At 41.5% G+C, this 284,557-nt stretch overlaps 19 protein-coding genes and 1 long non-coding RNA gene across 30 annotated transcripts in view; 10 read left to right on the forward strand and 10 right to left on the reverse strand.

Annotated features, from left to right (window-relative positions):
• Window positions 1-26,389: 26,389 nt before the first annotated feature.
• On the reverse strand, window positions 26,390-46,280 carry fam20b (FAM20B, glycosaminoglycan xylosylkinase). 3 transcript variants are annotated; one of them, XM_022759397.1, is made up of 8 exons: window positions 46,130-46,280; window positions 45,671-45,918; window positions 45,492-45,578; window positions 45,271-45,380; window positions 40,427-40,598; window positions 36,853-37,044; window positions 31,137-31,189; window positions 26,390-26,432 (listed from the first exon to the last, which is right to left on the reverse strand). In XM_022759397.1, exons 1-8 carry the CDS (start codon window positions 46,256-46,258, stop codon window positions 26,419-26,421), a joined length of 1,005 nt encoding a protein of 334 aa, XP_022615118.1. In that variant the 5' UTR covers window positions 46,259-46,280; the 3' UTR covers window positions 26,390-26,418. The 3 variants fall into 3 exon arrangements, with proteins under 3 accessions (XP_022615118.1, XP_022615117.1, XP_022615116.1); XM_022759395.1 differs by lacking the exons at window positions 26,390-26,432; window positions 31,137-31,189 and adding exons at window positions 32,555-33,555; window positions 33,641-33,700; XM_022759396.1 differs by lacking the exon at window positions 26,390-26,432 and having other exon boundaries at window positions 30,802-31,189.
• Window positions 46,281-52,147: 5,867 nt separating this feature from the next.
• ralgps2 (Ral GEF with PH domain and SH3 binding motif 2) lies at window positions 52,148-117,971 on the reverse strand. Of its 3 annotated transcripts, XM_022759218.1 has the most exons (21): window positions 117,869-117,971; window positions 99,460-99,568; window positions 97,016-97,146; window positions 96,535-96,642; window positions 95,728-95,778; window positions 87,050-87,133; window positions 83,631-83,720; window positions 83,438-83,530; window positions 81,965-82,091; window positions 59,421-59,558; window positions 58,411-58,501; window positions 58,166-58,233; window positions 57,873-58,011; window positions 57,561-57,712; window positions 57,416-57,470; window positions 56,751-56,828; window positions 55,734-55,839; window positions 54,843-54,935; window positions 53,712-53,817; window positions 53,122-53,213; window positions 52,148-53,038 (listed from the first exon to the last, which is right to left on the reverse strand). In XM_022759218.1, the coding sequence occupies exons 3-21, from the start codon at window positions 97,073-97,075 to the stop codon at window positions 53,009-53,011; spliced, it is 1,761 nt and encodes a 586-aa protein (XP_022614939.1). In that variant the 5' UTR covers window positions 97,076-97,146; window positions 99,460-99,568; window positions 117,869-117,971; the 3' UTR covers window positions 52,148-53,008. The 3 variants fall into 3 exon arrangements, with proteins under 3 accessions (XP_022614939.1, XP_022614940.1, XP_022614941.1); XM_022759219.1 differs by lacking the exon at window positions 56,751-56,828; XM_022759220.1 differs by lacking the exons at window positions 83,438-83,530; window positions 83,631-83,720.
• Window positions 61,648-78,593, forward strand: LOC111231936 (angiopoietin-related protein 1-like). 2 transcript variants are annotated; one of them, XM_022759221.1, is made up of 6 exons: window positions 61,648-61,918; window positions 71,680-71,937; window positions 72,097-72,714; window positions 75,705-75,898; window positions 76,884-77,154; window positions 77,298-78,593. In XM_022759221.1, the coding sequence occupies exons 2-6, from the start codon at window positions 71,748-71,750 to the stop codon at window positions 77,483-77,485; spliced, it is 1,461 nt and encodes a 486-aa protein (XP_022614942.1). In that variant the 5' UTR covers window positions 61,648-61,918; window positions 71,680-71,747; the 3' UTR covers window positions 77,486-78,593. The 2 variants fall into 2 exon arrangements, with proteins under 2 accessions (XP_022614942.1, XP_022614943.1); XM_022759222.1 differs by having other exon boundaries at window positions 61,648-61,868.
• Window positions 117,972-118,896: 925 nt separating the features above from the next.
• On the reverse strand, window positions 118,897-120,731 carry LOC111231927 (cytochrome c oxidase assembly factor 7). Its single transcript, XM_022759205.1, has 3 exons — window positions 120,363-120,731; window positions 120,100-120,240; window positions 118,897-119,633 (listed from the first exon to the last, which is right to left on the reverse strand). The coding sequence occupies exons 1-3, from the start codon at window positions 120,466-120,468 to the stop codon at window positions 119,188-119,190; spliced, it is 693 nt and encodes a 230-aa protein (XP_022614926.1). The 5' UTR covers window positions 120,469-120,731; the 3' UTR covers window positions 118,897-119,187.
• A 37-nt stretch (window positions 120,732-120,768) lies between these two features.
• zyg11b (zyg-11 family member B, cell cycle regulator) lies at window positions 120,769-128,334 on the forward strand. The gene is made up of 18 exons (XM_022759203.1): window positions 120,769-121,249; window positions 121,376-121,541; window positions 121,903-122,114; window positions 122,220-122,537; window positions 122,663-122,776; window positions 122,915-123,031; window positions 123,109-123,249; window positions 123,569-123,745; window positions 123,933-123,997; window positions 124,241-124,340; window positions 124,442-124,492; window positions 124,588-124,749; window positions 124,946-124,993; window positions 125,095-125,292; window positions 125,391-125,443; window positions 125,718-125,815; window positions 125,939-126,157; window positions 126,245-128,334. Exons 1-17 carry the CDS (start codon window positions 121,220-121,222, stop codon window positions 126,145-126,147), a joined length of 2,259 nt encoding a protein of 752 aa, XP_022614924.1. The 5' UTR covers window positions 120,769-121,219; the 3' UTR covers window positions 126,148-126,157; window positions 126,245-128,334.
• A 10-nt stretch (window positions 128,335-128,344) lies between these two features.
• Window positions 128,345-134,284, reverse strand: echdc2 (enoyl-CoA hydratase domain containing 2). Its single transcript, XM_022759204.1, has 11 exons — window positions 133,943-134,284; window positions 133,355-133,422; window positions 133,140-133,227; window positions 132,955-133,041; window positions 132,764-132,856; window positions 131,263-131,319; window positions 131,094-131,156; window positions 130,867-130,991; window positions 129,080-129,130; window positions 128,946-128,993; window positions 128,345-128,726 (listed from the first exon to the last, which is right to left on the reverse strand). Exons 1-11 carry the CDS (start codon window positions 134,181-134,183, stop codon window positions 128,649-128,651), a joined length of 999 nt encoding a protein of 332 aa, XP_022614925.1. The 5' UTR covers window positions 134,184-134,284; the 3' UTR covers window positions 128,345-128,648.
• Window positions 134,285-140,410: 6,126 nt separating this feature from the next.
• Window positions 140,411-153,363, forward strand: LOC111231914 (leucine-rich repeat-containing protein 52-like). Its single transcript, XM_022759187.1, has 2 exons — window positions 140,411-141,059; window positions 153,026-153,363. The coding sequence occupies exons 1-2, from the start codon at window positions 140,411-140,413 to the stop codon at window positions 153,361-153,363; spliced, it is 987 nt and encodes a 328-aa protein (XP_022614908.1).
• A 19,359-nt stretch (window positions 153,364-172,722) lies between these two features.
• On the reverse strand, window positions 172,723-176,247 carry mmachc (methylmalonic aciduria (cobalamin deficiency) cblC type, with homocystinuria). The gene is made up of 5 exons (XM_022759317.1): window positions 176,138-176,247; window positions 175,821-176,018; window positions 175,264-175,416; window positions 174,964-175,140; window positions 172,723-174,363 (listed from the first exon to the last, which is right to left on the reverse strand). The coding sequence occupies exons 1-5, from the start codon at window positions 176,225-176,227 to the stop codon at window positions 174,181-174,183; spliced, it is 801 nt and encodes a 266-aa protein (XP_022615038.1). The 5' UTR covers window positions 176,228-176,247; the 3' UTR covers window positions 172,723-174,180.
• A 259-nt stretch (window positions 176,248-176,506) lies between these two features.
• Window positions 176,507-182,919, forward strand: LOC111232010 (general vesicular transport factor p115-like). Its single transcript, XM_022759340.1, has 12 exons — window positions 176,507-176,547; window positions 177,264-177,341; window positions 177,647-177,689; window positions 177,883-178,043; window positions 178,197-178,278; window positions 179,389-179,572; window positions 179,784-179,857; window positions 180,004-180,080; window positions 180,181-180,281; window positions 180,376-180,464; window positions 180,547-180,693; window positions 181,996-182,919. The coding sequence occupies exons 2-12, from the start codon at window positions 177,276-177,278 to the stop codon at window positions 182,181-182,183; spliced, it is 1,212 nt and encodes a 403-aa protein (XP_022615061.1). The 5' UTR covers window positions 176,507-176,547; window positions 177,264-177,275; the 3' UTR covers window positions 182,184-182,919.
• Window positions 182,920-185,583: 2,664 nt separating this feature from the next.
• LOC111231891 (mucin-13-like) lies at window positions 185,584-195,258 on the reverse strand. Its single transcript, XM_022759159.1, has 5 exons — window positions 194,986-195,258; window positions 191,150-191,347; window positions 188,690-189,229; window positions 187,296-187,453; window positions 185,584-186,400 (listed from the first exon to the last, which is right to left on the reverse strand). Exons 1-5 carry the CDS (start codon window positions 195,056-195,058, stop codon window positions 186,356-186,358), a joined length of 1,014 nt encoding a protein of 337 aa, XP_022614880.1. The 5' UTR covers window positions 195,059-195,258; the 3' UTR covers window positions 185,584-186,355.
• Window positions 195,046-197,289, forward strand: LOC111231892. The gene is made up of 3 exons (XR_002665522.1): window positions 195,046-195,072; window positions 196,871-197,011; window positions 197,098-197,289. It is a non-coding gene; the product is annotated as an uncharacterized LOC111231892 (long non-coding RNA).
• Window positions 197,290-199,136: 1,847 nt separating this feature from the next.
• LOC111231950 (importin-13-like) lies at window positions 199,137-223,958 on the forward strand. Of its 2 annotated transcripts, XM_022759247.1 has the most exons (23): window positions 199,137-199,217; window positions 199,658-199,744; window positions 205,363-205,488; window positions 205,590-205,946; window positions 206,911-207,164; window positions 210,415-210,555; window positions 210,849-210,990; window positions 211,621-211,787; window positions 212,080-212,200; window positions 212,632-212,779; window positions 212,899-213,080; window positions 213,287-213,313; window positions 213,534-213,668; window positions 215,118-215,270; window positions 215,724-215,804; window positions 215,925-216,062; window positions 217,164-217,260; window positions 219,245-219,297; window positions 220,825-220,891; window positions 221,030-221,088; window positions 221,203-221,292; window positions 221,451-221,632; window positions 221,777-223,958. In XM_022759247.1, exons 2-23 carry the CDS (start codon window positions 199,676-199,678, stop codon window positions 221,871-221,873), a joined length of 2,886 nt encoding a protein of 961 aa, XP_022614968.1. In that variant the 5' UTR covers window positions 199,137-199,217; window positions 199,658-199,675; the 3' UTR covers window positions 221,874-223,958. The 2 variants fall into 2 exon arrangements, with proteins under 2 accessions (XP_022614968.1, XP_022614969.1); XM_022759248.1 differs by lacking the exons at window positions 219,245-219,297; window positions 221,203-221,292; window positions 221,451-221,632; window positions 221,777-223,958.
• An 888-nt stretch (window positions 223,959-224,846) lies between these two features.
• On the forward strand, window positions 224,847-236,851 carry pfas (phosphoribosylformylglycinamidine synthase). Of its 4 annotated transcripts, none has more exons than XM_022759277.1 (28): window positions 224,847-225,007; window positions 226,180-226,302; window positions 226,453-226,588; window positions 227,276-227,381; window positions 227,473-227,671; window positions 228,892-228,997; window positions 229,130-229,270; window positions 229,454-229,578; window positions 229,693-229,821; window positions 230,575-230,712; window positions 231,039-231,167; window positions 231,275-231,348; window positions 231,429-231,585; window positions 231,675-231,736; window positions 231,849-232,010; window positions 232,189-232,425; window positions 232,529-232,759; window positions 232,942-233,122; window positions 233,214-233,297; window positions 233,583-233,738; window positions 234,025-234,144; window positions 234,261-234,406; window positions 234,495-234,696; window positions 234,986-235,077; window positions 235,174-235,288; window positions 235,369-235,518; window positions 235,708-235,848; window positions 236,163-236,851. In XM_022759277.1, exons 2-28 carry the CDS (start codon window positions 226,182-226,184, stop codon window positions 236,471-236,473), a joined length of 3,951 nt encoding a protein of 1,316 aa, XP_022614998.1. In that variant the 5' UTR covers window positions 224,847-225,007; window positions 226,180-226,181; the 3' UTR covers window positions 236,474-236,851. The 4 variants fall into 4 exon arrangements, with proteins under 4 accessions (XP_022614998.1, XP_022615000.1, XP_022615001.1 ...); XM_022759279.1 differs by having other exon boundaries at window positions 224,847-224,948; XM_022759280.1 differs by lacking the exons at window positions 226,180-226,302; window positions 226,453-226,588.
• A 15-nt stretch (window positions 236,852-236,866) lies between these two features.
• On the reverse strand, window positions 236,867-241,380 carry LOC111231973 (E3 ubiquitin-protein ligase RNF170-like). Its single transcript, XM_022759283.1, has 6 exons — window positions 241,293-241,380; window positions 240,445-240,556; window positions 239,693-239,801; window positions 238,594-238,667; window positions 238,398-238,508; window positions 236,867-237,725 (listed from the first exon to the last, which is right to left on the reverse strand). The coding sequence occupies exons 1-6, from the start codon at window positions 241,319-241,321 to the stop codon at window positions 237,378-237,380; spliced, it is 783 nt and encodes a 260-aa protein (XP_022615004.1). The 5' UTR covers window positions 241,322-241,380; the 3' UTR covers window positions 236,867-237,377.
• A 2,564-nt stretch (window positions 241,381-243,944) lies between these two features.
• hook1 (hook microtubule tethering protein 1) lies at window positions 243,945-255,943 on the forward strand. Of its 2 annotated transcripts, XR_002665526.1 has the most exons (23): window positions 243,945-244,047; window positions 245,237-245,322; window positions 245,966-246,038; window positions 246,912-246,962; window positions 247,354-247,486; window positions 247,802-247,869; window positions 248,083-248,145; window positions 249,093-249,176; window positions 250,647-250,810; window positions 250,897-251,037; window positions 251,675-251,876; window positions 251,993-252,103; window positions 252,204-252,291; window positions 252,376-252,442; window positions 252,560-252,700; window positions 252,847-252,934; window positions 253,246-253,277; window positions 253,384-253,466; window positions 253,610-253,710; window positions 253,812-253,913; window positions 254,040-254,108; window positions 254,228-254,454; window positions 255,123-255,943. XR_002665526.1 is itself a non-coding variant. In XM_022759282.1 (22 exons), the coding sequence occupies exons 1-22, from the start codon at window positions 244,003-244,005 to the stop codon at window positions 254,384-254,386; spliced, it is 2,151 nt and encodes a 716-aa protein (XP_022615003.1). In that variant the 5' UTR covers window positions 243,945-244,002; the 3' UTR covers window positions 254,387-254,831. The 2 variants fall into 2 exon arrangements, 1 of the variants encoding a protein (XP_022615003.1); XM_022759282.1 differs by lacking the exon at window positions 255,123-255,943 and having other exon boundaries at window positions 254,228-254,831.
• Window positions 255,944-256,238: 295 nt separating this feature from the next.
• LOC111231974 (cytochrome P450 2J2-like) lies at window positions 256,239-259,532 on the reverse strand. The gene is made up of 9 exons (XM_022759284.1): window positions 259,325-259,532; window positions 258,820-258,985; window positions 258,571-258,723; window positions 258,337-258,497; window positions 257,982-258,149; window positions 257,745-257,886; window positions 257,477-257,664; window positions 256,899-257,040; window positions 256,239-256,791 (listed from the first exon to the last, which is right to left on the reverse strand). Exons 1-9 carry the CDS (start codon window positions 259,511-259,513, stop codon window positions 256,616-256,618), a joined length of 1,485 nt encoding a protein of 494 aa, XP_022615005.1. The 5' UTR covers window positions 259,514-259,532; the 3' UTR covers window positions 256,239-256,615.
• Window positions 259,533-260,649: 1,117 nt separating this feature from the next.
• Window positions 260,650-265,017, reverse strand: LOC111231918 (cytochrome P450 2J6-like). Its single transcript, XM_022759191.1, has 9 exons — window positions 264,722-265,017; window positions 263,347-263,512; window positions 263,104-263,256; window positions 262,838-262,998; window positions 262,546-262,722; window positions 262,309-262,447; window positions 261,464-261,651; window positions 261,205-261,346; window positions 260,650-261,102 (listed from the first exon to the last, which is right to left on the reverse strand). The coding sequence occupies exons 1-9, from the start codon at window positions 264,911-264,913 to the stop codon at window positions 260,927-260,929; spliced, it is 1,494 nt and encodes a 497-aa protein (XP_022614912.1). The 5' UTR covers window positions 264,914-265,017; the 3' UTR covers window positions 260,650-260,926.
• A 1,532-nt stretch (window positions 265,018-266,549) lies between these two features.
• On the reverse strand, window positions 266,550-270,400 carry LOC111231934 (cytochrome P450 2J2-like). The gene is made up of 9 exons (XM_022759217.1): window positions 270,095-270,400; window positions 269,261-269,423; window positions 268,834-268,983; window positions 268,584-268,744; window positions 268,317-268,493; window positions 267,593-267,734; window positions 267,293-267,480; window positions 267,053-267,194; window positions 266,550-266,916 (listed from the first exon to the last, which is right to left on the reverse strand). The coding sequence occupies exons 1-9, from the start codon at window positions 270,275-270,277 to the stop codon at window positions 266,741-266,743; spliced, it is 1,482 nt and encodes a 493-aa protein (XP_022614938.1). The 5' UTR covers window positions 270,278-270,400; the 3' UTR covers window positions 266,550-266,740.
• Window positions 270,401-271,175: 775 nt separating this feature from the next.
• On the forward strand, window positions 271,176-276,519 carry LOC111232055 (cytochrome P450 2J6-like). Its single transcript, XM_022759405.1, has 9 exons — window positions 271,176-271,478; window positions 272,778-272,940; window positions 273,103-273,252; window positions 273,365-273,525; window positions 274,387-274,563; window positions 274,658-274,796; window positions 275,029-275,216; window positions 275,407-275,548; window positions 275,842-276,519. The coding sequence occupies exons 1-9, from the start codon at window positions 271,278-271,280 to the stop codon at window positions 276,015-276,017; spliced, it is 1,497 nt and encodes a 498-aa protein (XP_022615126.1). The 5' UTR covers window positions 271,176-271,277; the 3' UTR covers window positions 276,018-276,519.
• A 972-nt stretch (window positions 276,520-277,491) lies between these two features.
• The window catches only part of LOC111231915 (interleukin-23 receptor-like), an 11,177-nt gene continuing 4,111 nt past the window's right edge, over window positions 277,492-284,557 (forward strand). Inside the window, exons 1-13 of the mRNA XM_022759188.1 lie at window positions 277,492-277,732; window positions 277,818-277,932; window positions 278,359-278,488; window positions 278,676-278,851; window positions 280,525-280,645; window positions 280,752-280,918; window positions 281,347-281,483; window positions 281,568-281,781; window positions 281,908-281,990; window positions 282,613-282,814; window positions 282,898-283,101; window positions 283,424-283,522; window positions 283,724-283,879. Coding sequence (XP_022614909.1) covers window positions 277,869-277,932; window positions 278,359-278,488; window positions 278,676-278,851; window positions 280,525-280,645; window positions 280,752-280,918; window positions 281,347-281,483; window positions 281,568-281,781; window positions 281,908-281,990; window positions 282,613-282,814; window positions 282,898-283,101; window positions 283,424-283,522; window positions 283,724-283,879 — 1,753 coding nt within the window. The 5' untranslated portion in view covers window positions 277,492-277,732; window positions 277,818-277,868. The remainder of the gene's footprint in view (window positions 277,733-277,817; window positions 277,933-278,358; window positions 278,489-278,675; window positions 278,852-280,524; window positions 280,646-280,751; window positions 280,919-281,346; window positions 281,484-281,567; window positions 281,782-281,907; window positions 281,991-282,612; window positions 282,815-282,897; window positions 283,102-283,423; window positions 283,523-283,723; window positions 283,880-284,557) is intronic.

Here is a 284,557-nt window from a genome sequence, read left to right on the forward strand (position 1 = left end):
TTTATGTATTTGGTGTGTGTGAGATGTTATAGTATTTTTTTTTTATTGATTGTTCAGTTAATTGTCATTTTTTTCTCATATCCCTTTGTGTGCAGTTACCAGTATTCTACGCAGGGGTCACTGAACCTCCATTGCTTAATCTAATGTTCGAAGTGAACGGGACAGCATGTGAGATGATTCCTTCAACTTCAACTCTGCTTTATTTATTATCAAGATAACACTCTTCGGCTGAGCTGAAGCGCTTATCTGAAACTGAGACCAACATTCTCCCAAAGAAAAGGCACATAGCGGCATCCAATTGTTGTAGGGACTGTACCTTTTTTCTGACAGTGTACCAATAGCAACACGAAGGGGGTCCACCAGTATTTATTATTTTAGTCAGCAGAAGGGTTCCTGGAATTGTACAGTATATATTAACCCTCTATAAATTGCTCACAAATGCCTATAACATGTCTATGAAGCCTAATGTAGCTGGAGAAGTTAACAGATACTGGCAGAGAGCTGCAGTGGGGATTCCCCATGCCATATTGAAGCTCTGTAAGTCAGTTTAGGGAAGGCAACACTAAACACAGCAAGATGCAGACAAACAGCTTTGAGAGAAGCCCACTCATGATGCGAGATAAAGCCTGTCGCCCAGTGTGGAGGTGGGACGAATAAGACCCGCAGTAGCTGAGCCTGGGGGACTCCCCTGTCCATATATTGGGAAATCTATCTCTCTCTCTTTGTCTCTGATTTTCTCTCTCTGTCTGTACTTCTTCCTCCCTTCTCCCTTTCTTTCTCTCTCAATTTCGATCCTATATGTGCCTTTATGGTTGCATCCTCTCGCGGTTGCATCTTGCCCTTGCAACATGCATTAGATTTTCCATAGAAAGGTGTGATATGTTTATCTAGGTCTCTCTCTCTTGCTCTCTCTCTCTCTCCCTCTGTCAGTGTCCCTCCAACACTGTCCTCTCTGATGCATACATGGGTTCATAATGACTCAGCCAGCAGTAGAAACCTGTTCCACACTGCTCTCCACTCCCCACAGCCATCACACTTGCTGTTTTGGGAGCACAGTACCAAAAAGTGTAGGCGTGTTGTCCAAGAAATGTGCCCATCTCCTCCCTGTGTGAATGAAATGGAAAGTATGACTTTACCAGAAATGTAGGTTGCAGATCATTAGATTATATAAACAATCTTTTTCTGCAAATAACTAAGCAGTTTTTTCTTTCTGGTCAAGTTCATTGCAAATCAATGAAGCAAGATAACTGTAAAATTCCAGTGTGATATCAAAGCAACATAGTGAGATTAAGTTTTTTTGTTTGTTTTTTGAGTTTGCTGGTTTGCACACACAGCATTTCAACATCAAAAGACCAGATGACACAATGCTGAGATCAAGGTATAATTTAATTGCTCTTCAAGTGCAGATGGAAGAAATCTTCAGGAAGTTTTGAAACCTCTTTTGGGAAGCTGAAACTAGTTGTGAACATAACATTGACATGTCCTTACGATTTGGCAAAATTGTTAGCAAACAGTTGCCTATTTATATATGGACTAGTGTATGAGGCCACCTGGAAAATAAGTCTAATATTCAGTCAGTTTTAGCTCTGTTTTTGGTCTGTACCAACTCCTGTGGGAGATGTCTGGCTGTTTAGCTGCCAAATGTTCACCAGCTAACTCTGTCTGTCTGTTCTTTGGTGCAGAGCAGGTAGTAGTTTTTAGATCTCTTTTGCTGAAAAGACACCTGTGGCCAAAATGAGATGCGTGAGTGAACTGGTGACAATTCTCTGCAGGTTTATCACTGCAGACAATGCCTTTAACATTGTCACATTGTTTTCACATTTTCATATGATGTATTGTTATCATAAAAATATTGACTATAGCCACTTTAAAGCAAGACTATGTAACTTTTACTGAGCAGCAGCAACAGCGGCCTTTGCAGCCACAAATGGTAATTAAAATCGTCATCATCAGCACAAACCAGCAATCACGCTGTCCACTCATGTCAAGTCAGCATTCAACTCATCTCACGGGCTTTTCACAAAATACATTTTGACAGCTAACAGTAAGGAAAAGCACAGGTGTAATTGATAGAATGAATGATAGTTGAAATACATTTGGTGTCAACTATTTCAGCATTAGTAGGAGCATTTCCTACTATAACAAGCCAAGTCCAGTGTGCTGTGAAATAGGCCTATTAGCCTAAAGATATGATCAACAATCAAGGAAAGGATCCAGTGAGGCCCCTTAATATGGAGTTTGACAGCAACCTGCTGTTTCTCAAGTCACAACCCTCAGCAACATTGTGCACTTTTCACTCTTTGCTTTGGTTAAGCTAAAAGCTAACTAAAAGCTTAGTTTAACATGCATTTGATAGGAGGCAAGAAAGTAGTGGCATGTTCATGTTTAACTGTGCTGAATGTCTAAGTGATACTAGGTAACATTTGTTTATATGTTATATGTCCCCTGAGTTAAAGTTAGAACAATTTCTTGTTCACACAGTCCTTATCAAACAAAGTAGCTCATGTTTTTGTTTTTTTTACTTTGATTATTTTTATTTAGTCTTGAATAATATTAGAGAAAAATTCTTAGGATTTAAAACCAAGCCTTCAGGGACATTAAGCATTAAACCTGATATGTAAGTGTTGTGTAAAGAGGCTCATGGCTCTGGAGTTATTCTGATCCTTAGCTATTCAAATTTACTTAAAGCTGCAATATAATTCTGCATGTTTCAGTTCGGTGTGATGGAAAATGTCAGTAGCTGCGTGCACAGTACATACTTTTTTTTCTTTCTTTTTACTTTTGCTCCATCTACTTCAAATGTTCCTATATGTCTGTTACCTGCATCAGCGATGCCAGACAGTTTCTCTGGCCAATACTTGACAAACAAAGCACATGTGTTGACTGAACCAAACTAAGGCACCTTTTTGAGCGTTGGCATCAAAAAACCTTTTGTCGACTGAAATTTCCAGATTTTCATGAAACTGAACTATAACTTTTAACAGACAGAGGTGGGAGGTGCTATGAAGAAGCCCCTGCACAATGCCACCGCGGGACTCCCCCTGTCCATTTTTTAACACAATGTCTTTTCTATGAAACGAGTCATTAAGCAGTAAATGTTCCACTTTGCCAACTGCATGTATACATACAGTGTGTGTACTGCAGTACGTCATAATACTATGCATTAATAAGTATGAACATGTAAGCGAGGAAAGGTTTAATACTGTGACGGCCCCTCTGGCTCTGCTATGGCCTCTAGTTTAATCAAGCCCAACTATATAGTAAAGTAATATTATTTGTTAAATTAGTGCTTGTTTCGTGGGTTACCCTTGAAGTAGAATTTCCTCTTATTTTTCTCTTAAGTATGGTCCAAACCGCTCATTTGGCCTGGAATCATAGTGCCTTAATATAAAGGCCCAATATTGTAGAAAGTTAAATCCCATGTCTTTTTTATTATAAAGCAGGTCTAAGTGCTATAGAAATACTGTGAATATACAAAATCCACAAAGAAATGCACTCAGCCCATATTAAGAAAATGTGCTGAAAACAAAACATCAAGACTTCCACAATTTCACAGTGTCACAACTATTCACACAACTAACGTTTTACAGCAACAACACTGCAGCGGCCATTCTGTTACTGCCCTAGCAAGCTGCAAAACAGAAAAATGTTGAGGAAATGCTGCACAATCTCTTAATTATATACAAACATAACTATATTATTCAATTATATTATAATGTACAAAGGGGAGCAGGTAGCTTTCCAAAGTGATTTTAGAGGCATTGATTATGCTAATGATGAAATTTCCTCATGAAGGGAAGGCATCACATTGAACTGAATTTATGGAAAGTATGTGTAGTTTAAGGACAAGAATACAAACATATTCTTACATGAGGCCCAGTGACTCATTTTTAGAGGGGCACTGCTGCTGGACTTGTCACAAGATGCTAAATGGAAAGCTTTTGTAGGAAGTGTGGCTGATCTTCTGGCTCAGGAGAAAAAGAAAAAATGCTGTTGTTCAGCTGTCTCTGGCTGTTTTAGGGGTTTCAGTAGGCCTTGACTGATGGGAGAGCTCCTGCACAGATTTTACTGCCCCATGCTGTGTATCTGTGCTTTCTCCAGTGACACTCTGAATCTGTGAGGCATATACTTAAAGTGACTCATACAATTACAAGTATTTGTTTTGAGTAGTTTGCTGAGTATGGAAAGAGGCCAACAGGCAACCCTTTATGTTTCTTGGATTTTTCTTTTACCATTGGTGTAGTTGTTGAAGGTGTAGTGAGGTATTCACATGGATATCATTCGTGGATTCCTGCAAACAAAGAGTGGATGAGGGGAGGGGCATGAATGTCAGGCGGGGCAATTGTTCAGTAAATTGTGAATGAGATTTACCATAACCAACTTGTGTCACTGAATCATCCCCCTTCCCAGTCATTTGACAGTTAGCATGAATGGTTTGCAGATTGTCTCATTATTGTGAAGCAATGTAGATGTCATTATCTGTTCAGTCGTCTGTGATCTGACACTGAGCAGTGTCTATGTAGGTGAACTAACAGTGTATGAATGGGCAATTTGTTTACCTGCCCTTCACACCATGCACTTACACAGGAAGTCAGCTGGCCCGTGTGGTATGAGATCTGCAGTCACGAAGGGGATGTTTGTGTGTCACAGCGGAAAGACAGACCAGTGATATTGGTAGACATGTTCTGTTCCAACTTTACCTCCCCCAGTAGATCAAAAAGAGAGGAAATGGATAATGGCAGAGAGACTGTAGGCGAGATCTACATAGTACAACACACAAACACGAGGGGGGGGGGGGCGGGGGGGGCTGATCAGATGGCGACCTGATGGACTGTGGTATAAATGGAAAGATAAATGGTTTTGTGACGTAAGGCAGCAAACCACAGACTTTCCCAAACTCACAAGAAGGTAGAGAATCAAGTCCTTACTCCTACCTCTTTATATATTCTTGTTTTGGATTGTGCCTTGATTGAACCACTTCTCAAGACGTGGTTGTTAATGTGTGCACACAGCAAAACCCAAATGTCACCTGAGGTATAACCTAAATTGCTGAACATCTTTTCACTCTGGTTTTATTAGGTAGTAAATTATAATCTTAATCACACATTAAAACCATGAAAGCAGTCAAGAGTCCTGATATTTGTGGTTTCTGTCACAGCACATTTTTCTAAGTTTTGATTCTCTGGAAAAGAAAGTTTAGACATTTTTTAGACTTAACATCCTCCTACCTTAACAGCAAAACAAATGATCCGTCCATGCCCAGATAACCATATTACCAATTTCATATCTGCCACCCCCATAACAAAAATATGGCAAAGTTCAGCAAAAGACCTCTGTGTTGAGGAAAGGTTGCTTTTATGCTCATAAGAGATGAATTACTTTTTCCAGAGTCAAATGTACATGCTTTACATAACCATCCAGCTCAGCCTCCTCCTCAAGGCATCTGTGTTGGTAAAACACGTCATGTTCTCAATCATTAAGAGATGAAAAATGCAAAGCAATGTCTCTTTTTAGAAATCCTACTTTCTGTGTCCCTTTTAGTATGAATTGACTTGGGGATCTGTTTCTGTCACAAAGTTCAGCCAAAATTAAAACATGTTAAACTCTATTACTGTTTTTGCTTCTGCTGCGTTATAATTTTTCCCACAGGTAATTTTATTTTGGAAACTTTTATATCAAAGTGTTTCCTGTAAGGCTGCAAACACACCCACATTCACTCTGCATGAAAAAAAATCTCATTCATTTGAATGGGGTAAGTCTGTTGATGCAGTTTAGGGGCATTGAGGGGGGTGTTATCCAAAACAACGTTGCACTGTGCAACAAAAAAGTTGAATGTGGTTTACCTTTTGCTGCATAGTAATGTCATTCAGCAAAGCACTGTGATAGCCAATCACATACAGATGGGGGGCATAAGGGAAGTGTGTAAGTAATGTGATGTTCCACCACAAGGCCAGACAACGTTTTCAATTCTCCTTTGATGTACCGATGTAGTGAATGAAATGAAAGTAAAAGCCAACATAAATTGTTTTAGTAAGCCTCAAGGGTTTTCCTTTAATTTGTCTGTTTTTCTCTATTACTATACACAAAAAATACTAAAACTTAAATAAAACTTACAGAAACGGCTTCACAGTTTTGTACACTGTGGACAAAACGGAAATGCTCATAACACTTATCAGTTTGATGGATCATTTGATTCAAGCAGCCATAGACCTTAACCAGTACATTACCAAAAACCTGAGTATATGAGTTGAGACTCATAACCAAATTAATTTCTTCAACTGTAGATCTTATCTCCTGTCCTGCAAGACATTCCTCTTTCTTGTCATCTCTGCGGAAGGGGCTTTTCAGCTTCTGCGTCACTAACATTTTTTATTTTGATCTATCGGTCAATAGTGTGGGCTTTTTTTCCAGCACCAGGACCTTGTTTTAATCAGAGGTGTGAGACAATAATCATGTGGAATATCAAACAGCCTTACCACATCACCCCCGACACACACACACACACACACACATAAACACACACACACACCACCCCCACCTATGTTGATATTGCTGACATTTATGCTAAAAGGTAAAAATGTGGTTTTGTTTAGTAGTTTAGTAGGTGAAGTAATGACATCAGACTCTGACTTCCAATCTAATCAGATGGTACAATAAAAAAAAAAACTCAAACCAGGAAAAAAGAATATAGAAGATCATTCAGACTTTCCATAAGATGATTTTCGGAATTTGCTTGTGTTTTGTCTATTTGCATGTGTTTTCTTAAGATGCAGTGCATTGAGCTGTCAGGGCCACCGTAGTTTTCTTTCTCTTGCATGAGAGATGTTGCAGTCTAGATTTTTTTTTTCTTTAGCCGTTTTTGCCTTTGTTTGACAGTCAGCAGTAGAGAGGCACACAGGAATCATGGGGGACAGAGAAGTCCTATGACTTGCAACAAATATCCCAACCCCTGAACAAACAACTACACACATGTATCTATAGTGGATTTGGAAAAAAATCTGTAATGAACTGTTTATACCACATTTGATGAAAAGAAATCTGTGATGCTGTTTGTGCTTTAGTCTAGAAAAGCTGAAAAATGTTCATATTAACAAAGGATCAAATGACTTAAGGTGTGTTCGGACAGAAAGCAAAGTGAATGTTCACCTTGCATGGTTTGCACAAGTTTGGCTACTGAACAATTTGTGTTTATTGGCCCCCAAAAGCTCCTGTACTAAATATCCAGCTGTAAGCTAGCTAGCAAGTGAGACACTGACCATGTCTGTAGGACTTTGACTGTCTGCCAGTCCAGCCTCTGACTGAAATAAGAGCTCTCCTGAAACTGCAGTTCTTTCTGTTATTTCCCTCCAGTCCCTCCCCCGTTTCATCTTATCTCTCTAGATTTATGAGGTAGATTCATAAAACCACAGTGAACATGCAAAGCTATTGCTCAAGTTGAAACATTTGACAAATTTGCAACTCATCACATCTTTCCCCTGACTTTGTGTGCAATCAGGGTTTGAATTACAGGGTTTGGATCACAAGGGGGACTGACCCCCTGATTAAGACTTGGAGCCCACACAAAAGAGGGGGGTTGAAACATTTATATGCCTGGGAGAATCTTTTAATGTGATTTCAAACACACACACAAAGTGGACCAAACCATTTCTTAATCTTGATGTTAGCTGAACGTCTTGCCTTCCTGCCTCATCCCCATCAGCGGCTGGCATGCATTGAGCATGGGGATATCTGAGACACTGTGTGTAAATGTAAGAAGCTACCTGTCTAGCTTGGTTAGATTGTTTAGATTGTTTCAAGTATCTACAGATGAACAATAATGTGACTCAAATTAATGGCGACATTTTGCCACATTTAACTTCAAATAATGTTTTTTAAAAAAAAAAATGGTGTGAACTCTTAAAGTCACCAGATTTACAGCAATATTTGTGAACTTTGTTATATCAAGAATAAAAAATGTGTGTAATATTGATATGGTGGCCCGGAGAGCTCATCGCACTGCAGCTTAAGAAAACACATGCAAATACACAAACACGCTGCAAATTCAGGAAACATCATCATCAATTTGACAACACATGCGCTGCAAATTCCACAATGCAACGGAAGTGTTTCTAGGGGACACCAAAGGACTGAATTTGCATGTGTTGTGATTTTTAGTCTGGTCAGAGAATCAGGATTTTAGCAGTAAAGGGCAGTAGCTTGGCTTGTAAGATAATATGTACTAACACAGACAGTAAGAGATAAGCAGACAGATAAAGAACGGAAACCAGCTGACACTACAGAATGCAAATATGACAATTTTGCACATTGACTATATGTGTATATTAGCTATTGACCTGGTCTTGTTTTGTTTTTTTTGGACACGAGAGTGAATGTAAACCTGCACTGCAGCAAATGTTTACTGTATTTCTTTTTATATATGCTGTCTGATACTTCCTTATCTGTATCTGTTATCTCTCTTTAGTTTAACTTCTCATGGAAGATCAGTACTAGTCTGGTCACTGCTGGGTTTCCTGCTATTTGCTGACCTCATTACCTGCTCACCCAGCCTCTTCCTATTACTCATTAGCCTCATTAGTCTCAGTATAAATTATGACAAGACCAAATGTAAAGCTTTTTGCCATTGAAACTTCACTAAATGCTACACACAGTGAAAACATTCATTGGTACATCTAAGATATAGAAAATAATATGTGAAAAGTGAGAGTAAGGCAAACCTTTTATTGCAGGACAAGCTGCATTTCTGATTCTCGTAACAAATAAAACAAAGATCAATGTACGTCAGTAAATCATGAGACAGATCCTGCCAGCTTATTGTTCTTTTTTTCTCTGTGCAGCCTGAGCAGTATCATCTGTTTGAGTATTTAAACAACCACAATGTGTGTGGGTGGCTAGTGCAGGTCATCCATCACTTATCATTTACCGTAACATTAAATCAATGAGGTAATGCCGTCAACTGTTAATGTAAGATTGAATATTCATTAAAAACATCTGGAAACACATTTGTTTTACATTTAATTGCACCACACACCGCACTGAATCAGCAGATTTCATCAGATTTCAAAGCCTCTGGGCCATTTCTATTTCTAGTGTTTCAGTGTGGATAGAAAAATATATCACTCATCACATTGCCAATTCAAAATCCCTTTCATGGTAAAATACATTGTAATTTGTATTTGGTTTTGGCTGGATGAAGCAATGCCACTGTTGGGGTGACCTCAGATGTTGCATCATGAGGATGACACACGGCCTCTCAGCTCTTACTTAATGACTGCATGTAAACTTTCACTTCCTCTATGAACAAGATTCAAGCCGCACAAAAGCTGTCTGGAGGACTTTTGCCAAGTATGTGGGTGTTAAAAAACATTGTCATGCTGAAACAGGTAGCTGCTTGGTGCCTAAGAGCAGTGTGCTTTTTCAACTGAATTATTTACAATTTCCAAACTTGTACATTTGACCTACATTATTAAAAATACTATAAGTGTAACAAAACTTGCTTTCTGGCTTTCTTAATAGATATTCTAACATCTTAATATATAGGGTTAAAATTGTATCACTGTTCTAAATATCATTACATAAGGAAATTAAGCGGAAATATTAAAAACAACACATATTCGCTGTATATAACCATACAGCATTTACAACTTAAATGGCTGTAAACATTGCTTTGCCATTCCACTGTGATTGGGTGGACATGGGCTTCTGACTGACTTGATAATAATCAAACAACTGTATTTCAGTACCTAAACTCAATAATGGATCAATTCAATCAATAAAAACAGAATCTCCAAGAAACCATGAAAGGGGTTTAAACTCATTAAGGGTAAAAGGGGTATTGAAGTTACCAGGTGTTGACATATGCAGTGAACAATCTTTGGTGCACATTGATATGCAAATAAAAAAGCTATAGAGAAAATCTATCCATGGATATTCACAATTTCAGATTTTTATTTTGACGTGTTACAGTGGAATTTTTAATATAGCTCAGTTTAATCAACCAACTACTCTGTGTGACTTTACATTTGTTTTTTAAATGCCACTTAAGTGCCCCATTCGGTCTGAATGGCATGAAATATGGTACAGTATGTAAACCTGCAGGCCAAATACCTTCCTGGACAATGCAATGTCACTACACATTAACACCACTCCAGTCAGGAACAAAATGAGCACAATACATGTTAAAAAAAACATGGTCCTAGACTAAAGCATGCGTCCCAAATTTGTGGTGACCGCACATTGTTGTAAAATACCACTGCAGGCTCACGTAGTTGTCTATTTATTTCGTGTCACACATAGCAAACATAGCAAAATGTCTGCTGATGGCAGACAAATTGTTACTAAGTGTACCTGAGCTTCCTTTGACCACATATTTAAATTGTGTGGTCCAGTTGTTACTCATGTCTCATGTGGCAGGGACCTAAATCTGTTTACTCAGTCACATTATGGGGAATTAGCTCCGTTTTGGGGACAAAAAGCTAGTTCCCATAATGTAAATCATTACATTTTAAGGTGAATACATGTTTTAAAGTTAGGATACAGTTAAATTCGGCTTAAGGCTATGATAAGGGTTGAGGGTTAGACAAATAGTCGTATTTAAGATTAGAGTAAGTCTCCAGGAAATGAATGTAAGTCAATGTAATGTCCTTTTTTTCCTTTTTACTGTGTGTGTGTGTGTGTGTGTGTGTGTGCTTATGTACCTATCCAGCAGTGGACTTGTGAACCAACAGGCCAATCTGGAGGTCCACTGTTGGTCATACCTTAAATCATTCTACAATTATGTCTAATGAAGTTATTTTAGTCAAGAGGGGACCTGCCAGTGTCAAGGATTGAGAATTTTAATGACTCATTCACACATGCTTTTTTTCCACTCTCCTCCATAGTGTGAGTGGATGGCAGGCTCAGACAGGCTTTTAGAAAAGCTTTAGTCTCAAAGTTGAATTGTTGGATACCAACAACAATTGTGGCGTGATGAAGGTTTTTAAAGATATTGGTAGTGTAAGGTTGTATTTGTTTTGAAGTTGGCAACTTTGGTTTTAGGATGTCAAGAATGTGAACCTCAGGTAAGCTGCTGACCTTTTGGGGAAGCAGGATATCAAGGAGTCTGTCACACATCTAAGTTTTATGGTTATACCGGTGTTTAGGAGTTTATCTACATCCTTGCAAAGATTTAGTGATGCATTCAATTCCAGGAGGATATAAGCAATAAAAGTGAAACATTAAGGGAAAGGTCTTAAGGTTAACAGATGATAGTTACCATGCCCAGGTCACTTTAGGATATAAGCAGCTCAAGTTCTGTCATTCAGTGAGAGACTTGGTGTACCCAGCACCAGATCTGTCCTTCGTGCACGAATAAACCAGCCAAATTGAAGTGTTAACTTGTTGGTCTGATTTGTACACTTTTCCATCTCTCGGTCACAAGAAAACATCTTTTCAGGTAGATTTTTGCAACTATAATAAAACATTAGTAAATAGCCATTTCTACATTGGCCTACTACATTAAGAGGCACTAGTATACACTGCATTCACGATATAGTTATCAGTTACATACTTCAATGGTTTTCTAGATAGTCATGCCCTTTGCCCACGCTAGCGCTAATATAGTACACTACACTACATTAGCAATATTAGTCTTATACATATATGTTACATTTAAATCGACTAATTTGGCAGATGTTTCAGCTTCAGTTCAGTAGGAGACCTTGAAGTAAGTGCTACATCTTCTCAATAAGCGCAAGGAGATTAGGTAAAGAAGACCACCGAAACAGCATAGTAAGTACTAGTTAGGCATGTTAGGGTGTTAGAGGTATTAGGAGATAAGATTCTTGAAGATAGAGAGGGACACTCCTGCTCTGATGAATTTCCGTAGCTTGTTCCACCATCGGAGAACCACAGATGAACAGTCTGGACTGCGATTGCCTTGTGTGCAAAGATGGCAATGCCAGACAACATTCCTTGGAGGAGTGCATTGGTCGAGAAGGAGTATAAGCCTGTATGATTGAGTTCAAGTAGATCGGTGCAGACCTAGAAGACACTCTGGAGGCAAGCATTAGTGACTTGAATTTGATTTTGTTGGCCGTGGGTAGTCAGTGTAGGTTGACAAGTAGTGGAGTGCTCTTTGGGGCTGGTTGAAGACCAAATGGGATGCCACATTCTCAACCATCTGCAAGGCTTTCACTGTGTGTGAAGGGAGCCCTGCCAAAGAGCATTGCAGTAGTCAAGCAAGAGATAACCATGACCTGTTCCAAGAACTGGGTCAGAGTCAGGTAAGGCCTGATTGGCCGGGATGACTGAGAACTCAGTCTTAGAGAGGTTTAGTTGAAGGTGGCGTTCCTTCATCCATGCAGATATCTCAGAGAGGCAAGCTAAGAACCACGTAGAGACCGTGGGGTTGTCTGGCGGGACCGGCAGGTATAGTTGTGTGTCATCTGCATAGCAGTGACAAGAGAAGCCATGTGAGCGGATAATTGGACCCAAGGAGGTGGTGTATATTGCAAAAAGAAGGGGTCCCAGTCCAGTACTGATCCTTTCAGCACTCCTTTTGGGAGGCGATGGGATAAGTGCGTTTGTCCTCGCCATGACACATTGAAAGTGAGATTGGATTCAAACCAGGAAAGCCCTTTGCCCAAGATGCCCAAGTCGGAGAGTATGGACAGCAGTATCAAACTGTATCAAATGCTGATTCAGCAAGATAAGAACCGAGGACTGAGCTACAGCTCTTTTGCATTTATATTATGGAATAAAACCTTCAATTTTAAACAATATATTTCTTTTGGGGGTTTTTTCTCATTGTTGTCCAAACTTTTTTGCAGTAGTCGGAGATTCCACTGTTGGTAAGGTAGGAATGTGTGTGTGTGTGTGTGTGTGTGTGTCTGTGTGTGTCTGTCTGTCTGTGTGTGTGTGTGTGTGTGTGTCTGTCTGTGTGTGTGTGTGTCTGTGTGTGTGTGTGTGTGTGTGTGTGTGTGTGCGTGTGTGTGTGTGTGTGTGTGTGTGTGTGAAATTTAGAATTTCACAAAAACTTGCCCAATTGCCAGTAAAATGTACAAAATTTCAGCCCTCTTGGAATAAGGAAAAGTATATTTTCATTTCTAACTTAAAACAATGGTCACACGGCCAAAGTGTTTTGTTTCACACTGACCACAAAGAAACTTCCCCCTTAAAGTGATTTCAGTTTTAGAGAGCAGGACCAAAATCCACAGGTTTCATTTTATGTAAGTATTATTGTAATTATTTAATTATTTAATTATACAGTACTTTTTAAAACACTGTTACAAAGCATTTCACATAGTGGATAAAATACACACATTCCAATTACAATATACGTACAGAATTACATATATAGTGTACACAGTGTAAATACATAGGGCGGCATGGTGGTGCGGTGGTTAGCGCTGTCGCCTCACAGCAAGAATGTTCCGGATCGAGTCCCGGCTCGGACGCGGGGTCTTTCTGTGTGGAGTTTGCATGTTCTCCCCGTGCTTGTGTGGGTTCCTCCGGGTACTCCGGCTTCCTCCCACAGTCCAAAGACATGCAAATGGGGACAAGGCTAATTGGTTACTCCAAATTGACCATAGGTATGAATGTGAGAGTGAATGGTTGTTTGTCTCTGTGTGCCCTGCGATGGACTGGCGACCTGTCCAGGGTGTACACCGCCTCTCGCCCGAAAGGATGCTGGGATAGGCTCCAGCCCCCCCGCGACCCTACTAGAGGATAAGGATGGAAGTGTAAATACATACATAAAGACATACGTACATACATACACATATACATTAGTATTTATAAAAAATTACACAGAGTACACAGAGTATTTATAAAAACGCTAATGTATAAAAAATGTGTTTTTATCAGATCTGATGGAAAGGGGAAGAATGTTCCAAGTTTTATAGTTTTTTACAACCTTTAAAGCATGATCAGATCTGGATTTAACATAGGAACAGGGGAACAGATAAGAGGCCATGATTAGATGATCAGAGGTAGAAGAGCTCTTGAAGGGCTCAGTATCTCTGCTATACAAGCAGTGAAGGGAGGCAAGAATTGGGCTGATGTGGGACCAAGTACTACGAGACACAAGAGCATTTTGGACCAACTGAAGAGGGGGCAGAGAGGACAGAGAGGTGGTCTTGATATTGTTGGCAAGGGGGCCACTATAGAGACTGATATCTGTGAAAGACCTCTAAAGACATTGTAAAACTGCAGCTGAAGCTAATATGAACTTCAGCTGACTGAGTTTCACGAGTAAACTGTTTGTTTGTTTTTTTTATGTATGTGCGGATGTCAGATATACAATCACAATCTTGACAAACTTTATAGTCAAGTTCATTTATTTACAGTGTATGGCAAAAAAAACAAACAAAAAAGAAAAATCCCAAATCCCAAATCCCAAATAACACCCTCTATTTTTAGAGTAAGACGGATATTGTATCCCACTGCTGGAGTGAGAATCACAGCAGGTTTCCATGCATGTGCCAGTGAACTCACATACAACAAAAATAGATACAAAGAATTTCACAATTCAATGCGTTATTGTGGCGGACAAAGGTCTTCAGGAACATTCATTTGACTTCCACAGGATTTCTACAGCATTAAACCCTAGTGCTTTAATATTATAGTAACTAGGTAAGATGGGTGGGTCGTGAAAATGCACATGAAACATGCAGTTCCTGCCTGGTTGGTCAGCCTCACAGGTAAAAGTAGTCAATCAGAGAAATGAAAATGACTAATTACTCCAGAAATTTTTTCTTATGAAAGTGAGATTGTGTGATATGTGCTCTTACAGAATGATGAATGACAAGAATGTAAAGCACATTATGAGTTAACATTAAAGTCATGAGACACATTTAGGTTTGCAGCAATTTCTTGTCACCAAAGTTTTTACAATTCTCTGGCAATCCTAAGGTTTATGTGGTTGTCAAGACATTTCACTCTGAACCAAAAATGATGCTAGAAGAAACGTCAAGGTATCTTGTCAAATACTTGCTGAAATATTTCAATCAGGACCAAAGCAGTGGACAAAGCAACTGAAAAAATACCAGATTGTGTAGTCAGGCCTCCTCCTGTCAGACTCCCTCTTGTGTAAATAACATAAAGTAAGAGTAGAACCAACCCATTAATCCTATTCTCCAACCCCTTCTAGTCACCATATATATATATATATATATATATATGTATATTAAGAAAGCTGATTACTATAAAAGCAAAGCACACATGAATTAATTTAGTTAATTCCATTTACTCTTTTTGCAAGAATGACGTTACATGAAGCTCACTTTGATTTTCTCCTTTGTTTAGATCACACCTGACCCGAAAAGGCCAGCAGCAAATATGAAATTAGTGAAGCATGTAAATCGTTTTTACTGAGCCTATCAGACGTGTTAAGTCTAGCTTCTAGTTTGGAGTGTTGAGCATATATTGTGTTTTTCTCTGTTACTGATATTTTTCCTGTTTAGGCTCAGGATCAGGATTTTTTACTTTTCCCATGTTAGATTATGTTATGTTATTGCATCATTTCATATACTCTATACATGTCGCATAAAATCTATTTCTCAGATTATTTTTTCGCTGCTTGATCCAGATGTTTTAAGCAACCGGGAGCTAAATAAAATGAATAAAGTCTTTTGCCAGTGCTTTTCTGTTTATTGTGGGTTTTTACTATGCCACAGTTAAGTAAACATTTGGGCTTGTATCAATTTCTTGTCAAATTATATAATTCATCTTAAATTAGCAGCTCCACCTTATGGGGCTTTCTACTTTAATGTTGCTGAGTCATACCAAATAAGGGTATTTCTACTACAACTGAGTAGTTTCCCTGTCAGCACTCCTGCAACCACAATTTTGGTTTGTTGCTCACATCCGGAGGAAAATCACATCCTTCCATGTGAGCCTTCAGAGGGAACACACCCACTCTCTCCTGAGCAAATGCATAACACAGCCAAGAAACCATTTTATTATTCATTAAACTATCTGATACGTGAACACATGTATCCAGACAAATTGCATAACATCCAGAGCAACAGGTTTTCACAGTTCAATACAGTTGTGTGCCACAGATGAACATGAGGCCCAGAAAAGTTTTTGATGTTTACATATAACCAGTCTCATTTCAGCCTGGTCAGAGTTCATAGAGATGGAACAAGCTGTCTGTGTAGTTAGACGTGAAGTGAATGCTTATCCTAATGTCTTTCACCAGTAAGGCCTTAGTGAAAAAGAAGATCTCTGTCTCGTTTGCCCTCTTTTTTTGGAGAGTTCTTTTATCTTCATTCTGCATTTGCATGCGAATCTCCTCACCGGTGGTACTTTGGAGTTTCACCCATCCATAGATTAGGTAGCGTGCATCTTTACCCACAGTGAGGATGTCATATTTCCCCTGTTCATCACTCTCTACAGAGGAAATGACATTTTTTCCATCAGCACACTGAGACATTAACATCTGAATACAAATGCTGGAAACAATTAAAACAGAAGTGATGCTTACTTTTTAGTTTACAGGTTATGTAGACTTTTGCTGTGTCAGTCAGTCGTGAAGCGTCCTATAGAAAGACAGACTGATTATGAGCAGACATTTATGGATACACAGAGAAGAGCAATTTCTGATCATATTAGCTAAGAAGACTTTCTATCAATGCTACCATGAGTTACTCACCTTGTTGCATGATGGCGTGAACATGGAATAATGCAGGATAAGGGACACCACCAGACCGACAATGACCAATCCCATCACTGTGGCCACAGCAACCATACACCTGAAGCATCCATGGCGGTCCCGAGGTGAGTCTTTGGACAGATTAAGAACTTTCAAATTATCCATCTCCATCCTGACCTTCACCAGTTTCTCCTCTTGTCCTGCTTGCTGTCTCTCCATCTTGCAGACACTGATACTTGCAGTGGAAACTGACTCTTAATATAGCCTGTCTTCCCACACAAGAACAGAGAAAGTGGGTATCCCAGTTAGCTCCCGCCCCTTGTGATAAAATTGAAAACAGAAAGACGTGAGGGAATCCCTCTGCACTCACAGTAAAACTGGTTGTAATGATTAACAGAGGAAAAACAATACACCGACCAGCCAGAATAAGACTAGTAGCCTAACTGGTTTTAGTGTTGTGGCTGATTGGTTGTTTATTGGCATGAGAGTTTCAAAAACAATGTTGTCTAAGTGTCAACATATAATTTAGCTGGGTGAATGAAAATAATGGAAAAAAGACAAATAATTCAACAACACCAAGATTGATATACAAATATTATACCTATATTAATCACCTATAATAATTAAGGCTATATATTTACAGTATATATACATATATATGTGTGTGTCTTGGCCATTCACTCTCCCTCAGTTTGTGACATCTTGACATACACACATATGTCCTATCTCCTTTATTTTGCTCATTGAATTTGGACTTACAGACCTGAATTGGTTAAAGTAAATGTTCCTTATTTCACTGACTGATTAGGAAGTGCATGTCGGTCACAGCCTCGAACAGTGACCACGTTTTGTGTTCTTTTAGTTGCCATGATTACACACATACACACACACACACACACACACACTGTATTTCACTAAATAAACTCAATAATGGATCATTTTAATCAATAAAAACTGAACCAATAATATATCTGCAAGAAGCCACAAAGGGGGTCAGAACTCATTAAGGCTAAAAGGGTCAGTGAAATGACCAGGTGTGGAGACTTATGCAGTGAATAAACTTGGGTCACAAACTTGCAGACTGATCAACAACAAATTAAAAAGCTATAGAAAGAAACCATTCAGTAAAATTCACAATATAAGAGTTTCATTTTGATGTGTTCCAGTGGAATTTCTAATCTAGCACAGTTTAATCACCCAACTGCTTTGCAGGTTTATAGCTGAGACTGGTGTATATCTCTACCTCAGGGACCTGGAATAAAAAAATATATGTAGAAAGACGTGAAGTCGTCGTGCCAATAGGTATTGTGTAATAACTGTAACCTTCCTTCTGAATCTGAGCCACTGACATTGCTGAGTGGTTTTAAAGTTGTAAATCTACAATGAGATGTCTGTGTAGATATAGTTATTAAATGCTTTCTGACTGTTGCTAGACAAGGATTGCATCAGATCTCTTCCCACTCTACTCCTCACTCATCCACACTTCAGGACAGGATCGTGGGCACCAGATCTATGATTAATCACTCATTACTAAACCTGGCATGGCAACACTCCCTGCCACACACATCTGAAATGTGACTCTGCAATGACCTCCCAAGTGTTCATGCACAGACCAGCACGGTATGGCAGTAGACCTATTTTTCTTTCATAGAATATTTTTACTATTAAATCCGCGCAATTGTCACTATTGAATGAACACCTGAAGCCACTGCATTGTTATCTCTGGTGTGTGTTATGATTTGCAGTTTTTCATTCCACTCGTAGAGATTGTATATAAAGCCCATCATATACAGCAGTGTTAACTAACATTGTAGCATTGGAGCATAAGGGAGGCTGCGTAATATGATAAGATTTGGCCAGGACATGAAACACATGCTGCTTTCACATGTCCAAGGGCGTTTCAAAACACTGAAAGCTTGGCTGAAACACAAATATAAAATGAAATAACTGAATAACTTCTCTCACGCTCTCTCCCTCATTCTCTGTGTTTCAGTCTCGCCACTTTCCTTGACCCATTTAGCAGGAAATTCCTCCACATGAGAAACTGTGTGCGGTTGCATCACTGTTATTGTCCCGCCCTCATTTACAGAGCCGAAGAGCAGCCGTTGCATCACCGTCGTTGTTCTATATCCGTCTTGGCTTCGGCCCTATGCCTGCTGGTAACTTTGTTGACACGTTTCAAACTCGAGTGAGCAACACACACACACATACACACACACACACACACACACACACACACACACACACACACACACACACACATACACACACACACACACACACACACACACACATACGAAAACTACTTATCATTCTTGCTGTTTACACACTGCATTCTTATGAATTTCTTATCTTGTTTGTGTGTCTGCTTCTTCAGTTTCATTGTCTTCGGAGGGTGAGATCTTGTTTCTAGTTTCACACAGTCTAATTGTATAATTCCATGGAAATGGTAGATGTACAGAAATTGCGACTGTAGATTCATGTCATGACACACATTTTACTTGGACATTAAATAAAATAAATAAAACCTAAAACTAGTAATGTCAAGTCACCTTCTCACCATTAATTAACATTCTGTTTGGCCATGGAAACCAGGCAGGGTTTGGCATGCACGTGACTACCATTACAATGGCATCTGAGAAAACTTGCTGCAGGTGGCAAACTGTGACTTGATGGGTAGAGACCAATTAGAAAACAAAGTAGACACTTACAGGTTTTATTTGTGCCTACTATCTATGAAGTCACACAGGTGTGGCATTATGCAGAATTTTAATCACAAAACAGAGTAAGACTTGCATCTGCTGCATGAGGTGTGGACACTTAAAACAAAAGTCTAACTATTTAATCAGACGGACATGCTGGATTTCTGTTCACATGTACCTTAATATTGAGGGAAGGATATTTTCAATTTGGAACAATGTGTAAATGTGCGGTATTTCCAAGAAAACACGATATGTAAAGTACTTTATATGTCCATTCATGGTAAATTAAATTGCAGCTTCTTGAATATTTCTTGGGCCTGACTTTCTTTGGAACCAATGTAACTATTTCAATCAAAAGACAGCCATGATTTTACATGTTGTGCATGATCATAGCTTATCTGCTGGAAACTGCACAGGGATTTCAATCAGGTAGATGCCATCATGATTCGTAAGCCATTTGTTATATGGAAGAAGTTACAAAGAAATTGCAGCACTTCCGCCCATTCATTTTCAAATTTCACAAAGAATTTCAATACGTTACTGAGTCATGACTCACACCTACTGAAACCAGCCGGCTATCAAGAATCCTAAGGATGTAGAGCAAGCATGTTTAAGCAGTCTTAAACAAAAGGCTGGTAATTTATGGATGCTCTAAGTTAATGCTTATGTCTACTTCTGGATGATCTTCCAGCCCGCCATTTAGAGACTGGACTCTATACTGTGAGACGTCAAACAATTAATTTTAAATAAAAGTAAGATTAGTAGTTTCCACTACTAAAAGTCCACAGCCAACCACAATCAACAGCAAGCATCCATGATTCAGATATCAAATCCAATGTGAAGTCCCACCCATGGTCACTGTGCACTTTTAGCTAATGGATACAATTAGAGAACATAATCATCTATTGTTTTGCAAGCTATCTGTAGGGAAACCTGTTATAGTTGAAAGTTTTGTTAACCTGAAACCAACAAGGAGTTATTAGTCAACCCTACAGGGATTTACCCTGAGCCCTCACCAAAGGTCCCATTTCAACTACACAGTCAACAGGTTTCATTATCCTCATAACATAATCTGCCAGGAGCCTTCATATAAAGTTTTAAAAGAAATGGTATCACTGCACAGTTCTCCTCATTTAAATGGTTCCACCCACAAGGTTTTAAAGCAGTTCCAACCCAATAATGTGTCTTGGTCCACTTCCATGTGCTTCTGGCTGTGAAAAAATTCTTTGACAATCTTACGGCGAATATATCCGTACCAAAAATGTATGTTGTTTATGTGGTCGTCGTAGACATTTCAACCTATTGGTGATGTAAGATAATCAATCAAAATCTTTTTCTATTGCTTTTCTGTTCATTGTTGGTTTAAATTTGCAAAGGTTAAGTTATCAAAATTTGCACGACAGTTGACATATTATACCAGTCTGATGCATTGAGGGGAGAAATATGCCAAACAAAACAAACTACAAGTACTCAGACAGGCTGTTATTTTGGACAACACACTGTGTCTGGGAACTTGGTCTTTCTGTAACAACTCTATCCCTCCATTATCCATGCCACGTCACAGGGGGACTGGAGCTAATCCCATCTGACATTTAGGGGAGGGCTGGGTACTCCCTGGACAAGTCGTCACTCTATCACAGGGCTAACATACAGACACAACCATTAACACTCACATCCACACCTACGGGCAATTTAGTGTGACCAATTAACCTAACCTGAATGTCTTTGGATAGTGGGAGGAAGCCGGAGTAGTCGGCGAGAACCCACAAAGACACAGGGAGATCATGCAAACTCCACACAGAAACTGTGCAGTGCTAACCACTGCACCACCATGCCGCCTGTGTTATTAGTCACAACTTTAAATTTTACGCAAGCAATACAGTATTGCTCAGTAAGCACCATTGAGCACCATTTAACTTTAACTTTCACTGTATGTTGTCCTTTGCACTTCCTGCAGTTAGAAACTGTCTGCAAGCATATTGGGGTATAGGTCATGCAAGCAGAGCAGTATCACTGGAAAGGTTCAGGGTTCAATAACTGCAAGGATATCTGATTATAAATCAAGTCTCATAAAAGTGGCCTCTGATGCAAAGTCATAGGGTGAGGTAGAGCATATTATCCATGTATGATTCCACAAAATATAAACACTGTCAAATATAATAATTTGTTAGTGGTTGAAGCTCATTCTCTGATTTAAAACACATCAGAGGGACAAAAGCACAACTGTAATTAGTTGTAATCAGGAGTGTAACTAGAAATAATAGTCACTATATGGCAGTGGCGTGCAGTAACTTTTACAGATAGGCAAGCAGACTTAAACAGACCTTTTTATAACAGTAGCAGTAGCAAGTCTCTCCTCAACTCAGGGCTGCCTGTCTTTGCTGTGCTGAAAGTCTCCCTGCTGCATCTTGCTGTCCTTTGCCTCGACATCCTCACCTTTTACTTTCCTGGCTGAACAAGTATTAGGGTTATTCTTATGAACCAACACTAAACATATCAAATGTGCAGTATAGAGGGAAAATATCTAAAAATCACTTCTATGAAAAACATTTACCATTAACTGACAATGACACACTCCAGTGACAATTCGGAATCCTGCATTTTCCAGCCTCAGTGTAACCTTTAACCATTACCATTTCCCATACACAAGTCACAGAAGGTAGATTTGCAGAAACTGAAGGAAACAGTGGTCACACAAACATTTATCCTCATCATAAAATAGGGTTACGTTTTCCATACTTGTAACACACTCCCTAGCTCTACACCACAGTACAAGAACAATGCTGTGTCTTCATTTCCATGTCTTTTACATGGATGGTAACCTGGAGAGGATGCTGGCTTTATCCTGTAGACATGTAGATTTACCCTCAGTTGTTTAGCCCAATATCATGTGTGTATTTGTATATTTAAGACCCTTTACACAGGGTTAGCAAGTCTTTTCAACCAACTCCTGGAGCTAACGTTAGCTTAAGTAAGTGGTTTTTCATTTGTAATGTTAGTTAGTTAATGTTACAGCAGACAAATTCTGCCAGCAGCACTTGCCTCTGCCATGTTTTGCATTTTTATTGGTTTTTCCATTTGTTGCTTTTTGTGAAGCACAATGAAACTTGATGTTGCAAACAAATAAAGATACTATAATTATTGTGTATTGTAATTTTTAGGATGCACAAGACTTAGTTTACTGTGTTTATGTATGTCATGCACAATGTCACATTCATATGTAATGCATGCATGTTCCCTCGTATCTCACAGGCTACACATTTTGAGTTCTGTGCTTTGTCAAGAATATTAGTAGAAGAAGGAGCTATGTGACCTTGAGAATATCAGGTATGTTTCTTTTCTTCAGCTGAGTGGTTTATTTTGAAAATTATATATGTAACATGTATAATATATATGTATATGTATGTATGTATAATATATATATTACACACACAAACACATACTATATAATCAAGGTTAAGCAAACACATCACGGGTGAGATTTAGTCGCATGTAATCATTAAAGATTTGATTTTATGACCCAGCCTGCTGATTTTTTTTTAAGCATTTTATTTGTGAGTCCTGATTATATTTAATGATAACGGAATAGGGTGTGGCTGCTTTTACTTGAAACCAAAACCCACAACTATGTTTTCTCTGCAGTTATGGGGAAAAAAAAAGTATGCGGCGCACAATGTAATCCTTTACAAATACCAAGTCCTCGCAAATACCTGTCTGATTTTAGTTCTTATTGACTGAATAATTTTGAGAGCGTATTAATAATATTTACAATATTTATTGTTTTTATTCCAACAATGTTATAATGAACAATGAGAAAATGTCTGTGAGCCCCTACGTGGGTGTCAAAAGAAGGTGTCATAGATTACTATTCACATGCTATGGCCAAAAATAAATCTGTAGATGTAGGCAAGTTTTACTGTTCAAGTTTAATCTTGCACCGGGTGATCAACCCTTGTTCCTGATACTGAAATAGCAGACAAACTGCCTGAGGAATTTTTAACGTCTTGGAAAGCCCGCGTAGGCACAGCGGGCTTTATTTCAGCAGGAAATAGTGGGTTAACAACCTGTTGTTCTAGTTTTAGAAATGACAAAACTCACAGACACAAAGACAGAATACATTTTTCCCATTAATTGGGCTTGTAAGCTTTCCGAGTGTGGTAGTATACAGACCGATCCTTCAGTACAGCAGTGCCATGTCAGGTATATGTGTGACGTGCCTTTCCTCAGGTCACTTTCACTTTTGGTTAAACTACGCCTACCATGTCAGGTAAAGATGATGAAACTGCTGACTCTTACAGCAACCAGAGAGTGAGAGAGAGCGAGGGAGAGAGAGAGGGAGAGAGTGCAACAGAACTGTGAAAACAAAGAAGAGACTTGTTGCAAAATGGAAACAGTTTTTATTAAAGTTTCATCCCAACAGGTGATAAGTGCCAAAGTTTACAGGAGGTAGCCACATTGTACATTTCCTGGACTAATTATACATTGTCATATCAGCTTGTTTTTTTTTCACATATACAGTACTACAGTAGCTCTTTTGTCAGAAAGTTTCAGTCCATTTTGCACCCATTTAAACCATCACTGATGTTTATTGATCCATTATTTGAGTAATTAAAAAACTCAAATGCTAAGTTCCTCCTTTTAAAAACATGATTTCTGTGTAAATTATTTATAAAATATTTTTATTTATGATATAGTAGAAATCAAAACCCCAAAACCAACCAGTTCAATCACTAACAACACTGAATATGACATTGCTTGTAGTTCAATACAAAACAATACAATGTGCCTCACAGCATACTTCCAAAGTATTATTCCATCATTATTGCAACATGGCTTTTCAATGAATCAGTGTATCATAGCTTAACTGATGTATGAAGTATGAAGTATGTACAAAGAACCTCAGCTTCAGATCAGCACTTGGTTTTTATAGCTATAGCCATACTTACACACACACACAAACATGTGACATATTAAAACATTACAAAGTGATGTGAGCAGTGTGTGCGCAGATACAATCAAAAGAGTTAAAATTTCCACTTCATCCGTCTCCTCTCTGGTCTTCACAATGAGCTGTCTGTGTGTCTGTGTGGCTGCAGCATCAAATTTGTCTGCCATGTGTTTAACTCTCTAGAAACACCAGTTCAAGAAACAGGAGATAATGTCCAGTGGCATGTTAGTCATAGAAAAAAAAAGCTATTGTCACCGTCATTGCTGTGGTAAACGGCAATAGTCTGGTAATCCATGTGAGTTAAACACAGTTTGAGCTGTTTGGTAGCCACGCAGCACAGAGGAAGTTTATGAGACTCAGATTGGAGCTTCACAGGAGGATAACTGCACCAAAAACAAATACATTCATTTGGTACTACACAGCTTGGCACTGTTAAAGTGAAATAAATAACTGAAGATTATAGTATATTATCTATCTACACAGGTGACAAATTAAATGAAAAAACAGAAAATGCACCCATCCAAAGTGCATGAGGGGTCACTGAATGGTTTGATGAGTATGAAAATTATTCAAATCATAAGCTATGACCTTCACAGTCACCACAACCCTACCTAGTTGAACACCTATGGAAGAAACTTTATGGTGTTTTTCCTTCAATTTGTCACCTGGCTGTAGCTTTATATTATAATTTAGAAGGCACCTGAGGCTTTAACACCCCTTCACAAGGGTGTAGGTACATTAGTTGGGATAGCATCCACTTCAGTCCTCACTCAACTTTGACAAACTATACATTTTGCGAATGCATAAAACTTCACGATTTAAAACACTTTTAGATCCCAATATCACTGCAATAACAGTTGGTCATTATGTAGCAGGAGTGCACACATAACAGAAAAGATTGATAAAGGAAAAGAAAAAGTACCTTTCTAAATGTGGTTCAGAACCGCTCAGACTAATTTTAATTTAAACTTTAAAAAAGCTCCCCTGTAAAAGGTCAAGTACAATAAGTGTAATCAAAAGTAGAGCTGAAATGATCAGCCCATTAATCTATTAGGTGATCATCAGAAAATGAAAAAGCCATTTCTCAAGAAAAAACACAACTTCTCAGTATTTTCTGATGATTTATGAACCCAACGCTTAAATGGTAATCAAGAAAATAATCGGCTGATTATTCAAATAATATTCAGTTGCAGCCTAAATCAAAAATTTAAAAGAGTAACCAATGTCTTGTGCACAAAAATGGGGGAGGGTGTCTTGTTAAAGACATCTACAAAATGAGATTGTCAATCACCAACACCAAAATCAATCAAATCATTTTCTTTCACCCAAGAACATGTGCAGGCTGTTGCTCACAGTCAAACTAGCAGAGGCACAGCTCCCTTGGTCAAGGTAATAAACAAAATAAAAAAAGAGTCTGTCAACACAAGTCATGTCATTGGTGTGAGTTCTGCTTAGTGTATTTGTTCTCACAATGGTGCATGAACACAAGTGCTGAGGTCCCTTCCTCATCCCAGTCAGGTTTGTCTTTTTCTTCAGGGCACGTTTATTGGCCCTCATCAAAAATCACACTGCCTCCCCAGCAGATATGTCAGGCCCACAGATACCTCCAGAATCTTGAACTCGTCTTTGGCATACAAGTGCAGACTTGCCTGGTCCTTTGCCCTGAGGTAGGCTATGCTGTTGAGCCCCTCGCAGACCTTTTCTGAAGCTTGCAGGGTGAAGGAGCTGACAGGGGTTTTATCCGTCACCACCTGCAGCTGCAGCATCCCAGTGGTCTTCTCTCCGCCAAGGCTTGTGTAACACAGGTCTATATATAAAACATAGGGTCCAGTGCAGTTGACATAGATCTTGTCCTTCTTCTCGCCAGCCACACTCATCATATTCATGCTTTTAGTGTGCTTAAACTGCAGCGTTGCATTGCCTGAGATGGCTGGAAGGTGAAAGGAGGAATGTGAGACAGAAAGAGTGAAGTGATAGAAAGTGAGAAAAACACTTGTTTAACTTGTTGTGAAACTTTTTTCAATATGAGTGTTTGACAAAGAGATAAAGATCAAGTCAGGAAGTAATTTTTTTTTTTTTTTTTTGGGGGGGGGGGGGGTTACTCACTTGCAATGGCACCAAATTGTATGTGTACATTATCCCCAGATGCCTGTTCAGAGAAAAACACAAACATTAGAGAACTGGTAGCATTCATCTTTCCTGGTTTTAGTCGGTCTTCACTGTCATTATGACTCTGACATTATGAATGCTGGTGTCTTTTGAAAGGTCACACAGCTCTGCTATGTGATCCCTTCATGTTCAACTCTGGGAAGCACAAAGCTTGTTTATTTGATATGGTGGTTAAGTAACAAGGTGTGAAAATAGTCAGGCTGATAGAAACTAGGGAAAGTCTCAGTGGGTGATTAATAACTGTAGTGAGAGTAGCACTGCAGCAATAAACGACACAGCTTAAATGTAGAACAAATGTTAGTCACTAAAATAAAGACTATACAGTAACTGTGCACATAGGTCTATGTAGATTATCAGTCATTCAGGTCATAGGATATTTGGAGAACCTCTGCACACCCAATCCTGCTGCCCCTGACTTATGATTACTGTCATTTCACTGAAAACCACAAGTAAAAGTAGCTTATATGAGGACAGTCAGTTACTTTGATATGATCACAGTGAAAGGACCAATGTGGCATCTTGTCAGTATCTGTTTGAATATGAACCTACTGTACTGCAACAATTATCCTGCAGTGATGCTCTCCAAAGAAAGGACAGTCTTTTCTGTATCAGAAAGCTTTCTCACAGGGGAAAGACGTTCATGCTTAAAATTTTGTATCTACATGATTGTATCACAACGGCACAACTGAGTTTTACTAAGTAATCTTTTTGATGACTAAATTACCTATCTCAGTGAAAGTAGAATAAAAAAAATAGCATAAATTAATAAAAAATCAAAATATAGGACAAGAAAGACAATTTTTAGTACAAAAAACAACAGCCCTCATAACTTTCTAGCATTGTTATCAACTGGTAATTGAGGATTTTAACAAAGTCAAGTGGTGTTCCAATTTCAAAATGCAGGGTGTTCTTTGCTTCTGTAGTCTCATTTTAAAATGATGTCGATCATACAGTCTGCAGCCTTCTGTCTATGACCCAGACATTTCCTCAGACAGTATGAATGAAAAAAACACAGCTGCATTGAGGGGGAAGTTTCCATACTATGTATTAAAAAGGAGGGGGGATCAGGTCTTCTAAAGTTCATCTGAGGAAACTCATTGTAATGGCAAGTTTTAATTAAATAAAATGAATAAAAAAAATTTAATTGAGATATACTTGTTCAGATTTTGTGTACATTCAATAAATATACCCTGATCCAACAGCAGTGATGTATTTGAGTGTATTTGGTCAACTTTATCAACATTACATAGACCTTTTAAAATCCCCACTTCACTTGATGGCAAGTTGTATCAAACGAATGTAAGAAATAATACTTGTTTTTCTTAAACCATTCAAACTATACTGTATGTTCATAATAATGAACAGTCTGCATTACTGCCAGTCACTTCTTTCTTGATAGTACATTTACACTCAAATTCCAGATTACTCACCCGCTCCTGATCCTGAACGCCCCAGTAAACGTAAAGAGTGATGAACAGGCAAGCGGCCACCAGCACGTTTTGCACGGCAACGACTACCGCGAGCTTCCTCGCGCGCCACTCCCGGTGGACCACGCGACCTCCCTCAGCATCCATCCTCCTGCGGTCCATCAGTGCTCTGAACGCCCTGCAGGAGCTCAGCGAGGCTTTTAACGCGAGTGGGCAAGATGAAAGGAGGGGAGTGACTGGAAAGACGGCGCTCATGATCTACACTTTATTTTGTTTGTGCCTTTGTGTGGGTGGGGGGTGGGGTGGGGGGTGGGGGGTGCTACACACACATAGGTTGCATGCGCGCACACGCGCGCGCGCACACACATACACACAAACCGTGAGACAGAAACAGGAGTGAAACCAGCGCACCGGGACCTGATTGGCTGACTGTTACACTCTCTGTGCTGCTGGTACACAAGCCGAGCAGTGAAACCTTCCCACATCACAATGTACGCTGCAATCACTGTCATGTTCCCATAATATTTATCAGGGGGTGTAGGGAGATATTTGAACCACAGCTTATTTCAAGGAAACCAACGACAAACTGCTCATGTGACCATACATATTTGTTTTGTTTTGTTTTGTTTTTATATTGCTTCGCTGCATTCTGAGACAGGCGAAGCCCAAATAATGAATGGAAGTCTTTTCAGCAGCCAACTGTTGAGCAGGAAACATGTTGGCTACTTTAACCTCTTAATTGTAACAATACCGATGTTCCCCATAATGCTTAAAGCCCTGACGCTTCACAGACTTAAATGGCATCCCCTCCTAAGTGAGGCCGGTGATATGGTGTAAAGAGGAATGCCATAGCCGCAGGCTTTTGTGATATATGACGTTACGTTCAGAGGACGCCAAAACGTGGCATGGGTTTGGGACTTTTGCTTTTACATTTTTTTGTATTGCCTCATTTCATTCCTTAGCCTATTAAAAATAAATACTAATATCGGATAAGATCTGATGAAAGCATATTTGGAATTCATCCTCATACAATGACAGGACAAAAACCTACGCAGTTGTGCCTATGATTTACCAGTCAGCTGTGTTTACACTCAGCCGAACTGTGGGTAATTCCCTATAGAAATGCGGACTTCACGGAACGTGTTTATAAAGGGCCCAAAAATGCTTACCAGAGAGCCCTCATGGCCTTGGTGTATTTACAGTGGGACCGCCCTAAGCCCTCGTGGACTTAACCGGAACACGCCCAAACTGAATAGTAATAATAGACATATTGGCCAACACGCTTTTTCAGTTTCATGCCAAGAGCTGAATAAGGTCAATACTAATAAAGTCCAAAGAGTTGAAGGGAAACAGTTAGCCTGTGTTTGACCGAGGATAGCAACACGACAACAATCAAATTATGATATTTTAACCTGAGAGCTTTAGATATGTGATTTTAGACCAAGCCAGGCTATTTCCTGACCCAGTTTCCAGTATTTATGCTAAGCTAAGAGAGCTATCAATCTTCTCATTGACAAGCAAGCAAATAAGTGTATCTTTGAAAAGGTCAAACTATTAATTTGGACAACATGTAAGCGTGCTATCAACTGACATATTCAAGGTATTAAAACAATACCCCATTTCAGTTTATATTTATCACCCATATTACTATAAGCTAATCGCCCTACAGCAAACTGTGGCCTCTGGTGGCCCCTGAGGGTCTGGAGCAGTTGTTTGGTTGGTAATCCTTTCTTGCATCAGTTGCTGACCTTTTATCTGTGTTTTTCTCCACAATACCATGCATTTTGTTTGATTTTGTCCATAAGAAGGTTACTCAAGCGAGTCACATGGGTGACTATTTAAAGGAAAAACTAGAAAAATGTGCAGGGAAGTAGGATGACAATGCCCCCACCCAAAAGGGCATGGGGGGTGGGGTGGGGGGGGGTGTCACTGAATGGTTTAATGAATATGAAAATAATGTGAATCATATGCTATGACTTTCACAGTCTCAACCCAATTGAACACCAATGGAAGATTTTGGACTAACTTGTTAGACAGCGTGCTCCATCACCATCATCTAAATATCTTTTGGAAGATGTGTTCAGGTGTTCATCTCTCCAATGGAGTTCAGAGACTTGTAGAATCAATGCCAAGGAGCATTGAAACTGTTCTGGCAGCATGTGTTGACCGAACACATTAGACACTTCAGTCTGTGCAACACATACACACACGTGTATATATATATATATATATATGTACATATACATATATATGTGTCTGTGTGTATGTGTATATTTAGAGAGAGAGAAAGAAAATGAGAGAGAGAGAGAGAGAGAGAGAGAGAGAGAGACAGAGTTTGTAGACATTAGTGTCATTGCCTCACTTTGAGAAGTGTGTGTGTGATGTACAGTGTGTTTTCGGTAGTGACTCAACACTCACCGTGTCATACTTTACAACTTTGCCTTCATCTTTATCTTCCTACACAGTTTTTGATATTCCTGTAATAGGTGATGGGACTTCTGCAATGCTTGTCACATTCACTGGTGGGTTTGCAATGGGCTTTATCATGCTTGTTGCTACACTGCCCATCCCAATAATGATCTATAATGATCTATAACCTACATAAATTATCCTAGAGGGACATCTAGTGTCTACAATAATGGGTTAATAGTACTATTGTGGTATTTTTGGTGTACTTTTTTCCATTTTGTTCACTGCTTCCCAGAGGGGAAACAGAAGTAGAAAAAAAAATCCTACTAAAGAGATTTAAGAGAGGAGAAGAAGTTACTGACAGTAATAAAAGCTGTATGAGTGTTGTATGGCATGATGGCAACTACAGAGACACACATCACAATAATTAATTCTGCGCTATTTCCAAAACACAATAGAAAACATCAGAAAAGCAAATTCATTAATTAATTGATTTGTCCTGACATGCCCCAACATGACAAAAGCAGTGTTTTTTTCTCAAAGTTTCAATGTTTTGCTACACGTCCCAACAAAAACACCTGCTTAGCTTAAACGAAACAGCTGTCCTATATCATCTGAGGTGTTGCACACATAAACACAGGGGAGGCTGGATGTGACAGCAAGACAAGCAGGCAGCTGAGAGTGAACATCTGCATGTGGGAAAGGGGGGGGGGACCAGCCACATGGTTTCACAATTACATTTCTCCTCTGTGGGTGTAGCAAACACAACACAACACAACTCACTCAAACCAGAGAATAAGAGTGTACACTTTATAACCGTGATACCACTACTACCAGTGTTAACAAACCTGATGAAGGAAATGTCAAGTGATAAGGACAAACTCCTGTGGTGACAGATGATCTGTAACAGAAGCACATGGTAAAATGGGGAATCCCATCACCAGAAGTACTGTAACAACACTTAGATCTATTCACAGGTCAAAATTATTGATTCAAGGAATACGGAGTTATCAGATTTAGAGGGCCATTGTTTTTTTTTTTGTTTGTTTTTTTGGACAAGCTGGGTATTTCAGTTTAAGCAAACATTAACATAAAGAACCGAGCAGCAGAAGAGTGAGGAAAGTTTTAGTTTGTGGAAGGAAAGTCTTATTGGGTTAATCATCAGCAGCCCACACACATCCTTTTACAAACCATTTGCAACCTGATTATGCGAACATGATGTGAAAGAAGTGGCAAAAGCAAAACCGAGGTTAAACGTTTGTTCACATTGAACATAAGGATCAGACATGTTGTGTCTGTTTGCAGTTCAGTTCAGTCTGCTTACAGCCAGCTGCTCTTAAAGTCTCTACCACACTGGAGGATCAGACCTCAGCTGGATGTTTCAACAGGTGTGCAAACCACAACTGAAAACACCTCCTGAAAGCACCTTAATAATCATAGTCTGTGTCAAAAGAAAAGTGATTATTTTTGTTTCGATGTGCAAACTGTACTGGTCCTGGCTCCACGTCACTGATATCTGCTTAAATATCGAAATAACCAAAATGCCTCCGACCTCTTATCAAAGTTGCGGCCAAGTATCACACAGTGAGACTGACCCTGGAATGCAGCTTTTTGAGACAATCTCATGTAATGGCAACAAGTGTAATCCCACTGGCACGGACTCAGTTGTTTGCAATCACACCTTTTACTAATATGTGACTGAAAAGAGCTACTGTTGTCTTGAATATGAATGGAATTTAGGCATTGAAAAGTGATTCAAATTTGGAAAAAAGAAAAAAAACATTACAGAAAATGAGACGAGGAAAGAGGAAAACTAAAACTAGTTATCATAAACTACAACCAGTGTTTCCCAGATATGACCTGTAATGCTTCTCAGATCAAATCTGAAAAAGATAAAAATATCTGAGCAACTAAAAGTAAGAATAAAGTGAAAGTCCCTTCCAACATGAAGATAGTAGCACTAACAACAGCAATACCCATCTTAAAACAGCTGCTGAGCTTTTAAGTGGTGAATACATAGAAGAAAAGAAGGCAGAGTGAGAACCACAATGAAATAGATCATAGTTTAATGCTGAAGATGAACCCACACACCTGACCTCTTTGTCCCCCCACTTCAAGTCTGTCATGTCAGTAGCCTTCTAATTTCCGGCACAATATGGAACGCACACACGCACTCTCACACACGCACTCTCACACACACGCACTCTCACACACACACACACGCACACACACACACACACACACACACACACACACACACACACACACACACACACACACACAAGCTTATTTAATATTATTATCCAGAAATTTATATTCTTTTTTCTCATAATTCTATGTCACTACTTAGTTAAATATGTACACACTGATGGGGTAGGGCTGAGTTGATTTTCTTCTTTTTCCAGTCAAAGTTAAATTTCAGTTCAAGGAGGAAAAAAAAAAGGCATTTTCAGTTCTATAACGTATTTTCAGTTTCTTGGACTGTAAGCTCCAAACAGCCTGAAACAGCTGTACAGTGTCTTCCATACAGATGTTGGCGGCTCATTTTTTTATCTTCCCTCCTGCTCTTTTGAGTGTCTGCATCTCTCCAGGCTCCATCTCTTCCTCTTAGCTGAATTCTAAGAAAAAACTGGACCGGGAGGGAGGATCTGGCACATGGCAGGAGTGTCGTCACAACCAGTAGCAGTAGACGAGGGGGGTTCTTACAGCAGATACTGTTCTCTAGTGCACAACAGTCCTGAGAGTATGTTTTTATAGCTGAAAAGTGACACAGTTCCAACACTTTGAATTCATTGATTCTTTTTTGAGAACCAGTCTTGTCAGAGTGACAAACAAGGAAGGAACAAGGGCAGAAGAAATGCACTTGTCTTTGTTCCACCCTGCTGATCCATTTACTCACTGCAGCTCTTTTTCTTTAACACCAGGGCTGATCCATTTGGTCAGTCACCTTCCATGTCCCTCTCCTCTTCTCCAGGCTCAGGAAGTGAAGTCCTGGTTGTTCCTGTTTTTTTGCCGTTTTCTCCTCTCCCTTATTTCTAGGGATGCGGCAGGTTCATTCGGTCCTCTATTAGAGTGTTGTCCGGGCCCTGCGCTTCCATGCACTGCTTAACAGTCGCTATGACTCCGGACAGACGCCTGTCCAGGGCTGCAAGGTGCGGGTCAGCCAGGACCGGGTGGATAGGGTCGAATGCCAGAGCTTGCCGCATTGCTGAACTCAGAGCTCCACTTCTCAGCAGGTTTAACCTGTTCCATGTGGACACACGAACCCTGACAGATGAAACATGCGACATATTATAGTTAAAAAATGATCAAAATTAGAAGAAAATTAAGATTTGACAGTTTGAGTACTCACATGCAGCACTGGTAGAGTGGTGCGAGGATGCTTCGTTCATCCAGAGCTGCATTCCCACAGCTACACGATAAAAAAAAAAAAAAAAAAAACACACACACACACACACACACACACACACACAAATTACAACTAAAAACTGAAGTAAGGAAACTGGAGCTGGAGGCCTGTCTGCGCTGTGGTTAAGAGAAGCCATCAACATGCATTAGCCACACTTTGCTGGCCATGGCATTGCAGAAATCAACTGAAGCAGAAGAGGGTTTTTCTTTCAGCTGTCCACAACCGAGCGTGGATAGCGTGTTTGTTATAACAGCAATTTCCCTGCTACCTGATCTACTCTCCTGAGGAGTCAACAAACTTTCAAACTGCTTCTGGGACAAACTGAAAAAGTAGTACATTTTTATTGCAATTAACTGTTGCACTGAGCTTGGTAAGAGTGAATGAAACAGTATCTTTTTACATACAGTATATTGTCAATGCAGCAGACCTCTAGTTTATGTTTTGTGGTAACCGATTAACTCAAGATGGAAAATGAAATGGATTGAGGTCAATTACTCACAACTTCCTCAATTATCACTGATCAAAATATTGCTCACCCTTTTGCAATTCATCGTGGGAACCATCAAGGTTGCCCCCCCCGTTTCTGTTTGCAGTTATCTGTGAACCATTGGCTGCAAGACAGACAGAACCATCCAATATGTTCCACTGACATGTATAGATATAAAGGTCTCCTTGTGTTATAGGCTGATGACATACTTTGATACATCTCCATCCCACAACTATGCTGGTCTCTCAGGATTTTCTCTCAACTGGGAATGGATCAATGCCAGTTTCTGCAGGGGTTAATATGACTTCTTTACAGTCCATTACTTAAAAAAGAAAAAAAAGCTGAATAACTTAAACATATCTTGGTTTGAGTGTGACAAGAAATCCAGATGACCTCCTTCGATTGAATTGGCAAGACAAAATTGAACTACTTAAATGTAATATTGACTTTTGGAAGACTCCTCTAATCTCTTAGGTCTGGAAGATTAATGTAATCAAGATGATTGTACTGTCGTGCTTTCATGTTTTATTGCTTGATTTTACTTTAAGCAACTGGATTAATTTCTTATACCTTTTGTCTGGAAGTAATACAACCCTTAGAATTACTAAAAATACTAAAAACCACAGGATGCAGATGGTTTTAACTTACCAAACAACAAAATGCAGTATTCCTCATATATCCATCCTTACATGGTGGCGGATGATTACTCATTCACCACTTGCTTTGTAAGAAAGCTTCCTTGCCTACTCTCCTCAACAGCCCAACTGCAGTTCTAAAGACATATTTTAGTAACGGCTTTGTATTTTGCATTATGCTTAAAAATCTGGAAAAAAATTATAATACAGTATATTAAAGCAAATCATTCCTGGCCTGAATGATAACACCTGGAAACAGAGGTATCTGTAATGTAGGTGACCTATACATTAATGGGAACAGTTACAGGCTGCTTACAATATCCCTGCATCAAGTTTATCCAGATATTTAGAAATTTGAGACTATGTCAGGAAGCATGTGCCTAATTTTGAAATCTTGGACAAACATTAGCCTCTGGAGGGATTATATGCATTTGATTTCATTACCTGCAGGGCAGTCACCTCTTTTGTTGTTCTTTATTGGATCCTACATTACAGAACTTTAATGAACACAGCAGGACTTTAGCAGGCATGGGTTGACTAACTGAACGTAGAATTAAATGACGAGGGATGAGATGAATGTTTAAAGAGTATACACAACTGTTCGGCCCATGTCAGACATAATCTTATACACTTCAAAGCGTTACAAGTAAAACGAGTCTGTGTCTTAACATACTGTGTCACAGTGTGCGCAGTATGTTGGTTTGTCAGCAGCAGACAAAACATCTCTACAGAGGGTTATTAACACAGCACAGAAAATCATCTGCTGCTCTCTTCTTTCAATCCAAGACATGTCCTGTCCAGAGCCAAAAACATTGTCAAAGACTGTTCTCACCCTGGCCACCACCTGTTTGACCTTCAGTCGTCAGGTAGACGCAACAGGTCATTAAAAACTCGAACCACCAGACTCCTAAACAGCTTCTATTCCCAAAGGCCATTCACTACTATTTATTATTAATTATTTAAAAATAATTGTTTGTCTATACTTGTGATTTAGATGAAGATCAGATCATTTCTTATGACCAATTTATGCAGAAAACCAGGTCATTCCCATTTAATAGACATTTCCAGCCACATTAAAGCAGGAGACAACAGTTTGTCTAAAGGAATGAATTTCCTGAACACCAAGAAATGACTTCAATTAAGTCAATGAAAAACTGATGATGTCAGTTTTGGTTTGTTTTCAGTTGATTGTCCCGACCTAATTGTAGTATGAAATGACACTGACTGGAAGGAAACAACTAAACTGTTGGAAGCAGTGAGCAAGAATCTTGAAACCCAATCTCAACCTGAAAAACTTAACGAAATTGAGCTGCTCAGATGACTGTAATACCTCTGTTTTTGTTATAAAATATATTCAAAATGAAAATGATATAAGTTCAGTAGTTCAGTTGGAAAAACAGCCATCAAGCAGACAGAAAAGTTTCCACTGACTTCCACTGATCATTGAAAACAGAATAAGTTCAAAGACGGCATTAACGGCTCAGTGTCCTCACTTCATGGAAGTGGCTGCTCCCATGACTCAGCTTAGTAAGTAGTTTCAATGGCAATAAGTGAGTTCTTGAAAATGATGATCATGCCAGAAAATGTCAACATAAACTGTAATTGAAAATGAAAATGAAAATTAGACTTCAAATATGAGATGAAAACTGAACTTATTAAAAATTATCAGAATGTTGTGCTGATGAGACAAAACATGTTGTCTGAATAAAGTGCAGAGGTTTCCACTAAATTCCCCCTCCTGCACCAGAGTGGTTTAATGAGTCCAATTTTAAAGGGGACTCCCAATGAATCAAAGTCAATTTAAACAGTGACGAATTTTCCAATTTCAGGAAAAAAACCTCAGAGGGTGTTTTTTATTCATCTTTATGTTATAGATCATTTATTATTGTAACTGTGTTTATGAAATCTGCTGGATATAAACAACTAAATGTGATTCATGTCTTGTTTTTTAAAAAAGAATAATAATAGTAATACTACTACTAAAGGACAGAAAAAGGATTTTGATAGTTAAAATCCTTCAGTTTATTGCTCACCTCTTTGCATTGTCGAGTAGGATGAGCATGCTGGCACCGCCGTCATCCTGGAAACTCTCATAGTGATGTCGATCAGCATTTCCAATGAGATAATCAAATATGGCCGTATCTATGACGTCTAGCAGCCTTGGCCCTGCATCATATGGAGGCATTTTCTTCACTGCCTCGCAGTAACTCTCATCATACTCCCACCTGGATGTTTAAAACACATGCAAATCCATTACAATCCGGTCAAAATCTACCATGTAGGTGGTGTTTGTTCCAGTGTCTGTTGAGAAAGTAGAAATGTAGCCAAAATTATGGCTACATTTGGCTGCCAAAATTATTAAAAGTGTTGATGCTGATAAAACATGACGGAAAACCTATGAGCTGGCATTTATGTATATGTATGTCTGCATGTTTTCTGGTGCGTTTGTGTCTGTGTGAGAGAAAGTTTAATTCCTTGATTACAGGTTTACTCTGTTACTTCTGTGCCTTTATTGTTATCTTCGTTCTACAACTTGGACGTCCTCCCTGCAGTCAGCAGTGGCTACTGAGTCCTACTTGTCAGTTTTAACACCACAATATTTATAACAACATCAATCTTAGTCAACAATCTGGTCTCACAAATAGGGGGCACAAATAAACACGTACTTGGCCTGATCTCAAAAGTGAGAGCGACAATTCCAGGATCCTACCTTGCGTAATTGGATAATCTTACATAATATTTCATTTCTGGACTTAAAGATGAAACTGAACTTCTGCAATTTAAATCTGACACTGTCCAGATGTGAGGGGTCATCACTGCTGAGCTAAGCAGGTTTCCCGTTAAACATCTAGTGTGTGCACAAATTCAGCTTCTCGCCATTGAGAAGTTGAAATAGATTTTTTTTTTTTTTTTTAAGTGAAAACCTGTCAAAATTCACTCTTAAATTATTTTGCATAGTCAGCTTTTGCTTAATATTTAACGACAACTGAGTGAGTGTGAAATGTCATGATCAAGGCAAATTCTCTGTGATGAACGTGAACGTTTTATGAACCTCCGCTCATGTTTTACAACAGTTTTACGGCACGCCGCATGACGTCTCCATAGACACAGCCGAGCTTGGCTCATGCTTGCGGTTCAGACGGCAGAGACGGTACAGACGCATCTACTACTGCTGAAGCCAGTTCGTTTGAGCAGTTGAAGCAGGTTGAAGTGAAGACTCAGACGAATTATATTTATATACAGATTTTAAATGTACCTCATTTCTGTGATTCTTCGGTGGTATACAATAATTAATTTAGTTTGGGAGTGGCAATGATTTGGGGCTGGTGATGGATGGGTAGAAGGAGGTTCTATTGAAAAAGAATATCTGCCTTTATTTTTTAAAAAACGGAACAAATGAACGTGAACTAGTTCATTTTACTCTGTATGAACTGAGCTTTGAACTAGTTCTTTTTAAGTGTGAACTGGCGCAACACTGGTATGGGCTATGTCTGCCTCATAGTTCTTTCCATATTGGAGGGTGGATACTGACGGGCTGGACTATATGTTGTGGTCACACAGCACTGTCTGGGATACTTGATTGGGGATTTTTTTTTGTTAGCTCTCAACAGTAGTTCTGCAATCAGCGATTTCTGCATGGCTCTCAACAATGTGTGAGAGCGACAATTCCAGGATCCTATCTTGCATATTTTGATAATATTACATAATTTTACATGTCTGCACTTGCAATGCAACTGAACTTCTGCAATTGAAGCCTGATGATGTTCATATCGCCCATTGTGAAGCATCATCACTGCCGAGCTAAGCAGGTTTCCCGTTAAACATCTGACATCATCAGATGTGACAAAAAGCTGAGTTTGGTTTTTTTTGGGGCAATTTCTGCCTCACAGTTCTTTTCTATAGTCATGTAAGCCTACTCAAATTAAATCTGAGACCTTGCACTTTAATGTGGTATCTATCATTTTATTTCAAAGTGAATGTGCTCAAAGTGAAAATAAATAAGTGTGTATGTGTGAAACCGCACCCTGTACTCCTCCTCAAATGACATTGCAACCTTAAAATATGCCAGCAATTCAAAATGAATCAAAACACTGATTGCTTTTTCTTCAAGAAAAAAGTCCTGCATGAAAAATCCTACTTAAATAAAAGTGCATTAGTATTAGCAGTAAAATGTAGTGTAAATATAAAAGTAAAAGTACTAGTCTGGTCCCTTTGAATGATACATTATTATAATCGTCCAAAATATATGGCTCCCACAAAAAATTACTTGTCCAGTTTATGAGGCTCAGTTATGATTAAACAGACAACAAAGGTAACACTTAAAATGTATTATTGCTGTTCCAAAGGGCACGGTGAAAAGTACATAATTTAGGCGAACCTAAATTATGTGCTGGTGTACCTAAATTAAAATGTTAGGTTAGGTTAGGTTAGGCTTAACCATCACGTTTTCACATACTGGAGCGCTACTTCCTAAGTAAGGTCCTAAAACCTGCTCTGCTAGGTCAGTGGACCTCTTTCATGATGCTCAGGAATAAAAAGTAATTGATAACATTTTATCTTATCTAATTTCCACATAATTTCAATTAAGTTTCCTGGAAAGAACAATGCAATTTGATACTTCTTATGGGGAAAAAAGGAATGTCCTTGAAAGAAAAGCTCAATTTAAACTCAAGGAAATGCTATTAGTTTATTATTGGAAACTTGCTTCTTCATTTATTGAATTGCATGCTTGTCTGTAGACAAAATTGCAGTGCATTTTTAAAATGCAAAAAAAAAAAGGTATATAGCTTCAGCTTTAACATATGAAATGGTCAAACTGATGCATTTTGTCGAACTTTGAGCCCTGATGAAGACCTGTAAAAGATCAAAACAGGAAGTATTTTTCATTATAATCAACTAATAAATTGTTTTATTAAAAAAAAGAAACTACTGAAATGAATTACTGGAATTTGCATTGAAATTATGTATTAATAAACTCAAAGTTACAGACCAAGGATTAGTAAAGGAGCCCAAATAGAAATGATCCTTGGTATCCCAATTGTCCAAATTAGTTTTTTGTTTTTTTTTTATATTTCTGAGTGATTATTGTAAATGTACTGAATATTACATGTAAATAATTAATGCTTTGTTTGTGATGACAAGTTTGCTTAGTTTCAACACAGCCATAAATTGTCTTTGTCATCTTACTGTCATCACTCAGGATATCCAAGATCTGAGTGGTGAGGAAACTCAAGTCTCTCACTCGCTCTGGTTGCTTTCTCTCTAGGTCATAGGGTAAATGTTCTTCAAAAGTATAAGTATATTTCAGCGCTTAATTGACACTCACCTCCCCCTGCTATGTTCACCCTCCCACCCCAGGAAGCTTTTCTCAGAATAAACATGTAAGAGTAGGTGGGGCGTCATTGCACTTTAACAGCAGGAAACAACAAATCAGACTTTCTGCACCCCCTGACAATAAAATACCTCCATGATGGAAAAACTATTTATGTTCAGCATTTGCACAACATTTCCATTTCCTTCTGTTATTTATCAAACACAATAATTTTTTGACTTTGAAAACTAATTAAACAACTGTAAAGATCATTTCTGGACTCACGCGACACCCACCTGGCCAGTTTCCCCTCTCTGTACGTGCGTCCCCAGGGATGTCTGTGTTTCTGCAATGGCCAGACGTCTGGCAGCCAAAGGGTTAATGATCCCTCCATTATCTCTCCCTCCGCACATGCTGGCTCGCTCTCCCGACAGTAATAACACTTCCCATAGAAACATGTATTATTACCTGGAGAGAAAGTAAAAAATGGTACCCATGAAAATAAATCTAAATGACTATGACGTCTTATCAGTAATGATGAGATATGACAGGGATTCGAACATACCTCTGTAAGGAGGTACAGTATGAAGTCATCTGCCACATTCTCTCAGAGAAAAGACTCAAGGAACGTGAAATGAAAGAGCGCGTCCCCATTCCCAATCACACACACTCAAAACGCCCCATCAGAAGATAATGACTCAGAAACAGAATACACACTGACTGTTTTCATCAATACATCTGCCTCACGTGAACACCCAGATGTAGTCCTTACACAGACGACACACACACACACACGCACGCACGCACGCACGCACACACACACACACAGTTCAAAAGCAGATGATCATCCTCTGAGGGTCAAAGATATCACTGGCCACCTGTGCTTTCTGTTCTCATGACATTTCACATTTTCACATTTTCAGATCATGTAATGTAGACCATAATCATGTTTTATTCCAAACACATCAACAATTCATTAACAAACCTTTTATTTGATAAAACAATAACAAAAAAAGCCCATTAACAGTCTTGATTGTCCTAAGAGATGTTTGTATATGGCTTATTATACCTTATTTTTGGTCACATTGATGCATTCATTTTTACATTTGAGAGGTTAAAAACAGCAAATGTTTTGATTGCTGAAATAATAAATAAATTATGAAAACAGCCACTGATTAATTTCTGTTCAATGACTAATTGGCTCATCAAAAAACACAGCACACAGGGCAGATTCTTAGGATCTGTTTCATAGACAGACTTAAATTACTGCTGCATGGCTGGAAAATCATTTCAACAGCACAACATAAAACTTTTGCACTGCACCACAGAGAAATGTGTGAATACAGGTAGAGAGGAGAAGAGTGCTCATTTAAACTGTGTGAACACAAATGAGCTAGTCATGAGAAAAGAGCTGGAAACAAAGTTTTCTATTACATGACCTCAAACTCTTTAACTCTGGAAAATCTAAGGTTTCTTCAATAAATCATGGACTTATTGTGACCTTAAATGCACAGTATCAAATACAGTCAACATACCCACAAATTGTTGTCACTTTAAATGTCACTTAAACAGAAATAAAGATATAGATATTATAGAGAGATCTTCCAACAAAAATGGCAAGAGGGACAGTCAGTCATACTGAAAGTATTTAAACTGAACTTTAACCATGTTGAGGCTTTTACTTGAGCAAACTAAGTAACAAAATCCAACTTACTTTAATAAGGAGAAAAAACAAATTACTTTATTTTCTTGCTATGAAATAAATAACCTAACCAGGGTCCCTCTTATTGTATAATGTTATGTCATGCTGCAACTAATACGGTTTTATCCAAAAATCTGAGACACTTTTTGGACCCACTGTTTATCTCATACATTAGTTTTCATCATCTGTGAGGCAAAGAAAGTTCACATTACTCACACTGGATTTGAACCCACATATACACGATTACACTGGAGAGCTAACAAAGGTTATCATGTAAGCGTCTGTGTTTCACTGCTGCTCCACAACATGCTGCCAAAAGATCTACTTTGCTTTATCTATTGCACTGATATATAGTATACATATAGTATACATGTACATGTATGTATATGTATATATGTATGTGTATATGTGACCTCTGGTCCTGTTTACTTGTATAGCTTTAAAAGTTTTTGGTTCACCCACATTACAGAAATCCTCATCGTCAATCATTAGAATAGTCTGTTTTCAGGGGGACTACTTTCTTAGTAGAAAGTGCTTTCATTGAATGCAGAGGACACTTTTCTGGAGAATATGTTTCTGTTGCAGTTAGCGTTATCCACCTCCGCTGTGGTTTCATTGTGGTGATGACAGAAATTTCAGTCATATATTTCCAAACCAAAGCTTTATGTATAACTAAATTGAATCTAGTGGTAAATCTTTGTATTTGGATCCTTTGCAAGCAGCACTTTTGACTCATTCCTCATTTAACATCTCTGTTGAAAACTAATGATACATTTGTGTAGCTGCTTATGCTACTGTGGTAGTGGGAAGTATTCTGTCCACTGCCTGTAAACCACAATGGCAAAGGCCGTTAGTGAGATGACTCAAACACTGATTGGCAGTAAGTGACAGACAACACAAGGCAACTTACAGAATATACATTGTATGTGTGAATGCAAACAGCAAGAGAATCAGCAAAGAAAAAAAAAAAAAACTGACACACATTTATAACAACATGGGCCAACAGCATAAAAAATGCAGCAGCAAAGACGAGCAGTGGTCACGCTGACTTTAACCCTTAATAGTGACTAAAAGACACCGTAACAGCGGCATAATGTAATGTTTATTCATTACTACTCTGTACCATCACAACATTAATCTCTGTAAGATTGTGCTCCCCACACTCATCTACTGAATACATAGAGATTTAGTTTTTTCAGGTCAGACCTGGTCCAACTGATGAAGACAAGCCCTCAACATCCATTTATATCAGTAAAATATTGCAGCAAGCAGCAATTTGCTGGTTCACACCTTTTTGCGCTCAACAGAAAGAAGCCGCTCAATCGCGCAAAATTAAGGCTGCAAGCAGCAAAAAAAGCGAGTTTCAGGCTTCACAAAGTCACCTCAGCTACTTTAATTCTGTTTAAAAAAAGAGAGAGTGAGGCCAATCACACACTTTCATCATCATCATTTAAACACCATCATCATAATGCAGGGCTGAACGATATGCAAAAAAAAAAAAAAAAAAATCATATTGTAAATATTTCGACAGATGTTGCAATTGCGATATGAGTCACAATTTCAGATGGAATGGAAATTTCTTTTTGGAAAATCATTTCCTTTTCACTGAGAAAAAATATATATGCTATATGCTATTAAAGTGATAAATTTCTGCGGCAGACCACCAATCAAATGTGTTGCCATTTGAGACAAAATGTGACTCCAAGGAGCAAATTCAGCTAACAGTAACTGTACAGTTTTTATCACTCACATGTATGGTGACCTTATGGGATAGTGTAACATGCATTTCATTACCTGCCACCATTTGTAAGCTCATTCTCATGTATAGCATCTCTATAGTGCTTTTCAAGTTGTTATTATTTTATTTGCGCAACCAATAAACAATATGCTAACGGTTTGTTTTTTGTAAAAGCAGTCTAAAATGCTCGTGTTGGTGAATTTACACTCAGATGTGCGCAGTATTTCCCTTACATGTATTCTGAAAACGTGTTGCAATTACTTTTCAGCATTCCACAATTCATTTGTCAAATCTTAATTTAATTTGAAGATATTTTAGAGAACAGTAATTGGGTATTTTTTAAAACACTCAAAATATGTTCACCATGTTCCATCCAAAAAATGGTATCACTAAAATAAAGCCATAGTTTGTTTTATAAATAGTAGTAATAGCATTAAACGTTCTGAAGAATCAAGTCAGAACCTATTTATGTGTATATTAAATACTAATACCTGACAAATGAAGGACGGTTATTGAATTGATAAAAGTAAATAAATAAATAAATGTAAAAATCTAAAATGTGAAAAATGAAGTCCTGCTTCTATTGATATGCAACATTTCCCATTATAGCCATATACACCCAGAGATATTTAAGGGAGAGCTACCATGACATAAACAGTATAGAAAAATTTCAGATGGTAGACATATTCATACTGTCATATTGTCTACCCTTATGAGAGCTTGACAACTCAAAAATGATGACAGAATTGAATCAACACCTCTCTAACACAGTCCTACAGGAAAACTACAGCGATTAAATATTACACAGCCATAAAGTTACTGGAAATCGAAAGAGACAGATAAAAAGAGAAGAATGGTCAGAATCAGAGAAGGTCAGGATACAAGTAACAAAGGACTGAATTTCAGTCCCTGGGAAACTCTTAAGAAATCTGAATCCTACATTTCCCAAAATGCAACCAATAACATCTTTGCATTAAAACCTCTATACTTAGTAAATCCCCTTGTTTTTCCCCATGCCTACAGCTTCTAGCACACCCAACAGATTTCTATAATTAATCTATAGGTTCTAGACCAAAGTTTATGACATCAACTGAGGTTGTTTTCTCACACTATAGACAGCTCATCCAGAATGCATTACATAACTGTTTTTCACATGTTTAGTGGTAGAGTCCCGATGACTGACAACCTGACCTTTAAGTGTAAAAATTGCTGGACTTTCCCTTTAACAAATGTAGTGCTTATTGCAGGGATAATGCATTCAGTTGATCATTCAGTTCCTGAGTTGCACTTTTCCTGAGTTCAGGATGCTTAGCTTCTCTGTCTTTGATAGAAAACAAACAAGAATCTATTGTATGCATTATTTTCTATTTCTATCTACTCTGACAAATGTGTCTGTGAGAAGCATAACCTTGACCTGATGTGAAGATACTGTGTTACTGTATAGTTCCACACCCTAACCAAACAAGACTCGGCAGGGTGTATCCTGGTCTAATGTGCTGACTGATAAAGCCAGAAAGAAAAACACCAGAAAGATGAGTGAGACAGGAATTGAGAATATAACTGACAAGTGAAAACTGAGATAAGAGAGAGATAGAAAGTGGACAAACAGGTCAAAAGAAACGGAAATAATCCAGAAAATAACACCATTGGAGGAACGAGAGAGAGTAAGAGAGAGGAAGAAAGAGTAGACCGATACTCACCCTGCATGAGGAAGGTGCTCAGCAGCTGGTCTGTGGCAACAGGTTTAATCTCTGTTCGCAGGTTGACGTATCGCCCCACCACAAGAGGCGCTCTCCTGAAACCCAGTATCCTGCAGAGTGGACAGGAGATGATACCAGACAATTATTACAGTTCTGCTCCATTGACAGATCAGAGTCTGTAAGAATAAACTTCAGACACTAAAATAGCAATCCCTACACACCTATCCAAGTGAAAAGCCGCCACCTCCGCGTTGTGTCTGTCATAGCCAGCGTATGGCTCGCCTTCAACAACATAGTCTCTGTTATATCTGAGGAAAGGTGGAAAGAACAAAACTAAGAAAGCTGAACCACTCTTAAGCACAAAATACATGTGTGCAATCTGATTTTTAACACTGCTGACCTTTTGGGTTTGAACACCACTTTCTGTCCCCCATCCAGCACCAAAAGGGCTTTGAGCTGAGTGCCCTTATAACCCACATCTGCCCGTTCTATCCTGGAAGTGCTGAGGGCAGTGAGCACAGCAGCCAGCTCTGGGGTCTCCTCAGGGTACACCTCTCTCGGGCCCACCCACTGGCTTGCAATCTCCCATGGAGACTGGAGGGTGTGGGTGAGGCGAGCTCCGCGGGACAGAGAAAGGCCAGCTTCCATCTGTTAGGGTTGAGTGATAATTACAGTGTGTAATGATAAGCACGTCTGCAAATGCTCTCAAGCAGACTGTAACTTTATACCAGTTGCAACTGGAGTATTACATATTATTATTAGATATAACTACTTAATTAGTTGTCCCAATCAGAGAGTGATTTTTTTTTTTTATATACACATTTTGAAACAAAACTCAACATAGAAAATGCACCCTGACCTTACGGAACGCTCTGAGGTCCCGTCGGCTGGCGGCAGATCCTTCACCTCCATCCAAAAGGAAGATTTTGGCCAGGCCCAGCAGGAGGAGCACGGCACACAGCACCACCATGCGCTGTTTGAGCTTCATCTCCACACCGACCGGCCCTGAACCCCTCCTCACACGACGCTGTTTGTTTCCCCCGCTACGAATCCCCCTCACCCCTGATGCATGGCCCCTGTAACTGCCCGTCACCCACCCACCTGCTTGGCCTCGACAGACTGTGGTGATGGAGCTACTATCTGAGCAAACAGGCACCAGTCACCTGGAGAGAGAGTGGGGAACATAAATAACAGAAGGTTGGGTGGGAAGGGGAGAATGAAGAGAACAAGGAGAGGGAAGAGAAAGAGAGCAAGATAAAAAGTGTACTGTCAATAATATGTGGAGAGGACACTGATTGATTTGCTGTCCCTCTTGCTTGTTTCCCCTCAGGGTAAATGGTGACCCAGTACTGCAGCAAAGCTGAAGCCTGTCCAGCATTTGTAACTACATCAGGATGTCACAATCTGCCCTGTGTACATGTGTGTGTGTGTGTACATCCAAAAGTACGCCGCACCACAAAACATGTACTGTGCAAAATGGGGAGCGAAGCCTTGGCTGTCACCACAGTTTAAACAGCCCTTAACTGTATGTGCAGCAAGAGTATAGGCTGGGCTGTGTTAAAGCGGAGGGGCCACATTTACAGCATGCAAACTTCTGTTTCACTTAATAACACCTCTTCTTCTCCAACACTGGATTTGGGTAAAGGAGAAACTTTGTCTTTTTATTGACCCTGGCAGTTCCCAGTGAGGGGGCGATGAACATGTAGTCCTGCTGTGGTGGTGGTGCGTGGTGTGGTGGTGGTGGTGGGGGTGGGGGGGGGGTCAGGTGAGGGGGTGGCCCTAACACAACCCTCTGCCTTCACGGTCCAACCTTGCTATAGAGAGAAATGGCCTCAGCCTGTGTGATGTTCATATAATTACGACACCTCATGATGAATTAATCCGCCTGTTAAAGGCGGGCTGAAACATGGGGCGCTTGTGAACACATCACGGCAGTAAAATTAACACACTGCCACGTTTGACTGACGGTAAACGGACTCTGCCCTGGTGAACGTGCGTTAGCGGTATTATTGTCAAAGCCGTGATAACTAACCATCAGCGACCTGAAACGTTACACACAAAGGTTCATCTAGTGTTGATACAGCTCAGCCTTCACAGGTTTGGCCACGCAGGCAGTCACTTCTTCTACACAATCGGTCTTTCATGATGTTGCTGCCTTTTTTCCCCCTAACACTAGTGAGAAAACAGTCAGATCTGACCGCAGTAAAACCAGCTAAAAGCTCTGGATGACAGCTCCGTTTAGATACCTCCTACAATGATTATGCTGGGGTTATTCAGGTCACCATATCTGCAACGATGTGGTCACATCCATCTCGACAGGGCTAGCTGCTTAGCAAACCACTGTACACCTTGCTCTGTAGGTTAGCTAAAGCAGCCAGCTAGCTTCATACAGTACGTCGTCTGTTGTGTTTACTGGCTGCCGACCGAGCTGACTTACCTTGTGACCATATGCCTTTCACCGGAGACAAAGTAGCTTCAAGTGTCTGTAAAGTCCTGCGAAATGAAAATTAAATATAATAATTTATCCCCCTGCTAAAAGTCACGGTGGTTTGTCATTTTCTCAATCCCCTCGGTAGCTCCCTTTCCTCCGCCCTTTTCCTTCGATTCCCTCTCTGGCCTGCCGTGTCCACTTCCTCCCCCTGTAGGTGCTCCACGTCGCCACCAGGTGACAGTGTTACACAACGTCCCACACTGAAACTGTACTGATGAGTTAAGAGATAAAGGCCTCCTACTTTGCGTTTATTAGCAGTATATTAACATTTAGTTGTAAGCAGATATGACATTTTTAGGAACTTCTCCTATGAAGACGTAGTTTATATTACTATAGTTGTGTTTTTCTATATTGTCATCCATTAGCTGTTTACGGAGGAGTTATAGTTGTAGACAAATACATTAATAAACACTTATATCAACGTACAGCTACAGCTAAATTACGGGTTATCTAAAAAAGTATGTCATTGCAATGGTCTAACATAGTAATTCCCAACCTTTTTTTTTTTTCTGACAACCCCTTAAACCAAAGGCCTGCTCACTTGGCACCCTCCTCATAGTTTGGTCAACAGGTATTAACATATAAACATGCTTAAAAAATAAAATTTGTGTAACAGAAATGTTTTTTTTTCCTTCTACACAACCCCTCAGAAACATCACTAGCCCCCCCCCCCTTTTTTTACCCCCAAGAAAGGACACTGTTGGTTTTTATATTTACAACCCAGTGTTGAACCCTGTTGTAGGTGGCAAACATTTGAAATTACATAAGAAATGTTTTCCTGTACTGACCCATCACTGCAAATTAACCCACAGCTGTTCATTTCATTAGCAATAAAAAGCCGACATCTGCACTGTGATGGATGTGATTGTAACTGTAGCCTGGTGAAGTAATGTTTCGTTAAGACAAATTTTCTGACTAAACAAAATGAGCCAACACATTTACAATGAATGTAAGCTGTTCCTTGATATTTTGATGGCTGATTTTGGTTAATATTTTGGGAATTGTCACAAAGATGGCCATGAAATCAACCTGGAGAGACACTCACACGTTGACTCTGAAGGAGAGATTCATTCAGTGCTCTCTTATCACTTCTTGTCTGCAACGATTCACATAGCAGCCTGAACAAGCTGCAACTGATTATCAAATAGTATTGAGTCATGTTGTACAATCATGATTCAATACAGTCACTAGCAAACAGCCAAGCGCTCATTTCAAGCCCCCTACCCCCAGAGCCCAGATAAACAGTCACACAATCCTCACCAGAACAATGAGCATGAAACTGATGTGTGGAGTAAAAAAGGGCAGAGTGTTTATTGGTTCTCAGTCTTCACACCAGGCAGCACATCACTCAGCAGTGAGGTCACAGCGCTTGCCACAGTCACATCATGGGCAGACAGACAAGCACAGAGGCAGGTGAAGGGTGACGGTCAAAGATCACTTATACATCACCCTCGTCACCCTTGCTGGGTTGAACGAAGGTTGTCGTTGATGTCCTTGGTAAACAGAGAATGAAGCCTGGCCTGTATGCAGGAGGCACAGATTCACATTGGTCTCATTTCTCCACCAAAGAATAAACACATCATATACTCACACTCAAACACCTCCCTCTGGTTGAACCCTTCATCTCAACTTTTGAAACATTTTTCATGACTGTTAAAAGAATGAATTCTGACAGCAGATTCAATCAAAACAGTTAATACAGGGCAAATTGTGCATTTGTAGAAAGTATGGTCAACTTAAAGGAAACAACATGAACTCTGAACCACAGCAAAGAGAATTTTCAAGCTTGGCATCATGTTTCTTCATAATAACCAAAAATTATCTTGAATGAGTGGCTGACATTTGAATTTTCCACTCATCCCAAAATAGATGATCGTGGGATCTTTGTGTTTTGCAGTGATTGGCCTTGAAATCCAGGAAATGAGTCAACTAAAACCAAAATGAAACACGTTTCCATTACTCTGACCATACACTCTACAGAAATGATTATAAAAAGGTAATTCATGTAAACTCAGGTTACAGTAAGGAAAACCTCACAAAAAGCGCTTGACATGATCTGAGAATTTCTTGAGGGAAAATGTTCAACCCAAATTATTTCAAATAAACCCCCCCCCCCCAACCAAACGAATTCGAATTCCCCTTTCTGGTCTTTTAAAGTATAAAACTTTTAACTCAGGAATCCACATCGTTTACATCTCGTCATTTCTTTTTTCTTTCGTTGTTCTCAATCAACATAAGATGAAGCAAACAGAAAGAAAGTAAATATGACGGGGTTGTTGTCCGTCTACTTTGGGTTTGTTTACATCTCAGCCACTCTTGGCCCACAGTCTGTTTTTTCAGAGTTTCTGAGAAAGCATAAATTCCTGCTTGGCTGTACCAATTCATCAACATTTTGCAAATGCCCCCCGGTGAAGCTTGTCTGAATGTGTCAATCAGTCGGAAAGATCAACAGCATCTAAACACAGTCTCTCAACCCTAAAACTCTGTCTCACCCATTTCACCTATTTCATTCACAGCCCTCTTGTTCCCGGCCCACCGGTGGTATTAAATCAACAGTAACGATCAGCCTCCATAGTGCTTCAGCTCTGGGATTTTGTCACTTCAAACCCTCTCTGCTCCCCTCTACAGCGCCAGCCTCAGCAGACACAGATGAGTACAGTTTCCACTTCCTCTCTGCTCCTTTCTTCACACTTCCTGTATGACACAAGTTGGAGCGGAGTTCTAGCATGAGCTGGCAGAGTCAGTCACACAGATGATTAGATAGCTGCTTACCCCCACTGCTCAGCAGTGACGACAGCCCAAAGGGATTTGCCTATCTGGCTTCAATTATGTTTTTAAAAAAATAGAGTAGTATGCACAGGCACACAAATGCACACACGTACTTAGAGTAACTTGCCACATTACATATGTAAGCCTGTCTTTGGCTTCCTCATTCATTCTTCCACAGGTTCGTCTACTACCATCTCTTTTAGTTAATATACAAAGGGCTGAACATCTTCTGATGGGGACTAAAAAGACATTGTCTCTCATTGTCTCTTTGTAATGTTTGTCTGACCTTAAAAGTTGAACTGATGACTTATATATTGTGTTCAGGACAGTTTTAACACATCCGATTAGACACATTAAAGGGGATCCAGCGCTGAGGGTACAGATATGTTCAGCCCGAAACTCTGAGCTTAATATACCTCACTGATACGAGGACCGTTGTTTCTACGCAATATTTTTTCCTAAAGTAGATACTGTACATATGGAGCAGTGAGGAGATTGTGATGTTGGGCAAAAGATTGTGTAAACATACAATGTAAACAGCTGCTTTAAAAATGATTTAGAATTTGTTGAGTATTTTTGGGGCAAAAAGCACCTCATCATTGTCATCCTAATCATGTTCGATCAGTTATAATTGGTTTGTGGCACTGTCAAACATCTGTGATGCATAGTGGAAACTGTAAACCCCAAGTTTTCCTCACAGCCAGTACCTACACCTAATTCCACTGCAACTCTGCCCTTCTTATCATTTCATCAAACTGAAGAAAACAGTGACAATAACATTACTTGGCACTAATTATAACCAAGATGCTTATGCTATTTCTGAATCAGACGCAACATGGTTGGGGCCTAAAGGTGAGCTGGGTTCTGGTTAATAGAATAAAGGGGGAAAAAAAAAAAAAAAAGAAAGAAAAAGGAAAAAAATAGAAAGAAAAAAATTAAAATTCACATGTACATAAAATATTCAAAATAACTGCTCCAAAAAGGGCAAAAACCACAAAAACAAAAATGTAACATTCATATGTAACAGACAAAAAAGCCTACACTGACGTGCAATCATCTACTACATGGTAATACTGTGAACTGCACCATCCCTCCCAAAAAAATGAAAAGAAACTAACAACACGAAACAATATCAACAAACAAGACTTAAAATAGACTCTGTATGGCTCCAGGTAGCTTTGAATGTCTGCTCCAGACCAGAGGATCTAACTATGTTAAGCAACAAGAAGAAGAGGAGATAAAATCATGTATTTTTAGTTCTTGCTGCTCTCTCTTGGACTCTTTCACAGTTTCAAGTCTGTAGTGTTTAGTGTGTATAAGTCTGGTGAACCAAGCGTCACCTCTCTGAGCTGACGGCGGTGATGACAGAGAGCAGACAACACTGGAGAACAAAGAAAAGCAGGCTTGTAAAAGGAGTTGTCTACCCAACTGTGAACATGTCTTAGCTTAGATTCTGGGATTATTGTACTTATGTGGAACACAGACAAGATTCTTGTAATTTGAGCAAACATTGTCCCTCCCGTCCCCTCCCCCTCCTCACCCAATGCAGTTATACAGACACACACACATACAGAACACTTAGCGAGTATATGACAAAAAAAGGGGTGGGGGGTGGGGGGGCTAAGCTCTGTAATAAAAATTAGAACCATTCAGGAAGTGTGGGAATTGTTTCTGCTGGAATCGATTGCGAATCAGAGCCCTTAGGTTTACAACGATGCAATCAAATAGGCCTGTGTGTGTGTGTGTGGGTGAGAGTGAGAGAGAGAGAGAGAGAGAGAGAGAGAGAGAGAGAGAGTGAGTACGTGGTTTATGTAAATAATCCTGTGACTCCATGACAACTCAAGTGAATGAAAAGAGTAACAATTGAAAGTGTGAACCGAATAAGTAAAAAAAGTGTTTTTCCAAACCCTCCAAAGTCCAACGGGTTAGTCCAATGTGAGTGTGAGTGTGTTGTGACTTTGTGTCCAGCCGAATAAAAGGTGAGAATCTTGCATTCGAGCATAGTGGGGACACGGCTAAAAATACCTAAACCCCCTTAAGAAAACCAAAGGGGAGGATTATTTCTGTCCATCCGAGGACAGTCTGTTTGTGAGAGAGGAGAGGAGAAGTCGAATGGCTCCACTGAAGTGCTGAACACTTGCAGTAAAAACAAAAGACACTGAGAGCAAATGGGAGACAAGAGCAGTGGTCCAGGTCCTTGTTCAGTAGTAAATACATCCAAAACAGTCACTTCCATCCACACCCACACACTCACATTCGCTCACACATATACAAGCACACGCACACGCACACAGGGTACTCTGGTTAAGGCAGTGGTGGCAGGTGAGGCTGCAGTGAGGCCGGGGCTAGAATCGGAGAATTGGCGGGCAGGGCTCATGGCAGTGAAAGCTCCCACTACTGAGTCAATACTCCTCCTCATCCTCCTCGTCTGTTTCCTCATCCCTCTCTCCTTTGCTCATTCGCACTCCCCGTCATCGGTCACTCAAACGACATCAGATTGGCTGGCACCTGGGAAAAGAGTGAGATTTGTAAAACAGCAAATATTCAGCAGTGTGTGTGTGTGTGAGTGTATGTGTGTATGTGCTTCATACCTGTTGCCTATTGCTCTGACAGGCAGCACTCAGGTGTTTGAACCAGAGCAATGCGTTCATTCTGTTCCCTGCTTGGTACTTGTAGGTGTTACCTAGGCAACAGAGACAAACAGCGTGAGTTGCCAAGTCTCTCGTTTCCACCTGCTTTCTCAACACTGGAAAGATGGCTAAAGCCTCACTTGACTTTGGCCCGCCCAGTAAAATAAAAACAAAGTTGCAGTGGAAAAGTTCAGGATAAAGTCAGTTGGACTGTGTGTGTGTGTGTGTGTGTGTGTGTGTGTGTGTGTGTGTGTGTGTGTGTGTGTGTGTGTGTATAAACGGATATGAACATGCCAGATGCCAAATGTGACTAACACGCAATGGCATACTTAAATCGAGAGTAAGACTTGCTGTGGGTGAGGTGGATACAATCTAAATGTGTGTGTATGTGTGTGTGGATGATGTCACCACTCAAACCAAACTCCACTGACCTATTTCACCTTTTTACTGCATCCGTTTTCAGAGGCATGATTTCTTGCTCTTATTAGTCATTTCTAATGTTTTGTCCTTTTGTGTGTGTGTGTGTGTGTGTGTGTGTGTGTCATTCTCACCATGCTCTGAGTCAGTCAGCAAGAAGACATCAGGATGCTCTGGATCGTCAGCCATCATGGCCATTAGACCCACCACACACACAGTCTTACTGGACGTTGACTTGAACTGAACAGAGGGCAAGTGGAAACAGAATTTTTTTATTTCTCATGACAACTCTGTTGTGTCTAAATATTAACACAGGCCTTGTGTGTTTGTATATGTGTGTGTGTTTGGATATTGCCTGTGAGCCTGCATGTGTACTCCACAAGGTTCTCATTAGTCTATGAGTGACACGCAGGACTGCAGTGATGTCATTGGTCTCATTACTCAATGAGTGCTACCATCTGTCTATCCCCTGCTGCACTGGATTCAGTCGAGTCCCCAACACACCCACACGCACGCGCGCACATACTTGTCTTACGTTAGTTGTGAGGACACTCACTGACATAATGCATTCTCTAGGCCCTCACCCTAACCTTAACAATCAAACAAATTAAACCCTAACCCTAGCCACAAATCCAAGTCCTAACCCTCAAACGGCCCTGTAAAGTTGTGACTGGCCAAAATGTCCTCATAACGATGGATTCAAACCATAATTTGTCCACACAACAATAGACAGACGTGCACACACACACATGTTCTCCACTGAGCTCCTGTACAGTTTCAGTTCCTGTAAAACTGACACAGTCCAAATACATACACACAAACACACGTCCAGTCTGATGCAGTGAACACTTGTTTTTGAATTTATAATCACCTAAAACTTTCCTCACCTGCATTTTTGCTGTTATTGTCTTTTTTTCCAGTGCACATCAAGCACAAACACATAACGAATCATTACATGTTTTCCCCTGAATTCGTTCTATAATTAAAGTTTTTAAGAATGACTAAGTAATGGCTATCATGTGTTGTGTCCTTATAAAACTGAGTGTGTTTCAGGGTAATTTGGTACATTTATTCACTTCGATCAACAACTGCAGTTCACATGGGAGAGGTGTAAGACTTTAAGATGCCTCAGTGCTGTTCTGTGCTATCTGCCCTCACCTACCGGAATAAAGTAATCTATGTATCTGCTGCAAACATGCAAGGTGTGAATGCATCCTCACATTCTTAAAACAGAGGATGATGACGGAGTAGTGTGTGTGACTCACATGTTTTCTCTCAGTGGCCTTCAGGGACTTGGCAGGGTAGTAGTAGAGCTGGGTTCCACAAAGAGCGACCCAGTATTTGGTCCAAGATGCCACCTGGAGGCACAAAGGTGAAATCATATCCACTTGAGCCTGAGTGAGTCAATGAAGAACTACAGAATGGGACTCAAAAAAAAAGTAAAATGTTTTTGTGACTAGAGACAAGTTTAGAGAGGCAGTTGAAGTGAGGTGAATGACAGGAGGAAGACTGTGGCTTCAGGGACTGAAAGTCTTTTTTAGTCTATGCTTGGTTGAGTGACTGGGGAATAAGTGTGCAAAGTTAGCTGTTTCATAAACACTGGAAGCTTTTAAGACTAATACAAGCAAAATAAAGAGAGTTACAAGATGGAGGAAAAGACTGGAGGAAAAAGGCATTTAAGTTGACCTCCTGGTGTGGAGGGATTTCGCCTGACTGCTGGGCCACATTGGGAAAAACTTTTATATCTTGTTATATCATCAAAGATGCTCGTAAATCATCCACACTACCTATGACAGATTTAAGTTATTTTAGCTGCATAAAGGGTTCCAGATTTGTTTCCAGCCAAAACAGAATAGGATAATCTCAGCGCAAATATAAAAATGGCTTATGCGGGACAAGGAAAACAAAAGCAGTGGAAAGAAATGCAAGCACAGTCAGAGAGGCAGAGAATGACAACGAGTAAAAGGAACAGACAGAAACAGAGATGTTCTGCAGGTTAAGCAGTCTCTGTGGTCCTATCTGTGCTCTGCAGACAGCATTTATGGCCCATCTGCTCCTGTATGGTACATGCACGTATAGGTGTATGAACAGCATATGGACACATGCACATGTACTGCTGTGTATGTATATGTGTGAGTGTGTGTGTGGGTTCTCACAGTTGGTTTCTTGCCTTCCTTGAGCACAGTCTTTCGTCTCAGCACCCCCTGCACTGTGACTGCTCCGGGATACAAGTGGACTGCAAGCTCCTCCGACTCCACAGAGCTACAACAGGACAAAGACAAACATTACAAGCTATATACACAAACATACGCACGAGAAAACATGCATGCTTTCATGCATGCGCACATACCAAATGAAATCAGAGATAAACTAGTAGTAAAGGAAGATACAATCTGCAAAGCTACCTTAACCTCTGCTTCATGAATAAGAAACTTTTTTATAACTACATCTATTTCTGTCTTGTTTTGCCAGAGTTGAATTTCACAGATATAAATCTTAACACTGCTATCTGCAGAAAGCAGAGCAGAGACGGGCAAGGTGGTGTGCAGATTGTGTCTGTCTGGAGGATCAGAGCAGGAAGCCCAGTGCAGGAGCTTAGTGAAGCCCGGTGGAAAGGGAGAGAATAGAGACCATCCCTAACCGCAAGCGACGCCTAATATGCAACGTCCATGAGAATTGGCTCTAATAAGCCTGAAGAGTCTGTTCCTCTCTACTTTAGGAATGAGGATGCAACAGTTTGTTTCCAGTAACACATGGAGCTCAGTGTGACTGTGGAAACTTGTTTTTAGCTCCAAACTGTGAAATATCTTGGAGAGTCATCACAAGAAGAAGTCTTGACTTAGAGCTCTACGTGTGTGAGTGTGTGATTATGTGTGTGAGGCAGACATGCAAGAAATTCAAGACAGCAAAAGGTAGATTGGAGACTGATGATACACAGCAGAAGATGAAGAATCACAAACCCAAACAGATCCTTTGCCCTTCCTCTGATTTGTGATACACTCACTCACACACACACACAGTCACACATTTATTTCCCACCAGAAGATAAACCCAGCGCTACACACACGCTAAGCACCAGCACACAGCGGCCCCTTGCAGGGACTGAGGGGCGTGAAGTGAGGATAAGAGAGGGTTTGATTCAGGTCAGTTGGTTCCGGTCGGGATGTGTGTACCTGCTGGGCCTCAGGACTCCTCTGTAGGGGATGCGGGCCACTCGGGTCACTGGGCCCAAAGAGTGATAGAACCGAGTCCTGTTCAGAATAGGATAAGATAGGATAGGATAGGATAGGGGCACGGGACACTGTTAAGGCTGTGCGGGTGTTTTTTGTGTTGTGACTTTTTTTCCCTTTCAAACTGCATGGGGTTAGGGCTGGATGAGGAGCGGTCATTCGGTTAGAAGAGTTATTGATGGATGTGCTACTCAATTAAAAGACTGGTGTTTTGGAAAAGAAGATTAAGTTGATGTTCAGGCCAGTAGATTCTTGAACTGACACTTTTTACTTGAGAACTAGTGAGTGTGGCTCCAGACACTTGTTGGCACAGCGGGACTGCTGGTTAAGGGAATTAATGTTAAGTACTTAATACATTTCAGGCTGATGGAGAGGCAGAAGCATCTGAGAGCAGCGGTGGAGGGATGATGCATGACAGCCGAGGCTAAAAGCAAGGCTGTTCAGGGCGCATGTGTATGAGATTGGATGGCACATCATTTTGCATAGCTGTATCTTGAAGCCAGAGCTTTGGGAATTTGACAATCACATCAGGGGTGGGGGTATTTTATGATTTTGCATGAAGTGGATGTGATGAAAGAACATCAGTGACAAAGACACATTACCCATACCTCTCAAAAGCTGGCCAAGACACCTCTTCACTGAGCTCTGAGCCCTCACTGCTCCCTGTACACAGATAAAAATCAGCACAAAAAACGTCTCAGTGAAAAAACAAATTGTGCATCACGTTACTAAGTGTAAATGCTTAAGTCTTACCGAGTGAAATGCCGCTGGACAAAGTGGAGCTCTCTGCTTGTCCCCTGGTGGGACTGTGGCTCTCCATCACACTGTCGTCCAACAGATGGCGAGAACCGGCATTGGGGAACGTAGCACTTTTAAACTCTACCGTATTCATCTTGTGGATAAAACTGTGGAGACACAGAGCACAGCAGGCAGCAGGGACAGAGAGACAATAAGAGAGGTGTCAGTATTCAGTTTTGGACATTCGGTGTGTAAATTCTGTGCATCTTGTAGTATATCATCTTCATCATCTTCATCATCATCATCTATCAAAGAACTGATGCTGACTTGTAGCCCAGGCTGTGGCACTTCCTGTGTCCGTAGGGCAGCAGGTTTCTAGGGGAGGGCGGTGTGGCCGGGACTTTTGGTCCTTCATTTGCTACCGCACATTTACGGCCACAAAGAGGAGATGCTGACGCTTCCTGGCCTGCAGGTAAAAGTGGGGGGGTTATTTATATACAGTTATTCATGTACATTATATTTACAGTCCATGACGATCACAAGAGATACAAGAGGTAAAGAGATGATACACGAGTTTATTCTACATCTCACACCCACTAGAGATCTGCACAGAAACTCACCGACAAGGTCTTCTTTGGAGGCGTTTGCTCGTGGTGTGCTGGTGCCTGGCTCAATCTTCTGTGACAACCTAAATAAACAATATTGATGAATCCATCAGCTTGAATTCAACAGCGATGAGGCAGCAAGCAATAACATTAGAAACAGCATAGAAACCTTATTTTGATCTTCCTGGCAGGTTGCCCCTGTGACCAAATCAGGAACTATGAAGCAAAACTGAGTAAGTTTTATTTGTTTTCATTCTTACTTGTAATTGTCATCCTCCACAAACTTCTGCAGCTCCTCGATATACCTGACTGAGTTGAGATACTTCTGTACATGAGGCAACACTGGTATATCTGAAAGAGGGAAGGCAATGACCCACACATTAGAATGAATACTGACATATGTGTGCACACGATGCTGTGATCATGCATCATGATTACTAAAACCACAGACATATCTAGGCTATAAAGTGCATCTGGACTGAGGATGAAAAATGACTAATAGCGTGAACCCTTATTAATCATTACAGAAACTTTACTCAAGTGCAGGTCAGCTACAGAGCAGCAGCCTGAGTGTTGCTAGGTAATAGCTGCATCACATTTGCTTTATGTCAATATATGTCATTTATTTATGTTTCACAGTCTGTTCCAGTGTGCTGTAGCATTTTCAAACCAGGGACGCATGGTTTCTACTGCAGGTAAAAACTACTTCAGCGTCTACTATCCACATGATGGAGGGTCCTTAAGCTTTAGCTCTCTGAATAAGAAAGAACAACAAGACAATTGAAACCAAACAAAAACATGAAAGATAATGGCATGTGAAGGAATGGTGATGAAGAATTTGTGTATTTTTTTACAAATTAAAAACATATAAAATGTCAAAAAAAAAATGATTTTCAATCATGCTGGAAATAGATGGGAGGTAAAACTGCCTGGTCAAATCTGAGTATATTTAATTTTTTTCCAATTTGTTCAGTTGTCATAAAAACATACTGCTGTATTAATAAATAGCACAGATTCTTTCATAGCGTCTCCATGGCAACAGAAAATGAAGTATCAAGGCTACAATGCTTTTTCCGCAGCCTTTATACAGATTCACAAAGACTCCTGTTTGTTAACTTTTTTCTTTCACATGATGGACATAATCAGATCTCAGAGTAGAGTAGGAACTCTAGTCTTCTTTAGTCTTTCCATCAATGTGTGTCTGTGTGTGTGTGTGTGTGTGTGTGTGTGTGTGTGTGTGTGTGTGTGTGTGAGAGGATCTAATCTGTACCGTAAGTACAGGATCTCTGCAGGTCCGATATGATTCTGAGAATGTTGTTCATCAGGTTTGATCTCTGTTCGTTCTCCAGTATGCTGCCTGTGGAGGGGTAGGCTGAGTCTATGTAGGTCAGGTCAGACAGGTACATCCCTGAAATAAAGAAGCAGATGGAAAAAGATGCAACATGTTACGTGAAACCAGGAGATATACACAATCTTCTTCCCTCGACTGCCAAATGAGGACAGCGTCCATCTATCACATATCACACACCGGTGGGAAACATTAGGATTTTCCAGCCCGAACACAGAGCGCTCAGCTCATTAGAAAGCAAACATGTAGACGCAAACAAGGCTGGACATCGTAATAGGGCCAGATTTCCTTGGATGCATGATGCAAGTGCCCTGGAGCTGTGGATTTCTTGGTGTGAAGACCAGCTGGTAACTGCAGACGGTTTGTTTGATATTACACGGGCCAAAACATACAGGAATAAAAACCTTGCACAAACCCTCCTATTTGCATATACATTGCTCAAATTTCTAACTGACTTTTTTTTTTTTTGCCCTGATCTGCTCCCAACAGATCTAAATGAGCGCCCTGAGTGGACGACTGATCTTCTCTTCAGCCTTCAGCCTTTCGAATTCAAGGCCATCGCCAACTCTCCCCCTCATTCCCTCTCTCATTACCTCTTTTTGGCAGAGTTGGAGCAGAGCTGAGATTCTTAGTCTCTCATTACATAAATATTAACACTGAGAGACAAACCCAGGAGCAGCTTCCCAGCATTCTGAAAAGAGAGATTAACAAGCTTCAGAAGTGAACTGATGGTGCGCCTTCCTTTCCATTGCTCTCTTTCCTCCTCTTCTCTCTTGCTCAATGTATCTTTCACACGCCAGCGGTGAAATTGAGTGCAGATGTAAGAAAAGTCATCACACAGTAGACTTATGTCACCCACACCTTCGCTTTCTTGGGAAACGGTGTTGTACACTGTGCATGCAGAGTGTAAGCGCAGATGTACAAATAAGTAACGACAACAGGACTGCAAGACCAAGTCCAATAAATAGAAGGGCCAGACCTCATCTTCAGGATACCATAGACACACACACAAACACAACACCATCTGATTAGAATCAGAGAGGGACGAAGGGAGGGAGGGAGGGAGGGAGGGAGGGTGGGAGCGAGAGAGAGAGGCAGTCTAAAAGCGTTTGAAGACTCAGCTGTGAGGGGGGAAGTGAAAGATGGGGAGAAGAGGAGGAAGAGAGGGATCCTGAAGGCTTAACCGCTATAGCTGCTCCTCTGAGAGCATGTCAGGGATAACAGCAGTTAGTCATGCACAAATCCATACTGCCAGGAACACCCACAGACAGATGCGTGCTCAGAGAACCTGTGGTTAGGGTAAACAGACACTTCGTGTTTACATGTGGCAAAACTTGTATGACAAGGATCAAGTTAGAAACCTAAGGATGGTCACAATGCAGGGAGGGGAAACATCTCCTCCGTCTGCTCCTCTTAGCCAGTCACCAAAAAGAGGTGTGTCAAATATTTCAGCTCAAAAAATGTTTTGTCCATGTCTGACTATTCTAGAGACATTAAAGTAAATGACTGTGGTGATAAGGTGCAAGTAAAGACCAGACAAGCTCAGACTACACCTGGAGCCAGGATCTCTGCTGCAATAACAGCACTAATCAGCTTTATCTACCTGCCTCTGTCTCCTGCTCTCACATACCCAGCTGAAACTCAATAGGAAGCTGTTCAGAAACCTTAGCAGCATTTGAATCTGTTCTTCCCACAGCTAGAGGAAAAAGCAAAAAAAAAAAAAAAGCAAAAAAAGAGAAGGGAATCGGGGGTTTGTAATTGAGGAAGAAGGGGTCAAAGCAGTTCGAGCCTGTGCTCCAAACTCAGCAAAACCACTTCTGAATTCAAACACATTTTTTTTTTCCTTCCACTCAATCTACTTCTCCTGCCTAAGAATCACGAAGGCCATTGTCCAGGATGGGAAACTTAATGAGCTCTGTTATTCTCTTTTTCTCTCTTTTTTTTTTCCATCAGAGTGACATCAGAGGTAGGCTGGGCCACTCCAAAAAAATAGAAGAAAAAAAAAAAGGCAATCTCCAACTCCCACACCCTCATCCCCCTTCTCCTCCCCTCTCTTCCTCCTTCCCCTCCCCTCCTCTAGTCTCCCCCATCCTTTGTGAAAAACTCAAAAGCATCAGTCGCCAGAGCTCAGTCTGTTGAAGTGGCCGGCTTTTGAACCATGCCCAAGCTTGAGCCCCGGGACAGCTGAGTCCACAGAGAGGAGGACATCTTTGGGAAGTAGGGCCTTGACAAAAGGCTGTATACTGTCATTTTCAGCTACAGGACAGAAGGAGTGAGTGGAGGGCAGCACCTCTGAAGACTGGGACAAAGAGAGACAGAGAGATGATTCCTGAGCACTGCAGCTCGGTGAAGACACAATACAATACACAGGTGAAACTATAACTGCAGGAAACACACCCCTCCCTACTGGTAACAAAAAGGTAAATGTTGTCTGAGTTCATTCTGTTTCCGAGTTTGATTCTTGAGTGTGTCAGTGTATGTGTTAGGTGTATGTATGAGTAAATATGTCTGGGCAGCTGTGAGAGCTCTGGCTGAGAGGTTGGAGAGGTTAGGACGTTTCGTGACTGGAGGCTCCAGCTGCAGACAGAAACATTTAGCAACGCTTCTTTGGCTTTCCTCTGGAGTCTGAGGACTGGGACATACTGAGAGCTGTATTATGTATATACATTTAACACATGTGACGGTATGTGAGACCAAGAGAGGGGTGCAAAGCGTATGCTGGATGACATTTGTGGGAGAGTTAATTTATAAAGTATGGTATTTGGTGGTTTTTGCCTTTCCAGGGTGATGCAGGTTATGCAATAAGACATTTTTAGGAGAACAATATTTAAAGAAAAAAAAAAAACTCAAATAAGGAAAAATTTTTTAGTCATCGTTGTCTCAGTGTGTTCTTCCCAACTGCAAAACTTTATCTATAATTTACACTCCGCTTGAACTTGAAGAGAAACAGAAAACTAAAGAAGGAAAAAAAAGTGAACAGAAAGAAAAGTAGAGCATTCCAGTTAAACACTTGAGGGAGACTGATGTGATCAGATGGAGAGATTTCAGCTCTGGAGCCTGGCTTGTTTATTTTTTCTTGGCTTTTGGTTTCCTAATACAGCACCATCTGAGCCTAGCTGCTAACAGGGGTGCACGGATGGAGTCGAGTTAACCTGCCTGAATCAGGGTTAGATCAATAATACTATACACATTATAAAGCCGTGACGAAAAAAAAAATACATTGTAGTTTGTGGACCATCTGTGATGATACAAGTCTCCTTCACAGGGTCGGATTTAAAAGAAAAGAGATGATACTATATAACACAATCCTAACCACATCCTCTATTAAATACACCCCACGGACATAAAACACTTTCGTCGAAACCTTGCCATGATGACAAAAGCTTTGAACATTAAATAGCATCAGTCCGATGCGCTTCCATATCAACAACTCACAATTATCTTCAAATGTTTTCACTTAGGTCCAGGTCTGTTGGTGGGATCTGCAGAAAATGGTCTGTTCACTACAAAGCCACATCTGTGGATGTTGTAAACGACCATGAGACACACTCACACACACACACACACACACACACACACACACACACACACACACACACACACACACACACACACACACACACACACACACACACACACACACACACACACACACACACACACACCTTCAAAGAGCCTGAGCTTCAAGTCGAAAGCAAAATGAGGTTATGTCAAATGGCTCAGAAAACATTTCGTGAGTTTGCTCGTTTTCCCGTCAGAGTAATAAATCTAAATATCAATACCTCCAATAACTCAGGCTGGAAAAGAAGAGAGACAGTTAAAAAGATAAAGAGGAGGCAGGCGCAGCTGTCCAAGAAATATCCAGAACATTCTGTGCTGAGCCGCAATGCTTGGCCCTCAGGTTCACCTGAAACTTGGGAGCATGGGGAGCAGGCATGGGAAAAAGCTTTAAATGGGTCATTACTACCAGTCCACACATAAACTAACCATTCGCTTAACCCTCATCCCGGACTGTAAATCACAACAGAAAATCTGTTTGATGTCTTTGCTATTTAGTGTTTTTAAAACTTCCTGGACAAGCCAATAAATAGCGTTCAGGTAGTGCATGGTTGGGCTGTCAGGGGTGGTTAACCGCTGCCCTTTCCCTGCCGTCCTGTCACAGACTATGTTGTAACCCAGCAGGAGACTGATAGCTCACTCAGCCAACATCAGCCAACTGGGTTTTTTTGGGGCGATGGGCATGCATCCAATCGTATCTTACTGTTTAACCTGGGGCTGTGTGTGGACCCTTCACAGACACAGATGTGTAACCGACGGCTCGACTGATCTTATCAGTGAAACAGAGCCACATATAGAAGTAGATGCAAGATAACACACACACACACACACACGCACACGCACACACGCAGGATACAGACATGGGCTTGTCCAAAAACACTGCCCATGCACTGTGCTGACCACATGTGGTTACATCTAACACAGCAGAACAAGATGGACACATTTTATCACTTAAAACTCAACCCTACATTATGAGTCACAGAGTTAGCTGCAGCGTTTTTGGATAGAGAAAAGAGCAACAAATTATTAACTATGGGGGGAAAAAAAAGAGCCAAGTGAAGTAAAATGTGAAAGAAAAGCCTCTAGCTGCACCGTGAAGCTCATTTAGAATCCCCCTAATGAGAGCTTGGACACAGCTGAATGGACAGGTCACCATAGGGAGGAAGAGGTCAGCCAGGAGGTCGGGATAAACAGACAAGAGAAGTAGAGGCATGTAACTAAGCAGAGCCAGTGGGCAATGGGTGTGTAATGCTGTGTGTGTGCGTGTGTGTGTGCGTGTGCGTGTGTTGATTCAACTAATAGAAAGCATGTGCAGTTAGTGGTATGAGCTTAAGGTGAGGTGTGACCCAGAGGAGAAATAAAATCCAAGAATGACTATGTGTGAGCAGTTACGAGGAATCTCCTAAGTATGAAAATTTACACTGTCCAGCCAAACAAACACTTATATAAATGCTGTAACTTTTTAATACTATCCCCTCCTGGCTCTCCTCTCTCCCCTGACCCTCCTCCAGCTCTTTTCTAATGCTTGAAACCTCATGTGTTCATTCAAAGCCAAGTGCCACTTTATTGGTTTATTATAATCAGAGAGAAAAGCCACCTGAACAGGCGAGGAAACTGCTGATCTGTCAGCCTGGGTAATAAATTACTGGGGTAGACATGAGTTTAAGACGGCTGTGTTTGTGTTCTGTGCTGGGGGAGGTAAGGGGATGAGTCATGGAGTGATGGAGGAGGCTGTTGGGAGAGTTGAGAGTCCTTATCTTTACCGTGTGTGACAGCTAGAGATCGACGGCCTTATATGAACTTTGCCCCTTCCCCCGATACCCCGAGCATAAGAACATAAGAGTGTTTGTGCTCCTGTGTGTTTGTGTGTATGTGTTGTGCCAAAAGAGGAAGAGGGGTGAACCCACTTTCCACAAAGACCGATTGATTGCAGGGGTTGTGGAGCGGACTGGTGGGGGTGGGGGGTGGGAAGAGTAGAGGAAGGGTGGGGCTGCACCCTAATCCCCACATATAGACCTCTGACCCCTACATCAGCCCACATGTTTAGAGTTTCACTACAGTAGAAGGAAACCAGATGGGGGCCCACAGTGCCTTAGGGGGTTCTTCCTCAGTAATGTAGCATCATGAATGTGGACAACTCAGTAGCTAGAAAGCAGGAGGTGGGAATCACTTCTGTAGTTATTATTGGGTTGTATTCTAACCACAGGATAATGTCTTCTTAAATTGAACCACTTAATCTAACATAACGTCCTAATTTTTCCACCTCATCCTTCATTTTTACATTCTAGTGAGGGGGGGCTCCAGTCTCAATCACTGGCTCCTGTTATAAATGCAGAGAAAATCCTATTCCAACTCTTTGTACCTCACTTGATTTCCTTTTAATAATTTCAACATGCACAGTTTAATTAGGGGATATAAAAAAAAGCACCATTAATACTGTAGCGCAAGGTGTTTGCTATTCCACTGTGGTAGCAATTTAGTATGATTTCTTCAGTTACATTGATGAAGCTTTTATGAGTTTTTTCCTTGCGGATGGTAGTGATCTTCTCAGTGTGCATGCTGTTGTTTTTGTTATCATTAATTGTTTCATAATGTCAGCTCTTTTACGACTTCCTCACTCATGCTGCGTTCTCCTCTACAGCCCCCGTTCTCCATAACATCACATCTTAGCTATTTCTTCACTGATTTTCATTCTGTTCTTTATTCCGCGCCGTTAGATGGTTTCTCAGCTTTCAGTTCCCTTCATTTTCCTGCTTGTGGCTCTGTAACCAATTGTTTTAGTGAGCATGCAATGAGTCAATTTGTGTGTTTGAGGGTCAGGGTATACGAGTGGTCATGTAACTCAGCTCTGTTGACAAAAACGGTGGCTGATGACATCATGTATGGATGAAACGCCGGGAGGAATTCAGTCTCTGACTGTGTACTAACAGTAGAGCTGGCTGTGCCGTTTTCAGAGATGTTTTGATGTAAAGCAGAGCCGCTGTTTATTATTGCTCCTCTCCTTGACTCATCCCGTTTTGTTTATACTTTTTTCTCTCTCTTCTGAGCAGAGAAGGTGTGTTGTGTGTTTCAGGGCATTTTGGACTTGTTGTGGGAAAGTCTGAGGACCAGATGGGCGAGTGGAAGTGGGGGATTTTGAGGCTGGGAAATACACTGGCTATGAAAATATAAATAGATTTTGTTCAAGTCTTCCCCCCCACTTGTTGAACTGTTATCCATCAGGCTACACACTGACACATCAGAACTGGTAAATCACTGCAGAAGACACGCTACCCATGAGATCTGAAACAAACACAATCAAATGAAACTTCTGGCAGTGACACATCAATCTAAGTTTTATATTTCTAGTTCATACTCCTGCATTCAAAAGTCCAGTGCAGATCTGAATCACAACAGACTCTCCACAACACAACACACAAACTATCAAGTTTGCAGTCAAACTTTCTGAGAACTTCAGTTATACTGAAATTCATAATGTGAACATAATGTAGTTATTACTAAATGCTGACACACTAAACACATCTGTTACTCATCTTTGCTCCATATTATTAAACCTAATTTGTTAAAGATGAATAAGAGATGCAACAACCAATAACTTGCCTTAAACTACACAGTATGACGTAGACAGATTGCTCACATGCATATTTGTACGACTCTCAAGAAACCATACACACACACACACACAGTATAAATATGATAAATACTGTAAGATAGTGACTTTAAAGGGCCCATGATAAAGAGCACACTTGGCGTCCCCTTCATTTCTAACCACCTGCAGCAAGCCAAATTTCCATGGAAGCACTTTAAACCACTTGTTTATTAATCAGTTTATCAAACAGTTGATTGCCTTGGCTCAGATCACGAGACACTTTGTGCCAATACATACAGTGTAACTTCAAGGTACAAGTGTGACATATGGCTGTCTTTCTGAGGTAACTACCAACATTCATTATGTTGTTTAACCAGCGAGGCAAAACAAATGTTTCCTGTCTCGGAGTTAAGTAAGCAGCGTTGCCGTCTTGCTTAATGGGTTCTCTGGTCATTTCCTCTTTTACAACATACAGAAAATAATTAATTCTGCCTCCAACTCAGGCACAAAGCTAAGCAGCATTCATGTACAACATCAGCCCCTACACAGAAAACCAAGGTAGACGAAAGGCAGTGTCCTCCTCGCTATATATATATACAGTATATATATATATATATATATATATATACGCATATCTAGAGTGAGTTGTGAGAACTAACAAGTGAGACGCACACAATCTGAAATAGTTATTCAGCTCTCGGCTTTATCAAAGGGGCATAGTTGGCATCATTTTGCACGTTGTGTGTGTCTGTGTGTGGGAATTGTGTGCAAATATGGCAGTGTGGAGAAAAATAACTGTGTGCATTTGTGTGTGCGTGAGGCAGTCCAGAGATCTGTCAGCATGGCACTAAACTCTTTAATTATTATAACATCTGAGGCCAGACCTCAGAAAATCACCTCTGCTGTCCAAGGCCGAGAGCTGTGTTCAATAAGAACCAGCAGAACTCTTAATCTTGTATAATGACACAAGAGAAGGAATAAAAAAAACAAACAAAACACAAAGCCATGCCACATATGGCAGATTTGAAAGTTTGTGTTTAGAAGATAACCAAGTTACTTTAATGACCTTGTCCTGTTCAAATGAAAATTCTTCCCATTTGGACGAGAAAGAGTGTGTGGTGGAAAGAAAAGGAAATAGGCTATACATAAATATTGTCTGTGCTTAGACTGTTCCAATAACAGCCATGAAAGTAAATTAAACCATAGCTCAGACACAGTGAGACAGACAGGGGGGGAGTGAGGACAATTAAAAAGCCACTGTCATGTGTCTCCTGACTATTAATAACTATTAGTGGGGTGACAACCCAGCAGTGCAATTAGGAAGACTGATGAAGCTCGTACTGTTGCCAAAATACGAAGAAGACAGAATGAGAGGCCCGCTTCAAATCCTTTATCCACACAGAGTTTCACTGCTTTCACATGGATGTTGAGAAATACAAGATCAAGATTATTTGCTGAATGGCTTACAATCCATGACTTTCACATGTCTCTGACAAAGTTATATAGCTGTAGCTGAAGAGTGGAAGGAACACCAAACACAGAATGCAAAGAGGAAGGAGAGTGTTCAAAAAAGGAAGACACGGAAAGTGAGGAGACAGTTTACAGAGAGGAAATTAATTAAATGGAAAGAAACAGGCTGATAAAAGAGTGCAAATCTGTCAAGAATAAAAAAGTTTAAAAAAAAAAAGGAATGGGAGTATGTTATCTATCAGACGCTCTGCCTCAAATTATGTTCAGGATGCCTGGCCAGGAAGGAAAAAAGGCCCTGACCCACTTTCTACCTCTGTTAGTGTCGTCTTTAATCCTCTACTATCTATGATATCTCTTTAAATCTTTGTGCTTTGTTTCAGCCTTACAGCCTGTCGCTCCTCTTCGCTTTCCCTTGTTCTGTCTCTGCTGTATTTGTCGACACAAGTCAGTGCTCCTCTACGTTCTGGTTGTATCTAACATTTCTCTGAAGCACCTCTCAATGTATTTCCAGCTAAGTATTGCTCAGTTAGAAGCATGTGAAGGAACATTGCCCATTCATGCCAAGGCACAATACCCCAGACATGCAGCCAAAAGCAAACATTTGTTTTTGTCAAGTGTGGAAATAAAACAATGCATGCAACTTTATTTGCTTTTGTGCACTGAAAACTGCCCACATACATACAGTCCAGAGTTAGACAGTGCTTTCATTATAAACTAAAACCATATTCAGTAAACAGACTTTAAGTGCAGCCTGTTGAGAAACATCCAAGTCTGTCTACTCTGTCATGCATGGAGTTTTATTTGTTGCTTCTTTTGTTGTTGAATCTGAAAAGCGCCAGATGTGACCTATTAATGGAGATGATGAACCAATATAGCTTGTCGAGTAGGGCCTCTGCACTGATCAATACGAACGCTCTGTAATCTAGATGATATAGCTCTTAGCTTGCAAAAAGAAATCCAAATTTCAAATCTACAGAATACAAACATCAGCATGCTGACTGCAACCGTAGTATGTGAAGGTACATTCACATGCATGACGTTTTTACTCCCACAGGGGAGCACTTTATCTTTTCCGCTCAATAGCCCTCCAAGTCTCTAAGCCCTTCAGCAGTGTTTGGTTTTGGTTTGTTGGGATCGAAAGAAGGAGCCGCTCCACTTGTTCTGAGGAAACACTGTAAACCTTGTACCTTCACAACACACTGGTGACCTCTTCACGTTCGCTGGAATGTCTTTGATATGTTGTGGTTCCATGAAAGAGACTAGGCCCCTCGTACTCAGAACCACCACCCAGGAGGAAATCAGGCTCAACAAGACAGGAAAGAGAAGGAAAGAAGGAAAACTAAAGGATGACAAGAAAGAGATGGAAAATAAAGGAGGTGATAGCTGATTGATGAGCTGTTGCCTGGCCTGGTCATACCCCCTAGACTGTAGACGATGCTGAGTATGGACACTTGTGTGAAGCTCACAGCAATAGTAGAAAACCAGTCATAGTTTGGAAGAGAAGACACACTTGAGAACTGATACCGCTGATGCTGCTGTTAAAGTCATTAGCAGCTCTCACTGAGGTCAGCAAGGATACAGTACCTGGTTACGCTGTCAGACACAACGGCTGCTGGAAAAACACACAACCATGAAAATGAATAACGTCCCTAGATAGTCATGCGCACACAGTATTCAATCATACAGATGGACACACAAGCGTATGCATACCAGCAAGAGTGCACATACACAATACAGATCTGCAGTGTTAGCTGTAATCCTGTCCCTTCTTCACATTGTTCCAAGTGACAGAATTTCTAGAATTCCTGAAGAACCACAATGGCGTCATATGGGAGACACACAGCGCCTGAGTTTCAGGGTGGAGGTAGGACTTAATGATGTGGCACTGAGTAAAGACTGACTGTGAAGAGTGATGGAGTGGATTAGGAGGACTAGACAGTCCTGGCCTTGCGCAGGCCCAGGCCAGGGTGTCAAATGGAGTAGTGTGTACATCTGTGTATGAGGCTTTTGTGCTTGTGCACTGATGAGAAACAGAACTAAAATGACCGGGGATAAGAAAGAGGTGAGTGCCAAGAGTCTTCCCTCAAATTAGACAAGGCTGAAGACAACTGTGCACACACTGTTTTCTTGACTTTGTCTCACACCCCTGTAGTGACTATCTGTGTGCCTGTGTGCCTGTGTGTGTGTGTATATGTGTAAACTCTTTCAAGTGAAACACAAATTTTACTTCCTAAGCTTTCCTGCTTTCCTGTTGGATGTGTGGAGCCATGTGGAGCAGTGAGCGCACAGGAATGAGCATTTTCAACCTGTCTCACAGGAAGCTGCATTGGAATTAGGGGTCAATGTGTTTTACTGGGGGGGGGGGGGGGGGCACTGTGCAAATATGTATATAAGTAACACTATTGTATGAGACAATAAGGTCAGATTTCTGAGCAGTAAGAGAGATCGTGAACCCTCTTCTCGGCCACTTTGATCAAATACTTAGAACTAAGGAGCCTAAAAGACTAAAAGTTAATTAAGCCATTTCAGTTTGCATTGTCACTGCATCCAAACAAATGTGAATATTAGGGGAATCACAAAGTCAAAAGTGTTGATGGTTTATTATGTAATTTTGCATGCTGATAGAATCATTGCTGGAAAAAAGATGACGAAGTAGAAAGGGAGACTAAAAACGATGGTTATACACACTGTAATTGCACTGAAACTGAGTGATAAAGTGTCTCCCTTTTAAGGACAATCATTTTAGATTGGTCTGGAAGTAGGCTACATAACAGTTCATTAAAAGTTAACATTACAAGAATATTCCCATCCTTCTCCTAATATTGATACGAATGAAAATGTCTGATCAATCAGCCATGTAGCACTGCACATCACTTACTGGGCCATTAGAAAGGCTCAACTCAGGAGCAGTGACTGTTGAGGGGACAGGAACTATACTATGACCTAGAAACCAATACTAGACATAGGTTCCTGTGGTCAACATTCAAATAAGTTCCTAGATTCCTAAAAAGAGTTTCTGGAAGATTTCCTCAAGAAAGACCATTAAGGAGTATACTATACAAGACGAGAGGAAAGGAGTTTGCTAAAGAAAGAAAAATCTCATTCTAAGACTAAAGAAGATAAATTAAGTGCAGGGGCAGGTACCAAAGATAAAGCACAGCCAGCCGCCACGTATCAGGGAAAACCAACACGGCCTCAGAAAAAAGGGTTGTCAGTCAGCAGGGGAACTAACTGAGATGGAAAGCAGACCTCTTGCTTCTGGCTGGTCAGAAGTTGTGTTCTCTCTTTCAGAATTTCCACACAAACAAAATTAAGTGAAACAAAGACCTGACATCTCTGCTACTTCACACTGAGAGGACACTTTTCTATACAATTACTGATTGTCTGTGGATATTTGCAGAAGTGTGAAACACCTTTTCATTAAAATCGTATGGCAGTAATTTCCTCTGCTCTTGAAAAGTATCCAATCAACACCTCTGTAGTTGACATTCCCTTTGTTAACCTCTGTAGACAAAGAAGTGGCTGTTTCCAGCTCTTAACTCCTAAGGACTTGTATTCTTGCAGGAAGGCCTGGAGGGACTTAGAGGGAGCACCAGTACCTGTCCATCTATTCATCTAACCAGCCAGCAGCAATGCAGGGGCTGATGTGGAGCCTGTGCGCCGTGCTCTGTCTCTCCCAATGGGAGGAAAGTTACTGCAGGAGTTCCAGGGAAGCCCGGAGGACCAAAGAGCCCTCTCTCCACAGGAGTAAAAGAGCTCCCCAGGATCCTGATGCCAAAAAGTGTTCCTACACCTTCCTCGTACCAGAGCAGAGAATCACAGGTTCATATGTTACCTTATTTTAGCAATAAACCTTCAGTTATTCACCATACAGCTGTATTCATTTATCAAGGATATATAACTAGTCTTTATTATCTCTTTTCACCTTTTTCCCCTAATACATTCTTGGTACTCCACTAAATAAGTCATATCTGTCAACAGGTCCAATCTGTGCCAGCACCACAGGCCCCGAACCAGACAAGGACAGAGTGACCCGTATGGACATTGCAGATGTGCGGGAGGTGCTCAACAAACAGCGACGTGAGATTGAGACGCTGCAGCTGGTGGTGGATGTGGATGGTAACTTGGTGAATGAGATGAAGCTGCTGCGGAAAGAGAGCAGGAACATGAACTCCAGGGTGACCCAGCTCTATATGCAGCTGCTGCATGAGATCATCAGGAAAAGAGATAACTCTCTTGAGCTGGCCCAGCTGGAGAACCGTGTCCTCAACGTGACCTCTGAGATGATGCGACTGGCTTCAAGGTACAAGGAGCTGGAGGCCCGGTTTGCCACTATGGCCGGGGTGGTCAACAACCAGTCCATTCTCATCTCTGCACTGGAGGACCAGTGTCTGAGGATGGGACGCAGTGAGCTGCCCGCGGTTCCTCCGCTGGTACAGGTGGTACCACAGAATATACCAGTTAATAATCGTTTTACTAATGAGATACAGAGGGACAATAACAATCGTGCCTTTCCCAGAGGATCACGCATGGACTCCCCAACTGCAAACCCCTTTGGGATCAACCCTCCACCACCACAGGGAACACTTACCTCAGATGGTATGTACCAATTTTCAAGTAGCAGGGGATGATGGAGGAATAAGTGAATGAACACTGTAAAATAATCAGGGATTTAATTGTTTTTTAGGAAAAGGAAGCTGAGCAAAAACAAAAGGCCTTTAAAGTAATTGTCAATTACAACAGTAATTGTCGTAATTAATTGTACACACAACTACTAAAACATAATTACCTACACAATGCAATTCAAAACATAATTTCTAACAACAGTAGGTATTGCTGAGGCACAGTTGGCTCATGCTTGGCATGCTACAGAAGCAATGAAATCATAAATTCCTTTGATTCCTACTTGGCTGCCTCTATTGGCTGCATTGCACTGAGCATATGCACTAAATTAGTGGAATGAAGGTAAGGCTTCTTTGAACAGCATTAAAAACACTTCAGTTAAATGGGAAAATATGTATCTACTGCAAGGCTGAAGTCAGTCCTATATGTGTTCTATTGTATTCAAGAAATAAAAGGGTGAGGTATACGGAAACAAAGCACACATGGAATGGACTAATCCATGAAGTCTCAGACCCCTAAACAAAACCATCATATCAGATAAAAATCTCAGATAGATAAGAATCCTCTTTTATTTTCATGACACACACTGACTAATTCTAACATCTGACAGATATCATCTCCAATATGAAACCAATTTGCAAGGTTACAACTTTACTTGGAAATGACTCCGTAAAATTGGTCAGGGCTGCTGTATTTTGACTGGCGATTAGACTACGGTGGGTAATGTTGATGGGGTTATACAACCAGATGGTTAAATGGATGAAATCATGCATAACATCCCTCAGACAAAAAAGGGGAATAAAAGGTGGTCGGCTTGAATACTGGCAGGGGAATCACATGGTGACATAATATGATTCCCACAGGAATGTTGAGGCAACAAATATTTTCTCTGGTATCTGATTAAATCAGAAACTGCCATTTTACTGTAATGAGAAGTGCAAATTCAATCCAAGGTGTTTGATAAGTCTGTGCTTGATCCTCCAGAAACCAGTCTCAGTAGAACACTGAACACCTCCAGCCTGCTTACAGCACTAATAATGACAGGCCTATTTCAAGTCCAGTAAGCAGAGAAGCAAGGGAGCCATATTAAAAAAGCCTCCAAAAACCTTTGGAAAAAGGGAAGAAAGAAAGAAAGAAAGAAAGAAAGAAAGAAAGAAAGAAAGAAAGAAAGAAAGAAAGAAAGAAAGAAAGAAAGAAAGAAAGAAAGAAAGAAAGAAAGAAAGAAAGAAAGAAAGAAAGAAAGAAAGAAAGAAAGAAGAGGTGTGGGAGGGACTCCATTTCTAGATTACAAAAAAAAACTGAAAGTTCTTATGGCTATTTCTGGTTGTGCATAACAATTCTCCACCTACTTCACTGAGGTCTTGCTGAACTGTTATTTCAGTGTGGTATTAGTTAATCATAGCTCATTACAACTGAGAGCTGCAATTCAATAATCATCCAATTCCACAGGCCTTGTCCATACTATAGATGAAAAGGTCAGTGTTAAAATTCTGCTTTCACAAACTGCCAAAATCTATTTTTCTTCAATGACCGAAACAAAGTTCTCCATCTGGACATTCCCAGTTTATTTTCAACCAAGAAAAACAACAGAAAGCCAGGGATGTATCATTTTTTTTCTGGGGTGGCCGACACATCATCCTTCGCCATTTAATTTTCAGGCCATATTTTTAACTTTTCCATAAAACCTACTAAAGCCTTTCTTGTAATATGGATAGGCACTCTACTTCAATAATTTCCTTTCATTTTCTATTTGACTGCCATTGTTAAGTATCCATGGATGAATGTACCCTTTTCAACATATAGTGTGTATCTAAATCAGAAAGGAAAATGGGTAAAACTTCAAACCCAAAGCCAAGTCACCAAAGAGCACTAATGGGTTCTTTTCCATGTAGGTTCACTACTACTGTAAATAGACATTGACCGACCACAGTTTGGTCTAGTTCAGCCCTTTTAAAACACTATGGCTTGATGACTGGATTTATATTTAACCTCAATCTCTTAAAGCACAGTTCAGAGAAACTGACAAGAAAGTGACAGAAAAGGAAAGAAAGAAGGGGGAATATGTTAGAGAACCCCTGACAGTTCTGATGGAGACATATCATTACTAGTAAAATATACGCTTGTGCTGGGGAGTTTTAGGTATCTGTACCAGGCCATTACACTGGTTCCCTATGTGCTCCTATACTCAGTTGAGAAAACCATCTTCCATAGGCATTTAGGCCCTGGAGGCCCTCACACAATGCCTGTGTTCATTCTGGTTTAACACATATTCACACAGGGGAAAACAGAGGAAATGTGCTGGGTTTAGGTTCAGCTGCTTCAGCTTTGGGTGCAGTGCTACCACATGGCGTCAATTGAAGGCAAACTCCTTCATTTGAAGACAAACTCTAGGTGAATATTCACGTAACAATCTAAGTGAGCATATGCATGTTTGTGTAATTTCAGACTGCAGGATGTTTGGAGCTAAAGGAGATATTTTCCAAAGAATCTGGCCACAACAATATATCCCCTCAAACTTATCAAGCGATCCTTCTCAACTTTGTCTCCCCTTTTTCTCTCGTCTACTGTACTATAGCGCCCAGAGTGATGATGATGACTTTTGCATATGCAATGAAAAAAGAAGACATCTTGTTCACTTCAAGGCACTCAGTATGGTGCATTTTCTCAGGAGGCTTAAACTGTCTGTGATTTGGGCAGAGGGTGATTTTAGTAGGAATCAAGAGTCAGTAAGAAAAGATTAAGATATAGAAACTATAATTCCTTTACATTATATAGCAATTTGTGGATTTATGGCTTTTTTATCTTTTGTTTTAACTAATTTCAACATTTTATTGGGCTAATGTAGGAGCTTTTGTTTTGGTCAGATGAAGTGAAATGAAGTGATAAGCATACATTTTAAAGCAGAGCCACAAGCACAATCCACATCTCTCTCTTTGTCTTCCGCTTTTTCTTATTTCTGACCCCAGGTCCCTTCAGGGACTGTTACCAGGTGCGAAAGGCGGGCCACACCACCAGTGGGATGTACCTGCTTAAGACAGATGGCAGCGACCGCCTGATCCAAGCCTGGTGTGAACATGGCCTTGACAATGGAGGATGGACCGTGTTGCAAAGGAGGAGAGATGGCTCTGTTAACTTCTTTCGGAATTGGGAGAACTACAAGGTAAGTTTATTGAAAAAGGAACAGTAGGTTTAAGAGGTTTAAAAGATAAGGTTTATAAGACCTTTAATAAAACTTTACCTAAAAATTTAAATCTGATTCTTGAGGGAGACCTGTATTCACAGCTTTTCCTCTCCCCTCTCGTAAGCGGCCCAGTCTCAGGAGTTCATTTTGGGGCCACTAAGCAAGCACTTGCTTCAATGTAAACAGCTTAGCAATAGATTTCCTTTCAGCGAAATCTCAGCCAGGGACCTACACACAAATATACACAATAAGAGAGCCCCGGTGGGCTGAGAAGGAAATGCAGCTTTGCTCTCAACCCCACTGAAAATGATCCTTTCATCTTTTTCTTCCCATCTGTCAGCCTTTGCAATTGAGATGTGATCCAGGATCTAACAGATAAAGTAGGGGAGACAGACAAAGGACCAGTTTTTATAACACCCAGAGCAAAAACAAAAAAGAGAAAAAAACAAAAAAAACAAAACAAAATGAGTGGTCTCTCCATTTTCTCTGTTTCCCCATCATTTATAAAATTAGATTTAAGAATCAATACTTGCATGTTGTTTGGATCAGTGACAGGCATTTGCTGTATTCAACCGCAGCCAATTCACCACTACCGCTGCAATTCTCATAATTGATCTCAAGTGAGAAAACACAGATCACAACCTTAGCACATTATTGTCTCAACAGGAAGCAGATCTGATTTCATTTTACATGACTGCAGAGGCAAGACTTCTTTTAAACTCAGCACACAGCAAAGAAATCTTATTAACCTCACTCTGCTTTACTGTCGTGTTTTTTGGACGTGATTTCACTAACCAGACAATAAAAAGAGATGTATTGTTTCAACGGGTAGCAGGTTAGTGTCGACTAACTTAAATTAATACTGCACTTTCTTGGTCTGCACTACATGGCAATGGGATTTTAACACAGACCACAACTGAAAATGGGTAACACAGAGCATGCTGCGGTGCTTGTCCCCCTACAGAGAGGCTTTGGTAACATAGACGGTGAACACTGGCTTGGACTGGACAATATCTACAACCTGGGGAAACAAGGCGACTACAAGATGATGATAGAGTTGGAGGACTGGACAGGGAAGAAGGTGTACGCCGAGTACAGCAGCTTCCACCTGGAGCCAGAGAGCGAGGGTTACAGGCTGAGGCTTGGCACCTACCAGGGAAACGCTGGGGACTCCTTCAGCAGTCACAACGGCAAACAGTTCACCACACTCGATCGTGACAAGGATGCATTTTCTGGTAGGGTGGAAGCTAGATGAGCTCCAAATGCATTTGGATTTCTTATATTAGTTGCACTGTACTGACACAACAGAGGGTAAGCTCCCACTTTGTCTGTCCATCACAGTCATCTTGTCTTCTGATCTTATGTCCCTCTCCACTAGGCAACTGCGCCCACTTCCATAAGGGTGGCTGGTGGTACAATGCCTGTGGCCAGACCAACCTGAATGGCGTATGGTACAGCGGGGGAGTTTACCGCAGCAAATTTCAGGATGGAATCTTCTGGGCAGACTATGGAGGAGGTTTTTACTCCCTTAAGTCAGTGCGCCTCATGATCCGACCGATCGATTGAGATCTTGAACTTTGGTACCCTTCAAATGCACCTCAGTCTCTTTTCTTATCTTTGTCTACCCATAAACAAATACTGTAAAAGCAGGACCAGGAATCCCTGCCGTAGTTCAACTGTGCCCCGTCAAAGACAGTGGAGGAAGGGACAGTGGCGCGTGTTCATAACCAGACAATAATCACTCCAACAGTCTGTGCAGGGGCTAGCTCCAAGGTTGACTCAAACATGGAAATGAAGACTGATGCCATTGCCCTCTATAAATAACTGCTCTTCTCCATGTTTCAGTCTGGACAGTAATGGTCCATCCACCTCCCTGGAACCTTTCAGTATTACTCACAAGTGTCCTATTTTACTCACTCTTGTTGAAACTCAGTATGTAATAAAGGGAAATGTTAATTTACTACAGACATGACATTTCTTCCGAGCAGCTAATGGTGCCTTTTTGAAGGTAGTGTTGCCCATGCCAGGGGCTACTGGATGTACTGGGATGTTTAAACCCTAGTAGCATGAAAAATAATGCAATTCAAAATTGTGTTACCAGTTACAATACCTGACAAACAAATACTTAGAGGACAGGCCTTGATGAACCTACTGTGTACTTGTTTCTGGGATTTGTCTGGACTTGTGGGGTTTCCTTTCACCCCTAACAAAAATGAACTCATGTGACAATGTGCTTGTTCAATGTGCTTATGGCTGAGCTGGCTTTGGTATGTAAATATCTTTGGCTTTATTTGTGAAAGTTAATTTAAGAGGTGTGATTCTACTCAGGCCAAATGTTCACAATGTTGTCACTCTGCCAGTCTTTGTTATTTATCAGTGTATTTATAGTAAGTATAGCCATGGCCATTTTATATCTAGCGCTGTAACAATACAATTCTAAATATTTTTTGTATCCCATGTAGAAATACATTAATAACAGTTGAACAGACGCTCATGCACACACACCACACACATGCACACCACACACACAAACACACACCACACACACACACACACACAGATAGCAGACACAACAAATCCAAAGTGGATGTCTAGCTGATTTGAGGATTGAGAGTATGTGACATGCAGTGTCAGTTTTCATCCAAGTCAAATTAAATTCTTTTTGTAAACATTGCACTGTCCTTCAGTCTTCACTCAGATTCATCTTAATGAATAACAAAAACGAATAAAAGTGTGACCCTTTCCTTTACAAAAAATTAATCTCACTATGAATGTGAAACTTTAAATATTATAGTATGAAAAATATCAGCTAAGCCTCTATCCGTATAAAGGATGATACAATCATCTGAAACAAACCACTTCAAATTTCTTTGATCTGATTTCAGTGCATTCCAAGCCATTAGGGCACTGAAGAAGGTCAAGGGGATTTGATAATTAAAGAACATGGGGAGAATAAAAATGAAGTGTGACCACAGTGCGAGACTGTTTTTAAAATCCCATTATTCTTGTTCTGAAAGGAAGAGCGCTAAAGCAAAGGAAATATGTGAGCGGAAAAAGCCAGATTGCGGAGAACAGATTGGACTATGTCAAGGTACGGACAGAAATAGATAACAGGGAGGATATTAAATGACGCTGCTATAGAAGAATTTAGATTAAAATGAAAGAAGCGGAGTGAAAGTAAGACTGATAAAAAGACAGACAGATAGCTAGGGAAGAGAAGGAGCATGTGTTTGTCTGATGCAAACACATGCACAAAGGAGAAGCTAATGGACACACACAGTCAACGCATCATAGCTGATATACTCACACACTCAGTGAGCCAACAAAAGCGTCAGAAATATGAAATACTATATATTCATGCAGTCCAAGAGCCCCGGCCAGACCAGGTCTTGCCTGGCTGTACGAGCTCCTGACACACAGGACTATTTACTATCATAGGAGAGAAAAAAAAAGTCAGTCGGTTGGTTGGCTTTTCTGATCTCTTTTCTGACATCTTACCGCTGGTGCTTTCCATTGGTTAGTCAACACTGTTTTGCTTGCAGCCCACAGCTATCCCAACAACTAAAGCACCAGGACGCTAGACGAGAAGAAAGTCAAGGTCCTGCGTGCCTGTATCTGACCCTTCCTCCACTGACAGAGAACAAATAACACTTCACTAGCACAGGATCACATTCATAACTATGATAAAATGAAACTGGTACCGTCATAAATATTAAAAATTCCTTACTCAATAACACACTAATCATAAAAGTGTAATGGTAAATCCCCTGTCTAGACTGGACATGTTTCAGTTGTGTTTTCTCTCATCTAGCACACATGTTCTAATGTGGACAACTGAGTGCAACACTACAAAAATCTTCCAGGCGAAACTGTCTGAGAATGTGCACTAAACCCCCTTTTCCCCTGTCCAAGTATCAGCTATGCAACAGCTTCTATATCATACCAACAATTGTGACCAACATCACCTTTTAGGGTTCAAATCCATGTTTTCTCCACTTACACTTGTCTGTGAACAGTATCAAACACTTGAATGCACAGTAGTGCATGACTGAGCCAACTCAGTGTACACAGATGGGGGACAGCAGCTACTGCTGTTATTCTGCTTATGCTACGTGGCTGGCGTAGACAAGGTGAATGGATAACGAGTTGGGGAAACTTTTTTAAAGTGTGTGCGTTTTGTCACAGCGGAGCCATATATTTCTGTGGGCTCTTTGTTCTTGCGTGATTGGCTAGAGAACAGGAACAAGTTCATCTGAACATTTAACAGACTGGCCCTGTGGCGAGTACAGACAGGAGGGATCTGTCTCTGCCGAGCCAAATAGCAGGTCAGAGTTCACTCAATTGCGCGCGCGTGCGCGCACACACACACACACACGCACACACACACACACACACACGCACACACACGCACACACAGATCTTAGCACAAATGTATCACTGTGCAAAAAACAAGACTTAGTGACTACACAGCAGACACAGGGTACTTTCTTTAGCCTTGTTAACACCAGAGATAAGCATCACACCTACAAAGATGCAAATTAGGCAAAGACAGAAACATGATAGAAAAACGTAGTGGCACATATACACCAACACACATTGTAGAAGTTAACCCGCCTGTGGTGTATTTAGCAAGTAGAAAAACACACATGGTAATTTTAGCCCTCTGCTGTGGGTTGGGAATCAACAGGTACTTTGTTTAGTGACCAGAGGTAAATCCAAGCTTGAACGCATCAGAAGAAACCCCATTACACACACGCACGCACGCACGCACGCACGCCACTCATGTTGGAGGAGATGTTCTGGAACCAGCACTGTGGCTTTCAGCCTCTCACTCATTCATTCCTACTTTCTCTCAGAGGGATCTGGTGGATTTATGATAGAGGGGAATGTCTGAGAACAAGAGAGTGGCGATTTCCTTCCTGTGTGCCAACTTGGCTCCGTCCAGCTCTGACGACAGCCAGCTGGTCTCACATCACACATCCACAGTCATCATTGACAAGCTCAGACTGTAAGGAAACACCATCCCACTCACACATACTCATACAAAGACTTCGAATACAAAGACTCCACCCTAGGAACGACCAACTCGTCACACATCATCACTGAAATGCTTACCAAATGGAAAGTCTTTCCCTCTTATCCACATACACACACAATGAGGACATACAGTTTAGCTGGCAAATGTGTGCCGTTTCACGACATTAGCTTCGCATTGGTTTCATGATCTGTCATTAATTCTAGACTTCCATGACGGAGGATGCTGGGGAAAATGGGTGGTTAAAAGTTTCTTTAACGACAAACAGACTCTCCAGCTCTCTGTGTTTGTGCTCGTGTCTGTGTTTGTTTGTACATACTTGAGCGTGTAAGTTCGAAATCGCACAGCAGTAGCTATGATATGAGCCTGATGGTTGGAGAAAAAACATTGTGGCAGTAAAGAAGTTCAAAGTCATCCAGTCATCATCAAGTCAAAACAAGAACAAACAGTACAGCAATAAAACCACACACATGGGCATGAGCACTTTCCTTGCACAACTCATAAGGGATTCCTGTGTGATGTCATACTGTAGAGTCAGAGAAAGAATATAAAAAAAAAAAGTATAAAACTGAGGGAAAGGAAAAAGACATTAATATTATTTTTTCCTCATTGATTCATGTGTTTGTTCCAGCTGAGAGGAACTTTGAGATGTTTCACAACAGAGCAGTAAAAATATGTTCAACAAAAAGAGCAGAATGAAAACAGAAGGGGAACTACAGACAATAAACATGACTGACTGATGACTTTGGCACTGAATAATACATGAGATAATAAGATGAGATAAGGAAAAATAAAACACTTCTCATTTCCTGTTTTATACCAAACACATGCCCAGAGGCAGTTTGGTTCTTAAACCCAGACATTTGTCCTCAGATCAACCTTTATCCCGTGAGCAGCCCACAAAGATAAGAAGCTGACAGTAAGGAACATCAGTGCATCCTTCAAAGACCAAAGATCATGTGGTGGTCTGCGAGTGTGTGTGTGTGTGCATGTCTGTTTGTGTTTGTTACCTAGGTATGGTATACAAGAGACCATGCTCTGGCTGCTTATGTAGTCTCTCAGACGTTTATAGTTGTCTTCTTTGGACATCAGGTAGTCGAGTCGATCAAACGTTGCCTTGTCCTTCCGACTCAGTAACTGTGCGGTAAAGAACAGAACAGAAGAAGGGAGCGAAGAGGAAGAGACCATGAAATCTAAATAGACTATAACATGTTAGCAACAGGAAAAATACAATTGAGAATAAGTTTTCCAATAAAAATGACTTCACTGAAGTTGCATTTGCTGTTTAAGTCATCGGAGTGAGTGAAATGTGAAATACAACATAAGTATCTGTATAAACACATAAGAAAATGCAGAGAATCAGAAATGGAGAGAAATGCTCCACGACAGACAGAATCGGCTTACACAGTTTTCTTTTTGAACACTGGCTGCTGGTTAATTGGATGTGACAAACTATCAGCAGGCTGTAAGTTCACAACTTGTTCTGAATCTTTAGTCACCCTTTGACAAGAGTAGACAAAACACCAATTTCAAAATGGCAAGTGGATATAGTCAATCCTTAACCGTTAACATTTTTTATTTGTGGCTTGTTTGATAAAGAAGTCAAATACCTGGTAGTATTCTGCACTCATTTACAGTCGTCAGTGTCAGAGTAAAGTGCAGTTATGTTGTAGTATTCTCTACAACCGTTGCAAATGTGTTAGAAAGAAACTGGAAGCCCGTGCCAAAACATTTTCTCAGAGGGAAGAAGCTTCTGAAATTCCTCTCACAGGTAATTTGTCTTAATACACTGACTACCCTAAAACTCACACTTCAATGAACACCAGGCCAGTGACAGAGAAAAGAAGTGTGCGGCTTTCCATGCTTGCATATGTCAGCTTGTGACAGCTACAGATGCTAAACTGCAGAGTAGTTAACTTACAGACCATGGCAGCGGTAGCGAAGCCTCAGACCACAGTCCAGCTGATCTGCTGACATAACTTAAAGGCTTGTAACAATGAGAACGTACTAATGATGGCTGCAGAGATCAAGTGTGTGGTCCATTACATCAGAGCCTCATTATGTCATTATGGAAGATCATCTTCAGCAAGAACACTGGCACAGGCTTGCTGCCCCTCACACATTCATAAACTGGACACTGATACAAAATTTCCTGTATAAAAAGGTCTACAGCGCCGACCACGCCAAGATCTGATCCAATCTGCACAAAGGCGCCAGGTATTTCTCTCAGGAACAAATGTGCAGCACTAAACTCACTGCCATCTCTTAAACTCATCTACTCTCCGTTTATCTAATGAAGGTGAGTAAATTTAAATTCTAAATGTCCTAAATTCTCCTTTTCATCTCGTCATGACATTGATGTTTTTATTAGCCTCTGTTTATGTGTCCAGTGTTTTGGCACTGATCCGTGTGACATCCCTGTTTACTGACGGTACTGTACTAACAAACCAAACTTGCTTTCACAGTAAGGTAAACATACTCACCGCCCATGTTTTAGTAAGCCTGAAGATGGGAGCACTTTGCAACCCTGACACGACAGCCATGACCGCATGGAGGTTGTTCATGTCACACAGTTTCTGAAAAGTTAAGAGTACATCGAGCGTACAAATTGAGTTTAAACTGCAAACATTCATTAGGATAGAACAACAGTGTCATGTTGTGCGTAAACGTGTGTACCTTGGCAGTGCGAATGTAAAGACTCAGCACCTCCGCTCTGATCTTCAACGTCTGCGCATGGAGGATCTCTCTCACCACCCAAAAACTCGTCTAGATGAAAACACACACAAAGAGATTACAGCACAGAGCGACACAAACTCGCCAAAAACAGACGCAGGATACAGCAAAACTGAGGAAAACTTCATCTCTCATATGTTACTTTTTTTTTCTTTTTCTTTTTTTTTACAGAACAATGAGTATTTCAGGTTTGTAGAAAGAAAGACAGGGAGTTCTGCCTTGTTAAATCTCTAGACTTTGAGACCAGAGCCAAGGCCTGCAGACATCCATGACAACTCTGGACTAAAATCAGTATAAAGCGGAGCAGGAGAGCACTGGACAGACTGCTAATGGGAATGCTCCATTACAGTCGATTAGAAATTAGTTCTTGAGAAAAAAACAAGAGCTTCACAGGAGAATCCAATTGATTCCAACTGATTACACAACAGATACACACCATAACTCCTGGTATGTCAACTGAAAAAGGAGCAGGACTGTGTGTATGTGTGTGTTCAGAGTACTTGGCCAGATCGAGAGTAATGTCGGAAATCTGTCTCTAGGGAGAATGCTGGTAAGCCAAAGTTCTGATTACACGTACACACACGGACAAGTCAGTGAATCAATCAGTGTTTAACCACTGGGGACAGAGGGAATGGAAAGAGGAAAAGGGAGAACAGCGAGGGAAAAGAGGAGGTAATGGGAGGGGAAGTTAGCGTCAACGCCACAGGGCTCTGAGGGCTTTCAAAGCCCACAGCTGTCTGCACATTGTGTTCTGATAAGACAGGCAGACTGACCATCTCTGCTTTTTACTCTAACACAGACATACTTTCACCTCATTCAGTTTCTGAACTAGTCTCTACTTTGCTCCTCGCCCATTCTTCTCTGCTGTTCGCGCTTGATTAATTGACTTTGTCTGTGTGGTCAACATTCCTCCATTAAAGCCACAGACCACTAGATGTGCTTCATGTGCGTCTATAAATTAGGTGTGTGTGTGCTTCTCCATCTACATTCTGGATGTGCACTAATTCTAACCTACAGTTAACTTTCCTTCTTTTTCCTGGAAACAGCCTCGCAACTTGTTTTTGTTTCAGGGAAGAGCCGAGGAGTGAGGAGATAAATTCATCCAGCCACTCGCTCGCTCGCTCACTCACCCCCCCCCCCTTCTCTTTTAACCATATGATACACTCATCAAACCAGTCAATCAATCAACCTATGCAGGTGGTGTATCTCCAGAGTCATATGTGTTTAATTTTTACTATTTCACATGGAGAGAAGATGAGGGAGTGTAAGAAAATGGATAGAAGATACATGGATGGTAAACTCTTCCATTTTAATATACACTTTTTTTTCTTCCAGACAGCAATATAAAGATTAAAAAAAACATTTACATATACCTTCACCCTCCAGTGTACAGTAGACTGAAGTTTCCACTGACTGTAAAATGTGATTCCAATCTGGGAGCAAAAACATGCTGCAGCTTCACTTTTAGTTTCCTCAATGTTTTAACTTGATATCTGAGGTCAATCTGGACAAAGCATGTCTCTGAAATTCACTATGCCGTGGGGGTTCATCACAGAGCATGTGTCCTCATATGCCTTGGCCTTCAAAACTGCACAACGATGAGATCAGTCATGACGACAGTGCTCCACATAGGTGCAAACACGAATGTGTTTGTGTGACTGAGGGAGGATGTGGGGATACAGGGGCTGCAAAGACAGGGTCCTGTGTTTATGGATGTCATATCATGTCCTGAAGCAAAGATCATGTCTTGGGGGCTGTGTTTATGAGCGTATCAAGGCCGCCAGAACAGAGCTGCGAGTCTCCAGCACTTCAATAATCATAAATAAGCGGAAGCAGATAGATCCAGCCAAAAGCTGTGGATCAACCCATTTAATGGCCTGAGGGGAGGAAGGGATGGGATGGAGTTGAAGATCTGGACAAAAACGGGGACAACAGCTGGTCGACAGGCCTGAGGTGATGGTGGGACTGAGCCCTGATTTACCAACAGCTGTTCAGTGGTAGAAAGTGAATTTATATACTTAATAGTAGCGCTGGAATAAGTTGATGATGCTGCTTTTATTTGCATTTATAATTGCACTGTAGAAATCAAGCTGATGCTCATTTGAGCAGTAGATATGTCATTTTCTGTTATCTGGTTGCATAATTGACTGTAGCTGTATGTTTGTAACCTGTTTGTAGTATGTCTAGAATGTGACTAATAAAGAAACATAAATATAATATGAAGATATTTTTTATGTTGAAAGTTTGACAGCATCAAACATTTTTCTGCTTTAAATTTTTTTTTACTTCTTTTCTGGTGAGAATACAGTCTATTCTCATTTGGCTACTACCATTGCATGAAATTGTTTATTATTCATCTTACAATTTCTGGATATAGACAATTGTTTTTTTACTACTATACAAGCTGCTGGTGTGTCACTGCAGAAAACACAAGAAGAGATTACTGTGCATTGATCATATGTATTATATGATCAATGTACAGTATTATTCTGAATTATTCTCTCCTTGCTGCCTGCTCAACGGACTAGCCACTTTTCTTTTGCTCTACTGGCTCCCAAAATGAAGTGCCAGCAAAACAGCGACTGAAGGAAGGAATATGGCTACAGCTCATGCTAAGGAGCTTTTTGGGACTCTCTGCTCTCCCAATCCAAGTCCTATTATCCAAAAAGCTCATTTTCCTTGGCTCCCAGCAACTGAAATGTGTGCAGCTAACATCTTGAATCACCGTTTGGGATCTGCTATACATGAAGAAGTTTCCACAGCAACACATTCTTGTTAGATCATCTCATATTTATACTGGAGGGCAGTAAAGTGGGTCTTAAAGGAGCCTGGCAAAAACAATGGAAGGTGATTCAAGGGCATGGCTGCCCCTTACATCATTACCCACAACTTCCTGTTGATGATTTCACAGGGCACTGAGGGAGCATGCCATGCACACTCCTGCATACATTTGGAAATGTGCACCAACCTGCACATTAATAACTTCATGAAGTCCAAAAGCAAAGAACCAGCTAAAGACTAAATATCCTACCTTTCTTCTGACTTGACTTGGCTTGACTTGACTTGGGGACTAGTTATGATGTATACGACTAGCAGGGAGGAGATGTGGCGGTTATTAGCAACTGCCATGACAAGCAGGGCTTTAAAAACAACCACCTCTGGGAGAGCTAGGGTGATGATTTGGCACTTGGAGGATAAAAGAAGGGGACACGATGGAAAGAGGAGATGTAATATCTCCCTTCCTTGATGGCCAAGGCTCATAAATCTTTAACACTGCAAGAGGAATGGTTTTCTCTCTCTTGACTCTCCTTTCGGTTGAGACTTGAGGTAGTACTGAAGTACAGACTGTTTATGTGTCTCACCTGGTTGAACCTGCGAGTGAAGGCCACGACATTTGGAGCAGAGCTGTGTTTCTCCTTCTTGTTCCAGCCACAGCTTGAAAGCTCCTGAAAACATACAAACAATCAGGGAAATTAATATTATGCACAGATCTTCAGAACCTTTTTGTTTACGTCAGCATTTTACTGAATGTGCTCAACAGTCTAGTCAGAGGTCACTCAGTGGTAAGTGAAGAGGAGGCAGAGATCAGGATATAGGAGAGAAACACTATGAAGAGAAGAAAGAGAGGGAGAAGACAGGATCCAGTCTAAGGCTCAGAAGGATTCATACATGACTGTAAACACAAGCAAGTGATAAAGGAACAAGTTCTGTCTCAGTATGAAGCTCGGTGCTCATTCAGATTCCCACAGCAGCTTTTATGCAACCAAAATAAAGATTTCTAAAAAATGTTCATGAATCATAATAAAAGCAATTTGAAACTCAATTCTAAATCTGACAGTTTATCTTTAAACAAAATTATAACATTGATTCATTCATTCATTTATTGAGGAATAGATTAATCTGAATGCAATTCAGAGAAGTCAAGCTCTACTGTGTATGAGGAAACGTATGAATCCCATGAGCACAGAGGTGATATAATAGAGCTGCACAGGGCGGCGGTAATGGCAGTGGCAGTAACATGTAAAAGCAACGCCGGATTAAAACAAGAAAAGACACAAACCACAAATGAATGTAAACAATGCCTATTTCAAAACATTTTTAAACAAATGTTTTATGATGCAAGAGTCACTCATGTATGTTTGTTAGAACTTATGGGTAAAATTACAGACACACACAATGTACTTTGCTGAGAAACACATTTCAGTTCAAATGTAAACGATAAAACTCCTCAGTAATCCACAGTGAAGTACTTTCAATCCACAAAATGTCAAATTATAAAAAATGTTCTTCACATCAAGTTACCAGAGACCAATAAATATAAACAAATATTTTATTTCTGCCAACTGTCAAAAAGATGAAGTTATTCAATTTACATTGACAAAAAACAGAGAGAAGCAGCAAATCTTCATATTTGACAAACCCGCAATGTAATTAGTAATTGTTTGATTTATTTTATTTCATTAATAACTTTAAAATAATGATCAAGTTGCTGAAGTTGTAATTTGCTGATTACCTGTCAATAAGCTGATAAATGTCTCATGTCTGCACTTCTCCTGATGCTATTCTTACAAAGTAGCAGCAGCTGTGGAAGCAGCGGTTCTGAGAGTGAATTCAGTTCACGTTATTAAAGGAAGGGCAGCGATTTTGGAACTTGATCACAGAAAATTCCAACAACACACAAATACAAATAGGCAGTCAGTACCAGGCTCAACTCAGTTTGGCCTCAGCCACTGTCCTCAGTGATGAGGTAAAGATAGGAGACCACACAGACACCACAAGGGAAACCCAGACCCTCCTTTGGCCCCCACAGGCTTTCCAGAGGCCAGGGACACTGACGTAACAGTAGGAAAAATGTTGTGCAAGTTCTCCTCCTAATCCCTGCCAGCCCAGCCGACTTGGGCTACAATATGAACAACTGAATCAAGCTGCAGCTCCCCCACACAATACCCCCAGTGAGACAGTCTGACCGTCTGGAAGCAACAACCTGTACCGAACTGCTCACAACTCCCTGACCTGGGTCGCATCAGGACGTCTTCTTGCAAAAAGAAGTCACGCTCATTCAAGGGTGAGTCTCTGAGTCGTTAGAGGCAGCCAGCGGGGGTAAAGAGGCAAAATATCAAATACAGATGTTAAAAGAAGACCTTCGTGCGTGGGCGAGGTGATGCCTCGGGACCTATATTGCCTGAGTCAGAATGAGGATACAAGGATAGGAAAAAGGGGGACAGTGGAGGAAGATGAAGAGATAGTATCAAGACATAAAAAAAAACACTGTAGAAGACCCAACAGCATCTTCCCACAAGGTTTACAAGCCTGTGTCGAGCCTCCTCAGAATTTGAGCATGTTGTCCATGTCGCAGGATGTAGCTAAACCAGCGTGTAGGAGACGCGAGCCTGTCTCACCAAGGAGAAGTCATCGTTTATTTAAAATCTGTCCTTTTTAAATAAGCGCTTTCCTCCTTCCTGCCATCATGTCAATCATTCTTTTCTCCAACTTCCACACAACTTTGGTGATGATTCTTAAACACAGACGTTCCATAGTTACTGGGAGGTAGAGGTGTTTGTGTGTCTCACAGCTCAGACCACCACCTGACCACCCAGGTAGGTGATACACCCAAGAGGAGACACGCAGACACTCCTACACCTCTCTCGCTCAACAAGACCACAACATTTCAACAACTGTCACTGATCCTTCAACACTGGACCACCTAGGCCTGTCCTCTAATCTAACTATCCACCCCTCTGTCCATCTCGCTCAGCCTGAAGCTGAAGTCATTTAATCTCTATTGTTCTGAAGTTATGTAATAACCAATTGCCTCATGTGTATTGAAGCAGCAGGGAACCGATCCACAGCCTCTCCAGAAACTATTGGAATTTTATTTCCATTTTTATTTTATTCATTTCATTTATTTACTTAATTTTTCTTGTGCCTTTGTAGTCTAATTTTACACTGAAGCCTCACAAACAACAGGCAACATTAAAAAAAAAAAAAAAAAAAAAAAAAAAAAAACACTGAAAACGGTTGATTCTTTGGAGACAGGCTTTGACGAGGGAGATTTGGTAAGGAGAGGGTTTTAAATGCTGCAGTAAAAGAGTGCAGTTAAAAAAAATGAAGCCTGCTCTGCCAAACCACAGACAGCCTGTCATTTCCACATGCTGGTCTGGCTGAGCAGCTTTTTCATTAAAGCACAGTCCTATGGGGCTGCTAGAGGCTGGCTGTATCTACACTGTCGGGTATGTATGGTTAACATGAGGGCTGTCAGGGAAAGCTGACATCACCTCCAGTTACAAGATGCAATTGGGGCTGTCGCAATGTCAGTTTTTCACTACACGATTATTGTTGCTGAAGAATTCACAATAACAATATTATCACAATATCTGTAGAAAGTTTTGGAAGGGGGGTGGGGGGGTGGGGGGCAATGCTACCAGTCATTCATCTTTGGGAAATGAATTGGACTCATGCAAGTGTTGGGAGGTGGAGAGAGTCTATAACTATAACTGTACAAAAATAAACACTATAACAATTAATGGATTGTGAAAAAAACAACCAGTTGAACTGATAAACAAAAGATCCACAAGACCATTATCACATGTGAATTATTAGCACAATATGAATATTTCATTTTCTACGTATCACTGTTATCGCCAATACTGGTATACTGCAACATTCCTAGTTGCAGTCGTCAATGAATAAGTGATGGGGTAAAGAGATTTCTTCTGGATCCAACCAAAGATGTCAACAGAGATCAGATTCTCTGTCCAACATGAACCACAGCAAAACTTTACACACACCAAAACATCTCTAAACCTAAACTTTAAATGACCTTTCCAATATCTCGTTATCTCTTCAATTAAAGTGTAGACTGCACTCTGCGTTACAAACACATTTCAAGATTATGATATAAACAGAATTACAGGCTGAATATGACAACAAGCTGCAGCTAAGCCACAAATTGCGATGACCTCATGTGAGATACCACAGCAATTGCTTTTTTTTTTTTGTGTATACTGTAAATGGAAATCTCAAGTGTTGGGGTCCCAGAGAATATTAAAGAGAGGCCACGGGCCAAGACAGGAAGGGCTGATAAAAGGTAAGGAACAGGATGGAAAAAGAACAAAGATGAGGAGGGGAGGAGGAAGTGAGACTGAGAAAGAAGGTTTGCCGCAAGAAGAGAGGAGATTGTGAAGATAGATTTGCTGAGAATGACAGGAAAGAGTGCAATGGAAAATCTCTTGCTGTTCTGTACTTCAGCTCGTAGCGAGACAGAGGAACCCTAATCCAAGAGCCAAGTTATGCCACTGGTCTACAGATAGACCTATTCCCTCCTGTTCTGGTTAAAAAAAAAAAAAAAAAAACAGAACACAAGAGAAACAGAAAAGAAAACAAAATACATGAAAAGGAAAAATGACAGTGCATTGTTGTTTCAGTCAGACATCCATAAACTATAAACCTGGCAGAGACCTACAAGCAGCCAGCAGCAGCCTCCATTACCTTGCTGTGCACACCATGGAAAGAATTACTTTCCCAGGAGCTCTTTTAGTACATGTACTGTGTGTGATTCTTCTGGTAGTAAAGGCCATCTGTCATGGTAAGTGAAATCAGACTAGGCATGTTTCTATATGAAACTTTCATAGCGCATTTGCTAAACATGATATCATCATAATAATAACTGTTATACACTGAAAGAGATATTAAACATAATAATTTGGTTCGATGTAGTCTTCCACTACACCTTACAGTATTCCATTGGCACCCTTTTTTGAAACCGAATCTCAAACTTTGGACGAAATCCTCTTTAACGAGGGAAAACTTGTCAGTGTGGTTTTTCTGTCTCCACTGCCAAAACATTATTTTCCCTCACCTCTCACCATGATTAATGTGTACTGACCGTCATGTTGACAGGCTGTAGTCTAGGTGCGATTCCCTCCTGTGTTTGTTGTGTGTGCAGACTACAAATCCCTACAGAGAGCTGCATGCAATGTCAGGTACAGTTGTGACGGAAAGCACAAGATTTAAATAAATGTTTCTGTATCTCACAATCATTGCTGTAACACGTTAAGCCTGCGGGCGAGACGGGCCTGACAATGTGAAACGGTACCTGCCTCCCACTACAAGTCACTGTCTCCTCCATGACTCACATGATACTTTCAGTCTGTACAGAGGACTTCTGCGCTGGGTGCTTAGACGCGAGGAGCTGACATACTTCTCAGCGGTATGTAAAATGCAATCTGATAGCTACTCCCTGAGAGCTGAAGTAAAACTTGCCAGCCAAAGCAACTAAATTACTTACTTGGCTGTTGTCATGGCTGTGTGTTAAAAACAAAGGCAACCCTCCCCCCTTTCAAGTCCCTTTACATCACTCAGTCTCTCTTTTCCTCTCAGCTTCTATTTCATAAACATCCAATTGTAGATTGTCAGCCGCATGTCTGATTACAAAATTAGAAATGGTCCACTGGGACTGGAAAAAACAGATGAAGAGGGAATAAGTCCAATGTCTTTCATTTCATCACAATTCTTCCAAACTTAACCTATTTTCACTTACACATCAATTTCCTCATCAGCTGATCGTCTGTTCTATAGTGAGCTATCCTATCCAGGTCCCTCTTGATAAACAGAACCGATCAATGCTACAAACCATTAGGAATGAGTGCATCGTAAATTTAGATGAGAGAAAAAGATTTAGCTACAAGTCCCTTGCATCCTTTTCCCTCCTTTCTCTGATCCATCTTGTCATTTTAATGGCATTTCACTCTGCAAACCAACAGCCAAGAAACACATCAGCGATTCAGCTGAGGGCTGTAGATTAAACATCGGTCTGCTCTGCACTATAGATTATTTTACCATCAAAAAAAAAAAAACTTCTGCTGTTCCCATCAATTGTACCTGCACATCACACAAAACAACACCAGACGCTGACCATGCTTTGTCAAGTTCTTCACCATCTTTCTATACTCTGCTCACAGCCAAGAATTATGACTATTGTGCTGACGAGGGTCCATCACATGAAGGAAGCTCATTACAACAATCCACATGCATGGCAGCATCTTATGAGCTGTCACTTACGTACCATTAAAAGCAGATGTGTTTAGACTCTGTGTTTGTCTCTGGAGTTTACTGTGTCAGAGTGGCAAGCGTTCTGATCTGTTAAACCAAACTCTCTTGAGGCCTTTCCAATATTAAAGAGTTATTTAGAAATACTGGCCTCTCCTGTTATTATTCATGACTTTTTTAACTTATATATATATATATATATATCTCCACAGCTTGGAAGACAAGAGGATAGTGAGAATAGTCCATGCCTCTTGCACAGAGGATTTGGCCAGACGCAACCCCATCTCTTCACACTGTTTCTGGTGTCTCCATCCACAGTTCTCATGTTATCTTTTATTGCTATTGTGACAGACAGTTATCTTTTCTTCCTCATCCAGAGGGTTTGTCTTGATCTTTCCGGCTCCCCTCCATACATCTGCTCCATGTCAGCGCTGGAAAACTTGAGTTAATGAGTTCCTCTGTTCTACTGAAATATTGTCTGCGGCAATATTTTCGTCTCTTGCCAGAGTGTCTGTTTATGTGTTATATACACATGTAAAATGTTGTAAACACGAGCATGCATAATAGTGTCTGGACTCTCAGTCTCAGAGTATCATAGTGTCTGCAGTCTCAGTGCAGAAACTACGGTAGTGTCTTTCTCACAGACTCACTTACACTCACATTCATATTATATTAAGACAGTTATGATGTGTTTATGGAGAGAGGAAAAATAAAATCTTAAACATAGACACCAACAGGCCAAGTCATAGCTGGTTTATGGTCATTTCCAACCATTTCAAGTAGTCAGTACAGTTATTATGGAAATTACCGCAGCCTTGAAAGACCAGAAAAAAACTGTAACATCAAAACAGAATATTTAAGTCATTTGGAGGACAACATTTGCACCAAGTAGTCAGTCATAAGTCTAAAGGGAAAGTTTAGTTTACCTGCAGTAACTAGGCTGTAAGCGTGCAGTGAAGACATTTTTGATCAGTATGACCACAGACCAGAAACACTTGGAAGCTATCTGGTGGAAAATGTGATTCGTCTCTTGTTTGTTATTATGCAAAAAATCAAAATATGTCAACTTGAAACCCTCTGAAGAACATCTGGACATGTCAGTTTAAAGCAAGAGACTCCACTGGAGAGATCATATCCAATCAAAGGTCAACTCCCTCACAGTTATTTTAACAAATGAGAATTACAACACATCACGTCATGGAAACTAACACACTCTCTGCCTTCTTTCCACTCTCTCCATCTTGGGAAAGTGATATGGCAAAAATGAAAATATTTTTAACTCTAATTATGTCCATAACTGTTCCCCATTTATCAGTAAGCCCTAATTTAGTGTGTAGATTTTAGTGTTTCACAGCATTTAAAGGGTGCTTAAAGGGCAAGAATGGGCTGTATGTCAGTAAAAACACTATTGCACAACTCAAAGTTTGAACCAAGTTATTCAATATTTTCCTATTCAGGCAGTGAACAGATTGAAACAGCAGGCATGCACCAACACACACACACACACACACACACACACACACACACACACACACACACACACACACACACACACACACACACCTGCTCTTCCCATCATGTGTCTGTGAGACTGACAGCAGTGGAAACTCTAGTTGAGTTTAGTTCAGTCATAGCGGTGTTTTTTTTTTTGTTTTTTTTTTTCAGCCAGTGTTGTGAGACAAAAGCACAGTGAGACCAGGAAAAGCCTTGCTAGGGCACCCTGTCCCTGCCAGGATGCTGCTGGGTCCCTCTGCATACTGTACAATCTGCTCCTTCTCTCCCTCCAGACTGCAGCCTTCATCTTCTCATCAGCCCAGTATGAGCACAACAGTCCTTCCAAAATGAGCCCTTTTGCTCACTCTCAACTGCATCATTCTTCGTTCCCACTTGTAGTCCCTCCAACACAGGACTCTGCAACAAGTGAAACCATATCCCTGCCCATCTGATCCTTCAATCCTCACCCTTTCACCCCAACCTCTCAATTCTCCACCCATTATTTTCCAAATTGCTGCAATAGACTGAAATACAGGGACACATTTTCATTAGTCTTCTAAATCCCACCCAGCCGGTCAGTCAGTCAAACCAGACTGAACATGGGAGCATGTTTGCATTCATGAAAACCTTCAGTAGCCAGTAGAGTTAAGACGATAGGGCTGGAGTCCAGATGATATCAATGACTTCCCTCTGGGTGAAGAAACAGCAATACTCCAAAGACAACCCCTGATGGAAGCTACTTAGGGACGTTATTCTTAAGTTTTTTCCATTACTCAGGCACAACAAACAATTTACGGGACTCAATAAGGTCAAGCTGCACTATAACATTGTTCTTTAAATTAAATCAAACCATGTGTCAGGGAGTGATATTATGCCAAAGGAGTGAGTTTGGTGTTAGCTGAGATGAGACAAGTGTTGCACATGTGCAATAGCAGGCTCTACCACACCACGCTGGGCTGTGGTCTGTATCCTGCTTTTATAAGGCCACAGTGGCCAACCTTAAACACAGGTTATCCACGCCTGCTGTCAGGAAGGGCCTCAAAATCCAGACGAGAAAAAGCATCAGATTGCACTGGCTCTCACTGAGGCGACAGATAAGGTGCGCAAGACTGGGTGAGGTACAGATACGCTTTTTTTCTGCATAACTGTGATATGCGTCTCTGCGTGGGAGGTCTGATCACAGCTGCTGCTGAGATAATAACTGCATGGTTACCGTGCAGCATAGAAATAGAGTAGATAGAGGGACAGAGAGACTAAGGCAGCAGATGGATAGAGTCAAATCGTATAAATGCATTGATACAAATGTAGAAATTTTCCTTTTGATTTATTTTGCATATTGATTCATGGGTTTTTTTTTTATTTTAGACATGTCACTATCCAGCCTAAAAAATAAAAACATGCCAAGTGCCACTTGATTTCTCACACTAGATGTCATAAATGACAGCCAAATAAAGCTGTCAACCGCTCTCTTCTCTCTACAGATTTGATAGCTGCTCACCTCTGGCTGGATGGCTTTGAACACAGGAGCGTCCATGAGCGTAATCTGGCCCTGGAAGAGGTGAAACACAACAGTTGTTAGTCTTAGGCCACAATGACAGACAAAGTTTGCATTTTGCCCAAATCACACACAGCCATTTAAGACCTATGTCACTGTGTACTGAAGGAATCATACATTGTCAAATCTAAGGTCAATAGATAACAGTTCAACAATTAAAATATTGCTTTTGCAAGAGAGGCTTTGTCATTGCAAGCAAGTGGGTGTGACAGCACACAACTCATTATTCCAAGGATGCTGGCTTTGACAAACAACACCCTTAAACAATTTTTTGTTACACCAGGGTAGATGTGACATGAAGATAGAACAGAGAAGATAAAGAGTGCCCTCTTGTGGTTGAACAGGGTAGAACAAGACACAAAAAAGCATTAAAATCATTTTACTGGCGAAGGAAACTCTTTATTTCAGTTGTTATGGGAAAACTTCAGCAAGATTATTCCTCACAACAAGGTAAGCCTCATTCAGCAGCAATGTGATTGCTGTTTGTTCACAGTTGCCATGGAACATTGGCGCAGAGGCAGTCAGGGGAAATCTATCAGTGTCTGCTTGGCACTGCTAAACAACATCAATTATTACTGATCCAAACTCTGACCCCATTTCCTCCTCTTTCATCCCATCTCCTCCTGTCTCAAGTCAGCACATTACATTTGTGCAAACTGAACATTTCATTAAACACTCAACATGCAGCATAACCAGACAAGGGCAGATACGCTCTAAAATACACAAAGAAAACACATAAACTTCACTCACTGCATATTCTTCAGGAGTGACCTTAAGCACATCAAACACGACAGCATCAAAACTCTTCTTCAGCTCTGAAGAACCCTTATCACTGAGAGATTCTGAGCTGCTGCTCTTCTGGAAAAGGAGACAAACAAACAAACAAACACACTCACAGTTACATCATAAGATAACATTTGAGAAAAGGTATCAGGGGAAAAAAGAGTGATGGATGCACTGTTAAGAACCATGTTATGATGTGAAGAGGAGAGGTTAGGTATGAAAGGTCTGAGAATGTTAAGGAACTCAGACTAATGTGGTGTCGTAGAGAATCACTGAAAAATTTGATGACTTAATGGTTCAGGCAGGATGAACACTTAACAACATCCTGTCACCTAGTAATCATACACTAAAGCTTTTTTGTGTTGAAAGATGTTAGAAGATACTTGTGCATTCATCTAGCATCTTACAACACACTGGGTGGAGGTCTAGCGAGTGGGCGTGGCCTCACCTCAGAGACTGTTGCAGCAGTGGTGGTGATGCTTAATTGGCCATTAGGGAGGTCCATCATTCCCACACCCACTAGCTCTAGCGCAGGAGATCATTCATCATCCTCAGTTGCAGCAAAGTCCACCCGGCCGTCTAGACAGACACACACACAAAATATGGACAGTGGGTAAGTTTTGCACCACATGTTGATCATAATTACCTGCATACATAAGCAGACTTATCACTCAGCTTGTAGCAACAGCACCACCTACTGGGTGAATTAAGTTGATTTAAGTATTAACTCTATCATGATAGGCTCCTGACCTGACTACAAAGCTAAATTCACCCCAAGAAAATTAGTTATGGTTGAACTTGAAATGGTGGTGAAAGTAATGACAGGTTCAGCTATTGTCCCAGCAGGCCTGTGCATGCCATATGGACACACACTTTCACAGTCTGTCATTTACTACACACGAGAGAGGACAGGACAGAAGGAGCTTAGGCTGAGCATTAAGAAGAGCTCTTCTGTGAAAGGGGTTTGGAGAAGCCAGCTGTCTGTTAGAGCCACAACACTAAACAGCTTACACCCAATACTAGAGTATGACCTACCGCTACTCAATGACTGTCCAGACCGGACTAAACTACTAAACACAGGAAGGAATCTTTTAGATTTTTCTTTTAGCTAGCAGAGAATAATATGTACATCCTGAAACTTTGCAGACACTCTCACTGGATTTCAACAGCTTACAGACATTTTCTAAACACACAAAACAGCTGAGTACTAAGTGTTTCATTGAGTGGATTTGTTAATGCTGAGTATCTGAGAACTAATATACTATTATTGATTGACACCATATTTCTATAGTGATATGTGATATGGCATCAATCAATAGTAGTATATTACTATATTCATAGTATATCCATTAATAATAGTATATTCTCAGCAGCATGGCTATTGAGAGTACCATATAAATCTATAAAGGTGAATGACAAATACTAATAGAACATAAGTTACCAGAGCCCAAAGTGCAATCTGAAAACTCTCTCTTACTAAATGTCAAAACACAAAAAGGTATTCAAAGCTGTATCTATAAAATGTGTTTGTTTTCTTGATAAATGATCTAAATGATTAAATCAATCCTCAACATTGTCACTATCTTTATGGTGAAGCAAATAATCAATAAATAGTTTCAGCATGAGCATCAGTTACTGAAAGTTGCACAAGCTGCATTTTTATTGTCTTCTTTAAGTGACTGTAAACAGTCGTAGCACCTTTGCTCATGAGACACTATTCATTTCATTCAGTATCGCTGATACTACTCACAAAGTGTCACTCATGGTATCTGGAAAAACACAAACTGAATATCCACATATCTATTTTAATATCCCAGTCTGAGCCTACACATGACTATACAGACAGAAACACAAGAAAAGATTATTGTCAGTGCTTAATAATTTTATGTATCATGAATGTTAAATTAGTGTCTAGTTCTTGTACAGACAGACTGAAATCTCAACTGTGAATGATTTCTTATTAGGGTGATATTTTAATATTCCACATATTCTCCTCTGCCCAGAGCTGAGACACCCCAGAGACTATTCTTTGCCAAAAGCATACTGAGACACAGTAATGAAAAATAAGGAGTCGCTTAGAATACTGAAGGCCAGCAAAGGGATCCCTTGTGTACTTGACAATGCAGGCCTGTGTGTGTGTGTGTGTGTGTGTGTGTGTGTGTGTGTGTGTGTGTGTGTGTGTGTGTGTGTGTGTGTGTGTGTGTCTTTTTGTACTTTAAGAACCATTAGCTGCCTTCTACGGTTCCATTCTGCTCAGCCAAGAACAAACAGCACTACATCATGTCAACTTCCCTCACATTGTTTGACAGCAGTGTATAATTGCACTGGAAGCAACAGCCAGTCTGTGTTTACAAGTCTAAGTCTGTCTGTTGTTTATAAAGTCATACATCTGTAATTACCTTACTTCCCAGCCTAATACCTACTGTGTACATGTCTTGTCCTTTAGTCTGAAGTTGCAATTATGTAAAAATATCAATTGGAAGTCTTGCTTATATTTACCACGCTAACACACAACCCAGGGTCTTTAAAAGACACACATGCAAGTGTCCCAATAATCAGTTATTATCTCTTCGTTCAAAAATACACTCTCTAAATACATCTGCAACTCCACACATCATCTACAACTAAACTTTACAAACAAAGTCACCAAGGTTGTCGAGTCTGAAACACTTTCCTTTATATCATTTGCTGGACTCTACCTACACTCCTTTGTGTCTAACACAATAAGCAATGTACAGTCATGTCTGCTCCTAAAACTGTGATGCATTGAACTCTAATCATATGCTAATGTGATTAAAAATCAGTTAGCCTACAACCCCGCAGGCACAGATACAATGCTGTCATCACATCTTGAAAAACAAGTTGTCCTCACAAAGATGAGGCCATACTTACCAGCTGTATGTCAGATGGGCATAGTGCTAGAAGTGAGGCTGAACTGTTGTTCTGTATTGCTGTCTTTGTCTATCGAGTCCTGTCTTTCTGTGAGGCTGGTTCCTGTTGTCTGCGTGAAAGTGAAAAGAACAAAAGGGAGAGACAGAGAGGAAGGCAGCATGATTCTTCTGAACACGAACAGAACCCACGCAGCCGCCAGTAACAAACAGCCAAAAAATCCAGTAGCTCATCTGATATGTGTAGGTACTTATCAAAACACCAGCCATTGCAACGGATGCTAATGAACACTTCTGCATTCTCTGAACCATCAGGTATTAGTTACCATTAGCTTAGAAAAGTACAGGGGAGGAAGTTTGACAGATCATAAACATCAAATAAATTTTCACTAAAACTTCCTTCTCAGGAAGTTGCTACATTATATCAGTGACATTAATTTTTATTTTATTGCAACCCATACATCAATTAAATATTATTAAAAAAAAATCACAATATAATTCTATTTTGTGTGCGGATGTACTGTCAGTATCGGTCTGATACTGACCTTGTTAAGTAGATCAGGTATCAGCCATGACCAAGACACAGTTTCTCTATCGTTGTCAATACAAATTTCAAATCTTTCCTCTATCATTTACATTTATTCATTCACAGCGTCCGACTCAGTTTAAAGCTCCACAACATTTCTTGGTCATACTACCTTATATAAATGTTATTCCACAGAATTCCAAGCAGTAAGGGAAACAGAGAGCAGTGACAGGGGATGTGTACTCAGTATTATCAGATATCCCTAGTTGATATATCTGAATTGGTGTCTGGAAAAGAAAAAGATGGATCGGTACATCCCTAATTTACTGTCTGTATTACACATGAACTAAATCTGAAACCTGCACCTGCACACTACTGTCTCAGTTTTGAACAAATTTGACTTGCGTTGTCTGCCAGAAATGGTGCAACAGGAAACAGTGTGCCGTTTTTGTGTTTCACAGTAATGTACCACACATTTATTCATTCGTAGGAAGCAGTGAGTCACTCGAGATTTGACAGTACGTGATTCCAATGTGCTCCAGAGTCTTTGCACCAACCTCATGCGTCAAACCTAAATCTTATCTTGCTCAGTGCCTCCACACTTCAAATATGACTAACATTAGCCAGTAGGTGTCTCACTACTCTAGGAGATTAGGCCTGTGTGTTGGACTGTATGGCACTCAAATAGGCTGTGGACAAATGTTGCATGCTGGCAGACAGTAGTTGGCCTTTAGCCAGTAGGTAAGGGCTAAGATCTTCTCATCCCCTCCAAGTTGTTATCACACTGGATAGGGGTACAAAGCTCACCAGCAGAACAAACAACAGATTAAGATGTCCACTAACCAAAGTTAACTTTAAACCTTTGCTCACACATTTGACCAGAAAACTCTGTCCCAGAGGTTCCGTTCAGTGTCTCAACAGGCCTGACGCGCACAACACTTTTGTCCTCAGAAAATAGAAATAACATCTCTTTGTACTCAAACTTGACAGAGACTTTGCTAACATCTATAGTCCATGTGTCACTCTCATGTCATGTAGCAGGGTATTGAGCTGCCTATACGCTTAGCAGAGTAAACTCTCCCTGGCAACAGCTTGACTGCTGTCAGTCAGTTTGCTCTGTCTGAGCTTCCTTGTTGGTCATGATTCCAACCATCCCTGACCAGTTCACATCCAACTTTACAGCTCCTTACGACGCCCACACATCCAGCTATGCTACTTTAAAAACATCCTCCCTATCCAATCCTAACGAATCAGAGCAACCATTCTCTGCTCTAGGCCACAACCACGCACCTCTGACAGTGAGCTGAGTGGAAATGTGTTGTGTCTGGTGACATTATTCCACGTGGTGGACTCATCATGCTCTGCTTCCTGAGGTTCAAGTCAGGGGAATATCATGCCAACAGTGATAAGGTATAGGTGTATTTTTGGGAATGCTGGGAATGTTAGTGTGGGCTTACAATGTTTTGACTTCAGCAGGATAATACTTCATGATGACATGACAGGGATTAGAGGAGGAAGCAGAGAATAACAGTGGAGGAGTGACAGAAAGTGGAAAGAGTCATGTTGGAGCTTGTAGCAGAGGATGTGTCGTTAAGCTAAATGCGACTCATTACACAACGTAGCAGGTGCTGTTGAATTAGGCCTCTCTCAATCGGCTGCCTCTCCCTCCTTCTAGCCGCGTTTCCTGCTTTTTGACATTCACATGCTGCAGTTCAAACACAAAGGCGCTGGCAGCCTAGCAGGCTTCGTTACTGAAGGGCACAATGCGTACAAGCAAGTGCTTCTGTGTGTCGTCATGCACATGCCGGCATATTTGTGCATGTGACAACACATTCCACATCCTGCACTGACCCTTTACATTCCTGTCTCCAGTGGCCCTGAAAACAGGTCTGCACCACCTCCATTTGGCATGTCCTCCTCTGTCCTGCTTGCGCTGCTCATCTCCTGCCCGTTCCCTCCTCACCTCAACCTCATTTTACCTCATATCTAAGCATACACACTGCATATATGAATATATGAGAGAGAGCAATAATACTTAGAGCAGCAAAAAATTTGTCAATAAATCAATTGGTCAACCGGCAGAAAATTAAACAGCAACTATTTTGATTATCAATTAATTGTTGAAGTGAATTTTCAAGCAAAAATACCAAACATCGTCTTATTCCACTTTCTCATTTGTAAAGATTTTATGCTGTTGTTTCTCATGTGTGAAGTGGTTTAAGTCATTTTCTAAGCAAAACTGCCAAACATTTGACAGCACCAGCTTCCTAAGTGAATATTTGCTGTTTTTCATGTACATGTTTACTCACTGCTCCATGTCTGTCCCAACATGAGGCGAAAGCTACCATAGGCACACACAAACATAAAGGATTAGTGTGTTGAGTATGTGTGTATATGATGGAGGGACCAGGTTTGTGTGTCCCTTTACAGAACTGTACCTCAAGTGTGATCAGGGAAACGTCACACGCTGTGAGACTGTGAATAAAGGATCAGACGTGCGATTTCTGTAGCATTCAGCAGTAATAGAGCCTTGTGTGACTTCAACAGCTTTGACAAACATACCAGTCGCTGCCTGCAGCTCTGCAGGCCTGTCTTTGACACCTAGCAGCCCCGTGTGCCTTGCTTCTCAATCTGTTTTTTAAAGTTTGTGTGAAAGCACCACAAATGTTCCTCACATGCTAATAGCAAGACTCATAGAACTTATAAATATCAACAGAGAGCTGGCCTTTTCACAGCACAATCTTTTACAGCAGTAACATCAGTAGGAAAAAAATCCATTTCTTCTTTTCCTCCATTGTGCTCTAAAATGATAAAACTTACAGTACCTCCTCTTTCTCATTGTCTGTATAATGCTTGCACTGTACTGACACATGCTCTGTGTTTTTGCCCAGCAGCAGCGTGGCTTGATGCATTTGAAAAGCATGCCGCAGATGCACCAAAGTCAGGGAGCCAAAGTGGGTCAGTGTGTTGAGCTGAGCAGTGAGGGATGTGACAGCCCATTAAGCTGTGCCCTCTTCTTCTTCCCTTTGGTGCATGTACACACACACACACACACACACACACACACATACACGCACGCACGCACACACACACGCGCACACACTTGACTTTGTAGGCTACAGCTCTGAACAGTGTGAATGCTCTTAGTGTGTGTGTGTGTGTGTGTGTGTGTGTGTGTGTGTTATCTTTTGGGCAAATTATCTTTCCACGACAAAAGTACTGTAGTACTAGGTGAAACCTCCTGAAGAAGAGTCTTACTTCTAACTTTGGTTATATCTTTAGTGAAGCCTGTTCATCACCCGAGAGCTAGTCAGAGGTGCTTCAGTAATGCTATGCCAGCACAGGCTAGAATTAGGTTCTCACTTATCCTGGGCTCTAGTCAAGAGAACACTATTGATCTGGAGATGAGAGTGGACGGGCTGATCACACACCCTCTCTAATAACCTGCACATACACACAGTAACACAGCATGTGGCTGCATGTCACAGCAGTTCGATATTCACCGCTTTCACCCAGCAGGTTGGCTGTTCAAGCAGAGATTGGTGTCACTGCCTGCAGAGGGACAATGGTATGTGTATCTGTGTGTTGTTGTTGAGGGAACATGACTAACAGCCCCTTCACACCATCACTTAACATGCCGCTGATGTTCAGATCCTTCAGAAGGTCAATAAGTGGAGAGAGGCAGCTCCATGACAGTGTGGACCAGCAGGTGTGGGAAAGAGAGAACACCTAGTGTCACTGCAGGAAGAGCTGAGGAAAACCAAAGAAACTGCCACAACTCTACATGCACAAACACTTAACTCTGTACAGAAATGCCATGTGCTCCTTTAGCTGAAATTTTATTAACCAGTGTTTACCCATGTCTGTCCAACTGTCCTTCCTAGAACAAGGTGTCTTAGTTTTAATTCTCTCACATAGAGCAGGTTCATAATATTGAGGAATCCCATTTTTCGCCAACATAGCTTACACCACATGTTGGTGTCCCTGTTGCTTAGTGAATGAGGCCTCTATACCTCTATGTCCCCAGTACAGTCATCTTTCCCGACAAGAGGCCTGCGTATATCCGATTTATCACACACACAACCTGATGCAAAACGAGAAGAAAATAGTTTATCGGTGCCATATCATTTCACAGTAAAAGCAAAATCAATAGGTAATGAACCCAGTGACACACACTACACAAGACTTTCTCCAGCCTGCCACTGAACCAACTGTGTCCTACCTTCTAACACACTGAGCCATCAGTTCATGAATATTTAGGCCTGTCTGTTGCTGGAAGTAAGCATGATCTAGTGTGCAAACAGAGCGTCCAAGGGCAGAGTACGCCTTAAAAAGCAAGAGATGAAGCACAAAAAGTGTTCAGCTAAATATCTGTACAATGTCTGAGAATGTGATAAAATCAAATGTAATGTCTTTATCAAAGATGCCTTTACTTCTACAACCATGTCGGTTTTCTATGTAGGTGACATGACTTTCTCAGTAGTGAAAACAGTTATATTATATTTATGTGTATATCATATATAGTCAAAGCTTTATTCTCCACTTTCACAGCAAACAATTCAAATTTAAACAGACAATAAAAAACAGTCTCGAGATCTGTCAGCTGAATGAACATTGTGATTAAGTGCAGGTCAGCTGATTCTTATTCTGCTCAGATGATAACAATATCCAAAAGATGATGATGCATGTTAAGTAGACACGTTATTAAAGCACACTCACACCACTGAACCTAGTTTAGTCGATCTATCTACCCTGTTTGTGAAATTCCACTAGTTCTAAATCAGTGTTGTAGCAGCAGCTTGCACCGTGGGGTGTGATTATGCTTTTTTTAGATACACTTGCCTCTCTCTCTCTCTTTCTCTTCTTCTCCCTCGATCCCCACAGCTCTCTGGGTTGATAATTAGAGCTCAGGCTTTACAGACAGGCTGTTCAGGCCTGTCCCTGCTTCTGTCTTTTCTCCTGGCACATCCCCCAGTGACACAGACACACTTTGAATGTACTACTCTCACAGACCTAACCGTAGACCTACAGTCAACACTAGCCCAGCCCGAGCCTACAGCTTGAAGCAGCCTTTAAAATTAATAAATATTAAAAAAAAAAATTAATAATAATTAAGACACAGGCCCAAGTAGTCTTGATAACAGTATCTGGTTATCCAGAGGCTACAGTGCCAAGCTTGTGAGTAGTGGCATGTGGCAGGGCCCCAGGGCAGCAGGCTGTCACGTGTGGGCAGAGCACTGGCCTACAGTTTGTGTGTAGGTCTATATCTGTGTGCATGCCAGCTTCAGCCTGATTTGTGGTCCAAATGGGAGCAGGCAGGCAGCCCAGCCCAAGTTCAACTCTGCTGCTGAAGCCCGAGTGATTTGAGCATGGTGACAGATGACTGGGAGGAAAAAAAGGGGAAGGAAGGGGGGAGGAAGTGGAGGAAGTGTAGAGCTGGCAGCAGCGCTGATGTCTGTAGTCATTCCCTGCATGGACTATTAACAAGGAAAGGGCCGGCTAACAATACAGTGCAACAGAGCAGTAAGTCAGAGCACTACTGTTTAGAGGAAACTGATATGATCTCTATGTCTTCCTCTATGAGTCTCTGAGGATTGGCACAAGTCAAAACCACAGCAGGAAAACCTCCTTATGGAGGCTGGGCAAACACCCATTCAGGCTGAAAGTGACACTGCATGCCAGACCTATGGGGAAAACCATCATGATGTTACAGATAAGACAACATATTCTGAGTGTGTGAATGTGTGTGTGCAGATATGTAAGCTCCCAACTTGATGTTACGGATAAGACAACATATTCTGAGTGCATGAATGTGTGTGTGCGGATATGTAAGCACTCAACTTGAAAGCATCAAAATGAAATCAAGTGATTATTTTGTGAAATGGGTCGCTCATAGTGCTAAACCCACTGAGAAAAAAACAAACATGTAGCACTACGCAGCTTTTTCCGCTTAATCACAATTTTTATTTCAATGACCTAATGTCAATTCTTATTTCTTAAATTTCCAAGATCACGCATTTTCACAGTAAACATGTACATCTGTAGGGATAGATATCGTTCAAAGATTTTTTGATATATCTGTACCGACCTTGACTTTGATTATGACTCTTGACAATACAGTCCAAATTTTCTTTTTACTTTAGTTTTATTTTTAACACACTCAAACGTGTTATTGTAATCACCAGTATCCTTAGATGCTGGCCCAAGCATGCTGCATGCTTATTGGCCGACTGATGCGGATGATGTGATTTACTCATTTACTACGAAATTTGGTATCGAATGACATTTTTTGATCCTTGATAGCATCAAACCAATTAATGTACAGAAGTTCAATACCCAGCCCTATACATCATGTCTTGGTAACTTCAGTTAGGGCTGCATGACATGTAAAATGTCTAGTTTGTGGGAATTAAGTTATTATAAACTACATATACATATAGTGTAGACGACTGGTGGCTATACGAGCTGCTTTCTGTGACTGTGCTCAAAGTGATCACTGCTGATTGATTCACTAAGAACCGTATGTCCACTGACAGGACAAATACTGTAAAAGCTTGCTGAACTTTAAGGTTGAAATGCATACTCCACATGCAAGTTTGTTTTGACCTGAAAGTTGAGATTTTCAAAAGATTAGAGTGATTAAGAATGTGTCCCTTAATGCATAGAAGTCATTTCAGTAAATGGTAGTAAATATGATGCATACTATAGAAAAAAACAATTTTCTATTTTTTGTCTCAACCTCAAATGAAACACAGTATTTTTGAATTACAAGGACAATAAACATTTGTATATTAAGCTATAGGCCTTCACGACCAAGAAAGAAAGAACAGATTGTAGCACACAGTAGATTATCAAAATGGTGAAACACATTCAAAATCTAGACCCCCAAAATCTGTGAAATGTCAGGTGTGGTTAGTTCGTGGTGATGGTTGGTTAGCAATAAGTTTTAGTATCAAATTGATACATACTGTAACTGCTGATGCTCAGTCATTTGAGTGTCTTGTCCTCCACTATATTTTCAATAAACACAGGTCATCTAAATTACTACAAAGTGACAAGAGTAGAGGGAGTGGTGAATGTGTCAGAATAGTGGTTACACAAGTATTGGTAACATAATAACGCAGTAGCCTAAATGAATGGACAACTTGTAGCACTTGACACGCTTGGCACGTAACATCTTGACTACCTCCAGCTAGCATTCTTTAACTAAAGTCATTACACAAAATGTTTGAGGGAAGTCCAACACTGACTGTTAATTGTGGCCATTAAAGTTAGAATATACATGAATGCCAATACAGGATTAACTGAGTCAACTCTTGTATGTCGCAAAGTCTGTTTTCTGTCCACACTGCTTTGAGTCAGCACTGTTAATACATTATCTCAAATTTTGGTCACAGCAGATTAGTACTGGGTTTTTCCTGACTTTTCTCAAAGGACACATGCTCTAAGGCAGCACATTTTTAGCACCCTAGAAAGTTTAGTGGAACAATAAAAACACAAAACTGAAGAAGCGTCACTGATGTGTTGAAACCACAGAAAATAAGTGACGCTACCATGTTGCTAATGCAAGGGCAACACTTCCTGTAGTTGCTTATAGTTGGTAGACAAACTTACCTTGGACATTTTGTCAATTTTTCTGTTAGTGAATTCATTTTATACACTGAACTGTTAGTGAAGAGCTGCAGCCACTTAGAATGGTTTAGATAAACATTAAACTTCCCACACGGCTGCTGTTGCTTGTGCTGCTGCTGCTAGGTTTGTAAGAATTTAAATGGGACTCAGTTCTGAATCAAATGGTGACCCTAAAATTGAAATCTAATCAAATCATACATTTCCTGAGATTCCCACCTACTATTTGTCCTCCAGGTCTACAAATCATATTTTTCATTCAACAACTGACACCCAATATTGCATTTTTAAAGATTTTTTTTACTAATTTCCATCCAGTTTTGGAGGTTTGAGAGTCACACTATAAAAAAGGTCAACCTTATAGTAATTTCTTTTGCATATCAGCTGTAGTTTATATGTGCAAGCCAAATGTGTATGTGTGTGTCCTTTGTCTGCATTAGAGCATCATCATGAACACATCTTCACTCTTTCTGAGTTAAAGCCACTGCATATCAATAGGACTTTTCCAAACAGAGGGTGTGTGACCAAAACATTCTTATCTCCATCTCTGTCTGCTGCTCAAAATATGATTCTTTCACCTTCACATTGATAGTACCACAAACAAAGACAGACACACAGCATTTCCTGGATTCGGTTTGGCCTCGAGGCTTTTGAGTGAGCCAGACTTACAAAAGACGGCATGCTGCAACCTGACAAACTGTACCATTATTTGACAGCGAAAAAACACACACACACACACACACACACACACACACACGCACGCACGCACGCACGCACGCACACAGTCCTTGTACAAAAATACCTTCTTTCTAGAAGTGACAAACTCTGTATATTCAGGTACAGGAAACTGGCTCAAGTCAAAACTAATCAACAAACCCTTGACTGTAAACAAACCCTATTTTTTTGACCCCAGCCATCTAGCTGGAGGCTTGTTTGCTTGTAGGCCTTCCCAAATGAAACCCCAAAGGGTTCAATGTTAAATAAATTTTAAAAATGTGTGTATTTATTTCATAGGGGCATTTTATATCATGTCATGCTTTATTTAATGATGTCTCTTTTCATTACAATTTCAAAATAACTTAAATCATTTCACAAAACCATTGATTCATTTATATATTTTACATAATTTATTTGATTATTCATTCTATAATTATTTGTTGATTTACTATTGAACTCTGGGGCTGCATAAAATGTTAATCTTGTAGTCAAGCTTGGACTGAAATACAACATTTTAAGAGGTACTTAGTAAGTAGTAGTAGAAGTAGGAGATTAGAGACATTTGAGGACTGGCTTTGTATTGTAACTCCATCTTTCTTTTTCTTAAAAGTACAACCTCTCAAATCATACTTCTCCCACATACACCACTAAAATCTACAGGGCATCTCCTATCTTTGTAACAATGAGCTCATCCTCCTCCAACAAGTTTTTCTGTCCTCTTTTAGGTTGACCTACTCTGCTCAGATATTTGACCCAAAAGAGCAAAGCACCAGCCAATACTGAAACACACACTCTGTAGTGTCTTCAAAAGGTAACCATGCTGTAGGCTAGCTATTGTTAGTCTTATATCCTGTGTGAATATGTGGTGAATATAACTGTGTGTTCCTGTGCCGAGTATTTAGTTGTAAGATTAGTTTTGATCCAAAATCCTAGTCACTTTGAACTTGCTTAACTAGGCAAGACTGAGGTAACAGGCCTCCCATACAGCTTAACATATGCTCACACACACACACACACACACTCACACATCCATACCGACACCCACACAGAGCTGCACGCATGACTTCCCCTAACATGGCATTGCCCTGTCTTCAGGGCCTGATTAAACTGCCAATTACAAGGTAAAACACAAAGGGAGTGCTACTGAGAAGAAAAAGCAGAGTTAGAATTGACTGGGAAAGGAACAAGAGAAAGAACAAGTGTGTGATCAAAGTGTGTCCAACACTTGTGTTCAGCACAAGAGCAAGAATGAGAGCCAAAGCTACATGGACACCAAAACCTGGACAAAGAGGTACATGAACTACACACACCCAAACACACAGTTGTTTGCTCTGAGAGCTCACTAGGTCAGAGGTCACATGGACATGGCACCCGCACATTCAGAGGTCAAGGGAAAAACAAGAGCGATACAGGGGGAGAATAAGCATAAGAAGTAGGCAGAGAAAGAAACAACCAGGCAGAAGAGGCAACAAGAGAGGAAAAGATGAAAAAGGGCACAGGAGAAACAACAACAAAAAGTGATGAAAACAGGCAGACATGTTTCACCCAATTTGGCCATGGCTGCTTCTCTTACTAATATGGCGAGTACTTACTATTCCCATCTGATAGCAGCTATGAAAGATTGATTCTTTCATCTTTCTCTCACAAGGCAGAACAATGTTACACTGTGTGCTTCTTCCAGCTAGTGTGTGCGTGCGTTTGAGAGAGAGGGAGGGAAACTGAGCCTGCATCAAATGGAAGAGGAGCAACAGCTGAGACTGGAGAAACAGCTGTATCTCTTCAACGCCTGCACTGCTCCCCTCCCCCTCATCCCCTCTCTCCCTGAATGAGCCCCTCACACCCCTTTTCTGATCCTCCTCTCCCACAGAGCAGCGTGGCCAGAGGCTACACTGTCTGTGCGCGCACACACACACACGCGCACACACACACACACACACACACACACACACACACACACACACACACACACACACACACACACACACACAAATTACAAAACGTACCGAGTTACACAGACACTACTGGTTCGATCCTCAGTTCTCCTCTCAGAGGACAAGTACAGACAGGATGCATGTGCTACTAAACATTCATCTATTGACTAAAAATAGGAAAGACATTGTTTCCAGCGGCAATATCGCCCTCCCTCTTCTCTTCCCAAATCCTTCCAACCCTCCCAGTTTTATCAGATTCTGACTATAAGACAAAAGGAAGCCAGATAAACATTCAGATTATCCATTCACACACAAAGCAGAATCCAACATAGGCTTGTCCATCAAGTCTTTCTATGTACTTGTCATTAAGTAAGTTGCTGGTCTTTTACATGCACTGAGCTTGTTTGATACAGTAATAACAGTCACATGATCTCTGAGGGAGTTTCTTGCCACTTATTTTCACAGAACGAACATGTTCAAATTGCCCATACAAGATCTAAACAGAAATTCAGAATATTCATGAATACTGTAAATATTTGCTTTAGCAGGAAGCCTTTAAAACTCCAACTATTAATGTGTGGTGGGAGGAAATAAATTAATTTATTAAAGTTGCATGCAGTTGAATGCTATATTATGAAGGACGGTGTAACAAAGTACCATAAAGTTAAAAGGTACTCAATTACACTTTCTTCAAACAGTGATGATTCAAAAGGAAATACACACTCACATTTACATTGAAAAATGGTGCAGATGAAATGAATACAACGCTTGACAGTTGTAATGTAAAATGTGAAACTGCAGGCATGTGAGTGCAAGTCTCTGTCTACATGTCAAGACTCGACCTGTGGGAGACCTGACAAAAGGCGACAGGAAACAGGTTGTCTCAGTCACACACAGGTCTAAATGGAGTCCTTAAGATGACACAGAGAATACATCTGCTTAAGAAATGAATCATCACCTTTCATTCATCATAGAGGCGCTGGACAGTAAAAAGGAAGGCAAAGAGCAGAACAGGTGGTGAGGATAAAGCCTTATATTCATAGTGTTCTTAAGGCAAAAAGCCCACTGCATACTGTGTGCCTGACACTGACGTCTGATGTGGAGGAAAGAGTACAAAAGAAAATGTTGGGAGAAGAAGAAACAAAAGGAAGATGAAACAAAAGGAGGAGAGAGGTGTAATCATTTTTGTCTGTATCTGATCTATTGTCTTTGGCAGGGTTCAAGACCAAGTTCACAAGTTTCCATGACATAACCAAGGCTCAGCTCTCAGTTTAGTTCCCAAGCCAAAACACAGAGGTTTCGACAGATCGATGAGGCTGTGTTGAGACCACAGAGACTGATACAGACTGGTGGATCAGGACAATATGCAAGGGAAGTGGAAGGGTGCGGCATCTGTATGTTTACATTCAGCTGGGCCAGTGGGGGGGGATTATGACCTGGTCCTCATTCTGTATCTGCTGAACAACAATGGCAAAATAGTCCCAACACCCATTTCACTCAAAACACCTGAGCGCACGCGCACACACAGACACACACACACACACACACACACACACACACAATGGTCCAGTGTAGTAAGAGCAGCAATCATGCAACTTATTGTTCAGGCACATTTTAAATGCTGTTGAATCTGACTGTCCAAACCAGAGAATAAAGTTTACGATTGGAAACACACACACTTTGTAGTTACTTATTTGGTTACACTCAGTTAAAAACCAATTCAGTCTAATAGAAAACCCCTGCATAAAACTTAATATTTTGACCACCATGTTTTTAAATCAGTGAGGGAAAACCAGGGCTTTCATTCCTTATCTAGCCCAGCTAAGCATTTTGTCAACAATCACATCCAGATTAATGATTCTAATATTCATGTTTTTGTTACTAAGATATAGCCTAAGTTGTACAGCTGCACAATTAATCAAGGTATGACTGAAATCACAATATGGCCGAGTGCAATATACAAATTGCAGAATCTGCAAAGAAAATCGGAGGATAGTGGTAAAGTGTGTCACAACATTGTTGTGCATTGTTAGCACCATAAGCATTGTGGTGCTACAGAGATGCCCCGGCCTACAACTCATATTCTCCAGACGCAAAGGAACATGTTTGTTTGGTAATTATCATTTCTATATTTTTTCAATGAAAATGAAATGCAGAAATAACCATTCCAACAGAAATTGCATATCAGCATATAAGCATATCTGCCAAAATAATCGCAATATGATTTTTTTTTTTTCATATCGTGCAGCCCTACTAAGTTGCAAATCATAAAATCTCAAGGCAGTTGCCATTCTTGCCATAAAAGCAAACCATTGTTGGCTTGTTTTGCACTCTGCATTTGGTCCTCTAATGAAACTTCCGCTAGTGAGAATATTCAGTATATGCAGGGAAAATGTCACATGACACAGAAGTCAAAGAACCAGCCTGAAAGTGTCAGGTGGAGCAAGACCCTCGTAGCTGGCATTCTGCATGCCTTAAAGGCGTGGCCCTTGTCCCTGAACTCACCTTTGACCCCTGACCTCATGAACCCAAACGCCTACAACCTGACACACCAACCTTGGCTAACATTAGTTGAGTGAGCTGAGCGGATGTTGACTTTAAAATACATAGATTTAAAAAAAAAAAAAAAAAAGATACACACATGCATAGACATGGATGCAAATGCACACAGATGAAAAGACATGCAAGATAACCATCCAGGAGGTGGACAAGCAGGAATTAGAGTAAAGCCAGTTCGCTGAGACATTCCCATTTTGTCTTGAGCCAGCATAACAAATAGCCAGACTACAACCTGCTCGGTACACAGCCATGTTTCCACTTTGATAGGATCTGTTTAGAGTCAGAGGGAGCGAATGGTGGACTTCAGGGACAAAGCTTTAGGAGAAGAAGATCTAATTTTGCATATATCTGAAGTATTGAAAGCCTCTCTCAAATAGTAGAGGCAAACAGGCACTCTACATTTGTAATCCCTGTTATTTTCATCTGGTCCCACCTGATAAGATTCCAACTGATGAAGGATAACTGCAATTTAAAAAGGCAATATTTTGCAGATGAAGAAGGCCACATCAGCAAAAACTAGATGGACATTTAAACACAACTTCATAACACACACACTCACAGCTGCATTATAAGATAACATTTTTGCAAGTCAACCTAATGCTGAATTCAGTAGAGTAAAAAGAGCAGCCAAACTCAAAAGCATGTTAGGAAAGAGCTAAAAGTATCATAATTACATCAAATTCAATATTTTTATGTCAATGCTCTGGTTAGACTTCTACTGCCTATCTCCAGAAATGCATTTATAATAAATAATATCAAATCCTGTCTCCAGCTGCATGTTCAAGACAGTAAGGACCAACAGCAGCTAAAGTTATTCGGCAGAGTGGATGGCAGTGAGAGAGCAATTATAACTGATAAGGTCAGAGGAGATCTGCCGCTTGAGATCCGTTATGGCTCAGCACGGCTCCGTACAACCATGACCTGTTTACAAGAAGGGCTTGATATCACTCTTAAATACTATTTGAGTAACCAATCTGTGTCGCGCACACCAAGTATTAAACACTGTCATATACCAAAGGGTGGCACAAAATTGAGGGTTGGTTAAGGTAATATACTATATCAACACATTGGTAGGGATACTGCCCAATAGACAATAATTAGACAGAATGAAACTTAGGCAGCCATAACAGGACAAAAATAGCATCAGTCCCGCTCACAACAAGAAAGCAAAGTGAAAAAGAAAGTGAGAGCAAAGAAACACAAAGAAGAAGCAAGGAACTAGAGAGGGGAGAGGGACAAGGGAGACAAAGTTGTGCAGCAGTCCCCTCGTTGTGTAGCCCTTCATGTGTGAGTCAGTCTCTTTAGTGGTTAAATTCAGGCTAAAATGTCCTCAAAACTCCAGGCCTCCTGCCACTGCTCAGCCTACTGCGGCATGTGTTTAACAGGGTTTGTGTCTCTTTGTGAGAGAGATTCAGGCATCAGTCACGAGTGACCCTCTATGTACAGTCTCCATATCAACACTGTTTGTGTTTGACTGCTCTTGGTGGTGGCTACTTCCCCTACACAAGAGCTGTGATTACAACACAGCAGGAACCACATGGCAAATACACTCATAACAATAAGAAGAGGCACTTTTGCACTACTTCCTCTAATGGTGTTCTGTGTACAACAAAAAAGGCACGTTGCTCAATCTACACGGTGAAGTAGTGCCTGCCACTGAGATTTGAGTTTAACACTGTCACAAATTATCCTTGTCTTTTATCTCCTTCTCACACAGTCATGGACACAGTCAGCTAGTCAGGTGCTAGCCAAGCTCACATCTACAACACCCACTTCAACCAACTGCCAGCAAGATTAGAAACACCTAATATATAAAAAGTCTTTATCAAGCACACATTATATGCAACATTATTATCAGTGTTTCAACACAACTTGTCAAGCTCAGGGACGTTTTATATTACTCCAAGTAGTATTAGAGAAAGCTTTATGGAGTCGATACAGATTACTAACTTTGAATTTCTTCTTGTAGTGACAGAGCCAAGGCTGGGAAGGCATCAGAGGAAGAATGTGACGACATGTGACTTCGCAGTTCCATCTGTGCTTTATGGATGTGCCAGACGCACGCATAAAGTTACCCTGGCAACTGAGCAACAGCACTGTTTGGAGGTCACAGAGAAAAAGCTTGATGCAGACTAAAACGCTTCTAGAATATGTACAGGACCCAGAGGGAGGCTACAAGATAACTGCTTCTAGGAACATTTTGCATAAACTGTGCAGTGAACATGATGTATTGGAGAGCAGACAAACATAACCTGAGAAACACCAGGGGCTGAACCTGACGACGCAAAAGCCCTATAGTGTTTTATCCCTTTCTCTTATAAACACACAGCTCCGATTCTGAGAGGGGAGTTTCATTTCACACACACAGATGTAATCTCTAACTAATCACATTTGCAGGCCTTGGACAGAGCAGCTACACCACAGTACTGAACAGATGGGCTCACGTACACAAGGCATCTCTGGGATTAGCCTGGCCCGGAAGGTGGAGGTGGTATGTACAGTTACCGAGGGACATTCTCTGAAAAGTTGCTGGTGCTCAAATGCCTTTGAGATGAGTCTTATCCAAGTAGGTGTAATCATTCAGAGACAGAAAAACTGGAATTGCATCTATGAACATAAATCATCTGAATGATTTTTCTCCCTCTAAATACAACATGACCACATGTTTTGATTAAGAACTTTTGGCTTACACACTTGAAAAGACAAAGAATTTAGCAGTAGATGATTATGTGTTATACGCAAAGTATTGTAATTGAGAATAAAAACAGTGCTCTAACTGAGTGAGCTTCAGCAAAACCTCCAGGTGCTCACACTGTTTCTGTTGGCAAGCAACAGTTACTCAACATGACGTTTTTGTTTAGAGTCAGGAAGAGAAACTAAGAACAGGATAAACCCAAAAATACACAATTATAATTCAATGCAGCATTTGTAAATAGGCATACAGATGGGGCTTGTGTTGCTTAAGACGCACAGTGCAAATGTGCATTATGGATATAATACTGAATCAACCATATTTTATTGGATTAAAACCTAAGCCCTAGTACTAAGACTACTTGGGTAAACATTTCAGATGTACCCTTTACACCTACTGACCAATGTCCTGCAGACTAAACTTTCTCTGATAATTTATAACAACTAGAAGTATTCTCCTTTGGTTCAGCCTGAATCAGATGAAGTAAAAACCAAAAGGAATTCCAAACAGATTCTTTCTCTGACATGTGGAGGACTGAAGACCTCCGACATTTGGAAAGAATTAGGTTTCATCTCCTATTTTGGGATAAACTTTAACTGTAGTATTATCTGACCACTCAATCAAACAATGCTTTCAGAACTGGTATGACTGCAATTGTGAAGACTATCTAATGAATAAATACGTTCTGCATCTATTTAACTAATCAAAGAAGACTGCTGAAGCCAAATGAGATTGTTTGTGCCTTTCCTGCAAAACACTACACCGCAGCACTGTAAAAGCACGCAAGTCATGAGTCTGAACCAGTGACCTCTGGGTCATATGTTAAGTGTTGAGAACAGCAGCTCCACACAGCCATACTAAATATCGATATGGAACATTCCTTAGACCCCTTTAAAATGGGGTGAGAGGGGCGTGCAACAGCAACGTCACACAGGACATTGACAATGAATGTGTTAGATGGGAGGTTTGAGCAGAGGGAGGCTTTGTTTAAGAAAAAAGGCGGACTAATAATGAAGGGCGTGAATTCAGCCTTAAATTAATTCTGCTTGACAGCGGATAGAACTGCCGTACTCACTCATGTGTGAGTGGGTTAGTTCTATTATCTACAGATAACCTACCAGGGCATGTTTGCAGATATTCCTGGGTTCACAAATTAACATGCAACTGTGACCACAGTTACAGGACCATTCACAGATCCATTTGTCAGGAAATGGTCAACATAGCTTCATCTCAGCTGTGATAGAACAACTAAGATACCTCCTAAAGTTTGAAAAATGTTAGGTCTGTATATTAATTCTGAACCATATTCTGGCGTGTATGGTTTAGAATTACAGGAAATTGAAGGCTATCACTTATTTAAAGTGATATTAATGATCGACAAATTAGATTACATTAATGCAGGTAGAGAGTTATGTAGAATAGACTGTTGACTGCTGTTAGTGAAATGTGAAAGGCTTATTTAAGAAACTGAACTTGGGAGGATACTCTCTTTTTCATGCTCTGAAAGTTCCCCTCATTTAAATATTTTTAGGGAGAAAACTGATGGTCACCAGACCCAAAACATAACCTCATGACTCGTCTGTTGTAGCTTTTCTGCAACCAAGACGTGCTACGGCTGAGACAAGATAGACTATGACTGTATACTGTATTGTTCGTGGGTGAACCCACGCCACACCCAAAGCACTCCCCGGAGGTTAACTGTGCAGGGGGTTCACCGCCAATGAGCTATCCTGAGCAGAGCGCCTGCAGTAGGTATGGTTGCTAAATGAGCTCTGCTGGGCTAACAGCAAAAATTGGTCGACACAAAGTCCCCCGTCTCCCTAAACAGAAGCAAACTGTGTAGCGACTATAGTAAACAAAGTAAGACTGCACAGGAGAAATCACAAAACGCTAACTCACTGACTAACCTCACTCTTTTCTTAACGGTTTCCATATTAGCATGTCTTAACTCACGCTAGCTTGAAACGTTAGCTTGGTAAGGGAGCGCATGATTTATTACTAGCATTATATCAAACTCCTCGGTGCTGCTTCTTGGTGTGTGGTGGGGCGACTGTGTCTTCACGTGGGTGGAGGAGGAAAATAAAATAATGGCTACAATAAACTACTGCACCCAGCTACAGATAGTCTGCATTGCAAGAACCGGACCAGTCCCGGTGTTTGCACGCCTCCGTGTCCCCTCCTCTTGATGGATGCCGATTTACTCTGATAAGGGAGCATCCTGCCCATAAAAACAAACACACCCAAACCGTTCGTGGGGCTTAATGTTACGTTAGCTAACTATATCGACGACTGGGGAGGGATTTTCTAAATGATGTCGCAAACGATAACAAACTTTGCCTTATATTGTCCAGTAACTCACCGAAGTGCGCGGTATTCTTCTTTCTTCTCCTGATATTCCAGTGGGTACATCAGAATACAGCAGACAGCTAACAGTTTTTAGGCTAACGCTCAGGACACGACGATGCGCTTAGCAACAGCTGTCCTCTGTTTTGAATGAGGGCTGAGGAGACGCACGGCTAACGGGCGGAGCTTCCAGCGAGCGAGCGGACCAGCTTGCCCATCATCTACAGCAGCCCGGCTTAGTTCAGTTCTTTATAAATAGACACATTTTGTCTCTGTCAACAGTATTTTCAATTTCTTAATACAGTGTCGATTCAAATCTGGATAAATAGGACTCGCAGACCCCCGGTCTTGTGTAGAGGGAAAAAGCGCCCTGAGATTTGAAACGGGCGCAAAGTTCATGTCTTCGATTCTGACTCCCTCTTGTGGTCCAACCATCGTCTTATCCACACAAGCTCTCGTGATTGCGAAAGTGTCCAGTATTATGTACAAGTGTTTTCTAGGCAAAATCCCACCTAATAATGTCAAAATGATGTTCGCCTGTTATAATCACATTTTGCTCATCACTGATATAGTCGACTTCTCCAGAGCTTCACATTTTAAGGCAGCAGTGCAATTTTCCACTAGTTTGTCAATTACTATGAAGTTTTGTTGAAAGAAAATAATATCACATATTGTGTTCTAATAGCAGCATACTCCATACTAACTAGAAGGACACTCAAATTCATAGTAAATGATCTGGATCTGCCCCAAAACGTAATATGTTCTTCTCTGGCACATGCCCAATCCCTCCACCAACTTCAGTGCAAATCGGTTCAGTACTTGTGTAATCAGTGCAATCCTGCTGACAAATAAACAAGCCAACATAAACAGACACAGGTGAAAGCACAAACTCCATGGTGGAGGTAATAACACACACACAGTACCGTTTGAAGGATGCACATGATGATATGAGATTTCAAACTGCCCTTTAAACCTAGAGCTTGGGCCTAAACATTTCTTTATCAAAGACCATCGACAAAAGCATAACTAATAACCAACTTTTGTATCCGAGTCAATATTCATTTTATTGTTTTTACATTTATTGTACACATTTCTCTGAAATCTACTAATAGAAATGGTCAGGTTAACACTGCTCCCTGAATGTCAGTCTACAGACTGTAATGAGGTTGCACACATCCATTTGACCATTCTGCTTTTAAACAACAGATCATCTCTGACCTTTGAACCCCAAGACCAGGTTTTGTTTGTATACACATATACTTGTTCACTCAAACAAACTGACTAAACACATGTGCATCAAAATCAAAACAATGATAATATGATAAAGTGTCACATTCACTCTGCAAATTTGAGCTGCCTTTCTTTCTCTAAACCATGCAGTTCCCTCGCTCGATTCTTCAGCTCCTCTGCTTTCTTCTCATCCTTCTCTGTACCATCCCCCAGTTTGTACATGCGACTTGCATTTGCGCAGCCCCATACATGTCCCAGCTCACAAGCCCTGTTAGCATACTTCAAAGCTAGAGTCATATCTGGTGCCAGCCCTTTGGAATTGCCCTCAATGAACAAAGCACTGAGGTTAAAGCATGACGGAGCAAAGCCACCAGCACAGGCCTTCTCATAGTACTGCCGAGCAGCCGTTAGGTCAGGTCCCCCGTCCATAGCTCGTCCATCATGGGCTAACAGACCAACGTTATGGCAGGCATCTACAGACTTCTTTCCTCCGGTGTTGCAGGAGCGCATAAAGCAGGAGTAGGCTGTTTTCAGACACTCGGTCACTCCACCTGGTGGAAATATTTAGGAGATTAACAGAGGTGTATATGCAGACCTTTATGCATTTTATGAAGATAAGTAATGTAGAAGGTATTCAAATCCCTCCCTGATGCAGTCACGATTTTATGTAAGCAAAAGTACACTAAAATGTACCTAAGTATCAAAATTAAAAGTATAAATTTAAAGAATTAAATTAAACTATTGTTGTGTTCACATTTAAACAATATTCTGATTTTTTTTACTACATTATTATTATCATTATTAATATTAAACAGCGAATATTTGCATTTTGCTTGTAAAACTTTATCTCTCACTGTGATCAGTAACATACATTGTACTTTGCTTACATTATAGCATACAAGCAAAGTATCAGTAGTTTCAACCTGTTGTCAACATCTAGAATTTCGTCCCAAACACCAGAGAGGGTAAAAAAAAAAAGAGAGCAATAAGCCACATTGCAAAGGTAAGCCACATTACCTTTTCCTGTGACATGGTACGCGCCCAGTTTATAGCAGCTCTCTCCATGTCCATGTGTTTCACAGTTATGTTTGAGCACTTGTGCTGCATTCTCATAGTTTTTTTTCACCCCTTCCAAGTAGTCCGCGAGCCTTTGGCACCCTAAGAAAAACATGATGGAAACACAATGAGGGAAATATAACTAACACAAATCAAACATTTTAGTTTGCATTTCGAGCTGAGCTTAAGCAGCACCACTGATGTGAACAGTAGAAGTATGTTACCTTCAGGATCCTTCTCTTTGTAGCACTGGAAGCTGTACTCCACTCCCAGATTGTCCAAAAACTGCTTCACTTCATTTTCATCTTTAAAGTTTACAAGTCCAGCCATATTTCAGCTTGCACTTCTGCGTTTTAATTTTACAACAATCACATGTGTTGGAGACTTAGCTCCCACCACATCCACTGCTACTTGTGACCTTGGTGAACGAGTTAACAAGCGATGTTACAAAAGCCTTTTTTTTTTTTTACATAAACAACACAATTGAATAGAGCTGATTACCGTTAATCGTTAAGTTCTCATAAAAAACAACTACAGCTGGTCATGTAGTAGATTTCCATTGAAAGAAACGGAGAACAGCATGTTCATATGTGTTCCTAGTTTAATAACCTTCCTTAACAGGCTTCCGTAGTCCAGCCCCCTTCCTAATGTACTTCCAGTGCTGTGACCTTTATTTACGGTTTGTCTAGTCTAGTCAAAAATAGACCTAGCAGCTCCCCGTGAAAACTATATCCCTCACTCGGTACCTGAATTCAGAGCTTCGGTAGTCGCAGTGATTAGTCAATATCTTTTTTTAAACATGAATTCCGCCTTTGCAGACTGCTGTCTTCATGTTTGCACGGAGAGCGATTTCCCACAACGGAAGCAACAACAAGTGAGCTAGCTAGCTGGTTCGCCGCTAACGCTGGTCGGTGATAGATTAACATAACATCAGGCTCCCAGACAGGTGAACACTGCAAACTGAAGCGGCTTAAAACGGAGCCGCTCGACGGCTAGCTACTTTAGCGGTAGTTTTTCGTGGTGAAAAAAGACACCAGTCTCGATTGCATAAGCTAATACTAGAGTGATTTTTTTTAAAGCCATGACCATGGCCTGCAGTTCCCTAAGCACGGTAAGCTTCGGTTTGCCTTCAGGTGACATCTTTTTAAGTGCTCATGTTATTACTGGAAATTGCACAACAATAAATGATGTTGATTAACTGCATCTACATTATCAAACATCATCTTTGTGTTTTCAGGATGAGGCATCTCCAGCGGCTCTGACAGACCTGTGCCTGACCTATGTGAGCCAGAATCTGGAGTTTTTCTGTGTGAAGCGCCCTGACGGCTCCCTGTGCTTCAGAGAGGCTGTTCTCTTCCCACAGGAGCTAGCAGACCAGCTGCTGGCCAAGATGGCCACAGAAGGTAAACCTTGACCTCACAGGACACTCCTGAGCAGACAACAACCACCACAAGATCTATGCTCCAGCTTTTTGCTTTTAATTTTTACGTGTGGAACTGTCAGATATCAACCTGAACTATCATCTTGATGAAAATAAAAATTTCCCAATTTATATACATCTCCTGAGTGTCTTTTGACAGATTATATACCCTTCTAAGAAAAGGGGGGGGGGAGTGTGAAATCTGTGAGCGACTTAACCTAATGGTATGTTGTCACCTAAACTAACAGCCTAGATAAACAGATGCACTATTGTGCAAAGCTCAGTCCTGTTGAGTCCTGCATGGACCCAAAGATAAACTTTAACACAAGCTCATTATGGTACAGGTCTGCTGAATGACAGCACAGTGGGTGTATTTCGGAACTGCGAATACCTGCGTCTGAGACGAGCCTGCATCCGTACGGCGCGTATCTCTGCAGAGGCCTTCCAGAAAGCTCTGTGCCCTCACAGACTGTTGGAGCTGGATGCTGCCAGGGTCAATGCAGACCTCACTATTCATGATATTCTACAGGGACTGGCCACCAATAAATACTGTCAGGTAAAGTGAGAGTATGTTAACTTGTGTTAGTTAACCACCCTTTCCTCACACTATAATGAAATAAAATAAAATTGTTTTGTTTTGCTTTTCTCCAACACCCTGCAGGAGTCCCTCCAGCGACTTGGCTTAACAGGTCTCACCATGTCCTCTCTGGAGGAACCGATCCGGTATCGCTTCAGCTCCCTCCAGGGCCTTCGCTCTCTCTCTCTAGCCAATGTAGACTTCTATGACTCTGGGCTAGTTGACGTGTGTTCCCTGCCTCGACTGGAGAGCCTTGATCTATCCAACACCTCAATCACCAACCTCAGTCCGCTGCTTGGCCTGAAGGAGCGGCTGCGCTCGCTAACACTGCACCAGCTGAAGAGGCTGGAGATGAGTACTGCCCAGCTGCTGGGAGTCATACACCAGCTGGATGTATTGCAGGTTAGTCGAAGGGTGGAGCTGAGTGTTGAGTGTTGCGCTGTGTGCTATTGCTTATTGTTAAACTTGTTTCTATTTTTGTTATTACGCTTTGAGAAGAACGCTATCTCTTGCTTGTTTGTTTGCAGCACCTGGACATCAGTGATGATAAACAGTTTACCTCTGATGTAGCTCGTCAGCTGCTTGGACAGCCAGGGATCCTGCCTGCTCTTGTTTCCCTGGATGTGTCAGGGAGGAAACAGGTGTGTGTGTGTGTGTGTTTGTGTCTGTGTGATTGTATTTGTATTTGTATTGGTCGGTGAGTGTTTCAACTAGATTGTAAAGAAAGCATACAGGCTACCGAGTCAAGTTGTCAATTCTTACACATGTAAATGTTGCAGGTTACAGATGCAGCTGTTACAGCATTTGTGAAGGAGAGACCAGGGATGACCTTTGTGGGACTTCTGGCCACAGAAGCTGGTTTTTCTGACTTCCTCTCAGGAGAAGGAAATCTAAAGGTAGTATAGATGTGTACGTTAACACATTAACTGTGCTTAGAAATTTAGGTTGGCTAAACTGTGTTTTGTGTGAGCAGGTAACAGGAGAAGCCAATGAGACCCAGATCTGTGAGGCACTACGGCGCTACAGTGAGAGGGAAGGCTTTGTGAGGGAAGCTCTGTTTCATCTGTTCAGTCTGACACATGTCATGGAGAAACCAAGGCCTGACATCCTTAAGGTGAACATGATTTTACTTGGAAATTTTGTATTTTTTCTCATTTCATTAACACAGTTTCTTTTGCTTCATGTCTAAGAAAACAGTGTAGATTATTATGAAATAAAGTTATATCATGCTTAAGAAATGTAAATCTGAATAGCGATTGCAGCTCAGGACCACTGTTTTTTCTGATAAGTGATGGAGCCACATTTCCTCTTCCAGAGTATTATGGCAAAGCCCTACAACCCTACTCCAATTCTGTACACTTCAAGTTCCTGAATAATCTCACTTAGCACAGTATTACAACATAGCTTCCTTTTTTTCTTCCTTCTTTTCCCAGTTGGTAGTTTTGGGTATGAAGAATCACCCTGCCACTCTGAATGTTCAGCTGGCAGCAAGTGCCTGTGTGTTCAACCTGACAAAGCAGGACCTGGCAGCAGGGATGCCAGTCCGACTGTTGAGTACCGTCACTCAGCTCTTACTGGAGGCCATGAGGACTTTCCCCAACCACCAACAGGTAGTTTCATGTCTGCACTGCTGTCTTGGTGGCGTACGTCCTTCATACCATATCAGTCACAATTTTTGAGCTACATAGACATGAGAATATTTTTGTGTACACATTTTACTGCCTGTAGAACAAACAGGACTCTGAAAGCGTTGTTCAGGTTTTGAACTGATGTCCACTTTGTTTCCCGTGTCTGCAGCTGCAGAAGAACTGCCTGCTGTCCCTGTGCAGTGACCGCATTTTGCAGGAGGTTCCGTTCAACAGGTGTGAAATACACATTTTACAATAGTATTTTTAATATTATTTTAATAGGTAGATATAGGGTATCCTTCAAATGGTTACAAAGTCATTTAAAAAGAACTAAGTATAAAAGACATAAAGAGTTAAGGTGTGTCAGCGGAAGCAAAGCAGGAAACCAAAACATAAAAAGATTGACTGCTCATAATGTAGCAGTTTCTCTGCTGTGTTTACAGTAGACATGTTTTGCTCTGTCTCTCTGTTTTCAAGGTTTGAAGCAGCCAAACTAGTGATGCAGTGGCTCTGCAACCATGAAGACCAGAACATGCAGAGGATGGCTGTGGCTATCATTTCCATACTGGCTGCTAAGGTTCAGTATATGTTGTCTTGTATTAATATCACGTATGTTGTTGTTAATGAATTCTTTGCACATTTGTAGGGCTTAAACTTTTTACTGTTTGCTTTTTCAAGTTGTCCACAGAACAAACGGCTCAATTGGGAGCAGAACTGTTCATAGTGAAGGTAAGAAGCTCATCTCAGCTGTGTTCTCTCCCACTGTTACTAATTTACCAAAAAAGGCAAATTTTTATTGCAAATATTCCCTCTCTACCGCGCAGCAACTGCTCCACATTGTGCGTCAGAAGGCTACTCAGGGCGTGGTGGATGCCACCCTCAAATTTACACTGAGCGCGCTCTGGAACCTCACGGATGAATCGCCAACAACCTGCCGCCATTTTATTGAGAACCAGGGGCTGGACCTGTTTATTACAGTTCTAGAGGTACACAGAAATGTCCACATGTACCTATAAATACACAAAAACAGCTAAGAGCAGATAACCATACTAGCTAATCATCACACTCAAGCATGTGTTGCTCTGAATAAGGATGTATGTCTTTAGCACAGGTTGACTCACTGTTGTTTTGTTCCCACCCCCACCCCCCAACCCCCATCCACTTCCACCACACTCTCTGCAGTCCTTCCCCAATGAGTCTTCTATTCAGCAGAAGGTTCTTGGTCTGCTGGTGAGTTCACTGCTCTGTAATTACCCTTTAGAGAAAGTGAATGTTGAATAAATTTACAATATTAAGACATTATCGTTCCCCTTTCACCTTTTGTTGTGTAGAATAACATAGCGGAGGTCGGAGAGCTGCACGGAGAGCTGATGGTGCAGGGGTTCCTGGACCACATCAGCACTCTGCTGCACAGCCCAGAGGTGGAGGTCAGCTACTTCGCCGCAGGAATCCTTGCACACCTGACATCACGAGGAGAGGAAGCCTGGACGCTCAGCCCCAATCTTCGATCCTCGCTGTTAGAGCAACTGGTAGGAATGAGCAAAACTACTCATAACTGCACATAAATACTGTACACACTTATTTCGGAAAGTTGGTTTGAGTTTTATACATGTCTTTGTCTCTCTAGCATGCTGTCATTATGAAGTGGCCCCCACCAGATTGTGAAATGGTGGCCTACAGGTGAGCTGCAGCTTCTCTCTATAATAATAAAAAAGAATGAACACAATTACACAGAGGCAAGTAGGCCCATACCTTACTCAGGTGTGTCACTAGAAAGTTTTTTTCTTGCTCTCTAGAGACCAGAATAGACTTTTATAGCTCATGTGAAAGAATGATGATTTCAAGCTTTGACAGAATTCGAAAGATCCAATTGAAGAAAGCACCTTGAAAAGCAAATCCATAAAATAAATCCTATGTGCACAAACGCGACATATCATATTCTCTCATTCTGTAGGTCATTTAACCCCTTCTTTCCCCTGCTGGAGTGCTTTCACACGCCTGGTGTTCAGCTGTGGGCAGCATGGGCCATGCAGCATGTCTGCAGCAAGAACGGTGAGACACAGATACGTACACCTACAAAACCAAGTGTTATGTTTCGTTATGTTAACCCAGCCACTGACTCACCTACCCAAACCGCTCACAGATGCGATTGTGTGTTAACCCTTATGTCTGCAGCCGCTCGCTACTGCAGCATGTTGTTGGAGGAGGGTGGCCTGCAGCAGCTGGAGCACGTTCATACACACCCACAGACCCACAGAGACGTCAAACTGCTGGCTGAGAGTATTCTGGACAGCCTGCAGCGCCACAGAGCCCGCACCGGCCAGCCTGCACACACACACACAAGTCGCCGCCCACCACCACCACCACCACCACCACCACAATAACCTCACCAAGGTAAAGACACAGACTACTTGTGATTTGCATCCGAGTCTCACACTGGCTGGAGATTTTTCATTCTTTTACATTTTTTTTCTCTTTCAGAACATAAGGCCCCCTGACCAGGAAGAGGACATTAGAATGGGCCGCACCACCACTAAAGGGGATTTTGTATGTGTGCGTGAGTGTCTGTGGTCTGCATATCTCACGCACAAACACACTTGATCAAGGATCCCCAGAAAGTCTACTTTAAAGGACAAAGACTACGCAATTCTTTGCACACACACACACACACACACACACACACACACACACACACTCACACTCACACACTAACATTATTTATTTTCTTTGTGTTTGTTTCAAGGCAGGAATATTTCTGTGTGCTAATGTTGTGATGAAAAATTGAATTATGATAAGCTGTTGGTCAGTTAAGCTCAAATCTCAACATGAGGTTTGTGTTTGTGCTCACTCTCGTCAGTGTGACTTTGGCATCATGATGATTCTCCTACCAAAAAACATGTCAGTGCACACATACAAATCTCAGTTTGTGATTGAACCCTCAGAAGTTCACTCTCCAGCCCCCATATGTTACAGAGGCCTCTGGTTGTCTGAATTGGTTGATTAGCTCATTAAATATACGCATGATGCTGCTGTGAGCTCAAGCATGCTGGAGTTTGTCTGAATGCTTGTACTGTTCATTTTAGGACTGCCTGCTTGTTTGTTTATAGCAGTGTTTTGTTCACTGAAGCCCACGCCTCTGGGTCTGCAATACTACTGTTGCTCTCCTATTCATTTAGACTTTTATCAGCTAATGCCTTTGATTTGATGTGACAGGACATTTGCTGAGGGTGTGTTCAGTGGTTCAAATGTTACAGACATTAAAGATGAAAACCTAAATTTTAGAGAAGTTATATCTCTTTAAGCACCAGTGCTTTTTCTTTTCTAAACATTTGGCAGCCCTAAATCAGCCATATCAGTGGCAAAGCCAGCAGTGCTGTAAATCAGAAAACCCAGAGTGGGATTCACGATTAGTTGAAATTATGTCTGGTTAAGTGCAAATGTCCTTTCTGGACACAAATGGCAATAATGATGTGGTCAGTATAATCATGATGGATGTACAATTGTGTATTGAGTCACAGCTGTTTCCTCTTTAAGAAACTTGTGTATATATTGGTATGTTCGCTGTGCATCCCAACACGTCCAGGTGTCTAAAAGACAGTGACAGCACTTCGCTGTGAGCATGTGTATGTACGTCTGTACAAGTATCTGCATCTTAAAGAGTGTATGTAATTTGTACATAATAGAAAATGCGAGAGGAATATTAATTGTTCAGGACTGGTTGAACTGGTTGCATGGAAATTATTCTATTGTATGTTCCATTGTGTGTTTTGTCTTTTTCAGTTTATCTGATTAAGAAATACTTAAAGAACAAACGAGGGAGAAATGGAGAAGAAGCAGTGTTTATCCAGGAGTGAGTAGAGGGTGCTTTTGGAAATATTCAAGAGTATCTCTTTTCTGAAACCACTAATGTGTCATTAGTGTCCTCCAGGATGCCATTTTACCAGGTACACTTCTGTTGTCCAGAGAAGATACCATGTCACCTGTAACAGCTGACCCTGATGCCAACACTCCCCTCCTGCAGCTCTCATTAAGGCCCCGTCACCATTCTCTATGCAATCAAAAGTAACGTTACTTTTACAAACCGACCGTGACGACACTTCAGCTGGAATAACAATGACAGGTCCCAAGACTTGTATAGAAATACCTGTTTATGAAAATAAATGTAATATATTGGGCTACAAATGGTACTGGGAAATAGCTGTTAACAAAAGAGACATCTCCTCATCTTCTGAGTGAATTATGGCCTTGTTTTTCTGTAAATTCATTGATGATGAGCTTGCAAATTTTTTGCATGTCCCAAGCTGACCTCATTAGTTTCAACATGGGCAAAGAGATGACACAGAACTTGTTTTTGTTCTTTTCTGTTGCTTCTTCTGATACGTTGGATTGTTTAGTTGAGCCCCTGAACATCTCCCGGGATGAAAGCCAGTTTGTTTTTTAACAAGAATTTAATTCAGATGGAAAATGCAAAATGTCAAGATACTGTATGTCTGCTATGACTGTGCCATGTTGCTGCTGAGAGTCACGTTTTCAAGTTTGGAAAAATAAAGAATGTACATTCCCATAAACTGGAGACGACACTGGTGTTGCCTTTTTATTCAGTCAAAGATATCAAGTATCAACAACTAATACCAAAATCAACTAATAACAAAATCTTTCATCATATTTTGCTCTTGTGATTTGTACCAAACTAAAAAAAAATCACCTTTTGTCAGTTGAATCCTGAATATCACCAGTCAGGATTAGACTGACCTTAACTAATGTATTGACACTGTCTCGAATACACACCAGACAATCAATGGCTGTTAATTGTGTATCAGACATGAAGTTATAGAGAGCATTGTGCATCTGTGTGTAAGAGAGAAATTCAATAACTCAGAAGAGTCTATTCCCCAGTGTAGCGCGGAGGTCTCTTCTCTATGAAGGCAGCCATACCCTCCTGTCTGTCCCGCGTGGGGATAACCTGCAGAGAGCGGGGCAAGGGTTACAGCAGGGCAACAGCGGGCAGCTTCAGAGGGATTAGACTGAGCATCAGTTGAACCCGACTGAATTCTCCTCACTGCTTTATACTGGGTATTTTTTTCATGGGTACCAACACATGAGAATGAGCCAAGTCTTTTGTTGTTTTGGAATTTTAAGTTGAGAAAAAAAAAAAGTTTGACTCAAACACTGGAAGCCTTACCCGAGCATAGCACATCCTCTCTATAGCCATCGCTGAAGTGATGTCAACCTAGAAAGAGTTGAAAGACTGATTTTAGTCACTATGGTCACTGATGGAAAATAATGAGAAAACATGATGTATGAGTCATTGTCTACCTCAACGCCTCTGTTCATTGCTTCTTTTGCCATCCGCAGAGCGATAGGAGCCTGGGCAACAGAAATGAAACTCATCAGGGTTAGAGGGAAAAAGGTTTGACATGAGACCCTGCGACCCCAGGCGACTGTACTGGCACCATGAAGGTAAGAAAAAATGTAGAGGAATGACCAAAATAAATCAAGAGACATTTATTTTCCTAATGCAGCATAAACTTTAGATAACAGTGTAAATTCAAGGCTCATGCAAAATCCAGTGAATATGACCTCATAACATATTGTAGGAGCTATTTATTTGTTGTTAGTATTTAGTTGTTGTTTTATTAATAATTAGTATTGTTTGATTCATTATTCTAGATGTTTGCTTTATTTAGATTAGATTTTTGATAGTATTTTCTTTTGCTAGTAGTTTTTTCAGTTTAGTTATTTCCTTATTTAGCATATTTAGTTTTTTGCGTAACTAGTACTTTGTTTGTTTTTGTTTTTCTTATGAATTGGGAAACACTGTGGGCACCTGAGGTTATATAAGTAGGAAGGCAGGCATAGGACCAGAATGCACCTGGGTGGGCCTATGGTTTTTTTTTTTTTTTTTACCAGAGCAAGAGAGAGATGCAGGAAACAGGATCTCTTTGTATTTTTGTTTGCTTACTTGTTTTTGACAAATAAACCATAAGAAACGCAGAAACTTCTTTTGCCTGCGTACACCACATGCCCGTGGTGCGTTACTGGCCCCTTTGATTCTAAGTTTCATCTAAGTTTGATTTTGTTTTTATTTGTTTGGTTTTTTTTTTTGACAAATGGTCACTACACATATAATACTGCAATCTGAGCAACAGATGCATGGCACTGAATAAGTTGTGAACCAGATGAATAACAAGTAAATAATATAAACTACTCCATTTGAATGAGCAGTTTTAACCCACTGCTTCAGCGTATTTTGACCATAACCACAGATTTGAGTGTCACTAATCCAAATTTATTCAAACAGAAATAGTAAGCTGATGGCAACAATGACGACAGAACTTTCACTCAACTGTTTATCGAGTGTAGATAACCAGATAATCAGTTATGTATACGTTCTACGGCGTAAAACATTTGCATATATGAGTTATTGTTTTGCCAAATGAGCACTGATATAAGCTGCCGTTAGCCCTCATTTACTAACGGGGAAATGACATCTGTTGTTGGATGCAATCCCAATTTAATGGAACTAATCAAAACAAAAACAAATGAAACATATAGAAACATCACCTGTAAAACGTCGGCCTTCCAGTGAGCAATGTCGAAAAATCTGCTTCCAAAGTTCAACCTGATTCCCAACCCCTGGCTTGGGAGCTCACACCGCTTATCATCTCCTACATCCCATTTCATTTTACATCAATGCAAACCTCTGTCAATCATTGAATCCACACCAACATGAGCATGTGTCTGTGGATGTGTGTGTGTGTGTGTTTGCGTGTGCTGAGCTATTTGTGGTCCATTTCTGCACTTGACTGCCACTCCGGCCCTGCCTGACTGCAGGCGTCTCAACTGGAGTGAAAGAAATGTGGAACGACAGAAGCCTGGAGAGAGGGAAAAGAGGAGGGAGAGGGAGAGAGAGGGGAAGGTGGGAAGAAAAAACACTAGGAAGAGAGGAGGGCAGAATGAAAAGAGGCAGACAAGAAGCAGAGGAGATAGGACGAGGTAAGAGAGCTGGTCGCCGCCTGGAGGAGGAGGAGGAGGAGGAGGATGGAGAAAGGATTCATCATTATCTGAGCTGTGGCTGAAAACGTGTGTGTTTGTATTCTAACCTGGGGCAGTATCTCTCTGGCCAGGCTGAGTGCCTCTCCGTAGGCAGCGTCTCCTGTCTGGTTCTGCTCTACAGCTCTGTTTACGAGCCCCATCTCCAGAGCTGTCTGTCCTCCCACACGCTTACCTGATAACAGACAGACAGAGAGAGACAGTGATACGCGAAACCTCCGCTGACCGACAAGCATCCTGTGTCTAAAGCAACATGTCAGCGTTTCTGTAACTCCACCTGTGAAGATGAGCTCCTTGGCCAGAGTGATGCCAACCATCCTCGGCAGCCGCTGACTGCCCCCTGCAGGACAAACCACTTCAAGGTCAAGCTCTCACAGCTGCTTTGTCTCTTGACTAAGACTCTCAGTACAGTGCAAGGTCATTTTTGTGACCTCTGTTCATCTTACCCGCCCCTGGGAGCAGCCCCCGTGTCGTCTCAATCAGACCCATCTGTGCCGAATACGCTGAAACACACACACACACACACACACACACATAGAGGACAGTTGAAGGTCTGAGCTGCTGAGTGCCATTAAGCTAGGGAGGGCATAAAGTCTGACTGATGCCTCCGTCAGAGCAATAGACGTAAACACCTGCTCACCTAGCTCATCAGCCCTCAGCCAATCACCAAACTGCCACGTCTAATATAACCAATCACATGTAGATCAGGTTCCTGAACAGCTGGGCAGATGTGTCCAGCCTCACCAGCTATCATTAGTCACGGAGCTCATTAGAGGATCATTAACGGTGGGTGAAAAACACACACTCTCCAAATGTCAACTTCTCAGGAACAACAACAGACTTGACTTTAGCCTGACCACTGTGTATTTAAATTGATCTGAAATCATTAACCCCTTTCAGCACGGTTTTGTAATGACTGACCACCTCTTGTTCAGGGTAAGCGTTTCCTCTGTCCATAAATAAAACACAAAAATCTTCAAGCTGTTACCAGACACCCCCAATAATGTACCCAAAATAAAAAAGGTTACTGTTCTTCAACACTTTAGATTACAGTCACAGCGCTGGTCTCCTCTGAAAGGTCTCCCTTTAATAACCAAAAAGTCACAATGACTACAAGAGATACTGAAACAAAGTTACAGACGCACAAACAAAAAACGTAATAATATTTTTTTTTGCATTAATCGATTAATCATTTTGTCTATAAAATGGCAGAAAACAGTGAAAATGCCTGTTATAATTTGCCACAGCTCAAGGTGTCATCTTTAAATGTCTTTAAATGTAGAGGTTAATTTCTACTTTCATGTCTGACAAAGAAAAGCATCAAATTCTCATATTTAAAAAGCTAAAATTACATTTGGCATTTTTGCTAAAAAAAAATGATTAAAATGATCATTCAGTTGTCAAAATAGATCCTGATTAATTTTCAGTCAATTGACTGATTGATTAATTGATGAATGGTGGCAGCTCCAGAAACGGTAGCGTTCACATTTCTGCCCATGTTTATGTATGGACATTGTCTGACCTTGTAAAACTAATGACACAACCGTTAAAGGGCGCACACGTCTATCAGCCCAGATTGTTCCACTGGAACAGGTTCGAAGGTGTAACACTCTCCAGTATTTCACCACAAAAAGGCAGAATTCAAGATTTGATTTAAAAAGTAATCATAATTTTGTGTGGCAGAAATGTTTTTCTTCTTAACTTCCTAACTTGTTAATCAATCTTATGTCCTAATCTACACTCTACACTCTAGAGAAACGGCCCTGAGTGGATGTTTCTATTCGCTCCAACATCCCGTTTGGAGTCGACCACTGATCTAATATTACTGGATCTGTGACAGCTGTGAAGTGAAATTGAACTTGCTCTCCAACCCACTGATGTCCCCTAAATGTGGCGTTAATAGGCAGACTCATCCAGTTCTAGGTTGAAGGTTCAGCTGTCACTCACCTGCAGTGCGGAGGTCACAGGCCAACGCTAGCTCCAGTCCACCTCCCAGGGCAACGCCATCCATGGCTGCGATGGTTGGCACGGGCAACGAAGCTACAAAGGTCATGACAACAAAGAGAGGAAAGTTCACAGCGACTGCTGTACACGCATGCAAAAAAGGCGAGGCTAATCATTCAACCATCCGTTCTTACCTATCTGAGTCATGAGCGAACGCAGGCCGTGAACAAACAGATCAGACTCAGTGTTGTTCATGAGAGCTCTCTCTTTCAGGTCTGCACCTGTACATGTATATATAAACACACACACCATGACACGGTGTAGACAGGCCTTGATAACAAATGCCCGGCAGCTTTGAGACGTCTCAGAGGACACTAACCTGCACAGAAAACCTTTGGTACCAAACTCCTGAAGACAATCACACGCACAGTTGAGTCATGGGACAGAGTGGACATCAGCTCCCTCATCTGCACTCACAGGACACAGTGTCTCAGTGTGTGTGTGTGTGTGTGTGTGTGTGTGTGTGTGTGTGTGTGTGTGTGTGTGTGTGTGTGTGTGTGTGTGTGTGTGTGTGTGATGTAGAGGTCTGCTCACCTGTGAAACAAACACATGGCCCAGAGCGTTTCTTGCCTTGTGTCGGCACATCAGCACCTCCACTATCCCTGAGGAAGACAAAGCAACAGGAGGGAGAGAGAGAGAGAGAGAGAAGAGAGAGAGGGCGAGGGCAACAGCCAGCAATTCATTTTCATGGATTGTGATCAATTGGCTGCTTTTATTAATGATTTCAGCATTTCATGTTTCCCACTGTGATCTCGATGTACACAGCTGTTGCAGGAAAGTGTCTAAAATCACAGGTTATAAAACAGATCCTGGTGCAGCTTCCTGTGCAGAGATTGATTTGTATTGATTTCCCCAGAGAATCTAACAAGTTCCTTCAACACAACAGCACCGTTTAATAATGTTCCAGAAATGCCTCCACCTGTGGGAATATAGGCTGTTCTTCTTCAACAACTAAGCAAGTACAGACGTTTGACATTTACAGGAAATACAGGCTTTATGCTGCAGTATAAGATGGGTGGCGGAGAAGGTGCCCGTCAAACAGCTGTTAACTGAAAAGCGACTTTGTCAGCGTGAATTTGATTGTCTTTTTTCTTTTTTTAAACATTATACGTGCGTCCCTACCATCATCCCCTCCTTCTAACCGCTTTAAATCCACCTCTACAGGATCTGCCGCCTCTGTGTGCTGCCCCCGGATGTACCCGCGACTGTATCCCGTTAAAGGGCGACTGGCACCGGCCAGCGTTCGCGCTCCGTCCCGGGAAAGCAGATTGGTGGTTCGGCTGCGCGATTCCCGCAGAATCGCACCCAGGCATCGCCACGATGAGCACCTCGGCCCGGCCACTCTGCGAAGGAGCGTTGTCATGCTGGTTGACGTTGCGTTGTTAAGTTTTCCAGAAGCAGGAAGACCGCTCTACAAAGTTGTAGAAAACTTGCAGGAAGTTTGAAGCAGGTTTCTTCCTGTGAGAGGAGGGACTTGGCTGCCCCTGATCTGGCCGTCACATCAGCAGTGTCAACACCTGACAGGTTCACATAAGGTAATACACCACGTCACTGAATCTGAAATGTTGAAGGGACACACACACACACACACACACACACACACACACACACACACACACACAGCCTGCTGCCCTGTCTCTGTAGTGTCCAGTCCAGTCTTTGACCAGACAAAGCAGGTTGTTGAGGTAAGGTTTTCCATCAGGCTGCCCATGTCTAGCCTGATCATCCATTATTGAGCAGATCTTTACAGGTGGTGCAATGACACAATGGGTCTGATGGCACAACAGTCTGTGAGAGTGTGTGTGTGTGTGTGTGTGTGTGTGTGTGTGTGTGTGTGTGTGTGTGTGTGTGTGTGTGTGTGTGTGTGTGTGTGTGTGCGCGTGCACATGATCCAAACTTTGTCATACGAAATGACCAATTATAAAATATTACAAAGTCATTTTAGCATCCAGGAACATCAGATTACATTTAAATTGATCAGATTACTTTCCCTCCGCCACAGCACGCACATTTTTATTGTCCGTTTTATTGCTGCCTGGCTTTGTTTACTCTTCCTAATTAACATGGATGGAAATGACTCTGGGCAGTGAATCACATTCATTTGCGATTGAGATGTAAATGTATCATAAGTGCAGAGTGTAGGTGGATGTGTGTGCTGCAGGGTGTTGGGTCAGGAGGATGTGGATAGATGGGAAACTGAAGCTATAGCCATAACTGCATTGATGCACATTAATTAAACGCTGACCAGAGAGATAGTGGATAAAACAGACAGAAAGAAGGAAAGAAAGAAAGGATTGAGGAAACAGGTAAAATATGAGATGTGTTAAATTTAAATGTTAAACCTGAGGAGGCAGTGTTTGAGAGGTAAAGGGAGAGATTTCAGACTTGCATATCTGTTGCAGTAGAGTGAAATGTCACCTGGCGGATTTGGAAGGCAGTAGTTTGTTAAGATTTGATGTCTGGCAGATGTGCCGTCCTCTTCTCATGTGTACGCTCCTTGAGATGGAAAACTGATGGTAGGTGGCACTCACTGTTCAAGTGTGCGGGTGTGTGAGTGACAGGATCTGAGCCTGCTGGACTGTGACTGAGGCAGACAGTTTGTCTCTGGATTCAGGATTACTCAGAGTAGACACACATCACATCTGGAACATACTGGCCAACGTTGTTATGAGTGTCACCAAAAAGGACAAAGAAGGCGAGAGAAGCTGTTTTGTCTAGTGTAGCACCATTTTCTGGCTCTAACTGGACAGATTCACATCTCCCAGGCACAACGTACCTGATGCCAACCACACAGCACTTCCCCTCCAATCCTGCAGGGGTCAGCCTTGTATCAGAGAGTCGACTACAGGAGCGTGGACTCTGTCCTGTTGCTGCTCTGCTCCTGTTGCCCTCTAATGCAGTCACAACTTGTGTTAGTGACGTCTGGACCTTTGCTGGCTCCTTCCATCCACTTGTGCCCACAGATATGAGCTTGTTGGAAAAGGCTCTTCCCTCTCAACCTCCTCCACAGATCAGCGTGTGTACACTGCAACAGACCGGCCTCCGTCTCATCAAAGCCTGGGGCTGAGATGGGGCGGGGAGGCCTGGCGATGGGGCACAAGGCCCGGCATGAGTCAGAGGGAGTGAGTGGCATCCTGTTACTGTAGCTGTCTGTCAAGATCTAGACGGCAGTGATTTGCCCAGGGCGTGTACAGTGTTTTTGACCTTTGTGTCAGACGTTTTATCACACAGACATACGTAAAACTAACACACGGAGCTCTCTTTGATAGGCTTAGTCTACATTCACGGGCTTTTTGCTCCATATCGCAGTCACAATCCCTCAGGCTGGTGTTAACTCATGTAAGGAGCAAATTTACTTATGAAACCATAGAAGAAAACAAAAGCTGTGTGACACGGTCGTGTTTGTTCTCATGTATTTGTGTTGGTAGGTGTGTGTGTGTCCTTGAGTGTGTATGACAGGAATTGGGTGGCTGTGATCATGTGAGCAGATTAACTCCATGAAAGTGCGCAGAAGCAGAACCAACACCGAACATCCCATCAACATGAAGAAGTGGAATCTGTGACTCTTGCTAACATTCATATATTACTGATCAATACTATATGTAAAAACTTCAAAAACATATTAAAGAGTAAGTCTGCTGATATTCTATTTATTTCATCCGTGCCATAAACCTTCATTGTTGACCAAAGACTATGAAAAACACATCTACGAGCCGCAGCAGAGGGCGACAATAAACACGGGCACTGTAGTTAATTTTTACCCAGTCCCACATACACTGTCCTGTTGCAGTAAATACTCACTAGAGCTTCAAACATGTATTCATCCACAGCAGAAAATAGTCCCCAACAAATGCACAAATTACTCGTGTTTGAATAGAGTTCGTTACAAACTACAGTGCCCAGCCGTTTAAGAGAATTATTTACCTTTCTTCAAAGATGAAAGTGCATATTGATGATTCATTTATAAAGAAAACATCTTCAGTTGTAATGATTTGGTTTGAGGTTGAGAATCACAGACAGGCTAGAAAAGTGGAGAGAATCAAGAGATGGGCTAACACATTGTTAGTTTTGGTCTTTTCGTGGCATTTTGTTAACAAGAGTGAAAATATAGAAACTGACACAGATGAAATAGGCTCATTTTCCTCCAGGCTTGTCCGTCCTCTGTCAAGCTTCTTTTTTTTCAATAAAGATACATGAGACATCATGTGTTCTCCGTGCACAGCATAGTCTTTTTTATAGCAATACAGAGACAGCAATAAATTAAATTTAAAATTTACATGCTGTCTCTTTATGTTTAATTTTCTCCATCCCCAGCGCCCATGCACACCCACACACAAACACATCGCCTTGTGAAGAGGCAGTCAGGGTGACAGATAGATGATAGTACTCTTGGTTCAATTACATTAGAATGATGGAGTTGGTTATGTGCTGCAAAAAAAAAAAAAAAAGAGCCTCAGACTTACAGCCTGAACGATAGTGGAGCAAGATGGGAGAAGAGTTACGACCACACTGAGCCACAGGCAGAGAAAGCCAAAGAGGAGTTATAGCAATGCGCTGTGGAGGAGTTAAGGGCCAGAGTTCAGCCTAGACTGAATATATTCACTGCTGTCAAAAACTTTCACTTGTCATTATTTAGTCTGGGGATGCGACCAAAGAAAGACTAAAAATTGTGAAGTAATGCGTATGAGGCAAAGGTGAGTGACACCACTGATGGCAGAGGTGCCCCCTCCACCCCTCCACCCCCCCTCACTCAGGGTTGGGGATCAGACCCAACGTCTGGCAGTTGACAGCTGACACTGCACAAACCCTTATTAAAAAATAAAGATGTTTCCCTGCTCAGCCTGGCCCACATGCTCCACACACACACACACATACACACATACACACACATGCACACACTGTATCTTATCATAAAGGCACGGCACATCCATGCAGACAGTCATGACACATACACATGTACTACACACACATGAGCATACAACATAAGACCTCCAAATATCATGTATCCATGAGACGCAACTGTGTAAACTCACACACACACACACACACACACACACACACACACACAAACACATACGCGCACATGGATAGACACAAGCACCTCTGGAAGCTGACACCGTTTGGAGCAGTCAGGGAGAAAAGTTACATTAATGATGCTGATCGCCAGGCTTTACCGAGGCAGTTATCTGCGAACACGATCCAGCCGGGCCATTTAGACAGCAAACCCATGACAGAAGGAGCAGACAGAAACCGACACTGATCAAATAGGCTCATTTTCCCCCAGGCTGCTCTGGCCTCGGCCGAGCTTTTCTTCCATAATAATACATCAGACTGAAGATAGATATCGGTGCCTGGCCACACTCTGAAATGAAAGAGTCAGATCTGTAATATTTTACAGCCTGTCATCCATGTGAACCCTCAGTATGAAGCTGTGTCTACTTGTGTCCCCTCATCAGTGAGGAGTGAGAACTTCAGATGAAGACTTATTTTCTCTTCTCAGATTATTTCAATTGAATAACCTTTTTAAACATTAAAGGGGCAAAATTAAATACTATTTCATGATAAAAGTATAGCATGTAGAGAAAAGTCCAAAAAGTAAATGTCATTTTGTGTGGCAGGATTTTTAGTTTTTATTGTTCCCTAAGCCTGTAATCATCTAACAGCTCCTTAGTTTCACCTTGCAACCCCTTTATAAGGTTCGAAACCCCCAGGTCACCTCTTTAAAGGAGAAGATGGGATGACACCACTCTCACATCTGTGCACAGGAGTTATCAGCCAGTTAGATAGTCACAAAAATGCCTGCAAATGGAAAATCGGCACTTTTATACTTCTGTATTTGTACGGATCGAATAAAGGAGATATAATGTGTTAATCAAATAGGTGCTGAGAAGAGCCAGGCTAGTTGTTCCCCCAGTTTTCAGTCCAAAGCTTAGCCAGATTTAATTCTGGTGTTGATCTCCTCGTCTCACTCCCGGCAAGAAAGCCATGAAATGTATGTCCCCACATGTAACACTGTTCCTTTAAATCAGAATTTCATAGAATCTGGGAAAACAGCACTAGGTGCTACTTGAAGACCAATGACCTCTGTGTGACCTCTGCAGGAAACAGGCTTGAAATGCATCTTGTATACAAAAAGTGTAGCTGGTCACTGATCAGTAATCATGCTCGCAACATTTTTTTTTTACCTCTTTACCAGCCTAATTCTTATTTCTGACACACATAGCACAGTGGCATGACAAATCTGTGGTTAGGATGACAACTATCCCACCACTTGGCATAACGATACAATATTTCTTCATTATGTCACTAATTCAAAAGTCTACCTTCAACTGCTTCTGTTATTGAATGACACAGTAATGAGACACAAGTGGCCACAGTCAACAGCCTGTCAGCCTCCTTCCAATATTCAGACAAGCGCACAGATGTGGACAGCTGAATGTGTGACTTCACTGCCTTCTCAAATTAAACTTTGAGGATGCCAAAAAAAAAGGGATTAATAACTGAGTAGCACACAGTCCAATTTGAATGCATTATGTTGTCAACAAACAGCTGGGCGACAGAAAGAGGAGAAATTAGCCACTGGACCACATGAGATAAGGCCTGTTAAATCTGTGCATGGCGAAGAGGCTGCTACTCTCAGGCAAGATTAAGAGTGACTTGTTTTTTACGCGCGCGCGCGCACACACACACACACATACACACGCGCGCGCAGAGAGGGAGAGAGATAGAGATCCTCTAACTTCTTTGAGTTTGTCTGACTCTTTTCTTTTGTTGAGGGAGCAACACCTGGTGACGTCACCACCACTGCAAATTACACCCTTGTGAACTCACACACACACACAACACAAACAGTAGCCACTTCTGTGTGTGCAGAGCTGCAGTGTGAGCGCGGATGGAGAGGCGGAGAGGGAGGGAGCGCAGAGCGAGAGAGCATCGCCACAGCGCAGCACAGAGCCACAGTCACACAGAGCTGTCTGAGCGCAGTGGAGGGAAGGACGCACTCTCCACAGCGCTTCTGGTCTGCTGGACAGTGGGGTACATCAGACCCACACACACACTCACACAGTCAAGGACATATGTGAGCGGGCTGCGTCTCCGCTGAGAAGATTCCGAGGAGTCTACATCCAGGATTCAGGGATTTTGCGCAAGTCATGGCATTTGTTTGGAAACTAAAACACTGCACTCCGCCGGCGACAACTAATTCACAAAGATGAGTCACCGAGAGGATGATCGACAACGTTCAGTGGTTCCGTGGTTTTTTCTGGCGGGACAAAGTCCGGTAAGCCGCGCGATTCTCACCCACAGAGCGATAAGCGTCTCTCGGTCACCTTCTGAAATGATGTCTTGTGGCGACGTGCGTGGCGCGCCAGAGTGCGTGTGAGTGACTGACCGATAGTCTTTCTGAGAGAGAAAGAGAAAGAGAGGCTGGATATAAACAGCAGCCAGGCTTTCAGGCAGCGACAGCCGGTCACCCAGAGAAGCCATCTCGACTCTCTCTCAGCTCCTCAGACCCATGCAGGATGCCCGGAGAGCGCCGGGGAGTCCTGGTCCAGCTCAGCCCGAGTTCATGACGCTCTGGGCGGCCTCGTCATGCGTCTCTTGCCCGAGCCCAGCGCCCAATCCCTCCGGCTCCTCTTCCTCTTTATCTTCGTGATGGGGGTGGCCCCCTCACCGGCTCTCACAGCCGGCTGCCCCGACAGATGCGTGTGCGACGACCAGCTGGTGGTCCAGTGCGCCGGACAGGAGCTCACCCAGTTCCCCAATGACCTGCCTCTGGCCACCCGGCAGCTCATCATCTCCAACAACCGTATCGGGGACCTGCCGGCGCTGCAGCTCAACTACCTGTCCGATCTGGTCTATCTGGACTGCAGCAACAACTCTCTGACCGAGATCTCCGAGTCCACCTTCGGGAACTTGCGCAAACTCGCCTACCTGGACTTGTCTTTTAACACCCTGCTGCAGATCGAGGACCGGACTTTCGGGCCCCTGGCGTCTCTGGTGATGCTCCGGCTGACGGATAACCCGAGTCTGGGGGAGATCCACTCGGATGCCTTCTCGGAGAACATGGCTCTGCAGGTGCTGGATGTGAGCCGGAACAACCTGACGGCCCTCAACATCAGCAGCCTGATCGCCCTGCCTGCTCTGCGCTCTCTGGGGCTCAGCGGCAACCCCTGGAGGTGCGACTGTGACACGGAGGACCTCTGCCTGTGGGTGCAGATAGAGGGCTTCAAATTCCAAGGTGAGGATGGTTGGGGTCTGAGAGATGTACACAGGAACATTTAGGCTGATCTAAACTGTCAAAAACTGATTGAGTAAATGATTATTTACTGTTTAGATTACCTTTAAAGACTTGTTCTGGCAGTGGCAGCTCATAATGATAATAAACATATCCTGCCTGAATGTGTCCTGTAAACCCACACTGTGCTCCTGATCAGGTGCAGCAGGTAGATTTCTTGCAGGTGGTCTCTTGTTTGTTTGGCTCTGGAAGTGGGATTTTCTTGCTGGCCAGTTTCCTGGCACGTAAACAAACAGTTTGTGCGCTATAAGACTATGAGCCAAAGACACTCCAAGGTCTTATCATTTGTTATTGTCACATCAGCTCATTTAGATAATTTGATTGTGGGCAGCTTGGTCAGTTTAGTCCCTGATGGTGGGCCACTTATTGCACAATTGCTTTCCTTTTATGTTGTGTATATGTGTGCACAAACACACTTCCATGTGCACCCCCACATGTGCACAGATGCAGAGTCAGACGCAGTTTTTTCTCTCTGCACACACACACACACACGCACGCACGCACGCACGCACTAAGACTCCAGAGCTAATGGTTTGACCTCAGAGTCAGAGTAATCTGAAGAGTTCGTTCCCCTGCTCCTGTCTGCATCACAATCCCCTCAAACTGCCCTTCATGTCTCAGTAGTGTCTCAAGTTTACCCCAGCAAATCAGCAGACTGGCGTTAAAGTTAGTTGGAAAGCAACAGCCACCTCAGCCGTCCTTTCTGTAAATAGCGGATGATTGATTTAAACCGACCCACGAAATCTCCAAAACGGGCCTCGTGACCTTCTCAGAGGGGACAAGCCGAGATGATCTTTGCTTGTAAATGTTAATTGAGCTTAGTTCTAAGCAGGTGAACTGGGTTAGGTCTTGTAACAGTGTGGTCTTGCTTATAATAGTTGTCTGTGTGTGTGTCTGTCAGCTTACATCCAATTGATCTTACACTGTGTCGTCCGTCTGGGTCCTGAGGGCAGAGATAATGCTGAGAGGATGATTGTGTCCTTTTGTACCTGTTTTTTTTTTTGGCCTGCCCCTTCCTGTCTGCAAACACACACACACACACACACACACACACACACACACACACACACACACGAACACAGCATGCACCTGGGTGTGCTGGCGCTCCCACCACCGTATGCTTTGGCCCCTCAGTCCAGATGGTTAATGATGGTGCTCAAAAAAGCTGGACTCATATGCTCCCGTTAAGGACAGTGTGTACGTGTATACATGTGTGTGTGCGTGCGTGTGTGCGTGAGTGCGTGCGTGCATGTGTGCGTGTGTGTGTGTGCACGCGAGTGACTCACTCAGTGAGTGTGAGTCAGTGTGTGATCTGGAGGTTAGGAGAGACCCTAAGGGCCAGGTCCTGTGGGAAGCAGGAATGAGATTAAGGGACAAGGAGCTTGAGAGGAAGGCCACTTGAAGACAGATGCTCCCCAAACTTGTTATCCACCTTCACTTTCACATCACACTGAAGTATACACATGCATGAGCGCACACGCGCATACACACACACACACACATTCACACATACTTAATGTGCACACTCTGTTCTGCTTTTTACCTCACCAGTTTCCACACAAATACATTTCTGCAAGAAAAAAAATATCAGACAAATACTCAGAGAAAAGTGCTTTTGAATCCCAAGTGGCAAAACACAAAACACCCACAGCCAAGCCACTGTGCATTCAACATGAACACCGCTGTGCTGGTTTAAATTCCAGCAGATGACTATGAAATTATAACTAAATTTGTCATATTACACTTTAAGAGTTATGAATGTGACCAGAGGAGTTTGGACTGTACTTCGTTAGGAATACACATTACAGCAACACACACACACACACACACACACACACACTGACCTGTCGGACTGACAAATCATGTATTGAATGTACAAAACAACCACAGTAACCAGTTCAACAGAGTGAATCAGGTCGAGTGCGTGTGTGTGTGTGTGTGTGTGTGTGTGTGTGTGTGTGTGTTTATGTGGTCATGCATGCCCTCTGATCTGACTGCAGGGCTGTGGGTCTAATGTACAGAGATTCCAGCTGTCGTTACCTCTCAGTGTGAGTATGAATCAGGTGTATGTAAGTAAGTGTGTGTGTGTGTGTGCGTGTGTGTGTGTGTGTGCGTGTGTGTGTGTGTGTGCGTGTGTGTGTGTGTGTGCGTGTGTGTGTGTGTGTGCGTGTGCGCGCAACATCTTCAATCATTGGAACCGTTGATATTGCTGCTGATGATGTGTTTTTTAATTACAATATTGATTATCGTAGAAAACTCCTTTAAATAAAATTCTTTTTCATTTTCTGTTTCAGTGTCAGTGTTTAGGTCTGACACAAGCATTTTCTTGTTTTTCTCTCTCTAAGTAAGTCACCCACTTTGCTATTGTGTCCTGCCATGTGTCAGTGACAAAGGTTGACTCTGACAGCCCCTAAAGTCAAAGTGTGGCTTCGGGTAAACAGCGAGGTTGGCAGGTGCATTTAAGCCATGTCTGGCCAGAAGAAAGAGAGACAATAAGTCAAGTACGAAATATTCTGTTTACTTACCAGTCTAGAAGAAACGCCGCACGAAAGTTCAGCATCAAACTTCTGTTACTCACCAAGAGAGGTCTCCAGTTGTGGAAACCAATGTCAATACTAACTCGATTTGCTTCTATTTCCATCACTTCTTTTCTTTAACTGAAGTTAGCATGCTAACCGGCTAGCTCCGGCCCGTCGCGCTATGTTTTGGTACTGAGTCAGTGTCCAGTCTGCCCTGAAGAAGCAGTGCTGCTCAGAGAGCGTATTATACTCTCTTATATTGTAAATGCAAAAATGGGAGAAGCTCCTGGCAAGACTAATAAGTAAACAGCGGTTAATGCTAATGCTATGTAGCAATAGAAAAACTTAAAAAATAGCTCCCGTAACCGCTGTTCATTTGGTCAAAGGTGATCTGGAGTCTTTGGAGTTCTTTTCTCTGCCTCATGTTGCTTTGAAAACTCTCATGTCAAACACGTTAAATGTCAGAAGTCCTTGTAGACGAATGCTGCTGGGTTGTATCAAGCCTTATTTGACCTGGGCTTGTTTATTTGTAATTGTAATGACATTGCATAGTAGTAAAAGTAATTTTCTATAAAATTTTTACATTAGTTTGTCCACCGTATATCTATACTCTCTTAATGTGCTCCAAAAACTCAAACTTTCCTTTTCCTGAGCACCTAAATATTCTCTATCAATTATCAGAACGTGGGGAATGTACCTTCATTTCCTCTCTTGTTGTAATGGGATTTCAGCTTGTTGAACGACCTGCTGTACTTGCTGTAGGTCGATTCTGACAAGTTGCTCGGCTAAACTCACAGAATGTAAGTGGCTTGTCCTGGGCTGGCAGAGTTGGTGCTGTTATGGCTCCAGTGTTGGGGCAAAGTATTTCTGGCTGCTCATTGGTGGCCCAGGCAGCTCACAAACTTTAGGCAAAGAGCCAAGGCAGAGGGCCACACACAGGGCAAGTGTTAAATATTCATAAAAAGAGAGAGAGGAACAGAGGCCACGGGTTCAAAGAAAGGAAGAATAAAAGAAAGAAGCCAGTTTTTCACAGCAACTGGATTTGATTTGTCTTTCATGAAAGTGAATCGTAGATTACTTGAGAGATGAGACGAGCAGAGAGACCAACTGAAGTAGCGTGACAAAAGGATAGAGGACAGAAAGATGAGCCGAGGCAGAGAGGGCTGAGAAATTGGGCAAACAGATTAAGATGGACTTTGGATACAGAGAGGGAGAAGAAAAAACAGACAGACTATAGAAGAGTTACCAATGGTCTGTGCCCCAGATCTGTCACTCAAATCCATTAAAACATTCATTATGACAAGGAGGCATCGATTCAATTTAATACAGGTAGATGATACATTATTTATCAGCTGGAACGATTCCTCAGACCCATCTGGTGCGGAGAAGCATATCGAATTCAACCAGCCTACTTGTTTAGTAGCGTCGCCTGTATGTATTTTTATGTCCCTGTGCATTTCGCGGTGTGAGCTTGAAACCAAGATTGATGTGATGCTTGTGTGGGTGTGTTTGTGATGTGATCACCTGAGGCGCAGAGGGGAGGCAGCTCAGGTGTGCGAGTCCGTGTGCACGCCTGTGTGCGCGCGTCTGCGACCAAACAAAATACAAGACGAGAGAGTAAAATTGGAAAAGAGAGCGGAGAGTGTGAAGATGACGGAGCAAAATGGAGTGAAATGGAAGGATGTGGAAGAAGGAGGAAATGGACTGATAAAGGCTGAAGGGGAGACATGAAGGGAGAATAAATGCTAATATGCCAGAGTGGGAATAAAAAAAGTGGGAGGTGATAAAGAGAGCATGACTGATAAGACGGAGCGATAGATGGAAAAGGAGAGAGAGAGAGCTGTTGCTATCTGACCTTCACTCTCTCTCTCTCTCCACTCATCCGCTGCAAGAGGAAGAAAGGATCATACGGAGAAATGATGGAAAGGAGGATGGTGGTAATCTGACTAATGCCGTATTTGAGAGGGAAAGGAGTGTGAAGGCGTGTGTTATTCAGCCCTAGTGGATGTGATGAAGAAAAGGTCAGCTATTCTTAGTCTTCGCCAACCCCAGTATGATGCGTTTAGCTGGATAAACGTTGAGCGATTTGAGCTTCACTGTGAAGGAGGGTCCTAAAAGTCTCACATCATTTATCATAAACGCCCCATAAGAACAGTTTTGGACATTTACAGGTTAAAGGATATCTGGGGATCTTTAAAATTAGGTTGAAAAGAGAAACTTCTATGTCTCTGTCAAACTGAGTTTATTGGATTAAAACTTTTCTTCGTCACGTACCAAGTTCACAATTTGAGACAGAACGCAAATCTTATGGACATTTATCACTAATTGATTAAAAAAAAAATTCTTAAAATGAGACAGACGATATATAAGAAAATCTGTAGAATACAAATGAAAAGATTAGAGAGGCAAAGCAGAAATCCAAGATGTTCAAGTAAGGACAATCCAAGTCTCATATCCATCTGGAAATAATTTATGAAATAACAAATCATATTTTATTCACACATCACATTTGCAATTCCTAGGTACCTAAAAAAAAGCTTTGTACCCAAACTTTTAACAGTTTCAACTCACAGACGTCTTTTGATCTGCAAAACACCAAATCAATGCTTACCGGGCTCTGCTGACAACAAGAACAAGGACATCAAAGCCCCTTTGATCATATGGACATATGGATTCATAAATAATAACTCAGGTCCTGTTTCCAGTACCCTGCTTCCACGGGGAGGTCGGAAGTCAAGGTCAGCTACAGAGCGCCTGCACAGGAGCTGGTAGAGACTGAAAACCTTGTGCAGTGAAAGTCAGAGAGGCTGCTGGTTAAAGAGGTGTCACGTGAGGTTGTTTAGTTGTCTGGTTGCATGTAAAACACAGTGTGTAGTCAGACATTAAACAGGAGGCTTTGGTTAATTCTCTGTCATTTGGGGAGGGTTGAGGGGATTCCTGTGTCTACAGCCTCCACCTCCCCCTCTATATGAGACCTCAACCATACTGATTACCACATGCTATGGCATAATTAATCTGCTTATAAATAGCTCTGCTCCCAGTTCATGGGACAGGCTCTTTGCCCCGCAGGTTCATACCGTATCTGTGTAATGTGAACATACTGTACACATGCATGCATGTGTGTCAAATGCATAAATTACACCTGCTTTTTGCTACCCTACAAAACCGCAGGCGTCTAATCTTGTGTTTGCGTTCACGGTGCAAACACACCGGTGTTGTTGTCATTCCGCTGCTCATTGCTCTTTTATGCGTCGTGCAGCAGAGGGGGGAGGGGGGGGGGGGTTGCAGGAAAAACAGAGCAAAGTTCAGAAAACAGTCAGCAAATGTTTTTCAGTGGCGTCTCTCCCCTACGCTAGCCCCTCACCCAGGGAGGTGACGAGCCTCGCGCTCTGTCAGTGTGTCAGTGCTGAGCTTGGAAACCATCCAACTGATGATTTGACACGGAGACTGCATCACCCAGTCGCAGTGGCAGCCACTCACTCATGCACACACACTTCTGCACAGGGTGAAATCTCACAGATGTATACACAAACATAAACAGTAACATTTGTGCTATCTGGGTTGCTCACTTACGCATTCTCTTTTGAACCACCCTGTAGTTTCATTCGCATTTCCCGGGAGACTCTGCCTTTGTGCGTAAGTTGTGAGTGTCTCGTGCACTGTGTGGTTGTAACTTCAGCGTGTGCCTTTGTATTTGACTATTTCTGTAAATAATTTAAGTGTTACATGTGTGTATTCCTCTCATTGCAGCTGTTTATTTCCTTCAGTACTATTTACTTCCTTACAGCCTCTGGCCTGCGGTGTGTTATAGGGCTGCAGGGCTTCATACTTCACGACACAGCCTGCATAGTGTCACAACACTGTCACAACCCTGGTAAATATTACCGTAACACAATGAAATCATGCCCTGCACTGCAACAAGACGGGGCTTAGCACAGTGAAGGCAGACAGGAGACCACCGTGCTCTCCTTCCCGTCCAGCTGGTTGAAGAGAAGGTGAGAACTTCACAATAGTTACATCGTGTCCAACTACCATATACCGGGGTCTAAGTGCAGGGCAAGAGGAGATGTTTGTTGCCAAAGATTAATGTTTGCTGGTTTCGGAGCAGTCTAACTCATAAAGAGGGCAGAGTGGGGGGCCACGCTGCATCTATCTTATGCTGCAGGATTTCCCAGCGAGTGCTTATTTAAGGTGAAGAATTATGGAAACTGCAGTGCAGCAAGCATGCAAAAAAGTGTGAATTCTTCAGGGCTGCAGCTACTCTGCAGGAACAAAGAGGACACACACATCTTCCCCCTGCTTCACTTTCTCTCTCTGAGGTTCAAATGCGCACACACACACACACACACACACACTCTCTCTCTAAGTGTGGTTTAGTTCCTGGGGTACTTGTCTCCTTCTACAGAATAATATTATGAGTTCTGCACATCCGTGACTTTTTAAATTCTATGTACCAAAGTTAAAGCTCATGTTGACCAGTACTCACCTAAACAATCTTATGGATAGATTTTCAAAATCACATCAAAAAAAAAATCAAATATCTTGTTTGAATTAGTGCCTCATAAGCAGCCACAGAAATGCACAATCTGCTGAGGAGGTTTTTCCCGCCCTGTTATAGCTCAAACACAGAGTCATAACTGGAGATGATAAAAAAAAACACCAGTACCTTTAATTTAGATGCTGTAATTAAAGAGATTTGAATCCCTAAATTATTGGGCCTTTAATATTGGCATACCAGAGTATTATCCCTCACTAAAAATGCCCGGGAATACATTAATAAAGACGAGATTCGGTGAAAGAAATTGTGCTGGTGAAAAACAGGGACAAACACTGAAAATGTCAAGGGCATTCTGCCAGAATGATGTCTGAGTGGTTTTCCAGCCTGAGTGATGGGAAGAGTGAGAAAACACTGAGTGACAAAGAAGCAGACGGTGGAGAGAGACTGAACGGAGCCTGAATCATCCCGGCTGCCACCTTGTCCTGTGTTCTTCAATAATGCTCAAATTATTTTCTCTCATCTCTGTTTATAGGAGGAAGTCATGAATTCTCCGCAAACGATCGGTGGCAAATGGAAAACAATATTTACAGTGTGAAATTCAGAAGCTTTTTCTTTCTCGTTTGGTAGACAAAGAAACATTATACCTTATTTATAGTCCTTATATATAATCTGACAATATTTAGCTCTGATCTGACATTTGCACACACAATACAGCAGCACAGGCCAATTTAAATACAGTATGTTTGATAAAAACAACTCTACATTAAAGCCAGACTATGTAACTACTGGAAGAAGAGATTACGCAATCTTCCACATACAAATAATTCCTCAGAAGTTAAGCGCATTTATTCAGTCCAATACACTTAATTTAATTGCCGCAGTCCTGGTCGGTCTGGTATGACCAGCAGCTTATGGCGGCTAATTGTTTCGTTCATATAAACAAACTTAAGGTAAATATTACAGCATAACACACACTTTTTAGTCAGTTCACTGATTCCACAGTTACAGTTACAATAGCTTGGCAATTTAGCTTGTTTTAACATCAGCTCATGATTGTAGCTGCAGCAGCCACTGTTTTGCAGAAGAAGATATAGTCTACATCACATTTAGCACTTGAAGCAGCAGCACTTTGTCAAGTGGGACTCCTCCAAAATGTCACTAACATACTGACAAAGTGAGAGCTGATGGTTGAGAAAAAGATCAGGATTAATATAGTTCATATTGATCCTTTATACAGATCTGTAAGAAAGTTTCCGACATCTCTAACTCCAAAATTGATCTTTTACTCAGAGACGTTTTCGCCACGTCAACAACCTTTGGGTGACAGACAAGGTTTTTCATTTTGACCTGGGCTTGAAACAGCTTTGTAACTGCAACTTCACCTGCCAAACTCTGGTTGAATGTTGTTTTAGAGATTTGTCTTGGCGTTCATCGTGCTTTTCTTTGACAGGACACCAGGCAGCAGTAATACGCATCCGAGACCTGTGTAAAAAAAAAAAAAAGTCTGAACTGTGGCGAAGTGCAGGAAACAGAGATGGAGGAAGGACAGATGACACCCAAATACCCTGAGGGACCCGTTTGCTGTTGTATGTGTTTGTACAATCACTGATTGCACCTCACTGTTCCAGCATCCAGCCATGAATCTTGTACTGTAAGAAGTAATAGACAGCAACCTCACTACACACACGCACGCACGCACGCACGCACGCACACACACACACACACAAGAAAAAATGCTCACACTGGAGGCAAGCTTAATGAGACAGAAAGGATCAGCTAGCCAGGCCAGGCCGTCACGGATGGTGACAGAGAGTGACAGAGGGAAGGCCAGTCAACTGATCGGCCTTACAAGGAGGGAAAGAAAGACCAAAGAAATAACGAGAGAGATAGCGTAAGGAAGTTCATATAATTCAAGTTTTGTTTTTGTTTTTTGTTTTTTGTTTTTTTTCCGACACATAAAGACGGATAAAGCAACATAAGACAACAATGTACAGTAAATCATCGAAGAGCACATTACAGAACTGGCAACACGTTTTCACAGTAAAAATGTCACAACTATTTACTTCCTATTACATTTCTTTTCTTAATAAATAAGAAAATGAGTCCAAATCTCGCAGAGATCTCCATCGTTCAGTTCAACTCTTCGGCAAAATAAGGCTTTGTCTTACTCTTCCAAAGGTGAAGAATAATAATCCTTGAAGGAGCCATAGAGTCTGATAATACCTGCTGGTAAAAGAGACCCGTCTCTGGTTTCTGCAGCCACTCTCCAATACTTTTGGATAACCGGTTTCCTAAAAGGAGAAACAAAGGAGCGATTCTACATTAAATGGAGGACGGCACCTGCTTCATTGTTACATTTCCAAAAGTAATTATCACCCATTAGTCCCATTTTTTAATCTGCACTGCTTTATGATACCTGTGCATAATTTTGTAATTTCTCGTTGTTAGCACCTCATTTATCCTCTCCTGTGTTTGAATTAAGACATTTGACATAATTTCACAGATAGAGATAGAATAGAATAATATTTTGTTCCCTTTTTCACTTGAGGAAATGTGCTGGAATAGTGAAAGTGAGAGGAGACAAGAGGAGAGGGAATATGAAATGACAGTTTGGGGAAGCCTCTGCTGAGGGACTGTTAAAACTGGGGTAGGACAAAGTGTCTGCTGAGTGTGTTTACTTGCTCACCTCATCTGTTGCTATTGAATAACTGCAGCAATCGCAGCACATCACTAATCACTGTAATGACTTACATAATGTCGCCTTCTCACTTAATAACCTAATGTCCCCCGGCCTCACCTGCGTTCTCTACCTGGACAGGGAAAGCTGTCAGCTGAACACAGACAAACAGATGCATACACACTAAAACAACCATCTGTTCCAGTCGCAGTCATTCTGCAGACGCTGGGTGTGATCCTGACCTGTTCTAACTTCTCAGGACATTCATACACACACCACCATCGTGTCGCAGCACAGTCTCAATCCATTGCTCTGACAGGCCCAACGTAACCTGACAAAAGCATCAGCACAAATTGTCTCCTCAAGTCTGAGACAACACCCTCTGGTGAGGTGATCGATAAGTCCGTATCGATCGTGAACTTTATCAGACCCCCTGCGGATATGTTGTGAACTCTTTCCTCTGCGGGGATGTAAAACCTTTTCAGAAGACCAAGCAGGCTGAATGAGTATTTTTAACCCTTGCAGACATACAGTGGAAGTAATCTGTTCAGCAGACTAATCTGTCCTGTGTTTATCTCAGGCCTAAATCAGATATTAGAAGAATAATGCACTTAAGGACTTGTGAAAAGGGATTAGGTTAATTTGTGTGATGTGTATTGTATGTACAGATACCAAACTGAGCTCTGAGGCCAACACTTTGGTTTCATAACCCACCGCCTCACAACAGGCCTCCTCTCGCTCTTAAACCAGTGCTGCTGCTGCTGCTGCTGCTCTTGTGAAGCCCTGGCAAGCGGTCTCAAAAATATAGATCATATCCAACTATTCTCACCATCCTTCCCCCATCCCTCATTTCCATGTTCAGACCTTTGGCTTTATTGGTAGATGAGTGCAGTTTAATTAACATTGTTAACAGCAATAATCCATCAGAGGACAGGACTGCAGCCAGATGCACTTCTCTCCTTTGCCTCCTCTCTCATCTTCTGAGGTCAGGCTCACTTCATCTGTACTTTCCTTTGAGTGTGTGCATGCGGATATTTCCGAAATGCTCTCTGCGCCTGTGCATTTGTTTCCCACTCCGTCTCTTTTTCATGCTCCTTTACTTTCATCTTGAAAAGTGCCATCTCAATCCGCCTGTCTATCTCTCTTTCGGCCTTCTCATCTCTCACATTGTTCCCAGCTTGAAAAAAAAAAGGAACTCCTTTCTCTTTTGGAGAGCAAAATTAAGCATGCGAGGAAAGTGGGAGAAGAGGAGCATGGGAATTAGTGGCGCTGGTAACGAGAGATGAAGTCAGATGAGCTGATAGAAAAACAGCACATACTGTATCCTGCTCTCCTCTTGTCTCTGATCACACCATTAGGTACATACAGAGCACCCCCCCACCCACCCCACCCCACCCTCTTCTCTCTTGAACACTGCATTCATCCTAATTAAAATACGTGAGGGTACTGTATATGCTAATGCTGCAAAGTCACTGTAGCAGAATGAAAACATGCAGCAGGGCATGTCGAGCAGCGCCCAACTGTTTATGAGCAAAGCACTGAAGCTGCTACTCCAACTCTGGCCTTTGACCTCTCTGTTGCAAAGGATCAGACGACATAAATAAGCTCTTCGCTGTCTTCAAAGCTCTGGTTTTTGCTGGTATGTCGGCCTCTCCGTGTGGTCGACAGTCGTCCCGGCTGATTATCATCATCCTCATTATGAACAGCAGATGTTTTGTCATGGAAAACACTCATCTCCTTATCTCTGCGCTGCTGCACACTGATTTGTTAGTGTATGATGGTGATGTGCACGAGGGGGTGGGAGAGTTGACGTGTCAGAGGCCTGCAGTTGAGTGTAGTCGCCCTTTGGTGCATGTGTGTGAGCGCACGTGTGTGTGCGCAGCATAATAATGTTGCTATGTCCTAGACACCAAAGACCTACATTACTCAGAGGAAATCTATAGTTTCTCTTGGGATCATTTATCACAAAGGTTATCACTGCATTCATAACGACTTGTGTTTGTGTGTGTGTGTGTGTGTGGGTCCTGGCTTTTGTCCGTTGTACACCTTTTTCTCTAGAGTAATTACGTTTTTTTTCTCTTCCATCTGATGCCCTTCATCTTCAACCATATACACTGGGCATCCTCTGCCACTGCTCTCTTTTATACTACATCTTTCCTTACTAATCTCCTGTCTCTCTCACTTATCTCCCCTCTCTTCTCTCCTTCACTTCCAGACGAAGGCCAGACAGTTTGCCACAGTCCCCTAGAGCTGGCAGGCCAGCGGTTGGCGGAGGTCGGCATGCAGCTGCGGGCAGACTGCCACCAAGGCCTGGGCTACTGGGACTACCTCTTCTTCATCGCCATCGGCTTCGTCATCTTCTCGGCCGGCACGGTGTCAGCCTGGGTGATGGGCGTGCTCATGGTGCTCTATGAGCGCTACAGCAAGCGGAAGAGCGAGGAGCTGGACAGCGATGACGAGGACGATAGAGGAGGGATGGGTGGAGGAGGGGGAGGAGGAGGAGGAGGGAACCAGGGGAACGGGGATCTGAGCAAGCCTGGCATGCAGGTGTGACAGACTGATGAGGAACAACATGAGAACAGGAAAGACAGAGAGGAGGAAACAGAAGTGATGAGAGGACTCTGAGACCAAAGGCTCTGCAACGAACCAAGATCTGACTGTCTCTCTTTGAGTTACATATCGCAATATGCTCTTTAACATATTGGACAGAAAGTGCGTGTGTGTGTGTGGGTGTGTGTGTGTGTGTGTGTGTGTGTGAGAGAGAGAGAGAGAAAGAGAGACAGACAGAGACAGCAATAAGGATGACTATGCCTTCACTTCAGGAGAACAGAATGACCTCTGAGATTACTGAGAGCAATAACCCCCATACACACACGCACGTGCACACACACACACACACACACACAAACACACACACACTGCCTGTCTCAGCACAGATACTCTATGGAGCTGGATTCTCTGACTGGGCGGATGTACCTGTATACTATGTGAAGTGCTCTTGAGTAACACCCTGAAAATGATAATTATAACAATGTGAGCAACACATTCAAACACGCACACACACACACACACACACACACACACACACACACACACACACACACTGACTACATCCATGCAAAATACATTAGAAGATACTGGGAGTCACAAAGAGAGTGATGCCTTAGCTCTGCTACAATAAAAAAAAAGGGAAATCTAGTAAGTATCAGTATTAAAATGTGTTTTTCCTGAATGCCTTAAGGCAACTCACTTGAAATAGTGAACAGTCACTGTTGTCTCTTATAGACAGAATCTGTCCAGAAAAAGCAAAAGTACATTTTGGGTCATAACAGATAAGACAATGACAAAATAATGTGAATGTAAAACTAGGAATGGACTGCAATAACAAATATAAGCTTACAGTTTGGGGACTTGGAGCTGCTTGTGGGATTAACATGTTACTTTTGAAGTTTAAAGGCACCCTGTGGAGTTTTTGAATACTAGTGGTGCTATGGAGCAATGATTTGGTAAGTAGGTCTCCTTTACGTTTGTATCTTGTGCCCTACTGGTATGAGACAGTGACGGTTTTCTGCTTTGATACTGATGGACAGTCAGAGGAGAATCATTGTAGCATCTAACAGACATGATTGTTAGTTTCAACATACTTTCAAAACTCAGCTTTGTTAAAAGGCTACAAGGATACAAACAAATGCATTTATGTGATAAATTCTGAATGTAAACATAATTGTCTTTGTTAACGAGCAAACTCCACAGGGTACCTTTTAAAGAGCAACTTGACACCCCCCTGAAAATCTTGTTTTTGCCGACTTCTGGTTGGTTTTACCCTCCTGTGATATAGAAGGAGGGTAACACCCTGAGTGTGTCACTACTCTGTGACATCGCTGTCGGGTGTTGTTACAGGTGCAACACCCAGTGACACCCATCAGTAGTCCATTTTTAATTCAATTCAATTTTGCATCCAAATGTAGCACAAATTTTAACTGAATAGAAAATCAGCAAAAGAAAATACAAATGAAAGCAACATCTCCATTCACTACGTGTGACGTGAATATGAGGAGTTGTGGTCGCGTGCTTCATGTATGTCATGATTTATACGCTGTTTCCACGGCACAGGGAAACACTGCATTTCAGCCTGATGTTCAGTTATTTTTAGAGGTTATCCCCCTTGAAGGATGGGCAGACGAAGTCTACCTATAGCGACACTATGTGACTGTATCATATCTTTTGTGTAGTGTGTGTGTGTATGTTTATCTTCATGTTTCTGTGTGTACACGCTTTGCTGCACTGCAAGCCGCTCTGCGGTTGTTCCTCACTCCACTCTACATGGTCTTCAAACCCGCTGTAGTTGTAGAAGTGGGGCAGGTTCATGGTGGCTGCACATGAAGACGGCGTCAGGGTGATTGAGTCAGTCATATAGCTAACAATGACTGTACACTATGTGACTGGAAGCCTCGCTCGGCTGACCTCATGTTACAGTCGTGCACATACAGACCGCAGTCTATTTCCCAGCTGTCAGTGTGGAAGTAAGCCTCAGGAGTAGTAGTAGTGTGTATGTTCATGTATGCGTGACTGTGTGTGTGTGTGTGTGTGTGTGTGTGTGTGTGTGTGTTTAAGTGGAGCAGAGCGATCACAGAGTATCTCTGTGAGCAGCATGGACGAGTGATTCATGAGCCCAGACTGATCCTCCTCCATCCTGATCCGCTTCCGCTCCGTCCGGCACGGGACGGATGGGCAGTTAGAGATGATAAACGACAAACTCTGGATAGAGGTGGGGTGGAGGAAGAGCGGGGGTCACCATCAGAAGCGGGAATTCATCCTGACTGATGTACTGAGCAGCTTTATTGAAAGACTGATTGATAGTTGGGCTTTTATTAATTTCTGAGCTGAGTGGCTTCAAATGCCTCGGATGAATGGGCATGACTAAATGATAACTCTCTAGAGGGTTTGGCAGACCGTGTGTGTGTGTGTGTGTGTGTGTTTGTGTGTGTGTGTGTCAATGAGTATATCTGTGCTTACATGTGTGCATGTTTATGGTTATTTCCATCTTGGTTTATGATCACCTGTACGACAGTATATCTATAGGTGGATGCAGAAGAGTGATAACAGTTTTTTGTTTTAAATTATTATTATAGGAGGGTAATTTGTAATCAAAATCTGTCACACACACTTCCTCCCTCACTCAAACACAAGAACCTGCTCACTCTTTCCCTAATACACACTCGCACACGCATGCAGACTCACCCACATGCACAATAAAACTCAAGGGCACAGCTAAAGTCAGAGACGCAGGCCCGAGAACATTAACACTCCTGTTTTGGTCTCTCTTACCATGCATCACTACACCCTCTTATCCTCCCCTCCAACCTCAATCTGACACTGTTATCAGCTTTCACACAATGCCAGCACACACATACACACACACACACACACACTGCACCTATAAATTATCTGTTAAATCTTTAGGCTGTCATTATCAGATCATTTGTTCAAAGGGAAGCTTAGAGGCTTTAAAGGACCTGCAGACTGCTGGTGTCAATACTTCTTAGGTTACATCATATTCATAAAAAGACATTTGACCTACGTGAACGTGACCTCACAGCTACATACCTGAACATACCCCTAAACATAACGCTTCCTGTTTGGAAGGAGCACAGCTACTTTGCTCGGCTGAATGTCAGTCTGTTTAGCGGACAGAAAATGTCAGTCCTCAACCAACAGTAGGTCAGAGGACAGCGGAGTCAGTCAGTGTGCCAAAAGGATGTGAGCAGTGTGTATCTAAATATACGTGTGTGTGTGTGTTTGTGTGTGTGTGTTTGTGGGGTGCCATCCTGGTGTTAACTCGTCACAGGACAGAACATAGGACGGAGTAAAAATATCATTGATCTAAGACGAAGAGGGCTTGAGTTTTGTGTGTGTGTGTGTGTGTGTTTGTGCACACATGTAGGAGGTGTCAAAGGGTGTGATATGCTGTGAGGGGGGTAGACGTTTTTGAGAAATATTTACATTAGTGACTTGCCGGAAGATGTGATGTGAATGTTGATGTAGAGGAGTCACTGCAGCTATTGTACGCTGGAGGAAAGCGTAACATTTTGTGGCAGAGGAGCTCAAAAAAATTGTGTTGTTGCTCAGAAAATCATTGCTGAGGGCGGTGTTCTGGATGTAGCTGGCGTAAGCAAGTCATGATGAATATGGGAGGGGCTGCTTTGTAACTTCTCCCCTCCTCTTGTCATGTCCTGACACTTGTTTGTGTGTGCGTGTGACTGTGAGTGTGCGTGTGTGTGTGTGCATGTGTGTGTGTGGTCCATCCATACATTATTACGCAGAGGAGAAAACATCATTAGCCTGCTGATCAGAGATCAGGGTGCTGTGTTGGCTCGCTGTTAGAGCTGCAGATTGCAGATGTCCTCAAAGGCAACAGAACCGCAGAGACTGAACAGTCCTCATTTTATGTGTGTGTGTGTGTCTGTGTGTGTGTGTCTGTGTGTGTGTGTGTGTTCTGATAGTGATACAGATTCCAAAATACCTGCTGATATACACGATACTATGTCTTTTGTTTGTCGTTCTTTTAGAGCTGTCTTTAGTTTTGTACATCATAAATCATAAGAAATAAAGAATTTAAGGATGACAAATGGATGAAAAGTAGTTTTCTAAGACTTTACTTGTTAATACTGAAAAAAAACTGACTTGAATTCTTGTGCTGTAATAGAACAGGAATTCTTACATGAATAAAAACTACTCAATTAAATATTGTAAGAATTTTCATACCACTAACACTGCAAATCTTTTAATTGTCTTTTCTTTCTTTTTTTTACTCATACATTATGGTGGTAATAGTAAGTCATGAGATACATTCATTCTGGGTATTAAACAGCATCTGTAGTTCGATTCATTCATCATCTTAAAGTTTAATCCTTGAGACGTTCATGAAAACAAGCCCCATTTACGACACTATTAAAGGCTTTCATTTAGTCAGCAATAGCCATTTATATTCTGTAATCACCTGTCAATATAGAAGCTTTTATTGTTAGTGGCAGAGTCTGCCATTTACTTGCTGCGTCCAGCTTGCCTTCACACAAAGGAGGGATTCAATGAGATGAGCGTGTAATACAGCCCTGCGAATACAAACATAATGGTTCCTGCTGCTGCTTCACATTAAAAGCATTTAACTTGTGGCTTTTATTGTGAAGGTTGCAATTATTATTGACTGACTTCTTTATAAAAACAACATGAGCTTGTTTGGTTGTACTGTAAACATACAGCGTACCGATACACCAGCTGCCCTTCTGTTGCATGTTTGACAGAGTAGCTGTTCAGGGAATGTCGTACTGATGTCACCATGGTAACCACAGGTGTCACCACATTAACCAGGACTCAAATCTAAGGATTAAATGTTTACGTTTACGTCAAGCGTCCATTTATATCAATACTTGTCTGTCCTTACTGTGTGTGTGTGTGTGTGTGTGTGTGTGTGTGTGTGTGTGCGTGTAAGTGTGTGCGTGTAAGTGTGTGTGTGCATTTTGCACATTCTGCAGTAGCCTGGAGATCAGTTCCACAGATACCCTCCAATCTGTGAGGAAGGTAAAAGCAATCTCAGAGATTCTCAAACACACACACACACACACAAACACACACACACACACACACACACAGACACACACACACACACACACACACACACACAGACACACACACACACACACACACACACACACAGACACACACACACACACACACACACACACACAGACACACACACACACACACACACACACACACAAAGCAAAGAGAAAACACTCTGATGGACCCCGGTCATCCCTGAGCCTCGCTGCGTCCACTTGTATAAGTGGATTTCCTGTATTGGACGCGCTCTGTCTTGTTATGTGTATATGACTCACAGATGTGACACGTGGACACACACCACAAAAACACGCAATACCTAGAAAGTGGGCACCGGGATACAGGTCAGGTCAGGGGCTTAGAGCGGGAAGCAGAGGCTCATAGATGACTTCAGTGAATGCCCACGTGAATGTTTTCTCTCCCCTCTTTAACTGTCCTCGCACCCTGCTCCCACCTGCTTGGCTCACAGTCCATTTTCTCCTCCTTTCCTCCCCCCTCCTCCCTTCAATTTCAGTTGTGCTGCCAACTGCTCAGTCGCTCTGCTCACACCACTGGCAAAGAGCGGACTCTAATCCTTCACGCGGCCCTCGAAACTCTTCCTGCTGGATCTTACAGCTTCTGAGAGCTTCCTGTGAGAGAGACAGGAAGGCTTTCAGACAGACAGATGGACGCATCGACAGAGAAAGTGACTGACTTGGCTTGTAGACTGACAGACAGGAATGGCAAATGTGTACAGTACAAAGAACACAAAACCCCAGAAGCACAACAGCAATGCTAGAGACAAAACATTTTGTGTTCACACAACCACTACTGCGTGTTTGTGAGTGAGTGAGTGAGTGTGTGTGTGGGTGTGTGCTCGGTCTGATCCCGTTATTTCTCTGAGGGCGATCTTAGAGCGTGAGCATGAAGCACAGAGACCATCTAATGCAATAAGTCAATAATACATCCCATCATTGCACACACACACCCACACCCACACACACACACACACACACACACACACACACACACAGAGCACAAAACAGCCTTCCAGGGGTAATGATGAGCCTTCCTTTCGAAGCGGCTCATGTCTCTAGATTCTCCTTTATACGTCCTGATCGACAGCAGGGTAAAGGTCACGCTCTCGCCTCATTTGTCTTAGGAGGTGAAAATCGCACGTGCGGGATATTCAAACAGAAGCAGGAGAGGTGAAAAGTCAAAAACGCAACAACTGTTTATGCATCACTTTCAGCGTGACCCCACTTTGAGAGCTTACACACACACACACACACACACACACACACACACGCACGCACGCACACACATGGAGATACACGCTTTCTAGCATATAAGCTATTCCGTAAATGACATTGTGAGGGAGCAGAGGAGAGTGTGGCTGTCAGCAGGATTCCCTCTGCTTGCTTGCCCTTGAATGGCGTTAAGAGGAGCCTGAGAGGAGAGGAGATGATTGTACCATGAAGGACAACACCGTCATTAGACGACCATGCTAGAGTAGAAAGGATAATTGTCAAACTTAACGGGAATTTCTGGTATCTTTCACTGGTCTTGTTAACTTTGCAGTCGCCACCTCCGTGTAAGAGATCCAGAATGTTTGACTCCTGCAAAGAAGACATTAATCAGGGCAAGCAGTGGACCCCCCCCCCCCCCAAAGCTTTTACAAATAAAGTTACTGTAATTTTCTCTCAACGCTGGCTGTCTAACAAAAGAAAAAGTGTTCAGTGTTAACAAGGAGCTTTGAAAGCATGACCTTTCCAGGAAAAAGTAAATACTGAGTGGACTGTAAAATGTGAAACAAGCGAGTCAGTAAGTAGCAGTACTAAAAAGGAGAAAACAATCATTGTCAGTCTCGCTGTCCATCAGAAAAGTCAGTATAGTATGATTCAAACTGGAAGTGAAGGCAGTATTTGTATATTTCTGTATGTATAAGCTAAAAGAAACTCTTCAAATGAGCCAGAACTAGTTGTAGTTCTTGTGGTTTTAATGCAGGAAGTGTGAGGTGTGAAAAGTGACAAACAAGCGCCTTTTCCAACATGCCCTGATTGTAACTAGCAGAGTGAGACGCAGAGGTCAGAGGTCAGAGGTCAGAGGTCACGAGAAGGATAGAGACAGATGTTTCATAATTATATGAACGTGACACACTTTCTATACAGTAGAAACACACACACACACACACGTGCACACAAACAAAAACAACCACCACGCTCAGCAGCAACGCACCTGAGGGTCTCTGACCTATATTACATGGGGCCTACACACACACACACACACACACACACACACACACAACAGTCTGTTAATGATCACTGGGCTATAATCTTAGTTGTCTGACTTACCGTAGCTCTCCTGTTTCTATTCTCTCATCTTTGGCTTTACACACTCCTAGACACACACACACAAACACACACACACTGAACACACTCAGACTATTATTGTATGAATCTACACAGAATTTGCTTCTGTATGACTTAGCGGTTCTGGCTATTTAAAAACTGCAGTAACTTATATTAAGTACCATTTTATCTTTTACTATTATTAAAATGATAGACTGATGTTTAACCAACGACTGTGGTTTCTTTCTTTTTTTATAAGTGTGTTTCCTCTGGGTCTTTTCTGTGTCCTACAGTGATGTGAAAAAATACACCTACTATGTCAGCACAATGTGTGGATGGAGGGACGGAGGGAAGGAGGGCAGAGGGGTGATTGATTTAGCCTCTGCACCAACGCCCTGGCACTCGAGATGGGATGGATGGAGGGGTGGGAGAGGAAGAGAAAAGAGGTGCATAATGCTGCACCTGCAACCTAACGCAAACCTTGTCACCCCTGAACTACAATAATTCCCTTTTTCATGTCTTTCTTTATCTTTCAACCTCTCTAATTCCCTTTGTCAAAATGTTCAGCCTCCTCCATGCCTCCAGTATTTCTTCTCTCTCCTGTTTGCTCTCATTTTATTTTCTTCCTCTCTCTCCTCATTTGTCTTATCTTTTGCTCTCCTTTGCTTTACCTCCCTCCTTTATCTCCTCTCGTCTTTTTTGGCAGGAACAGCGGTTTTATTATCCAACCTCACCTCTGCCAGGATGGGTCAGATACTGCAGTGGAGCCGTCTTCACTTGGCACTTAATGTAGAGAGGGAGAGGAAAAAAAAATAATAAAAACACAGCTAGAGGGAGGTAGAGAGAGTGACACGCAGGAGGAGAGTGTATCCATATACTGCACATTCTGTAGGTGAGAGGGTTCAGCCTGGCAGCCCAGCTAATGGTGTAAAATGTGTGTGTTTTTGCACGTGTTTGTTCAAATGTGTGTGTTTGTGTGTGTGTGTGTGCAGTGTGTGTGTGTGTGCAGTGTGTGCTGCAGCTCCTCGTGGTAAGTGGTGCGTCACTGTGGCTGTGGGCTTCCGAAGGAGGGATGGTAGACCAGACATGGCACGCCGATGCCAGAATGCCAGGCCCGGTCTCCGCTGCCAGCTCCGAGGAGCCTCAATCGATCCTGACAGCTCAGTGTGTCACCAGGTCACACTCGCACACTGAGGCAGAAAAACAAGGACCAGGAAGCGTTTCAATCGGCTAACATTTTCCACTCTCCTTCTACCATTTCTATCAAGAATTAGAATACAGTAAGAATGCAAACAGATACATGGAGTGTGGCCCCGAGCAAATCCCCATGTGCGCTCTAGTGCCTTATCAAGGCTTTATTTTGTATCTTCTACTGCAGCTACCAAACTCATGGCTTCCCATTCAGGCAGAAAATTGACTGAGAGTGTGACTGTCGGTCTCGGTTTGTTTAGAAGTTCCTTTGATGCAGGTCGTCCATCCATTTCAGGCAGAATTGAGCAGCATTAGCAGCAACAAAAGATTACTCCACAATTCCGGTGGCTGGTCCAGACCCAGAACACGCTGGAGAGATTATATATCTATAACGGCCTCAGGGTCTCCCAGGAGGAGCTGGAAAACGTGGCTAGGGAGAGTGACGCAACCCCACCTTAGATAAGCAGCAGAAAATTGATGGATGGATGGAATTTTCTTGTAAAAGCTTTCCTATTTTGCATCTAAAGTAAATAATAAATTATTTTGAGTCAACATTCTTCTAAATGTAACTTATTATTTCTACTTTAATATCATCACATGTTTAAAAAGATATTCCAACTATTTAGTATTGCACCTCCATAAAGTTTTGAAACTCGCAAGAAGTGTTAATTTGTTGAATACGAAGCAGCAGGTGAGATATTCTGACTTTTCCTCTGTGTTGGTGACTTCACACAAACGCTTGGTGATTCGATCGAATTCTTCATTAAATCCTCCTTGCCTGTAAGTGCCCATGTCTTACAAAAACCCTGGTCCGGGTTTGTGACTCTGAGTTTCTTTTACAAATAAGACCAAGTCTGATTATATTATCATGTGATATTCCAGGACTGAACCTTTAAACTTGGAGAGGAAATGTTTTGGTCAAACAGAGGGACGGGGAGAGGAGGGTGAGAGGAAACAGAGACATCACATCACATCACGCTGAAACAGAAAGTGTGCCACAGTGAATGCAATCCTCCATTCAAGACTCATATCTGACACACCATGTGAACATTTTCCAGATCTGATTCTCTAACCCACACCCAAAGATGTCCATGTTCCCTTTCCCTTTACATTCAGCAGGTTGTCAGAGGGGGAGCATGGATCTGTGCTGAGCGGCATGAGAAGGTGAACCAGCCTCTGTGCCTCAGATTAAACCTCAGAATAGCAGCTCAGTGATCCTGTAATAGAGCTCGTCTTCCTCTGAGACTAACAGCTCATTACCACAGGACTGCCCCCAAGGACCCCCCCCGCCTCCCCTCCCCTCCCCTCCACCCTCCACCCACTCACCACCTCCACCCCCTCCAATCACCAGCACATCACCCCTCTCAACACGACCTCACCCCTGAGATGGAGCCCCCACATGGTGACGCATATCTACATAAATGCTCCCCTCCCTCCCCTCTTAATCTGCTAATCTTAGTAATGTAACTCCCATTACTCCTACTTTTGTATTTTACCTTCCTCTCCAGCATCATGGCTGTCACCATTATGTCAGAGATATGACCCGTGTTTCTTCCGACAGAGCCCCACCACCACACACACACACACACACACACACACACACACACACACACACACACACACACACACACACACACACACACACACACACACACACACACACTCCCTTCTGATGCCTCTGTTCCCCTCTGTCCCCTTGCAGGGTGGCTCTTGTCGACACCTTTCCTGATTTGGACATTTTTGATGAGAATTTCCCACCTCAATCTCTTCTGTTTCCCTACTTAACCCTCCCATGGGCTTCCTACATCTGCTCTGACTGACACACACACACACACACACTCCCACAGACACACACATACGCAAAAATGACTGGATCATGCTCATTGTGTTGCACACACCAGCACATGAGCGTGCACGCTCACACGCTCGCTTCACTGTAGCCTTAATGAGGTCTCATCATGTCTTTTACTCTCTCCCTCCCAAACCCTCCTCCTCCTCGTCTCTCTGCTTTCTCTTTTTCTCTTAGTCAAGTGTCATAATTTTCATTCTGGCGCTCTACTGAGATGCCAAATTAAAACATTAGCTTCAGACAAGTAATTGAACTCCTTTTGGAATTTGGATCAACATAATAAACTATTTTCTGAGTCTTGTTTTGACAGTCACAAAGACTCTCCAAAGACATACACAACCACCCTCTGTGAAGTCGTCACTAAATAGGTCTCTCCATGAATACAAAGTGTATTATTCTCAGTCTATTGCACCAGCGTGCGTGTAATGGTGTGAGCAAGTTAGGCGGAGTGTCTGAGTTGTTTGTTGCATGTGTGTGGATGGATCCGGGAGAAGTCCTGAGTACGCACACGACTTAAATACAGGATCTCATCATGAGGGGAGAGGGCCTGGGTGTGGAGGAGAAATGAGTGCCTCTCCATGAAAAACAGAATCCTGGTATCATCATTTCAGCAGCTGTGTCCAAGTGTGGACATTAGTACATCCACTCTGTGAGCTGAGGGTTTGGGAACTGAGTGTTAAACTTATGATGAAATGAATAAGAGTGATCATAGAAAATCTTCCAATTTCCACTGTCCCAAAAAATGTTCACACACGTGGAGTATTTGCACATGTACGCATGCACTGTCACATTTGTTTTTATAAACCTCAACTTTTATGTGAGAAGAGGCATATGCAACTTTAAAGTCCTGTTTTGTGTTCGTCAGCTGTTATAAAGAGGCCTCTGGTTATCAAGGAGAAGGTTCAGACATGGAGCAGAAGGCCTGCACATGGAGGATAGTTTGAACATGAAGTAGACGACTGGGATGGGATGGAGAAGGCCTTATATTGTTGCAGAAGGTCTCATGATTGAAATGATCCCTCTGCATGACAAGGCACATCCTCCGAGGGTCATCTGTTCAGCCTCAGGGAAATGTAAAGCATTTACGCTTACCTCGCATTTTTTGTCAAAACACAAATAAAGGAGAGATTCTCAAATGCCCTTTTCTCAGAAACTGCTGGCTCAGCACTTTACGAGGCTGGTTATAGTAGCTGTGTTTGTGTGATGGATGGCCTCTTGATCCTATTCCAGGTTTAGGTTTAGTCTGACTCCACTCTGGAGACACTGAATATAGCCGAGAAGAAACCCACTCAGATGAAACTCTCACAGCCGCAGAGGTCCTGCACACAGTCGAGCAGTTACAGCTGACTTTTTAGAAATGGACGACATGATGGTGTTAAAACAAGATCCTGTTGCTTCTGTCAGAACATTTGAATAATCTGTGCAATACCTCTTATGTAAAGTATCCTCTTTCACCAGCAGTTTAGTCTCAGGAGAATACTGATATAAACTCAATAATTCACAGAACTCTGCAACTCCAGCACATTTTCCTCTTCCATCCAAATCTGTGGTGGACTGATGCTTTTGGTGGTGATCTTTATTGCTTCCCTAGAGATCACAAAGTGTAGATCTGCCTAGCTACCCCTTTACTTGCCTATCTTTAACAATCTCCCTGAAGAGATTTACTCACACGTCCACCCCAGCAGGATGACATAAACCCTTTTCTATGACTTAAAAATCACCCAAGAAGCTACTGTTGCACTGTTTAGCTCATGTTATGGGACAAACTCAGTAAAGGTAGCAACCACGCATGGCACACATCAGCAGCGGAAGCAGGTTTTGATGAACTTTCCCTCATGAACTTATGAAACGAAAGAGGGCAAAGACAGAAAAGGAGAGAGAGCTTATGAAAAGCAGGGTCGGACGGTCGGATATCCTGCTGGAGGCTGCAGCTAAAAACTGCCATTTTTGGATCAATACATGAGAGAGCAGGATAAAAGATGGGAAGAAAGGGAGAGGAGAATAAGCGATACAATTCTGTGTCTCCTCTCCTCCACACGGGCCCCCCCTCTTTTCACCAAGATGCTTTGCTATCGATCTGACATAACAACTCTGTGTGTGCGTGTATGTGTGTGTACATGTGTGTGTGTGTGTGTGTGTGTGTGTGTGTGTGTGTGTGTGTGTGTGTGTGTGTGTGTGTGTGTGTGTCAGGAGGAGCAGATGCTTGTAGCTCTCGACAAGCCTGACTCAGCCCAAACCCAGTGTGTGTGTGTGTGTGGCCTGCATGCGTGTGTGTGTGTGTGTGTGTGTGTGTGTGTGTGTGTGTGTGTGTGTGTGTCGGGGGAGGGGGGGGGGGGTAGCTACATGAGTGTTAATGAAAACCTTCTCAGCCTTGTTTGCAGTGAAAAACTTTTTGGAGTTTCAGACTTTTGACAGCAGGTGCTCTTCAGGAAGCTCGTTTCACTCTAAGAAGTTATTTTTACCCGACGCTGTGATTACACTGACACTTTCCGGCAGATGGAACAACTACATACGCTTTCCTAAAAAACATTAAAAGCATACATTACCGATTGTTGATGGAAGAATATGCAAAACACTTTATGCTATCTTTCATCTGTCTTCTTCAGCTGGTGCGAATACATAGTGCCTCTGTTAGAAGAACCATCTGAGGTCCCTTACAAGGTGGGATACTAAGCTGGAGGAAAAAAAAAAAAAACCTCAGTCATTTATCTTAAGTCATTCTTTGAGCATGGCTTGTTGGCCTTTTAGAAAACGGAGATGAGTTCTTTTCCTTCGCTCCAAATGATAAGAGAGAGATAAATTATGACTGTAGGGAAAAGTGCTAATGGATTTAGCACAGCGAGTGCCATCGCAGGGGAGAGCATTTACATGCTGGAGTGAATCAGAGTAGAGTGAATGTAAGTAGCACCTAGTCATATATCCTCCACGTACCCACCTCTTTTGTTTCGTTTTATGCTTTAATCATGTCATTTTGTGTTGTCATGTGTGTGTGTTGTTCTGTGTCATGGTGCATCTCCATTCTTCAAGAGCATATCCTGTAAAAAGCATACACTTACATTAAAGAATAAATCAATGTATGTTTAAAATTAGGCCCATATGACCGTCTGAACTTGTCTGAACTTTTAAACAAGACTTAGAGGCTCTCTAGGCTGAGGTTAGCCCCTCTGCTAACCCTGTAATCAGATCAGATAAACAGCTTAAATTAGCCTAAATTCTTGTGTCATGTATTTGTAGCAGTTCTTTATCAAGTCAAACTAGATACAAACAGTGTATTTAATTATGAATGGATTGTTTTAGTGTTTAGTTTAGCATGTTAGCATGCAAACCACATACAGCCACCGGTCTGTATTGTCATTAGTTTTTCAAGTATTTGACAAAGAATTAGACAAAATGAAGAATGAATGAATAAGTCAGTCCGGACCAAAGTGAAGTTCTGACCAACAGACAGACCGACATTGCCATCCCTACATTGGTTAATTGGTTAATTAAATATCTCTCCCAAAGATAGAGAAAAAAAAATAGTTGGAATAAAATAACTCTGTTACTAAATGATCAACTAAATCACTCACAGGCTAACATTAGCTTTGATTCCATACTGACCATGTCTCCGTGTCTCTTATGCTGATATGCTGTAACTATCATATCAAAGCCATCTGTACTTTAAATGCTCACACTGGTAACTATTGTAAGGCCCGCCAGCTAAATGTAGGAGTAGGGCCGCCTGGTTTCTCTGTGTTGTGTCAGATTCAAGTGCTCTCAGAAGTACTCTCCAGCTGCGTTCAGCACCGGCATCCTATTTATAAAAAAGTGCATTGAGGCGTGGGCGAGGGCATTATGTTGTGTCAATATGTCAGATGGCATAAACCATGGCAATGTGTCACTCAAGTAAATGAGAAGAAGGGAGATGTCTGTGTGCGTAGCTACACACACACACACACACACACACACACGCACACACACGCAGTGGCCTGGCCTATAATCGTCCCTATTTAAAATGCTAATTTCCTCTCTCCCGCAGGTGCCTAACTGTGTTTGAAACTAAATTGCTCGTCATAGCAGGTCAATCTGAGCCTAATGAATTCAGCTGTTCTCCCATTACACTTATCGATGCTGAATGGTGGACGACAGGTGCACTGAGCACTGAGGGTTTGAAAGCAAAGCCTGCAGCCTCTTCTTTCTTTCTCAGATGGATTTCCACATCCGCCTGTGAATATTTTAGTGTTTGGCTTGGATGAGGCTTTGACCTTTGACCATCTCCATTACGCAGGATGTTTTACTCAGGGACGCTCACTTGCTCACTGACACTAAACTACCAATCAGATTAAATCCCCAGTCACCACACCAGCCCATTCCTGACTTTAAGGTCAAACACCGAACAGGAGGAGCACTTGCTTTATTCAAAGCGGATTTATTACATAGTTTACTCTGTGCATGTGCATGAAATACGGACTTAATAAAAGCAGATAACAGCCACTACAATGTAGAGGCAATGTAGCTCTAAGGATGGAGATCATTTACATAAAAATGCATCAACATGCACAGAGGCACATATACAAAGTGCCTACTGAGTGTATTTAGTGTTTTCTAAGCCTGCAGCACACTGCAGTAATGCTATGGTCAGGATGCAAAACACAGGATGTATGATAGTGTGGGTGGATGGTAGAAACACACATACCACATAATGCTTAAAGCCTGTAAGTATTTCTCAACCCTGATTCCCAAGATCTTTGGTTTATGACCAGCTGTGGAGACAAGGGTGAGCAGTTTTAAAAACAGTCTGTGCTCAGATCAGCACAGTACAATTTAACTCAAGTAATGCGAGAGGGAAAAGTGTACTAAGTCTACTAACTTCACTGTCAAACAACAAGAACAATGTCCTCGCTTCCTATCCAAACTGTGCTATCACTCTGTCTTGAAGCCCACAAACGCTCGCACAGAGAGCCACAGACCCCACAGAGAGTAATCACAGGTAATGATAACCAAGAGAGAGCATAATTTTCCTCCATAGCACAGCGACACGACACAACAAACCAGCCTCTCTGGGGCTGCAGAGCCATGTGAGGAGGAGAAGTGAAAGGAAACAGCAAGGGAGGGAAGTAAGAGGCCGCAGGAGGACATCGGGCAGAAAAACGTCAGTAAGTGACCAAATATTCTCCACAGCTTTCTCTGCTGCTTCGCCTGAGGGTTCACCCACAGGTGCAGGAACAGAAAACAGGAGAAAAAAGAAAGAGAAACACGACGAGAGAAAAACAGAGAAGGATGACGTAAACGTTGCTCCTCACAGTTTCTTGTGGGCAGGGCCTCTTACTGTGGCTCTGGATCTCATACAAGAGGCAGATTTAGAGTTCATCGACAGCTGTGATGTAATACTTAATGCATGGCTATAAATTAGCTCATACGGTATTACCATGTGAGCCTGAACCACAGCAGCACACCAGGCATGCAAAGGATGGTGGGCTGGAGCTAACTGTAATCATTCAGTAAGAAGCAGAACAGAGCAGGAAAGCCCCTCCTCTCTATAGTCACTTTACAGTAAGTGCTCTGTGTTATTTTCCCTCCTATAAACAAACAGTCAATCAACACCCTAATTCAGTTTATTAGCATGTCAGGTTTCACTAGACCTTTTTCATGTGTGAATGTATACGTAGTTTTGGTGCAGTATTCCCCACATATCTACAGAACTGGGGGTTCTTTTCCTGTTTCTGTGATGTTTGCAGTTTGAGGGTGGGTTACAGGAACATTGCTCAGCTGAGCTCAGTTATTGGATGTCAAGTGGGATCAAGTAGCATCTCTTCTCAAAAATGAGGAAACATTTTCAAAGATTGATTTACTGATGTAACTAAACTGCTTTGCTCATTTATAAAGTTGCTAGATGCTCTAACAAAGATTATATCAAAAACCGGGTTGGGTGCATGCACACTCTCACAGATCTAAGTGAACAGAAATGTATATGTCAGAGAATAAAATCTAATTATGCTGCAACTATGTTCTTGTTAGAAAACAGTGTAAACAATAGCGAGTCTGAAGTGTTGAACCTCCATTCATGTCGTACCCCTTGGAAATAAACTGTTAAAGTGTGTGTCTCTATCATAGATGTGTGAGGCTGCGATTCTCCTCTCTGTTTCAAAGGGTTAAATATATCACGTTCTCAGGGGAATGAAGCTAATCTAAAACAGTGGATTATGTAAAGGGAACCTTAGCTTGGGCTAATCCTTCTCTCCTGTCTGACTGCCTCACCGCTCTTTGATGTGGGTTTTTTTTTTACAGTGGAGACGATGTGGTGTCAGGTAGATGTTGTTATGTTGTTGTTCCCCTTGAGAGAAACAGGAATAATGCTGTTGTAACATCTCTGTCCAGATATCCTCCTTTAAGTATACCAGAGAGTAAAATTATACACACATGTGGACATCCCAATAGCTGCGAGGTTGCTTGCAGCATTTTCCACTACATAAATGCCCATGATCACTTGCTCTGTTATTGCCCTACTTGTTAATCATGGGAGTGAGAGTCTTCTGTTTGCATGCAAACTCAGTGATGGTTCATGGCTGAACTCATGTGTTTTTGTCTGACGGACTACTTCAGATGTGTATGTTGGCATATTCACTGCATGTTTGTGCCTGTAGCACAGACATTTTGTAATTTTTGGTTTTGTAATTTTTAAACAGATTCCGTGTTTTTCTCTTCATTTTACACGTGTCAAGTGTTTCTGTGTATGGAGAAAGAGGGATTTCTCGTTTAATCGCCTGGTAAGTCTGATAATGAGATAATTGGACAGCCTGCTTCTTGCCCACCCCTCCCTCTCTCTCTCTCTCTCTCTCTGCCTCTCTCTCTCTCTTCAGACCCCTCTGTCCTTGGTTGACCACTCCCTCTTCACACCCATTGGCCTCTGCAACCAGAGCTGACAAGCTGATTGGCTGCAGGGGGAACTCTGAGGCATAGGACTATTTAATTATGCTAATCCAAGACACTGATAAGGAGACGTTTTAAAAAATTCAAAACCTCTGGAAACACATGCACACACTGAGGCAGTGTGGTTTAGAGAGAGAGAGGGCCTCTGTGAGAAATACGTGAGAATATTTTGTCAGAGTAAGCAGAGAGAGGAAGTGCAGGACACAGAGAAAGAGAACAGTATAAATCTCCATCTATGCATAAGCTTCCCTTTTTTCCTCATTTTGAAACACTCAGTAGTGATTTAAATATCACATTTTAAATCTAAAAATTCTCTGGATGCTGGGCTTTCCCTCCCCCCACTCAGAGCTCAGTTCCTCCTCTGTTGCTGGTACGCTGCTGGCCTTTCCCCTCTCTTGTTGCTAACTGATGTCTGTGGGCGGATAACACTGCTTCACTGATGCACAACTCATGAAACACCACTCATTTTCCCCCCTTTCTTTCTCTTCTTTTTCATCTGTGCCTAAAACTATTTCAGCACCAGATAATTCTTGATGTGCACAAACATGTCATCACTGCCTGGTGTTTTTTTTTTTTTTATCTTGAAGAGCTGCACCCAGTAGACTGTTAACACTGCTTCCTCTAACAAACTGATTCTAAACTCATTTACTTTTAGGATCAACGACCCTGCACTAGCTTTTATTGTCCTTTACTGTGGGATTCATTCCAGAACTGTTCAAAGCAGTGTTAAACCTACACAATATGCTGTGAATCTTATAGTCTGAATCTATCAGTAATCTTTTTTTCTTCATGACTTTTTGTGTGGATCATGTAGATAAAACAGTTTAGTTTATAATCTCCTCGTATAAATGCTGGTAACCTCCTGTGTCCCACAACAGCCGAAGTGCACAACTGCCTCTGCAGTCCAGCAAAAACACAGGATCCGTGAGAGCTCAGCGGTAAAGCTCTGCCTGCCAGAACTCAAGCTGCACTGTGGAGACAACCGACTCCTGCAGGATGCTGAACAGAGGGGGGACAGGCAGCTCTCACCCTCACCTGACTCTCCACATCTTTTTGCTTCATTTCTTACATGCAACCTAAACGTTCAACCATTAGATATCAGTGTATCTCCAGCTGCAGATGGTGAGGCAGGCAACTCACCTCAGAGGACAAAGCTTACAGCCTTCTCGCCCACAACAACATCGTTACAGATGTGCACTTCCTGAGAACTACTAGAGGGTTGGCTTCTCACTCTGTCTGATGTCTCTAAAGAAAATTATGAATGTCTGGGTTCAAAACCAACTGCGGAAGAATCAAAGGAGTGAGGAGGGGATGTAAGGATAAACAGGAATGAAGATAACAACTGCAACAAGGGTATTATTCAGTTCTCTGTGCCTGCTTGGTTCTTGTCCTCTAGTTTTGTGCTTGCAAAAATTGTGCTTCAATTAAATACAATCATCTTTTAGTTATGTAATTCTGCTAAAAATGCATCATAAATGTAATGTAAAATTAATGTATTGAAATTAAAGAATTAAGAATGGTAGTCGTTTGATGTGATTATTATGGATATTCAGGCATCCTTAGAAGCTCATGGTGGGACTGAGAGTTGAACTGCAGAGTTCAAGACATATACATCGAAAGAGAGAAAGTGGGAGAGAGGGAGAAAGAGGTGGGATGGAGCAACAGAGGAGGGGGATAGTAGAGAGATCGAGTATCTGTGGGAGTATAATTAACTCCATGGTCTGCCTCTCTGCAGGCCTGCGGCATACAGCTCTGAAATGCTGATTCAGTACACAGATAGACAGAATAGCACGGGAGGGAGAAGGGGGTGAGGAGAGGGATGCAATGAGAGAGAGAGAGGGGAAAGAGTGGGGTGTTGCAATGAACAGAAAATGTGAAATGAAGCTAAGACAGCTCAGCAGGACGGGTTCTCATAATTCTACACACAAAGAAAGCAAAGTGTAAATAATGATATTAGTGAGAATAAAGCTGTTTAAATGAATACAATGTAAGATCAAATAGTTCAGTAAGAATCACTTTGCAGTTACAGTGAGTAGATGGTATACTTGAGGCAGGTTATCTGCAGAGTGTGTACTTGACTTTATCAAGTGCTGAGCATTTGCAGATGCTTTAGACAGCAGCATAAAGCCACAGCCTGCATTATCAATAGAACAGTGACATCTAGAGGTGGAACTACAGACATGACCTGCAAAGAATTTCTACTGCGGAACTGCTGATAGATACAGTTTCCTACTTTGTTCCTCTACCTTTTAGACAGAAAAAGAGTACGCTGAAGTCCTCACTGCCTGAGGACGCTGCTCAGTGCAGCACTGCTGCTTGATGGGGGCAGCTTTTAGTCGTTAATGTGTCTGTGTGAATTTACTTTTGTTTAAAAAACATTTTTGAAAGAAAAAAAACAGCTGATAAACCAAGTACGGCCAGGGTGACGGTGTTGAAAAGGGTAGAGTGCTGACTCAGTGACAGAGGGAGATAGTTACAGTTGAACGTTGACAGTCTGTCACCAGGCTGGGGGCAGAGGCAGCTCACATAATATATAATGCATCAAGACGAGTGTCAGGTAAACTGGAGACAAGGACAAAACAATAGAACCAATGGCTGGATGAAAGGAGGGGAGTTTTGTAAGTACTTGGTGGACTGATCCTTTACGGGTTTCTTCTTGATGGTCATTGATTGACAGATTTTGTTTATATGCTCAATTTTTATATTTAGGTTCACTTATAGGTGTTTAACATTTCCTAAAATCTGATTATGTTCATAGCTTCACTGTTAAGACAAATAAAAACATTCTCGAGATGAGCAAAAAAGTAAAAGTCAGTGTACTTCTAGGTGCAGGTTCAAAGCAGGCTGCTGATAGACGGCTTCTTGTGTTGATACTGAGTATGAGTCATTGTTGCTATTTACACATCTACAGTCTGTTGCTTTCACTATGACACAAGCTAATAAATTGCATTCTTCAAAATATGGCAGCACATGACAGAACAAATGTTGTTTCCCCTGGTTTGTTGAGCAGGAGAGACTACTGGCACTTTCAAAAAGATCCAGTCAACATTTTTAAAATCCCCCACCCTTAAACAACAGGAGCAGTGCTGGTTCTGTAAATATAAAACATTTTACTGAGTCAGAAATTATAGTCAACTGTTACTGCCTTTCAGCAGACAGCTCTGAGGACTTACCACTGATCTCATACAATATGTATGAATAAATGTAATCAGGATTAAATAAAATGACACAATAAAAGTACCTGCCTTTCAGTCAGGTAATTTTTAACAGTATTTTGACGTAGTGTGAACATGTTTTTAAAAACATCATATAGCAGCTTTGCAGCAGTGAACAATCATAGTCAAGTCCTGGAAAAGTATCCCGCATACCATGTAGACCAGGGTTCAATCAAAATAACTAAAGGTCTGACAAGCAGTGGAGGTGTTTGCTTAGAGTGGGTGGGCAGTACTTCCACACAGCAGTTCTTCTTCTCTGTCAGCCATGTCCGTTCTCCTGGCCCTGTCCATCTGCGTTGGTTTCAGGTTGATGGTCTTCCATTTGCAGGAAGCCCCAAGTTTTGAGCAGAGCAAAACGCTGAGCAGGGAGAGTGGAAAAGTAGTCCTTCTGTCTCTGAGAGTAGATTTGGACTGGACGGACGATGTCTCTGTAGCTCCAGTCCTGGTGACGCAAATTACACACTGATATGACTTCCGACGGTCAGAACCGTTAATCAAACTACAATCAAGCTGTAAAGAAACTGTGTCTTCAACAACTACCTAAATTAAAATGAATATATACAATATTTCTATTTAAGGGCTGTCACATTATTGTTAAATTACCAATAAACACACAAGCTCCCCACATCCAGGTTAAAGTACTGTAAGTCTCAACAACAGCATAAAAGAGTTATGGGGTGCAGAAAGCGTTTGTAAATTATAATATTAGCTCGAACAACTGAAATGCTTTGAAGATTTTAGCAAGACTTTTAACAGAGGGGCTCAATGGAGAAGAAAATAGAAATGAATAAATGATAAATTCCTTAATTAATCAAAAATATTTCACACCCATATTTTATCTTTTTAGTTCAAATAAATTTCAGACAACCGAAATCTTCACAGAAGTGGTGCCCATGGGACAACAAAACCTCCAACACATGGGTAGTCTATTATCTAATGGCCATCTGTCTGGTTGTGTTTGACATGAAATAGTTTAGTATACCTCTCTCAATTTATTGTGTGTGCCACAGGTGTTATAAGTGACAGTGCTGAGGTGCTGTACCTGCCAGTGAAAGTTGAAAGCCTCCAGCAGCTGTATCCTGCCCTCTCTGGTGGGCACACAGTCAGGAGGAACAGGCTGCACCATCTCAGAGCCCACCATCACATCTCCAAACACCAACAGAGCTCTGATGGCAAACCAGCCCCCAAACCTCGGGTGCACACACACTCCAAACATTTTCTGTGAGTAAACAAGAGGGAGATCCACAAAACTCAGGTGAGGAGACGAGAAGGGAAACGCTACTCCACAAAGTATTGAAATTCATCTAGGCAGCAACCGATCAGATTCCACAAAAAGCATTACTTTTTCAGCCCAGGGTTGGTCTGTGACATCAGATTTTTGGTAGTAGAAAGCTGCTCCAGACACGTGAGCTGCAGTCTGTGCCAAGAACTTCGGCTTCCTGCTCGGCAGCATCTCGTAGTCATACATCACATCCACCTTCTGTCTTGGAAAACACTGCAGGGCAGGGAGAGGAGAGGGAAATATTCAATCACAATCTGATCATGAAAATAGTTGTAGTTACAATCTTTAACTATCTCTAACTAGGTTTGAACAATACAATTATATACATCATTAAAAAAATGCAAGAGAGGATTTTGTCATAGCGTTTAATGCTATAATTACATCTACTGGACCACTGTGGACAATGCTGTAGGACTGCTTTCCGACATTTTATGCATGATTGTATAGTGGGTTGACTTTTCAGGTATCTAATTAACTGCATTATCCAAAACCAGGAATTCCCATCTGATTATTTTATCTATACTATATGATTTTTCAATTAAAATTCCGGACAGCTTATATCAGGATGTAGTCAGATAAAAGTCTTGTCTGTCCGTCCCTTTCTCCACACCCTTCACCTGTGAGACTGCAGAGGTGACACAGTGTTTGACACACTGGTCTATGGGGTCTGAAATGCCATGGCAGCCACTCTCCTTCAGGAAGGGCAGGAAGGCTTGTTCAAACATGGCAGGAGTGCTGAGTACCACCACAGCAAGGGTGTCATCGGGGAAAGCCAGGCGCAGTGACGGAGGGAGGACTGAGTTATACCAACCAACCTGTGAACATGCACAGAAGCACAAATAAACAGCGTTTTTCAAAGTGAATTGTCTTACACAGTATGAAGCCCTTCTTGCTGTCAAAGCTTCACGCTAGAGAGAAACTAGTGCCACGGTACCTTTAGAGGATAGACTTCAAATCCCAACTTTGGTAACCAGCTTTCTAACAGTCCTGTCACACTTTGCACGTCGAGAGTGGTAGCCGCCATTGTTGCGTGTCAACATAGAGTTTGGTATTATGGGTTATGGTGTTCTTTTGCGTCTCCAGTGTCAGAAATTAAGCTAGAGTTAAGCGAAAGTTTTTTTGCATTAATTTGTTCTGACAAAATGGATGGCTATATTACGATACACAATACAATGTGTTTCGGAGCAATTCTACTGCAGTATTTTGGGGATTTTGTGACTAAAGAGGCAAAGAGTAGAATATCACACCTACTACAATACCCAGAATACTCCTGCGGATACGTCATACGCAATCACGTCGCCGTTGTGGGCTCCTGGATTTAAAAGTGGAGTCGCAAGGTTTTCTGTGAGTAGCTTGATTAGCCAGCTAGCAAATGTAGACGTTTGTCGTTAAATATTACATATTTTTCAGCAACGCGTTTTACGTTTTTGAGATAAAGCATAAATGATTCAGGGTCTTAAAGGCGGTGGTTATTTTTTTCTGTCTACCAAGACAGTAACATGAACGCTAAGAAAAAAGTCGTCATAAAACTGCTGCTAACTGGAATTAGCTTAGGTTATGCCAACAGTTGCTATCTAACGTTTGCTCGGTCCAGTTATATATGACCTTGAAGTGTTTAGAGTGCATTTTTCTGTGTCTTCGACATTAAGCAGGTGGGGGTGGGGTCCTGCGCTGCATCACTTCCAGTTTAAATCTGTAGCTGCTCCTGCAAACTGCAGAGATATTCCCCAGGGGACGAGAAGCTTTTTTAAGCAGACCTATTACATTCCCGGACAGCCTGCACACAGCTACACTTTCCTGAGTAACAGCTGATATCTGATAAGCAATCAAACGTGCAAATACCCAGGCCTGCTGTAATTTAATCTCCCGGAAAGTGTGAGAGCCCTCGGCTTGGTTGTTACCTCACCAACCAGCCACAAAACACGTCTAAAGTTACTGCTCTTTGATGTAACATCACTGACACTGTCTCGCATGACCGTTTACACCTTGAGTCGTGAATTAACCAACTAAAACCGATGAATGATGCATTTGCTAACTTCCCTTGATGCATTCCTTTCTAGATCTACTCAGACATGAACTGGGACAATCAGCTGAGCTGTATCCTGTCTGAAGCAGATGGCAGCGTTGCAAAGATGAGGGTGAGTACATTCAACTATCATCCTCCTGAGTTATTGGTCTTGCAGGAAATAACAGATAATGATATATAATAAAAACACATTATGCTTTTAAAGAGTGTGTGCTCCTACTGTGCATTGTGCTTGAAGAGCATTAAACTCTGGTCTTGTGGTCAGTTGTAAATTGTTGTTATTATAGCTATCAATAGATGGCAGTAATGCTCCACTAAAAATTTAACATGGTAACTCAGTTATTCAGATATGGAGGCGGCGTACTGATACTGAGTGTGGGAAAACCCTTTCAATCTGAAAAATGTTTTTGTCCTCAGGAGAGACTGACCTCACCAGGGAAATTCTCCAAAGGAGGCGAAGGTTGGTGACCTGTTTCAGATTAATGAATATGACTAAAATGGGAAATTACCTATTTGTGCGAGTGTGTAACATTCTCTCTTTCAGACCTCACAATACAGTTCAGACCACATTATAACAGAGAGTGGTTTGAACTCATTCGTTTTGATTTGAGCCTTTTGTGGTCAACCTCCCACACATTCCTCTTCCTCTCCAGATTTGTATCCCATGAGGGAGCGGATTCATGATTCGGATTTGGACCCTCCTGCTCTTCCCCCTCGAGCCCCCCTTCTCCGACAGCCTTCCCCATCTCTCAGTCCTGGTGTGCAGTGGGCAGACCTAACTGCTATCCAGTCACAACTCCAGATACAGAGCCAGGTGTGTGATTATTTGTTTAATGAAGCAGGTGTGCAGTTATTTGTTTGATCAAGTGCCATAGTGAAAATTCAAAAAGTTGCTGCATTTATGTGATTTATTACAGTGTTGTTAGCAGTGACAGAATTCCACATTTCTGCCTAATGTTTTTACAAGGCAATTGAGTCTCTCACCCAGCACATCCATGACATGGAAAGGGAGAGACAGTCGCAACAACGTCACATCCAGACGCTACAAGGTAACTGCTGCGCCATGACTACTTATCTCTGTTTATACTGGCTCACATTGTCCTCATGCAAACACAGCAATACCTGACTCATGCCGGTGTCTACTAGAAGAAAAACATTCTTATCCAAATCAGCTCTGTTTAATGTGGTCACGCCCAAAGTATGTTGCCAGATCACATATGAAAAATAAACAGATGCCAGAAACTGTCAAGTTGCTACATGACTTATTTTAGCACAAATAAATCATTATCACATGATTTTTGACATGTTTGTACCTTCCAAATTGTATTAAATGCAGCTGATTAAACACTTGAATTTGGAAGTCAGATCCAGTTTCATAATTCCAAGTCTTTCATTTTGAATCTCTGACCTGGTAAAAGTCATTCATGTCCACATAGCCACCCATCTTGAATACTGTACCTATTTATTTTTGGATCACTCAGGTATCTTAACTGATCCAAAACTCAAAATAAAAAACGGATATTACCCCTCTTCATGCCTCACTTTGCTACTTCCCTGTTACTTTCACTGTTTAATTTTATATACTGCTGTTTTCATGAAAAGCAGTGCATTCATTTATGAACTGCTGTTGTTCTACTACTCCACTCCTAACCCAAGCTTGTGTGTGCCTCACTAAAAGAAAAAGCTGGCGACAGTTTTATCAGCGGCAGTACTAAAATTACAAAATTCTCTTCCTCCTCCTGCTTGGTTATCTCTGTTTGATAACAGACAATTTGAAACACACTAATTCGTCCCTCTCTCTTTGCAACCTGCATGCAACCTCTAGTTTTAACTTTTGTTCCGCACTATCATTTAAAATGTTTAAAACCGTGTTGTGGTTGAAATGCTTTACAGTATGTATTAAAAATAACTGAATTGATTGGTTTAATCACAATAAACAAACAAAACCTTCATGAAGGGGACAAGCAGGCTATTCCAGCCTTTACTTGGCATTATATGCATATTGGGCATGTCATCTGTTTAAATGGCGTAGATGGGCTCATCAGGAGAAGATATTCATTCATAATTAAACTTATTAATAAATTATTTGGATTTGTCCACAAGCAGGACTCCTTCAGGGGGAAAAAAACCCTTACTCATAGAAATCTCTTCTTTTACAGAGGAGGTTCACCGGCTGCATGAGGCACTGAGGGAGAGTGAAAGAGCGAGGGACGAATCAAGGAGGGGCCAAAGTCCAGGAGCAGAGAGAAGGATGGAGCAGTGGAGGAGAGAGGTGGGACGTGAGCTGAGCAGTCTTCGGGGACACATCACCAGAGCCACGTCGCTAGGCAACCTGGAGGAAAGGTGCATTAGGCGTGGAGCTGTGGGGCATAACTGCAGACTAAACTGATGATAGGTCCAGCTCGTGATTGACATGAAAATATTTACATCTCATGTGGAATTAAAAAAGTCTTTGCTACTACAAAGGCTTCTTGGTGACATTTTCATTTTGTTGGAAAGACCAAGAGAGGAAATGAAACACCAGTTTTGTCACCACTTCTTTCTTTCCCCCCAGTTTCAGCTCAAAGCTTCGCCGAGAGGAACTGGAGCACCTGCGGAGAGAGGTGGACCAACTGAAAGCACGGCTAAGTGAGTCACATACTCACACACACACGTACATAATGCCCTTGCATTAATTCTGCGGGACTGCACATGTCATAAGCTCTGCTGGCCAACAAAGCAAAGGCAGGCACAGTCTTGCTCACAACGTCAGTTCTTTCTTTTCCTTTTGACAGGGAGACAGGAGGAGGACGTGTTCCTCCAGCAGGCAGAGGCCAGAGAGACCAGGAGACAGTACGAACGCAGCTGCAAGGTACACACACATTGTATCACACAAGTTGTGTTTGCTTGTGTGATGTGTGGTTTTTTTTGTCTTTCAGATCCTTAACCTTTTCTTTGTGTGCTTTGTTTAGACACTGGAGGAGCTAACAGACAGCTACAGAACTCACAGCACTGATCTGGCAAAGACTGTCTCTCAGTATTCACACACACAGCAAGAGGTCCGCCAGATCAGGTAAATGTGTGAGTGTGTGCACATATGTGTGGGTCTGGGGTTATGTTTCATCTTTCTGTGGATTACATATGTTACATTTAATCTCTTACAACAGAACAGTTGTGTCAGAACTGAAGGAGGAGGTCCGGACGCTTGTTCTTCGAGAACGTGCACCAACACCTTCACTGTCAGCACACACATCAGGCAGGTCTCTCTCCCAATTAAACTCTCAAACACACACACAGCGTGATAAAACTATTTAACCACATTTTTCTCTCTGAATCAGGGGCATTACCACTCGCACTCCCACACGGTCACAGTAGAAGAGTCAGAGTTGAAGAGCAAGACTCAGACTCAGAAGACTTTAGTCCAACACCCAGCCTGGCCGAGGTCAGCTCAGATGATCTGTCATGGCTGGATGACAAAGAGCCCGGTAAGGATGAATGAAAAAGGCGCCAAAGCATGGTTGCCTTGTGCAAGATCAGCTATTAAAGTACAGTACGCTGAGTCATATTCACCAAATGCTTCTATTATATAATTTTCACAAGCCTTCTGTCCACCTACATGCACAGCAACAGAAACATGTTGTGACAATTGGATCAAGCGCTCCAACCAACAGAAAACGTTACGTAGGGCACCAGATCGGTACACATTGATGATGGTTTTAGCAAGATGGGACATGTAGTTCCCCCTCCTGTCCCTCCCCCACACATCTGGTTCAACCATTGCTCTGATTAATCTCAGCAGATATGACTCACTGTGGAGAGTACTAGTCTGTGTTTACCATTTGACTATAAAGTTAGTTAAATTAATAGGTTGACATTTTGGGAAATATATTTATTCGCTTTATTACTGAGATTTAGATTAGAAGAATCTATGAATGTCTCTCCTGGTTCCCTTGTAATTTCATGTTTACTACAGGACATCACTGCTCCCAGCCACCAAGTAGTACTGTAAATAGTCCCCATAAAACTGACCCGAGTGTGTAAAAGTGTAAAAAGTCACTTTAGTTTTTGTACGGATCTCACAAACCAACAAACATGTTGCATATTGAGCTTTAGAGGTGAGTGTACTTGTTACTTTTGAACAGATCCAGGCTAGCTGTTTTCCCCCGTTGTCAGTCTTTCAATTAAATTTTATTTGTATAGCGCCAAATGTTGTTAATGTTGTACTATTCCTTTAAATATATCACAAGAGGAGATGATATATTTAAAGCTCGAGAAGAAGTGTAGAAAGACAAGAAGAGAAAAAAGTGGACTCTGGAGATGTTTAGCACCATTGTGAACAAGTTTGTAGTCCTACTGTGTTCCTCCGCCTGCAGATAAATCAGTAAAACTCTCATTTCCTCTCCACCAGGCTCTGCAAAGCCAGTTGTTTCTTGCAAAATTTTGTACTGTGTGTGTGCATGTTTGTGCGTGAGTGTGCGAGCGCATGCACTGCTCAACCCTGAGACTTACTGTAACAGAAGGTTGATGTTCCCGGAAGAGATTACGATCTCTGGTCTAAATGTTTCCCAGAGTGATTTTGGGCCCGTGAAGCTAGGCTAATTTAACATGCACACACACACACACGAACATGCGCGTGCACACACACACACACTCATACTGGTACACAGTTGTTATGGGAAAACATTTGAATGTCTTCCAACCTAATCCCACGGTGTAATACAGCAAAGAGGCACTTAGTCACTCACACACAAGTTAACTGCTCTTCCTCTGCTCTTCACCTCTGACAGCTCCGCATCAGAAGCCACGGGTACATCTGAGTGTTCAGTCCAGACGGAGCAACTTTGCTGGTCCAGGATCTGATCTAGAGGATCACCATGATGATGATGATGATGATGATGATGATGATGATCTCGATCTCCTTGACAACATTGTGAACCCAGATTTAGGATCTGACCTAAGTCTTGATGACCTCTGACCTGTTCTAAGGTGAAGCTCTCTAATTTAACATGGAAAGACATACAGACATTTCTTCTGACTCTAATACACTACCCAAGATGTATTAATGCTTTCAAACTGATTTCATTTGATCAGTACATTTTTGAGTTAGAGTTGTGTTGCAAAACACAAAACTTTAAAAATAGAAATAGCCAGGAAAACACAACCAGCCATATGGCATATTTCCTTTGTTGTCCTGAGGGAAGAAGAATGCAGACAAAGAAAGGCAATAGCAGCAGACTTGGCATAACAGCAGTGGCAGATGCATATAATAACGAGTAATAATGTCATCCTACTTAGTGTTATTGCTTTTGCTTAACAGACCTGCTTGGATATGATGTGTGCTGAATCAAATATAGCAGTGAGGAAATTTCTTTTCAGTGTGAGAAATTCTCAAACGCTTTTTATAAACAGTTAATTGTGAGAATAACAGAAGTGTGAGAGTCTCAGGAAAGATCACACAATCAAACTAGTTTTAATCTTTATTTTGACTTTGACGTGTGAGTGAGTCAAAGTCAGTCTAGTCCCATTCACATCATTTAAAATAGTATTCATCAAAGAATTGTTTTCCTTCAGTCTAGCTAGTGACGAGGCTGAAGTCTGCGAGGACTGTACACATACTGCTGATAACTGTTGTAGCTGCAAATTGTCTTGAATCATTTACAGTAACTATGTCCACATGTACAGACTGATAGGACGCTGGAGAACAAACTGAAGAGGCAGGGAGCTGTTTTTTTTTGTTTTTTTTGTGAGAGTTTCTCATTCAGAAAACATCTCCTTTCATGATGGTGGATGGCAGAGTTTTGGGTCAGCAAATAAGCAAACACCCTCTGCACCCATGATGCACATCACTGATGATAAATTATAGGTTCTACCAGAGTTGAGGACAGAAGCACTGTCCTCAACTCTGGTAGGCCAGCTTAACCACAAGGTTTGGTTTGAGGCAAGGCAAGACTAAAAATAGTTATGCTTAGGTTTGTTATGATTACAGATTGTTGGGGTTAGGTAAAGGTTTGATGTGGTTAAGGTTTGGGCAGGACTTTCATCTTTGCCCATAACTACAGTGGGATCCATAAAGACACCCCTCATCACGGTGCTTTTGATTTGCAAAATAAGGGCCTACAGTATGCTTATATTGCCTTTAGCTGGTATTTTCCAATTAATCAGTTTGTTGAATAACGAATTTAACTTAAATCTAATGATATTGCACTTTGACAATCTTTGATGACTTGATGTACAGTCATATATCAAGTGTAAAGATTCACTGTACCTTTTTTAGCTGGTGATCATTTGCTGCATGAAATGCTAAGTGTAGCAGAGTAATGGATATTTAATGAGTTTTTCTTCCTGACATAATGCACTCTTAAATCCAGAAGGAATCTGATGAGTGATGGGGTTTTGATTCCTGGTAATGCAGCTGAAGTGAGGACAAAGAGAAATCAAACACCATTAACATCAAGGCGCCCACACCCCCACCCCCACCCCCACCCCAACCCGACCTCCACTGTGATTTCTTTATATATACAGCTCAGTTAAGGCAGTCAAGAGTCCCTTTATGCTGTCTTGTCTGACATGAGTCACACTGTGCCAGGCCTGGTGTCAAGCTGTTAAATATTTCAGCATCCAGACACCCCCCATCGAGGATCCCAGACCACAGTGCAGAGCCATGGGGGAGCTGATGGGCAGGTTAGGTGTTCAGCAGGGTGTGCATATGGTGGCTTGGATCACAAAAGTGACCACAGACACTTTTCAGCTCATCTAACTAGGCAGGTTGTCTTACTAATCAGTAGTGAGCCAAGGAAGACTCAAATAAAAAACAATAAATGACTCGGCGCAGTGACAGCATCAGTATTTTAAGAAACCTCTTCTTACACTCTTCTTGTACAGCTGTTAATATCATGGTCAAAGACATTTCATGAAGAAAAGGGTCATCTATTTGCTGTTGTGGTAACATAATGGCTGATAAATAAGACTGCTGCTTTCTATTGCTGTTTTATTGCATTTGCCAAGTATTGTGTAGTAGTGCTGCAGTATAGCAGTGCACTGATATGTTCATTGAAGGTCTGTTTTATTGTTTCGTCTCTTAACAATAAAAGTCTGTGTTAAAGTTGAAAGAGAGGAGCTTGCCTTTCTGTGGTTGCCTCTATAGAGCAGCGTTGTGCTCTGATTGGTCCTGAGGTCAAAGAGCTGTTTACAACAAACTCTGTCAATAACAGATCTGAAGTGGGAATAAAAGGAAATGTAGTAGAGTATGATTTCAAAATACCTTTAATCATACAACACCAACAGTCCATAAATCACATCAGGCAGCAAAGCCTCATTATGCATTCAGGATACTTTTGACACTTAAAGAAATGGACAAATACAGGACTATACAGACATGTTCACCCCGAAATAAGGAATCTAAATTTAATAGGGGACGTACAGACAGGTGACAAATGGAAAGGAAAAACAAGGATTTATTGAATAATGCTATGGAGAAGTATTGAAGTTGCTCTGGGGGCTCAGTACTACTAAGGTACTCCTATGTTGGGTTTTCTTTAATTTGTCACCCATCTGTAGTTTTTCATGGCACAAAAACTCGTTTTTAAATGTGCTATATAAATGACTTGACAAATGAAGAACAAACACAGCTTTTAGCTCCGATTCATAAGCCTGATTTAAAATCGCTACACATTTGATGGATCAGTTCATAGGCTCTACCTTAAATAAACAGGAGCTGCGTATGTTTTGTATTGATGGGGCTCATTCTGTCATCCTGTATGTGTCTCACTTCCTCTCACATTTTCCTGCACATTTGTAAAGCGAAAATACAGCGTGGTCTATACACAGTAAAATCAATGGAATATTTCTGAACTTGCCTTCTGGGAACAAGGTGCTGTCAGGTCAGTCCATGTATCATTTTTAATGTGTTTGTGTTCGGTGAAAACTATAGGAGCAACTAAGATGAAAAGTTTCATAAAGTTGTCTTTGCATGACGCAGTCATCAGTAGTATTTACAATGCACAGGACAATGCTAACATTGTGTGGAAAGGCCACTGGCCAATTTCAGTCTGCAACTGTCATCGTATGAATGAGTGCCTCATGTTGAACACCCCCAAGGCTAGTCTTCAAACACAGGCAAGTCAGAGCAGCTACCTGGCCCTGAGTGTGCGTTTAAAATGGAATTGCACAAAATACTGGGAATGACTGGTAAATCTGGAAGTTAGTTGGTTGCAATATAAATACAGTATACAATAAAAGCTGTTCCTGTACTGTATAAGGCACTCTCTCCTGGACTGAAGACTCCAGGAAAGAAACAAAAAAACACTGCACATATCAAACTCATAAAGGCGTCAAGGCAGCAGGACCTTCACCACAGAANCCCCCCCCCCAAAATTTTTTTTTTTTTTTTTTTTTTTTTAAATATCGCCTCCAAAAACCCATACATGCACTCTTAACATACTCACACACATGCACACACACTTAAAACACACACACTATTATGCCTGCACTTACTGTACGTACGCACACAAACTTATTCTCACACACAAAATATTTGTCCACTTTTTTTTTTTTTTCCCCCACTCCTGAAAAAGTAAAGTGCAACCTCATTAACTCGATAATCAGGCCATTTGTTTTTTCTTCTTTCATTTCTCTTCTCTGGCCTCTCAGTCAGACTGCTAGACCTTTTGTCTGCTGGACTTTACAACATTAGCGGACTAAGGGAATTAAACCAGAGTCTGGGAGGACAGGCCGAATCTGTGTCCAGGTGTAAACCATCACACTGATGGGTACAACTGACGATGCCTTGTGCTTCACACCTATGCTTTTCATCTCAAGGGAAATCAAAATATATTACACAGCCCCAAAAGCTGGGCTGGAAAATATTAAGCATATAGTATTGAACAGAGGCGCTGACCTAATTTGTAATTACAGGCATCAAAATAGACTTTTTCCAAAGGGACCCCATCTTGGGTGATGTCTTCATTGTCCACTTCAGCTGCAATCATGCCCTTTCCTACATGTCAGTGATCTGGATAAATGAAAGCAAGCCAGAAATTTGCTCACACCTACCCAGGATTCTTTGTTTGCAAATTATGGCGAACGCTGCGGCATGAGCCTGGATTGAAGGAGAGTGTTTGGGCGCCAAATATTTCAGTCATGCCTCCATCAGTAGCTGTACATCGACAAGGGTGTGTCCTCCATCATATCATCCTGCACAGAAAAAATGTAACATAACAACTAATTACACATGATGGTCTACATGGTCGCAAGTGCTTAAAATTTAGATAATACAATAGATTTTATGGTACAGTCATCCTTAGTAAAAAGGTTTATATGTTGTAACTATTAGTTTTATAAACAATTTACTAATTCTTTATTAATCTGTTTGAAACCATTAATAAGACTTTATTAGAAAGTCATTAAAAGAATACTTATTAATTCTGATATTTTGGGAAATTCTGTGATTTGCTTTCATTTATTTATGAAGGAAAAGTTTTCATAAGCTCTTGTGGTGTGCTAAGGTAAATTTATTCTCACGTTTCTCACTGTATAATAAGCCAATGGCAAAAGTGAGTCAGTCATTCTTAATTATATGTTTATAAGTAATTAAGGGGTTGTATGGTAATATGCACTGTGGACTTTTATATGTAATACATTTTATCAATATATTTTGTTGTGCATGCTCTGCAGCTATTTTCTGGAAAGTCAAATGGCCCATTGATGTAGTAATCCTGATAAAATTACACAGACAAAGCAAGGATCCTGCCAGAGGAGGAGCAACACCAACCTGGCAACCCAGAAATTGCTCTTATTAATGGCTTTTTAATGGCTAGTAAATATAGCTGATAGAATAACTGATATAATAGATATAAGTGACCTGTAAAGCATTAGCCATTAGTTACAACTCATAAAAGCTTTACAAACAATACCTTATCAGAAAGTGGTGCAGATTTGGTTTGTAGCAATAAATCTGCAGTCATGGCAAATAAGTACTAGTGAGGTTGTAACAGTATATCTCACATCTGCGCTGGACAGTATCTGACGGACTGAATATTTTCACTGAGACAGGACTGTAGCTGTTGCCTGGATGTCAAGCTGTGCTCACCATAGGTAAATCCTGCAGCCTGCGGAACTCTGGTCGGTTGTCTCTTCGGCGCAGTTTGAGGAAGAGGAGCAGAGTGACGATGACAGCGGTGATGATGAAGGCTGACACCAGGCCAGCCAGAAGAGGGTCTAACGTGGGAGACTCGTGGACCATCGTCGCTGGAACAAAAAAAAAGAAAAACACAGGACATACTTGAGCAGGGGCCCATTCCTCTGTTAGCACACCATGGCCCAACTAAACAAGCTGGCATGCAGAGTTTAACATGGATTTTACTTCGACTTCACATGGTGAAAATAGCAGAATTACAGGCTCTTAAATGGCTGTTTGATGCTGTGACTCAAACTAAATATAGATGCTGCAGCAGCAGCATGTTGAGCTCAAGAGTTCATCATGTAGCTCAGGACAGAAATGTCAAACACAGGATAGTGATGTTAACCTTGCCCGTAAAGTACTTGAGCTCAATGTTGAGCAAGTACATTTATTCATAGAGCATGATTTTAAGATTTTGAATCAAGAAGTTTAAATAGGCTAGTACATGCATATAATAAAGTTTTAGAGTGCTGCTTTATCTCTAAGAACATCATCAGTCTTGGACTTTTTTGTGTTGAGGTCTGTTGTGTTTGTTTATCTCTCTGTGGGAGGAGTTAGTGTCTATGTATTTCTGTATACGGATGTTGCTATGGAATTCTGTTTTGTAAACTTAGCTGTTTTTTTATATCCTCTGGTTGAAAGTAACAACAACCACAGAGTAGCGAATGCTCCCTGTTCCTCTGGCTAATGGAAAGAGGCGAGATGCCAAGCATGGCCTAATAAAACCACACAGACTGAGAGAAGCAGAGAGACTTCATAGTTTAACTGTATTCACGCAGGCTGGTCAGCTGAGAAAAGTTTATCAGTTTTTCCTTCCTTTTTTTTTTTTCTTAATGGTGACAGCCTGAGCCTGGAAACAGACTTCTAATGGTGGAAAAATAAAAATTATCTACAGTATATACTGGACACGCAGAGTACAGATACAGAAAGTAGACGTATAAATCATTTAGCAGACAGACAAAGGGGGAGAGAGACAGAAAAAGAAGGAAAACAGAGCATTCTCAAGGCCTGAGTCCCATGACTGCCTCTGTCCCGTTCCCAAACAGAGCCATAATTGTGGAGTGCTTGGTGGTGACAGTGCTTGTTGAAGATGTAAACGGGGGATGTGTGGTTTGTGTTTGTGTGTGTGTGTGTGTGTGTGTGTGTGTGTGCGCGTAGAAGCAAGGACGGACTTGTGCTGGAAAACAAAGCACAGCATTGCCTTTTTCATAAAGCCAATTCACTTCTGTCTCTGTCAATATCCAGCCAGTGAATAGTCCAGAACACGTTTATATACCACAACACAGAAGATGTTATGTACTTACTGTCACCCCCCACGTTGAGCTGGGAGGGGGTATCAGCATGGGCTTTGGCCTGGGTGGAGGTCCCGCTCGGCGGGGCGATGGTGGACTTTGGTTGGTCTTGCGGTCCGTCGGACTGTGAGGTGTGTGGCGATGTGAGTGTGTGCGACTCAGAATTGTTGGGCTCTTGAGAGGAGCTGGTGCTGGACGTTGAATTGGACTGGGTGCTGGTAGGGGTAGTGGTGGCAGTGGTAGTGGATGAGTGTACTGCGGGGTGGGTGGGCTGCTTTGAGGGTGGGGTGGAGTCCGGAGGTAGCGATGTAGGATGGTTTGATGTGTTGGTGGGCTGTGTGTCTACGGGGATATTGTGAGCTGTTTGTGAGGGGCTTGTGGCGGTGGTGGTGGTGGTGGTGGTGGTGGTAGGGAGGATGTGAGAAGTGGTGGCCTGGCCCTCGGAAGGAAGAATTTGCGACGATGACGACTCTTCTGTTTTGTTTGCATTGTTTGTTTTGTTTGCATTGTTTTCAGGAGTAACAGACACAGAGGGAGAGACTGTGCTGGTGTCTGGGGAAAGAGAGAGAAAATGTTATTGACAAAATACTGATAATTCTAGATTATTCTGCCATGCTGAAATACTGCATGTATGCAATCAGCATGCTAACACTGGCCTACTGCACACTGATGTGTGTGCTCGTGTAAGAATGTGATGAATTAAGGGACCAGTTCACCTAAATCACTAGTAGAAATGTTTCATCACACTTTTCTAATGATATCTAGTTCATTCATTCATCTGAGGTTTTGAGATATACATCTCTAGTTTTCTGCCTCCACCTAAATACACTGGAGGTAAATGGAGTTTAATTTATGGGACAGCATTTAAAAGATACTGTTAAAAAAAATCATTCATGAGTGTGTTTTTACCGAGACTTCTTTCTAACAAAGAAATTGTCTCTTTGAAAACTGCTCTGTGGATTATCAGCAACAAGGGAATTTTTTTCCTGGAAACAGATGTTTCAGCCACGTGAGCAGCAGAGATGGCAATGTCAGTCTACTGGTCAGCCGGTCGGCCCAATACTCTGGTCCAGACTGAAATACCTCCAAGACCATTCATAGCTTTGAAATTTGGTATAGACATTCATTGTTCTCAGAGGATATATCCTCATAATGTTGGTGATTGTCTGACTTTTTCCTCTACTGCCACTATAAAGTTGCCATTTGTGGTTCACACTGACATGTCCTTATAACTACAACACAGATGGCCTTGAAAATTTGTACAGATATTTTTCTTCTCCTCAGTTATAAATTGTAAAAACTTTGATGACCCCCTTAACTTTTAATAAAGCAACAACATCAGGCCAAAGTTTCAATTTCTCCAATACTTTTGTTTATGACCATATACCTGCAAAATTAATGATATCCCCATTAGCCTCAGCTGTACTTAGTGTTTAGTGCTAATTAGCAGATTTTAGCATTCAAACATGCCAAACTACATAACTAACTTTAATGAACATGGGGTTTATACCTGCTTAATATCAGCATGGTAGCACTGTCATTGTGAGTATGTTAGCAGGATGGTGCTAGCATTTAGCACAAAGCATCACTGTGCCTATGTACAGTCTCACAGAGCCACTAGCTTGGCTGTGGACGCTTGTTAAAGTGTAAATCTTCCTGTGCTGTGAGCACCACAAAAAAGAATCCATTCACCTCCATTGTAGTGGGATGGAGGCAGAGGACTACAAGCTGAATATCAAAACCGCAGCTATCTGAATGGCATGACACCACAGACAATATCAGCTATTTAAATTTGTACAAGTGCAAATTGTCTTTCTCCACAAAACAAACTGCCTAAAAATGTGTGCTAACATGTGAATATGTTTATGAGTCTAATGTGTGAATCAGCACAGATGTGTGCGTAAAGCGAGAGAGAGAGACAGTGTGTATCTGGGGGGAGTATTTCACTTCCACCTTTCTCGACCCTTTGTGAAAAGTCACACAGCATTTAATCACTTCTCTCTTCAACACCATCGCTTCAGTGCTAACTTTTCTGAAAGTATATTTTACCATTGCTCTCCTAACATGATTGCACCTTCTTTAATTAAATCAGTCGTACTATTTTATTTCACTCCTTTATCCAACACCATCTCTGAAATTCTCTCCCTCTTGTGCTCTAGTTTTTTAAAGACTGAGCTCTTGGTCTCTGTGCCTCTGTTGTGTTTGTGGCATGATTGTCAGTCACTCTGTGGTCCACTTCTGGACATGGAGAGCAGAGATAAGGACTTTGTTAAATATAGCTCCTAAACTCTAAACCACCTGCTGCTTGGCTTCCTATTATTTTCTTCTGAAGTGTGACAAAACTTCCGTTCTGACCAACCTCAAACAGACAGATATAATAACCATAACATCCTATCACCTTTGTTTTTTCAGTCTTCTGTCATTTCTTATTTATGAAATCTTATTTCTTATAATCAAGAGTAGAATAGTTACCATTATCTTTCTTTAGTTCGGGTGTCTGGAAGGTAGTTGTTGTGTTGCTGCTCAAACTGCTGGTGCCACTGGAACTTGGGTTTGTGTCAGAGCCATTTAGTGTTGGTGCAGGATGTCTGGTGGGTACCGGGCTAGAAGTAGGTACGGCAGCTGCAGTTGTGGCCTCCGGAGTCGGCCCAGCACCAAGAACACGTTTTACTAATGAGGAGAGGACAGTGCCAAAGTTGGTTAATCACCAATTTCATCTTCAGAGCCATTAAGAACTTATTTGCCTATTACTCCAACCAAACATAGAGCAACAGACAGACAGTGTGTCAAAACCATCTGTATTAACGTAGAGTATACCAGTCAACACAGGCCAGTGTTTATCCAGACAACAATTATTAAAACTGAAAAACAAAAAGAAAAAAAGCTGACTATGTTTACATATTTCCAGCAAAGCAGTGCTGCACTTTAATAGCCTTACATGCTCAGTGCACCACAGTCTTGTATCGATCAGTGAGCATCCTCCCTAGAGCAAACAGTTTAGAGTTTACAGCCTTCCTAAAGTGTTAGGGAAGAAAATAACGTCATATTCATTTTGCAAACCCAGACTTTCTTTTGCATTGGGAGCTAAATGAAGCGATTCCCAACCGCTTTTGACTCGTGACCCTTTAGAGTGAAGCAAAGTGAAGCTGGTCGTGAGCAATTTCACCAAGGACTGATGTTCCTTCGTATGGTTGTTGAAAAGTGTTTCCACATTTTAAGGAAATGAATGAAAAAAACATAATTTGTGTAGCAGGAAATGCTGTTTTCTTCTCATCTATTTTGTTAATCATGTTGTAAGAACACAGATTTATCTTGGGAACCACTGAGCTAAATAGATACAGAAATTTGACATTCAAATTACTGCAAAAGATCATTTCAGAGTCCAAAATAAAATGGATGAGGACTGACTCTAACTTTTACTTTGCATGGCATCAACTACAACCCACATGAGACGCAAGTAATTTTTGGTCTTTAAAGTAATATCATTTTAATGAAGGCCTTCCATCTCCTTCACTGTCTCTCTTTCTTCTTCATCTTGATGTCTTTCGCATAACTGTACCAGACTTCATCTCTGTTTCTACCCGCTTCCCTTTGATGAAGACCAGAGCACTAATGTAATGTAATGTCGTTACTGTTCAGTAACACACTGCCGTGATGCCTTTCATTACCTTCATAATCACTCACGCAGCTCATCAGCACACACGGTGAGAGAGAGAGAGAGACAGAAACAGAGAGAGGGAGACCTGTTTGAACTCCTAAATGATTCAAAAACAGACACACATAAATAGACAGAGGTGCCTGGCTGCATAATACTGGCCTTGTTCCCTTGCTTCAGCTCCATTAGAGCAGCTTAGGTCAAATGCTGAGGTAGTATGTCTGTATATATGTGTGTGTGCCTATATATGTGTTTGTGTGTGTGTGCAGAGTAGATTTATAAAGAGAACCACTGTTTTCACTGTTGCTCACTCCTCTGTCCTGATATTACAGGGTCTTACTCACAGTTTTTCAGGCCAGTGCAGCCTGTACCTGGGGAAATAGCTCCTGCTCACTTCTTGACCCTGCCAGTTAGAGGAACAGCCAATTCGTTCTCTTCGAGCAGATGTCTGCTGCTTCAACACTCAATGCTGGAAGTGCCTATCAGTAATACCTTCTGCGGGAGACTTCTGTATGTAAGTGGTTCTGTAAAGCCATGTAGCACAGGTTTCACAGCATGTGACTGGAGATTTTTTGGAGTCAGTAGTGCACATCATTTTGAACTGATTTTTCCATGTAAGTGGAACTGAAAACAGGACTGAAACATCTCTGGACACGCTGCCCTTGGCCTTTTTATCTCCACTCATTTCAGGTGTTTATTGGCAGCCAGTGTGTGACCTCTCAAGCAGCATGTCATGCTTCTGGCCTCTCATGTTCATTTCCAGTCATACATACATATAATATTACACTGTAAACAAGAAAAGTTCCCATTCTTTTTGAAATCATCCAGCCATAAAAACTCATCCGAAATGTGGGACATTTACCCTTTAACTCCTTATTAATCAACTATATATTACAAACAGTCAAAGATGAAATTAACTTTGTCTCCAGTCTCACCCAAATCACATTATAAATAAAGCATTTCCTCTTCAAGGAGACGATTAAATCTGCCTGTCTCCACACACACTTCCTTTAACTTGCTAAATCCTGCTTCACATAAGCTCTACACTGTCATTGTTTTTCATGAGACTATAAATAATGGAGTTCAGTTTTAACTCAGATTATTATTATGTAGAATAATTATTACTATCCAGAAGAGCGAGTTATTGATTAGTCAGAGAGAAAGGCTATCTAGATTTAGAGTGAACCAGAAAAGGGTTTTGTCTGTAAAAAATGTAAGAATGAAGAAAGAGAAATGAAATTGAAGGGTTGAATGTTTATAGAGAATGTTAAAAAAGTGCCATATCCACCATTCCTTAAAGTGATGAGACTACTACTTCTATGAGAATATTTGAATATGTGTCAAAAAGCTCTACCTGTCAAGCATCATGGATTTTGCTTTACTTCAGAACTGTACGTTTATGCAAATACAGGAAAACACAGTCAATATACTATATAAGGTCTGGTCACAGTATAAACTGAACCTGCTACAATGGATACAGTTGCACTGCTTTTAACTCTATGCATAAAGTCTACATATACTGTGCTATAGAGGGAAGCCAATTAGCATGAAGCCAGTGAAATGACAGTGTGCTGCTGCACATAGTTAGAGGTGTCATTTATCACAATGTACTTCCCTGCTCATTTACAGCCAATAAATGTCCCCCAGTGGAGCCGTGCTGTTTTCTGTTCATTTGAATTTCAACTCGAGGAGCTGATGGGACAGTTCACCCCAGTAAAATCTTTTCAAATGTCAGTAGTCTCATTTTACTTTTATGTGAGAGGTGATGACAGAGAAAGAGAGAGAGAGTAGGAGGAGAAGGAGGAGAAAAAGTGTTTTGAACAGGTAGAAGAGGAAGTGGAAGGTGTGAGAGAGTGAAATACAGGATATGTGCAAGGTGTGCAATTGTAATACATGCAGAAAGAGGAAGAAGGGAAGCAGGGGGGGTGTCGAAGAAGTGATGTGAAAGACAAAGTGTGAGGCTGTTTGAACAAAAAGTACTATTTGAATAAAATGAAGTAAGTATGAACTGAACCTTCGTTTTACTGGAGATGGCAGAGCGTTTCCCTCTGATGTCAAGGTTTGAAAGAAAACATATTAGAGCAATTCAAATGTACAAATACTCAACTGTCTCCTTATGGTGAAACAAGTACAACTAGTTAACTTACTTACTGTCAACTCACTCCAGCTCTGTCCATTTCAATATCTGCTCAAAATCACTACAGGTGCCTGGAGGCAAGTGAGGTTGGTGTGTGTATGTCTCTGTCACAGGCTACATTTAGGGACAAGTTGGATTAGGGTAAGGGATAGTTAATTGGGGCAGCCTGTCCTAGTGGTAGGAGTTAGGGTTTTAGTCTCCAGGAAATGAATGCGAATCTATCTATGTGATGTCCCCAAAAGTAACCTGTGACAACGTGTGTGTGTGTGTGTGTGTGTGTGTGTGTGTGTGTGTGTGTGTGTGTGTGTGTGTGTGTGTGTGCGTGCGTGCGCGCGCGCGCGCGCGCGCCCGCCCGCCCGCGCGCGACCGCGCGTGTGAGAGAAGATTGCTGGTACAATAAACATGAGAATCTCTAGCACAGATTAATGACGTGTTGTCCCAGCCCAAACCGGAACATGTGAAACAATGACAATCCAAAGACTAAAGATGGAATAAACAAAACAAACCAGGACCTACTGTGGTCAGCGGATCCCAAGTTAATGAGCAGCAGCAGCAGCGCACAAAGGGCAGTCCAGAGTTTGGTCTCCATCCTCTCTCTCCTCTGTAAGTACTCAATTAGAAAATGACAAAACAAATATCGCTCCCGCTCGTCTTGTTGTCTGACACTTGTGGCCTGTCACTCTCGTCCACACCCCGATACCACACTTTAATGGAGTAGTTTAAAAATCCCAGGCAGCTGTACGGGCTACTGTCCTACCCACCACAGTCAGCAGCTCTGCCAGTGTATGCGTGGCTGGAGGGACTGAGGGAGGAGGGTGCGCGTCCTGACTCTCACTCTCTCTCTCTCTCTCTCTCTCGCTCTCTCTCTCTCTCTCTCCAGAAACAGTGCCACGTGTTCCCTGTTCAAAATAGTCAGTGGGTCTGACTCCGTGCCATGGCACTTATTCAGTACAAAGGCTGACACCTACCCACACAGAGCATGTATATCAGGGTAACAGAAACCCATGCAACTGCTGGGCTACACAATGTGTTACTGTGCATCAGGGCAGATTGACGCACAGTATCACTCGCACAATAATACTTCTCTAGACTGGATTACTCAATGTGTCGGGGACTTTATTACCCTGTCTTACATATCTATATTATATTTATTAGTAATTTGTTGTTGTATGCTATTTATTATATAAGGCCCTTATATAATCGCTTCTGAAATTGATGAGATGATTACAGAAGTTTTTTGTTTTTGCGAAACATTATGCTGTTTTCGCACCAGTGACCAATGACTTGTACCATAGAGTGTATATGAAGTTATTCAGTTAATAAAGACAATTCTACATCTGGGACAACATGGAGTCCATGCCATGCTAGGGATTTTACTGTTCATATAATCTGACGCTTTCAAGTGGGTGTTTTGATGTATTGTGATGTCTTCTTTGGCCCACATGGGGGCGCTGTTGCCCTATAGCTGAGATGTGAAAAAGCACACATTAGTTCGAGAAAATCAAGTCTGTGAAATACAATACAATGAGATGACACTCCCAGCGATCCGTGCATGAAGCATAATTCTTCTGCAGTTGTTCACGTTATATAATGAAAAATGCCAGTTTAGGGGGTGTTGCCTAATTTCGTTGTCCTACTTGTGCTAAATGCAAATGTATGTTGACGCTTGTGAGCTCGTTCTTCATTAGCCGATGCTGCCCGAACACTGTTAACGCTTTGCGTGTGTTATTAAACTGACCGAAGACGTGTAATTCAATTCAGCGCACTAAAGCGTCAGTTTGGTCCATTATCCAACTTGCACAATAAAAATTGAACAAGGAAGTCGAGAGCCGGAAACAGCTCGTCTTCAAAGTAAAAGTTGCGCGTTTTCAACAAACGTGTTGGCTGCAACGGCCAAATTAAGGAGAGCTAAGCTAAATAAATAAACAAACTGTCGAATTCATCAATTTATTAATTTAATCAAGGTTACTTCATCTGTTACTTTGGCCATTAAAAAAAAACTACTTAAATAATAACGTATACTGTTGCAAGTGGGGTCACATGACAGCTGGACCAAAGAGCAGGCGGAGAACAGGTGTGCTAACTGGGCAGCTCACACAGGTGCTTTGGATGTTCTTTGTTCTGTGTCATGAGCTCATTCTCTGTTTGCCCTTCATTTCAGCGGCTTAACTTTATCATTTCACCTTTGTTCCTGAGTGCGTTGAGGGAGTTCATTTCATTATATTTTCTCAAGTCATGTTTATTATGTTGTTAAGTAGTAAAAAATAAAGGGCGGGTCAGCCTGCCGGTTTCCACCTTAAACGGTTCATCCCAGGTCTCATAGCTTGTGATTAAGTATATTGTGCATTACCATTTCATGCAAACATAAAAATTATTTTGGTCCAAAACCTTTTTTCTCAAGCCAGTACTAAGTACTTCCAAGCTCCTTGCAACACCTGCCAGACAGAGCAGGACAAATAGCGAGTTGTCTACCCTCTCAGATACCAGGAGAAGCAGCGACGTGGAAGAACACCTCCTGTCCTGGGAAGGAGAGCCTCCAGAGGTGAGATTCACTTCAGATATCATTGTTTCCTTTAATGACTACCAGATCTATATTAACACACACTGTTCTTTATGATTATCTTTCAGCCGCAAACTGGGCCAGTGCCAGCCGCCTGGTGAAGGCCATTTGCAGCCAGCCACGTGGTCCAGAGGGACTGTGAGGACTTGGTGATCCTTCATTGTCAGGGACTACGTGGCCATTAGAGAGGCAGTGCTGGCCAGCCTGACGTTGATGGCTCAGACCAACATCCAGCTCTTTGAATTGATTTGTATCAAATTGAGAACTCAGTGGTAAGAGTTTGTTATAAAGCTGTGTTGGTGTGTTGTAATCTGTACTGTGATTTATCTTTTAATGGAAGCTGTAAATCCTTGTCTGTGTGTTCCAGGTGCTGGCCAAACTCTCCCTTCAGCAAAAGGTCTATCATTGGTACAGGTGGGACAAGGACAGTCCTTTAACTTCAATGTCCCGGAGGAACAGCCTGGGCCCTCCAGCAGGGACCTGCCTCTTCCTCCTCTTCCAGACAATGACAATGGTATTTACTTTTGTTTGTTGTACTGAAGAAATCATCCATCCATCCATCCATCAATCCATCCTACCATCAGTTCTTTGCTGAATTTCCTGAACAAAATAAATGGTTAAATGTCTCTTGGATCCATGTGTTAAATGTGCACACCAGTCACCCCTGGTGACCTGAATGGTTTGATGGGGATGAAAATGATGGTAATCATATGCTGTGGCCTTCACAGTCACCAGATCTCAACCCAATTTAAGAACAACTGAAAATGTTTTGGCTCAACACCTTACTACTACACTTTATCTTGGTTTTTTCATTAATTTGTCAACTGTCTGGTATATTATACATCACTGCGATGTTTTACTCATCTACATTTATTAGGCTGCCACATTATTTACAGACCTAACACTGTTCCTCAGTTTGGTTGGGTTAAGCTGTGCAACATCCCCTAAACCTTTTATGTTCCAACCATATATATTGAACCCACCCCTTGATAAATAAGAATCAACGGTAACTTGCACACAGAAATTGTGTGTTTGTGAGTGAGTGACATGCGTGCTGTATACATATATAGCCTTTAATGTTCACCTAAAGTAACAGATTAAGTAACCTTACTCAAATTAATAAATTGATGAATAGCTGCATACATGAATTGTAAGATTTTATAATAATTCCAGTGTTCATAGGAAATTTATTCCCAATCAGTTGTGGGCAAGCGGAAAACCCTATAACAATTATGAATTGTGCTCATTATTTACACAGTTTTTTTTATTTATTTAGCTAAGCACTCCTTAAATTGACTGCTGCAGAACAGAATCTGTATTCTTCATATATTTGCTGTATATGTGAATAAAATATAAATATTTCAAAAACACAATCTATGGTCATATGCAATTAGCCTACTGAGAAAATGGAAAAAAAATATTTGAATGTATTGTGAAAACATGCTATTGTATGAGTTCATGCATATATCCACATGGTGTTTTTATATTGTGTTATATGTTTCCACACATGGTGCTTAATGTTACTTCCGTAAGGGGGAGGTATACACTAATGAATAGCCTATGATTTGTCTAATTTTGTATGTTTTGAAACATCCTCAATGTTTTCATGAATGTAAGACGCATTTAGAGGGTTTGTGTGGTGCTGCAAACAATATTCATTTGCTGCTAAAATCAATGTATAAATGTAAGGTTTTACATGAATTCAAGGTTCATACATGGATTCAAGGTTCAAATTCGATATTTCATAAAGCGTTTATCAACGGGGGACGCATTCAAATGTTGTTCATATACAAGAATTCAAGTGCTTTTGGTCGCATAAATAAAAAAAAAGCTAACTGAAACACAAGATAGCAGTTGTTTCATCTAAATGATTTAACGAAACACATGACTGAAGCTGCACGGAGAATTTAAGAAAGCTAATTATAAATACATAACTTAGTAATGATGCATAAACGTAAAACAGACGATTTCCCTGTGTATTTTTTTGTTCTCCGCTTTTAAATATTTGGGGAATTTAGAAAATGCTGTTTCATTTAGCGTATTATTGGGTGGTCCTTGACCAGTTACGCTGTGGTTACGCTATTTCCCACAGCGCCTGAATGTAGCAGAAAGCTCCTGGTGACGGAGCAGAGGCAGAAAAGCGGCAGGGAGCTGCCAGCATCGTCTCAAACCGTCGCAGGACAGAAAGGTGTGAAAATATTGGTCGTTTAGACAGCCTATAGATGATACACGGAGGCTGCACTGTTTTGATAATGTTGTCACACTCGGAAAAGGCTAGAATAACTGTTTCGCTTGGTATCATTTGTCACCAGAGTAGCGTTAAGTTACATGCCCTGCTACGTTAGCTGGTTTGGCGTTAGCATAGTGTTGCTAGCCATTTCTATAGAATTCTTCTGTAGTGGAGGTTAGCGTTAGCTAGCACGCTCTTAAGTTAACCGAGCTAATGTTAGCTTGCCGGTTAGCTTCTCGTGTGAACCTTAAAACCTATATTTATGAGATCGTCCAACTGACTTACAGATTCCGATTGCTACTGTGGAAATATTACGGTAACGACACTGTCTAGAAAAGGGAGTTTAATGTTGTGCTGTTAGCTCCTGAATGTGTTGCTCCTCTTTGATCATTTGACAGCTCCGTGTCAGCGGAGATATGGAGACACCAGGGAGGATAGCAGCCACACCGGACGCTCTGGACTTCACGGTGGAAAACGTAGAGAAGGTGAGTTTTTGGGCCAGTAAGTCATTGTCAGCAGCCTGTTGGCTTACAGAGCATCAGGGGTTTGTGGACTAAGTAAATCGTCATGTTTCAAACGAGACAAACTGCTAGAGAAATAAAGCGTAAGAGCATTATTTGCTTTTTAATCACAGAGTGCATCAATTTTTTACAGATTTAGGATAATATGGGATGGGGTAATATGTCTGTCCTTGCATACAGGGATTCAGCTCATCTGTCCCTGTTACATCTCTTCTCGCGTTTTCAGATTAGTCTTTACTGAATGGCCGATGTTCAGAAAGAATGAGCAGATAAGAGCAAAATGACAGGTTGTAGCCCGCCAATTCATCGCCATGCCTGTCATTGTGAAATGCTTGTCTGGGTCTTGTGTTATTTTGTGTTGGATTGAATATAGGCAGTGCTGATTGTGGCTGCCAGGTTGCTGTGGCGAATCTCCCTGCTGGGTGGTCACTGACTTGGACGAGAGCGGATGGGTGGGAGACAATGGGGAGGATTGGGGGGAGAGAGGGGGGGGGGGGGCGAGAGAGAGAGAGAGTTGGAGCAGAGTTGATGTGATGAGATGGACTGGAGAATGAGGGGAGGGAGGGGTGGGACAGGGTCGATGTCTGTGACAGTGACAGTAAAGAAAGAGGAGGGGGTGAGAGGAGGCTGGTGATGCGACAGATATAATTAGAGGCAGGTTTGAGGGAGAGAGGCTCATTCCTGAAGAGGAAATGGCTTGGCTTGATACTGTGCTTTCTGCTTTAATAAAAAGAGGGAGAATTACAAACACCAAGGTCCTGTCTCCCTTTGGACAATCTCTGTTTTCATTTTCTCATGTTTCGTTTCTACAAGTGGAAAGAGTGGTGTCTGTGAGAATGTATTGTTTTGTAATTTGGTGGGGGTAAAGAAAAAACAGAACTTTTCCTCTAATTTTGATCACATTAACTAAAATTGGATAAAACACTAGTATGTGCTGTGTGCATACCTAAGTAAATGTATAATTAATGTAACTAACAACTGCATAAATAGTTAGTTATGATTTAATAGGGTCTTTCTCAGAGAAAGTAACTGATACCCTACCTCATTAATTTCCGTGTAATATTCAACACATCAATCTATTTGTTAATAGGATTTTCCAGTACGTGTCTTAGGTACAATGACAGTAAACCACTGCTTACAAAAATACCCTAGCAAAAATAGTGCATTATATTTATCCGAAAAATTACCTGATGCACGTGTCGGATATATGTTCAGCATTCAGTGATTTATCCGATAATATGAGAAAGGAGATGCTAGCTGTGGTTAAATGTCAGTGTATTGATTGTTCAGAAAACAATAGATTTTAAATAAAAAATGTTTTGCTTCATCATCTATGATGTCATTGCCATGTACGTTAAGACACTGAACTCTGACTATCAAACTCATCTGCCTTTCCTCTTTTAGGATACCCCAACAGTACAAAGATGCCTGTAATTATCATATTTGAGTCTCTTTTTTTTTTTTAGGGTTTATGTAGTATATGGTGCATTTTCATATCCTGTGAAATCAGAATTAGTCTGCTACAAGTGGTACGGCACTATCAGTAATCTCATTAACTGATAAAATACGACAAACAGCATCTGAAGAAACATATCCCATGAAGGGTATGAGCACTTTTGTAATTACACTGCACTTGCATTTCAACATTGATGAGATACTGTTCTCCCAAGACTCAACTATATTTAGAAGGCATATTTCGACTGTTTGGTGAGATATTTTTTCTAGGTAATTTGGCTAGAATGACATATTTGTACTTAATTGTTTATGTAATCAGCACGATGCTGTTCATTCAGTGGAATTAAAGGGAGACAAAAGGTTTCTTTAGAATCAGTGTGTGCGCCTAAAAGCATCATATTAGTGTCTGCATCAGACCATCAGCTCAATGCTTTTACCAGTAATTTTATTTTCCTCTCTGCCAGACAGTCACAGCAGCAGGTAACTGTACTGTAAATATTCACACCACCAGCAGACATGTCACAGTGTTCATCTGAAGACATCAACAGAAAGAGAAATTGTGCCTCTCATAAGATGATGCGAGCAACTGCAGTTGCAAGAAGAGTGAAATGAAAAAACGACCAGCAGTGCAGAATTGTCACTTTTGTACTGTGGGCTGTGGTGGAGATGATGGTTCCTGGCCCAGTATTTGTATGTGTCCAATAGAAAGGCCTTTGTTCAGTCTTGGGTCAGTGAAACAAACTACCACATTGTCAGTAACTTTGTGTGTATATAATGAATGGGTTCGTATGCCGCCTTAAATTTCCGCTTGACTATAATTAGCTTCAGAATCACTATCTACCAAGCAAGTGGATTTTAAAGTCAGAGGTCTACACTGTGCTGTTGAACAGTGTGCATGTCAGGGTTTTTTTTCATTTAGCATTTCTCCCCTTAGCCAAACAACTACTGTACCATCAGAAAGAAGCCCAGCCTTCACTGGGTCATCATCTTGCTCAAGGGCACTTGGTCAGGGATGGCATTCTGTTACTGTAATTATCTGTAATCACCTGGTCAGCCCACTACCCACACTGGATGCTTTCCATAGGAGGTTGTCAATGCTCATTCTGTAGTGCTCAGTTCCCAGGTTCTTTGCCTGTGATGCACCTCTGCCATTTGGAAACTGTCTTCAAGTAAAGTTAGGATCAGATGTATGTAACAACAAGTGCTGTCTCCCTATTAAATAGTTTTATGAAACTAAAAGCAGAGGAGATGATTCATCCTGCCAACTAACAGAACAAAGCTAGGCAGAGAAATCTGACACTGAGAAATTCTGCATGGTGTATTGAGTAGTTTTGTTGTGGCATGGGAGGATGGTTCAGAAGGAAAAAAGGGATAATCATGAATACTTATTGACAGAAATACATATAGGCTCAAGGTGAAACACACATCTTGTAGGTTACATGATACACATATGCCAGTGAATGCATGTTTTCTTCTTCTGAATTGTGTGGTGTAAAAGGAAATTGTTTGTCTTACTGTTTTTCATGTGCTGAGACTTGATCACTATTGGCAACATGATATTCTTAAATTCTGTCTTGGCCGTGTGCTGTCAACAACCACCCGCGCACGCTCTCACACAAACTATTCTTCTTGGTTCCCTCATTAATCATCATTCTTCTGCATGCCTTTGATTCTCACAGTCATAGCACAGTGTCACAATGGGTCAGTGGTGTGATTCTGCCCTCTGCAGTACAGAAACAGCACTGCCCCCCCATCACTATGATGACTTCGATTGCGACACTCTAGTGGACAGATGGTTGGAAAACGCAGTGAACCCATGGCAAAGAGGTGTTGCTACCTGCTGTGTGTGAACAGTATCCAAAGACGTGTGTGTGTGTGTGTGTGTGTGTGTGTGTGTGTGTGTGTGTGTGTGTGTGTGTGTGTGTGTGTGTGTGTGGGCTTCTGCATTTATACCTCATAAGCATTTGGGGAAAGAGAGATTTCTCTGATGTTAACTAAAACATCATAAAACGGGTGCCCTTTTTCAAACCAATCTGCTTCTTGTTATCTACATCTCTTGTCTTGTACTTGCTTATTTTAATAAGTGAAATCAGTATTTAGGAATAATGGCTATTCCCTAATTGAATTGCTTCATATTTGTCCTGTATACCATATACCAGCTACAGTAAGACTGGTTATACGTGAGAGCAGATGGTGAATCTGTCTAACTGAACCATGCTTTTTCACTTGCATCCCCCTTCCCTCCCTCCTCCTGTTGCAAAAGGACAGGAGAGGAGGCTAATGACCTTTGACAGTGTCTGCCAAGAGTATGTCATCCTCAGGTGAAGCCAGGTGGTTCAGGCAGGTTGCTATACCATCTGGAGACACAGTTAGTTGCCTCAGCTGCAAATAAACACTGCTATTTCTAGAGGTATTCATTTCTTTTGCTTGTTTTAAGAACCTATTAATAACGGACAATTACTGTTGGTGGAGATAACTGCTGCATGTCTGGTATGATTTCCAGGAGGAGACAGGCGGTGGTTCTTTGTGAGAAGATTAAAGCGGCAAAATGAACAGATTGTTTTGTGTCTCGTGCTTTGATAATAAACCAAGGAAGGACAGACATGCTCAGACACAGACATGGTGCTGTTTGGGATCGGATAAGGAGAGGTCTGCGATCACACAGTGGACTGCGGTAATGATCCGCTGCTGCTTTGAACTCTGATATCACAGCCTCGTTTACAGAAAGGGCAGAGTGGAGCTGACTAACAAAAACCATCTTGATGTTAATGCTGTTTAGAATGAAGGCTTAATAATGATTTATGGAGAGACCTTGCCAAATCACAACACATTAACACGTTCATATTTCATTAGTTTTATCACGCAGCTCTGTCTATGTTAACCTGTTCAGTTTTAAATAAAAAAGTATTTCTTGAAAACTTAAACATGGTAGAGGTCGATGTTAGTGGAATACAGATACCTACCAGCTAAGAAAAAGTCAAAGCCACATATGTACTTTATATACAGTACCTGCTGTGCATACTGTACGTGCACCTATAGCTCCCTCTCACACAAATAAGTACAAATGCCACCGACAAATAATCAGCTCATTAACACTCAGCCAGTCGTGTTCAGTGTCACATACAGTAAGTAGAGACATAGATAATTGCGTTGCAGGATGGCAAACGGGGAGAGAACACCACCTGAGACTCTCTGGTTCCAGAAGGTATTGACTCTGTGTTGATGTTCCTCTCCACAGCTGCAATTACATCATCGTACTCCGATCCATCATGGTTTCTTTACAGTATTATTGATCTTCCCTTGTTAGACAGCCTAAACTTCTGAAATGAGGGAATGGGGAAATGTAGATTTTTAGAAGAAGACTGAGATGAAGATAGAAAACTGATGTATGTAATGAAACTGGATGTTTCATGGGCTGGAGGGAGGAGGATAGAGGGAGAGAGTGGCTGGTGGTGGAGGAATTGATGTGAGCAGGCTTCAGGGGTAAAAGACAAGGATCAGAAGCCGAGAGAATAGATTTTTTTCTTCTGTTGCTTGTCAGACACTTAGTGCTGGCTGCCAGCGGTTTTAGTTCAGTGAGCATGTACATATGTGTGTGTTTGTGTGAGACAGAAAGAAAAAAAAAAACAGGCATTTTTGCAGAGTAGCACCTAAACCTCTCTTCTGGCGTTGCCAGGGTTAGAGGTGTCTGTTTAATTAATGCTCCTGCTTTCTCTTCTTTTATTTCCCATTCTTACACTCATCCTTTATCCTCTTTCTCTTTGGCTTTCGTGTTCTCCTTGCACTCAACTACTCAAATTACTCACAGCTGTACTTCAGAAAGCGCTTTTTTCAGGTCATTGCTTTCTCCATTGTTCAGGTTTTGGCAGTCAACTGTCTACTATGTGTCTGTTTGTGAGCAAGAAAAAGATGCTATTTTCTCAAGGTAACCAGCTCTTTCCACTAAACAAGCTCAGAGGACTGTGTTTGTCTTCTGCTTTTTCTGACACACACTATTGTAAATGTGTGAAGTGCAGTCACAAGCATTTCTCTCATGGACTTTGTTAGCACAAAGTTCAACCATGCACAGACTGTATGGATTCTTTTGACTTTTTTAGTTTTATTCTTTTTTTCTTCTTGCCTCCCAGGCCCTCCACCAGTTGTACTATGATCCCAATATAGAAAACAAGAATCTGGCCCAGAAATGGCTAATGCAGGCTCAGGTCTCACCTCAGGCCTGGCAGTTTTGCTGGGCCCTGCTGAACCCGGATAAGGTACAGTGTACACACACACACACTGACATGGACACACAAACACACATGCACACTAAAAAACATTTTTGCATCATTTGCATCCATCTTATAATTTCTCACAGGTGCCAGAGATCCAGTACTTTGGTGCTAGTGCGCTTCACACCAAGATCTCTCGCTATTGGTCAGACATCCCCACTGACCAGTACGAGTCTCTGAAGACCCAGCTGTTCTCCCAGATCGCCTGCTTCTCTTCCGGTTCCAAGATGGTTCTCACCCGGCTGTGTGTGGCCCTGGCCTCCCTGGCGCTCAACACAATGCCTGAGGCCTGGCCAGGCGCAGTGGCAGAGATGGTGCGGGTGTTCCAGGAGGAGGGGGGAGGGGTGGATGGGCGGGCACGCTGCCTGGCATTGCTGGAGCTGCTCACCGTCCTGCCTGAAGAGTTCCAAACCAGCCGTCTGCCACAGTACCGGAAGGGACAGGTATGTCTGCAGGCACCACCCTCTCACAGCTCTTGGTGGCTGGTGATGACCATCTGTGCAGTGTTCACAGGTTGCCTTTTCTGTGGATTCTTGGATTTTGAGAATTGACTGAATTGTGTCTTTAGTACAAAGTATTGAAAATGACCAGAAACTGGCAGTGAATACTTTTGAAATCATAATTCTATTAATAATTCTACTAATTTTTAACTGTTTTATGTCAGAAAACTGATATATCTGATATTTTGAAAACAACAACAACAACAAAAACCGGGTTTGTAGATAATAATGGTTTGTATTATTTAAAGGTCTACTGATTTATCGGCCTATCACAGATATATCGGTATCGGTGCATAGATTCTCTGATATGTGCCGATATGAATACCTTATTAAGAGGCAATAATGCAGTGGAAATGCTCGGGTCAAGTTATATAGGCTGCATTTAATGTATATTTGATCCTTTGTTTTTATTCAAGTTAAATATATATATATATATAATATATATACATATTTGTTCTTATGTTTTTTTTGTTGTAGATGTCTTATTTAATTCCGAGTGAAATTTACAGTTTCAGTGCATTGATGTCATTTTGGACAATAAAGTTTATTGTTAAACTGTAAAATATCCTGCTTTCATTAAATATCTTTTTATATCTGTTAAATATCTGTTGTGTATATATATATATGTACAGTATATATATGTATAGTATATATTGGCCAATATATCGATATCGGAATTTGTTTACTCCCTAATATCGGTATCGGCATTAGCCCCAAAAATTCAATATCGGTCGGGCTCTAGTTTGAATATTCCAAAAAGCAAAGTATTAAATAGTCATCATGTTGGTGTCAGTAAAAAGTATATACCAGTATAGAAAAACTTTATACCCAGGTCTACACATCAAAGAGAGTGACATACATGTGCAATACACTATCAGTCTAACCCTTGTTATAATCCTCCCTCTAGGTTCGGGGTGCCTTGGGCCGGGAGTGGGGGTCAGTGTGTCCCTTACTGCAACAACTGCTGCGACGGACGGATAGCCCCGGGGCAGTGAAAGCTCGCGTGCTGCGCTGCCTGTCATCCTGGGTGCTGCTGGACGTGCCCCTCAGCGAGAGCGAAGGCCTGGTGCACGACTGCTTCAGTGCCCTGCCTGACCCAGAGCTTTTCGACACAGCGGTGGAGGCGATAGTCAACGCCATCTCACAGCCTGACTCCCAAAGGTGTGTACTGTCATGGTTATTGCATGAATATCATCAATAAAAACACACAAGACCCTGTAGTACTTCCACAGAACAAATATGTGCCGGTGTGTGCTCATACTGGCATATCAACCCAAGAAAAAGGCAGAAGACGGAAGTAACGATGCTATGGCATGAAAGCTTGTTATGGTAATAACTCTAGAAATTACATTGAGCAAAAATGGAGGTAGAAGAGGAGAGTGAGGATAGGAAAAAAGAAGCATTGGCCAATAGCAGGAAACAGACAGGGTGGGCACTGGAAGGCCATTAGGGAAGGATGGAGGGAAGGAAGAAGGGATTGATACAGGGCAGGTTGACAGCCAGGGGGAGGAGAGCGGCATTTCTCGGTTGGCTGGCGTTGCTATGGCTACAGAGCTGGGGAGAGATGTCATCATGCCCTGGCTGATTCAGACATGGCAGGCACCCATTACCCCTCCCCTAGAGAGAGGGAGAAACAGAAAGAGAGGGCGGTGGTGACGGGACGATGCAAAGAGAAGAAAGGGTGCTAAAAAAAAAAGGAGGAGGGCAGGGGAAGGTGTGAAAGTGTGCTAGAATAAAAGACTTCATCCTCCATACCTCTGCACTGCTTCACAGACAGAGGGGTCGCATCTGTGAAGTTGCTGCTGACAAGTCAGTTTAAACACACTGAAATTATGCCGAGCAGATGGTGGGGAGACGATTAATGGCAGTGGAGTTACAGGTAGAACGTCCTCCGCCTCAGCAAGTGTTGCTGGGCTCCTAGGATATACTATGTTAGCTACAGATGGGATTCTTCTGATTTCTTTTCTAAATCTCAGTTTCTTTGGACGATGGTCCACAAAACCAATTTCTTCCCCCTTTTCTCTTTTTGTATTAGCCTACTGATCACAGCCCTGTGTCATGAGCATGTTGAGCAGATCCTCCCAAAAGTCTTGTCTGTCTCAGTAGTAGCGTCTCTTGAGACACATGTGGCCTCTGTTTTTGTCAGTGCATTGTGTGATTCATGGGGTTACATTTGAGTAGCTATATTGTTTTGTTTCTTGTGTCGTGTCTGGAAGCTAGAAGGAAAACAAATGAATCTGTTAGAAGACCAGGCATAAGGTCTTTTTTCCCCATCCTCTCTAGGAAGTAATTTTTCCATCTGTGGATTTTGCTTTGTTTATCTTATCTATTTTATCTTTTCTGCCTGTTTCTTTGAGCTCTTCTTTTCCCCCCATCTCTCCTCTCACAATCAGTACTAAGCCCTCCTCCCTGTCTCTTGTTCTCTCCCTCTGTTTAAACACATTACAGTCAACTCATTTGGGGGGATGCTATTGGTCCAGCTGCATCCTGTTGCCAGGCAACCCATTTCCCCTGTCTCGGAGTGTTGCAGTAATTGCAGAGGGGATCAGAGGTGGGGGAGGGGGAGGGAATAAAGGAGGAGTCAGGAAGGAGGCAGAATGTGTATAAAGGCAGGGCAGGGAGCGTAAGGGGAGAGGACGGACAGATATGAGGTAGAGAAGAGGAGGCTGCAGCAGACACTCTCAGAGGAACCTCCAGAATGTCATCTCTTATGAGGGAAATGGGAAAACATACAAATCCATTATACCCTTTTAATCGCTTCACATACACACCAAGTCCTCTTTTCTTGAGCTAAGAGTGCATGACCTGCATCTGCAAAGCACCTTGTTAAAAATGAATGATCTTCTGAGTGCATGAGTGCAATCTGCTATTCACATGAACACACACACACACACACACACACACACACACACACACACACACACACACACACGGTCACTCAGAGTAAAGTGCAGTGGGTCCCTACGCTGCTCTCTCACAGTTACTCAGACATCCAAACACAGAGATGTAGGCCAGTACACACACAGGTACGGGGTTATTAGATGGAGGCCAGATTCATACACATCACATCGCACAGCGGGTGGAGCTCTCTCCAAAGAAGGCTGAATCAGCGAGTTTGCTGAGAAGGGGACTCTTCTTCATAACGCAGGACCATAGATCCAGGTCCTCGGCTCATAAGAGGGCCTGAGGGAAATTATAATAATAAATGCTTCTCGGGACAGTGGTAAGAGATGCATGCAGAGCTGAGGATGCATATCAGTGTTGCTGGCTACTTTTTTAGTTTGGCTACTGCTGTTCTATATAGGATTACATTAATACTGAAACAATTAGTTGATTAATCAGTGGACAGAAAATTAATCAACAGTTTTATTTGAATAATTGTTATTTCCTAATCAAAAGTGCTTTTTTTTTTCCCTTCACAATTTCTTGACATTTCATGGATTAAATGTTTAGTTGATAAATTGACAAAGCAACCGACTGATGAATTGATAATTGAAATCACAGAAGTTGCAGCCGTAGTTTAGAACCTTTGAGAAAAACCCGAGTTACAGTAGTTTTTTAGGTTGAGTTCAGTTTTTTTCTCCAAATACTGTTAAAGTCACACAACCTTGCTGTGTCATTGATGAATATCAATCGACCTGGACCCATGTCCTTATTGATGCTCTCATGAAAGATGAAGCACTGCCTGCATGCCACAAAACCCCCCGGGGGCTGTCACACACGTAATATGGTTTACATTTCCAGCATTCACACATGCACATAATCTCCTCAGTGACATTCAGGCGCACATACGCGCATGCTCTTCATCTACAAATGTCACCCCTTCACTGGCTGTCATTAAGGATGACAGGAGGATGTTGTCTGGTGTTGTCACATGAGCAGATCTGAGCCTGTGTGTGTGTGTGTGTGTGTGTGTGTGTGTGTGTGTGTGTGTGTGTGTGTGTGTGTGTGTGTGTGTGTGTGTGTGTGTGTGTGTGCGTGTGTGTGTGTCAGCACATGTGTGTGTTTTAGCTGGAGTTATGGAATTATGGATGGCTGAGACAGCAGGAAGAAGACGGTATAATAACTGACAGCAGCACAGCTCTGAGCAGGAGCTTTGAATAGATTTTCTGGTTCCCTGGTAGATGTGTGGGTTTTTAGGGGTGGGTGTGCTGGATCAGAGGTTGGACTGACTTGGACTGAGATTTGATTTGAAATAAACACTTGTCTTGAGAAGGAGCAATAAATACATCAACCTAGCTTTGAGCGGTGTGAGTCAATTTGTATTCACCAGGCGAGGCTGGCTGTGCATGAGATGTTCGCCCTTGCACAGGACTGTGTCTGGTATTAACTCAATTTCTTGAAATGAACCGGACTCTTAGCTGTTAATGCTGATGTTTTTCTCTTCTGTGTTTGTGTGTTCATGTTGTAGATATGTGAACACTTTGCTTAAACTGGTTCCTCAAGTGCTGGCCCTCCAGGAGCAGCTCAGAGAGGCTGTTCAGAATGGAGACATGGAGACCTGCCATGGTATCTGCCGGATCGCTGTCACACTAGGAGAAAACCACTCCAGGTATGTGAAAAAAATTTTTTTTCACCTTTTCTCTAATTCAATTATATTGAAAGCAACACTTATAAAGTTTGTTTTTGCCCATACAATAGCAAAACACAAATCTTGGCCAGTTTTTAAACAACTCTCAACAAAATGGGCGACCATATAAGAGAAACAATATTCTGTCCAGTGTCTGAGTGTGGAGTCTGTACTTCCGCCATGTCTCCTCTTTTTGTGTTGTTGTGAGAGAAAGGTGCGAGTTTACCTGTGTACCAACTGTATCAGACAGCTGTTGAATTCACCTCTTTTTCTAGGACTCTGTTGGAGCAGGTGGATCACTGGCAGAGCTTCCTGGCTTTAGTCAACATGATCATGTTTTGTACGGGCATCCCAGGCCACTACCCGGTCAATGAGACCACCAGCTCCCTCACACTCACCTTCTGGTACACACTACAAGTAAGGAATGTTAAAATCTAATCTCATTGTCTACTCTAACTTAATTTTAAAGTAATGTTATGATAGCTGGACAAATAAAGGGTCATTGCACATTTTCTAACTGGCATGATTTACACACGTAAAACTCGCCTACAAAATGAGCTTAGTTTAGCTTAGCTTTGATTTTTGAGTTACTCTCAATGTCCATGGCATGGCTCAATAAGCACTTGCTTGAAACATTCGTCTGTCGTTAGACTGTATAAACACGTTAAGATGAACTCTCTCTGAACATCCTGATTGTATAAATGTGAAACTTGCTGGGGTCTGGCCTTTGTCTGCAATTTGCAAATTACTAAATGGTAATTATTCCATTTAGTAATTTGCAATTACTAAATTTGCAAATTACATTTGCTTTTTGTCTTATGTGTTATCCAACATAATCAATTTCTTGGTTTATATAAGCTGGTAATTTGTAGATAGAGACTTTAAATTAGTGTGTTGTTGTTTTCTAATAGTGTCTGTTACAAGCCTCTGTGTGGGAAATGCTGCATGCCAGAACAGATGTTTTTGGTCCATTAAGTGCATAAATAATTTTTGTTCCAGACCCAAAACAAATTCTTCTTGTACTTGATTCTTGTCCTCCCTCCTCAGGATGAAATCATGTCGTTTGAGTCGGATAAGCAGGCAGTGTATCTGCAGGTCTACCGACCAGTGTATTTCCAGTTGGTGGATGTTCTGCTGCACAAAGCCCAGTTCCCGTCTGATCAAGAGTATGCATCCTGGTCCTCAGATGAGAAAGAGCAGTTCAGGATCTACAGGTGTGTGTATTTTTGTTTGTATGCATTTGTATTCCTTACCCTACTTCTATGTGTCGTACATGCCTATTTCTGCTGCGCACTGTTGTGTGCAAGTGTTTCACTGACAGCCTGAGTGTTTCAGAAATTATTCACTGACAGGATGATTGGTCAGCAAATGAGTGTGTTTTTCTCTAATAGACTCTCACTGGACTGGCAGCTGAGAGGGCAGAACCTGTCTGGCAAATAGATTAACAGATCAGGTTTCAGCATCGCTTGCCCCTAAAATGTCTGTTTGTGCATGTCTGTCCTCCAGGGTGGATATCTCAGACACACTCATGTACGTGTATGAGATGCTAGGAGCAGAGCTGCTGAGTAACCTGTATGATAAACTAGGAAGACTGTTGACTAATGCAGAGCAGCCCACGTCGTGGCAGGTGGGTGAGACATACACACATAGATGAGCAAAGAGATATTTTGAACTATTTTCTGTCTCTACTAGTGTCGTACAGAAGCCAGTGCTAAAAATGTGTCACACTAGATTTCATAAACCAGTTTTTGAAGAGCAGTGCATTGTTTTTTATTTTTCATTTTATTATACTTATTTTGTCATGCATAAAGTCCACATGCTCAAATCAAAATACACCTCAAGATAAACCTAAAGAACAGTTGAAAGAAAGATAAAATGTAAAATGATAAAATGTATTTACAGGACTTAAACTACTTGAAACATTTTTTCATGTTGATTTTTGAGTTATTCTCACTGTCCATGCTTAACCTTTTTTTATTCATACCTCAAGCTTTTGTAATTGCTTTTTTATTGTCATCTCGCGCTCACAAATACACTGACTGTATTCCCCTACTCCAGCACACAGAAGCTTTGCTGTACGGCTTCCAGTCCATAGCAGAGACAATAGATGTGAATTACTCTGACGTCATCCCAGGCTTGATAGGACTCATCCCCAGAATCAATATCAACAATGTCCAGTTAGCGGACACAGTGATGTTCACGATAGGTGAGACAAATACCGGTGGTATTTTAATGATGGTTAAAACAAATTAAATGTCATTTAAATGTGCAGAAAAAAACAATGCTTTTCATTCAGTATCTGAACTGTATTTGAACTCCCTATAGGTGCTCTGGCTGAATGGTTAGCAGACCACCCAGTGATGCTCAGCAGTGTCTTGCCCTTGGTGCTACAGGCTTTAGGAAACCCAGACCTCTCTGTTTCCTCTGTCTCTACACTCAAGAAAATTTGTAGGGAATGCAAATATGACCTGCCACCCTACGCAACCAACATAGTAGCTGTCTCTCAGGTATGTGTGTCTACATCAAGTGCAAGAGCCAATAATATTTTCTTCTTACTTTTAATGGCTATATTGTTGCAGATTTTTGTAATTTTCCTGCTTTCCAGAAATAACATTTACTCTTTGAAATCACTTCAACTGTATTATTTTGAAGTTGCTTTTCCTTGTACTTTCAAAATAATAGAACCATCACTCTGACTCTTTTTTTCCTCAAGGAGGTGCTTATAAAGCAGATCCACAAGGTCAGTGTTTGTCCTCTCGCTTTATGTTTTGGCACTCAGTTCAAGAAGTGACATTTAGATAAGGAATGCTGTTAACATTTTTTTAACTTGCTTGCAGAATGACATGTCATGTGTTATGAAAAATCTGTTTGTGCTGTCTGTACAGTATAAAACTCTTGAATGACTCTTAAGCTCTCATGGTTGAAATCAAACAAAAACCTGTGATCATCTCTTCTTGCAGACAAGTCAGTGCATGTGGCTGATGCAGGCTCTGGGCTTCCTGCTCTCCGCTCTCCCTGTGGAAGACATCTTAAGAAACCTTCACTCTCTCATCACCCCGTACATTCAGCAACTGGAGAAGCTAGCAGATGAGACGGTGTGTACACAAACCAATGTGTAACAGTACACACACACACACACACACACACACACATACAAACACAGAGCAGGCACAGTTGGACTCTGGCCAATAGGAACAGGCCTTGTGTCTGTGTGGTGTCACTGCAGTGGAACATTTCTCTGTGGGACCAGATTGGATTTGACCCTGCACCATGGGCTAGTGACTCACATGGAAGCAGCAAAAAAACACTTTCTCTCCCTCATGCAAACACACACATACACCACAGCAAGACTTCAGAGTTCAGAAAATGGAAAAGTGTTTATGTACACAAACTGACAGTAGGTCGTGCTTTTACGTTTTCATGCACACAGTCACGCAAAAGAAAATTCTTTAGCCTACTTAAACATCAGGTCTAATGGAGGCTGGATGTTGTGACTGTCACGCTGGATAGTACAAATATGGAGCCGTGCTTATCTAAAAATACACAGTTTGATATCTACTGGATGTGGAGCGAAGTAGATTTTCTCCTGATCCCTTGTTCTACACTCGGTAAAGACCTCGGGTGGGGTGAAAAGAGACGTCATCTTAGATGAAGCTTTTCATTTCTCTCTGTGTCTATCTCTGTCCCGGTCTCACCACTCACTCTCTACACAGCACACACACACACAGTCACACACTGTCACACACTGTCACATCCATCCTTTCCGACTTCCTTCTCCTCTTATTGTTTTCTGTCTAGCTTTTTGATGTATCGGCATTACATCAGACTAAGAAATCAGGTGCTGTGTCGGGAGCTGGACAAATAGTGGCACCTAGTGGGGACGCCTTCAGGTTACATTACATCAGGGATGAATGACCATGATGTCTGACAGGGCTGACAGCAAAAGCTGATGGAGTCACTCTGATGAGGAAGTCGAGCATAATGTGCTCACACACTGCTGTTGTTGTAGGATGACTGCTGTATAGTAAAAGTAGCAGGGAGGTAGAGATGAGAGATGTGGCGGTTCAAGGGCGTGGCAGCCACATCCCAGTCATTTGTTGATTAACTACTGTATTATTAAGGTTGTTTATCTATTTATTCTATAAATAGTAATGACAAATGCCCTAAATTATGCCTTAAAATGTCTCTTAAGTTGACTCAGAATGACCCAAAGTATTGAGTGTATCTGGCTAAATGGCTAAAATAATTTGTTACCAAAACTGTTATTGATATTTGCTCACTTTATTGCATCACATTTAACATCTTCTTTAGCTGATATAGATATTCCATCCATCATTTTCAAAAGTGCTTATCCTGTTCAGGAGTAAAATTCTGGTAGCATGTCTAGCCTTTAAGGTTTGTTTATCTTCTTGAATATTGTAGCAGTTATTTCTCAAGGCAGAAACTAATGCACTAAATGAGCCAGATGGACAGTGGGGTTAGGTTGTATACCAGCCAGCTGAAATAATTTATTTGTTTTTTCTTTTGTTTTTTCCTTCTTTCAGCCTAATCCCTCCAATAAGTTGGCAATCATCCACATATTGGGGCTGCTGTCCAACCTGTTCACAACACTCGACATCAGCAAGCAGGATGACGAGTCAGCGGACGGCTCCGCACCACCTGTCAAAACAGCCCCACCCCCACCTGGACCAAACCCAGTGAGCCACCACACACACATACACACACACATCGTCAGTCTCATGAGCAGGGTTGGGCAATTTAACAAGTACACTGACCATAAGTGATAGGCTGAATCTATGGGTGAGAGACATTGGCCAATATAAACTTACAATATATTCCATTGTAATGCAGTACACAGCAGTTTTATAGTTACAGTGGGTCACATGGTGCTTGCAGCCATATGAGTTCTTTTCCTCTCATCCCCACCCCCTTGCTGCCTCAACCACTGAATACATCGGCTATCGCTGGTTGAAGTAGTGAGGGTGGCCAACAGGAAAATTGTGCCCTGTCACTCAACCATAGTCATTGGTAATTCTGCTAATAGGCATGCACCCATGCATAAATGCTAATCTCTAATGCTACGTCTTGTTTATTACTTTGCTTTCTGTTCATTTTATCAAAGTTTAATGAAGTTTGTATGTGTGTGTCAGGTGGTGGTGGTTTTGCAGCAGGTGTTTGCTCTCATACAGACGGTACTCAGCAAGTGGCTCAATGATTCGCAAGTTGTAGAGGTTAGTTGTCATCGTGTGCACCCAGATACTGTCAAACTTCTGCTTTTGTAGAACATGGTCCATGAATAGCACGGAGATATGATGACATTTCAGTGAAGCTGATCTCATGTTGTTCCTCAGGCGGTGTGCGCAATCTTTGAGAAGTCGGTGAAGACTCTGCTCCATGAGTTTGCTCCCATGGTGTCTCAGCTAAGTGAGATGCTTGGGCAGATGTACAGTACAATTCCCCAGGCCTCAGCCCTTGACCTCACACGACAGGTATACGCTCATTTATGTGCATACACACACACACACACACACACACACACACACACACACCTACTATGTATTTACATGCTGAGATCTTAGAGCTTTGTGAGAAAGGGTTGTGTATGCACTAATAAGCTACGCACCAAGGAGTCCAGGATTAATGAATATACAGTTTGTGTTTGATGACTAGATTCTCAAGCAGCAATTGTTTGACCAGGTACGACTAAAACTCATTAACAAAGGAAATTAGTCTTTCAATTTCAAGTTATACCATTCAGAAATAAATGTTTTTCTCTACCCAGTTGATATTAATTCAACCAAAGTACTCATTGCAATTTGTTTATCATAGTCAAATAGTAACAAATAATAAATTATGTTATCTTATTACATTATGGGTTCTTCACTCCTCAGAGTTATATACGCCTACTGATAGGTTTGAGATTGCACCTGCATAGTCTGATTATTTTTGTCTTTCTGCAGTAACCTGATTTTTTTTTTTTAAATGTCATGGCAACACAAAAGGAATTTGGTTTCTTTGACCAAGGTGAGAGAAATCCAATTAGCAGAGGTGGATTTCTGCTTGAGAAACCAGATTTCTTAGCCATTTATATGAATCTTTAAATGTGCACGACAATAACCTCAGGCAGGAAAAGTGACACTGTGGCAGCAGTGTGAAGGGATGAAAGACCATTACTCATTGCATTTGGATCTTTGTACCCAAACTAATTAACTCCAAGTCCAACTGTAACTGAAAATAACACTAAAATAAATAAACATTTATAAGGGCGTTTCCACAGCTGAACAGTAGGTTATTTGTAAAATTCAGATACATTTTCATAGCAAGAAGAAAACTGTGCTCTTATTATAGAGCGTGTTTACTCACTGCACCAGGCTGCAATGTCAAATGTCACCAATAACACGTTAGTCTTGGTTCTGAAATATGGCCTGGAGAAGGGGAGAAGTCTTAATATTAACCAGCTGTAGGTAAACACAGGTCTTTCAGTAATCAGGTTACTGCATTCTCTGATTTCCTGCTGCAGCCTGTAATAACCTGGTATCTTTGTGCAAGTAAACATAGTGAGTGTCTGATTTGAAGTCCTGCTGTTTCAGATGGTGCATATCTTTGCCAGTGAGACAGACCACTTCCCACCCATCAAGGCTCTGTTTGAGCTGGTTACCTCGGTAACACTGTCCATCTTCCAGCAAGGTAGGGGGTCCAGCAGGGGCGTGACTGTGAATACTGTGAACTGTATCTGTTCAAATCAGTGGTAGAACTTTGAAAGCTTCTGATCATATTTGATTTCCCGGGGTCGAAAATCATAACTTTGTGTAGCGGGAGGGGAAAGAGTGACATTGTAAACAAATTTGTGAAAATAAAAGAAAACAAATTTGTTTCATAGTTTTTGTATATTATGGTGACATATGCCCCAAATTCCTGATGTGCTGCGACATTTCTAGACAATGAAACAGCTCACCCTGGAGGCCGTAAATAGGAAAATGACAAAAGGTTAGAGGTCACTGGACTCTGCTGTCACAGTCAACCTTTAAACGTTTGCTCTCATTACTCATTAATGTAAGTGGAAACACAAAGTGGTCTGTCTGCTCGATGCATTGAAAAGACTCAAATGATGTTTTTATCAGTGCAGACTGCTGTTGCCGCCGATCATTGATTAAATCATTTTAAGCTCATTGAAGTGCTTGCTTTAAACTTATACATATAACATGTTGCAATGTTTTCTATATTGAGCAGCTTAGTCTTTGCTTATTCCATTTTTTAAATTCATTTATTTATTTTTTTACATTCATGAAGTTGTGGATGAATTTACTGTGTTTGGGCTGCATGAAAATGACTTTCATCCTCATGTGCGTGACCCCGGGGCCAGACTAATGTTCTGATTTTCACTCAACGTAAGATGGACATCAAGGAGATGATAATTGAATTCACTACACTTGGTCTAGAGTACTTGTATCAGGACTGTCTGCCGCTCCCCCTCCCTTTGTGTTGTCCCTTTTTTCCTCTCTTCCTTTCCTGCTTTGACTGGTTAAGTAATGGCTGCCTCTCCTCCTGCCTCTAAACTCTTTCTTTTCTGAGCAGGTTCCTCTCAGTAGACAGTATCAGTACAGGATACAGTCACAGCACAGAGACCACTAGCTTATTCAGTCGGCTGACATGTAACATAGCAGGGCAGGTCAGCTCAATACGGCTGCAGCCACTGCTGTGCTAGGATTAGAGTCGGGCTCCTCATCACAGCCCTCTGAATAAGCCCTGTATTTCTTCAAGGAGTGTGTGGATGAGGGCCGGAGGGGGGTATTGAGCAGGAAACTTGTTTGGAGTCTGGGAACATCTAAAGCTGGGCGCTCACTACAGACGTTTGTTCTGTTTTATTACAAGTTTGCTGTTGGAGTACCTCCAACATCAATCTTAAGCCATCGGAGTAAACCATGTTTGAAAGTCAGGAATCTCGATGTGGATTCTTCAGTCAAGAAGCCTCTACAGGAATTGTGTGTTTAATTTTGTCATCATTTGTAATCTGTCACATTTTAAAAAGTCCTGTAGTCTGTGTCCAGCATAAGGGAGGTAGTGATATCAGAACCTTTCCTGATCTTTGAGAGTGATTCAAACTGATGGCTATGGGTTCACCTTTGAAGCAAAGGGGATCTTATCGACCAGTTCTGAATGAACCCTTGATGATCACCTCTCTCCCTGAGGCACTTGCTTAAATCTCAGAGGAAATGTTTTGATTGTGGTTTGATCACAATGATTCCAGCAGTGTCTCATGGGAGAGAGGTGAAACGGGATTGATTCAGGTTTGGTGCCCCTTTTCCTCCAAACTGTAACAGTAACAGAGGTGCCTCCTGGGTTCCCACTCCAAACCCACTTTTGTTTCTTTAGGTTTGTTCTTTTTCTCTCGTTACTTCTTTTTTTTTCTCTCCAAACAGACCCATGTCTTTGTCTTCTGCCTGTTTTTTGTTTTTGGTTGGTCTGTTCTTTCAAGACTCTGCCAAAGCTTCATATGCCCCCCCCCCCCTCCTTCTACCCCTTTGTTCCTTATTCACCTGTGAATTATTTCAATGAAATATTTTTGAGTTCTCTTTTATTTCCACATGACTGTTGAATCTATTCAGTTGCTGTTTGTATATTATTCTTATTCTCTTATGATTTCTTAAGTTTCATCTTTATTATATTTTAGGACCCAGGGATCATCCTGATATTGTTGATTCATTTATGCAACTCCAAGCTCAGGTGTGTTTTTGGTTTCTTATTTCATTCACTTTGGGTTTCTCTCTCTCTCCTTTTCTAATTTCTCCCTGTTTCTCTGTCCTCTTCTCCTTCTCTATATCTCTTTCTGTTCTTTGTTACTGGACCCTAAGGTGTCCCATCACATAGGCGAGGCAGTGGAATGAAACATGAGGGAAATGTTTGAAAAAGAGACGTCTGTCTCTCCTCAAACACTTTTGATTCTAACAGTCACCTCGCCACACAAACATAGTACTAACCTCATGTAGGGTTTTTCTTTTCACTGCAGAAACAACCTTCATCTCTTTCTGATGATCTTAGAGTATACACAGATTTCTTGAATGGCCTCTAAAAATCACATTGCTATGGCAGGTTGTTTTGAACAAGTGTCCTGATTATCATTGCAAATTATTTTTATATCAATATTTAAAAATACTGCGTAAACATGCTGTCACAGTTAGGTGGAAATCTTATATTTTGTCTGTAGCTGAGAAAGACAAAAAATTCTCATGACTCACAGAGGACCATGTAATCCTTCGATAAATTATCATTGATTTATTACACGGCTCTACATGCTGCATAGAAAAAGGAAAAATTAGACATTTATGCATATAAGTGTATTATGCCAGAAAATCCGACATTTGAAACACTTAACAGAAAAAAAGGAAAAAACTTAAGTCAACATCAGGGCACAATTGCTCCCTGGAAAAACATCAACACACTCAGAGCCTTAGATGAAATATTTTAGTTGACGCTGCGCTCTCGGGAAGTTGATGTAACAGCGTCTGTATGAGCGTTGTGGTCCCAGGTGACTGGTTAGTCTCTGAGCCCAGTCTTCCTCTGAAGTCATTCCAGCCCAGAGCCAATCAAAGCCCAAGTGAATTAATATTCAACTAATATTAATCAGTTCAGACAAATTGGCTGATGGCTCTTCTGTTTTATATTTTTGTCTTCCGTCTTCATTCTTCTTCCTTTGTTTTCTATCTTTGGATAGATCTGACCTTCATCTCTCTCCCTTTCCCTCTCTCCCTCTCTCCTCTCCTCCATCCTGAATGAGTTCATTATTACGAGATGAGTTGTATTTCTCTTTATCTGCACATGTTAATTACTTACACACTTCTGTTGCATATTCAATCCAGTCAACCAAAAACAAGGAAAAGTAATGTTTCAAGTAAGATTGATTTCAAGAAACAAAGCCAAAACCATCATTGCCTTTAGTTTGACTTAAGTTTCCAATGATTTCAAAGTTTGATTTTTTGTAATTTGTTTGTTATACCTGCTGAGTTCTGCATTGGAGGATCTCTGTATGAGTTTGGATATAGTTTTTCCTAAACAAATGGAGAGAGTACTATAGCCTGGTAGGCAGATCTGGTCTCAGTCCTGTGTTGCTGTCAGATCCGGCTACCAGGCTGAGGGGGTATTGTTGATAGCAGTATTTTGAAGGAGCTTATGCAGTGGAATGTGGTGAAGCAGTACCGATTGGGTCGGGCCAACAGAAACATACTCTGTTTAATGCCTTTATCTGCCTCTTAGGCCCTCAAACGGAAGCCCGATTTGTTCTTGTCTGAGAGTCTTGATGTGAAAGCAGTGTTCCACTGTGGTAAGTTTGCACATCGTTTACACAAACACACACCTCTACACACTAGACTGTGTGTCTTGCTACAGTTCCTGTGAAATATGTGCCTGTCAGTACAAAGTACAAACTGTAAATGTTTGACACCATTCTCCTTCATTCTAGGAGTTCTGTCACTCAAATTTCCTGAAGCTCCGACAGTCAAGTCAACGTGCTTGTTCTTTGTGAGCGAACACACACACACAAATGAACACACACAACTTAAAACTTTGCAAACATGAAAGCCATCATTTTAGATATAAATGAGTCATCTGGCTTTCTTTGTGTGTCTGCCTTAGACTGAACTGTTACCCCACTGCTCAGATGTGCCTCCATTGGCCAGGGTGGTGCAGGAGGATGGCAAGCTGTTGGTACAGGCCGTGTTGGAGGTGAGAAGCACCACATTACACATTTACACATCACACCACAGAAAAGTTTCATCATTTCACTGTTGCTGCAGTTTGCTGTGTTATCACACTTCAAACTTTTCTTGCTCTTTCACTGTAATTAAGTCCCTCATGTAAAAAGCCTCCTCCGCTCTCTCCAGGGCATCGGGGGCGGGGCATCTCGGAGCCTGATGGACCAGTTCGCAGAAGTGCTTTTCTGTCTGAACAAGCACTGCTTCTCTCTGCTCGCTGTGTGGTTGAAGGAGGCTCTGCAGCCTCCAGGGTTCCCGTCGACACGGGTCACAGTTGAACAGAAAGACAACTTCTCACAGCAGATACTCAGGTACGCTGCCGGACATTTGATGACAGGCTTATTAGCTAATGAGAGCATCCAGTTGGTCAAGCACATGATTTCTCACATATACTCTATAATTAAGTGTTTTTTTTTTTCCTCTATTCTTTGCCTCCCTCCTCCTCTGTGATGCAGAGAACGAGTGAACAAGCGGAGGGTGAAGGACATAGTGAAGGAGTTCACACTACTGTGCAGAGGGCTCCATGGCACAGAGTACGCCGCTGAATACTGAAACTCTACCCTCGAACTCTCACCTAACCGTGACCTCTGCCCTCAGTGCAAACCAGCTGGATACCACAACAAAACAGTTCTCACCAACCCAGTCAGTGAAGATATCATGAAATGATTGTAATGATTACCCGCCCCGCCGCAGGACAAGACATGGATCCATTCCAACACAGACGTGCCATTGGATTAAAGGACAAACATTAAATCCCCGATGGCTTTAGGGAGGCTATCCTCTCTGCTCCGATTTTTTTTTTCTGTTCTAAGATTGATTGTTTCTCTTCTCTCCTCTTATTTAAAGGTCTTTTCTTTGGAAGAGCTTCGAGCAGCACTCCCAGCATGCTGCCTCACGCCTCCTTCTATCTCTGTCTTGTTCTGCCTTTCTAGATCTTCCTGTGGTTCCTAGGTTGTTTCCTGGTGATTAGCATCCATATGAAAATGGTAGTGGTATCGTACGTAGCTACTTGACATTATTTTTCAAAATAAATCAATTTAAGTATATAAATGTATGTACACATATAGAAAGGTGGTGGTCGTCAGTCCTGCTGCTGCTAATGGGAAGAGAGAAGGACCAATGTCAGGAGGGGATTCTGCAGGAAAAATGACATTAATACAATAATATTTAGTCCCACTCATGCCCCCAGGAGATCTGTATTGCCAAATTATCATGAAATGTTTCGTGAATATGTCCCTTTTTTGTTATATATGCCTTTTAAGGGGGTATGAGTGGAAAAAGAAGCCGAAGAACAGAAAACCTGGACTAAAAACAGTCTGCTCTCTTGCCTAGCCCTCTGTGTAAAGGGCTGTACCTCATGTGCATACAGTCCTACCCGGTCATACTGCAGTCTCCTCAGGTTGTAGAGAGTGGTTGTTATGCAGTGGTCCCTTCGGTAAAGCAGGACTGCCTAGAGTGATGGCTGGAGGGGAAGCGGAAGGATAGTAGCTGGCAGTGAGAAAGAGGCACAGGATGCAAACTGAGAGGGCAACTGAGTGTTTGGAGGGATTAGGGGATTAATAATCCTGACGTTGGACTGCTTAGTCACTGTAATCGTGCAAAAATATTAATCAAGTTGTGAATATTAACAGTTATTGCTGAACACTTCTGTGTATTTGAGTGTATGCGTGTGTTCATACCTGTATGTATGAGAGGTTGTGTGTGCACAGATGTAACTTTTTCCACTTGTTCAGTGCACTTATATTGGACCTACAGTACACATCCATAACTTTTAAACAAAGAGCCCATTCATTTCTTCACACCACACTCATTCAGACTACCCTCTTCTTAAAGGCTGACCAGGCACGTCTGGTATTTCACCTCTGCTGCTCGGCAATCGCACCCAGGCATTAAACCCTTCTTATCATCGGGATAGTCAACGACCAGACCCAACCATCTATCTGTTATTGACACCAACTATTGCTCTTAACACAATGCTTGTGCACAAGCTAGCCAAAATCCTTTCATTCATCTGGGTCACTGCCTTGGAGAGGACCGAGAAGGATTAGAGTTCAGTAACAAAATCTCTGAGAGAGTTATTTAGTGTTTGCAACAAGAATTGGCACCGACATTCTGTGCTCATCCATTATGCCAGAGACATTATTGGTGAAGTGATGTGACGGCTGTAAAAATAGTCTGTCTTGTGAATCAGCAGGACCAGTTGACATCTTATAACACTCAGCATCGAAATGTACTTTGTGGTCTCTGATAAAACTTTATCTCAGTCTAATCCTTCTGTCTTATCCGAGGTGCCTGCAGACATGTAGCATGTATGTGTTTTGTGGGGGGTTTCGGGATTCAGGGGACAAACATATTCAGTGTGTAAGACACTGCAGAAGGACATGATTTAGACTGAGACCGGAGGCAAGAATCAGCTCTACAGTGTGAGCTTTCCTGCCTCAGAGTCTGATTTGAACTGTGAATGACTGGACGTTCAGCACTGATCCTCTGTCTGTATCGTGGTCTCATTCTGAGGTGAGAAATAAAAATAATGTTTGTCACAGTTTAAAGAAAGAGCGGTAGATGAAGGAGGGGAGGGAGGTATGAAATGTACATTGTTTTTTTGTACCTTGGCTTTAATTTATTAAATATATCTAAGACTGCAGCTCCTGGTTCTTCTGTGTGTGGGAGTAGTTTCATTCTGTTCTTTCAACACTTCCAGCAAAGACACTCTGTCTGCACATCCTGCAGATATTTTCCAAGCTCCTTAAAACGATTAACACCACTACCAGTGTAGGTAAAAGTACAAGTAGAAACATGTAAGATTTAGCCATATCCAGCCAGTTCATTGAGAAAAAAAAAGTTAGGTTGGAGTCAGTCCTTGTTTGAATGTTAACTTTTCTCATCAGTATCACCAAAGCCAGGATATAAGAAATACTAAGGCCATTAGTCCAAGTCACCCCACCCTCAAAAATGCCAAGATACCAAGAAGAATATCTCTAAAACATTTAATTATTTGGATTAGTTCTATTTTGTTTATGAAATGTAGCAGAGACTACTTTGTTTTTTCAGAGGAAACTTCCCAACAGATTATCAGTAAATTTTACAGACTTTAAAATAAAGCATTACAATTTTCTTTCACAGCATGAAGGACAATTAAATTAAATTAAATTTATTTATTATATTTAGTTGACCTAAACATAGCCAAAATTAAATAATGACTGTAAAAACACAGGAAGCAGCCTATATTGTAACCACCATGTTTGAGTTTTTACTGTAGAGTGTAAATTGAAATAATCCCCAGATGATCAATCAATACTGAGGACACAACCTCACTGTCAAAGTGAAAGCTAGGGCACAGGCCAGAGTGTCATTGTATAATGAGGATAACGTCATTTCCCTCATAAGAAAACAAGGACATTCTTCCTCAACTTACTTTTAAAAGTTATAAGATTTAGTTCTGTGATCATCCACACTCATTCAATTAAATCGAACAGCACACGCGCATGCGCACACATGAGGAGCGCTCACACGTGGGTGAAGAGGTCCACCATCCATCCTGTCCTGTCAGTGTGCAGACAGACCTTCACCAACCAAACCTCCTTCTGTCCACGCAAGAGGAGCAGAAGTTTCTCCAGGACTCCAGGGGTGAGCGGCAACTCAACTCTCCATCCTACACGAAGAGCCAACCGCTGAAGCTGCTTCCCGTGAGTTAGCTAACGTCACTGACTAGCTCTCTGCTAACTCTGCTACCTTCTTTTTTTAAAGTTAGCAAGTTTAGCTTCCCCGCAGCGGTTCGAGACAGAGGAAACTGTGGTAACACAATGTAAAAGTAACGAGGAATTATTTTTCTGTTGTCTTATTTCACCTGGTGTCACTTAGACCACACGTTAAGAAGTTGCGTCTTCTGTATCCACCTTGTTGTTTCTGTAGACGAGCTCTTTGATACTCTTTGTTAGGTCGCATCAGTGTGTGTGTGTGTGTGTGTGTGTGTGTGTGTGTGTGTGTGTGTGTGTGTGTGTTGAAAGGGGGCTGCGTCTGGTGTGGTTAAGGACTAACAGAAAGCTCCTGACCGCGCAGTGTGTGACCTCCAACATGTACACAATCAGTGTCCCAGAGAGATAGTGTGTGTGTGTGTGTATTCAGAGGGTTTGCATTAGTATTGAAAGACACGTGCATTTGTCATTGTGCAGAATTAGCCATAACATCACCACTGAAAAAAAAAGAAGAAGAACTATATGTTGCACAAGTTATTTGCTGTCAGATTGTTGTGAAACTCCTGAATAAAAAATAGATTAGTAACACTCGGTATTTTTGATCAAAAGAACATGTAACATGAAGCAGTGATCACATGTCAGGTCTGTAGATAAATTGAGATTCTGCAGGTTTACAATCCATGTAGACCCCTTATTTTGATTAAATCATCAACATTATTAAATCATGTTTGCAGAAGAATTGTGCTTAACTTAACATCTATACATCACGTGGTTGTTTAATGTAATCCTCATGGTCTGAACACATTGAGACCTTCCCAGATGTCATGGAGACTCTTGTGTGTTCATGTCTGTGGTGATACTCCAGGCTCCAGGCTTTGCACGCTCTCATTAGTGGTCAGCCATCTGAGTATTGGTTTGTCTTGACCCGGTCTGAACTGGAGACAAAGGTCAACCTCAGTGAGAAAATGTGAGCCCTTCCATATTATTGATCATCAGTATTGACCTCTGCCCTCTGATTTAGTGATCCATTACTGTAGAATATTCACTTAATAAGTTTGAGTCGATCAATTTCATGAAATCCATCATCTGTGACGTTTCGTGATTGATTTTATTAATGGAAGTCCCTCAGATTTTAAAGATTTATTTTTCTGTCTCTCTGTCAGTCATGGCTGTGGTGCGGCTCTACAGTAATGAAGCTGTGAGCGGGCGGGCCTTACAGCGGGCAGCCAAGCTCTACCCTGAGCTGTCAATCACCACTGAGCTGTGCTACAATGTGGAGCTGACGGGTGAGTGTGTGACAGCTAATCACTTAAGGCTGTGGACAGCAAAATAACTGATTAAATACTATACATATACATGAATGTTTCCTCATTCTATCGATCCATTTGCCATGTTTTCCACCTCTGCAAAGTTTGTGTCCTTGCTCTCTGCTGCAGGCTGTGAGAGTCTCAGTGCAGAGCAGAAGGAGGTTCTCGTCTGGTTGTTTCGTCCTCCCCTGCAGGCAGAGCCTCTGTCGGAGACAGCAAACCTCACAGAGGGCAGCGGGGAGAAACTGGTGGAGATCGGACCTAGGTACTGCTGCTCCCTCACAGTCTGATAAATTACCTGTATTACATGCTGTGGCTCTGCTTTTGTCCGACAGTTGGCTTTATTTTCATTATACAGGAGACACTCTCACAGATTGATATCAGGTTTCCAGGTTTGGATAAGCATGAGAGTTTATTCTTGACTTGTCAAGGTTCCTGAGCTTTTAGCAGCATCTTCATCACAGTTTCCTACAAGTCAGATAAACAAAACAAGAAGACACACTACTGACCCCTAGAGGCTGCAATGTTCACCAAATAAAAGCAAGATCCAGTACTTATCCTTCAGAATTTTCTATTCATAGAGACTTATTAAAGGGACTAAAAATGTTAGGTTTGGTGTGAGAGTGGTGTTAGAGGAAAGCTCATAAAGGGTCCAAAATATCATAACATCTCCAAGCATCATGATTGTGTTCCCTAAATATCATAATAATCTGGTCATCATTTTAATATTCCTTTTGTGTAAGTGTCAGTAGAGCAGAGGTCAGAAAACATTAATATTCATCCTGAGCTTATCAGGAATATTCGTAGAAAATGCCATCGATGCCGTGGGACTCTGAAAACACAGAACATATCAGATATCAGTCAGATTAACTTTCTTTCAGTTGCCGCCAGCAGAGCAAAAGATTGAAATGTGATGGTCTCCACTTGATATTGATGCAGTTTTGCCCCTCAGGTTGAACTTCTCCACCGCCTGGTCCACCAACGCTGTGTCCATCTGCCAGAGTGCAGGCCTCACTAATGTCACACGGGTCGAGCTGTCTCGCAGATTTCTAATCAAGGTTTGAACACACACAGAAAAATGATTTTACAGGTCACTGACTCAGGGTTGTTTTGTCACTTCATGCCTGTGCTTCTCTCTCTCCCCTCCAGCCCAAAAAGGAAGAGAGTGATACCAAACTCAATGGAGATATAAAGAAGCTGATTGAGTGTCTGTATGACAGTATGACAGAGTGTATCTATCAACATCCCATCACTTCTTTCACTGTGGAAACCAAACCACAGCCAGTGTTTGAGGTGGACATCCTGGGGAAGGGTCGTGCAGCCTTGGAGACGGCGAACAATGATCTGGGTGAGACTCCCTTTACAGTTTCCAGATTAAGAGAATTTTCTCTTTGTACTATTCAGCCTCAGCTTCTCTCGATCTCTTCTTCCTCTTTTGTCACTCAGACTTAATGCACTGTTACCTTTCTCTTTCTCTATACCTCTTTTCAGTCTTGCAGCTATCTGTGAGTACACTGTGTGTGCTGATGGAGGTAATAATGTCACATGATTACATAGCTGGTTAAAGTCACAGGACAGCGATGATGCTGCTCATTATCTCACATGTGCATCTGTGTGTGTGTGTGTGTGTCTAATGTGCTGTGAAAGCAAATGAAACCCAAAAAGAGATAAAGGCTCCATCTCTTTAATGGAAAACCAGATACTGAATAAGTAGATCTTTTTTTTTTTTATATCTGACATGTTTGGTGTTTTTAACCAGTTTATCCGTATCAAGGCTTTGAAGTCCAGCTCTCCTCAGCTGACTTTTCTTTCCAAAACAGACATAGTGCACAAAAACTGATGCATTTGATTTTTACGTATTCACAAACTGTTCCTGTCTTTGTATAACCGGGTTCAGACTGACAGAACGCTTTGTGCATGCTTATGTTCATGCTCTGCTTATTCACTTCTGCTCAGCTTCATTAATATTCACAAGCTGCTCAAATAGATGAGAATAATTTCAGTACATACATTGTAGGCTCACCCATGCTCAACTGGTGAATTAAGTATATAATTAAAAATCACCCATATGAAATTTGTTGACGCTATAGCTGCTCAATTTCTCCGAAGGATTCATTTTGCTTTTACTATTTTTCTTCCCGACTTAAGTTAAATGTGTTGTTTAATAGAAGGGACACACATCATGAGTGACATGACGTAGCTTTAAAGCAGCGCATACTTCTAAAACCAAAATTGTGTGAAATAGTTTTTGGGTTTCCGGTCTCTTGAAGCATGCAGAGGATAAAAATCACTGTTTGGAATTGATCTCACTGTGTGATTGTGTTTGTGTCTGTGTTTCTGTTGATTGATTCATTTTGCATCTTTATTAGTGTTGTCTTTTGTGTGGGTTGATGTCTGCAGTGATGTTATAAGAACAAATTCTACACGTATGTTGTTTTTATGTCTGTGAATGTTCTCATTCGTCCAGGTCATAGTTATCTCTCTCTCAAATTAAATCGATTTAATTTGAGAGAGAGTTGTTTTTATGGCCATTTATAATCTTATGTGTGCGTGTTGTGCGTGATGCAGGTCTGGCCTTTGACTCCTGGGATCTGGACTACTACACATCCATGTTCCAGAGGATTAAAAGGAACCCCACCAGTGTGGAGTGTTTTGACTTGGCCCAGTCCAACAGGTGGGGTTTTTCTGCAGTGAGCAGATTAGCAGCATAGCTTTGTGTTGCTTGGCTCTGAAATATTTGTTTCTGGGTGTTTTTTTTTTTTTTGTTCTCTTATGTTTTCTAATTCCTTCTTTGTTTCTTTCCCAGCGAGCACAGTCGTCACTGGTTCTTTCGGGGGCGGATGGAGATCGATGGGCAGGAGCAGGAGGAGACTCTTTTCAGTCTCATAATGGACACCCAGCGGCGCAGCAACCAGAACAACGTCATCAAGTTCTGTGACAACAGCAGGTAGGAGTGGAAGCAGCACAGCAACCACAGATGCTGTGTGTTAATGTGTGTGTGTCCACATTTTACACTGACACTGACTGTGTGTCTGTCTGTCTCTGTGTGTGTGTGTGTGTGTGTGTGTGTGTGTGTGTGCTTGTGTGTGTGTATGTGTCTGTGTCTGTCTGTCTGTCTCTCTCCCCCCAGTGGTATCAAAGGCATGGAACTGGAGTGTGTTTACCCAAAAGATTCTTCCCAAGCCAGCCCATATGAGACACGGCGCTCACTGCGACATGTCATCTTCACTGCAGAGACACACAACTTCCCGACAGGTCTGGACACACAAAATGATGCTTAATTGCAACATACGCGTCCTTTTTCCTGTGTGTGTTCTTTTATGTGTTCTTTTTTTCTTATCATAATTTTCCTTCTCATCTGACATGCAGGTGTGGCACCGTTCAGTGGCGCCACCACAGGAACAGGAGGTCGTATCAGAGATGTCCAGAGTGCCGGACGCGGAGGCCACGTCATCGCTGGCACTGCAGGATACTGCTTCGGCAATCTGCACATACCAGGTCAGACTTGCTGAAACTGTCAAACAAGTTGCTTCACTTTCCTCATTTACAATAATAATAATAATCTTTATTGCTGGTCATCTTATTTATGGGGCATAAACATATGGTATAAAGTACTTCACACAAGGCAGCAAATTAAAATCAATTCGAGAAATGTAACATGAAATGTAACATTAAAAAAAAACAAAGTTAAATATAACTAAAATATAAGGCAGTCCAAGTAACGTTTAGATGTAATCATTTCATTTGACGCTTTTAATCAAAGTAACTTACAAATGAGGGACAACACTAAAGCTTCAGATAAAAGTATGTTTTAAGAAAAGATTTAAAAGAAGTTACTGACTCAGCCAACACGATTTCCTCTGGCAAGAGACAGATAGAGAAAACCTCTGCCTGAGGATCTTAAACTACATGAAGGCTCATATGGTACTAAGAGGTCAGAAATACAGTGAGAAAAGAGGCCATAAAGAGCAAAATCTTAAAATCAATTCTATTACATACTGGGAGCCACCGTTTGGAGAGTTGAGCTTTTAATAAGCAGTTCTGTAGCATGCCAGCATCAGTGGGCCTAACAGTGAGGTACATCTGTCATCAGCATAACAATGAAAGGAAGACGCCATTGTCTGCAAATGATGTGCTGCTAATATGAAGTGACATAGTTGTAAATCGAGACATAGAAAAACCGACTTGGTCAGTGCTTCATAAAAATCATTTTTAACCCGAGGCGTCTTTTCTGACTGTCGTCCTCTCCAGGTTACGTTCTCCCCTGGGAGTGTGAAGGAGAGGGCTGGGAGTATCCCTCTAGCTTCGCCCCTCCGCTGCAGGTGGCTATCGAGGCCAGTGATGGGGCGTCAGACTATGGCAACAAGTTTGGAGAACCAGTCCTGTCAGGTAGGAAAACCTGCGCTATATATACTGAAGCCTTTCAGGATCAAACAGTTATTTCTTCACCGGAATCAAAACAGGTGACGGAACAGAACTGACGGATGCAAATCTAATAATAGCAGAAATTGAAAGCAGCCAAAGTTTATGAAGATATTTTTGGACAAACGGACAAAAAGAAAACTACTTGTAGTATCTGTAAAACTGTAAACGGCATGTGTTTGGAGGTTTCTCTACATTATAATAGTACAGAAACAGTCCGTTATGAATTTGAATACATTTTATGTCAGTCTACTGATTAATTGTGTGCTGATTTCTATAATTCCCTCCTCCAGGTTTTGCTCGCTCCTTTGGCATGCGGCTGGCTAACGGTGAGCGTCGAGAGTGGATTAAGCCAATCATGTTCAGTGGTGGTCTCGGTTCTATTGAAGATACACATGTGAAGAAAGAAGAGGCAGAGACTGGTAACGTTTCAACTCCGCATGTGAAATGAGTTTAGTCAATGCAGAGGCTATATTTACACACGTCGATCAATGACTCACAATTTCCCTCTGCTGCTCTTCTTGATCAGGAATGGAAGTGGTGAAGATCGGGGGGCCGGTGTACAGGATCGGCGTGGGAGGAGGAGCGGCCTCCTCTGTAGAAGTAGGGGAGCCACATTAAATCACAGTGACCCCCACCGGGTGCAGACGTTTCAGTGTATTTGAAAATGATTTGGCTTGTAGGTCCAGGGGGACAACTCCAGTGACAGGGATCTGGGTGCAGTGCAGAGGGGAGATGCTGAGATGGAGCAGAAGATGAATCGTGCTCTCAGGGCATGCCTGGAAAGAAGCAATGGGAATCCAGTCTGCAGTATACATGATCAGGGGGCGGGAGGAAATGGTATGAAACAGAGCTTTTTTCTCTGCATTTATGTAAACCTTAGGAAATTAGACGAGAATTAATGAACTGAGATATATTCTCATCTGTAGGTAATGTGCTCAAGGAGCTCAGTGAGCCAGCTGGAGCTGTCATTTACTGCAGCAGATTCAAGGTAATCAGCAAATGAACACAGATACAAACACTAGGATACACAAACACACCTTCTAGTTTTCGTTTTATTTCATTCTTATTTTTGTCATCTTCCCCCTGTATCTGCTGTGCAGAAAGGTGACCCCACCTTGAGTGTGTTGGAGCTGTGGGGAGCAGAGTATCAGGAGAGCAATGCCCTGCTGCTCCGCCCATCAGACAGGTCTTTCCTGGAGAGGGTGTGTCAGAGGGAGAAGTGTCCTGTTGACTTTGTGGGAAACATCACCGGAGACGGCAAGGCACGTTTCAGCCTAGATCAAGTCGATTAATGCACATCCAGTGTACCGATCAATCTGCTTTTTGTGATCAGTGGTCACTAGCTAGGTCATATGGCTGGAAAGCCTCGAGTATCTCTCTGAATCAGTTCCTAGATCATCCTCATTTTGTTTTTTTTTTCTATCTGATTTCTCCGCACAGATTGTGCTGGTGGACGACGAGGGGGGTAGCGGTGATCAGGCAGACAGAGGGCGCTGTCCTGTCGACCTTCAGCTGGATTGGGTTCTGGGAAAGATGCCTCAGAAGGAGTTTAAGATGGAGCGTTTGACCCCGACCCATCAGCTGCTCACTCTTCCTGCTGGGCTGACAGTCAAAGATGCTCTGGACAGAGTTTTACGTCTGCCTGCTGTGGCATCCAAACGCTACTTGACCAATAAGGTCTGTGTTACATCCCTGTCTTTCACTGTCTGTGTCTTTTAGAAGTGAATTTGTGCAGACAGCATGTGGCTTTTCATTTCTTCACTCTCTCTCCCCCTCTCAGGTGGACCGGTCTGTAACTGGGTTGGTTGCCCAGCAACAGTGTGTCGGCCCTCTTCACACCCCACTGGCCGACGTGGCTGTCGTTGCTCTGTCACCGTTCAGCCTAGAGGGAGCGGCGACGGCGATCGGTGAGCAGCCAATCAAAGGGCTGGTCTGTCCTGCAGCGGGGGCTCGTATGGCTGTGGGAGAAGCTCTGACCAATCTGGTGTTTGCCAGAGTCACAGCGCTGAAGGTGAGCGGATAACTGAGAGTGTGAAGAAATCTGTTTCAGTCAACTGGGGAAATTTATCAAGTGACACCTGCAAAATACCTTACACAAATTTCTGTCCCCACCTATTAAAATAGGATAATTATTGTAGTATCCAATGATTTGTTTTTTACCCCAACATGAATGTCCTGGATGTGTGTTTTCAGGATGTGAAGTGTAGTGGGAACTGGATGTGGGCGGCCAAGCTGCCCGGTGAAGGAGCTTGTTTGTGGGAGGCCTGCAAAGCCATGTGTGAGGTCATGGGTCAACTGGGGGTGGCCATTGATGGGGGCAAGGACTCTCTGAGTATGGCCGCTAGAGTGGGAAAAGAGACGGTCAAAGCCCCAGGTACTCTCACTGTGTGTGTGGGTGTGTTTGTGTAGGGGTGTGTTTGTGTGTGTTTTGATTAAACTTGGCTTTCCTTCTGCTTCTGTTTCAGGTGCCCTGGTTATCTCGGCATATGCTGTTTGTCCTGACATCACGGCCACTGTGACGCCTGATCTCGAGGATCCAGATGGCGAAGGTGTGATACACTCAGACAGATCCAATAGCTCATAATCAATAAAGCCATGTGTGGTTGCCATAATTTTATCTTATGTCAAAATAAGTAAAATAAGTTTTTAATTATTCTGATCGTCTTTTTAAAAAAAATTTTAACCAACTCTCACTCACTCAGACTACAGACATCTTTCTCTCTCTAACACACACACACACACACACACACACACACACACACACACACACACACATACATACACATATTCAATAACAGACAGCCTGCCTCTGACCTTTTGTCCTCTCTCTGCAGGCGTGTTGTTGTGGGTTCCTCTCAGTCCAGGCCATCATCGGCTGGGAGGCTCTGCCCTGGCTCAGTGCTACAGCCAGCTGGGAGATTGCTCTCCTGACCTCGACCAGCCAGCACTATTGACTGCCTGCTTCAACACCACTCAGACACTCATACACGGTCAGCTTGCACCTGCAGGCACAGTACTACCTGCCACAGACGGAGTGTTAGCTTTGTGTACTGTGATTCAGTCCGTTAGAGAACAGTTTTGTTCTGTATTGACACAGCCACCTAGTGGTTTTACTGGGTATTTTTTTGCCTTTTTGAAGTTGTTATACTGTTATTCAGTGAGTCAGTTTGATTTTGAATTTAAGTAAATTATCTATTCAACGTTAAGTAGATTGTTATTAGAAAATGTGGAAGAAAAAACGCAGGAGAAAACATTAGGATGCGTTTTCTCTTTCAGATCGTCTGCTGAGTGCCGGTCATGACATCAGTGATGGAGGCCTCATCTCCTGCTTGCTGGAGATGGCGTTCGCAGGAAATCGTGGAATCGATGTTGAATTGTCATCACAAGGAACTGGAGGTCAGTGAGTTGACGTGCGGTTTTGTTTCCCTGTAAACTGCACATAATAGCATTCAGACTGTAAGCATGACAACATAAACTCATGCAGTGTTTTTGCTGCCTCTTTGGCTGCACAGTGATGGAGCTGTTGTTCAGCGAGGAGTTGGGTTTGGTTCTGGAGGCTTCACAGGCTCATGTAGAAACAGTGCGTCAGAGATTCAGCGACGCAGGCGTGCAGTGTCACCGTATCGGCAGAACCTGCGGCTTCGGACCAGAGGCTATGGTGAGACATCAACCTGAACATGCATCTGAAACCTTTTCACTTCATCGGTGATGATCATTGTTTTCTATTTCTCTCACTCGACCTCCAGGTCAGTGTTCATGTGGACGGACGGGAGCTGCTGAGAGAGCCGCTGCCTAACCTCAGAGCATTGTGGGAGGGCACCAGTTTCCAGCTGGAGCGCCTTCAGGCCAATGAGCTCTGTGTTAAACAGGAAGAGGAGGGGCTAGCTAAGAGGACACAGCCCTACTTTAAACTCACCTTTGACCCATCTGAATTGTCCAGCAAGCTCAGTAAGCCTAAACAGAATGGGTAACATGTACAATAATTGAGTGTACATCCAAGGCTGCAACTAATTACTGTTTTCATTTTGCGATGAATCTTTTTGATATTGACTCTCTCAATATCAAAATAAGTCCAAATGAAGACTAAATTTGGTCTGACCGAAAGATATTCCTAATAAAATAAAAGGTATTAACATTTGCAAAATGAAAAGCTTAACATTTGAGTATTTAGATTGTGATTTGACACATTTTCTGTTGATCATAAATCCTTCTGATGTGTGTTTCTTTTTTCTTTCAGCTGCAGGGCAGCCTCGTGTAGCAGTGGTCAGAGAAGAGGGCAGTAACGGAGACAGAGAGATGTCTGTATCTCTGTATATGGCCGGCTTTGAGGTAGGTATAAGGTACGATCAACTTTTATCAACTAGGTTTGTGTTTACCTCAGCTGTACAGCTGATGTACATGACCCCTGTCTGTATTTGTGTGTAGGTGTGGGATGTCACGATGCAGGACCTGTGCTCTGGCTCTCTGACCCTGGAGCGTTTCAAAGCAGTAGTGTTTGTTGGTGGATTCAGCTACGCAGACGTCCTGGGATCCGCTAAAGGTAAATAAACACACAAAAACTCCCAGACCACTGTGAGATGCAGATTTGTTTTGTGTGACTACATTCTCCTTTCATGAAAGGTTGGGCTGCTACCGTTGCGTATAACCCCAAGGCCAAGGCTGAATTTGATCGCTTTCGGCGACGGGATGACACACTGAGTCTGGGTGTGTGTAATGGCTGCCAGCTACTCGCCCTGCTGGGCTGGGTGGGAGAAGGCCAGAATGGAGCAGGTAAGAGGAAAAGGCAGGAAAAGCAATGAAAATATTGTTTACAGTTACAATAATTACTGGTAAAATAATGAATTGAGACAATGTTAAAGCAATATGTAAAGAACATAGAACATAGTCATCACAGAGGAGACTTTTTGCAGTGGTTACTGAGCTTAAAGTGCTTTCTTATTCTTTTCCAATTTCACCCAGATTCTGAGGTGGTCTTGACCCATAACAAGTCTGGCAGGTTTGAGTCTCGGTTCGTCAGCGTTGGGATCCAGGCGTCCCCTTCCATCTGGCTCAGAGGCATGGAGGGATCAGCTCTGGGAGTCTGGGTTGCACATGGAGAAGGTACAGTCAAGAACAAGTCAAATGTCTCAGAGAGTTGATCATGTGCAATAGTAGTTCTTAACTAGTCATAAGTGTTAGAAAAACTGGTTCTTGTAGACCTGTGGCAACAGTTTAACCTGAAACCACCAAGCTGTGACAAATACCTGTCAAATGCAGTGTTGGATCATAATTAAGCACCAAAAGGTGACTCGGTGTGTAAGTTTGGAACTTGCGCAACAACCACTCTGCTGATTCCCATGTCAGAGGTCGGTATGTTCTCTAATCAGCAGCTGTGTTTAATATTGATTTTCTCCCAACCTCTTTCTTTCCCACAGGTCTGATGCAATTCCGTAGCTCCGAGGCTCAGGACCAGATTATCTCTGGTGGGCTCGCCCCCCTGCATTACCTTGACGACCAGGGTTGTCCCACTGAAGAGTACCCTCTGAACCCTAACGGCTCCCCGCAGGGTATTGCAGGGCTCTGCTCCAGGGACGGCAGACATCTGGCCATGATGCCCCACCCGGAGCGCTGCACCCTGGGCTGGCAATGGCCCTGGGCCCCGAGGGACTTCAGACCATCTCTGACACCTTCACCCTGGTTACGCATGTTCAAGAACGCAGCTGCCTGGTGCAGCAACTTACAGTGATGATACTCTGTTTAAACCCCAGGTGCTGTCAAAATAGTATTGTCTTTGTTGGGATGTTGAACTAAAACTTTAAGACCTGTTCACTTACTCAGTGGTTTACTTCACTGTTTAACTTACTGTGGTACATGGTCTATTTGCATTATGCCTGCTGTAATACTTTATAACTGTGAGACTGTTGTGGATTCTTGTAGTTGTTTCATTTTGGCAATAACTTTATATGTTACATAACTAATATACCAATCAGGTCTGCTGACATTATCTGTGTTGCTCTGCTGAAACTTTAGAAACCAAACTTGCTAATAAATTAATCAACACAGAAGAAGTAGTGTTTGTGTGTTGTAGATTAAGAAAAGCCACATAAGACAATAAATATTCTTTATTTTACACATAAAAACAAATTCATACAATATAAAATATTTACATAGATGTCAAAAAAAGTGGCAAAATTGTTGCCCAGTTAGGTGTAAAAATGATAGGTCAGTTTTTGGGGATAAGATGCTTAAAAAAAAAAACATGGATTATTAAAATGTAAATTATGAATGTGCTTTTTTAATTGACAAGTCAGTGGACACTGAACATTTTGCCCATTTAATATGGATGAAAAAGCCACATGCTAAACTCTTCAGGCCTGAGGGACTTAAGGATGTGTAACCAAAGCTGAACCAACACATTGCATAACATTGTAAGATATCGCTCTCACTCTTGCACAGGCTCTGTAAACACTTGACAAACAGGCCCGGAGTCTGCGTCAACAGTCTGAGAGGCTGAGACTCTCTCAAACATCTTGACTACTACACCTTGTTTTGTTTTCAATTGTCATGCATCCACTAATTAGAGAAGGGAGGAAAAAAAAAAAAAAGTCCATGTCAAACAGCTTGTACTCACACGCTACAGCAGCATCTATCTACAGTGAATTCCCCATTACTCCTTGTGACGTTGTAGCATTTGCAGAGTGTCCTCCTCCCTCTGGCACCATTTGCTGGTTGATGTTGATAACACAGATAAGGAGCAGGATGACCACCACAAGGTCATCCAGGACCCCGAGCAGTCCGCAGAGGGAGGGGTCTGTCTCCAGGGGACTTGCTGATGATGAGGAGACTGGGTCCAGAGGAGGGGAGGAGATGGACACCACTGTCCCCACGCAGCACAGGGCTACTCTGAAGAAAAACAGCGACACGAGCCATCCCATGGTGCCAAGTCCACGGGCCAGTAATTGCAGGAGCAGGGGTGCGTCACATAGGTAGTCTGTTACCTGTCAGTGGCCAAGAGAAGTCAGAGCGCAGTAGTCAATGATTGTACAAGATAGTATTAAAAGAAGTAGGTCACTGGTTTCTTATTAAAACGTTCTGTATTTATTTGTTGGTAAAGATTGAGTTATATATTTTAAAAGTGAATGAAAAAAATAGTTATTCCACATCTATTTAAACTCAATATTCAGCTGCCAAACTTTGGACATTGGCGCCCTTTGACATCACCATTTAGCAAACAGCCCTACCACAATTTAAATGTACTTATGTGAAGGAGATCCATGTAGGAAATTAGTTTCAAAGGAAAGAAAATGTTCAACCAAGGTTGGGCAACAAGGTGTGTCAGCACTACGTGTGTTAACCAGATACTTTCATTGTCTGGAATTGGTGGTTGTATAGGACAGTACATCCTTGAGGTTGCATAAGAGGTATTCCTGTTACCAGAGCTATTATCACAGGAAACAGTGGAGGAATTCTCATCTTTCCTGTGATCTAATCTGATGTCACATTCAAGGCTGTAAAGAAAGTTGCACCTGTTGATACTTTAACAGAACCAGACAGGTGAGAAGAGGGAAAATCACTAGTTTCTAGGCCACTTTCAGCTGAGACTCAAAGAGGTGTTGGAAGGACGTGTGTGCTGTTTGATGTTACGTCTGAAAGTTAATTTGAGTACTCACCCGTCGTGGGGCCCCAGAATATCGTTTGTTGTAATCTGTGATTTCCCCGAGAACTTCCTTTGACTGCCGGTCTGATCGACTCTCGTTGAACAGATGGCACAGCACGCTGACCTGGAAAGTCACAAGCATTTTTACTCCACGTTCACACTCATCCTGAACCGACTGTGTTTACATATGATCATCGTGCATACTGTACCTTCTCTCTACAGAGAGGGCAGCTGATGGCATCCAACCATGAGCCATGTCTCCAGTAGGTGATCAGACAGGGAGCTGCAGCATCAAACACATGAATCAGCTCCTTTTAACCAACATTTAACAATTTACACGATAATGACGACTAATGCAAATGTTTTTATTGTGGCTACACTGCAATAAAATCCACTAGTATGACAAGAATGCAATGAAGATGCAATATTTCTGCTCAAGGGCGTGAAAGGCAGGGGTTAGACAGGTGAGTGGTTCAGGTGCAGAGGCAACTGTCTTAAGTATCACAATCACAAACAGAAGTACTCAAGTTTTTTGGAGTATTGCATTTGAATTGACTTCAGTGTTCTTTCACTTGTCTATAGTCACTAAATTTCCTTGATCTACTGTTAGATATACTTAAAAGCAATGTGCCATCTAGACGTGTGGCACTAGCACTGCTCACGCTAGTCAGAGCAGCCTTGATATATACTGTACCTCAACCTGTATTGTTTTTATAGTGTAGTCGGAGTGTGCTTTCATGTCCTCCTTTGTTTTCCTTTTTCTCAATTTAAATCTAATGCACAACAAGAGTTGCCTTGTGTATGAACCGTGCCGAAGCTGCCCCTGAGCTGCCTCACCTCGTGTTTGTGTGTAAGGTGCAATTGTGTGTCATGTTGAGAGGAGTACACCTCTGAGTCACATGTGTACGTGTCACTACAAAGTCTGTTGACTTTAAAGTATTCGAGGTTAATCAAGGACTGAGGTAATTCAACAGTCAAGGTTCGGATCACATTTTGGCCAGTTTGATAATCTAACACTTTATTAAATAGCATGGCAACAGTTAATTGTTGAAACTGACAGGCCTCAGCACATTGATACTACATCTGATCAGCCAATGACTGGCATGTACAAAGACATAAGCACATGATGCAACAGGTGAGCAAGATGGATGAAAAATGAATGAATCCCATCTCACACAGTGGATGATTGAGTGAGCAGGTGCATGAATGAAAGAATAAACCAGGTCTGCTCTGACACTCAAGAATCATGCCAGTGTGTGTTTGTGTGTGTTTGTGTGTGTTTGTGTGTGTGTGTCTATTATCTCGTACCACAGAACAAATGGCCACAGTTCGTCTGGACTGGGAAGTTGGCTGTCTGCAGGCAGACTGGACAGTGCCAGTCTCGATGGCCAGTGGATGGACACAACTCTGCAGATTCCTGAAGAGATGAGAAGAAAAGCAGACAAGAGGTGAAGTACAGGAAACAGGAAATAGGACAAAAGAAAAAAGAAAGAAGAAGAAGAAAGAAAAAAGTTGACAAATCTAAAAAAAAACAAAACAACATAAGGCCAGATATCATATTCTGGCTACTGTGTGCTATATAATCTCCAAAATTCTTTAAAAAAGTCCTTGATGATCCCTCATAACATACAGTATAACAGATACACAGTACGTGTTCAGTGACTTTCAATTAGGCTCAGGTCTATGTAAGCAGCAAGATGATTATCATTTGTTTGGCAGCAGCTCTCTAAACCAGACTGTGACCCTAATAAAAGCAGCGATAATTATTACAAAGGAGTGCCTTACAGGAATAATGTTGTTTACTGCCTGTGTACTGGTCCTGATGTCACTGTTTGTTTAAAATCGAAACCAAGAGAAATATTGGGGTTTGATTTTTCTTTTAATCAATGTAAGCCTTTTGAAAGAAGTTAAAATATGTGGATCAAGTATAGTAGGTTGGTTTTTACTCTGACAAACAATAGTGTAACCCTATTGACATCAAATAATAATAACAACTGTGGACTACAGAATCTGCAAACTTTCATATCCTTGCTTACTGTGTGAGTAAGTGAAGCTCTCACCTTGTGGCAGCTCATATACGTTGATGCTGACTGCTCTGGTGCACAAACCAAAGATCTGGATGACCCGAGGTGACCCTGACCCACTGGACCCTCAGAGGGCAGATGGTCCGGTCTGCAACGTGACATGACATGCACCTTAAATACTGCATATCTGCTAGTGAGGAGATACTGACACAAAACCAATGATTTGTGAGATAAGGTTGATTGTATTCAGCTGTTTTTTGCATGTGGATTATATACGCTGAGGCTCCGACAGCAGCAGTTTGACAGATTAGCTGCTACTTGACATGTTGCACCCAGCAGGACTGCTGTTTGCCTAAATGATTTTAAAGCTCAACTTCCAATATAAATCTAAATGGAAAGTTACAACTATTAATGTAAGAAATTATATAAACAGTCTAATTAAACCTTTAGTAACTTTCATTAGGCATCTTTAATAACAAACATCATATTACATGTACAGTAACCAGCTACTAAATTTCTGAGGCAGTTGCTGAAACATAAACAGATCATTAATACCTGAGAAAAAAATATCACACATGCATGTTTTTATAATTTTGCTCTGATATAAACTGTGTTAAATGTCAAATTTTCTGTGGTTCTTAAACAATGTGATTAAAAACACTTGAACATTTGATATGACAGCTTCATATATGACATTACCTTAAACTTTTAGGCAACTATCTGGATCCTAAGATTCAGTATTTTTAAGAGATCAGGTGGCGCAGCTCTGGGCGTCATGATCAAAAACATACTCATTTCACTTTATTTCCAAGAGCCTTGTTCAAATTTCCTCCTTGTTCCAATAAAACAAACAAAACCGCAAAATGTAATAAAATAAGACTCACCTGGACTGAGATTTGTGATTCGGATGCATTGTTGATCTAGAAACAGCAGCTGACAGTTAGTCACTATCTCCTAGAGTCAAATGAAGTGTTACCAGACGGCATCACTGTCCAAAATAAATTGGAGCTGCCTGTCAATGATCAACTACTACACCCTCCAATATCAGCTGGTCTTCCTGTTTGGAAGGGACCAGTAAAGCAGGCAGATCGATATTGCAGAGCTTTGTACAAAGTGGGACAACTCCAAAACACACTTACAAACCTTCACAATTGACTGTGATGATTTTTTTTTTTTTTGTTGGTTTGTTACTTGCAAAAAGAAGATATTTCTCCCCTCAGTCTGGTCAGAGGCAAACTATTTGGGTCACATGATTTGCCACCAGATCAAAGACAGAAAAGGTCCCTCCCACATTGTGTTCAAGAAGGTTAGATCTGACTTTGTTGATCATTTACTTAAAGTTTACTCTGCTAACATCACTGCTTCACATAATTCATCTCTTACCACAAACTATTGGTTGTGAAATGCATGTGGCTGTCATTGACATTAACACTTTACTACACTGAGGGCTGGTGAGAAGCACCTCAGCTGTAGATAATAAACCCAGTGACAGAAAGGAGGCCTGTCATAGATCCAAGTTTAGGTGTGAAAACAAGGTAGATGTCTGTAATCAACAATTTCTAAAATATCATTCTCATACTGTACCATTTTTAAAAGAAATGTATGGAAATATGGAAATACGGAAGTGTTGACCAAATGATTCAAAATACAGTGGTAAGTAGTACGTGCTGTTGTGTTTGCCTTATTGTAGCAAATGTAAATGTCAGTTATTTAAATAAACAAAACAAAAAAAATCTCTCTCTCGACGGTGAGTAAAGATGTGATAATCTTCACATAGTTCAACATGACAGCCATTGCAGAAATATCCTGGCAAATATTTACACAGGCCCTTCACCTCACCTCTGATAGAAGCTAAAAAGAGGGAGTCATTGTGGTTCAGGTCATCTAAAAATAGCAGCCATCAGTCAGTGAGGGTCAGGGTCGCAGAGTGGCAGTGAGGAGAGGTGCTTACCTACTGACAGTTAAACATAGGACAGAGGCCACACCTGCAGGCCACATTTGTGAAATCCAGTTAGGCAATACACACACTGTCTGACATGTAAACTACACTTGATGATCACTTACTCCTTTTTCTTACTGGGTGATGTAGAAATTCAACCAAATTCAAATTAAATACATAACAAGGCCACACATGCACATGATCATCTGTATGATTTGTTTGGAATTTTCCATATTGTGGCTGAAGACAGCAGGTGACACATGTGAGATTTGTTATCTTATATGACTAAAGCTGTAAGTATTAGGAACCACTGTAGCCTGTGAGTGTCAGTTGCACACACACTCACGTGACATATGTAAATGGATAACGTGAGGAGGTTTATTGTATTCATAAGAAATGATTTACCTTCAAGGAAGGGTTGGCATGCTGTGGGGTTCTACTGGCTTTCTGGGAAGAGCACTGATTAGAGAAAAGACTTTCTATTTCTTGTTATTATAGCCTGTAAAATATGACTAAAATAGATAACCATTCTGATTGCATTCAATATCCAACTCCAGGCAAAACCTGCAAACTGACTGCGCAGGATTATCTCTCTGTTAACTGTAGGGTCAAGTTATGTAGTATTTTACACAGGTCACGTAGTCAAACATGAAACCAGCTGCAATTAAGATTTAATGTTGGTTGGGCGAGCGCTATCACTTGAACTTTTGGCAGACAAAACAAAGCCTTACAACCCATTGATTCATCTTGCAGTTAGTGGGGGGATGTAAACAAATTTATTGAAGTACTGTAATTCTACAACTTTTCTGTGCTTATACTTTACTTCAATATTTCCTTTTTACTCTGCACTTCTACAACATTACCTTTTACTCCAATGTATTTATTTGACAGCTATTGTTAGCCTACTTATTTTTACAGATTAAAACATGAACAAGTTTTTAAAATATGATGCACTGTTAGGGATTAAACTACCTAACAATATGTAGTTAAAATTAGCTTCACCTCCATTGCTACAATTTTAAAATATTGCTCGGCCATTACAATACAACCTTATTAATGATCGAATAATCTGGTATATGATAATATAATTAATAATTATATGTGATATAATAATTACTATAATTTATCTATTTATTTATTGGATAAATAGAAAATGTGAATAGGCCTACTTCTGTCACACTTTGATCCGCAGATTAATCTGTGTAACCTATATTTGTCTTTCTTTCATTGTACTCAATTATTCATGCCAATCAATAATGAGGGAAAACCACTTGAGGCACACGGATGACAAATGTTTTGATTTTGTCCACATAGTGTGGGCGTATAGAAATAGAAAATTGCCGAGTGCACTCACTGATTGGCTACAACGGGGTTAAATAGCCGTCAATCATCCTGGATGTCGATGCTGATTGGATCCGGCTCCTATCCAGTTCACCTTAACACGAGCAAGTAAACGTCAAATAAGTAAGAAGCCGCGCCATTCACGTACATGTTACGTTGTTTTTGTGGCGGAACCTTCCGTCGCGACTCTCCGCTGTACGCATTTGACGTTAGAGATCTACCTCTTTGGCAGCAGGTGAGGTCAAATGAAGAGGAAAGCAGCGGAAGAGCTTTGCTGACAGGTGGATTTAAACATTTCAGCTCAAACAGAAGAAATGGACGATAACAAAACAGTACTGGTCGAGAGCCTCATTGTGTGGGTGAGTGTCTTTGCCTCTGTGAATGTGTCGCCTGAGACGAGGAGACCGTGGAGTCGATTTCATTACCTGTTTGTAGGTGGTGGCAGTGGGGGTGGGGTGTCAGCGAAAACACCGTTCACCAGCTGAGAGAAAATTAGGCAAATATGAACCAGAGCAGGTGGTCTTCAGTCGGTCAAACAGCAACCGTTGTACGTCGTTATCACAAACATTAGCTTCAGTTGCGGCAGTTACTATTACTGTTAGTCCACCGGCACGAAACGTAGCTGGGCGAGGAGCATATACCGCAGGCTAGTGAATATAAAGTTACCACCTAGGAGCTACAAAGACTTCAATGTCGTTCAGTTTAGTTGATCCTCGCGGGATTTAAGGTGCTAATCCAATTAACCAGGAGATATTTGTGGAATGTCGCTCTTTGGGTTTTTTTTTTGTTTGTTAACGTTATGCAACTGATTAATGATGAAGCTAACACCAGCAGTAGTACAGTACCTTCATACTGTAGCTAGCTAGCGTTGCTGCACCTGCTCCTGTCTATGGGTGTGAATCAAATGTTTTGTTGGCTACCTTATGCGTTAGTAACCGGATAAAGGATTGATTAATTAGATCTCTCATCAGGTTCATCTGATTTAAATCCTGCGGCTGTATCCAAGCCACTCCAATTACTTATGTGTTTGTTGAACAACAGCATTACTAAGTAAGGGGTTAGATCAACTTATCCCACCAGGGTTTCATCCCAAAAGTGGACTGAATTTTAATGTTAGATGTTAGTGTTTTCAAATGATGGTTTTTTGGTGGGAGTGAACCTCAGTCAGGTAGCCCTACACAGGATGTGTCCAAGACGCTGAGATGTTCTCCCAGGAGAATTCACCTTACACCATTGCTGCTAGTTGAATTATTTACATTTGCCTGTTGTCTTTTGTGCTTTTGTTTCTTTACCACTACTATCTGCAGTCCAACCTGCCATCTCTCTATCCATCCATCTGTCAGTTTGCCTCAGACCTCAATTCTCTCCTCTCTGGTACTTATTCTTCATAGTGGTTTTTGAGATCAGTCCACCACCTCAGCACATCTGCAGTGTTGTGGAGAAACCCTTGAGTGTGTTTGGTTAATAACACACAACTGCATTATTCCCCATACTCTCCATGGATTGTTGATCTGCCCCTGTGATGATGCTGTGTTTTTGGTCTCTCAGCTGCAGACCTTTAACACTCCCGCGCCCTGCAGAACAGTGGAGGAGCTGACCACTGGAGCAGCAATATCGCAGGCACTGCATCAGATGTGAGAGGGCGAGCACACACACACACACACACACACACACACACACACACACACAAGAATACGACATATAGGTCTGCCCCATTAATCATGATATCTGGCCACTCTACAGATGCATTATTTACAGCCAGTTGTCTCTGGTTCAGATAACTCACATCCCATGCAGCGGTCTGGCACTTTAGTTAAGCCAGAACAGCAAAGGATAAGCTCTTTTTGTTCACCACTTAACTGCATTGATTCCACTTAAAACACATAAACAGAAAAGCTTATTGTGTAAACACAAGATTTTGAAATCAAATGACAATAACTATTTTAAGAATCATCAGTGTTGATTCATTTAGGGAGAAATCCATAGTAGAGGAAGATTTGCGAGTTTCTTTTCAAGCAGCAGTCTGTTGTGCTTTGAGTGAGTGGTGAGACTCGTCCTTACTTGTTTGTGCTATAACTATTGTTCTCCCCACTTACATGTAGAATGCATAGCTGAATGAAAGAACCCTCCTGTTTTCCAGGGATCATTTAAAGTAATTCTGGGAAATATAGGAAATGACTGCCTTAAGTAAAAAGGCTTGACAGAAGTAAACTGCAACACTTTCACTCAGAAATACCTCCTGAAATATACATACAACATGTTGTGTGTGTGCTGCAGAGACCCAGCATGGTTCACCGATGGATGGTTGGGTCGTATCAAAGCAGATGTTGAGGACAACTGGAGACTGAAGGTACAGAGCATTGCCATCTCACTGGTCCTCCATGTGTCCTCTCTGACTTTCCTCTTCATGTTTTGCTGAACCCCCCTGTGTGCTAAATCCTCTGTTTGCTTCAATCCTACTCAACTGTCCTTGACACTGACCTCCTACCTGCTCCAGGGGGGGGGCTTCTCCTGGCTTACCCTGCACTCTGACCCTGCGCTCTGACTCCTCTGGTGAAATGTGTACATGTATGTTTGTCCATATATGTCAGTAAGGGTGATTTAGAAAAAAAAAAAAGTCATGTCCCTTTCTTTCTTTCTGTTTGGCTGTGACTGTGTTTTCCCTGCTACTGCTTTTTCTTCCCCAATAGGCCTCTTTCACAGAAGACATTTTGACATTTGACAACAGGAAAAGCACATTTAGGTGCTTCAATTTCAGGGTCCTGGTATAAACCCTTTTCACTGCAGACATATTGACTTGTTTAAAGCCAAGAAAAAGAAAAGCACAGGTGGGATTTATAACATTAATGATGGCTGCCCTCTATTTAGCTGAGCTAGTTCAAGGGCCCTGGTATATTATTATTTAATGTTTTTATTTACACCTTTGCTTTTCCTGCTTTGACGAGTCAAAATGTCTGTTGTGAAAAGTGTCTATTTTGCATGCCGGTTCACTGTCACACTGTCATGGCTTACTGGGACGCTTTAATAGCCAAGTCATTGTTAATATTATTAGTAGGAAAGCTATTACATGTCAAAATGTCTGCTAGGCCTATTATTTTCTCATTTGAAAAGTTCTTAATTTTATCATTGCATGATTATTATATGCGTGTGAAGGTTATTGGTTCATATTTGCACTATAAACTGAGTTCATAATGATTCACAATCTTGTGTATGATCTTCTCAGATGAACAACCTGAAGAAGATCCTTCAGATGGTGGTTGACTATTATAATGAGGTAGGCTGTGGTCATGAAAACAACATCCTCCTCGTGCGTATGTTCATTTGGTGCCTATGGGAATCATAGTATGCACTGTTTACCTAGTGCAAAGTCCCAGGTGATTTGCATAAGGAAAATGCAGTGTGTAGTTGAGGTCAAAACAAGCAGCTCAAGCCTGGTACACGATACATCCACAATACCATGGAGTACTGAAGCCCAGCATTAGTTTTCTAATTAAAATCTTAATTTTGCTAAGTTAACACGTGACTGAAATATTTTGTTCAGCAGTTGTCTTAGTTGTAGCAAGACTCTGCTGCCACTTTTTTTTGTTGATTTGAAAACTTGTTCACTTAGAAAGTGTTAGTACACTCACATTTTAAGTGCTTTATCTCTTCCTCCGTCCCATCAGGTCTTATCCCAGGAGATATCAGACTTCCCCTTGCCAGATCTGGCCCTGGTAGCAGAGCATTCAGACCCTGTGGAGCTGGGGAGGCTGCTGCAGCTCATACTCGGCTGTGCTGTCAGATGTGAGCGTAAACAAGGTATGTGACTGCTTCTATGTTGTGTGCAATTTGTATGCACAAATGAGACACAGACAGATACTCAAATATCTGCAGTATAAATGAGCTGTACAGTGCAGATAGAAGGGGAAACTGTTCCATCAAAATCCAGTTAGGTTAAGGCCGTCAGCCAAACAATGTTTAATTATTGTCCTGCCAAGGCACTGACAAAGGCAGAGCCCATCAGGCAGCCTGACTCGGAAATCAATGACGGCAGTGTTATTGTACTGTATTTGGAACCAGCACACAGAAGTATTAAGTAATGTGTTTAATGAATCTTTCTCACTCCACTGACAGAGTACATTCAGATCATCATGACGTTGGAGGAGTCTGTGCAGCATGTTGTCATGACAGCCATCCAGGAGGTCAGTCCATCTTAACACCAACTTTCTCCTTCATATTTTAGAGATATTGAAAATGTCCAGAAAAGTTTGGCTGAACAGTTGTACCATTTTTCCAGTAACTGTAATTTTCCTCAAAGTGTCTGTCTCAAAGGGACTTTGGCAGCAGCAGGAGTTGTTAAGGGAGGCTTTAATGAGTCTGTATAATAAATCCAGTGACATTTTTTTTCTCTCCAGCTCATGAGTAAAGAGACCATGGCCCCATTTGGAGCAGAGCTGTCAGGGGACTTGGAACAGCAGGTCAGTGTTATTACTACAGAGATCTAAATCCCTCTAAATGATGTTCCTTCTGCTATGAAATTCTCTAACTAAGCGGCGATGCGGTCTCTATGACCAGCTTGTTGGCTATGAACAGAAAAATCTACACCATATATATTATGGGTCTATCTTTAACCACAGCAAAGGGAGCACAGTAAGAACCCCTCAAGTGTGTAGAGCTATCTGACTGATTATTTTCATTTGAAAAGAACACACAAGTTATTTTTTTTAATTCAGTATTTGGTCTACAAATTGTATAATGACAGATGCTCATCACAAGTCTTTCGCATTTTTTCTGACTGGCAGAAAAACAAAACTAAAGGTGTTTTAATTTACAGTGATATAAAAAGGAGAAAGCAAGTAAAACCACCCTCGCTTAGAACATGATTCATTCAGTAATTTTATGTTGGTTGATCGACTAGTCAATTTATTTACTCATCCTTTGGACTCTAATGTACTGTATTAAACTGCTTAAGTCACCAGTCTAACATTTGACAGACAGTTAGCATCACAGCTGAAGCTAATGTCACTAATTCAAAGGAGTGAGACATTTATTCTTGTGGATCTGTGTGAGGAAGAGCATGATCACTGTGCAGAGAATCCCAGAACTCAAATATTGACTCTCCTTGCACATTGCAGTGCTCTGGGCGTCAGGCAGAGGGACGGTGAGGGGTGTCCCGTGTAACAAGCTTAACATTGGGTGAAATCGGAAAATGGCCATCCCTTGATGATTTCACATTAGATTCGCTTTAGTGAAGAGGGAAAATATGCAGTGCATGAAGAGGAAGTGATTTAAAAAAAAAAAAAAAGGTTTAAAGCTTGTCAAGTCTTCTGACCTAAGTAATTCAGCAGAACCAGTGTATTTGTGTGTCTGGTATGCGTGAGTTAGTGATGTGTTACTTACTTCAGCTTCTCCTTCATGTGTGCAGTTAAAGAAAGCCCTCGAGGATCTTGCTGAACTTTTAGCTGAGAAGGAAGCATTAGCCCAACGCTGTCAAGAGCTGGACATACAGGTGAATAGAACACACACACACACACACACACACACACACACACACTCTGCATACACTTGTGTACAGAAACATGTACATTAATATGATTCATTTACATCCGTCTAAACGCAATGCTTTCTTGCCGATATCCAGCTCTCCATGTCTACACACCCACACACATGCATGCTTCTGTGGTACAGTATAAACAGGAGTTGTGTAATTCGCTGTAATGCTTGGGTCCATTGTCTGGAGCTGCTGTGGCAGAAGGACTGTGAGCTTACAGTCTGGGCTCTGCTGGCTCCCACCGTGGCAACTGGTCCATGCTCTGGCACTGCTAGAAGGCCTCACTCAGCACTGTACAGGCAGACTAAATTTAGCATAGCCTCTGATCAACTGTTCAACTGGACTCTCGACAGATTGATTTGTTCTGTCCCCAGTCTTGCTCATCTCTCGCCGCAGCGAGGTAAGTCCAACATGGCTGACCGTTCGGCAGAACTAAACCCATCTAAACCAGCTGCTCAAAATGTTTACTCTAACTCAGCTAACAGACGGCTCAATCAAGATCCTGTTCCAGACGAGTCCTACAACGTGTGTTTTAATATTCAGCAATTCACCCAGGGGCATCTCTGTCATAGTAAGCGTTTTGCAGTCAAAGCAACATCACATTATTTAAAAATGCCTCTTTGTCTATATAGGATTACAGGACAGCCTACAGAGGAGGAGAACAGAAGTTAGAGGCAGGGCTGGGCAGAGTTTCAATATTATTGTTTATGAACGTTCATTAAATTATGAATTCTGATAATTCCAATCTTGTGTTTCATTTTATAAAATCCTGTTGTCTAATTATTTTAAACTAACTGATAATAGACAACAAAATTAGTTACTGCAGCTTTTTCATTTTACATGTGTAAAAGTTTTGTCTAAGGTAAATGACTGAAACATTGTTCAAAGCATGGAACAAAAAGTTTATCATGTTTTTTTGCATACATTTTCCATGTATATCAGAAAAATGCTATTCTTTTTATTATATTGATTTCAACCATGTAGCCCAGCCCTGATTTAAATGTGAAGCTTCTGATGTGAGACACTGATCCATCCTAGAGGTGTTTTGTAGACACACAGGACTTTTAAACAATTACAATGAATTAATCTCAGACTAATAGTCCAATGTATGGTGGTAAAATATACTTGAGATAAATGGGTGAGAAGTGAATTCAACTAACCGTTTATTAACATATTTGCTTAAAGTGCAAGTTGTCTGTGCTCTGCTTCCAGCATGGATTAACTCCACTGTTTGCTTTAACAGCTGGGAGAGGAAGTGATATAAGGGGTCTGTGTTTTGATGCTCAGATGTGACTTTGCTGCTTTGCATGAAATAATTGACCAAAGAGAGTGTCAACATCATAAAATATCCCTGGTGACTTGATGTGATATTTTTTTTTTTTTTTTGTATATTGAGAGTGGCTCTAACATCTTGTTGTACCTGGACAGGTGGCTGTTCTTCAAGAGGAACGGAACAGCTTATTGGCTGAGAATGATGTCCTAACTGATCGGGCCAATCAGCTCGACACCTTCGATGACCCTAGCACACCCTCAGGAAGGAAACACAGCCAGTTACAGCAACAGCTGGAGACACTGCAGGAGGAGAACTTCAGGTTTGTCACTTCCTGCTCAAATGTTCTGCAGCAACCTCAGTGTGACTGTGAGAGACTGAACGATTATGTGTGTTTGCATCTTTTAGGCTGGAGGCCGCCAAGGATGACTACAGGATCCACTGTGAAGAGTTGGAGAAGCAGCTGATTGAGGTGCAGCACCGTAATGACGAGCTCACCAGCCTGGCAGAAGAATCTCGAGCTCTCAGAGATGAACTGGACGTTCTCAGGTCTGTGTAGGAAAGTGGTAAAGGATCCTCTTTAATTCAGAGTGCAGTCTACAAAAATAAACCAAGTAAAATAAAAAGGCAGGGCTGAAGGAGCAGTAAACAGATAGACATCTCTTGTTGCCTCCTAATGAGAGATTAGCAGACAGCTAGGCAGTTAGATGGAGAGGGAAGGCCAGGACCATGACTTCACTGATTAGCAAACACTCAACCAGACAAGATGAACTAATCAGTGAAATTAGCTGATGGTGTGTTTTGCTGTCCTTGACAAAGAGAGTTATTCTTGCTGAAGCACAAACAAGAAGAAGCAGGAAAACGACCTCAATACACAGTGTAGTCTTCCAGTATGAAGTGAAATAACTCTAAACACGTTTGAAAAGTTAGAAATATATATTCATAGGGCCAACGTTCTTCATCTGTGCCAGTGGAAACTAATGATGTAGCACCAACTGCCAGATGTAGTACTCACCCTTAAAGTTTACTTTGGAGTGTGCACTTTCCCTGATTTATCAAACGATGCTAATTCCATTCACTTTGCCTACTTTTCGATTTTGTTCCAATCTTACATGTTGGATTGAAGTGGCCCAAAGCACATGAGCTTGTTCACTGATATTTGTGCATTTACTTTGTGTTCATATAGGAGCTGCTCAGATCGAGTGGTGATGCTGGAGGCCTCAGTGGAAACATACAAACGTAAACTGGAGAATCTGGGCGATCTGAAGAGGCAGATGAAGCTGCTGGAGGAGAATAACATGACCTACATGCAAAACACTGTCAGCTTGGAGGAAGAGCTACGCAAAGCCAACGCTGCTCGTGCACAGCTCGAGACATACAAGAGACAGGTAACTGATGTTCGCAAAGGGAAACTCCAACCTCCAAATAAAAGTCACGTCATAATTAAATGCCACTTGCTAGGAAAAATGTATTTACCATGTTATGTGTTCACGTTTGCTTTCAGGTCCAAGAGCTACACAGGAAGTTGTCCGAGGAGACGAGGCGAGCAGACAACCTCGCCTATGATATGAAGAAGCTGGAGGAGAAGCACGACACTGTGATGAAGGAGAAAGAGGTGTGGCGGCTTTTGAAATGTGTCGGGAGGAAATGCCACTCTGTAAAACTCTATACTTACACTTGTACTGTTGTTTTTAAAATCTCACCCCATCCACTAGAGGATCATCATTGAAAGAGATTCTCTAAAGGAGATCAATGAGGAGCTGAGATGCACTCAGGCTCAACAGCATCAGCTCTCCCAAGCAGGTATGTCTCTGGGTAGTCAGAGCTAACAACATTGACCCACCTGTCACTCTGATATTGTAAAATACACATCATTTTTCCATGTAGGGATGCTTCCTTCCAGCAGCCCGAGCCATGATAACCTGGCAGCTGAATTAATGCCCATTGAGTACAGGTAAGAGACGCTGCTTCTGACAACATAGGGTTTGTTTTCTTTCTGCTCCTGTGTGTGCATGTGTGCGTGTGTGTGTGTGTGTGTGTGAGAATACTGACAGTTTGTGTGATTGTTCAGAGAAAAGTTCATCAGGCTGCAGCATGAGAACAAGATGCTGAGAGTGCAGCAGGAGGAATGTGAGCGGGAGAAGATCGCGGCCCTGCAGGCTCAGCTGGAGGAAGCACATAAGACGCGCAGTGAGCTGGACACTGAGAACAGGTTAACAGAGTCTCTGTCTCTTTGTAAGACGACCACAGATGGATGTGATAGAGGTTGATTTCTCTGATAGAAGCTTTACTCCATTTTCAAATGTATCCTTCCTCCACATTGATATTTCCCTCCTCTGCATTGTGACAAATCTGCAGATTGAGCCGAGAGCGGGTGAGTGAGCTGCAGCAGCAGGTGGAGGATCTCCAGAAGGCTCTGCAGAGTCAAGCGGCCAAACCTGATGATGTGAGTGTGCCAACATTCATTGGCACAAATACAGTGAAAATGCCCCACAGAGTTAATCTTATTAGGCTCTCAGAGTTTGTGCTGGCATGGCTTTTCACAAGAAAATCACACTAGTTTATATTTACAGTCAAAATTTTGAAATGATTTAGAGATAAAAGTACCTTCATTCTATATTTTTTTTTTTTTTTAAAATGTATTTTGCAGTGAAAAATTGTTGTTGCTTTGAACAAATGTAACCTTTGTATTTGTAGATGCTTTAAAGTGTTTTTTATTTTTATTTTATTTATTTATTTTTTTTAATTCTCTTTCAGTCGAACCTGAAGCGGAAACTTGATGCACACATGTAAGTGTTGGTCTTGGGGTCAGTGCTTTGATAAGCTGGGAGACGTAAAATGAATTTCCATCTTCTCCAGCAGAGGGAGGTAAAGAAACAGCTTTTGTTTCCTCAGGGTCCAGCTGAACGAGGCTCAGGACGAAATCATGAAGAAGAAGGAGCTGCTGGAGGACCTTCAGCCTGACAACACTCAGACCTGTAAGTCTCACGTCACCAATCGCATCATTTCACCCCTGCAGTCTTTGGAGTGTATGTTGCAATATTTAAAACTTGTCTGTACCAAAACACAACAGCACAATATGACTTAAGCGAAATCTCATAATGACTTCCGTGCCTCCAAGCTTTGAGGGTGGATGAGTTGATGGCTGCTCTGAAGAAGAAGGATGATGACATGCGGGCCATGGAAGAGAGGTACAAAATGTACCTGGAGAAAGCTCGCAATGTGAGTGATTAGAGAATCATTTTTATTTTTATTGTATTTTATTCTAGTTGTATTAATCCAGAATCAGTATTTCACAGGCGTCCTTTCTGTCCTGCTTTTAGGTGATTCGAGCGCTGGACCCTAAATTGAATCCAGCCACGGCGGAGATCCAGGCTCTGAGGAACCAGCTTGCGGACCGGGACAAGCAGATTCTCACCCTGGAAGTAAATTTGCATTTTGACTTGTTTTCAGTCTTTTTAAAAATGTAAAATACAAGAAATACAAAAAATTAACATACAAGATCTTTTCTGATGTTTTCTGATGTTAACTGAATTCATGTTGCCTCCTAGCGCCAATGTGAGCAGGCCAGGCTGAGGGAGTATGAGGAGAAGCTGATTGTAACAGCGTGGTATAACAAGGTAGGATCCGATTTTCTTTGATTTATGTCCTGCCCGTCATGAGATCATTGATATTTACTGTACATTATATGAGGAGCAGAAAGTTGACCATCAAAATGATGCTGTGTTGTCTTCCTCAGAGTCTGAACTTTCAGAAGCTGGCCATTGAATCACGTCTCGGTGGACGCACCTCCTCCATGCTGTCCCCTGGCCAGTCCTTCTTGGCCCAGCAGCGGCAAGTCTCAAATGCCCCACGCCGGGCGCTTTCCATCAGCGTGCCTGCCACTACCTCCAAATAGACCTCGTCACGGAGCCAAATGTCTCACCTTTATTCGGTGAAGGGGGAAAAATGCCCTCCCTCCCACAAGTGAGCACTCAAGTGACCTTACACACATCTGCTCTCAGCACTCGGGGAGGGGTCACAGATAAGCTGGTTGGGACTGATGAGCACTTACTTATCAAACACAACCCTCTAAGTCACCCACCTGTGGTTATAGCATACTGTCCCACAACACACTGGCTACAAGCTGGCCTTGCGTAGAGCATTAACCCACAACCTGTGTTCACCTCACTAGCTAAAGTAGCGCACACTGTCCCTAGAATAGACTTAGAGCATACTCCATAGTTCTCTGTGTTATTGCTTTGCCGACCGCAGACTCAGCTGAACACTTGCTATAATCAGTTTAGCCTTCGCTCTTATATACTCAATGATTTTATTCAGAATTGGAGCCTGTAAAATATATGAATGTGATTTTTTTTTTTTTTTTTTTTTTTTTTTTTTTTTTTTTTTTTTTGTAAGGGTTACTTGAATGCTAATGCCAATTTAATGTAACTTCAGATGATTGTTGATGTAAGTACAACTGAACCATCATACTATGCAGTGAAGAGGGTACTAATGTTGTCATCCAGCAGACTGATAAAAAGACAAATATGCTTTAGATGTCTTTAAGAAAATGATTGCTATATTTGGTGCTGGCCACCAACTGCTTTTAAGCATGAAACATCAGTTACTTACAATTTTTTTTTTTTTACTAGAATGGAACAAGCCCATCATGTAAAGCTGTGAAAACCCTACAAGTCATATTAAGTGATGAATCTCAGAGGTGCTGCAACGGCAAATCTTACAAAATAAACCCAGGACTAATGTATTTCTCATGTATTTAAACTCCTAAAGTGCGATGTGACTTCCTCACTGGCAGCATGCTCTAAATGAAAACTGGCAGGCCTTTCGATTCACTGAATATGTCGAATCTTATTTAGTGGTTAGTGATGAAGATGATAATCTATGAAGTTGTACAGCTCTAATGTAAACATGATTTAACACCAGCTTTTGATCCAAATATTGGGACCAGGTTCAGCGTTCATACAGTACCTGCAAATTGTAATATGAGAATTTTGATTACTGTAGTCGATATTGTATTTAATCATGGACGTGTTTAGTTCAGAGTGAAGAGTGCTGTAGAGGAGCAGTTGTTCTCTTTGGTATTGTGGGATATTGGCTGTCTGATCTTAAGGAGTCTTAAGTTAAACTGCACTAGTTTCAGTTGATTGCTTTGTTACTCTGTATGTTTGCAATAACACTAAAGGGGCATTCTGTTTTCATGGTTTTGCCATTTGTGATCTACAGACGTGTCAAAGTGCTTTTGTTTTCCTTTGCAGTGGATGATCCTTGTAGATATGCTGATTTAAAAAAAACGGTGTTGTTTATATGAAAATAAGAAGTACAATCAAACGTAGCACAGCACAGAGACTTAATGTGTCGTGTCATATGTTTGTGTGTAAATGAAGAAAAATGAGGAAGGCATTATGAATTTAAGAAGTTAAAATTTTAAAGCCTTTGGTTTTCTTGTGAATAAATAAATAACTTACTTTTTTTTCTATAAGTCTGTCTTACATTCAGAAGCATCAGTCTCAGTTTGGATCCTAAGATAAAGAAACACACAGAGTCCTGCACTCTTTAAAATCTAAAGCCAAAATCTGCTGCATTTCATTTCAACACTGTCCCTTCACAAATCATTTGACTCTCAGGTGTTTTAAGCACAGGTGATTTTCTGTCATCAGCATCTTCACATGTGACAATAAAGAAGCGATTTACAAATTGACCACATCAGGACAGATCCGATCGTACACACACGTAGATGACCTGCAAGAGACTAAAAGGAAAAAATCTGTGCTTTCTTTAAGAGATTTATTTTTGTAGTGGGCAGCAGTCCAACTGAAAGTTTGTGGCAAATAATAGACATGACATCATATTTGTTGAATTTGTCATTAACAAAAGAGGCAGGGTTTGGCTGCTGCTTGGTGGTTACACAATGATGTTCAGTCTAAGGGTATTTCATCACACTGTCCCACATTATTTGATTGTGTGATGTGATGAAACAAAAAAGCAGGTAATAGTTCCCCTTCATAACCTATTTTATGAAACATTTCCTTGTTCCTGCATTATCAGCTCCAGTGTTTCACACACATGCTCTTTACTGTCTATCTACTGTAGCATATGGTCTGCAGGAGGGGAGAGGTGACGGGGTTCAGCGGGCCTTGGCGTAGATCTTAAAGGGGTACGGTGTGCGCGTGGCTCCGATGATTCCCTCTGTACTCAGCTCAACTCCGTCCAGAGTGGAAAAACAAAATTTCTGAAACAAACTGACGAAAAACAAGAACAACTCCGTTCTCGCCAGGCCCTCTCCCAGACACGCACGCTTCCCTGGGGAAAACAAGAGCAACTCTCACCATCTATCCACGGTTACGTCACTTTATTCCTACATCACATAATGATTCAAGTATAAAGTTTCAGTTGAATGTGAAGTGTACCTGCGGAGAAAGGTAAAAATGCATCCCTCCTCACAAACTTTCCCTCAGCATCTAGGAAGTGTCCGGGGTTGAAGGTGTCTGGAGTCTCCCATTGAGTCTTGTCAAACAGCACGGAGGTCAGGTTTGGCATCACAGAAGTTCCCTGCACAAACCATGAGAAAACAGTCAACTCACTGTTATAGTTCTCAAATTGTAGCTCTATAGTTACAGCACAAGGAGTGTAAGCACGTTTATGGTGTAACAGAGAGTTAATGTTTATCTTAGACTGTACTTATACGGAGGGATAGGAAGAGATAAACCTTTTTGAGCGTCTGAGTGCACACACCTTGTTGATAGTCGACAAGGTGTGTTAAGGGTATTGACTCAATCTCAGGGCTTCTGCTGAAGGGATGTCGCAGGCAAACGTAATATATCTTCTTAACTTATATCTAACCTCAGTTTAGTCATGTCAAATGTTCTTGTCTCATCAGCACTTCAGCAAAGGTTAAGTGTCTTTAAAGGATCTGAGTATTTCTTCCACCGCTGCATATTGGTTTTCTTTTGACTCCCTTGCTGCTGTGTGTTTTAAATAGATGGACCTTGGGTATGAAGTAACCGCCCAGTGTTGTGTCTTTGGCAGCCATTCTGAATCCATTGAGAGGAACAATATTTCCCATCCTCTGGATCTCATGGATGACAGCGTCGGTGTAAGGCAGGTTGGGTCTGTCGGCCATGGTGGGCTGGCGTGTCTGTCCGATCACTCGGTCTACCTCTGCCTGGACTTTGTCTGCGAGGTGAAATGAAAGAGTTTAATCAATCGGTTAAAGTAACCTCTATGAGATGAGTTTGTCTCATCTGAACACCCACCTTGGATATGAGGGTTCTTGATGAGGTAGATGAGGCCCCATTGCAGAGTCTTTGAAGTGGTTTCACTGCCAGCCAGGAACAGATCCAGACAACACAGAACCAGGTTTCCTTCCTCAAAGCCCTGTTCACTGCGTCTGTTATGCTTTGTAGGCAGAGTGGAGGGGTCAGTTCATGAAACAGAAAGTTTTCTCTTCACATACGTAACGACAGTCTAAGTCAAGAATGTGAACATAATACTTCTATCAGGAAGGTGTCAATGTAATCCCGCGGGTTGCTGGGGTCCAGGTCCAACTTGTGCCTCTCAATCTCTCTCCTGATAGACGCCTCTAAAGATTTGGAGTTGGTGAAGATGCCGTTGTGAGGCCCTGGCAGGTGTTTCATCAACGCTGGGAACGCATCGTAAAACTGTTTGGAGAGGAAACAAGGGGCTAATTCAGCAATGTTGTTTTTATCCAGTGGCAAGTAAAGATCTCACTCTGGCTTGGAAAATGTTCGGCTATAAAAACTTTACAGTCAATACAAAGTCAGATGACTCCCTGCAGTAACAAATCTGTCTTCTTAAGCATGTGTCTGTGTTGCTCTTGCGTCTTACAAGGGCCCATATGGATCCTTCCAAATAGGCCATCTCAGTCAGATTCTTCAGCATGCTCTGGAAGTTGTGATCGCTGTAGTCAAACCGTTTCCCAAACACTATCTGGCAGATGATGTTGGCCACGGCGTTGTTTAAGAGGGGCACAGGGTCAAATGGCTCACCTGAACAGAAGAAATGTCTTCAGTCTGAGTACACTGTGTATTTGTCTCTTTTTTTTTTTTTTTTGGTGCCAACCTTTCTCCTTCTCCATCGCCTCTTGTAGATGTCGACTCTCCTCACAGATGCTCTGCTCCATGGAGCTCTTGGCCAAACCAAAGGTGCGTAACATGGCCATGGCAAAGCGCCGCTGTCTCCTCCACACCTTCCCATTACTGAAGAATAGACCAGCTGAGACAATCGGAAACCAAACATTGATCAGACAGGGCTCTGACTACTTTAATACCGATGTACTCCACGAGCGTACTCCGGGCTTGTGTGATTTACCTGAGTTCCCTGAATAAATTCTGTTCACCATTGGGCTGTGAGGCCGATCCACAAAGTTTTCAGCCTGTGTCACTAAGGCTTCCTTCACCATCCTCCAGCCAGACACAAACACTGTTTTGTGTCTCCCCAGACGTATGCAGAACACATTCCCATAAACATCAGCAAGCTGTGGATGCAGGAGCACACGATAAGCGGCCTATTGTTGAGCATGTGACTCTGATAAGAGTTAACATTGTGACTTAATAACAACTGGTTTTTAACATTGTTTTTTTTTTACATAAACTTTTAATATTATATTGCAGCAAAGCCACAAATAAACAGACATTTTGGTAGCCTCCCCATGCTTGAGGGCCTGTCTAACTTATACGAAGCAGTGACTGTAAATTTAAGTATTAGTGAATAGTTATTTTCTCCTTTTGGACATGCTCAAGTTGTTCAGGTGAACTTTTCAGAATAAAAAAAAAAAAATTCTATTACATAAAATGTCTTGATGCTGTCAGCTTACCTTGGTTAGGTAAATGTGAGGCTGTTTAGGTTCAATGCTGAAGACGTTTCCTAAAAGAGGGAGAGCTAGTGGTCCCGGGGGAAAGTTAGGTGGATCCTTTTTTACCAGAAAATACACTACCAGGAGAACGGTGAAAATAAAGAGCAGAATTCCCCTCAGATCAAGCCACAGAAAGAGAAAGTGCCTCATTGTGAACCAGAGTAGGAGCTGAGAAGAGCAAGAGACTGATTCGGATCACATTGTCGCTCCATCATCCGTTCCTAGTTATAGATGGGCTGGTACTCTGCTGACTCACAGCTTATGTAGATATAATGATCTATGTGTGTGTGTGTGTGTGAGACAGAAAGTTGGGATGCCCCTTCATTTACCAAATAAAGAATACAAAGTAAGTTATAAGCTGAAAACTGAACCAAACATACACTCAATGCCAATAATAGACATTATGAAGGGGAAACCAGGCTATAACATAAAACCAAATTTGTCAAAAATGTTGTGTTTTTACAGCAGAAATGTTTCCTTCTCCTCTCTTGTTTAAGATTGAAGATGCCAAATTGGCTGCTAAGGTATATGTTATACTGCTTTAATAAAGCGTATGTAGGTGTTTTTAGCGCATGTATATGGTTACAACCTCAGAGTCTGCTTTGTAAAGGCTAAATTGTTCAAGCATTGTAGCAAGTCACAACTTCCATCCATTATTTATCACAAGTTGAACACAAAAAGTTATGCAGATTTTTTTTTTTTAAAAAAAGAAGTGATGATTCTGAAATTGCAGACTTTTTTTAAATAGGGTTATGATATGGATATGGTGTTTTATAGGCATTGTATTTATGGTTTGTGTTTTGTGTGTTGTGGCGAGGAGGAGAGAGGCAACCTCATTTACAGCCAGAAACAGCTCAATGCTACCCCGGTGCGGTGGGCTTATGCTACAACATTTAGTATCAGTATGTAGTACTAATATTTTCTAAAGTGACAGGATGGAATATTTGTAATGCAATTGTAGCATCTATCAAATTATGAACAGGGTATAAGTTTGTCTGTAGCAAATAAGACAATCCTAGTGAACGCTGTAGCTGTCATTGCTATCTACCAGTGTTGTTCTTCATGCTGCCACCGCAAGGGGCCAAAGTAAGTGGCTGGTAAATAAGTCACCACCAGCTTATGTGTTGAAACAGCTCCACTAACTGACTGACTTTGTTATGATGACGTAAACCAAGTTTCTGACACATATCAATAGATAATTAGTCATTTGTTTAAATTAATTTAAATAATTTCAGTTTATTATTTATTAATGGTTTATACATGATGTATAACTTATCATCGTGCTTGTCATTCTAAAGTATGTATGTACATTCTGTCGTTAATAACTACAGGGACAAAGGCAAACTCTACTTTTAAACTGTACAATCAACTTTTTTTTTTTTTAATGAAACAATAACTTCAACAGGCAGATTTAAATGTACAGACAGAGAGACTAAACAGTCCCTCAGTACATGAAGCAATCATACGACAGTGAAAGGCTTTCTCTTCTTAAGTGTTTTTGATTAGGTCATGTCTGTTACACGTTGATTAAATGGAAAATGGTTCAGTGAGATGTTACAGTATTCAGCGAGCCTTTGCGTAAACCTTGAAGGGGTGCGGTGTTCGTGTCGATCCAGTGACTCCCTCTGTACTCAGCTCGACTCCGTCGGGAACAGAGAAAGTGAACTTCTGTAGTAAACCTACAAAAAACAGGAACAGCTCCATCTTGGCCAGGCCTTCTCCAAGACACACACGCTTCCCTGAAGAGTCCACAAACGCACACACATGGGGGTGTAAGAGCACAGGATAACACTTATGTTGTGGTTCAGGTTATGCTAAAGATTGAGGTGAATATGGTTAACCTGCAGAGAAAGGCAGGTAAGCTTCTCTCTTCACAAACTTTCCCTCAGCATCTAGGAAGTGCCCAGGGTTGAAGGTATCCGGAGTCTCCCATTCATCCTTGTCCATCAGCACGGAGGTCAGGAAGGGCATTACAGCCGTGCCCTAAAAAAAGAGATCCATAACAGGCTAACACCAAGCTATGCTGCAGCCACAACCCTCACATTTTTCATTCAAGTTGTAATCCTGTTTACACTTTAAATTACAGTGATGTAGATGCACCTTGGGGATGAAGTAACCACCCAGTGTCGTGTCCTTGGCAGCCATTCTGAGTCCGTTAAGAGGAACGATGTTGCCAATCCTCTGGATTTCGTGGATGACAGCGTCAGTGTAAGGCAAGTTGGGTCTGTCAGCCATAGTGGGCTGGCGGGTCTGTCCAATCTCTCTGTCTATCTCTGCCTGGACTTTTTCTAGATATTCAAGAAAGCAGTGATTTTAGCTTATAGCAATTGGAGAAAGATTTTAAATTGCATTTGATGCCCTGATCTGTAATCTAACACCGTGATCCTGCATTCATGCCAGGTCAGATTCCCATTGACATTCACATTAACACACAACAGCAACTTTCTTTTCTTTTATCAAACAGAGGTGTAACATTTTTTACAACTTCCCTAATATACATGTTCTTTAAATGTTCTCATGTTGCTGACACGTGCTTGCAAAGTGTTCCTCCGTTATTTTCTAACTGAACTGCATTTTTACAGAGAAAAACATTTATCTGAACAATTTAACTGCTCTTACATTGAATACATATAGTCATGGTCCCCTCAGGATGAATTGTATAAACTTTGCTGATCCCTTAATGTTTCATCTCACACCATTACCAGGTAAAACATTTTGAATTTCACCAGTACTTTGGTTAATATCCCATTACCTGCAGAGAACATGGCATTCCCATCAACCACAGTTTTGTATCTGGTGCTAATTAGCAAATGTTAGCATGCTAACATTCTCAACTGAGATGGTGAACATATTTATCATTATTATTTCTTAATATTATGATGCTAGCATTGTAATTATGAGCGTGATGTTAGCATGCAGCTCAAAGTACGGCCTAAGTCACCTACCCTGGACGTCAGGGTTTTTGATGAGGTAAACCAAAGCCCATTGCAAAGTGGTGGAGGTTGTTTCTGTTCCAGCTAGGAACAGATCCGTAGAGCACAGAGCCATGTTGGTCTCAGTGAATCCCAGGTCAGAGTCTTTGTGCTGCTCACAAATGCAGATGAGGAAAGTGAATGATTAGGAGTTGACAGAGAGGGCTACAACTGTACAGTGCTGTGTGTGTAATGCAGTTGTTCACATACATTCTCCATTTCAATGAGGAAAGCGTCAATGTAGTCCCGGGGATTGCTGTGGTCCAGGTCGTCCTTGTGCCTCTTTACCTCCTGAGTGATGAAGTCTTTAACAGCATCAAAGTGCCTGAATACGTCATTGTGAGGACCTGGCAAGAGCTTCATCACTCCAGGGAACGTCTCATACAGCTAGAGAAAATTTCATTCACATTATCTCCCTTCACCTTTTGAATTTTGACCCACAATCCCACCAGAGCGCTGTCTCTCTGACTATCATTGAAATAAACTCAGATTATTGACTCACTTGAACCCATATGGAGCCCTCCAGCCGAAGGACCTCGGCCAGATTATTCAATATGGTCTGGAAGTTGTGGTCACTGTAGTCAAAGCGTCTCCCCATCACCAGCTGGCAAATAATGTTGGACACAGCGTTGCTGAAGAGGCCTACTGTGCTAAAAGGTTCACCTGGAGGAGAAAAGTCCACTTGTTAGGACAACTCCATTTTGCTGAGGATGTTTTGCTGCTTCTCATGTAGGATTATGATTTTATAATACATTAATTTTAAACAACCTTTCTCCTTCTCTATCTCCTCCTGCAGGTATTTGATCTCCTCACAGATACTCTGCTCCATGATGCTTTTGCCAAAACCAAAGTTGCGCAAGGTAGACAAGGCAAATCGCCGCTGTCTCTTCCATGTTTCACCATTACTCATGAACAGACCGTCTGCACACAAGCATGCAGAAGAGAAAGGGTTAATTGCAGGAACTAATTTCTGCACTGGATGACATAAGAGAAAGAGAAAAATTTTTACACCTGTGGTTCCTGAGTAAAACCTGTCACTGGCTGGACTGTATGGTCGATCCACAAAGTTTTCAGCTTGTGTAACTAAGGCTTGCTTCACCATCTTATACCCAGACACAAGCACCACCTTGCTGCTGCCAAATCGGATGCTGAATACATTCCCATAGATGTCAGCCATCTGGAGACATCAGAGAGGGACAAACACTGGTGAGCCACAAAACACTACTGCATTTTTTAACTTTTTAAATTGTTCAGAAACAAAACCTACCAATGCTTGATGAGAAACAAATGGGCTACCAGGTGTGTCAAGCATGCTTAGATGTTAGAATTTGCCATTTATATGTACAATTTGACCACAATATGTCAGTATCTGTCGGTTATTTCTACGTTTTTTATAAACATTTTAAATGCAAATGCACATTTCCTGAAGTGTGTAGACAATTTAAAGTTACATTCTCTAGATTAATTACTAAATTTGATTGAACTGAGGATAGTATCGGCAGGTGGAAGGAACTCTTTCTTAGCAGCAGATTTTTCATTTTCAATGTGTGCACTCAAATTATTCACTGCTCGGCCTCCCGGGGAAAGCCTATGCCTCAAGGGATCATGGGAGTTTGCCCATCCAGTCTACATGTGCTTTGTGGACTTGGAGAAAGCCTTGGATAGGATTTCAAGACGCAGTCGGTTTAAGGGCCACAGAATTTTCTCTCTGCTATTTGCAGATGTGAAGCAACTCGGATGAGGGTCAGCACCTCCAGGTCTGATGTCATGGTTCTCAGCCGGAAAGCGGTGGATTGCTCTCTGTGGCTTGGGATGGAGTTTAGGTATCTTGGGGTCTTGCTCAAGTGCTGAGAAACCAACTGGGGCAAAGCTCTTGATTCACCAGTCGATCTTCATTCCAACCCTGACCTATGGTCATGATCTTTGGGTAGTGACAAGGTGACAAGGTGACAAGGAAGTGAAAGAACGACGTCACGGTTACAGAACACACTGGAGAGATTATATAATTCATCTGGTCTGGGATTACTTTGCTTAACCTGCTGCCACTGTGACCCGACCCTACATAAGCGGCAGAAAATGGAGGAATGGATGGATTCTCTTGACGAATTACAAAATTTGATCTGATCAAAGTTATACTTATTTTTATTGCACACATAAGCCACTATCCTAAGAGTGATTGCACAATAGTGTTTGTGAAAGATCTTGAACTGATTGTAAATTCTATTAAATCAGTTACCATATTTAAATGTATTAGAATATCTTAATAAAATTCACATTTGAAATTAGAAATATGCACAACAATTTCTTTAAAAACTCAAAGTGACAAAATATAGTTGAAATAATAAAAAGTCTTCTAAGGTGAAGCCTCCTATGTATTGAACTGTACCTTGGAAAAACAAATGTGTTGATCTTCGCTGTCCACATTGAATAAATTCCCCACAAAGGGCAGAGCCAGCGGTCCTGGAGGATAATTTGGTGGATTCCTGTTTTTGAGATAATCTGCTATAAGAAGGAAAATAAAGATAAAGAGCAACACTCCTTTGAGGTCCAAACTCAACAAAAAATTATAAAGCCACATGGTGAAAGAGAGCCAAGCAGCAGCAGCAGGAGGGAGGTCTGTGATTTTCAAGATTTTCCTCTTCCTCACTTGAAAACACCTGTGTTTGTATAATGCCTGTTCACGCTCAGTGGCTACACACTAATACACACCAACATAACTGGACAGACAAAAAAAGTAAATCAGAAACAGTACAAAGGTGCTTGTGACATTGTAGTTACATAACCAGTTTCAGATACGCCCATCTTTGCCTTGACAAACAAGACCTCTGTCAGGGCAGGTATGATGAAACTTAAAGCATATATATAAATAATGAAATATTTTTTTTGGCTCAAAATAGTTTAGTTTTCATCACTCATGAGCGACAACATTGTCTGCTGAGCAGTATGTGTTTCAGTGACCTTAGACAGAGACTCAATGTTCATTGTGTAGCCTATGACCTGTCTGATAGATGATAAATAAATGATGTGGTGTGCGAAATAAACAAAAAGGTTAATAATAACACCTGATAACCTTGACATAAACCATGTGATGATGATTCCAGGTGTCAAGCCAACAACACAAAGTGCAGTGGGAATAAAAGGCATGAGAATTTTCTTAGAAATGGCAGAAATGTAAATCATATATGCCAACTGTTTTGCAAGGAACAGCAAAAATCACTTATTGATTTAAGAACAAAATACGACATAACTAATACAGATTTTTTTTTTTTTTTTTTTAAAGAATAGTTTCAATACATGTGTTTTGTACATTCCCTCATTAACTGAAAAGAATTAACAGTTTAAGTTAATAGTATTACTGGATAGAGTGCTGACTGCCACCCCAATTACAAATCTGAGAATTGCCACTTCTTATTTTGCCTCCTCCTTAAAACTCCCGGAGGATAATTCCCCAAACTATCCTAGATGCAAAATCAAAGAAGGAACATTTATGCATCTTTTTTTTGGCATTTGTTTGTGGAAAGCTATTCATGCTTTCAATAAATCACTGTTAGATATAGAAGTTAATATTAATCCACGTATGTGTCTTCTACACTAAAGACCATGTCTGATATACAATACTTTACAGCTGTGGATCACAGGATGAGGTGTGATCCATTAACAGCAACATGAGAAAAAGGTGGGAATAGGATACATTTAATGAAATCAATGCATAGACCAAATCATAGGCAACAAATATACCCAAGGGTTTTTGTTATTAGTATTATTTATTATTGAATGGGAGACACTGTTATTGGAGTTGTTGAAACTTGAAGCTTAACAACTTGCATATCCATCATCATAGATGTCATTAAATGATGCAAAGTTCACAGAGTTGTTTGTGTGTCAGAGTGCACTGTTGTGTTATATAAATCCAAACAGAGCAGTTAAAACCCTTACGTAATCAATACATTGTCAGTATTAGGTCATTACATTAAGTAACACTCAAAGGAACGATGGTTAATGAACCTGTAGATAAAAGCTTGTCACGCCACTGATAGATACTGGATCAGGACACAGATATGTTACAGCAGTAGATTATTTTTTAGTTTAGTTTTAGTAAATTAACTGTAACATTTGTAGCAAGCAAGTCACCAAACTCCATGTAATAATGATGAACGACATGTACCAAGTTTAAACCAGATGTACTTCTGAGTGCAGCAAAACTAAAAGGCAAGTTTGGGTAAAATGATAATTAGTTTTTATTGTGCACAACAACACAGTCTTAAAACCACATTGAAGGTAATTGGGTTTTATTTACATCTGGGGGCAAAATGTTTTCCAAGTTCCACTTTGATTTTTTTGGTCTTGAAGAAGAATATATTGATCCTGCTCAGCGATGCTTGCTTTTTGTTTAGAGTGGAGAACATCAGCGAGGTATGGCTAGCATCTTGAACTCCTCTGGGGAATGGGTGAAGCCCAGCACACCCTCCAAGCTGGGCATCTCTCCAGGAGCGGGAGAGAAGGTGAAGCGCTGGAGGAGGGATGCAAAGAAAAGGAACAGCTCCATTTTGGCCAGGTGCTCCCCTAAACACACACGTTTACCTGTGGAGAAACAGTCCACAGCCGCTTTAGCTCAGCAGATTCCTCACATATGATACATGTGCCAAATATGAATTATGTTGGCACCAATTCTTGTAAATCAGATTGTATTACTGAAATCAAGAAGTGAAGAACAAACCCGCTGAAAATGGCAAGAAAGCGTTTCTCCTTCGGAACTGACCCTCTGAGTCCAAGAAATGCTCAGGATTGAAGTTATCTGGAGTCGCCCATTCATTCTTATCAAGCAACACAGATGCTAGTATTGTCACAATAGCTGTGCCCTGGAAAAAGAGTCATGAGATTTTTTTTTTATATCAGCTATGTATTAATAACTTTACAACTTTTACAACCAGTCATTCTCTGGTAAATAGTCCCTTACTTTGGGTATGAAGTATCCTCCCAGTGTAGCGTCTTTGCTGGCCATTTTGGGGAATCCCAGCGGAACAATATTTCCCATCCTCTGGACCTCATGGATGACAGCGTCAGTGTAGGGCAGGTTGGGCCTATCGGCCATGGTGGGGTGGCGAGATTGTCCGATCACTCGGTCTATCTCTTCCTGGACTTTCTCTGAGTGAGGGAGTGCGGTCAGTCAGTACACAACAGACAGCTCATTGGCCATTATAACCTTCATGAGAATACTCGAGTCCTTAACATGATAAATGAGGATGAATTGACTCACTCTGTATCTCTGGGTAGTGTATCATGTAAAGGAGCGCCCAGCGTAAAGTGGTGGCAGCTGTTTCTGTCCCGGCCTCGATCAGGTCGAGGGTGCAAATCAGCAGGGTTTCAATGTTGAAGCCAGCCGAAGGATCCTCTTTTTTCTGGCAGTGTGTCAACAGAAAAAAAAAAAGTTTATTTTATGATGTTATGCACAGGTCTGTGCTCTTAGAGGCTGCTTCATATATTATCATTCATAGATGGAACATGACATTTTATAGTAATAATTTACTGGATTGTGGACTTTCTTTCACACAAATTTAACCTCTTACTTTCCCAGTTAATTACTAATAGTGTGTTCACACACACGGGTCTCTGTCAGCATGACTCATTGAAACTACTGGCTCATCGTGACTGTAGCAGTTGACATGTATGAAGACAGTTTGTCGGGTTCAAGAAGAGTTGATTTAAATATCTGAACAACTCTAAATATCTTTTATATGGACGGATGGGATGTGTTTCAATCTGAGCAGAGTTGTGTGCAGGACCTTTAACGGTGAAAGTGAAAACTATATTCATGTTATGTGGTTGATTTGTGCATCGTATGATGATTGTTCATTTTTTGTTTTTTTTCATTCATGGACTGATGAATCGGTTTTTCTGTTGAAATGACCATGAAGGGAAAATAACTAACTCAGTTTAACAGTACTCCACTGGGCATTATTGAAAATGTAAAAACATCTTGCCTTCTCCATCTCCGCCAGGTAAACGTCGACATAATCACGAGGGTCATTGGCGTTCCACTCCTCCTGGTGTTTCTCTATTTCCTTCCTCAGGAACATCACGATCTCTTTGTAGTTGCTGTGGAAAGTCTGGTGAGGTCCTGGCAGGTACTTCAGCAAGCCAGGGAAGGCATCATACAGCTGTTTGATGTAATAAAGTCTCATATCAGTTATAGACCAGCAGTACAGTTTGTTTTGTGATCACAAGATAATAGTTAAAAGACGAATTACCTGTGTTTGGGGAGAGCCAGCGAGCAAAACGGCCTCATTGTCCAACTCCAGAACCTTGCGAAAGTTTTGATCACTGTATTCAAAGCGATGTCCAAAGACCACAGAGGAGATGATGTTACTCACTGCATTGGTTATGGTGTAGTGGGGGTTGAATTGTCTTCCTGGGAATATAGTAAATCAAATTTGAGCAATAGTAAATCATCCTAAAACGGCAAACAATTAAGGTAAATCACACGAGCCATCTACTTGCCTTGTTCCTCTTGGAAAGCTTCACAAAGAATGTTGCTTTCCACTTCAATATATTTTTCCAGCGACTTCTGGCCCTCTCCAAAGTAACGCAGGTGAGTGTTGGTAAACTTCCTCTGTTTCTTCCACAGGTAACCATTGCTCAAAGCTATGCCTGTGAAAATGTTATATCAAATTGTTAACAAAGCAAACAGGCTGTGCACAAAGCCCGATGCACGATGAACAGAAACGCTTGATGTCACTCCCTAATCTCTGCAGTTTGGTGCGTCCTATTAGACAGTGACGAGTTGTAGACACCAACGTATCAACACTACACGTATTCAGCATTCACATTATAATTTATCCCACATGAGCCGGCTGTCCAAACCAGGATTTCAGGTTATAGTTATAGAGAAAAGCCATTTGTTATACCATTTTATTTACCTACTCACCAAGGCCCTTGAAGACAACATGGAAGAGAGGAACGACAGGTCGGTCAACAAAGCTGTCCAGCTGGTTGACAAGAGCTTCTTTGACCATCTTGTATCCTGAAATAAACACCATCCTCTCGCTGCCTCTCCTCAAGCTAAACACGGGGCCGTACTCCTGAGCAAGCTGTATTCAAAAACAACATACTTTTCAAGAAGGAAATGTTTGTCAAAGACATTTTGAAACTTTCAGTATATAAATTATGCATTAGAAATAAAGGCTGTTTTGTCAGCTGAAACGCTAAAAGTGTGTCAAATAACATCAATACTTCACTAAAAAAGGACAAACTTTGAAGTATTGAAGTAGTTCCTCATTGCAACCACTGCTACAAAAGGTTCTACTATTCTGCTAAATTCACCTTGTGCATGCTGTTACCCTGTGTTGATGTAGTTTGTCATTGTTTGGTGTATCCAATGTTCAATAAGTAATGACTGACATTTTTTGTATGAGACTGTGATAAATCTGAACCTTTGCAGTGGTCTTTGTAACAATCACTGTAATTTGAGTCATTTTCCATGAGGTGCAGCATTATTTTTTTTTACCATCTGTCAATCAAGCAGCAGAAAATATACGTTGGTTTGGGTGAAATACATGAGCACACACTGATACGAAACTGACACTTGTTGAGAAAAACTTTTTAATTGCAATCTTATGATGTGTATGTATCATTAGTCCTTGCTCTCCTCATGTTGACAACACTACTCTATTTAAACCCTCTGCCCCATGGATATTAAAAAACTTCCTCTCTTTGTAAAAACTCAAGCACACACTCAATAAAGTGTTACTGGTCACCTCACCTTCTCCATTGTTTTGAAGTCAACTCCAGTGAAGACATTTCCTAGAAAAGGCACAGCCCAGGGTCCAGGTGGGAAGTTGTGAGGCCTCCAGTTTCTTACCACATCAGTCAAAAGTAACAATACAAAACCAAACAAGAGCCAACCAGTAAAGTCCATGCAATCAAAAATCGCTTGAAAAATCATGATGAAGATATTTCAAAAGGTCCACTGTTTGATCCTGCACGTTATTTGGGAGAGGAGTGCAGGAAACTGGAAAAAGAAAAACAGGGGAACAGCAAGGGAATGTTATGTTACGTAACACTTATGTCCTCTCTGGACCTCTGAAGTGAAAAACAAGGCTGGAGCTTGAACTTTTCAACCATACTGTTGCACATGCACTGCATGTTAGGGACACAAGGCGGGCTTCCCAATAATTTTAATAAGATAATTTATCTTTGATCAATCAATAAATCAAGTACCAATGTAAAGTCATATTCAAATACATTATAGTTTTTGTACAGTAGATGGATTTTATACATGTGTGTACATAGGTTTAGCGGCCAGACACATTTGGCCCAGTATCAAAGTGTGCAGCAATAAAATAATTCAGTAATTGACAATGACATTGCACAACCCTTACCTTTACCATTACCTAACCCTAAGTATAGCCTTATGTCTAAATTAAAGTCTTAACCATTAAACAGCCTTCTGGAGAAATGAAGACCATTTAGGACACCCAGCAGCAAATAAAGTAGTTAGAGTTAGCCCCACCTTCACCAACTGCAACATTAAAGTAGTCCTAATGCTTACACATTAATGCATCTATAGCCTTCTTCAAATAGGCCTAACATGTATGATAAGGTCATTCTGCATAATGAGAACTTTTTGACTATAATGTAATAGCCTAATGTGCTTTTATTTAAGTAATTATTTTAATGCAGGACGTTTACTTGTATCAGAGTTATTTCTACACCGTGGCATGTTTAAGTAAATATCTGAGTTATTCCTCCGCCACTAACAGGCACACACGCGCTTTTATTTTGAAAAAACAAAACGCCGGAAATACTGTCTTGTTATCACAGTTACCTCTCTGGTTCCTGGAGTTAAGACAATGTCCCAGTGTGGTTACAAACTTGATTGAGCTCTGTGCAGTCGTGACATGTACTGCTATAAAACAAGGAAGCTAGTATAAACAAGCCAACGAATGGAGACAATATACGGGTTACTCGGCCTGGAGTGGATAGACGCCTGGAGTATTTTGATATTTCTGTGCGTTTTCCTGCTGTTGGCTGATGTTTTGAAGAACAGAGTGCCGTCAGACTTTCCTCCTGGACCGTGGGCTCTGCCTTTGATTGGTGATCTTCATCGCATTGATCCCACCAGACTTCACCTGCAGTTCACAGAGGTATGTCTCTATAAATACAGTGCGAATGCCGTTCAGTCAAATGGCTCAGGAAAAACAAGAGAAAACAACAAAACATCCTTAGGATCAAGTACCCACTACCCATTGCTTTTCGTTGCACATTCTACATTTTTAAATAAATATTACTTTTTTTTTAATTTAGTAATATTCATTTCAAAATCAAATAAATAAATAAATAAATATGTCTGTGAATGAAAAGTCCAGAAAGTGAAAACTCCATTTCTCCATGAATTAGTTTCAGGAAAGTTCCCCTGGGAAATGTAAGAAACCATTAACTTATGTGCAAGAAGACTGCAGAAATGGACTTAGCCTTCAAAAGTAAAAACTCAACCAAACTGTTTGGCCCAGTTTAAACAGAGTCAAATATCCCCTGTGTTATGTAATCAAGTGAAATAGCACCATTAGCACTGGATGTAGAGCCAAAGGGGTTAGGTAGCTCCAGAGTCTCAAGTCATTGCATCAAGTGTTATGAAATGTTGACGGACAGTTCACTGGCAACCATTTTAACTCTTTGTTAATCATTTAACTCATTCTGAGCCAGAAATGTTCTGGTTCCAGCTTCTCAAATGTAAATATTTACTGATGTTCTTACTAAATTGAATCTCTTTGGGAATGTCTGGAGATGGCCTTTTTTTTTTTTTTTTACCTTAACCCTAACTCAAATATTGGCAAATACATTTTGTGGAAAACATTTTACAAGCAAGAATAGTAAGAAATACTGTAAGAAGGGCCACCAGGTTGCACAGGGAACAAAGAGAGAGAAGAAAAGCTCTTGTCCAATACCTTGTCATAACCTGGACCTTATCCTAGGTTGGAGTGCCTCCTCTTCAGTGATGCCACGTACTGTATGCTTCATCATCAAATGTGTCAGAATTACATCTCACTGTCTGTTTACTCAACATGGTGATAGCCACAAATTTGCCCTCAAACACAGCCATCTATTACCCTTAATATTTCACTGAAGAAACAGTCACCACCAGACTTAAAAAATAAGATGCAAACCAATTAGGAATGAAAGATGAGGTCTGCAGTTGTTTGAGTTTTCTTTAACCAGCCTCTAGTGGCTTTAATAGGAACTGCATGTGGAGTCACTCCCTAGCCACCCAGTCATGTTTGCAACGTGGTCTCTTTTCATGAGACGTGTAATATTTGTGAGACTGCATTATTCAAATAGCTGCACTCACAACTTTACACTTGCAATAATAATGCTTTTTTTTTTTTACACAGCCTAGAGTCACTATTGTCAATGGCAAATCCAGAGATTAAACATGGTGTGTTCAGTTTGCAGAGAAATATGGAAACGTTTTCAGCCTTCGCATCTTTGGTGGACGGTGTGTGGTTATTAATGGCTATAAACTTGTGAGAGAAGCCCTGGTCCAAAGAGGAGAGGACTACACAGATCGTCCCATCATACCACTGTTTGCTGATTCAGTTGGGAATAGAGGTAGTCTGCGTTGCAGGTTATTTAAACAGTTCCTAGTTGATGATCAGTGAGGCCAGAAGTATCAGACATACACCATGTGAAGCGTATTAACATTTAATTTGTGGTATTTACATTCAGGTCCTGTTACATATGGTTTAATGCTATTTTGTGTTTTTCCAAAAGGTCTTGTGTTATCAAATGGTAATCCATGGAAGCAGCAGAGGAGATTTGCTCTTCATACTCTCAGAAACTTTGGTTTGGGCAAGAAAACTCTGGAGCCATCCATCCAGCAGGAGTGCCGATATCTCACTGAGGCTTTCGCAGTTCATCAAGGCACTAAACAAATCTTATTTTGTATATATATATATATATGTGTGTGTACATATATGGCTTTGGCTGGTACTGTATATATTTATTTGATGTTTCTATCTCCTCTCTTTTACAGGAAAACCCTTTAATGCCCTGCCACTGATAAACAATGCTGTGTCCAACATCATCTGCTGCTTGGTGTTTGGGGATCGATTTGAGTACACTGACGAGCACTACAAGTCTATTCTTCAGAACTTCAGTGATGTAGTGTCCTTACAGGAAAGTTTGGTGATACAGGTTAGCTAAGATAGTGCACACAGTAACCTTTTTAAAATCAAAATTTATCCAGCCAGAGACCAAAAAATGAATCGTGTATTTTAACAACAATATTTTAAAAAGATTCCATTACAACATAATTAAAATGAAACTAAATAAATAACAACTAAATAAAGAAAAAGGGTGAAAAAAATGGTCATAATGATCATCCACTCATAATGATCTGTTTGACCTGCACAGATGTGATCACTGTATCATGTTTCCACTGTACATCTATCAGATAAATGTAGTGGAGTAAAGACTAAAATATTTCCCTCTGAAATATATATCGGAGTAGAAGAAGAAGAATTGGTTTGAAATACTCAAGTACAAATACCCCATAACTGCACTGTAGTACAGTACTTAGTTACTTTCCACCACTATGTGTAACAAACAAACACACTAAAGCACTGAAGAATCTCCTGGACATGGGCTTACAGGTAATTTTGTTTACTGACAGCAGGTGGTGGGATTCATCAAAACCCATCAGACCTTCGCCAAGGCCAAACAACATACACCGAACCTCAGAGAAAAAAATTTAAATTATAGTAAATCATCCAGATCTGCTTCAAAATTGAATTGGTTCTTCTCCGGCCCATCCCCCATCCCTCCGCCAAGTTTGGTGCATATTACTTCCATAACTTTTGCATAATCCTTCCAACAAATAAACACACACACAGGTGAAAACATGACCTCCTTGGCAGAGGTGATAAGTGGACCACAACTACATACAACTGTCCATGAATGGTAATGCCTGATGTTTAGAAAATCTTTGTCTGTACTCAAGTGGTGAACTGTTGCCTGATTCTCAGATGAGCTGGTATCTGTCCTCCTGCTCTGTAGATTTACAACGCAATGCCCTGGCTCATGAAGTGGCTGCCTGGACCTCACAAGAAGATACTCACTCTGTTACAGAAGATTATTGACTTCATCGAAATCAAGATCAAGGAACACAGAGAAAACCTTGACCCCTCCTCACCACGAGATTACATCGATTCCTTCCTCATAGAAATGGGAGACGTGAGTGTTTTTATTTGACTGTACCATGTTTGTTCATAATGCATTTTCAAATGAAATATGTCAACTGACTACTGTCTCTTTCTGTCATTAATAGAAGGAAGACAAAGATTCTGGTTTTGATTTAAAAAATTTGTGTATTTGCACCCTGGACCTGTTTGGTGCTGGAACTGAAACTACTACTACTACTTTACGGTGGGGACTTCTATACATGATCTACTATCCTCACATACAAGGTGTGTGTGTGTGTGTGTGTATGTGCACGTGCGTGTGTACGTGTGTGCGAGTCCCTCCCCATGCCTGCATCCTTTGCATGCATCTTGACATAACTTCATAGTATCAGGGCCCTCTCATAGGTCAAGCCTGTGCTGACTGAGAAAGAGAAAATGGGAGGGAGGGAGGTTTTGCACATAATTTCCCCTTCTGTTTGTGCAGTTTCACAATGTTTCCTGTTTTCACTGTGTGCAGAGAGAGTCCAGGCTGAGATAGATGCTGTGGTTGGTTCATCCAGACAGCCCTCTGTGACTGACAGAGAAAACATGCCCTATACTGATGCAGTCATCCATGAGATCCAGAGAATGGGCAACATCATCCCACTTAATGTGGTCCACATGGCAAACAAGGACACCACGTTCGACAAGTACACAATTCCAAAGGTACATGATGGACATTTTTAGAAAGAACTGCTTTGTGTGGGCATTTGGCTTATTGTTTGTTTTCTATTATATATTATATTTTTTGGCATAGTTTTTGAATGCCCTACTTTTTTTGCCACTCACTCCAAAATCATCACCTTTTTGACATTTTTCAGGCCAGTCAATGCTTTTGATTAATATATTTCTCCAGGGCACCATAATCATACCCACACTGCACTCGGTCTTACATGATGAGTCGATGTGGGAAACTCCACACTCCTTCAACCCTCAACACTTTCTGGACCAGGATGGTAAATTTAGGAAGAGAGAGGCTTTCCTTCCCTTTTCAGCAGGTCAGTCAGCAGTTACAACCCTCCAAAACTCAGTTACATGTTGTTTAAATCAAGCTTTACGAAGGAATATGGGAAAAAAAAAACAGTTCACATCATTGCCTGTTATCAATAGTTTGACTGTGTAACTGTTTGCCATAACATTACTTAAATTGTTTGGTAAGATAGTTGGGAGGGGATGAGTGTCTCTATCTTATCCTTAGGTTGTTCCAGAGCTGTAGTAATATAATGTGATGAAAGCGGATCCCTTGAAGCTTTTGTGAGTCCGACTCATCTGATATATTGTGTATTCTCAGGTAAGCGCGTGTGTCTTGGGGAACAGCTGGCCAGGATGGAGTTATTCCTATTCTTTACCTCCGTCCTTCAGAGGTTTACCCTCTCGCCACCTGCTGGAGAGCAGCCCACTCTGGAGTCCAGGCTGGGAGGCGTTCACTGTCCCAAACCTTATCGTTTATGTGCCAAACCACGATAAACCACTAACTGTCCCAAACTGAACCAAGTTGGAGTAAAACACAATGTGGAAGTAGGCTACTTTTCTTCCTCTCAATCAGTCAGCCTTTACAATAAACTTTTATGCATTGAATTAAACTACTGTATTCAAATATGCAAAGAAAATCCTAAAAACATTCAGATTTTTTTTTATCACTAGGAGCTATTTTCCCACTGCACATTGTATTTGTCCAACTTTCTAAAACTTGATGTGTGTAAATTAATAAGATTGATGTTTACTTCATGCATCTCATTCAGACCTGTACATGTTCACATGGTGGTTTCAGTCTGTGGTTTGGGAGGTGAGAAAAACAGTCAGTGAGAGAATACCATGCCCCCAGGCTGGGTGCTGTTTATCAGCCTGACAATGTGCCATATCTGTTGTTGTAAAGGAATTTATTTAGTTTGTAGTAAACCGGATAATCAGTTTATGTGATGTTTGAAGTTAGTGTAACAGAAATCGTCAATAAACAATTACACCTGCATTTGAAGGCTTTCACAATGTTTGCTGTCTTAGATAGAAAGAAAGATAGATACTATATACTATAATATATATACTACTATATCTTCATGCATAAAGCACCAACTTCTACTACTTCACATATAAAACCTTTAGCTGTTTTTCTTGACCTGAACCTTTAACTTTTTGTATGAGGGCATAGTAGTTTAGCAAAACCATCAGCTTGAGGTCTCTTTTATCTTTACATGAACATACACACACTCTCACTTCTGGGTTTTCCCTCTAAAGCTTTTGGAGGTAGAAATTGAAAATAACAAGCAAAAGAAAATCACAAGAAGTACAGTAGCCTCACAAGGCCTCAGTCTGTGCAAATCTTTCCACATAACTGCACTTGACAATGAGGGATGATGAATATAAGCAAGAAGCCCAGTGAGAATGAGATATGGGCTGATTTCTTTTAATGTGACATGACCTCTTTCAAGCTAAAAGTGTAAGTTTGTTTTATTAACCTTAAGATAACCACTTATAGGACAAACCATTTATATTTATTATCAGTTGAGAGATATGAGTGTATTATTTCTAATGCTTTTGTTGTGATTTTTGATGAATCAACAGTGTATGTATTGATGGCCTTTGTTTTATCATTCACTGTATCAGCACATGTAGAATTACTGTAAGAAACCCTAAGAAATGTCAGCACCAGTAGAAAAAAGTTACGGTCAGCATCCTTTTTCAGAGCATACGTTGATGTCACACAACATGTTACAGGTTGGGTCGATCACTTCATGATGTGCTAGCAGCAGCGCATTTAATGAGAGCAGCTGACATTTCAAGTCATCTGAACGTTTGTGGTGATGAAAAACAAGACATCTGAAGTAGAACACCAAAGTCTGAATGTTCAAAGTCTTTGCCAAAATACCACCAAACTAGGTCACCGGCCTCTTTTAAAGATGTTTCATTTGCACAACGGAGATGACTTTAGTCAGATGCGTCTCACGAAGCCAGTAATCCTTCGGAAAATGTGACTACAGCTAAAACCTTGTCAGTCGGTGTCTTGATAAGAGAACCCTTATCTAAACGTATCCTCCACAGCACGTGTATCATAGAGGCTGCTATTACCGGAGCCGCTTGTCTTATCAACTACAAATTTGCATTTGAAAAAAATGAGAAGTTCAACATAACACTGCGTCTCCTCCTCATTGTTAGACAGAGCCTTCTCCTGTACGCAGATGGCTGAGGTAAGTTTTGAAGATCACTTTAGTGTAAGTGATTCTTTAGAAAGAAATATTTTGTGATTAATAGTAGGAATAACTTCTGTTACAGGTGCTGACTCGTCCTAAATGGGTTCTTTGAGATTAACAAAGATGAGCTGAGATGAATCTCCCCTCAACAATTTGGGAATGCATACTCATACTTCTCTTCAATTTTTCCATCCAGCGTGAGTATTTATCTGTCTAGCCACATCAAAACTATTTGTCTGTTTCTCTCTGGTGCGCTTCAGTCCCTGATTCAGTCCCTTTATGACAGTTTGGTAACTGTTGGGGTTTTACACCCTGCTTTTAAAGCCCTGACCACAGCGACGAGACGAAAGTGTTCAATAGCATTTTTTGTCTCAAAACTTTCTTGGCATGCCTAATTGCAGAGCAAGTAATAGAGTTAGATAATAAAATTAGGAAGAGAGGAGGTACCTTTTGTCGCAAAATCGCGTCCCTGACAGCATAGATGGGATTTACAGTTTACTGTGCAGCAAGTATTCATATGCACCAGCAAATTTTAATCATACTTTTTTAAAAACTAAAAATAACTTGTCACCCTTGGATAACACTACTTCTATGAAAACTTTCTGTCTTCCTTTTGTGGACAGGTTGCCCGCTGCTCCCTGCTGGCTGCCAGCATTTCAACGAACTTGGCTACCTGACAGTAGAGCCAGCCCCGCTCTTCCTCGTGGGTTCAAACCTGACAGTGTACTGCCACACCACAGAATGTCAACCGAGGTAGGAGTGGTAGAAAATACAAGCCAATATAATTTTCAAATATTCGATATAATATGTTTTCTGTTTGCTTATGTATATAATTCATGCAGATATCTCAACAGTGTTACTCTCTTTAATGTTCTTCCTCTTGAGCAAAAAAAAAAAAGCTAAAGTTTTGTTCAGATGCAGTTATGTGTATGACTTCCAGGTCCACAATATCCCTGGAGCTGAACGGTGAGGCTGTCAAGGCTCAGAAGAAATTCAACTGCACCGTGGTGATGTTTAATCTTCCCAGGGTCTGGGTGCCACAATCTCAAGTGGTCTGCAAGCTGAAGAAGGATCAGTTGTCTTTTATTGTGAATGGACTGGACCTACATGGTGGGCGTATGTACACTTGGCTGATGTACAGTCACATAGAATTAATGCTGTATGGATTACTTACATTACTTGCTAAAAGGAATTTATGCGAAAATACAGAATTACGAACAAACAGAAACTTACATACACATTTAAAATTTAAGTTAACATCTCATTGCTAGGGACCCGATACTGCAGATGGTAAAAAAGAATAGTGGCTTAAGTGTGTTATCATGGTTATTAAAATGTTGTTGGGTGGTAGCTAAGTATCCGGAAAGTTATTGCTAAGGTGTTTAGGACAGTTGCTAGGGCTTTCTAAGTTGTTCCTTGGGTGTTCCAGGTAGCTGCAAATTTGTTTTTAATAATAATCTATAATAATAATAATAATAATAATAAAACAACAACAATAACAACAACAATAATAATAAAAATAATATTGTTTCCAAGTGGTGTGGGTGATTCAGCATTATGGCTTCACTCTACTTTTCTACTATTTCTGGTAGTTCTGTAGTCACAGTGGAGTAGAGACAGAGACAGTGTTGCCAGATTTGACAGAGAAGAAGGTATCTAAAAGTTATTATTTATTATTCTAAGCAATAAAATACAAAAATGAGGCAAGCAATGAGAATTTCTTAACCAAAGTATTTCATTTATTGATGTAATATTTATTGTTAAAGACTGGACAGGAACGGGAAAAGAGTGAGAAGGAAAAATTAAGGGAGTAAAAAGTGAAGTGAGGAGGGTGAAGAATTAAGTGAAAAGAGAATCAGTTATCAGTTAAATCAATAATTGAAGAGTGGCTTAATTTTATCAGTTGGCCATCACTATAGTTAATTTTAGTACAACTATTACAAATACATGAACCTTTTACTGTCGCCCTTTTTTATTTCATAGATAAAAACATCTGATATTTGTATGATATATTAACCATTGAAGTGGAAATTTCCCCATGTTTTTACTGTGTGTGTGACGCTGACATCATCTCTCATCGCGTGTCAAGCACGCTACTCACAACTGGCACCAAAAATAGCATCCAATTATAACAACCAGTACAAATATATGTTCCTGCCCAATTGAATAAAAAATTCTCAACTACACAGAAAAGCTCCCAATCTGGCAACAATGGACAGAGAAATGTGCCTGTATCTCACAGCTGTGTGTCTGTGAGACTAACTGCTGGTTCACATCTGGTTAACACCAGTCACAGCTGGTCAAAACCTTTTCCTCTGAAAGAAGGAAAGGAAGCGTTCAAACGATTGTAGGTCAAACTCTAGCCTTCTCTGACATAGCAGAATAAATAAGTGAACATGTGTTTAACTAAGATCCAGTAAGAAAAGGCTTAAAAAAGCATAAAACTTGATTTGATAGTGGTGAGCTATTTCAAATTTAAATGGTGTTTCTATTTTGAAATTAGTAGAAACTGTAAGACTTCAAAAAGAGTTGATTTGAGCATTTGTGGAACAGCTCCTATTATTCTCTCTGGGGAAATGTGATCAAACACTTTTTGTCAATGAGCAGCATGTTTCGATTTGTCATACAGTGTAAGTATGTGGAACCAAAAAACGCGGGAGGACTAGTGTGCCAAAAGCCACAGGAAAGAGACTGTATTAGTTTGTGTTTCTCAGCCTGCTTACAAAAAATAACAATGGTTTGCTTTTTATTATTTCTCTATTTTTGTTTCCCATCTTTTTCTCTTGAAGTCCCTCCAGATAAGCCTGAAAATATTTTCTGTGAAACAACGAGGTCAGACTTTATAAACTGTTCATGGGAGCGTGGAAAGGAAACGCACCTCTCTACTAACTACAGCATTTCAGTCAACAGGTATGGTGTTATTCTGAGGTCAAACGAAGCTGTTGTTGTTTTCTTTCTGCTTCTTGTTGTCTTCCTACAGTTTAATATATGCTTCTTTTTTTAAACACATTTTCAGAGAAAATGGGACCCAGATACATTCAGCTCAGATCCAGGATGCTGAAGCAATGACAATACCACAAGGAATTTTAGATGAAAACACTAAGTACCAGCTGTTCGTCACTGCTTACAACCACTTTGGAGCATCTCAGTCTGATCCATTTATCGTGCGTGTAAAGGATATTGGTAAGCTCTCACTTCCGTTAAACACATATCTTTATGAATGACCGTACATCTACATAAACACACTTCTTTTAAAGAGAAAATCTTTTCATCAGGCTTATCATGTATTTTCTTAAGAAATGAGTCAGCCTTTGACCTGCTGCATTTAGACATTTGTTCTATCGTCACTTTGTGACTGATTTGGCCTGGCTATCAGCTAAACTCTCTCACTCTGTTTTTGTTATATCTCTTTGAAATGAATTGTTAACCTATTGCATCTGCCCTACATACAGTATGTCGCTGTTTCATGTCACTTCATCAGCCTTGACTTTTTGAGTCATTACTGAATTACTGACTACTGTTTTGGTATATTTGGATATGCTGAAAACTCACTGCACAGTCACTGTCACTTGTGTGCACTAATGCTACTTCTGTGTCCTTTTGTATTGCAGTGATACCGGAGACCCCTCATATTACAAGGATAGAGTTTGGGAACAGCTCCATAGCAGCCGTGTTGCAGTGGAAAACCACTGAATCCTCAGTGCACCTCAAACCGTACATCCGGCTCCGCGCATGTAATGGTTCCTGGGTAAGATGATAGTTTTGTGGCTATCTGCAGCATCAGCTTCTATCAGACAGTGTGTAGGTGATCTAATCTCTCGATGTTTTGTAGGAAGTGAGAGAGGGAGCAGAGCTCAGTGATGGTTTGATAAGAGCAGACGACTTGAGGCCTCTGACTGAATATGAGTTCCAGATGAGAACATGTAACTCAGCATCAGGGCTGACCCATGCCAGCACGCCCAGCTCCATGCCCAGGTCGACCTCCAGCAAAAGGTCACTCTGCAGCAGATGGAGCCCACCTGTGATGGGAAGAAGCCCCGGAAAAGGCAAGCGTGCCACCTTAACTTCAGAATTCTTATCTACCACGTAACAAATGCAGCTGAATGTGATAATGTGCGGGACTGTCGTCAATCATGCAACAACGCACGTCTTGTACTTTAACTTATCTTTAGCTCCATCTCAGCAGTTGCATGTGTGGAGGATGTTCAGCAGCCTCCAGCCAAATGGGCAGCGGATGTTGACTGTCTTGTGGAAGGTAATGTGTGGTAATGATTCATAAGCACTGGCTTTTATGTTGATATTCTGATAGGCAGCACTGTCACCTCACAGCAAGAAGGTTATTGGTTTGAACCTGCCGGCTGCCCTCTCTGTGAGGAGTTTGCATGTTTTCCTCGTACTTGTGTGGGTCTCTTCCGGGTTCCTCCCACAATCCAAAGACATGCAGGTTAGGTTAAGTGTGTATGGTTGTTTCTATATGTTATCCCTGTGATAGACCTGTGACCTGCCCTTGCCAAATGGGATTGGCTCCAGCCCCAACGTGACCCTGCAAGGATAAGCGGCATGGCTAATGAATGAATGAATGAATTTATTCTGATACATTCATTTGGTTATAAAGAGAAACCCTGCACTGCTCTTTGATATAAGGAATAGCTTGACATTTTGGGAAATATGTTTATTCTCCTTCTTGCAAAGAGTTAGGTCAAGAGGTTGCAAAAGGTTGTATTTATGGTAAAAACAACTTTATCTATCACACCTTATTGTTTTTACTTTTTTTGTACAGATTAAATTGACTGTAGAATAACAGTCAAACTATTCCTATAATTACCTTTAATGTTCAGAAAAGTAAACCTGATGTGATGAATGGACTTCCTCCCTAGCCTCCACCTCCAGAGGACCACAGTGGCAAGGTGCAACAATACAAAATCTTTCTGGCTAATGATCAGAAACGAGAAGTGACCTGTCCTGCGACACCCAGCCAGTGCTTGGTTCAGGTATCAGCAGAGGTTCAGGCACTTACCGTCAGTGCTGTCACTTTATATGGGTCATCTCCACCAGCGTATTTGCCACTCACACACTCAGGTACACAATTATTCAAAACTAAAAAAAAGTTCAAAGTTTAAATTCTAAAGAAAGCCCGGTGAAGTGTAATACTTTCTGTTCAGGTGTTTCTGGACCTGTTCTGAGAGAGTTGGCTCCTGCAGCTAGTGGCAGTGCTGTGCTCGTCTCCTGGTTGTGGCCGAGGCCCGAACACCGGGCTGCAACTGGAGGAGAACTGATGCGCTATGTGGTGGAGTGGATAAGTGTTCCCGCGACACAGCTGCAGTGGCAACAGCTGGACAAAAACCAAAACAACATGTCCATCACAGGTACAGAACACCACAGAAACACCATGACCAGGCACAATGACAGCGTAGAACCTGCTCACACAGACAGGGTGAAACAAAACTCGAATCATATTAAAAGCCACTAAATGTTTTATCCACAACATGGCACATGGGCTTCAACTGAGATCAAGGAGTGACCTCTTGTGGGTAATTGGTGAATTACTCCAGTTTGTGCTTTCATCATTTCAATACCTGATGAGGATAAAAAATTAGTATGATAATCTTAATAAAACTGAATCAGAAGCTCATAAGAAAATATTTGAATATTTACAGTTGAAAGTTAAGTTTTCCTGTATTTTTTCAGGTCTGACTGCAGGTGTGAGGTACAATATCTCTGTGTATGCTGTGACCACCAGAGGTGTCAGTGCTCCATCATCCGGCCTGGTCTACTCCAAAGAACAGAGTAAGACACATAGACTCAGCATGTCCCCAAAACCAGTTTACTAGCACACTTTTAAATGTAAAGATGGACATTTTTCAACTACTGAGTTTATCATGTGACGGATTTTTGCATAGGGATTCAAGACAGCACATGATATAAAGCAGACACACGCTCAGTGGAGTCTTCACCCATCGTCCTCTCTCTTTCTCCCTGTTCTTTCAGAACCAAAGTCTGGTCCCAACATGTCCGTGCCAGTCCATGAGGCCAGGCGGATCCTGATCCTGTGGGATGAGCTGCCTGTAGACCAGCAGAGGGGCTTCATCACAAACTACACCCTCTATGTCCAGACGCTGTACTCCAGCAACCCAGCACGGCGTGGTGAGCAGGTGTACTGTGTCCTTTTGTGTTTGTTTGTCTTACACTGTGTGGCACTCTGTGTTAGACATTTCTCACAGTTCATTCTTAAGTTGTATCCCAACAGAGATACAGGCTATTTTGAATCCAAAGTTTTCTATTTCCTTATTCTTAAATTTCTGTGTGCACCATGAACAAAATTCTGTTCACCTCCACTCTGTTGTGGGAGCAGCAGAAACCTCAGAGATTTATATTTTAAAAAATGTAATTTATCCTGTAATAACCACAAAACTATCTGCATGGATACATACCATTTGGATGAGTGAGAAACTAGGCTTTTTTGTAATTTTGGTGAATTTAACCTTTAAATTAAAACTCTTTAGCTGCTTTATATAATCTGTGAATTTTAACATGCCCTTTCACAACTAAATTACCCTTTGATTTGAGCTGAAGGTTTGAAGGAAATACACCTTGGCTTTGAGTCATTTCCTGTTCTTTGTACATCAAGAGCTCTTTAGTGCTCATTTAACCCTATGCTCACGTGTGTGCTTTACTTTGGTCAGGCTATGGCACACCTGTGCCTATGTACTCATGGCGGAAATCATATATGCAGTAGTATGCATAGATTGTGTCTCAGCTCTAACCACTGTTAGATAATGGAAAGTGTGAAACCAGCAATTCATTGATACTCCCCTCCCACAA

Source organism: Seriola dumerili, unplaced genomic scaffold, assembly GCF_002260705.1.
Source record: "Seriola dumerili isolate Sdu_G_001 unplaced genomic scaffold, Sdu_1.0 BDQW01000321.1, whole genome shotgun sequence".
Classification (NCBI taxonomy): Eukaryota; Metazoa; Chordata; class Actinopteri; order Carangiformes; family Carangidae; genus Seriola; species Seriola dumerili.

Coding starts and splice junctions, on each gene's coding strand:
- fam20b (XM_022759395.1), bottom strand. CDS start 46,258: ATGAAGCTCAAACAGCGCATGGTGGTGCTGTGTGCCGTGCTCCTCCTG. Junction 45,919..46,129: donor ACCTCAGAGCGTTCCGTAAG/GTCAGGGTGCAT, acceptor CAACCCTAACAG/ATGGAAGCTGGCCTTTCTCT. Junction 33,556..33,640: donor CCACTCTACCAGTGCTGCAT/GTGAGTACTCAA, acceptor TTCATCTGTCAG/GGTTCGTGTGTCCACATGGA.
- LOC111231936 (XM_022759221.1), top strand. CDS start 71,748: ATGCAGGGGCTGATGTGGAGCCTGTGCGCCGTGCTCTGTCTCTCCCAA. Junction 75,899..76,883: donor GGAATTGGGAGAACTACAAG/GTAAGTTTATTG, acceptor GTCCCCCTACAG/AGAGGCTTTGGTAACATAGA. Junction 77,155..77,297: donor TGACAAGGATGCATTTTCTG/GTAGGGTGGAAG, acceptor CCTCTCCACTAG/GCAACTGCGCCCACTTCCAT.
- ralgps2 (XM_022759218.1), bottom strand. CDS start 97,075: ATGATGGACCTCCCTAATGGCCAATTAAGCATCACCACCACTGCTGCA. Junction 96,643..97,015: donor CTGCTGCAACAGTCTCTGAG/GTGAGGCCACGC, acceptor CTCCTTTTCCAG/AAGAGCAGCAGCTCAGAATC. Junction 53,039..53,121: donor GTCAGAGCAATAGGCAACAG/GTATGAAGCACA, acceptor CTCTTTTCCCAG/GTGCCAGCCAATCTGATGTC.
- LOC111231927 (XM_022759205.1), bottom strand. CDS start 120,468: ATGGCTGGACTTGTAAACTTTAAAGATGAAAATGAAGTGAAGCAGTTT. Junction 120,241..120,362: donor CAAAGAGAAGGATCCTGAAG/GTAACATACTTC, acceptor TGTTTTTCTTAG/GGTGCCAAAGGCTCGCGGAC. Junction 119,634..120,099: donor GTACCATGTCACAGGAAAAG/GTAATGTGGCTT, acceptor TATTTCCACCAG/GTGGAGTGACCGAGTGTCTG.
- zyg11b (XM_022759203.1), top strand. CDS start 121,220: ATGACCATGGCCTGCAGTTCCCTAAGCACG. Junction 123,250..123,568: donor CAAGGCCTGACATCCTTAAG/GTGAACATGATT, acceptor TTCTTTTCCCAG/TTGGTAGTTTTGGGTATGAA. Junction 124,750..124,945: donor TGTTTATTACAGTTCTAGAG/GTACACAGAAAT, acceptor CACTCTCTGCAG/TCCTTCCCCAATGAGTCTTC.
- echdc2 (XM_022759204.1), bottom strand. CDS start 134,183: ATGACAACGCTCCTTCGCAGAGTGGCCGGGCCGAGGTGCTCATCGTGG. Junction 130,992..131,093: donor CAAGGAGCTCATCTTCACAG/GTGGAGTTACAG, acceptor GTCTGTTATCAG/GTAAGCGTGTGGGAGGACAG. Junction 128,727..128,945: donor AGAGGATGTGCTATGCTCGG/GTAAGGCTTCCA, acceptor CGCTCTCTGCAG/GTTATCCCCACGCGGGACAG.
- LOC111231914 (XM_022759187.1), top strand. CDS start 140,411: ATGCGTCTCTTGCCCGAGCCCAGCGCCCAATCCCTCCGGCTCCTCTTC. Junction 141,060..153,025: donor AGAGGGCTTCAAATTCCAAG/GTGAGGATGGTT, acceptor CTTCACTTCCAG/ACGAAGGCCAGACAGTTTGC.
- mmachc (XM_022759317.1), bottom strand. CDS start 176,227: ATGGCGGCTACCACTCTCGACGTGCAAAGTGTGACAGGACTGTTAGAA. Junction 175,417..175,820: donor TCACCTCTGCAGTCTCACAG/GTGAAGGGTGTG, acceptor CCTGCCCTGCAG/TGTTTTCCAAGACAGAAGGT. Junction 175,141..175,263: donor ACCAACCCTGGGCTGAAAAA/GTAATGCTTTTT, acceptor GTTTACTCACAG/AAAATGTTTGGAGTGTGTGT.
- LOC111232010 (XM_022759340.1), top strand. CDS start 177,276: ATGAACTGGGACAATCAGCTGAGCTGTATCCTGTCTGAAGCAGATGGC. Junction 177,342..177,646: donor GCAGCGTTGCAAAGATGAGG/GTGAGTACATTC, acceptor TTTTGTCCTCAG/GAGAGACTGACCTCACCAGG. Junction 180,694..181,995: donor GCTGGATGACAAAGAGCCCG/GTAAGGATGAAT, acceptor CACCTCTGACAG/CTCCGCATCAGAAGCCACGG.
- LOC111231891 (XM_022759159.1), bottom strand. CDS start 195,058: ATGGAGACCAAACTCTGGACTGCCCTTTGTGCGCTGCTGCTGCTGCTC. Junction 189,230..191,149: donor CGAACTAAAGAAAGATAATG/GTAACTATTCTA, acceptor CTCTTTCCCCAG/ACACCAGCACAGTCTCTCCC. Junction 187,454..188,689: donor GCTCAACGTGGGGGGTGACA/GTAAGTACATAA, acceptor TTTTTGTTCCAG/CGACGATGGTCCACGAGTCT.
- LOC111231950 (XM_022759247.1), top strand. CDS start 199,676: ATGGAGACACCAGGGAGGATAGCAGCCACACCGGACGCTCTGGACTTC. Junction 212,201..212,631: donor AGCAGCCCACGTCGTGGCAG/GTGGGTGAGACA, acceptor CCCCTACTCCAG/CACACAGAAGCTTTGCTGTA. Junction 220,892..221,029: donor GAAAGCAGTGTTCCACTGTG/GTAAGTTTGCAC, acceptor CCTTCATTCTAG/GAGTTCTGTCACTCAAATTT.
- pfas (XM_022759277.1), top strand. CDS start 226,182: ATGGCTGTGGTGCGGCTCTACAGTAATGAAGCTGTGAGCGGGCGGGCC. Junction 229,271..229,453: donor AAGTTCTGTGACAACAGCAG/GTAGGAGTGGAA, acceptor CTCTCCCCCCAG/TGGTATCAAAGGCATGGAAC. Junction 233,739..234,024: donor CACTCAGACACTCATACACG/GTCAGCTTGCAC, acceptor TTTCTCTTTCAG/ATCGTCTGCTGAGTGCCGGT.
- LOC111231973 (XM_022759283.1), bottom strand. CDS start 241,321: ATGCATCCGAATCACAAATCTCAGTCCAG. Junction 240,557..241,292: donor AATCACAAATCTCAGTCCAG/GTGAGTCTTATT, acceptor GTCACGTTGCAG/ACCGGACCATCTGCCCTCTG. Junction 237,726..238,397: donor ATTCTGGGGCCCCACGACGG/GTGAGTACTCAA, acceptor GGCCACTGACAG/GTAACAGACTACCTATGTGA.
- hook1 (XM_022759282.1), top strand. CDS start 244,003: ATGGACGATAACAAAACAGTACTGGTCGAGAGCCTCATTGTGTGG. Junction 245,323..245,965: donor TCGCAGGCACTGCATCAGAT/GTGAGAGGGCGA, acceptor TGTGTGCTGCAG/AGACCCAGCATGGTTCACCG. Junction 251,877..251,992: donor TCGAGACATACAAGAGACAG/GTAACTGATGTT, acceptor GTTTGCTTTCAG/GTCCAAGAGCTACACAGGAA.
- LOC111231974 (XM_022759284.1), bottom strand. CDS start 259,513: ATGAGGCACTTTCTCTTTCTGTGGCTTGATCTGAGGGGAATTCTGCTC. Junction 258,498..258,570: donor GGCGATGGAGAAGGAGAAAG/GTTGGCACCAAA, acceptor TCTTCTGTTCAG/GTGAGCCATTTGACCCTGTG. Junction 257,887..257,981: donor TTGACACCTTCCTGATAGAA/GTATTATGTTCA, acceptor CTGCCTACAAAG/CATAACAGACGCAGTGAACA.
- LOC111231918 (XM_022759191.1), bottom strand. CDS start 264,913: ATGTGGCTTTATAATTTTTTGTTGAGTTTGGACCTCAAAGGAGTGTTG. Junction 261,652..262,308: donor CAAAAACCCTGACGTCCAGG/GTAGGTGACTTA, acceptor TTGAATATCTAG/AAAAAGTCCAGGCAGAGATA. Junction 261,347..261,463: donor GTGGTTACTTCATCCCCAAG/GTGCATCTACAT, acceptor CTCTTTTTTTAG/GGCACGGCTGTAATGCCCTT.
- LOC111231934 (XM_022759217.1), bottom strand. CDS start 270,277: ATGATTTTTCAAGCGATTTTTGATTGCATGGACTTTACTGGTTGGCTC. Junction 269,424..270,094: donor ACTTCAAAACAATGGAGAAG/GTGAGGTGACCA, acceptor TTTTGAATACAG/CTTGCTCAGGAGTACGGCCC. Junction 267,481..267,592: donor ACACTACCCAGAGATACAGA/GTGAGTCAATTC, acceptor TCCCTCACTCAG/AGAAAGTCCAGGAAGAGATA.
- LOC111232055 (XM_022759405.1), top strand. CDS start 271,278: ATGGAGACAATATACGGGTTACTCGGCCTGGAGTGGATAGACGCCTGG. Junction 273,526..274,386: donor AGGAAAGTTTGGTGATACAG/GTTAGCTAAGAT, acceptor CCTGCTCTGTAG/ATTTACAACGCAATGCCCTG. Junction 275,549..275,841: donor TTTCCTTCCCTTTTCAGCAG/GTCAGTCAGCAG, acceptor GTGTATTCTCAG/GTAAGCGCGTGTGTCTTGGG.